We start from the raw sequence: 288,358 nt of genomic DNA, 5'->3' as shown, positions 1-288,358 counted from the left end.
TCCATGACACCTGTCATCACAATGCTCCATGCCTTTGTCAGCAAAATGCTACATGAACTTGTCATTACAATGTTCCATGCGCTTGTCATCACTATACTCCATTACCATTGTCATCAAAATCCTCCATGAACCTTTGTATCACATTGTTTCATGCCCTTGTCATCACAATGCTCCATGCTCCTTGAAATCAAAATGATCCATGACCTGTGTCATCACAATGCTCCAAACACTTGTGATCACCATGTTCCATAACACTTGTCATCACAACGCTCCATGATGCCTCTCATCACAATACTCCATGCACTTTTCATCACAATGCTCCATGACCTTTGTCATCACAATTCTCAATACACTTGTCATCACAGTGCTCCCTGACACTTGTCGTCAGAATGCTCCATGAACCCTGTCACGAAAATGCTCCATGCCTTTTTCCTCACAAAGACCCATGCAGTTTTCATCACAATGCTCCATGCCATTGTCAGGAGAATACTCCACAAGCTTGTCATCAAAATGCTCCATGACCTTGGCATCACAATGCTCCAAGCCATTGTCATCACACTGTTCCATTACATTTGTCATCAGAATCCTCCATGACACTTGCATCACAATGCTCCATGCCATTGTCATCACAATGGGCCATTACATATGTCATCACAATGCTCCCTGACACCTGTTTTCACAATACTGTATGACCTTGTCTTCACACTGCTCCACGCCCTTGTCATCACAGTGCACCATTCCAACTGTCATTGCAATAATCCATGAAACTTATTAGACCAATGATCCATGCCCTTGTCATCACAATGCTCCATGCCCTTGATATCACAAAGCTCCATGACCCCTGTCATCCCAATGCTCCGTGACTCCAGTCATCACAATGCTTCATGACCTTTGTGATCACAATGGTCCATGCCCTCATCATCAACAGTCTCTGTGACCTTTTTAACCACAATGCTCCATGAACTTTTCATCACAATGCTCTTTGACACTTGTCATCACAATACTCTATGCCTTTCTCAGCACAATGCTCTATGACCGTTGTCATTGCAATGCTCCATGCGCTTGTCAGCACAATGCTCCATGACACATGTCATCACAATTTGCCATGCACTTGTCATCACAGTGCTCCACAATCTTGTCATCACAATGCTCCATAAACCTTGTCATCACAATGCTCCATGCACTTCTCATCAAAACGCTCTCTCACAACTGATATCAAAATGTTTCATCACTATTCATCACAATACTCCCTCAGCCCTGTCATCACAATGTTCCATGACTCCTGTCATCACAATGCTACATACACTTATCATCACAATGTTCGATGACCACTGACATCACAATGTTCCATAACCCCTGTCATCAAAATGCTCCATGACCCCTGTCATCAAAATATTCCATGACTCCTGTCATCACAATGCTCCATGCTCCTTGAAATCACAATGATCCATGACCTCTGTCTTCACAATGCTCCAAACCCATGTGATCACAATGTTCCATAACCCGTCATCACAACGCTCAATGATGCCTGTCATCACAATATTCCATGCCCTTGTCGTCACAATGCTCCATGATATTTGTCATCACAATTCTCAATACACTTGTCATCACAATGCTCCATGACACTTGTCGTCAGTATGCTCCTTGAACACTGTCATGAAAAGGCTCCATGCATTTTTCATCACAATGCTCCATGCCCTTTTCATCACAATGATCCATGCCATTGTCATCACAATACTCCACAAGCTTGTCATCAGAATGCTCATTGACACTTGTCATCACAATGCTCCATGAGCACTGTCATCACAATGCTCCATACTCCTTGTCATTACAGTGCTCCATGACGCTCGTCATTCACAATTATCCATGGTCTTCTCATCACAATGCTCCACACCCTTGTCATCAAAATGCTCCATGACTCTTTTCCTCACAATGCTCCATGGCCACTGTCATCACAATTCTCCATACCTTTTGTCATTATAGCGCTCCATGGCGCTCATCATCACAATTATCCATTGTCTTCTCATCACAATGCTCCACGGTCTTGCCATCACAATGCTCCATGTTCCCTGTCATCACAATTCTCCACGTTCTTGGCATAACTATGTTCCATGACACTTCCCATCACAGTGTTAAATACTTTGTCATCAAAATACTCCACAAGCTTGTCATCACAATACTCCATGACCCTTGTCATCACAATGATCCATGACCCCTGTCATCTCAATGCTCAATGAGACGTATCATCACAATGCTCCATGCCCCTTGTCATTACAGTGCTCCATGATGCTCGTCACTATAATTATCTATGGTCTTCTCATCAGAGTGCTCCACGGTCTTGCCATCACAATGCTCCATGCCCTGGTCATCACAATGCTCCATTTCCCTTGTCATCACAATTCTTCACGACCTTGTCATCACAATGCTCCATGACAGTTCTCATCACAGTTTAACATGCTCTTGTCATCACAATTCTCCATGCACTTGTCATCGCAATGCCCCATGATCCCTGTCATAGCAAGCCCCATGCCTTTGTCATCACAATGCTTCACGACATTTTCATCAAAATTCTCAATGGCCGTTGTCATCACAATTCTCCATGCCCTTGTCATCACAATGCTCCATGACCCTTGTCATCACAATGCTCCAAGCCCTTGTCATCACAATGCTCCATTACCTTTGTCATCACAATCCTCCATAACACTTGGCATCACAATGCTCCATGCCATTGTCATCACAATGGTACATGAAATATGCCATCACAATGCTCCCTGACACCTGTCTTCACCATACTCCATGACCTTGTCATCACAATGCTCCATGCAGTTGTCATCACAATGTGCCATGCCCACTGTCAACACAATTATCCATGAAACTTGTCAGACCAATGCTCCATGCCCCTGTCATCACAATGCTACATGACCCCAGTCATCACAATGCTCCGTGTGTCCCGTCATCACAAGGTTTCATGACCTGTGTCATCACAATAGTCAATGCCCTCATCATCACAAGGCTCTGTGAAATTTGTCACCACAATGCTCCATGAACTTTTCATCAAAATGCAGATACGTCCATGAGTGCAAGTGCCCTATGCTCTGTAGCTCATCTTTTAGATGTTTTAGCAAACACAATACACTTCGCCATAGTGGCCGTTGGCAAATTACAATTCCACTATCAGCCTCACAGGGCTCCCTTTTCTCCTCACCCTGTCCTGCATTTCTGGTGTTTATACTTTATGTGGATGGCCCTTCTGACTGATGGGAAGTGATACATTTTGTAGTATTGATTTCCAGTGCCCACCTGTTTGGTTGGATAAAAAGTGTGTATGGCCTTTACTTGAATATATTCAGAAAAAATTGCATACGCCCTTTTGGGCCAACTGCATCATTGGCGATGTTCAGCCCCTTTTCTTGTGCTTTAATGGGGAGTCCTTTCTACCTCTTCAAATCTGTTTCCTGCCACTCTCCCTTGCTTACAACTCCTTTTCTGTGACTTACCTCAAGACATTTTTCGATGATAGATATTTTCAACTCTGCAGTTTCATGAATTTTAGTGCCCCTGAGTTCCATTATTCAACTTGTGTTTTTGGAAACTGGACACAAAACAGCGGGATTTCCTCTAGCCCTATTCTCTTTCCGTGGGCAATTCTAGCCTTTGATGAATTTGTCTTCCGGATTGGAAATTAGAGTGGCATGTGCCTGTCCGAACACCTAAGACTTGTCTCTAAATTTTCTCATCCTTCCACTTCATCCTCTGGACAAATTACAAACTGTGTGGAACAGGATGTTGACGGTGCTGATATCCCCAAGTGAGGAGATTGTTAGGAAAGATGCTGGAGGGGTGAACCCGAGCACCAGACGATGAGTAGATGAGGTGCCTTTTCCAAACTCTTTCTGATCAAATGGTGTACCATCCTCTAGGTGTGACAGGCATGTTTTAGCTGTAGGAAGGGTCCAGTGCATGGAAGGAGAACACCAGGTATTTTTCCAAATCAGTGCCTCCCCGTACCCCAAACTGGGGTATTTTTAAGCTACGGCTACACATATGTCCATTAAGCACCTTGGGAAATAGGAAGAGCCCAAACTTTAGATGATTGAAATCTTCAGGATCAGAAGCGTTCACCATCAGCCTTGCTTAGGTTACATTTTATCTGTCTTTGATAGACGATGTCAATAATAATATCTATTATTTTTCAGATTATTTCCCCGTATAGGTTATTGCAAAATATTCAGTGTACTTCCCTGTGCTTTACAGTAGTTCCTTGTTGATGATCTATTTTATACATAGCAGTGTGTATGTGTTAATCCCATACTGTTAATTTATCCCTTCTCCTACCTTTCCCCTTTGGTAATAATAAATTATAAGATTTTATATTTCTCAGAAATGGGGGAGCTGAAAGAGAGGTATCATTTTCAATGGAAAAGCATTCAAAACAAGATTGAAGCCTCAGCCAAGAGTATTCGATGTACATCCATGGAAATAAATTACTTCATTTCTCTAACGTTGACCTGACAAATAAGACAGACGTCTTCACTGAACTTGCTTATAGTAAAGTGATGGAAATATCAAAGGTAAGTCTTAGAAACATCTTATTTTACCCAAGCATTATACACTGCTCTGTGTTAACTACAGTTTGGCTCACACATCTGTTCATTGAAGTTACAATGTTCTCAATTTCTGTTACTGATCCTCCAGAGTGGACCCCAACAGAAGTCCCCATGCCCAGTGTCATTGGAGCCAACAGATCAAGACTGAGTTTGGTTCAGAAGCAAAGGAAACATTATTTTGAAAACAGAATGGAGAGGTGAGTGTGTGCACTCCCACACGGGCTGTGGGCTGGGATGCTGTGTAAGGATCCCAGGAGCGTCAGTGGGAGGGAGGGGATGGAGCTCTCGAGGGCTGGGTTGGCTGAAGCTCAGGCTCTATGCCGTGGAGTCTGCATGGGACCCCGCTAGCTGAGGTGTTGACCCAGCCATTCTGCACTACGAAATCGGGTCTGAAGTGCCGGGTGTGGGACCTCTGCATGCGGAACCCTAGGAGCACGTGAAATTAGACAAAGCACAAAGGAAAAACAGGTAAGACTTTATTTTATTGCCCAGATTCTCTTTTTATCTCCCTGGAATTTTTAATGAACGTTGCCAGAGACGAACACCTCCTCTGCTTTTTGTTCCGTTCCTCATTCTTGGGGTGTTGAGGGTGCAGACCCCTCTTTTGTAACTGCTTCATGCAGTGGTGGGAGCCCTGATACTTGGGGGGAGGGGCAAAACGTCTCCACACCAGCCTCCAGGTGAGGTTGATTGTCCCAAGGCCTCCTGCCTCACTTCTCGTCCGCCTGAGCACCAGCATTGGAAGTGTTATAGATTCTGATGACCTTTACGTGTCCAGGAAAGAGATGTGCATAGATGCTGAGGTGGCAGGTTTCACCCCACCCCACATTTGTTCGGCGACCTTAGGCTGACGGTTTTTGCCAGCCTAGATGCTCTGACCAGTAGTCTGTGCTTTCTTTAATTAGGTCCCTGAATTAATGTACAAACAGCACCATGTGTCAGAACCCTGCCCACGCAACTCCCAGACAGTCCAGGGTCAGTGGTGATCCAGGACCATGACGTCCACTGAGTCAACGGCCTTTAGAAGTAGCCAGCAGTCCAGCCGGTCATATTGGCCACCATCACCGCGGTGTCTGTAGGGTTTTCTATGGTGAAAGCGTGATATACGTTTCCCCCGCCAAGCTTATTAGCTCCCCTCTGGGTGCAGTGAGTCCTGCAAGCAGTAGTCTGCTCTTTCGGGGCACAGTCTTGTTGTTTTCTGAGAGAAACTCCAGGTCAAGTGATGGTCACACGAGTCATCTTGGGGGCCCGTTGCTCCTGTTTGTCTCTCTGGAGTTTGGAATTGGAGGGCCTCCTCACTCGAGGTCAGTGTGTCCACAGAGCGACCCCTGCAACTTCAGGGCATGATGGGTGGTTAGGATCACCACGTGGGGTCCTTTTCCCTTAGGAGGGAGCTGGCCTTGTGGGCTGCTGATTTCCAGTTTTTTAGATAACCCAGTATACTGGCCTGATGAGTCAGTGGGCAAAGCCCTTGGGGACCATAGTTTATCATACCTGAAGGGCATTCTTGTGTTGCTCCATTTCAAGTGGTCCCAGTTTTTGCACTAAGGCTCCAAGGGCAATTAACCTTTGACCAGGTATGTAAAGGTCAAAGGGTTTAGCTAAATTAGCGAGTTCCTGGGCAAGGGTCTGAATTGACTGATCTTTCTATTCTTGAAAGGCTGCTTCTGGATTCTATACAAAAGGATCATCAAATTTTCGTGTCAGTGTTTCATGTAGAGTCCCAGCTATTAGACTGTAGTTAGGGATCCAGATGCAGAAAACCTTGGCCTCCCCAGGAACCCCTAAGCTGTCTTCTAGTTTTAGAAGAGGTAAGGCTGCAAATGGCTTCTTCCCTATCCTGGGATGCGTTTCTCTGAATATCTGTGAGAATGAAGCCCAGTCATGTCACCTGAGCCTGGTATATTTGAGCCTTTTTCTTGGACACCTTCTATCCTTTCTTGGCTAGGTAGTTCAGAGGCGTCTTTAGTAGGCCTGGCGATCAGAATGTCATCTGCATATTGAAGGAGGGTTCCCTTTTACAGAGGTAGAACTTTTACGTCTTTAGAGGTCATTTCCCCAATGATGGTGTGGGGATTTTTGAACCATTGTGGCAGGACGGCCCAGCATTATTGCTTGTGTTGCATGTTGTGTCCTGCCACACACAAGCCAAAAATTCTTGTGACTCTGAGATGAATGGAATACAGAAGAAGGCATCATTGAAGTGTAATACAGAATGCCATGGCCTGGTGGATGGTAGAATGAGCAGCAGGGAGTAGGAAATAGGAGCTACTGGATGCATATCCTCGGTGGCTTCACTGACTGTCCTGATATACTTTACCAGGTCTCCAGCAGCCCATGGGGCTCTTGTGGTCAGGCCAATCCCAGGATATGGAGCTCACCTGGGCTGCACCCCCCCACCCCACAGCCCACGGGGCTCTCGTGTTCAAGTCCCTCCCAGGGTATGGAGCTTACCTGTGCAGCTACCCAGCAGCCCATGGGGCTCTCATAGTCAGGCCCTTCCCAGGATACAGAGCTCCCCAGGGCAGGTACCTCAGCAGGGCTGGACACACAGGAACTGTGCACATAGCCGACCTTGCAGAGAACCCCCAGCTCACCTGTGGCTCATAGCTGACACAGAACACCTCAGAGCAAGACTTGAACTAACAAACAGCACCTCTGACAGGTCTGTGGCCCTGGCTATCACTCTGTGCAGCCTCTCTCTGCCTGGCCTTCCAGACACTTCCACTGCATCCAGGGCACCAGGCCTCTGTCTCCACCCACCATCACTCCTCTCCCTGACTCCTGGGTTCCTCTCATTAGGATAGGGTCTTCTTGAAGTTGTTTTCCACTCATGGACCAGATAAAATGATAAGAAAACAAGCCGCAGCTGCAGCCCCTTGTCTATCCTGACTCTCAAGAGCCCACACCTGTTCCTTGGGCGTGGCCCGTTTAGCAAGGTTCATTTTCTGCAACTGTGAGCCCCTGAGGGTTGAGGATTGGCTGATTTGGGCAGCCTGACACTGCCTGCTGGCCCTCCCCATGTGTGCCTGGGTTGAGGTCAATATAAACACCTCTCCAGCCAGCAAGAGCCCCTGTAGCTGTGCCTGACGCCATATTCTCTGCCCCGTCAGCAGTGTCGGGGCTGGGGTGGTGGTAGGGAGGGAGAGGCCTTGGCTTTGTGGGTGGCCCAGTGTGAGGGGGGCTCTGCTGGACTTTCTTCAGGAGTTGCCAGGCTGCCACCTGCTAAAGAAGAGGATGTGTCACCCATACCTGCCACTGGAATTTCTCCCCAGGCAGAGGTGAGGAAGTAAAAAAGCAGTGGGGGCCGTGGCAGGAGGGGTATCTCAGACAGGGAAATGGAAAGCTTCCAGAAGAGCATCTGGGGCTAGGACCATCCTGGCTGGCCTGCAGGCACCAAGTCGGCCTGCGTGCTGTCGCTGGTGTGGCTCTACAGCCCTTCCTCTAGGCTTGCAAGTGCTTGTACATATTCAGGTGTTTTACCTGGAAAGGGAGGGAAGAGTTCAGCTGCAGCAGGACTGCGGCTCAGCTCACATTTACTCACAGATGCCTCGACACAGTCCCCCAGCTTTGCAATGAGAATGCTCCTTGTGGGGGGGAGTGCTGCTGACTGCATTGGAGACGATTTCCCAACTCTGACCAACTTAAGAATTTTTTACCACTGGAGCAAGTGCCCTTATACGATTTTCCTCTGTATAACTGGTGGGTTCTGTTTTTTTTTTTTTTTTCTTCTTTTTGGTTCAAGGTAGATTTTATTTATTCCTCTTTTTTTAAATTTCGAGATATAAACATGGAAATAATGCATTAATATAAAGACATCTATGTGAAGGGAAAAACTTTTTTTCTGTTTTATTTTATTAAATGTTATTTTTTTTTTAATTTTTTAAAATTTATTTATTCATTTTATACAGCAGGTTCTTATTGGATATCTATTTTATACATATAAGTGTGCACATGTGAATCCTAGTCTCCCAATTCATCCCACCACCACCCTCACATGGTGTTCCCCCCTTGGTGTCCATATGTTTGTTCTCTACATCTGTGTGTCTATCTCTGCCCTGTAAACCGGTCCATCTGTACCATTTTTCTAGGTTCCACATATATGCATTAATATACAATATTTGTTTTTCTCTTTCTGACTTACTTCACTCTGTATGACAGTCTCTAGATCCATCAAGGTCTCTACAAATGACCCAATTTCATTCCTATGTATGGCTGAGTAATATTCCATTATATATATGTACCATATCTTTATCCATTCGTCTGTCTGTGGGCACTTACGTTGCTTTCATTACCTGGCTATTTTAATTAGTGCTGCAATGAACATTGTGGTGAATGTGTCTTTTTGATTTATGGTTTTCTCTGGGTATATGCCCAGTAGTGGGATTGCTGGATTATATGGTAATTCTATTTTTAATTTTTTTAAGGAACCTCCATACTGTTCTCCATAGAGTCTGTATCGATTTACATTCCCAACAATAGTGGAAGAAGGTTCCTTTTCTGCACACCCTCTCCAGCATTTGTTGTTTGTAGATTTTCTGATGATTTGACGTGATACCTCATTGTAGTTTCGATTTCCATTTCTCTAATAATTAGTGATGTTGAGCAGATTTTCATGTGTGTACTGGCCATCTCTATGTCTTCTTGGAAGAAATATCTATTTGGATCTTCTTCCATTTTTGTATTGGGTTGTTTGTTTTATTAATATTGAGCTGCATGAGCTGTTTATATATATTGGAGATTAATCATTTGTCCATTGATTCGTTTGCAAATATTTTCTGCCATTCTGAGGGTTGTCTTTTCGTCTTGTTTGTAGTTTCCTTTGCTTTGCAAAAGCTTTTACGTTTCATTAGGTCCCATCTGTTTAGTTTTCTTTTTTATTTCATTACTATAGGAGGTGGATCAAAAAAGATCTTGCTGTGATTTACGTCAGAGTATCTTTCGTAAGTTTTCCTCTCAGAGTTTTATACTGTCTGGTCTTACATTAAGGTCTCTAATCCATTTTGAATATATTTTTATGTATGGTGTTGGGGAGTGTTCTAATTTCATTCTTTTACATGTAGCTGTCCATATTTCCCAGCACCAATGATTGAAGAGACTGTCTTATCTCCATTGTATAGTCTTGCTTCCTTTGTCATAGATTAGTTGACCATAGGTGTGTAGGTTTATCCCTGGGCTTTCTTTTTTTTTTTTTTTCCTTTTACACGTTTATTGGATTATAATTGCTTTACAATGGAGTGTTCGTTTCTGCTGTATAACAAAGTGAATCAGCTATACATATACAAATATCACCAGATCCCCTCCCTCTTGCATCTCCCTCCCACACTCCATATCCCACCCCTTTATGTGCACACAGAGCACCAAGCTGATCTCCCTGTTCTATGTGGCTGCTTCCCAGTAGCTATCGGTGTTACATTTGGTAATGTATTTATGTCCATGCCACTCTCTCACTTCGTCCAAGCTTACCCATCCCCCTTCCGGTGTCCTCAAGTCCTTTCTCTATGTCTGTGTCCTGAATCCTGTCCTGCCACTAGGTTCTTCAAAATCTTTTTTTTTCTTCATTAGGTTCCGTATATCTCTGTTAACATACAGTATTTGTTTTTCCCTTTCTGACTTACTTCACTGTGTAGGACATATTCTATGTCCATCCACTTCAGTACAAATAGCTCAGTTGGATTCTTTTTTTGGCTGAGTAATATTCCATTGTATATATGTGCCAGATCTTCTTTATCCATTCATCTGTCGATGGACACTTAGGTTGCTTCCATGTCCTGGCTATTGCAAATAGAGCTGCAATGAACATTTTTGTACATAACTCTTTTTGAATTATGGTTTTCACAAGGCAAATGTCCAGTAGTTGGTTTGTTGTGTCATATGGTACTTCTATTGTTAGTTATTTAAAGGAACCTCTGTACTGTTCTCCCTAGTGCCCATATCAATTTACATTCCCACCCACAGTGCAAGTGTGTTCCCTTTTCTCCAATAAAGGCCTCTCCAGCGTTTATTGTTTTGTAGATTTTTTTGATGATTGCCACTCTGACTGCTGTGAGGTGATACCTCAGGGTAGTTTTGATTTGAATTTCTCTAATGATTAGTGATGTTCAGCATCCTTTCATGTGTTTCTTGGTAATCTGTATATCTTCTTTGGAGAAATGTCTATTTAGGTCTTCTGCCCATTTTTGGATTGGGTTGTTTGTTTTTGTGATATTGAGCTACATACGGTGCTTGTAAAGTTAGGAGATTAATCCTTTGTCAATTGATTCATTTGAAAATATTTTCTCCCATTCTAAGGGTTGTTTTTGCATCTTGTTTATGTTTTCCTGTACTGTGTAAAAGCTTTTAAGTTTCATTAGGTCCCATTTGTTGATTTCTGTTTTTATTTCCATTTCTCTAAGTGGTGGGTCAAAAAGGATCTTGCTGTGATTTATGTCATAGACTGTTCTGCCTATGGTTTCCTCTAAGTGTTTTATAGTGTCTGGTCTTATATTTAGATCTCTAATCAATTTAGAGTTTATTTTTGTGTATGGTGTTATGGAGTGTTCTAATTTCATTCTTTTATGTGTAGGGGTCCAGTTTTACCAGCACCAATTACTGAAGAGACTGTCTTTTCTCCATTGTATATCCTTAGCTCCTTTGTCATAGATGAGATAGCCATAGGTATGTAGGTTTATCTCTGGGCTTTCTGTCCTGTTCCATTGATCTGTGTTTATGCCAATCTACATACACTTGATTCCATTATGGAGACATATAAATACATAGGTTTCAAGGTTATTACCAGTCAGATATATTCCTCTTCAGTGAATAGGGTGTTTTGTGTCCAGTTCATTGAGAAAGGAGTAGGTCTTGTCTATTACATATTTGGTATATGGAATGGGATCTGTGCTAATTTCAAACTCTGCTTTTACACATCACCCCACGTCACCTTTCCCCTTAAGGAGGAATAAGTGTGTTTTTTAAATGTGTAACTCTGTTCTCTTTTGAAATTCAGTTCATGTGTAGCCATGTTTACATTCCCTCTATAAGTGATATATTACAATACATTTCTTTTACTTTGTGGCTCATTTCACTTAGCATCATCGTACCTAAAGCCACTCATTAAGCTGCTATTGGCCTTATGACTTTGATTTTATGTGTGAGTGACATTCCATTGTATATAAGTACCACAACATCTATATCCATTTTTTTTCCTTTCCTGGGATATTTAAAGTGTACTGAAGTCGAGGTTCTTGTAAACAGAGCAGCCCTAAAGTTTGGGCTGGCTGTGTGTTATGGATTTTTGTTTTTCACAAAATACACGCCCATGAGTTGAAGTGTGCTATGCTCTGTAGCTCTGTTTTAGAAAACAACATACAGTTCTCCAGAGAGGCTGTTGGCAATTTACATCCTGTCCATCGGCGTAACCAGGCTCCCTTTTCTCCATGGCCTGTCCTGCATTTGCGGTTTTTACACTATTTGTGGATGGCCCTTTTGACTGGAGGTAAGGGACACTTCTGTGTAGTGTGGATTTGCAATGCCTGATGGCTTGCTTGGCCAAAAAGGGCGTATGCATTTTTTCCCGAATATATTCAAGAAAATACACATACTCCCTTTTCAGCCAAGGGCAACATTGCCGAAATTCTGTCGCTTTTCATGTGCTTTAAAGACGACTCCAATCTACCTCTTGAAATCTGTTTCCTTCAATTCTGCCTTGCATTCAAATCCTCTTCACTGCCTTTCCTCAATATATTTCTGGATGATAGTTGTCCTTTATAACTCTGCAAGTTTGTGAATTGCTGTGCCCCTGATTTCCATTTTTCAACTCGCCTCTTTGTGAACTGGCGGCAATACCGCAGGATGGCTTTAGGCCCTAGTCTGGTTCCGGGGCTTAAGGCTGAGCCTTTGGTTAATTCTTCTTCCTGGTGGGAAACTAGAGTGACATGTGCCCATCCAAACACCTACAGCTAATCTCTCATTTATTCCTCTCTTCATGTTCATCCTCTGCACAATTTGCAAACTGTGCATAACAGGAGGGTAAAGGCGCTGACACTCCAAGTGGGGAGATTTTTAGTAATGCAGATGGAATGGCGAAGCCAAGCACGACAAAAGGAAAAATGAGGTACCTTTTAGAAAACTTTCCCAATTACACAGTGTACCATCCACTGGGTTTCCCATGCATGTTTTAACTGTAGGAAGATTCCCTTAAACCTGGAGAGTTGGGACCACTAGAATGGGTAGCACACAGTATTGCTCTAAGTGGTGTTCTTTTGCTCACACAACCTCAGCAATCTTGTCAGCCCCAAGTGTCCAGTCTTATGTCTCATCCGGCTGTGGGTGTAAAGGTGGTCAATCCAGGTTGCATTACAGGCCGTGAACGTAATTTTTAAGACTTTCTCACTGTTTCACTGTTTTTGAATTCTGCTTTTGAAATTTATTTTTATATGTGGGTTTAACTGAATTTCAGTGCTGTGTTCATGCCATTATACACACACATGATTCCTTTATGGAGACATGAGAATACATATGTTTTAAAATACTGAGAGTCAGACTTATTCCTCTGCAATGAATAAGGGGTGTTGAGTCCAGTTCATTGTGGCGGGAGTAGGTGTTGTCTATTACATACTTGGTTTATGTAACGGTATCAGTGCTAATTTAAAACTGTGATTTTATGCATCGCCCCACCTCGCCTTTCCCCTTAACCAGGCAGAAGATTGTTTTCTAAATGTGTGATTCCGTTGTGTTTGTAAATCAGTTCATGTGTAGCCATGTGTACATTCCCGCTATGAGTGATATCTTTTGATAAGATTCGTTACTCTGGTATCTTTCCTAACTCAGTTCATGTGAGGCCATGTTTATAGGACCTTCATAAGTGATATCTTATGATAAGTTTCTTTTTCTGTGTGACTTATTTCACTTAGAATCATCGTACCTGAATCCAATCATTTTGCTGCTACTGGCCTTAAGAAATTGATTTCATGGCTGAGGGATATTCCATCGTACGTAGGTACCAAAATTTCTTGAACCATTTTTGTCTTTCCTGGGATATTTAAGGTATACACAAGATGAGGTTCTTGTAAGCAGTGAATCCCTAAATTTTGGGGTGGCTCTGTCTTATTGATTTTCAGTTTTCCCAAGGTATATTTCCTAGACTGGAAGTGCCCTTGACTCTGTAGCTCTGTTGTATACTGGTTTTAGGGAACACAATGCACTCCTCCAGAGAGGCAGTTGGCAATTTAAATTCCGCCCATCAGCATAACAAGGCTCCCTGTTCTCCAGGGCCTGTCTTGCCTTTCTGGTTTTTACACATTTTGCAGATGTCCCTTTTGACCAGTGGGAAGTGATACTATTTTGTAGTGCAGATTTGCATTGCCCGCTTGCTTGCTTGGCCAAAAAGGGCGTATGCGTTTTCTCCTGAATATATTCAGGAGAAAATGCTTACACTCATTTTGGCCAAGTGCATCATTGTCGAAATTGTGCCCCTCTTCCTGTGCTTTAAAGGCGACTCCAACATACCTCTTCAAATCTGTTTCCTGCTATACTGCCTCCCTTTCAAGTCCGCCTCGATTCATTCCCTCAACAGATTTTTAGGCGCTAGTTGTCCTTTATTACTCTGCCAGTTTCTGAATTCCTGTGCCCCTGAGCTCCATTTTTAAATTCGTTTTTTGTGAGCAGACCGCAAGTCCAAAATTTTGGTTCAGGACCTATACTGGTTCCCGGCGCGTGGCTGAGACTTTGGTTAATTATTCTTCCTACGGGGCAATTAGTGTGACATGTACCCGTCCAAATGACTAACATCTACTCTCTCATTTGTTCTCCCTCTTCCCTTTTATTTTTGCCAAATTGGTAACTGTGCGAACCAGGAGGTTAAAGGGGCTGTCTCTCCAAGTTGGCAGATTGATAGTAAAGCAGTTGGAAAGTCAAACCGGAGCACCAGGAGGGGGAGTATTAGTTGAGTTTTAGAAACATTTCGTATTCACAGTGTGTCCATTCTCTAGGTTTCCCATACATGTTATAGCGGTAGTAATAGTCCCTTCAACCTGGACACATGGGACCCATGGAATGGGTGCTACGCATTATTTCTTTAAAGGGTCTGCATTTGCTCACCCAATCTCACCAATCCTCTCAGTCCCATGTGTCCAGCTTTATGCCACATCCAGCTCTTATTGTAGATAGGGTCATTCAAGGTTTCATCAGAGACACTGAAGGAATTGTAAAGAATATCCCTTTTGATTTGTTTTTCAAATTCCTTTTTATAGTAGGTTTGAGCTGAATCTCGCTGCCATGTTTATGCAAGTCTAGACACACTTGATTCCCTTACGGAGACATATCAATACATAGGTTTTAAAATTCTTACTAGTCAGATATAATCCTCTGTGGGAAATATGGGGTTTTGAGTCTCTTTCACTGAGGAAGGTGTAGGTCTTGTCTATTCCATAGTTGGTTTTTGGAAGGGTACCTGTGCTTATATCAAACTCTGGTTTTATGCATCACCCCACCTCTCCTTCCCCGTTAAGCAGGCATAAGAGTGTTTTCTAAATGTGAGACTCTTTTCTCTTTCCTAACTCAGTTCATGTGTAGCCATGTTTACAGGATCTTCATAAGTGATATCTTATGATAAGTTTCTTTTTCTGTGTGACTTATTTCACTGAGAATCATCATACCTGAATCCACTCATTTTGCTGCTACTGGTCTTATGACATTGATTTCATGGCTGAAGGATATTCCATTGTATGTAAATAACATAATTTTTTGAAACGTTTTTATCTTTCCTTGGATATTTAAGGTGTACCCAAGTTGAGGTTCTTGTAAGCAGTGCAGCCCTAAATTTTGGAATGGCTCTGTCTTATTGATTTTCAGTTTTCCCAAGATATATTCCATAGACTGGATGAGCCCTTGGCTCTGTAGCTCTGCTGTTTACTTGGTTTAGGGAACACAATGCACACCTCCAGAGAGGCAGTTGGCAATTTACATCCCGCGCATCAGCATATCAATGCTCCCTGTTCTCCAGGGTCAGTCTTGCCTTTCTGGATTTTACCCATTTTGTGGATGTCCCTTTTGACAGGTGGGAAGTGATACTTCTTTGTAGTGCAGATTTGCATTGCCCTCTTGCTTGCTTGGCCAAAAAGGGTGTATGCGTTTTCTCCTGAATATATTCAGGAGAAAACGCATACACCCTTTTTGGCCAAGTGCATCATTGTCGAAGTTGTGCCCCTCTTCCTGTGCTTTAAAGGCGATTCCAACGTACCTCTTGAAATCTGTTTCCTGCTATTCTGCCTCGCTTTCAAGTCTGCCTCGTTGCCTTCCCTCAACAGATTTTTGGACGATAGTTGTTCTTTATTACTCTGCCTGTTTGTGAATTGCTTTGCCCCTGAGCTCAATTATTTAACTTGTTTTTTGTGAGCTGAACGCAAGTCCAATATTTTGGTTCAGGACCTATACTGGTTCCCGGTGGGTGGCTGAGACTTTAGTTAATTCTTCTTCCTCCCGGGAAATAAGAGTGACATGTGCCCGTCCAAATGCCTAACAGCTACTCTTTCATTGGGTCTCCCTCTTCCCTTTCATCCTCTGCCAAACTGGCAACCTGTGCGAACCAGGAGGCTAAAGGGGCTGTCTCTATAAGTTGGGAGATTGATAGTAAAGCAGTTCGAAAGTCAAAGCGTAGCATCACGAGAGGTTCTATTCGTTTAGTTTTAGAGACCTTTTGTATTCACAGTGTGTCCATTCTGTAGGTTTCCCGTACATGTTATAACTGTAGTAATATTCCCTTCACTCTGGACAGTTGGGACCATTGGAATGGGTGCCATGTATTATTGCTTTAAAGAGTCTGCATTTGCTCACCCAATCTTACCAATCCTCGCAGTCCCATGTGTCCTGCCTTATGCCACATCCAGCTGTCGTTGCAGATAGGGTCATTACAGGTTTCATCAGAGACCCAGACGGGTTTGTAAAGAATTTATCTTTTCTTTTTTTTTTCAAATTCCTTTTTATACTGGGTTTGAGCTGTTTCTCGCTGCCATGTTTATGCCAGTCTAGACACAGTTGACTCCCTTATGGAGACATATCAATACATAGGTTTTAAGATTCTTACTAGTCAGATATATTCCTCTGCGTGAAATATGGGGTTTTGAGTCCCTTTTACTGAAGAAGGTGTAGGTCTGGTCTATACCATAGTTGGTTTTTGGAACGGTACCTGTGCCTATATCAAACTCTGGTTTTATGCATCACCCCACCTCTCATTCCCCCTTAAGCAGGCATAAGAGTGTTTTCTAAATGTGAGACTCTCTTCTCTTTCCTAACTCAGTTCTTGTGTAGCCATGTTTACAGGATCTTCATAAGTGATAGCTTATGATAAGTTTCTTTTTCTGTGTGACTTATTTCACTTAGAATCATCGTACCTGAATCCACTCATTTTGCTGCTAGTGGTCTTATGACATTGATTTCATGGCTGAGGGATATTCCATCGTACCTAAGTACCACAATTTTTTGAACCATTTTTATCTTTCCTGGGATATTTAAGGTGTACCCTAGTTGAGGTTCTTGTAAGCAGTGCAGCCCTAAATTTTGGTGTGGCTCTGTCTTATTGATTTTCAGGTTTCCCAAGGTATATTCCCTTGACTGGAAGTGGCCTTTGCTCTGTAGCTCTGTTGTTTACTTGTTTTAGGGAACACAATGCACTCCTCCAGAGAGGCAGTTAGAAATTTACATCCCGCCCTTCAGCATAACAAGGCTCCCTGTTCTACAGGGCCTGTCTTGACTTTCTGGTGTTTATCAATTTTGTGGATGTGCCTTTTGAGTGGTGAGATGTGCTACTTCTTTGTAGTGCAGATTTGCATTGCCCACTTGCTTGCTTGGCCAAAAAGGGCCTATGCGTTTTCTCCTGAATATATTCAGGAGAAAACACTTACGCCCTTTTTGGCCAAGTGCATCATTGTCAAAATTTTGCCTCACTTCCTGTGCTTTAAAGGTGATTCCAACGTACCTCTTGAAATCTGTTTCCTGCTATTCTGCCTCACTTTCAAGTCCGCCTCGTTGCCTCCCCTCAACAGATTTTTGGACGATAGTTGTCCTTTATTACTCTGCCTGTTAGTGAATTGCTGTGCCCCTGAGCTCAATTATTTAACTTGTTTTTTGTGAGCTGAACACATGTCCAAAATTTTTGTTCAGGACCTATAATGGTTCCCAGTGTGTGTCTGAGACTTTAGTTAATTCTTCTTCCTCCCGGGAAATAAGAGTGACATGTGAACGTCCAAATGCCTAACAGCTACTCTTTCATTGGTTCTCTCTCTTCCCTTTCATCCTCTGCCAAATTGGCAACCTGTGGGAACCAGGAGGTTAAAGGTGTTGTCTCTCCAAGCTGGGAGATTGATAGTAAAGCATTTGGAAAGTCAATGCATAGCACCATGAGAGGTTCTATTCGTTGAGTTTTAGAGACCTTTCGTATTCACAGTTTGTCCATTCTCTAGGTTTCCCGTACATGTTATAGCTGTTGTAATATTCCCTTCAACCTGGAGAGTTGGGACCCATGGAATGGGTGCCATGCATTATTGTTTTAAAGGGTCTGCATTTGCTCACCAATCTTACCAATCCTCTCACTCCCAGGTGTCCATCCTTATGCCACATCCAGCTGTCATTGCAGATAAGGTCATTGCAGGTTTTTTTAGAGACCCTGAAGGAATTGTAAAAAATTTACCTTTTTTTTTTGTTTTTCAAATTCCTTTTTATAGTGGGTTTGAGCTGATTCTCACTGCCATTTTTATGCCAGTCTAGACACACTTGATTCCCTTACGGAGACATATCAATACATAGGTTTTAAGTTTCTTACTAGTAAGATATATTACTCTGTGGTGAATATGGGGTGTTGAGTCCCTTTCACTGAGGAAGGTGTAGGTCTTGTCTATTCCGTATTTGGTTTTTGGAACTGTACCTGTACTAATATCAAACTCTGGTTTTATGCATCTCCCCACCCCTCCTTCCCCCTTAAGAAGGCATAAGTGTGTTTTCTTAATGTGAGACTCCCTTCTCTTTTCTAACTCAGTTCATGTGTAGCCATGTTTACAGGATCTTCATAAGTGATATCTTATGATAAGTTTCTTTTTCTGTGTGACTTATTTCACTTAGAATTATCGTACCTGAATCCACTCATTTTGCTGCTACTGGTCTTATGACATTGATTTCATGGCTGGGGGATATTTCGTCATATGTAAGTACCCCAATTTCTTGAACCATTTTTGTCTTTCCTGGGATATTTAAGGTGTACCCAAGTTGAGGTTTTTGTAAGCAGTGCAGCCCTGAATTTTGTTGTGGATCTGTCTTATTAATTTTCAGTTTTCCCAAGCTATATTCCCTAGACTGGAAATGCCCTTGGCTCTGTACCTCTGTTGTTTATTTGTTTTAGGGAACACAATGCACTCCTCCAGAGAGGCAGTTGGCAATTTACATCCCGCCCATCAGCATAACAAGGCTCCCTGTTCTCCAGTGCCTGTCTTGCCTGTCTGGTTTTTACACATTTTGCGGATATCCCTTTTGGCTGGTGGAAAGTGATAGTTCTTTGTAATGCAGATTTGCATTGCCCGCTTGCTTGCTTGGCCGAAAAGGGCATATGCGTTTTCTCCTGAATATATTTACTTGAAAACCCACATGCCCTTTATGACCATTTCCATTATTTTCGAAGTTGTGATGCTTTTCCTGTGTTTAAAGGCGATTCCAATGTACCTCTTGAAATCTGTTTCATGCCACTCTGCCTCATTTTCACTTCCGCCTCGTGGCTTTCCCTTAACAGATTTTTGGAAGAGAGTAGTCCTTTATAACTCTGCAGGTTAGTGAATTGCTGTGGCCCTCAGTTCCATTTTTCAGCTCGCGTTTTTGTGAGCTGACCGCAAATCCACACTTTTGCTTCTGTACCTATACTGTTTCTGGGGGGGGGCAGGCTGAGTCTTTGGTTAATTCCTCTTCGTGACGGGAAATTAGAGTGAAATGTGGCCGTCCAAATGCCTACAGCTACTCTCTCATTGGTTCTCTCTCTTCCCTTATATCCTCTGCACAATTTGCCAGCTGTTCGAACCAGGAGGTTATAGGGCCTGACTCTCCAAGTTGGGAGATTGATAGTAAAGCAGTTGGAATGTCAAACTGGAGCACAAGGAGAGAAAAAAGTAGTAGAGTTTTAGAAACCTTTCACCATCAGATGGTTTCCAATATCTATGTTCCCATACATGTTATAACTGTAGTGATATTCCCTTCTACTTGGAGAGTTGGGAACCATGGAATGGGTGGCAGGCATTATTGCTTTAAAGGGTCTGCATTTTTTCACCCAATCTCACCAATGCTCTCAGTCCCAAGTGACCAGCGTTATGCCACATCCAGCTGTCATTGTAGATAGGGTCATTCCAGGTTTCATCAGAACCCCTGAAGGTATTGTGTAAGAATTTTACTGTTTTTATGTTTTGTTTTGAAATTCATTTTTATAGTGGGTTTGAGCTTATTCTCACTGCCATGTTTATGTCGTTCTAGACACACTTAGTTCCCTTACGGAGACATATCAATACATAGGTTTTAAAATTCTTACTAGTCAGATATATTTCTCTGCGGGGAATAAGGATGTTGAGGTCCGTTCACTGAGGAAGGAGTAGGGCTTGTCTCTTCTGTTTTTGTATTATGGAACGGTACCTGTGCTAATATCAAACATTTTTTTGTGCATCTCCCCACCTGTCTTTCCCCTTAAGCAAGCGTTAGAGTGATTTCTATATCTGAGACTCTGTTCTCTTCCCTAATTCAGTTCATATGTAGCCATGTTTACATTCCCTTCATAAGTGATACCTTATGTCAGAATGCACCATGGCCTTGTCATAATAATGCTCCATGGCCCCTGTCATCACAATGCTCCATGCCCTGTTTATCACAATGCTCCATGTCCCTTGTCATCACAATTCTCCACGTCCTTGTCATCACAATGCTACATGACACTTCTCATCAAAATATTACATGCTCTTGTCATCACAGTTCTCCATGCACTTGAAATTGCAATGCTCCATGCACTTGTCATCACAATGCTCAATGCACTTGTCATCACAATGTTCCATGCCCTTGTCATCAGATTGCTCCATGACACCTGTCATCACAATGCTCCATGACAACTGTCATCACAATGCTTCATGCCCCTTGTCATTACAGTGCTCCATGATGCTCGACACCACAATTACCCAAGGCCTTCTCATCACAATGCTCCACAGTTTTGCCATCACCATGCTCCATGCCTTGTCATTTCAAAGCTCAATGTCCCTTGTCCTCAGAATTCTCCACAACCTTGTCATTACAATGCTCCATGGCACTTCACATCAAAATATTATATGCTCTTGTCATCACAATACTCCATGCACTTGTCATCCCAATGCTCCATGACCCCTGTCATAGTTAGCTCCAAGCGCTGTTCATCACAATGTTTCACGACCTGGATATTAAAATGATCAATGACCCTTGATATCACAATGCTCCATGCCCTTGTCATCACAATGCTCCTTTAATTTGTCACAGCAATCCTCCATGACACTTGGCATCACAAAGCTCCATGATATTGTCATCAAAGTGGAACATGTCATATTTCATCACAATGCTCCCTGACACCTTTCTTCACAATAATCCATGACCTTGTCATTACAGTGCTCCATGCCCTTGTCATCACAATGTGCCATGGCCACTCTTATCACAATAATGCATGAAACTTGTCAGACCAATGCTCCATGCCACTTTTCATCACAATGCTCCATGAACGTTGTCATCAAAATGCACCATGCCCATCATCATAATGCTTCATGCTATTGTCATCACAATGAAATCAAAATGCTCCATGACCTCTGTCCTCACAATGCTGCAAACCCTTGTGATCACAATGTTCCATAACACTTGTAATCACAATGCCCCATGACGCTGGTCAGCACAATTATCCATGCTCTTCTCATCACAATGCACCATGATTTTGTCATCACAATGTTCAATACACTTGTCATCACAATGCTCTCTGACTATTGACCTCAGTATGCACCTTGAACTCTTTCATGACAAGGCTCTTTGCCTATTTCATCACAATGATCCATGCCCTTTTCATCACAATGCTCCAAGACACCTGTGATCACAATGCTCCTTGCAATTGTCATCAAAAAGCTCCATGACGCATGTCATCAGAATGCTCCATGGTCTTCTTATCATAATTTTCCATGCCCTTGTCATCACAATGCTCCAATACCCCTGTAATCACAATGTTCCCTCCGCCTTTTCATCAGAATGCTCCATGAGAATTGTCATCACAAGGTTCCATGGTCTTCACATAACAGTGCTCCAGGACATTGTCATCACAGTGCTCCATTCCCTTGTCATCACAATGGGCCATTACATATGTCATCACAATGCTCCCTGACATATGTCTTCACAATACTGCTTGACCTGGTCATCAAAATGCTCCATGCCCTTGTCATCACAATACGCCATTCGAACTGTCATCGCAATAATCCATGAAACATAGTAGACCAATGCTCCATGCCCTTGACATCACAATGCTCCATGCCCATGTTATCAAAATGCTCCATGACCCCTGTCATCACAATGTTCCATGACTCCAGTCATCACAATATTTCATGACGTTTGTCATCACAATGATCCATGCCCTCATCATCAAAAGTCTCTGTGACCTTTTTAACCACAATGCTCCATGAACTTTTCATCACAATGCTCTTTGACCCTTGTCATCAATGTGCTCTATGCCTTTCTCAGCACAATGCTCCATAACACTTGTCATCACAATACTCCATGAGCTTGTCAGCACAATGCTCCATGACACATGTCATCACAATGCGCCATGCACCTGTCATCACAGTGCTCCACAATCTTGTCATCACAATGCTCCATAAAATTTGTCATCACAATGCTACATGCACTTCTCAACAAAACGCTCTCTCACCACTGATATCACAATGATACATCACTATTCGTCACAATACTACCTCACCCCTGTCATCACAATATTCCATGACTCCTGTCATCACAATGCTACATGCACTTATCATCACAGTGTTCGATGATGACTGACATCACAATGTTCCATAACCCATGTCATCAAAATGCTCCATGACCATTTTCATCAAAATGCTCCATGACCACTGACATCACAATGTTCCATAACCCCTGTCATCAAAATGCTCCATGGCATTTTTCATCAAAATGCTCCATGACCCCTGCCATCACGATGTTCCATGGCCTTGTCATCACAAAGCTCCCTGACCCTTCTCATAAAAATGCTCCAAGAACGCTGACATCACAATGTTCCATAACAACTCTCATCAAAATGTTCCATGACACTTTTCATCAAATAGCTCCATGACCCTGTCATCCGAATGTTCCCTGCCCTTCTCATCACAATGCACAATGCCCTTGCCATCAAAATGTTCCATGACCTTTGTCATCACAAAGATCCATGACCCTTGGCATCACAGTGCTCCATGTCATTGTCATCACAATGCTCCATGACACATATCATTAGAATGCTCCATGGCCTTCTCATCACAATGCTCCATGCCCTTGCCATAACAATGCTCCATTACACCAGTCATAACAATGCTCCATGAACACTGCCATCACGATGTTCCATGGCCTTGTCATCACAAAGCTCCATGACCCTTCTCATCACAATGCTCCAAGAACCCTGTAATCACAATGCTCTATGCCCCTTTTCATCTCAATGATCCATGAACCCTGTCATCACAGTGCACCTTGCCCATCATCATAAGGCTTCAGGCTATTGTCATCACAATGACATCAAAATTATCCATGACTACTGTCATCATAATGCCCCAAACACTTGTGATCACAATGTTCAATAACACTTGTCATCACAACACCCTGTGATGCTCATCATAACAATTATCCATGGTCTTCTCATCACAATGCTCCATGACATTTGTCATCACAATTCTCAATACAGTTGTCATCACAATGCTCCCTGACACTTGTCGTCAGTATGCTCCTTGAAACTTGTCATGGCAAGGCTCCATGCCTTTTCATCACAATGATCCATGCCCTTTTCATCACAATGCTTCAAGACCCCTGTAATCACAATGCTGCATGCGCTTGTCATCACACAGCTCCATGACACATGTCATCAGAATGCTCCATGGCCTTCTCCTCACAATGCTCAGTGCCCTTGTCATCACAATGTGCCAAGACCCCTGTAATCACAATGCTCCATGCCCCTTTTCATCAGAATACTCCATGAGACTTGTCATCACAAGTCTCCATGGTCTTATCCTCACAATGCTCCAGGACATTGTCATCAACATGCTCCATTCCCTTGTCATCACAATGCACCATGACGCCTGTCATCACAATAATCCATGAATATTTTCAGCCCAATGCTCCATGATATTCTCATCACAATGCTCCATGACAAATATCATCAAAATGTTCCATGACCACGGTCATCACAACACTCCATGACACCTGACAACACAATGATCCGGGACTCTTGTCATCACAATGCTCCATTCTCTACTCATCACAATGCTCCATGACCCTTGTCATCACAATGATCCATGCACTTGTCATCCCAATGCTCCATTACCCATGTATTCACAATGCTCCGTGACACTTGTCATCACAGTGCTCCATGACACATGTCATCACAATGCTCCATGCCTTTGTCAGCAAAATGCTACATGACTTGTCATTAAAATGCTCTATGCGTTTGTCATCACAATACTCCTTTACCATTGTCATCACAATCCTCCATGAACATTGGGATCACATTGCTTCATGCCCTTGTCATCACAATGCTCCATGCTCCTTGAAATCAAAATGATCCATGACCTCTGTCATCTCAATGCACCAAACCCTTCTGATCACAATGTTCCATAACAATTTTCATCACAACGCTCCATGATGCCTGTCATCACGATAATCCATGCCCTTTTCATCACAATGCTCCATGCCATTGTCATCAAAATATTCCACAAGCTTGTCATCAGAATGCTCCATGACCCTTGTCATCACAATTCTCCATGCACTTGTCAGCAAAATGCTCCCTGACCCTTGTCATCACAATGCTCCAAGGCATTGTCATCACAATGCTCCATTACCTTTCTCATCAGAGTCCTCCATGACACTTGGCATCACAATGCTGCATGCCATTGTCATCAAAATGGGCCACTACTTATGTCATCACAATGCTCCCTGACACCTCTCTAAACAATACTGCATGAGCTGGTCATCACAATGCTCCATGTCCTTGTCATCACAATGCGCCATTCCAACTGTCATCACAATAATCCATGAAAAATATTAGACCAATGTTCCATGCCCTTGTCATCACAATGCTCCATGCTCTTGTTATCAGAATTCTCCATGAACCCTGTCATCACAATGCTCCGTGACTCCAGTCATCACAATGCTTCATGACCTTTGTCATCACAATGGTCCATGCCCTCGTCATCAACAGTTTCTGTGACCTTTTTAACCACAATGCTCCATGAACTTTTCATCACAATGCTCTTTGACTTTTGTCATCACAATGCTCCTTGCGCTTGTCAGCACAAATGTCCATGACCCATGTCATCACAATGCACCATGCGCTTGTCATCACATTGCTCCACAATCTTCTCATCACAATGCTCCTTAAAATTGTCATCACAATGCTCCATGCACTCCTCATCAAAATGCTCTCTCACCACTGATATCACAATGCTACATCACTATTTGTCACAATACTCCCTCACCCCTGTCCTCAGAATGTTCCATGACTCCTGTCATCACAATGCTACATGCACTTATCATCACAATGTTCAATGACACCTGACATCACAATGTTCCATAACACCTGTCATCAAAAGTTTCCATGACCATTTTCATCAAATTGCTCCATGACCCTGTCATCACAATGCTCCAAGAACCCTGTAATCACAGTGCTCTATGCCCCTTTTTATCTCAATGATCAATGAACACTGTCATCAAAATGCACCATGCCCATCATCATAATGCTTCATGCTATTGTCATCACAATGAAATCAAAATGCTCCATGACCTCTGTCATAACAATGCTCCAAGCTCTTGTGATCACAATATTCCATAACACTTGTCATCACAATGCCCCATGAAGCTCGCCATCACAATTATCAATGGTCTTCTCATCACAATGCTCCATGACCTTTGTCATCACAATGCTCAATACACTTGTCATCAAAATGCTCCCTGACACTTGTTTTCTGTATGCTCCTTGAACCCTCTCATGACAAGGCTCCATGCCTTTTTCATCACAATGATCCATGGTCTTTTCATTACAATGGTCCAAGAACCATGTAATCACAATGATCCATGCCCTTGTCATCACAAAACTCAAGGACGCATGCCATCAGAATGCTCCTTGGTCTTCTCCTCACAATGCTCCATGCACTTGTCATCACAATGTTCCAAGACCCCTGTAATCACAATGCTCCATGCCCCTTTTCATCAGTATGCTCCATGAGAATTGTCATCACAAGGCTCCATGGTTTTGTCATCACATTGCTTCAGGATCTTGTCATCACAATGCTTCTCGACATTGTCTTAAAAATTTTCAAAGGCCCATGTCATCATAATGTTCCAAGTCCTAATCATCACAAAGCTCCATTATATTTGTCATCACAATTCTCCATTACATTTGGCATCACAATGCTCCATGCCATTGTCATCGCAATGGACCATGACATATGTCATCACAATGCTCCCTGACAACAGTCTTCACAATTCTCCATGACCTTCTCATCACAATGCTCCATGCCCTTGTCATCACAATGCACCATGCCCACTGTCATCACAATAATCCATGAAAATTGTCAGACTAATGCTCTATGCCCCTTTCATCACAATGCTCCATGCCCTTGTCATCACAATGCTCCAGGAACCATGTCATCTCAATGTTCCGTGACTCCAGTTATCACAATGTTTCATAAAGTTTGTCATCACAATGGACCATGCCCGCGTCATCATAAGGCTCTGTGACCTTTGTAACCACAATGCTCCATGAACTTTTCATCACAATTCTCTGTGATCCTTGTCATCACAATGCTCCATGTCTTTGTCAGAACAGTGCTCCATGACCATTGTCATCACAATGTTCCACGCGCATTTCATCACAACGGTCCACAACATTGTCATTGCAATGCTACATAAACTTTGTAATCAAAATGGTCCATGCACTTCTCATCAAAATGCTCTCTCACCAGAGATATCACAATGTTCCATCACTAGTCATCACAATATTCCCACACCCCTGGTATCACAAAGTTCCATGACCCTATCATCACAATGCTATATCACTTTATCAACACAATGTTCCATGACCCCTGACATCATAATGTTCCATAACCCCTGTCATCAAAATGCTCCATGACCCTTTTCATCCCAAAGCTACAAGACCCCTGACATCACAATGTTCTATAACCCCTGCCATCAAAATGTTCCATTACACTTTTTATCAAACTGCTGCATGACCCGTTCATAAAAATGCTCCCTGCCTTTCTCATCACAATGCATCATGTCCTTGTCATCAAAATGCTCCATGACTTGTCTTCACAAAGCTCCATGACCCATGGCATCACAGTGCTCCATGTCATTGTCATCACAATGCTCCATGAACCCTCTCATCACATTGCTCCATGCCCTGGTCATCACAAAGCTCCATGACACTTGTCATCACAATGCTCGATGCCCTTCTTATCACAATGCTCCATTCCCTTGTCATTACAATCCTGAATGACCCATGTATCACAGTGTTCCGTACCCTTGTCATCACAGTGCTCCATGCCCACTCTCATCACAATAATCCATGAAACATTTCAGACAAATGTTCCATACCCTTCTCATCAAAATGCTCCATAAACCCTGTCATAACAATGCACCATGACCCTTGCCATAACAATGTTCCACGGCCTAGTCATCACAAGGTTCCATGACACTTGTCATCACAATGCTCAAGACCCCTGTAATCACAATGCTCCATGACCTTGTCATCACAAAGCTCCATGACGAATGTCATCAGAATGTACCATGGCCTTCTCATCACAGTGCTCCATGCCCATGTCATCACAATGCTCCAAGACCCATGTAATCACAATGCTCCATGCCCCTTTTCATCTCAATGCTCCATGAACCTGTCATCACAATACAACATGCCCATCATCATAATGCTTCAGGCTATTGTCATCACAATGAAATCAATATTCTCCATGACCTCTGTCATCATAATGCTCCAAAGCCTTGTGATCACAATGTTCCATAACACTTATCATCACAACACCCCATGACGCTCATCATCACAATTATACATGGTCTTCTCATCACAATGCTCCATGATCTTTGTCATCACAATGCTCAATACACTTGTCATCACAATGCTCCCTGACACTTGTCGTCAGTATGCTCCTTGAACCCTGTCATGACAAGGCTCCATGCCTTTTTCATTACAATAATCCATGCCCTTTTCATCACAATGCTCCAATATCCCTGTAATCACAAGGCTCCATGCCTTTGTCATTAAAAAGCTCCATGACGCATGTCATCAGAATGCTTCATGGCCTTCTCATCACAATGCTCCATGCCCTTGTCATCACAATGCTCCAAGACCCCTGTAATCACAATGCTCCATGCCCCTTTCAATCAGAATGCTCCATGAGACTTGTCATCACAATTCTCCATGGTCTTCTCATCACAATGCTCCAGGACCTTTTCATCACCATGCTCCATTCCCTTGTCATCACAATGCTCCATGACACCTGTCATCACAATAATCCATGAACATTTTCAGCCCAATGCTCCACGACCTACTCATCACAATGCTCCATGGCCAATATCATCACAATGCTCAATACAATTGACATCACAATGCTCCCTGACACTTGTCGTAAGTATGCTCCTTGAACCCTGTAATGACAAGGCTCCATGCCTTTTTCAACACAATAATCCATGCCTTTTTCATCACAATGCTCCAAGATCCCTGTAATCACAATGCTCCATGCCCCTTTGCATCAGAATGCTCCATGAGACTTGTCATCACAAGTCTCCATAGTCTTCTCATCACAATGCTCAAGGACCTTGTCATCATCATGCTCCATTCCCTTGTCATCAAAATGCTCCATGACCCCTGTTATCACAATAATCCATGAACATTTTCAGCCCAATGCTCCACGACCTACTCATCACAATTTTCCATGGCCAATATCATCACTATGCTCCATGACCAATGTCATCACAACACTCCATGACACCTGACAACACAATGATCCGGGACTCTTGTCATCACATTGCTCCATTCCCTAGTTATCACAATGCTCCATGACCCCTGTCATCACAGCACTCCATGAACATTTTCAGCCCAGTGCTCCATGACCCTTGTCATCACAATGATCCATGCCCTTGTCATCCCAAACCTCCATGACCCCTGTATTCACAATGCTCCGTGACACTTGTCATCACAGTGCCCCATGACACATGTCATCACAATGCTCCATGACTTTGTCAGCAAATGCTACATGACCTTGTCATTACAATGCTTTATGCGCTTGTCATCACAATACTCCATTTCCATTGTCATCACAATCCTCCATGAACCTTGGGATCACATTGCGTCATTCCTTTGTCATCACAATGCTCCATGCTCCTTGAAATCAAAATGATCCATGACCTCTGTCATCACAATGCTCCAAATCCTTGTGATCACAGTGTCCCATAACAATTGTCATCACAATGCTCCATGATGCCTGTCATCACAATATTCCATGCCCTTTTCATCACAATGTTCCATGATTTTGTCATCACAATTCTCAATACACTTGTCATTACAATGCTTCCTGACACTTGTCATCAGAATGCTCCTTGAACCATGTCACAAAAAGGCTCCATGCCTTTTTCATCACAATGCCCCATGCCGTTTTCATCAAAATTGTGCATGCCATTGTCATCAAAATACTCCACAATCTTGTCATCAGAATGCTCCATGACCCTTGTCATCACAATTCTCCGTGCACTTGTCAGCAAAATGCTCCCTGACCCTTGTCATCACAATGCTCCAAGCCATTGTCATCACAATGCTCCATTACCTTTGTCATCAGATTCCTCCATGACACTTGGCATCACAATGCTCCATGCCATTGTCATCACAATGGGCCATTGCATATGTCATCACAATGCTCCCTGACACCTGTCTTCACAATAATGCATGACCTGGTCATCACAATGCTCCATGTCCTTTACATCACAAATCGCCATTCCAACTCTCATCACAGTAATTCATGAAACTTATTAGACAAATGCTCCATGCCCTTGTCATCACAATGCTCCATGCACTTATTATCACAATGCTCCATGACCCGTGTCATCACAGTGTTCCGTGATTCCAGTCATCAAAATGCTTCATGACCTTTGTCATCACAATGGTCCATGACCTCATCAGCAGCAGTCTCTGTGACCTTCTTAAGCACAATGCTCCATGAACTTTTCATCACAATGCACTTTGACCATTTTCATCGCAATACTCCATGAACGTTTTCAGCCCAATGCTCCATGACCTTCTCATCACAATGCTCCATGACCAATATCATCACAATGGTCCATGACCACTGTCGTCACAACACTCCATGACACCTGACAACACAATGATCTGGGACTTTTGTCATCACAATGCTCCATTCCCTAGCCATCACAATGCTCCATGACCCCTGTCATCACAATACTCCATGAATATTTTCAGCCCAATGCTCCATGACCATTGTCATCCAAATGATCCATGAAATTTGGGATCACATTGCTTCATGCCCTTGTCATCACAATGCTCCATGCTCCTTGAAATCAAAATGATCCATGACCTCTGTCATCACAATGCTCCAAACTCTTGTGATCACAATGTTCCATAACACTTGTCATCACAATGCTCCATGACCCCTGTCATCACAATACTCCATGAATATTTTCAGCCCAATGCTCCATGACCATTGTCATCCAAATGATCCATGAAATTTGGGATCACATTGCTTCATGCCCTTGTCATCACAATGCTCCATGCTCCTTGAAATCAAAATGATCCATGACCTCTGTCATCACAATGCTCCAAACTCTTGTGATCACAATGTTCCATGACACTTTTCATCAAATTGCTCCATGACCCTGTCATCACAATTCTCCCTGACCTTCTCATCAAAATGCACAACGCCCTTGCCATCAAAATGCTCCATGACCTTTGTCATCACAATGATCCATGACACTTTGCATCACAATGCTCCATATAATTGTCATCACAATGCTCCATGAACACTCTCATCACATTGCTCCATGCCCTTGTCTTCACAAAGCTCCATGACACATGTCATCAGAATGCTCCATGGCCTTCTCATCACAATGGTCCATGCCCTTGCCATCACAATGCACCATTACCTCTGTCATAACAATGCTCCTTGACCCCTGCCCTCACGATGTTCCATGGACTTGTCATCACAAGGCTCCATGACCATTCTCATCACAACAATCCACAAACGCTGTAATCACAATGCTCCATGCCCCTTTTCATCTCAATGATCCATGAACCCTGTCATCACAAGGCACCATGCCCATCATCATAATGCTTCATGCTATTGTCATCACAATGAAATAAAAATGCTCCATGACCTCTGTCATAACAATGTTCCAAACCCTTGTGATCACCATATTCCATATCACTTGTCATCACAATGCCCCATGACTCTCGTCATCACAATTATCCATGGTCTTCTCATCACAATGCTCCATGACCTTTGTCATCACAATGATCAATACACTTGTCATCAGAATGCTCCCTGACACTTGTTGTCTGTATGCTCCATGAACCCTGTCATGGCAAGGCTCCATGCCTTTTTCATCACAATGATCCATGCCATTTTCATCACAATGCTCCAAGACCCATGTAATCACAATGCTCCATGCCCTGGTCATCACAAAGCTCAATGACGCATGCCATCAGAATGCTCCTTGGTCTTCTCCTCACAATGTTCCATGCCCTTGTCATCACAATGTTCCATGACCCCTGTAATCACTATGCTCCATGCCCATTTTCATCAGTATGCTCAATGAGACTTGTCATCACAAGGCTCCATAGATTTGTCATCACAATGCACCATTCCCTTGTCATCAAAATGCTCCATGACTTGTCATCACAAAGCTCCATGACCCTTGGCATCACAATGCTCCATGTCATTGTCATCACAATGCTCCATGAACCCTCTCATCCCATTGCTCCATGTCCTTGTCATCACAAAGCTCCATGACAGTTGTCATCACAATGCTCGATGCCCTTCTCATCAAAATGCTCCATGCCCTTTTCATCACAATCCTCCATGACCCATGTATCAAAGGGTTCCATGCCCTTGTCATCAGAATGCTCCATGCCCACTCTCATCACAATAATCCATGAAATATTTCAGGCCAATGCTCAATGTCCTTCTCATCACAATCCTCCATTACATCTGTCATAACAATGCTCCATGATCCCTGCCATCACAGTGTTCCACGGCCTTGTCATCACAAGGCTCCATGAACCTTGTCATCACAATGCTCCCAGACCCCTGTAATCACAATGTTCCATGCCCATTTCATCACAAAGCTCCATGACACATGTCATCAGAATGTTCCATGGCTTTCTCATCACAATGCTCCATGCCCTTGTCATCACAATGCTCCAAGACCACTGTAATCACAATGCTCCATGCCCCTTTGCATCTCAATGATCCATGAACCCTGTCATCACAATGCACCATGCCCATCATCATAATGCTTCAGGCTATTGTCATCACAATGAAATCAAAATTCTCCATGACCTTTGTCATCATAATGCTCCAAACCCTTGTGATCACAATGTTCCATAACACTTATCATCACAACACCCCATGACGCTCATCATCACAATTATCCATGGTCTTCTCATCACAATGCTCCATGACCTTTGTCATCACAATGCACAATACATTTGTCATCACAATGCTCCCTGAAACTTGTCGTCAGTATGCTCCTTGAACCCTGTCATGACAAGGCTCCATGCCTTTTTCATCACAATGATCCCTGCCCTTTTCATCACAATGCTCCAAGATCACTGTAATCACAATGCTCCATGTTCTTGTCATCACAAAACTCCATGAAGCATGTCATCAGAATGCTCCATGTCCTTCTCATCACAATGCTCCATGCCCTAGTCATCACAATGCTCCAAGACCCCTGTAATCACAATGCTCCATGCCCCTTTTCATCAGAATGCTCCGTGAGACTTGTCATCACAAGTCTCCATGATCATCTCATCACAATGCTCCAGGAACTTGTCATCACCATTCTCCATTCCCTTGGCATCACAATGCTCCATGACCCCTGTCATCACAATAATCCATTAACATATTCAGCCCAACCCTCCACGACCTACACATCACAATGCTCCATGGCCAATATCATCACAATGCTCCATGACCACCCTCATCAAAACACTCCATGACTCCTGACAACACAATGATCCGGGACTCTTGTCATCACAATGCTCCATTCCCTACTCATCACTATGTTCCATGACCCCTGTCATCACAACACTCCATGAACATTTTCAGCCCAATGCGCCATGACCCTTGTCATCACAATGATCCATGCCCTTGTCATCCCAATACTTCATGACCCCTGTATTCACAATGCTCCGTGACGCTTGTCTTCACAGTGCACCATGACACCTGTCATCACAATGCTCCATGACCTTGTCATTACAATGCTCTATGTGCTTGTCATCACAATACTCCATTTCCATTGTCATCACAATCCTCCATGAACCTTGGGATCACATTGCTTCATGCCCTTGTCATCACAATGCTCCATGCTCCTTGAAATCAAAATGATCCATGACCTCTGCCATCACAATGCTCCAAAACATTGTGATCACAATGTTCCATAACACTTGTCATCACAACGCTCCATGAAGCCTGCCATCACAATACTCCATGCTCTTTTCATCACAATGGTCCATGACCTTTGTCATCACAATTCTCAATATACATGTCATCACAATGCTCCCTGACACTTATCATCTGGATGCTCCTTGAACCCTGTCACGAAAAGGCTCCATGCCTTTTTTCATCTCAATGCCCCATGCCATTTTCATCACAATGCTCCATGCCATTGTCATCAAAATACTCCACAAGCTTGTCATCAGAATGCTCCATGACCCTTGTCATCACAATTCTCCATGCACTTGTCAGCACAATGCTCCCTCACCCATGTCATCACAGTGCTCCAAGCCATTGTCATCACAATATTCCATTACATTTGTCATCACAATCCTCCATGACACTTGGCATCACAATGTTCCATGCCATTGTCATCACAATGGGCCATTACATATGTCATCACAATGCTCCCTGACACCTCTCTTCACAATACGGCATGACCTGGTCATCACAATGCTCCATGCCCTTTTCAACACAATGCGCCATTCCAACTGTCATCACAACAATCCATGAAATTTATTAGACTAATGTTCCATGTCCTTGTCATCACAATGCTCCACGCCCTTGTTATCAAAATGCTCCCTGACCCCTGTCATCACAATGCTCCGTGACTCCAGTCATCACAATGATTCATGACCTTTGTCATCACAATGGTCCATGCCCTCGTCATCAACAGTCTCTGTGACCATTTTAACCACAATGCTCCATGAACTTTTCATCACAATGCTCTTTGAACCTTATCATCACAATGCTCTATGCCTTTCTCAGCACAATGCTCCATGAACCTTGTCATCACAATGCTCCATGCGCTTGTCTGCACAATGCTCCATGACACATGTCATCACAATGCACCATGCGCTTGTCATCACAGTGCTCGACAATCTTGTCATCACAATGGTCCATGCACTTCTCATCAAAATGCACTCTCACCACTGATATCACAGTGCTACATCACTATTTGTCACAATACTCCCTCACCCCTGGCATCACAATTTCCCATGACTCCTGTCATTACATTGCTACATGCAATCATCATCACAATGTTCGATGAACCCTGACATCACAATGTTCCATAACACCTCTCATCAAAATGTTCCATGACACTTTTCATCAAATTGCTCCATGACCCTGTCATCACAATTCTCCCTGACCTTCTCATCAAAATGCACAACGCCCTTGCCATCAAAATGCTCCATGACCTTTGTCATCACAATGATCCATGACCCTTTGCATCACAATGCTCCATATAATTGTCATCACAATGCTCCATGAACACTCTCATCACATTGCTCCATGCCCTTGTCTTCACAAAGCTCCATGACACATGTCATCAGAATGCTCCATGGCCTTCTCATCAAAATGGTCCATGCCCTTGCCATCACAATGCACCATTACCTCTGTCATAACAATGCTCCTTGACCCCTGCCCTCACGATGTTCCATGGACTTGTCATCACAAGGCTCCATGACCATTCTCATCACAACAATCCACAAACCCTGTAATCACAATGCTCCATGCCCCTTTTCATCTCAATGATCCATGAACCCTGTCATCACAAGGCACCATGCCCATCATCATAATGCTTCATGCTATTGTCATCACAATGAAATAAAAATGCTCCATGACCTCTGTCATAACAATGTTCCAAACCCTTGTGATCACCATATTCCATATCACTTGTCATCACAATGCCCCATGACTCTCGTCATCACAATTATCCATGGTCTTCTCATCACAATGCTCCATGACCTTTGTCATCACAATGATCAATACACTTGTCATCAGAATGCTCCCTGACACTTGTTGTCTGTATGCTCCATGAACCCTGTCATGGCAAGGCTCCATGCCTTTTTCATCACAATGATCCATGCCATTTTCATCACAATGCTCCAAGACCCATGTAATCACAATGCTCCATGCCCTGGTCATCACAAAGCTCAATGACGCATGCCATCAGAATGCTCCTTGGTCTTCTCCTCACAATGTTCCATGCCCTTGTCATCACAATGTTCCATGACCCCTGTAATCACTATGCTCCATGCCCATTTTCATCAGTATGCTCAATGAGACTTGTCATCACAAGGCTCCATAGATTTGTCATCACAATGCACCATTCCCTTCTCATCAAAATGCTCCATGACTTGTCATCACAAAGCTCCATGACCCTTGGCATCACAATGCTCCATGTCATTGTCATCACAATGCTCCATGAACCCTCTCATCCCATTGCTCCATGTCCTTGTCATCACAAAGCTCCATGACAGTTGTCATCACAATGCTCGATGCCCTTCTCATCAAAATGCTCCATGCCCTTTTCATCACAATCCTCCATGACCCATGTATCAAAGGGTTCCATGCCCTTGTCATCAGAATGCTCCATGCCCACTCTCATCACAATAATCCATGAAATATTTCAGGCCAATGCTCAATGTCCTTCTCATCACAATCCTCCATTACATCTGTCATAACAATGCTCCATGATCCCTGCCATCACAGTGTTCCACGGCCTTGTCATCACAAGGCTCCATGAACCTTGTCATCACAATGCTCCCAGACCCTGTAATCACAAGGTTCCATGCCCATTTCATCACAAAGCTCCATGACACATGTCATCAGAATGTTCCATGGCTTTCTCATCACAATGCTCCATGCCCTTGTCATCACAATGCTCCAAGACCACTGTAATCACAATGCTCCATGCCCCTTTGCATCTCAATGATCCATGAACCCTGTCATCACAATGCACCATGCCCATCATCATAATGCTTCAGGCTATTGTCATCACAATGAAATCAAAATTCTCCATGACCTTTGTCATCATAGTGCTCCAAACCCTTGTGATCACAATGTTCCATAACACTTATCATCACAACACCCCATGACGCTCATCATCACAATTATCCATGGTCTTCTCATCACAATGCTCCATGACCTTTGTCATCACAATGCACAATACATTTGTCATCACAATGCTCCCTGAAACTTGTCGTCAGTATGCTCCTTGAACCCTGTCATGACAAGGCTCCATGCCTTTTTCATCACAATGATCCCTGCCCTTTTCATCACAATGCTCCAAGATCACTGTAATCACAATGCTCCATGTTCTTGTCATCACAAAACTCCATGAAGCATGTCATCAGAATGCTCCATGTCCTTCTCATCACAATGCTCCATGCCCTAGTCATCACAATGCTCCAAGACCCCTGTAATCACAATGCTCCATGCCCCTTTTCATCAGAATGCTCCGTGAGACTTGTCATCACAAGTCTCCATGATCATCTCATCACAATGCTCCAGGAACTTGTCATCACCATTCTCCATTCCCTTGGCATCACAATGCTCCATGACCCCTGTCATCACAATAATCCATTAACATATTCAGCCCAACCCTCCACGACCTACACATCACAATGCTCCATGGCCAATATCATCACAATGCTCCATGACCACTCTCATCAAAACACTCCATGACTCCTGACAACACAATGATCCGGGACTCTTGTCATCACAATGCTCCATTCCCTACTCATCACTATGTTCCATGACCCCTGTCATCACAACACTCCATGAACATTTTCAGCCCAATGCGCCATGACCCTTGTCATCACAATGATCCATGCCCTTGTCATCCCAATACTTCATGACCCCTGTATTCACAATGCTCCGTGACGCTTGTCTTCACAGTGCACCATGACACCTGTCATCACAATGCTCCATGCATTTGTCAGCAAAATGCTACATGACCTTGTCATTACAATGCTCTATGTGCTTGTCATCACAATACTCCATTTCCATTGTCATCACAATCCTCCATGAACCTTGGGATCACATTGCTTCATGCCCTTGTCATCACAATGCTCCCTGCTCCTTGAAATCAAAATGATCCATGACCTCTGTCATCACAATGCTCCAAACCCTTGTGATCACAATGTTCCATAACACTTGTCATCACAACGCTCCATGATGCCTGTCATCACAATAATCCATGCCCTTTTTATCACAATGCTCCATGACTTTTGTCATCACAATTCTCAATATACATGTCATCACAATGCTCCCTGACATTGTCATCAGAATGATCCTTGAACCCTGTCACGAAAAGGCTCCATGCATTTTTCATCACAAAGCCCCATGCCATTTTCACCACAATGCTCCATGCCATTGTCACCAAAATACTCCACAAGCTTGTCATCAGAATGCTGCATGACCCTTGTCATCACAATTCTCCATGCACTTGTCAGCACAATGCACCCTGACCTTTGTCATCACAATGCTCCATGCCCTTGTCATCACAATGCTCCATTACTTTTGTCATCAGAATCCTCCATGACACTTGGCATCACAATTCTCCATGCTATTGTCATCTCAATGGGCCATTACATATGTCATCACAATGCTCCCTAACATCTGTCTTCACCATATTCCATGACCTACTCATCTCAATGCTCCATGTCCTTGTCATCACAATGTTCCTAGACCCATGTAATCACTATGGTCCATGCCCCTTTTCATCAGTATGCTCCGTGAGATATTTCATCACAAGGCTCGATGGTTTTCTCATCAAAATGCTCCAGGACCTTTTTATCACAATGCTTCATGACCTTGTTATGAAAATACTTAATGGCCCTTGTCATCATAATGCTCCAAGCCCTAGTCATCACAATGCTCCATTATATTTGTCATCACAATCCTCCATTACATTTCGCATCACAGTGCTCCATTACACTGTCATCGCAATGGACCATGACATATGGCATCACAATGCTCCCTAACATCTGTCTTCACCATATTCCATGACCTTCTCATCACAGTGCTCCATGCCCTTGTCATCACAATGCACCATGTCCACTGTCATCACAATAATCTAAGCAACATGTCAGACCAATGTTTCATGCCCGTGTCATCACAATGTTCCATGCCCTTGTCATCACAATGCTCCATGACCCCTCTATTCACAATGCTCCGTGATGCTTGTCATCACATTGCACCATCACACCGGTCATCACAATGCTCCATGCCTTTGTCAGCAAAATGCTACATGACCTTGTCATTGCAATGCTCTATGTGCTTGTCATCACAGTACTCCATTAACATTTTCATCACAATCCTCCATGAACTTTGGAATCACATTGCTTCATGCCCTTGTCATCACAATGCTCCATGATCCTTGAAATCAAAATGATCCATGACCTCTGGCATCACAATTCTTCAAACCCTTGTGATCACAATGTTCCATAACACTTGTCATCACAACGCTCCATGATGCCTGTCATCACAATATTCCATGCCCTTTTCATAACAATGTTCCATGACCTTTTTCATCACAATCCTCAATACACTTATCATCACAATGCTCCCTGACACTTGTCGTCAGAATGCTCCATGCCTTTGTCCAAAAAATGCTCCATGACCCTTGTTATCACAAAGTGCCACACGATTTGCATCACAATTGTCCACAAATTTGTCATCACAATGCTCCATAAAACTTGTAATCACAATGCTCCATGCCCTTCTCATCACAATGCTCCATTACCCCTGTCATAACAATGCTCCATGAGCCCTGCCATCACAATGTTCCACGGCCTTGTCATCACAAGACTCCAAGACATATGTAATCACAATGCTCCATGCCCTTGTCATCACAAAGCTCCATGACACATGTCATCAGAATGTTCCATGGCCTCCTCATCAAAATGCTCCATGCCCTTGTCATCACAATGCTCCCAGACCCCTGTATTCACAATGCTCCATGCCCCTATTCATCTCAATGCTCCATGAACCCTGTCATCACAATGCATCATGCCCATCAACATAATGCTTCCGACTATTGTCAGAACAATGAAATCAAAACTCTCCATGACCTCTGTCATCACAATGCTCCATGACCCCTGTCATCACAATACTCCATGAACATTTTCAGCCCAATGCTCCATGACGCTTGTCATCAACATGATCCATGCCCTTTTCATCCCAGTGCTCCATGACCCCTGCATTCACAATGCTCCATGACGCTTGTCATCACAGTGCTCCATGACACCTGTCATCACAATGCTCCATGCCTTTGTCAGCAAAATGCTACATGACCTTGTCATTACAATGCTCTATGCGCTTGTCATCAATATACTCCATTACCATTGTCATAACAATTCTCCATGAACCTTGGGATCACATTGCTTCATGCCCTTGTCATCACAATGCTCCATGCTCCTTGAAATCAAAATGATCCCTGACCTCTGTCATCGCAATGCTCCAAACCCTTGTGATCACAATGTTCCATAACACTTGTCATAACAACGCTCCATGATGCCTGTCATCACAATACTCCATGCCCTTTTCATCACAATGCTCCATGACCTTTGTCATCACAATTCTCAATACACTTGTCATCACAATGCTCCCTGACACTTGTCTTCAGAATGCTCCTTGAACCCTGTCAAGAAAAGGCTCCATGATGTTTTCATCACAATGCCCCATGCCGTTATCATCGCAATGCTCCATGCCATTGTCATCCCAATGGGCCATTGCATATGTCATCACAATGCTCCCTGACACCTATCTTCACAATACTGCATGACCTGGTCATCACAATGCTCCATGCCCTTGTCATCACAATGCTCCAAGACCCCTGTAATCACAATGATCCATTCCCCTTTTCATCTCAATGATCCATGAACCCTGTCATCACAATTCACCATGCCCATCATCATAATGCTTCATGTTATTGTCATCACAATGAAATCAAAATGCTCCATGACCTCTGTCATAACAATGTTCCAAACCCTTGTGATCACAATATTCCATAACACTTGTCATCACAATGCCCCATGACGCTCGTCATCACAGTTATCTATGGTCTTCTCATCACAATGCTCCATGACCTTTGTCATCACAATGCTCAATACACTTGTCATCAAAATGCTCCCTGACACTTGTTGTCTGTACTCTCCTTGAACCCTGTCATAACAAGGTTCCATGCCATTTTCATCACAATGTTCCAAGACCCTTATAATCACAATGGTCCATGACCCTTTTCATCAGTATGCTCCATGAGATTTGTCATCACAAGGCTCCATGTATTTCTCATCACAATGCTCCAGGACCTTATCATCACAATGCTTCACGACCTTGTCATGAAAATTCTCAATGGCCCTTGTCATCATAATTCTCCAAGCCCTAGTCATCACAATCCTCCATTATGTTTGTCATAACAATCCTCCATTACATTTGGCATCACAATGCTCCATGCCATTGTCATCGCAATGGACCATGACATAGGTCATCACAATGCTCCCTGAAACCTGTCTTCACAATACTCCATGAACTTCTCATCACAATGCTCCATGCCATTGTCATCACAATGCTCCGTGACTCCAGTCATCACAATGCTTCATGACATTTGTCATCACAATGCTCCATGCCTTTGTCATTACAATCCTGCATGACTCATGCATCATAGTGTTCCATACCCTGGTCATCACAATGCTCTATGCCCACTCTCATTACAATAATCCATGAAATATTATAGACCAATGTTCCATGCCCTTCTCATCACAATGCTCCATTACCCCTGTCATAACAATGCAACATGACCCCTGCCATCACAGTGTTCCACGGCCTAGTCATCACAAGGTTCCATGACACTTGTTATCACAATGCTGAAGACCCTTGTAATCACAATGCTCCATTCCCTTGTCATCACAAAGCTCCATGACGCATGTCATCAGAATGTTCCATGGCTTTCTCATCACAATGCTCCATGCCCTTGTCATCACAATGCTCCAAGAACCCTGTAAACAAAATGCTCCATGCCCCTTTTCATCTCAATGCTCCATGAACCCTGTCATCACAATGCACCATGCCCATCATCATAATGATACAGGCTATTTTCATCACAATGAAATCCATATTCTCCATGACCTCTCTCATCATAATGCTCCAAACCCTTGTGATCACAATGTTCCATAACACTTAGCATCACAACACCCCATGACGCTCATCATAACAATTAACCATGGTCTTCTTATCACAATGCTCCATGAGCTTTGTCATCACAATGCTCAATAAACTAGTCATCACAATGCTCCCTGACACTAGTCGTCAGTATGCTCCTTGAACCCTGTCATGACAAGGCTCCATGCCTTTTTCATAACAATGATCCATGCCGTTTTCATCACAATGCTCCAAGATCCCTGTAATCACAATGCTCTATGCCCTTGTCATCACAAAACTCCATGACACATGTCATCAGAATGCTCCATGGCCTTCTCATCACAAAGCTCCATGCCCTAGTCATCACAGTGCTCCATGACCCCTGTAATCACAATGCTCCATGCCTCATTTCATCAGAATGCTCCATGAGACTTGTCATCACAAGTCTCCATGGTCTTCTCATCGCAATGCTCCAGGACCTTGTCATCACCATGCTCCATTCCCTTGTCATCACAATGCTCAATGACCCGTATCATCACAATAATCCATGAACATATTCAGCCCAATGCTCCACGACCTACACATCACAGTGCTCCATGGCCAATATCATCACAATGCTCCATGACCACTGTCATCACAACACTCCTTGACTCCTGACAACACAATGATCCGGGACTCTTGTCATCACAATGCTCCATTCACTACTCATCACAATGCTCCATGACCCCTGTCATCACAACACTCCATGAACATTTCAGCCCAGTGCTCCATGAACCTTGTCATCACAATGATCCATGCACTTGTCATCCCAATGCTCCCTGACGCCTGTATTCAAAATGCTCCGTGACGCCTGTTATCACAGTTCTCCATGACACATGTCCTCAAAATGCTCCATGCCTTTGTCACCAAAATGCTACATGACGTTGTCATTACAATGCTCTATGCACTTGCCATCACAATACTCCATTTCCATTGTCATCACCATCCTCCATGAACTTTGGGATCACATTGCCTCATGCCCTTGTCATCACACTGTTCCATGCTACTTGAAATCAAAATGATCCATGACCTCTGTCATCACAATGTTCCAAACCCATGTGATCACAGTGTTCAATAACACTTGTCATCACAACGCTCCATGATACCTATCATCACAATATTCCATGCACTTTTCATCACAATGCTCCATGACCTTTGTCATCACAATGCTCAATACAGTTGTCATCACAATGCTCCCTGATATTTGTCATCAGAATGCTCCTTGAACCCTGTCACCAAATGGCTCCATGCCTTTTTCATCACAATGCCCCATGCCGTTTTCATCACAATGCTCCATGTCACTGTCATCAAAATAATCCATAAGTTTGTCATCAGAATGCTCCATGACCCTTGTCATCACAATTCTCCATGCATTTGTCAGCACAATGCTCCCTGACCCTTGTCATCACAATGCTCCAAGCCATTGTCATCACAATGCTCCATTACCTTTGTCATCAGAATCCTCCATGACACTTGGCATCACAATGCTCCATGCCATTGTCATCACAATGGGCCACTGCATATGTCATCACAATGCTCCCTGACACCTGTCTTCACAATAATGCATGACCTGGTCATCACAATGATCCAGGCCCTTGTCATCACAATGCGCCATTCCACCTCTCATCGCAATAATCAATGAAATTTATTAGACCAATGTTCCATGCTCTTGTCATAACAATGCTCCATTCCCTTATTATCACAATGCTGCATGACCCCTGTCATCACAATGCTCCGTGACTACAGTCATCACAATGCTTCATGACCTTTGTCATCACAATGGTCCATGCCCTCTTCATCAACAGGCTCTGTGACCTTTTTAACCACAATGCTCCATGAAATTTTCATCACAATGCTCTTTGACCCTTGTCATCACAATGCTCTATGCCTTTCTCAGCACAATGCTCCATGACCCTTGTCATCACAATGCTCCATGCGCTTGTCAGCACAATGCTCCATGACACATGTCATCACATTGCTCCATGACCCCTGTCATCACAGTGCTCCATGACTCCAGTCATCAAAATGCTTCATAAACTTTGTCATCACAGTGGTCCATGCCCGCATCATCACAAGGCTCTTTGACATTTGTAACCACAATGCTCCATGAACTTTTCTTCACAATTCTCTGTGACCCTTGTCATCACAATGCTCCATGTCTTTGTCAGAACAATGCTCCATGACAATTATCATCACAATGTTCCATGCGCATTTCATCACAATGGTCCACAACCTTGGCATTGCAATGCTCCATAAAGCTTGGAATCACAATGCTCCATGCTCTTCTCATCAAAATGCTCTCCCAAAAGAGATATCACAGTGTTCCATCAGTAGTCATCACAATACTCCATCACCCCTGTAATCACAATGTTCCATGAGTCTGTCATCACACTGCTACATCGCCTTATAATCACAATGTTCCATGACCCCTGTCATCAAAATGCTCCATGACCCTTTTCATCCCAAAGCTCCGAGATCCCTGACATCACAATGTTCTATAACCCCTGCCATAAAAATGTTCCATTACACTTTTCATCAAATTGCTGCATGACCCTGTCATCAAAATGCTCCCTGCCCTTCTCATCACAATGCAGAACGCACTTGCCATCAAAATGCCCCATGTCCTTTGTCATCACATAGATCCTTGACCCTTGGAATCACAATGCTCCATGAACACTCTAATCACATTGCTCCATGCCCTTGTCATCACAAAGCTCCATGACACATGTCATCAGAATGTTCCATGGCCTTCTCATCACAATGTTCAATGCCCTTGCCATCACAATGCTCCATAACCCCTGTCACAACAATGCCCCATGACCCCTGCCATCACGATGTTCCATGGCCTTGTCATCACAAGGCTCCATGACTCTTCACTTCACAATACTCCAAGAAGCCTGTAATCACAATGCTCTATGCCCATTCTCATCTCAATGATCCATGAACCCTGTCATCACAATTCACCATGCCCATCATCATAATGCTTCATGCTATTGTCATCACAATGAAATCAAAATGCTCCATGACCTCTGTCATAACAATTCTCCAAAATCTTGTGATCACAATATTCCATAACACTTGCCATCACAATGCCCCATGACGCTCGTCACCACAATTATCCATGGTCTTCTCATCACAATGCTCCATGACTTTTGTCATCACAATGCTCAATACACTTGTCATCAAAATCCTCCCTGACACTTGTTGTCTGTATGCTCCTTGAACCCTGTCACGACAAGGCTCCATGCCTTTTTCATCACAATGATCCATGCCTTTTTCATCACAATGCTCCATGCCATTGTCATCAAAATACTCCACAAGCTTGTCATCAGAATATTCCATGACCCTTGTCATCACAAATATCCATGCACTTGTCAGCAAACTGCTCCCTGACCCTTGTCATCACAATGCTCCAAGCCATTTTCATCACAATGCTCAATTATCTTTGACAGCAGAATCCTACATGACAATTGGCATCACAATTCTCCATGCCCTTGTCATCACAATGCCCCATTCCAAATGTCATCGCAATAATCCATGAAACATATTAGACAAATGTTCCATGCCCTTGTCATCACAATGCTCCATGCCCTTGTTATCACAATGCTCCATGACCCCTGTCATCACAATGCTCCGTGACTCCAGTCATCACAATGCCTCATCGCATTTGTCATCACAATGGTCCATGCCCTCGTCATCAACAGTCTCTGTGACATTTTTAACCACAGTGCTCCAGAAACTTTTTATCACAATGCTCTTTGACCCTTGTCATCACAATGCTCTACACCTTTCTCAGCAAAATGCTCAATGACCCTTGTCATCACAATGCTCCATGAGCTTTTCAGCACAATGCTCCATGACACATGTCATCACAATGCTCCATGACTCTCGTCATCACAATGTTCCGTGACTCCAGTCATCTCAAAGCTTCATAACGTTTGTCATCACAATGTTCCATGCCCGACTCATCACAAGGCTCTGTGACCTTTTTAACCACAATGCTCCATGAACTTTTCATCACAGTTCTCTTTGACACTTGTCATCACAATGCTCCATGTCTTTGTCAGAACAATGATCCATGACCATTGTCATCAAAATGTGCCATGCGCATTTCATCACAAAGGTCCACAACATTTTCATTGCAATGCTCCATAAACATTGAAATCACAATGCTCCATGCACTTCTCATCAAAATGCTCTCTCACCAGAGATATCACAGTGTTCCATCACTAGTCATCTCAATACTCCCTCACCCCTGTAATCACAATGTTCCATGACCCAGTCATCACAATGCTACATACTCTTACCATCACAATGTTCCATGACCACTGACATCACAATGTTCCATAACCCCTGTCATCAATACGCTCCATGACCCTTTTCATCCAAAAGCTCCAAGACCCCTGACATCACAATGTTCTATAACCCCTGCCATCAAAATGTTCCATTACAGTTTCATCAAATTGCTGCATGACACGGTCATCAAAATGCTCCCTGCCCTTCTCATCACAATGCACCATGCCCTTGTCATCAAAATGCTCCATGACTTGTCATCACAAAGCTCCATGACCCTTGGCATCACAATGCTCCATGTCATTGTCATCACAATGCTCCATGAACCCTCTCATAACATTGCTCGATGCCCCTGTCATCACAAAGCTCCAGGACAATTGTCATCACAATGCTCGATGCCCTTCTCATCACAATGTTCCATGCCTTGTCATTACAATCCTGCATGACCCATGTATCATAGTGTTCCGTACCCTTGTCATCACAATGCTCCATGCCCACTCTCATCACAATAATCCATGAAACATTTCAGACCTATATTCCATTACCTTCTCATCACAATGATCCATTACCCCTTTCATAACAATGCACCATGACCCCCCGCCATCACAATGTTCCACGGCCTAGTCATCACATGGTTCCATGAAAATTGTCATCACAATGCTCAAGACCCCTGAAATCACAATGCTCCATGCTCTTGTCATCACAAAGCTCCATGACGCATGTCATCAGAAAGTTCCATGGCCTTCTTATCACAATGCTCCATGCTCATGTCATCACAATGCTCCAAGACCCTTGTAATCACAGTGTTCCATGCCACTTTTCATCTCAATGCTCCATGAACCCTGTCATCACAATACAGCATGCCCATTATCATAATGCTTCAGGCTATTGTCATCACAATGAAATCAAAATGCTCCATGACCTCTGTCATCAGAATACTCCGAACCTTGTGATCACAATGTTCCATAACACTTATCATCACAACAACCCATGACGCACATCATCACAATTATCCATGGCCTTCTCATCACAATGCTCTATGAACTATGTCATCACAATTCTCAATACACTTGTCTTCACAATGCTCCCTGACACTTGTTGTCTGTATGCTCCTTGAACCCTGTCATGACAAGGCTCCATGCCTTTTTCATCACAATGATCCATGCCCTTTTCATCACAATGCTCCAAGACCCTTGTAATCACAATGCTCCATGCCCTTGTCATCACAAAGCTCCAGGACGCATGTCATCAGAATGCTCCATGGCCTTCTCATCACCATGATCCATGCCCTTTTCATCACAATGCTCCAAGACCCCTGTAATCACAATGCTCCATGCCCCTTTTCAACAGAATGCTCCATGAGATTTCTCATCAAAAGTCTCCATGGTGTTATCATCACAATGCTCCAGGAGTTTGTCATCAACATGCTCCATTCGCTTGTCATCGCAATGCTCCATGACCAATATCATCACAATGCTCCATGACCACTGTCATCACAACATTCTATGACACCTGACAACACAATGATCCGGGATTCTTGTCATCACAATGATCTATGCCCTTGTCATCCCAATGTTCCATGACCCCTGTATTCACAACGCTCCGTGACGATTGTCATCACAGTGCTCCATAACACATGTAATCACAATGCTCAATGCCTTTGTCAGACAAATGCTACATGACCTTGTCATTACAATGTTCTATGCGCTTGTCATCACAATACTCCATTTCGATTGTCATCACAATCCTCCATGAAACTCAGGATCACATTGCTTCATGCCCTTGTCATCACAATGTTCCATGCTCTTTGAAATCGATATGATCCATGACCTCTGTCATCACAATGCTCCAAATCCTTGTGATCACAGTGTTCCATAGCACTTGTCATCACAACGCTCCATGATGCTTGTCATCACAATACTCCAGGCCCTTTTCATCACAACGCTCCATGACCTTTGTCATCACAATGCTCCATGACTTTGTCAGAACAATGCTCCATGACCCTTGTCATCACATTGTGCCATGCGCATTTCATCACAATGATACACAACCTTGTCATTGCTATGCTCCATAAACCTTGTAATCACAATTCTCCATGCACTTCTCATCCAAATGCTCTCTCACATGGGATATCACAATGTTCCGTCACTAGTCATCACAATCCTCCCTTAACCCTGTTATCACAATGTTCCATGACCCCTGTCATCACAGTGCTACATCCCCTTATCAGCACAATGCTCCATGACCCCTGTCATCAAAATACTCCATGAACATTTTCAGCCCAATCCTCCATGACCCTTGTCATCACAATCATCCATGCCCTTGTCATCCCAATGCTCCATGAACCCTGTATTCACAATGTTCCGTGACGCTTGTCATCACAATGCTCCATTACCTCTGTCATAACAATGCTCCATGACACCTGCCATCACAGTGTTCCACGGCCTTGTCATCACAAGGCTCCATGACCCCTGTCATCACAATACTTCATGCCCTTGTCATCACAATGCTCCAAGACCCATGTAATCTCAATGCTCCATGCCCCATTTCATCAGAATGCTCCATGAGACTTGTCATCACAAGTCTCCATGGTCTTATCATCACAATGCTCCAGGACCTTGTCATCACCATGCTCCATTCCCTTGGCATCACAATGCTCCATGACCTCTGTCATCACAATAATCCATGAACATTTTCAGCCCAATGCTCCATGAAATTCTCATCACAATTCTCCATGACAAATATCATCAAAATGCTCCATGACCACTGTCATCACAACACTCCATGACACCTGACAACACAATGATCCGGGACTCTTGTCATCACAATGCTCCATTCCCTACTCATCACAATGCTCCATGACCCCAGTCATCACAATACTCCATGAACATTTTCAGCCCAATGCTCCATGACTCTTGTCATCACAATGATCCATCCCTTGTCATCCCAGTGCTCCATGACCCCTGTATTCACAGTGCTACATGACACCTGTCATCACAATGCTCCATGCCTTTGTCAGCAAAATGCTACATGACCTTGTCATTACAATGCACTATGAGCTTGTCATCACAATACTCCAATTCCATTGTCATCACATTCCTCCATGAACCTTGGGATCACATTGCTTCATGCCCTTGGCATCACAATGCTCCATGCTCCTTGAAATAAAATGATCCATGACCTCTGTCATCACAATGCTCCAAACGCTTGTGATCACAATGTTCCATAACACTTGTCATCACAACGCTCCATGATGCCTGCCATAACAATAATCCATGCTCTTTTCATCACAATGCTCCATGACCTTTGTCATCACAATTCTCAATACACTTGTCATCACAATGCTCTCTGACACTTGTCATCAGAATGCTCCTTGAACCCTGTTATGAAAAGGCTCCATGCATTTTTCATCACAAAGCCCTATGCCATTTTCATCACAATGCTCCATGCCATTGTCATCAAAATACTCCACAAGCTTGTCATCAGAATGCTCCATGACCCTTATCATCACAATTCTCCATGCACTTGTCAATACAATGCACCCTGACCTTTGTCATCACAAAGCTCCATGATCCTTGTCATCACAATGCTCCAAACAGCTGTAATCATAATGCTCCATGCCCTTGTCTTCGCAAAGCTCCATGACGCATGCCATCAGAAAGTTCCATGGCCTTCTCATCACAATGCTACATGCCCTTGTCATGACAGTGCTCCAAGACACCTTTAATCACAATGCTCCATGCTCTTTTTCATCTCAATGCTCCATGAAGCCTGTCATCAAAATGCACCATGCCCATCATCATAATGCTTCAGGCTATTGTCATCACAATGAAGTCAAAATTATCCAAGACCACTGTCATCATAATGCTCCAAACCCTTGTGATCACAAAGTTCCATAACACTTATCATCACAACACCCTATGATGCTCATCATCACAATTATCCATGGTCTTCTCATCACAATGCTCCATGACCTTTGTCATGAAAATTCTCAGTACACTTGTCATCACAATGCTCCCTGACACTTGTCGTCAGTATGCTCCTTGAACCCTGTCATGACAAGGCTCCATGCCTTTTCATCACAATGATCCATGCCCTTTTCATCACAATGCTCCAAGACCCCTGTAATCACAATGCTCCATGCCCCTTTTCATTAGAATGCTCCATGAGACTTGTCATCACAAATCTCCATGCTCTTATCATCACAGTGCTCCAGGACCTTGTCATCACCATGTTCCATTCCCTTGTCATCACAATGCTCCATGACCCCTGTCATCACAATACTCCATGAACATTTTCAGCCCAATGCTCCATGAAATTCTCATCACAGTGCTCCATGTCAAATATCATAAAATGCTCCATGACACCTGACAACACAATGATCCGGGACTCTTGTCATCACAGTGCTCCATTCCCTAGTCATCACAATGCTCCATGAACATTTTCAGCCCAATGCTCCATGACCGTTTTCATCACAATCATCCATGCCCTTGTCATCCCAATGCTCCATGACCCCTGTATTCACAATGCTCGGTGACGCTTGTCATCACAATGCTCCATGAAACCTGTCATCACAATGCTCCATGACTTTGTCAGCAAAATGCTACATGACCTTGTCATTACCATGCTCTATGCGCTTGTCATCACAGTACTCCATTACCATTGTAATCACAATCCTCCATGAACCTAGGATCACATTGCTTCATGCCCTTGTCATCCCAAAGCTCCATGCTCCTTGAAATCAAAATGATCCATGACCTCTGTCATCACAATGCTACAAACACTTGTGATCACAATGTTCCATAACAGTTGTCATCACAACGCTCCATGATGCCTGTCATCACAATAATCCATGCCCTTTTCATCACAGTGCTTCATGATCTTTGTCATCACAATTCTCAATACACTTGTCATCACAATGTTCCCTGACACTTGTCGTCATAATGCTCCTTGAAACCTGTCACAAAAAGGCTCCATGCATTTTTCATCACAAAACCCCATGCCATTTTCATCACAATGCTCCATGCCATTGTCATCAAAATACTCCACAAGCTTGTCATCAGAATGCTCCATGACCATTGTCATCACATTTCTCCATGCACTTGTCAGAACAATGCTTCCTGACCCTTGTCATCACAATGCTTCAAGCCATTTTCATCACAAAGCTCCATTATCTTTGTCATCAGAATCCTCCATGACACTTGGCATCACAATGCTCCATGACATTGTCATCACAATGAGCCATTACATATGTCATCACAATGCTCCATGACACCTCTCTTCACAATAATGCATAACCTAGTCATCACAATGCTCCATGCCCTTGTCATCACAATGCACCATTCCAACTGTCATCACAATAATCCACGAAAATTATGAGAACAATGGTCCATGCCCTTGTCATCACAATGCACCATTCCAACTGTCATCACAATAATCCACGAAAATTATGAGAACAATGGTCCTTGCCCTTGTAGTCACAATGCTCCATGCCATAGTTATCATAATGTTCCAAAACGCCTGTAATCAGAATGCTCCATGCCCCATTTAATCAGTATGCTCCATGAGATATGTCATCACAAGGATCCATGATTTTCTCATCACAGTGCTCCAGGACTTTATCATCACAATGCTTCACGACATTGTCATAAAAATTCTCAAAGGCCCTTGTCAACCTAATGCTCCAAGCCCTAGTCATCACAATGTTCCATTATATTTGTCATCACAATCCTCCATTACATTTGGCATCACAATGCTCCATGCCAGTGTCATCGCAATGGACCATGACATATGTCATCACAATGCTCCCTGACACCTGTCTTCACAATACTCCATGCCCTTGTCATCACAATGCTCCATGCCCTTGTCATCACAATGAACCATGTCCACTGTCATCACAATAATCTAGGAAACTTGTCAGACCAATGTTCAATGACCCGGTCATCACAATGCTCCATGCCCTTGTCATCAAAATGCTCCATGACCCCTGTCATAATAATGCTCCATGACCCCTGCCATCACAATGTTCCACGGCCTTGTCATCACAAGGCTCCATGACGCTTGTCATCACAATGCTCCAAGACCCCTGTAATCAAAATGCTCCATGCCCTTGTCATCACAAAGCTCCATGACACATGTCATCAGAATGTTCCATGGCCTTCTCATCAAAATGCTCCATGCCCTTGTCATCACAATGCACCTTGTCCAATGTCATCACAATAATCTATGAAACATGTCAGACCAATGCTCCATGCCCCTGTCATCACAATGCTCCATACCCTTGTTATCACAATGCTCCATGACCCCTGTCATCACAATGCTCCGTGACTCCAGTCATCACAATGCTTCATAACGATTGTCATCACAACGGTCCATGCGTGCATCATCACAAGGCTCTGTGACCTTTGTAAACACAATGCTCCATGAACCTTTCATCACAATTCTCCGTGACCCTTGTCATCACAATGCTCCATGCCTTTGTCAGGACAATGCTCCATGACCGTTGTCATTCCAAAGTGCCATGCGCTTTTCATCACAATGATCCACAAACTTGTCATCGCTATGCTCCATAAACCTTGTAATCACAATGCTCCATGAACTTCTCATCCAAATGCTCTCTCACATGAGATATCACAATGTTCCATCACTAGTCATCACAATACTCACACACCCCTGTTATCACAATGTTCCATGACCCCTGTCATCACAATGCTACATCCACTTATAATCACAATGTTCCATGACCCATGACATCACAATGTTCCATAACCACTGTCATCAAAATGCTCCCTGACCCTTGTCATCACAAAGCTCCATTAACTTTGTCATCAGAATCCTCCATGAAATTTGGCATCACAATGCTCCAGGCCATTGTTATCACAATGGGCCATTACATATGTCATCACAGTGCTCCCTCACACCTCTCTTCACAATACTGCAAGACCTGGTCATCACAGTGCTACATGCCCTTGTCATCACAATGCGCCATTCCAAGTGTCATTGCAATACTCCATGAAAATTATTAGACCAGTGCTCCATGGCCTTGTCATCACAATGCTCCACGCCCTTGTTATCACAATGTTCCATGACCCCTGTCATCACAATGCTCCGTGACACCAGTCATCACAATGCTCCATGACTTTTGTCATCACAGTGGTCTATGCCCTCATCATCAACAGTTTCTGTGACGTTTTTTCAGCACAATGCTCCAAGAACATTTCATCACAATGCTCTTTGACACTTCTCATCACAATGCACTATGCCTTTCTTAGCACAATGCTCCATGCCCTTGTCATCACATTGCTCCATGACCCCTGTCATCACAATGCTCCGTGACTCCTGTCATCACAATTCTTCATAACATTTGTCATCACAATGGTAAATGCTCATGTCATCAAAAGCCTCTGTTACCTTTGTAACCACAATGTTCCATGAACTTTTCATCACAATGCTCAGAGACCCTTGTCATCACAATTCTCCATGCCTTTGTCAGAAAAATGCTCCATAACCCTTGTCATCACAATGGGCGACGCGATTTTCATCCCAACGGTCCACAAATTTGTCATCGCAATGCTCCATAAATCTTGTAATCACAATGCTCCATGCCCTTCACATCACAATGCTCCATTACACCTGTCATAACAATGCTCCATGACCCCTGCCATCACAATGTTCCACGGCCTTGTCATCGCAAGGCTCCATGACGCTTGTCATCACAGTGCTCCAAGACCCCTGTAATCAAAATGCTCCATGCCCTTGTCATCACAAAGCTCCATGACACATGTCATCAGAATGTTCCATGGTCTTCTCATCAAAATGCTTCATGCCCTTTTCATCACAATGCTCCCAGACCCCTGTAATCACAATGCTCCATGCCCCTTTTCATCACAATGGTCCATGAAACCTGTCATCACAATGCATCATGCCCATCATAATGCTTCCAGCTATTCTCAGCAAAATGAAATCAAAATACTCCATGACCCCTGTCATCACAATGCTCCATGAACCCTGTCATCCCAATACTCCATGAACATTTTCAGACCACTGCTCCATGACAGTTGTCATCACAATGATCCATGCCCTTGTCATCCCAATGCTCCATGACCCCTGTATTCACAATGCTCCGTGACGCTTGTCATCACAGTGCTCCATGACACATGTCATCACAGTGTTCCATGCCTTTGTCAGCAAAATGCTAAATGACCTTGCCATTACAATGCTCTATGCGCTTGTCATCACAATACTCCATTACCATTGTCATCACAATCCTCCATGAATATTTTGTTCACATTGCTTCATGCCCTTGTCATCACAGTGCTGCATGCTACTTGAAATCAAAATGATGCATGACCTCTGTCATCACAATGCTCCAAACCCTTCTGATCACAATGTTCAATATTACTTGTGATCAAAACACTCCATGATGACTGTCATCACAATGCTCCATGCCATTTTCATCACAATGCTCCATGACCATTGTCATCACAATTCTCAATACACTTGTCATCACAATGCTCCCTGACACTTGTCGTCAGAATGCTCCTTGAAACCTGTCATGAAAAGGCTCCATGCCTTTTTCATCACAAAGCCACATGCCATTTTCATCACAATGCTCCATGCCATTGTCATCAAAATACTCTACAAGCTTGTCATCAGAACGCTCCATGACCGTTGTCATCACAATTCTCCATGGACTTGTCAGCACAATTCTCCCTGACAATTGTCATCACAATGCTCCAAGCCATTGTCATCACAATGCTCCATTACCTTTGTCAACAGAATCCTCCTTGACACTTGGCATCACAATGCTCCATGCCATTGTCATCACAATGGGCCATTACATATGTCATCAAGATGCACCCTGACACCTGTCTTCACAATACTGCAAGACCTGGTCATCACAATGCTCCATGCCCTTGTCATCACAATATGCCATTCCAACTGTCATCGCAATAATCCATGAAACATATTAGACCAATGCTCCATGCCCTTGTCATCACAATGCTCCATGCCCTTGTTATCACAATGCTCCATGACCCCTGTCATCACAATGCTCCGTGACTCCAGTCATCACAATGCTCCATGACCTTTGTCATCAAAATGGTCCATGCCCTCATCATCAACCGTCTCTGTGACCTTTTAAACCACAATGCTCCATGAACATTTCATCACAATGCTCTTTGCCCCTTGTCATCACAATGCTATATGCCTTTCTCAGCACAATGCTCCTTGCCCTTGTCATCACAATGCTCTATGACGCCTGTCATCACAATGCTCTTTGACTCCAGTCATCACAATTCTTCATAACATTTGTCATCACAATGGTCGATGCCCGCATCATCACAGGGCTCTGTTACATTTGTAACTACAGTGCTCCATGAAATTTTCATCACAATGCTCCGTGACCCTTGTCATCTCAATGCTCCATGCATTTGTCCGAAAAATACTCCATGTCCCTTATCATCACAACGTGCCACGCGCTTTGCACCCCAACGGTCCACAAATTTGTCATGGTAATGCTGCATAAACTTTGTAATCACAAAATTCCATGCCCTTCTCATCAAAATGCTCCATTACCCCTGTCATAGCAATGTTCCATGACCCCTGCCATCACAATGTTCCATGGCCTTGACATCACAAGGCACCATGACCCTTATCATCACAATGCTCCAAAACACCTGTAATCACAATGTTCCATGCCCTTGTCATCACAAAACTCCATGACACATGTCATCAGTATGTTCCATGGCCTTCTCATCAAAATGTTCCATTCCCTTGTCATCACAATGCTCCCAGACACCTGTAATCACAATGCTCCATGCCCCTTTACATCTCAATGCTCCATGAACACTGTCATCACAATGCACCATGCCCATCATCATAATGCTTCCGGCTATTGTCAGCACAGTGAAATCAAAATTCTCCATGACCTCTGTCATCACAATGCTCCATGATCCCTGTCATCAAAATGATCCATGCCTTTGTCAGCAAAATGCTACATGACCTTTTCATTACAATGCTCTATGCGCTTGTCAACACAATACTCCATTACCATTGTCATCAAAATCCTCCATGAACCTTGGGATCACATTGCTTCATGACCTTGTCATCACAGTGCTCCATAATCCTTGAAATCAAAATGATCCATGACCTCTGTCATCGCAATCATCCAAACCCTTGTGATCACAATGTTCCATAACACTTGTCATCACAACACTCCATGATGCCTGTCATCACAATACTGCATGCCCTTTTCATCACAATGCTCCATGACCTTTGTCATCACAATTCTCAATACACTTGTCATCACAATGCTCCCTGACACTTGTCGTCAGAATGCTCCTTGAACCCTGTCACGAAAGGCTCCATGACATTTTCATCACAATGCCCCATGCCGTTTTCATCACAATGCTCCATGTCATTGTCATCAAAATACTCCACAAGCTTGTCATCAGAATGCTCCATGACCCTTGTCATCATAATTCTCCATGCAATTCTCAGCACAAAGCTACCTGACCCTTGTCATCACAATGCTCCAAGCCATTGTCATCACAATGCTCCATTACCTTTGTCATGAGAATCCTCCATGACACTTGGCATCACAATGCTCCATGCCATTGTCATCACAATGGGCCATTACATATGTCATCAAGATGCACCCTGACACCTGTCTTCACAATACTGCAAGACCTGGTCATCACAATGCTCCATGCCCTTGTCATCACAATATGCCATTCCAACTGTCATCGCAATAATCCATGAAACATATTAGACCAATGCTCCATGCCCTTGTCATCACAATGCTCCATGCCCTTGTTATCACAATGCTCCATGACCCCTGTCATCACAATGCTCCGTGACTCCAGTCATCACAATGCTCCATGACCTTTGTCATCAAAATGGTCCAGGCCCTCATCATCAACCGTCTCTGTGACCTTTTTAACCACAATGCTCCATGAACATTTCATCACAATGCTCTTTGCCCCTTGTCATCACAATGCTATATGCCTTTCTCAGCACAATGCTCCTTGCCCTTGTCATCACAATGCTCTATGACGCCTGTCATCACAATGCTCTTTGACTCCAGTCATCACAATTCTTCATAACATTTGTCATCACAATGGTCGATGCCCGCGTCATCACAGGGCTCTGTTACATTTGTAACTACAGTGCTCCATGAAATTTTCATCACAATGCTCCGTGACCCTTGTCATCTCAATGCTCCATGCATTTGTCCGAAAAATACTCCATGTCCCTTATCATCACAACGTGCCACGCGCTTTGCACCCCAACGGTCCACAAATTTGTCATGGTAATGCTGCATAAACTTTGTAATCACAAAATTCCATGCCCTTCTCATCAAAATGCTCCATTACCCCTGTCATAGCAATGTTCCATGACCCCTGCCATCACAATGTTCCATGGCCTTGACATCACAAGGCACCATGACCCTTATCATCACAATGCTCCAAAACACCTGTAATCACAATGTTCCATGCCCTTGTCATCACAAAACTCCATGACACATGTCATCAGTATGTTCCATGGCCTTCTCATCAAAATGTTCCATTCCCTTGTCATCACAATGCTCCCAGACACCTGTAATCACAATGCTCCATGCCCCTTTACATCTCAATGCTCCATGAACACTGTCATCACAATGCACCATGCCCATCATCATAATGCTTCCGGCTATTGTCAGCACAGTGAAATCAAAATTCTCCATGACCTCTGTCATCACAATGCTCCATGATCCCTGTCATCACAATGATCCATGCCTTTGTCAGCAAAATGCTACATGACCTTTTCATTACAATGCTCTATGTGCTTGTCAACACAATACTCCATTACCATTGTCATCAAAATCCTCCATGAACATTGGGATCACATTGCTTCATGACCTTGTCATCACAATGCTCCATGATCCTTGAAATCAAAATGATCCATGACCTCTGTCATCGCAATGATCCAAACCCTTGTGACCACAGTGTTCCATAACACTTGTCATCACAACACTCCATGATGCCTGTCATCACAATACTGCATGCCCTTTTCATCACCATGCTCCATGACCTTTGTCATCACAATTCTCAATACACTTGTCATCACAATGCTCCCTGACACTTGTCGTCAGAATGCTCCTTGAACCCTGTCACGAAAGGCTCCATGACATTTTCATCACAATGCCCCATGCCATTTTCATCACAATGCTCCATGCCATTGTCATCAAAATACTCCACAAACTTGTCATCAGAATGCTCCATGACCCTTGTCATCATAATTCTCCATGCAATTCTCAGCACAAAGCTACCTGACCCTTGTCATCACAATGCTCCAAGCCATTGTCATCACAATGCTCCATTACCTTTGTCATCAGAATCTTCCATGACACTTGGCATCACAATGTTTCATGCCATTGTCATCACAATGGGCCATTATATATATCATCACTATGCTCCCTGACAACTGTCTTCACAATACTGCATGACCTGGTCATCGCAATGCTCCATGCCCTTGTCATCACAATGCGCCATTCCAACTCTCATCACAATAATCCATGAAAGTTATTAGACCAATGCTCCATGTCCTTGTCATCACAATGCTCCATTCCCTTGTTATTACAATGCTCCATGACCCCTGTCATCACAATGCTATGTGACTCCAGTCACCACAATTCTTCTTGACCTTTGTCATCACAGTGGTCCATGCCCTCATCATCAACAGTCTCTGTGACGTTTTTAACCACAATGCTCCATGAACTTTTCATCACAATGCTCTTTGACCCTTGTCATCACCATGCTCTATGCCTTTCTCAGCACAATGCTCCATGATCCTTGTCATCACAATGCTCCATGCGCTTGTCAGCACGATGCTCCATGACACATGTCATCACAATGCACCATGCGCTTGTCATCACAGTGCTCCAAAATCTTTTCATCACAATGCTCCATAAACCTTGTCATCACAATGCTCCATGCACTTCTCATCAAAATCCTCTCTCACCACTGATATCACAATGTTACCATCACTATTCGTCACAATAATCCCTCACCCCTGTCATCACAATGTTCCATTAATCCTGTCATCACAATGCTACATGCATTATCATCACAATGTTTGATGACCACTGACATCACAATGTTACATAACCCCTGTCATCAAAATGCTCCATGACCCTTTTCATCAAAATGCTCCATGACCCCTGACATCTCAGTGTTCCATAACCCCAGTCATCCAAAAGTTCCATGACTCTTTTCATCAAATTGCTCCATGACACTTTCATCACAATGCTCCTGCCCTTCTCATCACAATGCACAACGCCCTTGTCATCAAAATGCTCCATGACATTTGTCATCACAAAGATCCATGACGCTTGACATCACAACGCTCCATGTCTTTGTCATCACGATGCTCCATGAACGCTCTCATCACATTGCTCCATGCCCTTGTCATCACAAAGCTCCATGACACATGTCATCAGAATGTTCCATGGCCTTCTCATCGAAATACTCCATGCCCTTGCCATCACAATGCTCCATTACCCCTGTCATAACAATGCTCCATGTCCCTAGCCAACACGATGATCCATGGCCTTTTCATCACAAGGCTCCATGACCCTTCTCATCACTATGCCCCAAGAAAACTGTAATCACAATGCTCTATGAATTTGTCATCACAAATCTCAATGACACATGTCATCAGAATGTTCCATGGCCTTCTCATCAAAATGCTCCATGCCCTTTTCATCACAATGTTCCCAGACCCGTGTAATCACAGTGCTCCATGCCCCTTTTCATATCAATGGTCCATGAACCCTGTCATCACAGTGCATCATGCCCATCATCATAATGCTTCTGGCTATTGTCAGCACAATGAAATCAAAATTCTCTATGACCTCTGTCATCACAATGCTCCATGACCGCTGTCATCAAAATACTCCATGAACATTTTCAGCCCAATGCTCCATGACACTTGTCATAACGATGATCCATGCCCTTGTCATCCCAATGCTCCATGACCCCTGTATTCACAATGCTCCGTGACGGTTGTCATCAGAGTGCTCCATGACACCTGTCATCACAATGCTCCATGCATTTGTCAGCAAAATGCTACATGACCTTGACATTACAATGATCTATGCGCTTGTCATCACAATACTCCATTACCATTGTCATCACAATCCTCCATGAACCTTGGGATCACATTGCTTCATGCGCTTGTCATCACAATGCTCCATGCTCCTTGAAATCAAAATGATCCATGACCTCTGTCATCACAATGCTCCAAACCCTTGTGATCACAATGTTCCATAACACTTGTCATCACAACGCTCCATGATGCCTGTCATCACAATACTCCATGCCCTTTTCATCACAATGCTCCATGACCTTTGTCATCACAATTCTAAATACACTTGTCATTACAATGCTTCCTGAAATTTGTCGTCAGAATGCTCCTTGAAACCTGTCACGAAAAGGCTCCATGCCATTTTCATCACAATGCCCCATGCCATTTTCATCACAATGCTCCATGCCATTGTCATCAAAATACTCCACAAGCTTGTCATCAGAATGCTACATGACCCTTGTGATCACAATTCTCCATGCACTTGTCAGCACAATGCTGCCTGACCCTTGTCATCACAATGCTCCAAGCCATTGTCATCACAATGCTCCATTGCCTTTGTCATCACAATCCTCCATGACACTTGGCATTACAATGCTCCATGCCATTGTCATCACAATGGGCCATTACATATCTCATCACAATGCTCCCTGACACCTGTCTTCAAAATACTGCATGACATGGTCATCACAATGCTCCATGCCCTTCTCATCGCAATGCGCCATTCCAACTGTCATCGCAATAATCCATGAAATTTATTAGACCAATGCTCCATGCCCTTGTCCTCACAATTCTCCATGCCCTTTTTATCACAATGCTCCATGACTCCAGTCATCACAATGCTTCAGCAACTTTGTCATCACAATGGTCCATGCCCTCATTATCAACAGTCTCTGTGACCTTTTTAACCACAATGTTCCATTAACTTTTTATCACAATGCTCTTTGACCCTTGTCATCACAATGCTGTATGCCTTTCTAAGCACAATGCTCCTTGCCCTTGTCATCAGAGAGCTTCATGACCCCTGTCAACGCAATGCTCTCTGACTCCCGTCATCACAATGCTTCATAACATTTGTCATCACAATGGTCCATGCCCGCATCATCACTAGGCTCTGTTACCTTTGTTACCACAATGCTCCATGAACTTTTCATCACAATGCTCCGTGACACTTGTCATCACAATGTTCAATGCCTTTGTCAGAAAAATACTCCATGACCGTTGTCATCAAAATGTGCCACGCGCTTTTCATCACAACGGTCCACAAATTTTTCATCGCAATGCTCCATAAACATTGTAATCTCAATGCTCCATGCCCTTTTCATCACAGTGCTCCATTACCCCGGTCATAACAATGATCCATGACCCCTGCCATCACAATGTTCCACTGCCTTGTCATCACAAGGCTCCATGACAGTTGATATCACAATGCTCCAAGACCCCTTAAATCACAATGCTCCATGCCCTTTTTCATTTCAATTTTTCATGAACCCTGTCATCACAATGCAGCATGCCCATCATTATAATGCTTCAGGCTATTATCATTACAATGAAATCAAAATTCTCCATGACCTCTGTCATCAAAATTCTCCCAACCGTTGTGATCATAATGTTCCATAACACTTATCATCACAACACCCCATGACGATCATCATCACAATTATCCATTGTCTTGTCATCACAATGCTCCATGATCTTTGTCATCACAATGCTCAATACACTTGTCATCACAATGCTCCCTGACACTTGTCAGTATGCTCCTTTAACCCTGTCATGACAAGGCTCCATGCCTTTTTCATCACAATTATCCATGCCCTTTTCATCACAATGTTCCATGACCCCTGTAATTACAATGCTCCTAGCCCTTGTCATCACAAATCTACCTGATGCATGTAATCGGAATGCTCCATGGCCTTCTCCTCACAATGCTCCATGTCATTGTCATCACAAAGCTCCATGAACTCTCTCATCACATTGCTCCATGCCCTTGTCCTTACAATCCTCCATGACCCATGTATCACAGTGTTCTGTGCCCTTGTCATCACAATGCTTCATGCCCACTCTCATCACAATAATCCATGAAATATTTCAGACCAATGCTCAATGCCCTTCTCATCACAATGCTCCATTAACTCTGTCATAACAATGCTCCATGACCCCTGCCATCACAAAGTTCCATGGCCTTGTCATCACAAGGCTCCATGACCCTTGTCATCACAATGCTCCAAGACACCTGTAATCAAAATGCTACATGCCCTTGTCATCACAAAGCTCCATGACGCATATCATCAGAAGGTTACATGGCCTTCTCCTCACAATGCTCCATGCCCTTGTCATCACAATGCTCCATGCCCTTTTTCATCTCCATGCTCCATTAACACTGCCATCACAATGCACCATGCCCATCATCATAATTCTTCAGGCTATTGGCATTACAATGAAATCAAAATTCTCCATGACCTCTGTCATCATAATGCTCCAAACCCTTGTGATCACAATGTTCCATAACACTTATCATCACAACACCCCATGACGCTCATCATCACAATTATCCATGGTCTTGTCATAACAATGCTCCATGATCTTTGTCATCACAATGCTAAATACACTTGTCATCACCATGCTCCTTGACACTTGTCGTCAGTATGCTCCTTGAACCCTGTCATGACAAGGATCCATGCCTTTTTCATCACAATGATCCATGCCCTTTTCATCACAATACTCCATGAACATTTTCAGCCCAATGCTCCATGACCTTCTCATCACAATGCTCCCTGACAAATATCATCACGATGCTCCATGACCACTGTCATCACAACACTCCATGACACCTGACAACACAATGATCCGGGACTCTTGTCATCACAATGCTCCATGTCCTTGTCATCACAATGCTTCATTCCAACTGTCATCGCAATAATCCATGAATTTTATTAGACCAATGTTCCATGCCCTTGTCATCAAAATGCTCCATGCCCTTGTTATCCCAATGCTCCATGACGCCGGTCATCACAATACTCCATGAACTTTTTCAGCCCAATGCTCCATGACCCTTGTCATCACAATGATCTATGCCCTTGTCATCCCAATGCTCCATGACCCCTGTCACCACAATGCTCCATGCCTTTGTCAGCAAAATTCTACATGACCTTCTCATTACAATGCTCTATGCGCTTGTCATCACAATACTCCATTACAATTGTCATCACAATCCTCCATGAACCTTGGGATCACATTGCTTCATGCCCTTGTCATCACAACGCTCCATGATGCCTGTCATCACAATACTCCATTGCCTTTTCATCACAATGCTCCATGACCTTTCTCATCACAATTCTCAATACAATTGTCATCACAATGCTTCCTGGCACTTGTCATCAGCATGCTCATTGAACCCTGTCACAAAAGCGCTCCATGCATTTTTCATCACAAAGCCCCATGCCGTTTTCATCACAATGCTCCATGCCATTGTCATCAAAATACTCCACAAGGTTGGCATCAGAATGCTCCATGACACTTGTCATCACAATTCTCCATGCACTTGTCAGCACAATGCTCCCTGACCCTTGTCATCACAATGCTCCAAGCCATTGTTATCTCAATGCTTCATTACATTTGTCATCAGAATCCTCCATGACACTTGGCATCACAATGCTCCATGCCATTGTCTTCACAATGGGCCATTACATATGTCATCACAATGCTCCCTGACACCTCTCTTCACAATAATGCATGACCTGGTCATCACAATGCTCCATGCCCTTGTCATCACAATGTGCCATTCCAACTGTCATCGCAATAATCCATGCAACTAATTAGAACAATGTTCCATGCACTTGTCATCACAATGCTCCATGCCCTTGTTATCACAAAGTTCCAAGAACCCTGTAATCAGAATGCTCCTTGCCCCTTTTCATCAGTATGCTCCATGAGACTATTCATCAAAAGGCTCCATGGTTTTCTCATCACAATGCTCCAGGAGCTTGTCATCACAATGCTTCACGACCTTGTCATGAAAATTCTCAATGACCCTATTCATCATAATGCTCCAAGCCCTAGTCATCACAATGCTCCATTATATTTGTCATCACAATCCTCCATTACAGTTGGCATCACAATGCTCCCTGCCATTGTCATCGCAATGGACCATGACATATGTCATCACAATGCTCTCTGACAGCTCTCTTCACAATACTCCATGACCTTCTCATCACAATGCTCCATGCCCTTGTCTTCACAATGCACCGTGTCCACTGTCATCACAATAATCTCTGAAACTTGTCACCACAACTCTCCATGTCCCTGTCATCACAATGTTCCATGCTCTTGTCATCACAATGCTCCATGACTCCTGTCATCACAATGCTCCGTGAATCCAGTCATCACATTGCTTCATAACTTTTGTCATCACAATGGTCCATGCCCGCTTCATCACAAGGCTCTGTGACTTTTGTAACCACAATGCTCCATGAACTTTTCATCACAATTCTCCGTGACCCTTGTCATCACAATGCTCCATGCCTTTGTCAGAACAATGTTCCCTGACCCTTGTCATCACAATGTGCCACACGATTTTCATCACAATGATCCACCACCTTGTCATCGCTATGCTCCATAAAACGTGTAATCACAATGCTCCATGCACTTCTCATCCAAATGCTCTCTCACCTGAGATATCACAATGTTCCATCACTAGTCATCACAATCCTCCCTCAACCCTGTAATCACAATGTTCCAGGACCCCTCTGACATCAAAATTTTCCATAACCACTCTCATCAAAATGCTCCATGACACTTTTCATCCCAACGCTCCATGACCCATGGCATCACAATGTTCTGTAACCCCTGTCAACAAAATGTTCCATTACAATTTTCAACAAATTGCTGCATGACCCTGTCATCAAAATGATCCCTCACCTTATGGGGGCTTCCCTGGTGGTGCAGTGGTTGAGAGTCTGCCTGCCAATGCAGGGGACATGGGTTCGAGTCCTGGTCTGGGAAGATCCCACATGCCACGGAGCAGCTAGCCCTGTGAGACACAGTTACTGTGCCTGTGCGTTTGGAGCCTGTGCTCTGCAACAAGAGAGGCTACGATAATGAAAGGCCCGCGCACCGTGATGAGGAGTGGCCGCCACTTCCCACAACTAGGGAAGGCCCTCGCACAGAAACGAAGACCCAACACAGCCATAAATAAATATAAAAATAAATAAATAAATAAATAAATAAATAGATAAATAAAAAGTGGGTTAAAAAAAAAACTATAATAAAAACATTTCTCAAAATGGCCCTAACAAATTTTATTAAATCATTAAAAAAAAATGATCCCTCACATTCTCATCACAATGCACCACACGCTTGTCATCAAAACGCTCCATGACCTTTGTCATCACAAAGCTCCAGGACACTTGGCATCACAATGCTCCATGTCATTGTCATCACAATGCTCCAGGAACCCTCTCATCCCATTGCTCCATGCACTTGTCATCACAAAGCTCCATGACACTTGTCATCACAATGCTCGATGCACTTCTCATCAAAATGCTCCATGCCATTTTCATCACAATCCTCCATGACTCATGTATCAGAGTGTTCTGTGCCCTTGTCATCACAATGCTCCATGCCCACTCTCATCACAATAATCCATGAAAGCTTTCAGGCCAATGCTCAATGCCCTTCTCATCACAATGCTCCATTACATCTGTCATAACAATGCTCCATGACCCCTGCCATCACAATGTTCCACGGATTTGTCATAACAAGGCTCCATGACAATTGTCATCACAATGCTCCAAGACCCCTGTAATCACAATGCTCCATGCCCTTTTCATCACAAAGCTCAATGACACATGTCATCAGAATGTTCCATGGCCTTCTCATCACAATGCTCCATGTCCTTGTCATCACAATGCTCCAAGACCCCTGTAATCACAATGCTCCATGCCCTTTTTCATCTCAATGCTCCATGAACCCTGTCATCACAATGCACCATGCCCATCATCATAATGCTTCAGGCTATTGTCATCACAGTGAAATCAAAATGGTCCATTACCTCTGTCATCATAATGCTCCAAACCCTTGTGATCACAATGTTCCATAACACTTATCATCACAACACCCTATGACGCTCATCATCACAATTATCCATGGTCTTCTTATCACAATGCTCCATGACCTTTGTCATCACAATGCTCAATACTATTGTCATCACAATTCTCCCTGACAATTGTCGTCAGTATGCTCCTTGAACCCTGTCATGACAAGGCTCCATGCATTTTCATCACAATGCTCCGTGCCCTTTTCATCACAATGCTCCAAGATCACTGAAATCACAATGATCCATGTTCTTGTCATCACAAAACTCCATGAAGCATGTCATCAGAATGCTCCATGGCCTTCCCATCACAATGATCCATGCCCTAGTCATCACAATGCTCCAAGACCCCTGTAATCACAATGTTCCATGCCCCCTTTCATCAGAATGCTCCGTGAGACTTGTCATCACAAGACTCCATGGTCATCTCATCACAGTGCTCCAGGACCTTCTCATCACCATTCTCCATTGCCTTGTCATACAATGCTCCATGACACTTGTCATCACAATAATCCATTAACATATTCAGCCCAATGCTCCATGACCTACACATCACAATGCTCCTTGGCCAATATCATCACAATGCTCCATGACCACTGTCATCACAACAATCCATGACTCCTGACAACACAATGATCCGGGACTCTTGTCATCACAATGCTCCATTCTCTACTCATCACTATGTTCCATGACCCCTGTCATCACAACACTCCATGAACATTTTCAGCCCAGTGCTACATGACACTTGTCATCACAATGATCCATGCCCTTGTCATCCCAATGCTCCATGACCCCTGTATTCACAATGCTCCATGACGCTTGTCATCACAGTGCACCATGACACATTTCATCACAATGCTCCATGCCTCTGTCAGCAGAATGCTACATGACATTGTCATTACAATGCTCTATGCGCTTGTCATCAAAATACTCCATTTCCATTGTCATCACAATCCTCCATGAAACTTGGGATCACATTGCTTCATGCCCTTGTCATCTCAATGCTCCATGCTCCTTGAAATCAAAATGATCCATGACCTCCGTCATCACAATGCTCCAAACCCATGTGACAACAATGTTCCATAACACTTGTCATCAAAACGCTCGATGATGCCTGTCAACACAATACTCCATGCCCTTTTCATCACAATTCTCCATGACCTTTGTCATCACAATTCTCAATATACATGTCATCACAATTCTCCCTGACATTGTCATCAGAATGCTCCTTGAACCCTGTCACGAAAAGGCTCCATGACTTTTTCATCACAATGCCCCATGCGGTTTTCATCACAATGCTCCATGCCATTGTCATCACAATACTCCACAAGCTTGTCATCAGAATACTCCATGACCCTTGTCATCACAATTCTCCATGCACTTGTCAGCACAATGCTCCCTGACCCATGTCATCACAATGATCCCAGCCATTGTCATCACAATGTTCCATTACCTTTGTCATGAGAATCCTCCATGACCCTTGGCATCACAATGCTCCATGCCATTGTAATCACAATGGACCATTACATATGTTATCACAATGCTCCCTGACAGCTGTCTTCACAATACTGCATTACCTGGTCATCACAATGCTCCATGCCCTTGTCATCACAATGTGCCATTCAAACTGTCATCACAACAATCCATGAAACTTATTAGACTAATGTTCCATGCCCTTTTCATCACAATGCTCCATGCCCTTGTTATCACAATCCTCCATGACCCCTGTCATCACAGTGCTCCGTGACTCCAGTCATCACAATGCTTCATGACCTTTGTCATCACAATGGTCCATGCCCTCGTCATCAACAGTCTCTGTGACCATTTTAACCACAATGCTCCATGAAATTTTCATCACAATGCTCTTTGACCCTTGTCATCACAATGCTCTATACCTTTCTCAGCACAATGCTCCATGACCCTTGTCATCACAATGCTCCATGCGCTTGTCAGCACAATGCTCCATGACATATGTCATCACAAGGCACCATGCACTTGTCATCACATTGCTCTACAATATTGTCATCACAATGCTCCATAAACATTGTCATCATAATGCTCCATGCACTTCTCATCAAAGTGCTCTCTCTCCACTGATATCTAAATGCTACATCACTATTTGTCACAATACTCCCTCACCCTGTCATCACAATGTTCCATGACTCCTGTCATCACCATGCTACATGCACTTATCATCACAATGTTCGATGACCCCTGACATCATAATGTTCCATAACACCTGTCATCAAAATGTTCCATGACAATTTTCATCAAATTGCTCCATGACCCTGACATCAGAATGCTCCCTGCCCTTCTCATCACAATGCACAACACCCTTGCCATCACAATGTTCCATGACCTTTGTCATCACAAATATCCATGACCCTTGGCATAACAATGCTCCATGTCATTGTCATCACAATGCTCCATGAACGCTCTCATCACATTGCTCCATGCCCTTGTCTTCACAAAGCTCCATGACACATGTCATCAGAATGCTCCATGAACTTCTCATCACAATGCTCCATGTCATTGCCATCACAGTGCTCCATTACCCCTGTCATAACAATGCTCCATGACCCCTGCCATTACAATGTTCCATGGCCTTGTCATCACAAGGCTCCATGACATTTCTCATCACAATGCTCAATACACTTGTCATCAAATGCTCCCTGACACATGTTGTCTGTATGCTCCTTGAACCCTGTCATGACAAGGCTCCATGCCTTTTTCATCACAATGATCCATGCCCTTTCCATCACAATGCTCCAAGACACATTTAAACCCAATGTTTCATGCTCTTGTCATCACAAAGCTCAATGAAACATGTCTTCAGAATGCTCCTTGGCCTTCTCCTCACAATGCTCCATGCCCATGTCATCACAATGTTCCAAGACACCTGTAATCACAATGGTCCATGCCCCTTTTCATCAGTATGCTCCATGAGATTTGTCATCACAAGTCTCTATGGATTTCACATCACAATGCTCCAGGACCTTGTCATCACAATGCTTCACGACCTTTTCATGAAAATTCTCAATGCCCCTTGTCATCAAAATGCTCCAAGCCCTAGTCATCACTATGCTTCATTATATTTGTCATCAAAATCCTCCATTACATTTGGCATCACTATGCTCCCTGCCATTGTCATTGCAATGGACCATGACATATGTCATCACAATGCTCCCTGACACCTGTCTTCACAGTACTCCATGACCTTCTCTTCACAATGATCCATGCCCTTGTCATCACAATGCACCATGTCCACTGTCATCACTATAATCTATGAAACTTGTCAGACCAATGTTCAATGACCCGGTCATCACAATGCTCCATGCCCTTGTCATCACAATGCTCCATGACCCCTGTCATAACAATGCTCCATGACCCCTGCCATCACAATGTTCCACGGCCTTGTCATCACAAGGCTCCATGACGCTTGTCATCACAATGCTCCAGGACCCCTGTAATCAAAATGCTCCATGCCCTTGTCATCACAAAGCTCCATGACACATGTCATCAGAATGTTCCATGGCCTTCTCATCAAAATGCTCCATGCCCTTGTCATCACAATGCACCATGTCCAATGTCATCACAATAATCTATGAAACTTGTCAGACCAATGCTCCATGCCCCTGTCATCACAATGCTCCATACCCTTGTTATCACAATGCTCCATGACCCCTGCCATCACAATGCTCCGTCACTCCAGTCATCACAATGTTTCATAACGTTTGTCATCACAACGGTCTATGCCCGCGTCATCACAAGGCTCTGTGACCTTTGTAACCACAATGTTCCATGAACTTTTCATCACAATGCTCCTTGACACTTGTCATCACAATGCTCCATGCCTTTGTCAGAACAATGCTCCATGACCCTTGTCATCACATTGTGCCATGCACATTTCATCACAATGATACACAACCTTGTCATTGCTATGCTCCATAAACCTTGTAACCACAATTCTCCATGCACTTCTCATCCAAATGCTCTCTCACATGGGATATCACAATGTTCCATCACTAGTCATCACAATCCTCCCTTAACCCTGTTATCACAATGTTCCATGACCCCTGTCATCACAATGCTACATCCCCTTATCAGCACAATGCTCCATGACCCCTGTCATCAAAATACTCCATGAACATTTTCAGCCCAATCCTCCATGGCCCTTGTCATCACAATCATCCATGCCCTTGTCATCCCAATGCTCCATGAACCCTGTATTCATAATGTTCCATGACGCTTGTCATCACAATGCTCCATTACCTCTGTCATAACAATGCTCCATGACCCCTGCCATCACAGTGTTCCACGGCCTTGTCATCACAAGGCTCCATGACCCTTGTCATCACAATGCTCCAAAACCCCTGTAATCGCAATGCTCCATGCCCTTGTCGTCACAAAGCTCCATGACGCATGTCATCAGAATGTTCCATGGACTTCTCCTGAGAGTGCTCCATGCCCTTGTCATCACAATGCTCCAAGACCCCTGTAATCACAATGCTCCATGCCCCTTTTCATCAGAATGCTCCATGAGACTTGTCATCACAAGTCTCCATGGTCATCTCATCACAATGCTGCAGGAACTTGTCATCACCATGCTCCATTCCATTGTCATCACAATGCTCCATGTCCCCCGTCATCACAATACTCCATGAACATTTTCAGCCCACTGTTCCATGACCTTCTCATCACAATGCTCCATGAACAGTATCATCACAATGATCCATGACCACTGTCATCACAACACTCCATGACAGCTGACAACCCAATGATCCGGGACCTCTGTCATCATAATGCTCCAAGACCCCTGTAATCACAGTGCCCCATGACACCTGTCATAACAATACTCCAGGAACATTTTCAGCCCAATTCTCCATGACCCTTGTCATCACAATGATCCATGCCCTTGTCATCCTAATGCTCCATGACCCCTGTATTCTCAATGGTCCGTGACTCTTGTCATCACACTGCTCCATGACACATGTCATCACAATGCTCTATGCCTTTCTCAGCACAATGTTCCATGCCCTTTTCATCACAAGGCTTCATGACCCCTGTCATCACAATGCTCCATGACACCAGTCATCAAAATTCTTAATAACATTTGTCATCACGATGGGAGATACCCACGTCATCACAAGGCTTTGTTACCTTTGTAACCACAATGCTCCATGAACTTTTCATCACAATGCTCCGTGATACTTGTCATCACAATGTTCCATGCCTTTGTCAGAAAAATGCTCCTTGACCCTTGTCATCACAATGTGCCACACGCTTTTCATCACCACGGTCCAAAAATTTGTCATCGCAATGCTCCATGAACCTTGCAATCACAATGCTCCATGCCCTTCTCATCACAATGCTGCATTACCCCTGTCATAACAATACTCCATGACCCAAGCCATCACAAATTTCTATGCCCTTGTCATCACAAAGCTCCATGACACGTCATCAGAATGTTCCATGTACTTCTCATCAAAATGCTCAATGCCCTTGTCATCACAATGCTCCAAGACCCCTGTAATCACAATGCTCCATGCCCCTCTTCATCTCAATGCTCCATGAACCCTGTCATCACAATGCATCATGCCAATCATCATAATGCTTCCGGCTATTGTCAGCACAATGAAATCAAAATTCTACTAGACCCCTGTCATCACAGTACTCCATGAACATTTTCAGCCCAATGCTCCATGACCCTTGACATCACAATAATCCATGCCCTTGTAATCCCAATGCTCCATGACCCTTGTATTCCCAATGCTCCGTGACGCTTGTCATCACAGTGCTCCATGAAACTTGTCATCACAATTCTCCATGCATTTGTCAGCAAAATGCTACTTGACCTTGTCATTACAATGCTCTTTGCGCTTGTCATCACAATACCCCTTTACCATTGTCATCACAATCCTCCATGAAACTTGGGATCACATTGCTTCATGCCCTTGTCATCACAATGCTCCCTGCTCCTTGAAATCAAAATGATCCAAGACCTCTGTCATCACAATGCTCCAAACCCTTGTGATCACAATGTTCCGTAACACTTGTCATCACAAAGCTCCATGATGCCTGTCATCACAATAATCCATGCCCTTTTCATCACAATGCTCCATGACCTTTGTCATCACAATGCTCAATACACTTGTCATCACAATGCTGCCTGACACTTTTCGTCGTATGCTCCTTGATCCCTGTCATGACAAGGCTCCATGCCTTTTTCATAACAATGATCCATGCCATTTTCATCACAATGCTCCAAGATACCTGTAATCACAATGCTCCATGCCCTTGTAATCACAAAACTCCATGTCACATGTCATCAGAATGCTCCATGGCCTTCTCATCACAATGCTCCATGCCCTAGTCATCACAATGCTCCAAGACCCCTGTAATCACAATGCTCCATTCCCCTTTTCATCAGAATGCTCCATGAGACTTGTCATCACAAGTCGCCATGGACTTCTCTTCACAATGCTACAGGAAATTGTCATCACCATGCTCCATTCCCTTTTCATCACAATGCTCCATGACTCCTGTCATCACAATAATCCATGAACATTTTCAGCCCAGTGCTCCACGACCTACTTATCACAATGCTCCATGGCCAATATCATCACAATGCTCCATGACCACTGTTAACACAACACTCCATGACACCTGACAACACAATGATCCGGGACTCTTGTCATCACAAGGCTCCATTCCCTAGTCCTCACAAAGCTCCATGACCCGTGTCATCACCACACTCCTTGAACATTTTCAGCCCAGTGCTCCATGACCCTTGTCATCACAATGATCCATGCCCATGTCATCCCAATGCTCCATGACCCCTGTATTCACAATGCTCCATGACGCTTGTCATCACAGTGCTCCATGACACCTGTCATCACAATGCTCCATGCCTTTTTCAGCAAAATGCTACATGACCTTGTCATTACAATGCTGTATGCGCTTGTCATCACAATACTCCATGAAACTTGGGATCACATTGCTTCATGCCCTTTTCATCACAATGCTCCATGCTCCTTGAAATCAAAATGATCCATGACCTCTGTTATCATAATGCTCCAAACCCTTGTGATAACAATGTTCCATAACACTTGTCATCACAATGCTCCATGATGCCTGTCATCACAATACTCCATGCGCTTTTCATCCCAATGCTCCATGAACTTTGTCATCACAATTCTCAATACACTTGTCATCACAATGCTCCCTGATACTTGTCATCAGAATGCTCCTTGAACCCTGTCACTAAAAGGCTCCATGCGATTTTCATCACAATACCCTAAGCCGTTTTCATCACAATGCTCCATGACATTGTCATCAAAATAGTCCACAAGCTTGTCATCATAATGCTCCATGACCATTGTCATCACAGTTCTCCATGCACTTGTCAGCACAATGCTCCCTGACCGTTTTCATCACAATGCACCAAGCCGCTGTCATCACAATGCTCCATTACCTTTGTCATCAGAATCCTCCATGACATTTGTCATCACAATGCTCTATGCCTTTGTCATAACACTGGGCCATTACATATATCATCACAATGCTCCCTGACAACAGTCTTCACAATACTGCATGACCTGGTCATCACAATGCTCCATGACATTGTCATCACAATGTGCCATTCCAACTGTCATCACAATAATCAATGAAACTTATTAGACCAATGTTCCATGACCTTGTCATCACAATGCTCCATGCCCTTGTTATCACAATGATCCATGACCCCTGTCATCACAATGATCCGTGACTCCAGTCATCACAATGCTTCATGACCTTTGTCATCACAATGGTCCATGTCCTCGTCATCAACAGTCTCTGTGACCTTTTTAACCACAATGCTCCATGAACTTTTCATCACAATGCTCTTTGACCCTTGTCATCACAATGCTCCATGTGCTTGTCAGCACAATGCTCCATGACATATGTCATCACAATGCACCATACACTTGTCATCACAGTTCTCTACAATCTTGTCATCACAATGCTCCATAAAATTTGTCATCACAATGCTCCATGCACTTCTCATCAAAATGCTCTCTCACCACTGGTATCACAATGCTACATCACTATTTGTCAGAATACTCCCTCACCCCTGTCATCACAATGTTCCATAACTCCTGTCATCACAATGCTACATGCACTTATCATCACAATGTTCGATGACCCCTGACATCACAATGTTCCATAACACCTGTCATCAAAATGTTCCATGACACTTTTCATCAATTTGCTCCATGACCCTGTCATCACAATACTCCCTGCCCTTCTCATCAGAATGCACTACGCCCTTGCTATCAAAATTCTCCATGAGTTTTTTCATCACAAAGATCCATGACCTTTGGCCTCACAATGCTCCATGTCATTGTCATCACAATGCTCCCTGAACGCTCTCATCACATTGTTCAATGCCCTTGTCTTCACAAAGCTCCAAGACAAATGTCATCAGAATGCTCCATGGCCTTATCATCACAATGCTCCACGCCCTTACCATCAGAATGCTCCATTACACCTGACATAACAATGCTCCATGACCCCTGCCATCACGATGTTCCATATCCTTGTCATCAAAAAGCTCCATGACCCTTCTCATCACAATGCTCCAAGAACCCTGTAATCACAATGCTCTATGCCGCTTTTCATCTCAATGATCCATGAACCATGTCATCACAATGCACCATGCCCATCATCATAATGCTTCATGCTATTGTCATCATAATGAAATCAAAATGCTCCATGACCTCTGTCATAACAATGCTCCAAACCCTTGTGATCACAATATTCCATATCACTTGTCATCATAATGCCCGATGATGCTCGTCATCACATTTATCAATGGTCTTCTCATCTCAATGTTCCACGACCTTTGTCCTCACAGTGCTCAATACACTTGTCATCAAAATGCTCCCTGACACTTGTTGTCTGTATGCTGCTTGAATCCTGTCATGACAAGGCTCCATGCCTTTTTCATCACAATGATCCATGTCCTTTTCATCACAATGCTCCAAGACACATATAATCTCAATGCTCCATGCTCTTGTCATCACATAGCTCAATGACGCAGGCCATCAGAATGCTCCTTGGTCTTCTCCTCACATTGCTCCATGCCCTTGTCATCACAAAGTCCAAAACCACTGTAATCACAAGGCTCCATGCCCTTGTCATCAAAAAACTCCATGACGCATGTCATCAGAATGCTTCATGGCATTCTCATCACAATGCTCCATGCCCTAGTCATCACAATGCTCCAAGACCCCTGTAATCACAATGCTCCATGCCCCTTTTCATCAGAATGCTCCATGAGATTTGTCATCACAAGTCTCCAAGGTCTTCTCATCACAGTGTTCCAGGACCTTGTCATCACGATGCTCCATTCCTTTGTCATCACAATGCTCCATGACCCCTGTCATCACAATAATCCATGAACATTTTCAGCCCAATGCTCCACGACCTACTCATCACAATGCTCCATGGCCAATATCATCACAATGCTCCATGACCACTGTCATCACAACACTTCATGACACCTGACAACACAATGATCCGGGACTATTGTCATCACAATGCTCCATTCCCTAGTCATCACAATGCTCCATGACCCCTGTCATCACAACACTCCATGAACATTTTTCAGCCCAGTGCTCCATGACCCTTGTCATCACAATGATCCATGCCCTTGTCATCCCAATGCTCCATGACCTCTGAATTCACAATGCTCCGTGACGCTTGTCATCACAGTGCTCCATGACACCTGTCATCACAATGCTCCATGCCTTTTTCAGCAAAATGCTACATGACATTGTCATTACAATGCTCTATGCGCTTGTCATCACAATACTCCATTTCCATTGTCATCACAATCCTCCATGAACTTTGGGATCACATTGCTTCATGCCCTTGTCATCACAATGTGCCATTCCAACTCTCATCACAATAATCTATGAAACTTATTAGAACAATGTTCCATGACCTTGTCATCACAATGCTCCATGCCCTTGTTATCACAATGCTCCATGACCCCTGTCATCACAATGTGCCGTGACTCCAGTCATCACAATGCTTCATGACCTTTGTCATCACAATGGTCCATGCCCTCGTCATGAACAGTCTCTGTGACCTTTTTAACCACAATGCTCCATGAACTTTTCATCACAATGCTCTTTGACCCTTGTCATCACAATGCTCCATGTCCTTGTCAGCACAATGCTCCATGACACATGTCATCACAATGCACCTTGCGCTTGTCATCACATTGCTCCACAATCTTGTCATCACAATGCTCCATATTTGTCATCAAAATGATCCATGCACTTCTCATCCAAATGCTCTCTCAGCACTGATATCACAATGCTACATCACTATTTGTCACAATACACCCTCACCCCTGTCATCACATTGTTCCATGACTCCTGTCATCACAATGCTACATGCACTTATCATCACAACGTTCGATGACCCATAACATCACAATGTTCCATAACACCTGTCATCAAAATGTTCCATGACACTTTTCATCAAATTGCTCCATGACCCTGACATCAGAATGCTCCCTGCCCTTCTCATCACAATGCACAACACACTTGCCATCAAAATGCTCCATGACCTTTGTCATCACAAAGATCCTTGACCCTTGGCATCACAATGCTCCATGTCATTGTCATCACAATGCTCCATGAACGCTCTCATCACATTGCTCCATGCCCTTGTCTTCACAAAGCTCCATGCCACATGTCCTCAGAATGCTCCATGGCCTTCTCATCACAATGCTCCATGCCCTTGCCATCAGAATTCTCCATTACCACTGTCATAACAATGGTCCATGACCCCTGCCATCACGATATTCCATGGCCTTTTCATCACAAGGCTCCATGACCCTTCTCATCACATTGCTCCAAGAACACTGTAATCACAATGCTCTATGCCACTTTTCATCTCAATGATCCATGAACCCTGTCATCACAGTGCACCATGCCAATCATCATAATGCTTCATGCGATTGTCATAGCAAAGAAATCAAAATGTTCCATCACCTCTCTCATAACAATGCTCCAAACCCTTGTGATCACAATATTCCATGACACTTGTCATCACAATGCCCCATGACGCTCGTCATCAAAATTATCCATGGTCTTTTCATCACAATGCTCCATGACCTTCGTCATCACAATGCTCAATACACTTTTCATCAAAATGCTCCCTGACACTTGTTGTCTGTATGCTCCTTGAACCCTGTCATGACAAGTCTCCATGCTTTTTTCATCACAATGATCCATTCTCTTTTCATCACAATGCTCCAAGACCCATGTAATCACAATGCTCAATGCCCTTGTCATCACAAAGCTCAATGACGCATGCCATCAGAATGCTCCTTGGTCTTCTCCTCACAATGCTCCATGCCCTTGTCATCACAATGTTCCAAGACCCTGTAATCACAATGCTCCATGCCCGTTTTCATCAGTATGCTCCATGAGATTGGTCATCACAAGGCTCCATGGTTTTGTCATCACAATGCTCTAGGGCATTGTCATCAAAATGCTTCACAACCTTGTGATGAAAATTTTCAGTGGCCCTTGTCATCATAATGCTCCAAGCCCTAAGCATCACAATGCTCCATTATATTTGTCATCACAATCCTCCATTCCATTTGGCATCACAATGCTCTATGCCATTGTCATCGCAATGGACCATGACATATGTCATCACAATGTTCCCTGACACCTGTCTTCACAGTACTCCATGACCTTCTCATCACAATGCTCCATGCACTTGTTATCACAATGCACCATGCCCACTGTCATCACAACAATCTATGAAATTTCTGAGACCAATGCTCCATGCCCCTGTCATCACAATGCTCCATGCCCTTGTCATCACACTGCTCCATGACCCCTGTCATCACAATGCTCCGTGACTTCAGTCATCACAATGCTTCATAAAGTTTGTCATCACAATGGTCCATGCCTGCGTCATCACAAGGCTCTGTGACCTTTGTAAGCTCAGTGCTCCATGAACATTTCATCACAATTCTCCGTCACCCTTGTCATCACAATGTTCCATGTCTTTGTCAGAACAGTGCTCCATGACCATTGTCATCACAATGTGCCACGTGCATTTCCTCACAACGGTTCACAACTTTGTCATTGCAATGCTCCATAAACCTTGTAATCACAATGGTCCATGCTCTTCTCATCAAAATGCTCTCTCACCAGGGACATCACAATGTTCCATCACTAGTCATCACAATACTCCCTCACCCCTGTAATCACAATGTTCCATGACCCAGTCATCACAATGCTACATCCCCTTATCATCACAATATTCCATGACCACTGCCATCACAAGGTTCCATAACCCCTGTCATCAAAATTCTCCATGACACATTTCATCCCATAGCTCCAAGACCCCTGACATCACAATGTTCTATAACCCCTGCCCTCAAAATGTTCCATTACACTTTTTATCAAATTGCTGCATGACCCGGTCATTAAAATGCTCCCTGCCCTTCTCGTCACAATGCACCATGACTCTTGGCATCACAATGCTCCATGTCATTGTCATCACAATGTTCCTTGAAACCTCTCATCACACTGCTCCATGCCCTTGTCATCACAAAGCTCCATGACATTTGTCATCACAATGCTCGATGCCCTTCTCATCACAATTCTCCATGCCCTTGTCATTACAATCCTGCATGACCCATGTATCACAGTGTTCCGTGCCCTTGTCATCACAATGCTCCATGCCCTCTCTCATCACAATAATCCATGAAACATTTCAGACCAATGATCCATATCTTTCTCATCACAATGCTCCATTACCCCTGTCATAACAATGCACCATGACACCTGCCATCACAATGTTCCACGGCCTTGTCATCACAAGGTTCCACGACACTTCTCATCACAATGCTGAAGACCCCTCAAATCATAATGATCCATGCCCTTGTCATCACAAAGCTCCATGACACATGTCATCAGAATGTTCTATGGCCTTCTCATCACAATGCTCCATGCCCTTGTCATCACAATGCTCCAAGACCCTTGTAATCACAATGATCCATGCCTCTTTTCTTCTCAAAGCTCCATGAACCCTGTCATCACAATGCACCATGCCCATCATCATAATGCTTCAAGCTATTGTCATCACAGTGAAATCAGTATTCAGCATGACCCATGTCATCATAATGCTCCAAACACTTGTGATCACAATGTTCCATAACACTTATCATCACAACACCCCATGAGGCTCATCATCACAATTGTCCATGGTCTTCTTTTTTTTTTTTTTTTTTTTTTCCTTTTTGCGGTATGCGGGCCTCTCACTGTCGTGGCCCCTCCCATTGCGGAGCACAGGCTCCGGACGTGCAGGCCTAGCGGCCATGGCTCACGGGCCCAGCCGCTCCGCGGCATATGGGATCCTCCCAGACCGGGGCACAAACCCGTATCCCCTGCATCGGCAGGCGGACTCTCAACCACTGCGCCACCAGGGAGGCCCATATCCATGGTCTTCTTATCACAATTCTCCATGATCTTTGTCATCACAGTGCTCAATACACTTGTCATCACAATGCTCCCTGACACTTGTCTTCAGTATGCTCCTGGAAACCTGTCACGAAAAGGCTCCATGTCTTTTTCATCACAAAGCCCCATGCAATTTTCATCACAATGCTCCATGCCATTGTCATCAAAATACTCCACAAGCTTGTCATCAGAATGCTCCATGACCCTTGTCATCACAATTCTCCATGCACTTGTCAGCACAATGCTCCCTGACCCTTGTCATCACAATGCTCCAAGCCATTGTCATCACAATGCTCCATTACCTTTGTCATCAGAATCCTCCATGACACTTGGCATCACAATGCTCCATGCCATTTTCATCACAATGGGCCATTACATATGTCATCACAATGCTCCCTGACACCTCTCTTCACAATACTGCATGACCTGGTCATCACAATGCTCCATGCCCTTGTCATCACAATGCTCCATTCCCACTGTCATCACAATAATCCCTGAAACTTATTAGAGCAATGCTCCATGCGCTTGTCATCACAATGCTCCATGACCCCTGACATCACAATGCTCCGTGACTCCAGTCATCACACTGCTTCATAACGTTTGTCATCAGAACGGTCCATGCCCGCCTCAACACAAGGCTCTGTGACATTTGTAACCACAATGCTCCATGAACATTTCATCACAATGCTCCGTGAACCTTGTCATCACAATGCTCCATGTCTTTGTCAGAACAATGCTCCATGACCCTTGTCATCACAATGTGCCATGTGCTTTTCATCACAATGATCCACAACCTTGTCATCGCTATGCTCCATAAACCTTGTAATCACAATGCTCCATGCACTTCTCATCCAAATGCTCTCTCACATGAGATATCACAATGTTCCATCACTAGTCATCACAATCCTCCCTCACCCCAGTTATCACAATGTTCCATGACCCCTGTCATCACAATGCTACATCCCCTTATCAGCACAATGTTCCATGACCCCTGACATCACAATGTTCCATAACCCCTGTCATCAAAATGCTCCATCACCCTTTTCATCGCAAAGCTCCATGACCCCTGGCATCACAATGTTCTATAACCCCTGTCATCAAAATGTTCCATTACAATTTTCATCAAATTGCTGCATGACCATGTCATCAAAATGCTCCCTGCCCTTCTCAACACAATGCACCACACCCTTGTCATGAAAATGCTCCATGACCTTTGTCATCACAAAGCTCCATGACCCTTGGCATCACAATGCTCCATGACATTGTCACCACAATGCTCCATGAACCCTCTCATCACATTGCTCCATGCCCTTGTCATCACAAAGATCCATGACACTTGTCATCACAATGCTCGATGCCCTTCTCTTCACAATGCTCCATGCCCTTGTCGTTACAATCCCCCATGACCCATGTATCACAGTGTACCGTGCCCTTCTCATCACAATGCTCCATGTCCACTCTCATCACAATAATCCATGAAACATTTCAGACCAATGCTCAATGCCCTTCTCATCACAATGATCCATTACCTCTGTCATAACGATGCTCCATGATACCTGCCATCACAATGTTCCACGGCCTTGTCATCACAAGGCTCCATGACCCATGTAATCACAAAGCTACATGCCCTTGTCATCACAAAGCTCCATGACGCATGCCATCAGAATGTTCCATGGCCTTCTCCTCAAAATGCTCCATGCCCTTGTCATCACAATGCTCCAAGACCCCTGTAATCACAATGCTCCATGCCCCTTTTCATCAGAATGCTCCATGAGACTTGTCATCACAAGTCTCCATGGTCATCTCATCACAATGCTCAAGGACCATGTCATCACCATGCTCCATTCCCTTATCATCACAATGCTCCATGACCCCTGTCATCACAATACTCCATGAATATTTTCAGCCCAATGCTCCATGACCTTCTCATCACAATGCTCCAAGACCAATATCATCACAATGCTCCATGATCACTGTCATCACAACATTCAATGACACCTGACAACACAATGATCCGGGACTCTTGTCATCACAATGCTCCATTCCGTAGCCATCACAATGCTCCATGACCCCTGTCATCACAATACTCCAGGAACATTTTCAGCCCAATTCTCCATGACCCTTGTCATCCCAATGATCCATGCCCTTGTCATCCTAATGCTCCATGACCCCTGTATTCACAATGCTCCGTGACACTTGTCATCACAGTGCTCCATGACACCTGTCATCACAATGCTCCATGCCTTTGTCAGCAAAATGCTACATGACCTTGTTATTACAATGCTCTATGCGCTTGTCATCACAATACTCCATTTCCATTGTCATCACAATCCTCCATGAACTTTGGGATCACATTGCTTCATGCCCTTGTCATCACAATGTGCCATTCCAACTGTCATCACAATAATCTATGAAACTTATTAGAACAATGTTCCATGACCTTGTCATCACAATGCTCCATGCCCTTGTTATCACAATGCTCCATGACCCCTGTCATCACAATGCGCCGTGACTCCAGTCATCACAATGCTTCATGACCTTTGTCATCACAATGGTCCATGCCCTCGTCATGAACAGTCTCTGTGACCTTTTTAACCACAATGCTCCATGAACTTTGCATCACAATGCTCTTTGACCCTTGTCATCACAATGCTCCATGCGCTTGTCAGCACAATGCTCCATGACACATGTCATCACAATGCACCTTGCGCTTGTCATCACAGTGCTCCACAATCTTGTCATCACAATGCTCCATAATATTTGTCATCAAAATGATCCATGCACTTCTCATCCAAATGCTCTCTCAGCACTGATATCACAATGCTACATCACTATTTGTCACAATACACCCTCACCCCTGTCATCACATTGTTCCATGACTCCTGTCATCACAATGCTACATGCACTTATCATCACAATGTTCGATGACCCATGACATCACAATGTTCCATAACACCTGTCATCAAAATGTTCCATGACACTTTTCATCAAATTGCTCCATGACCCTGACATCAGAATGCTCCCTGCCCTTCTCATCACAATGCACAACACACTTGCCATCAAAATGCTCCATGACCTTTGTCATCACAAAGATCCATGACCCTTGGCATCACAATGCTCCATGACCCCTGTCATCACAATGCTCCGTGACTTCAGTCATCACAATGCTTCATAAAGTTTGTCATCACAATGGTCCATGCCTGCGTCATCACAAGGCTCTGTGACCTTTGTAAGCTCAGTGCTCCATGAACATTTCATCACAGTTCTCCGTGACCCTTGTCATCACAATGCTCCATGTCTTTGTCAGAACAGTGCTCCATGACCATTGTCTTCACAATGTGCCACGTGCATTTCCTCACAACGGTTCACAACTTTGTCATTGAAATGCTCCATAAACCTTGTAATCACAATGGTCCATGCTCTTCTCATCAAAATGCTCTCTCACCAGGGACATCACAATGTTCCATCACTAGTCATCACAATACTCCCTCACCCCTGTAATCACAATGTTCCATGACCCAGTCATCACAATGCTACATCCCCTTATCATCACAATATTCCATGACCACTGCCATCACAATGTTCCATAACCCCTGTCATCAAAATTCTCCATGACCCATTTCATCCCATAGCTCCAAGACCCCTGACATCACAATGTTCTATAACCCCTGCCCTCAAAATGTTCCATTACACTTTTTATCAAATTGCTGCATGACCCGGTCATCAAAATGCTCCCTGCCCTTCTCGTCACAATGCACCATGACTCTTGGCATCACAATGCTCCATGTCATTGTCATCACAATGTTCCTTGAAACCTCTCATCACACTGCTCCATGCCCTTGTCATCACAAAGCTCCATGACGCATGTCATCAGAATGTTCTATGGCCTTCTCATCACAATGCTCCATGCCCTTGTCATCACAATGCTCCAAGACCCTTGTAATCACAATGATCCATGCCTCTTTTCATCTCAAAGCTCCATGAACCCTGTCATCACAATGCACCATGCCCATCATCATAATGCTTCAAGCTATTGTCATCACAGTGAAATCAGTATTCAGCATGACCCATGTCATCATAATGCTCCAAACACTTGTGATCACAATGTTCCATAACACTTATCATCACAACACCCCATGAGGCTCATCATCACAATTATCCTTGGTCTTCTTTTTTTTTTTTTTTTTTTCCTTTTTGCGGTATGCGGGCCTCTCACTGTCGTGGCCCCTCCCGTTGCGGAGCACAGGCTCCGGACACGCAGGCCTAGCGGCCATGGCTCACGGGCCCAGCCGCTCCGCGGCATATGGGATCCTCCCAGACCGGGGCACGAACCCATATCCCCTGCATCGGCAGGCGGACTCTCAACCACTGCGCCACCAGGGAGGCCCATATCCATGGTCTTCTTATCACAATTCTCCATGATCTTTGTCATCACAGTGCTCAATACACTTGTCATCACAATGCTCCCTGACACTTGTCTTCAGTATGCTCCTGGAACCCTGTCACGAAAAGGCTCCATGTCTTTTTCATCACAAAGCCCCATGCAATTTTCATCACAATGCTCCATGCCATTGTCATCAAAATACTCCACAAGCTTGTCATCAGAATGCTCCATGACCCTTGTCATCACAATTCTCCATGCACTTGTCAGCACAATGCTCCCTGACCCTTGTCATCACAATGCTCCAAGCCATTGTCATCACAATGCTCCATTACCTTTGTCATCAGAATCCTCCATGACACTTGGCATCACAATGCTCCATGCCATTTTCATCACAATGGGCCATTACATATGTCATCACAATGCTCCCTGACACCTCTCTTCACAATACTGCATGACCTGGTCATCACAATGCTCCATGCCCTTGTCATCACAATGCTCCATTCCCACTGTCATCACAATAATCCCTGAAACTTATTAGAGCAATGCTCCATGCGCTTGTCATCACAATGCTCCATGACCCCTGACATCACAATGCTCCGTGACTCCAGTCATCACACTGCTTCATAACGTTTGTCATCAGAACGGTCCATGCCCGCCTCAACACAAGGCTCTGTGACATTTGTAACCACAATGCTCCATGAACATTTCATCACAATGCTCCGTGAACCTTGTCATCACAATGCTCCATGTCTTTGTCAGAACAATGCTCCATGACCCTTGTCATCACAATGTGCCATGTGCTTTTCATCACAATGATCCACAACCTTGTCATCGCTATGCTCCATAAACCTTGTAATCACAATGCTCCATGCACTTCTCATCCAAATGCTCTCTCACATGAGATATCACAATGTTCCATCACTAGTCATCACAATCCTCCCTCACCCCAGTTATCACAATGTTCCATGACCCCTGTCATCACAATGCTACATCCCCTTATCAGCACAATGTTCCATGACCCCTGACATCACAATGTTCCATAACCCCTGTCATCAAAATGCTCCATCACCCTTTTCATCGCAAAGCTCCATGACCCCTGGCATCACAATGTTCTATAACCCCTGTCATCAAAATGTTCCATTACAATTTTCATCAAATTGCTGCATGACCATGTCATCAAAATGCTCCCTGCCCTTCTCAACACAATGCACCACACCTTTGTCATGAAAATGCTCCATGACCTTTGTCATCACAAAGCTCCATGACCCTTGGCATCACAATGCTCCATGACATTGTCACCACAATGCTCCATGAACCCTCTCATCACATTGCTCCATGCCCTTGTCATCACAAAGATCCATGACACTTGTCATCACAATGCTCGATGCCCTTCTCTTCACAATGCTCCATGCCCTTGTCGTTACAATCCCCCATGACCCATGTATCACAGTGTACCGTGCCCTTCTCATCACAATGCTCCATGTCCACTCTCATCACAATAATCCATGAAACATTTCAGACCAATGCTCAATGCCCTTCTCATCACAATGATCCATTACCTCTGTCATAACGATGCTCCATGATACCTGCCATCACAATGTTCCACGGCCTTGTCATCACAAGGCTCCATGACCCATGTAATCACAAAGCTACATGCCCTTGTCATCACAAAGCTCCATGACGCATGCCATCAGAATGTTCCATGGCCTTCTCCTCAAAATGCTCCATGCCCTTGTCATCACAATGCTCCAAGACCCCTGTAATCACAATGCTCCATGCCCCTTTTCATCAGAATGCTCCATGAGACTTGTCATCACAAGTCTCCATGGTCATCTCATCACAATGCTCAAGGACCATGTCATCACCATGCTCCATTCCCTTATCATCACAATGCTCCATGACCCCTGTCATCACAATACTCCATGAATATTTTCAGCCCAATGCTCCATGACCTTCTCATCACAATGCTCCAAGACCAATATCATCACAATGCTCCATGATCACTGTCATCACAACATTCAATGACACCTGACAACACAATGATCCGGGACTCTTGTCATCACAATGCTCCATTCCGTAGCCATCACAATGCTCCATGACCCCTGTCATCACAATACTCCAGGAACATTTTCAGCCCAATTCTCCATGACCCTTGTCATCCCAATGATCCATGCCCTTGTCATCCTAATGCTCCATGACCCCTGTATTCACAATGCTCCGTGACACTTGTCATCACAGTGCTCCATGACACCTGTCATCACAATGCTCCATGCCTTTGTCAGCAAAATGCTACATGACCTTGTTATTACAATGCTCTATGCGCTTGTCATCACAATACTCCATTTCCATTGTCATCACAATCCTCCATGAACTTTGGGATCACATTGCTTCATGCCCTTGTCATCACAATGTGCCATTCCAACTGTCATCACAATAATCTATGAAACTTATTAGAACAATGTTCCATGACCTTGTCATCACAATGCTCCATGCCCTTGTTATCACAATGCTCCATGACCCCTGTCATCACAATGCGCCGTGACTCCAGTCATCACAATGCTTCATGACCTTTGTCATCACAATGGTCCATGCCCTCGTCATGAACAGTCTCTGTGACCTTTTTAACCACAATGCTCCATGAACTTTGCATCACAATGCTCTTTGACCCTTGTCATCACAATGCTCCATGCGCTTGTCAGCACAATGCTCCATGACACATGTCATCACAATGCACCTTGCGCTTGTCATCACAGTGCTCCACAATCTTGTCATCACAATGCTCCATAATATTTGTCATCAAAATGATCCATGCACTTCTCATCCAAATGCTCTCTCAGCACTGATATCACAATGCTACATCACTATTTGTCACAATACACCCTCACCCCTGTCATCACATTGTTCCATGACTCCTGTCATCACAATGCTACATGCACTTATCATCACAATGTTCGATGACCCATGACATCACAATGTTCCATAACACCTGTCATCAAAATGTTCCATGACACTTTTCATCAAATTGCTCCATGACCCTGACATCAGAATGCTCCCTGCCCTTCTCATCACAATGCACAACACACTTGCCATCAAAATGCTCCATGACCTTTGTCATCACAAAGATCCATGACCCTTGGCATCACAATGCTCCATGACCCCTGTCATCACAATGCTCCGTGACTTCAGTCATCACAATGCTTCATAAAGTTTGTCATCACAATGGTCCATGCCTGCGTCATCACAAGGCTCTGTGACCTTTGTAAGCTCAGTGCTCCATGAACATTTCATCACAGTTCTCCGTGACCCTTGTCATCACAATGCTCCATGTCTTTGTCAGAACAGTGCTCCATGACCATTGTCTTCACAATGTGCCACGTGCATTTCCTCACAACGGTTCACAACTTTGTCATTGAAATGCTCCATAAACCTTGTAATCACAATGGTCCATGCTCTTCTCATCAAAATGCTCTCTCACCAGGGACATCACAATGTTCCATCACTAGTCATCACAATACTCCCTCACCCCTGTAATCACAATGTTCCATGACCCAGTCATCACAATGCTACATCCCCTTATCATCACAATATTCCATGACCACTGCCATCACAATGTTCCATAACCCCTGTCATCAAAATTCTCCATGACCCATTTCATCCCATAGCTCCAAGACCCCTGACATCACAATGTTCTATAACCCCTGCCCTCAAAATGTTCCATTACACTTTTTATCAAATTGCTGCATGACCCGGTCATCAAAATGCTCCCTGCCCTTCTCGTCACAATGCACCATGACTCTTGGCATCACAATGCTCCATGTCATTGTCATCACAATGTTCCTTGAAACCTCTCATCACACTGCTCCATGCCCTTGTCATCACAAAGCTCCATGACGCATGTCATCAGAATGTTCTATGGCCTTCTCATCACAATGCTCCATGCCCTTGTCATCACAATGCTCCAAGACCCTTGTAATCACAATGATCCATGCCTCTTTTCATCTCAAAGCTCCATGAACCCTGTCATCACAATGCACCATGCCCATCATCATAATGCTTCAAGCTATTGTCATCACAGTGAAATCAGTATTCAGCATGACCCATGTCATCATAATGCTCCAAACACTTGTGATCACAATGTTCCATAACACTTATCATCACAACACCCCATGAGGCTCATCATCACAATTATCCTTGGTCTTCTTTTTTTTTTTTTTTTTTTTCCTTTTTGCGGTATGCGGGCCTCTCACTGTCGTGGCCCCTCCCGTTGCGGAGCACAGGCTCCGGACACGCAGGCCTAGCGGCCATGGCTCACGGGCCCAGCCGCTCCGCGGCATATGGGATCCTCCCAGACCGGGGCACGAACCCATATCCCCTGCATCGGCAGGCGGACTCTCAACCACTGCGCCACCAGGGAGGCCCATATCCATGGTCTTCTTATCACAATTCTCCATGATCTTTGTCATCACAGTGCTCAATACACTTGTCATCACAATGCTCCCTGACACTTGTCTTCAGTATGCTCCTGGAACCCTGTCACGAAAAGGCTCCATGTCTTTTTCATCACAAAGCCCCATGCAATTTTCATCACAATGCTCCATGCCATTGTCATCAAAATACTCCACAAGCTTGTCATCAGAATGCTCCATGACCCTTGTCATCACAATTCTCCATGCACTTGTCAGCACAATGCTCCCTGACCCTTGTCATCACAATGCTCCAAGCCATTGTCATCACAATGCTCCATTACCTTTGTCATCAGAATCCTCCATGACACTTGGCATCACAATGCTCCATGCCATTTTCATCACAATGGGCCATTACATATGTCATCACAATGCTCCCTGACACCTCTCTTCACAATACTGCATGACCTGGTCATCACAATGCTCCATGCCCTTGTCATCACAATGCTCCATTCCCACTGTCATCACAATAATCCCTGAAACTTATTAGAGCAATGCTCCATGCGCTTGTCATCACAATGCTCCATGACCCCTGACATCACAATGCTCCGTGACTCCAGTCATCACACTGCTTCATAACGTTTGTCATCAGAACGGTCCATGCCCGCCTCAACACAAGGCTCTGTGACATTTGTAACCACAATGCTCCATGAACATTTCATCACAATGCTCCGTGAACCTTGTCATCACAATGCTCCATGTCTTTGTCAGAACAATGCTCCATGACCCTTGTCATCACAATGTGCCATGTGCTTTTCATCACAATGATCCACAACCTTGTCATCGCTATGCTCCATAAACCTTGTAATCACAATGCTCCATGCACTTCTCATCCAAATGCTCTCTCACATGAGATATCACAATGTTCCATCACTAGTCATCACAATCCTCCCTCACCCCAGTTATCACAATGTTCCATGACCCCTGTCATCACAATGCTACATCCCCTTATCAGCACAATGTTCCATGACCCCTGACATCACAATGTTCCATAACCCCTGTCATCAAAATGCTCCATCACCCTTTTCATCGCAAAGCTCCATGACCCCTGGCATCACAATGTTCTATAACCCCTGTCATCAAAATGTTCCATTACAATTTTCATCAAATTGCTGCATGACCATGTCATCAAAATGCTCCCTGCCCTTCTCAACACAATGCACCACACCTTTGTCATGAAAATGCTCCATGACCTTTGTCATCACAAAGCTCCATGACCCTTGGCATCACAATGCTCCATGACATTGTCACCACAATGCTCCATGAACCCTCTCATCACATTGCTCCATGCCCTTGTCATCACAAAGATCCATGACACTTGTCATCACAATGCTCGATGCCCTTCTCTTCACAATGCTCCATGCCCTTGTCGTTACAATCCCCCATGACCCATGTATCACAGTGTACCGTGCCCTTCTCATCACAATGCTCCATGTCCACTCTCATCACAATAATCCATGAAACATTTCAGACCAATGCTCAATGCCCTTCTCATCACAATGATCCATTACCTCTGTCATAACGATGCTCCATGATACCTGCCATCACAATGTTCCACGGCCTTGTCATCACAAGGCTCCATGACCCATGTAATCACAAAGCTACATGCCCTTGTCATCACAAAGCTCCATGACGCATGCCATCAGAATGTTCCATGGCCTTCTCCTCAAAATGCTCCATGCCCTTGTCATCACAATGCTCCAAGACCCCTGTAATCACAATGCTCCATGCCCCTTTTCATCAGAATGCTCCATGAGACTTGTCATCACAAGTCTCCATGGTCATCTCATCACAATGCTCAAGGACCATGTCATCACCATGCTCCATTCCCTTATCATCACAATGCTCCATGACCCCTGTCATCACAATACTCCATGAATATTTTCAGCCCAATGCTCCATGACCTTCTCATCACAATGCTCCAAGACCAATATCATCACAATGCTCCATGATCACTGTCATCACAACATTCAATGACACCTGACAACACAATGATCCGGGACTCTTGTCATCACAATGCTCCATTCCGTAGCCATCACAATGCTCCATGACCCCTGTCATCACAATACTCCAGGAACATTTTCAGCCCAATTCTCCATGACCCTTGTCATCCCAATGATCCATGCCCTTGTCATCCTAATGCTCCATGACCCCTGTATTCACAATGCTCCGTGACACTTGTCATCACAGTGCTCCATGACACCTGTCATCACAATGCTCCATGCCTTTGTCAGCAAAATGCTACATGACCTTGTTATTACAATGCTCTATGCGCTTGTCATCACAATACTCCATTTCCATTGTCATCACAATCCTCCATGAACTTTGGGATCACATTGCTTCATGCCCTTGTCATCACAATGTGCCATTCCAACTGTCATCACAATAATCTATGAAACTTATTAGAACAATGTTCCATGACCTTGTCATCACAATGCTCCATGCCCTTGTTATCACAATGCTCCATGACCCCTGTCATCACAATGCGCCGTGACTCCAGTCATCACAATGCTTCATGACCTTTGTCATCACAATGGTCCATGCCCTCGTCATGAACAGTCTCTGTGACCTTTTTAACCACAATGCTCCATGAACTTTGCATCACAATGCTCTTTGACCCTTGTCATCACAATGCTCCATGCGCTTGTCAGCACAATGCTCCATGACACATGTCATCACAATGCACCTTGCGCTTGTCATCACAGTGCTCCACAATCTTGTCATCACAATGCTCCATAATATTTGTCATCAAAATGATCCATGCACTTCTCATCCAAATGCTCTCTCAGCACTGATATCACAATGCTACATCACTATTTGTCACAATACACCCTCACCCCTGTCATCACATTGTTCCATGACTCCTGTCATCACAATGCTACATGCACTTATCATCACAATGTTCGATGACCCATGACATCACAATGTTCCATAACACCTGTCATCAAAATGTTCCATGACACTTTTCATCAAATTGCTCCATGACCCTGACATCAGAATGCTCCCTGCCCTTCTCATCACAATGCACAACACACTTGCCATCAAAATGCTCCATGACCTTTGTCATCACAAAGATCCATGACCCTTGGCATCACAATGCTCCATGACCCCTGTCATCACAATGCTCCGTGACTTCAGTCATCACAATGCTTCATAAAGTTTGTCATCACAATGGTCCATGCCTGCGTCATCACAAGGCTCTGTGACCTTTGTAAGCTCAGTGCTCCATGAACATTTCATCACAGTTCTCCGTGACCCTTGTCATCACAATGCTCCATGTCTTTGTCAGAACAGTGCTCCATGACCATTGTCTTCACAATGTGCCACGTGCATTTCCTCACAACGGTTCACAACTTTGTCATTGAAATGCTCCATAAACCTTGTAATCACAATGGTCCATGCTCTTCTCATCAAAATGCTCTCTCACCAGGGACATCACAATGTTCCATCACTAGTCATCACAATACTCCCTCACCCCTGTAATCACAATGTTCCATGACCCAGTCATCACAATGCTACATCCCCTTATCATCACAATATTCCATGACCACTGCCATCACAATGTTCCATAACCCCTGTCATCAAAATTCTCCATGACCCATTTCATCCCATAGCTCCAAGACCCCTGACATCACAATGTTCTATAACCCCTGCCCTCAAAATGTTCCATTACACTTTTTATCAAATTGCTGCATGACCCGGTCATCAAAATGCTCCCTGCCCTTCTCGTCACAATGCACCATGACTCTTGGCATCACAATGCTCCATGTCATTGTCATCACAATGTTCCTTGAAACCTCTCATCACACTGCTCCATGCCCTTGTCATCACAAAGCTCCATGACGCATGTCATCAGAATGTTCTATGGCCTTCTCATCACAATGCTCCATGCCCTTGTCATCACAATGCTCCAAGACCCTTGTAATCACAATGATCCATGCCTCTTTTCATCTCAAAGCTCCATGAACCCTGTCATCACAATGCACCATGCCCATCATCATAATGCTTCAAGCTATTGTCATCACAGTGAAATCAGTATTCAGCATGACCCATGTCATCATAATGCTCCAAACACTTGTGATCACAATGTTCCATAACACTTATCATCACAACACCCCATGAGGCTCATCATCACAATTATCCTTGGTCTTCTTTTTTTTTTTTTTTTTTTTCCTTTTTGCGGTATGCGGGCCTCTCACTGTCGTGGCCCCTCCCGTTGCGGAGCACAGGCTCCGGACACGCAGGCCTAGCGGCCATGGCTCACGGGCCCAGCCGCTCCGCGGCATATGGGATCCTCCCAGACCGGGGCACGAACCCATATCCCCTGCATCGGCAGGCGGACTCTCAACCACTGCGCCACCAGGGAGGCCCATATCCATGGTCTTCTTATCACAATTCTCCATGATCTTTGTCATCACAGTGCTCAATACACTTGTCATCACAATGCTCCCTGACACTTGTCTTCAGTATGCTCCTGGAACCCTGTCACGAAAAGGCTCCATGTCTTTTTCATCACAAAGCCCCATGCAATTTTCATCACAATGCTCCATGCCATTGTCATCAAAATACTCCACAAGCTTGTCATCAGAATGCTCCATGACCCTTGTCATCACAATTCTCCATGCACTTGTCAGCACAATGCTCCCTGACCCTTGTCATCACAATGCTCCAAGCCATTGTCATCACAATGCTCCATTACCTTTGTCATCAGAATCCTCCATGACACTTGGCATCACAATGCTCCATGCCATTTTCATCACAATGGGCCATTACATATGTCATCACAATGCTCCCTGACACCTCTCTTCACAATACTGCATGACCTGGTCATCACAATGCTCCATGCCCTTGTCATCACAATGCTCCATTCCCACTGTCATCACAATAATCCCTGAAACTTATTAGAGCAATGCTCCATGCGCTTGTCATCACAATGCTCCATGACCCCTGACATCACAATGCTCCGTGACTCCAGTCATCACACTGCTTCATAACGTTTGTCATCAGAACGGTCCATGCCCGCCTCAACACAAGGCTCTGTGACATTTGTAACCACAATGCTCCATGAACATTTCATCACAATGCTCCGTGAACCTTGTCATCACAATGCTCCATGTCTTTGTCAGAACAATGCTCCATGACCCTTGTCATCACAATGTGCCATGTGCTTTTCATCACAATGATCCACAACCTTGTCATCGCTATGCTCCATAAACCTTGTAATCACAATGCTCCATGCACTTCTCATCCAAATGCTCTCTCACATGAGATATCACAATGTTCCATCACTAGTCATCACAATCCTCCCTCACCCCAGTTATCACAATGTTCCATGACCCCTGTCATCACAATGCTACATCCCCTTATCAGCACAATGTTCCATGACCCCTGACATCACAATGTTCCATAACCCCTGTCATCAAAATGCTCCATCACCCTTTTCATCGCAAAGCTCCATGACCCCTGGCATCACAATGTTCTATAACCCCTGTCATCAAAATGTTCCATTACAATTTTCATCAAATTGCTGCATGACCATGTCATCAAAATGCTCCCTGCCCTTCTCAACACAATGCACCACACCTTTGTCATGAAAATGCTCCATGACCTTTGTCATCACAAAGCTCCATGACCCTTGGCATCACAATGCTCCATGACATTGTCACCACAATGCTCCATGAACCCTCTCATCACATTGCTCCATGCCCTTGTCATCACAAAGATCCATGACACTTGTCATCACAATGCTCGATGCCCTTCTCATCACAATGCTCCATGCCCTTGTCATTACAATCCCCCATGACCCATGTATCACAGTGTACCGTGCCCTTCTCATCACAATGCTCCATGTCCACTCTCATCAAAATAATCCATGAAACATTTCAGACCAATGCTCAATGCCCTTCTCATCACAATGATCCATTACCTCTGTCATAACAATGCTCCATGATACCTGCCATCACAATGTTCCACGGCCTTGTCATCACAAGGCTCCATGACCCATGTAATCACAAAGCTACATGCCCTTGTCATCACAAAGCTCCATGACGCATGCCATCAGAATGTTCCATGGCCTTCTCCTCAAAATGCTCCATGCCCTTGTCATCACAATGCTCCAAGACCCCTGTAATCATAATGCTCCATGCCCCTTTTCATCAGAATGCTCCATGAGACTTGTCATCACAAGTCTCCATGGTCATCTCATCACAATGCTCAAGGACCATGTCATCACCATGCTCCATTCCCTTATCATCACAATGCTCCATGACCCCTGTCATCACAATACTCCATGAATATTTTCAGCCCAATGCTCCATGACCTTCTCATCACAATGCTCCAAGACCAATATCATCACAATGCTCCATGATCACTGTCATCACAACATTCAATGACACCTGACAACACAATGATCCGGGACTCTTGTCATCACAATGCTCCATTCCGTAGCCATCACAATGCTCCATGACCCCTGTCATCACAATACTCCAGGAACATTTTCAGCCCAATTCTCCATGACCCTTGTCATCCCAATGATCCATGCCCTTGTCATCCTAATGCTCCATGACCCCTGTATTCACAATGCTCCGTGACACTTGTCATCACAGTGCTCCATGACACCTGTCATCACAATGCTCCATGCCTTTGTCAGCAAAATGCTACATGACCTTGTTATTACAATGCTCTATGCACTTGTCATCACAATACTCCATTTCCATTGTCATCACAATCCTCCATGAACTTTGGGATCACGTTGCTTCATGCCCTTGTCATCACAATGTGCCATTCCAACTGTCATCACAATAATCTATGAAACTTATTAGAACAATGTTCCATGACCTTGTCATCACAATGCTCCATGACCCCTGTCATCACAATGCGCCGTGACTCCATTCATCACAATGCTTCATGACCTTTGTCATCACAATGGTCCATGCCCTCGTCATGAACAGTCTCTGTGACCTTTTTAACCACAATGCTCCATGAACTTTGCATCACAATGCTCTTTGACCCTTGTCATCACAATGCTCCATGCGCTTGTCAGCACAATGCTCCATGACACATGTCATCACAATGCACCTTGCGCTTGTCATCACAGTGCTCCACAATCTTGTCATCACAATGCTCCATAATATTTGTCATCAAAATGATCCATGCACTTCTCATCCAAATGCTCTCTCAGCACTGATATCACAATGCTACATCACTATTTGTCACAATACACCCTCACCCCTGTCATCACATTGTTCCATGACTCCTGTCATCACAATGCTACATGCACTTATCATCACAATGTTCGATGACCCATGACATCACAATGTTCCATAACACCTGTCATCAAAATGTTCCATGACACTTTTCATCAAATTGCTCCAGGACCCTGACATCAGAATGCTCCCTGCCCTTCTCATCACAATGCACAACACACTTGCCATCAAAATGCTCCATGACCTTTGTCATCACAAAGATCCATGACCCTTGGCATCACAATGCTCCATGTCATTGTCATCACAATGCTCCATGAACGCTCTCATCATATTGATCCATGCCCTTGTCTTCACAAAGCTCCATGTCACATGTCCTCAGAATGCTCCATGGCCTTCTCATCACAATGCTCCATGCCCTTGCCATCACAATTCTCCATTACCCCTGTCATAACAATGCTCCATGACCCCTGCCATCACGATGATCCATGGCCTTTTCATCACAAGGCTCCATGACCCTTCTCATCACATTGCTCCAAGAACACTGTAATCACAATGCTCTATGCCACTTTTCATCTCAATGATCCATGAACCCTGTCATCACAGTGCACCATGCCAATCATCATAATGCTTCATGCGATTGTCATAACAAAGAAATCAAAATGTTCCATCACCTCTGTCATAACAATGCTCCAAACCCTTGTGATCACAATATTCCATAACACTTGTCATCACAATGCCCCATGACGCTCATCATCAAAATTATCCATGGTCTTTTCATCACAATGCTCCATGACCTTCGTCATCACAATGCTCAATACACTTTTCATCAAAATGCTCCCTGACACTTGTTGTCTGTATGCTCCTTGAACCCTGTCATGACAAGTCTCCATGCTTTTTTCATCACAATGATCCATTCTCTTTTCATCACAATGCTCCAAGACCCATGTAATCACAATGCTCCATGCCCTTGTCATCACAAAGCTCAATGACACATGCCATCAGAATGCTCCTTGGTCTTCTCCTCACAATGCTCCATGCCCTTGTCATCACAATGTTCCAAGACCCTGTAATCACAATGCTCCATGCCCGTTTTCATCAGTATGCTCCATGAGATTGGTCATCACAAGGCTCCATGGTTTTGTCATCACAATGCTCTAGGGCATTGTCATCAAAATGCTTCACAACCTTGTGATGAAAATTTTCAGTGGCCCTTGTCATCATAATGCTCCAAGCCCTAAGCATCACAATGCTCCATTATATTTGTCATCACAATCCTCCATTCCATTTGGCATCACAATGCTCTATGCCATTGTCATCGCAATGGACCATGACATATGTCATCACAATGTTCCCTGACACCTGTCTTCACAGTACTCCATGACCTTCTCATCACAATGCTCCATGCACTTGTTATCACAATGCACCATGCCCACTGTCATCACAACAATCTATGAAATTTCTGAGACCAATGCTCCATGCCCCTGTCATCACAATGCTCCATGCCCTTGTCATCACACTGCTCCATGACCCCTGTCATCACAATGCTCCGTGACTTCAGTCATCACAATGCTTCATAAAGTTTGTCATCACAATGGTCCATGCCTGCGTCATCACAAGGCTCTGTGACCTTTGTAACCTCAGTGCTCCATGAACATTTCATCACAGTTCTCCGTGAACCTTGTCATCACAATGCTCCATGTCTTTGTCAGAACAGTGCTCCATGACCATTGTCTTCACAATGTGCCACGTGCATTTCCTCACAACGGTTCACAACTTTGTCATTGCAATGCTCCATAAACCTTGTAATCACAATGGTCCATGCTCTTCTCATCAAAATGCTCTCTCACCAGGGACATCACAATGTTCCATCACTTGTCATCACAATACTCCCTCACCCCTGTAATCACAATGTTCCATGACCCAGTCATCACAATGCTACATCCCCTTATCATCACAATATTCCATGACCACTGCCATCACAATGTTCCATAACCCCTGTCATCAAAATTCTCCATGACCCATTTCATCCCATAGCTCCAAGACCCCTGACATCACAATGTTCTATAACCCCTGCCCTCAAAATGTTCCATTACACTTTTTATCAAATTGCTGCATGACCCGGTCATCAAAATGCTCCCTGCCCTTCTCGTCACAATGCACCATGACTCTTGGCATCACAATGCTCCATGTCATTGTCATCACAATGTTCCTTGAAACCTCTCATCACACTGCTCCATGCCCTTGTCATCACAAAGCTCCATGACGCATGTCATCAGAATGTTCTATGGCCTTCTCATCACAATGCTCCATGCCCTTGTCATCACAATGCTCCAAGACCCTTGTAATCACAATGATCCATGCCTCTTTTCATCTCAAAGCTCCATGAACCCTGTCATCACAATGCACCATGCCCATCATCATAATGCTTCAAGCTATTGTCATCACAGTGAAATCAGTATTCAGCATGACCCATGTCATCATAATGCTCCAAACACTTGTGATCACAATATTCCATAACACTTATCATCACAACACCCCATGAGGCTCATCATCACAATTATCCTTGGTCTTCTTTTTTTTTTTTTTCTTTTTTGCGGTATGCGGGCCTCTCACTGTCGTGGTCCCTCCCGTTGCGGAGCACAGGCTCCGGACACGCAGGCCTAGCGGCCATGGCTCACGGGCCCAGCCGCTCCGCGGCATATGGGATCCTCCCAGACCGGGGCACGAACCCGTATCCCCTGCATCGGCAGGCGGACTCTCAACCACTGCGCCACCAGGGAGGCCCATATCCATGGTCTTCTTATCACAATTCTCCATGATCTTTGTCATCACAGTGCTCAATACACTTGTCATCACAATGCTCCCTGACACTTGTCTTCAGTATGCTCCTGGAACCCTGTCACGAAAAGGCTCCATGTCTTTTTCATCACAAAGCCCCATGCAATTTTCATCACAATGCTCCATGCCATTGTCATCAAAATACTCCACAAGCTTGTCATCAGAATGCTCCATGACCCTTGTCATCACAATTCTCCATGCACTTGTCAGCACAATGCTCCCTGACCCTTGTCATCACAATGCTCCAAGCCATTGTCATCACAATGCTCCATTACCTTTGTCATCAGAATCCTCCATGACACTTGGCATCACAATGCTCCATGCCATTTTCATCACAATGGGCCATTACATATGTCATCACAATGCTCCCTGACACCTCTCTTCACAATACTGCATGACCTGGTCATCACAATGCTCCATGCCCTTGTCATCACAATGCTCCATTCCCACTGTCATCACAATAATCCCTGAAACTTATTAGAGCAATGCTCCATGCGCTTGTCATCACAATGCTCCATGACCCCTGACATCACAATGCTCCGTGACTCCAGTCATCACACTGCTTCATAACGTTTGTCATCAGAACGGTCCATGCCCGCCTCAACACAAGGCTCTGTGACATTTGTAACCACAATGCTCCATGAACATTTCATCACAATGCTCCGTGAACCTTGTCATCACAATGCTCCATGTCTTTGTCAGAACAATGCTCCATGACCCTTGTCATCACAATGTGCCATGTGCTTTTCATCACAATGATCCACAACCTTGTCATCGCTATGCTCCATAAACCTTGTAATCACAATGCTCCATGCACTTCTCATCCAAATGCTCTCTCACATGAGATATCACAATGTTCCATCACTAGTCATCACAATCCTCCCTCACCCCAGTTATCACAATGTTCCATGACCCCTGTCATCACAATGCTACATCCCCTTATCAGCACAATGTTCCATGACCCCTGACATCACAATGTTCCATAACCCCTGTCATCAAAATGCTCCATCACCCTTTTCATCGCAAAGCTCCATGACCCCTGGCATCACAATGTTCTATAACCCCTGTCATCAAAATGTTCCATTACAATTTTCATCAAATTGCTGCATGACCATGTCATCAAAATGCTCCCTGCCCTTCTCAACACAATGCACCACACCCTTGTCATGAAAATGCTCCATGACCTTTGTCATCACAAAGCTCCATGACCCTTGGCATCACAATGCTCCATGACATTGTCACCACAATGCTCCATGAACCCTCTCATCACATTGCTCCATGCCCTTGTCATCACAAAGATCCATGACACTTGTCATCACAATGCTCGATGCCCTTCTCATCACAATGCTCCATGCCCTTGTCATTACAATCCCCCATGACCCATGTATCACAGTGTACCGTGCCCTTCTCATCACAATGCTCCATGTCCACTCTCATCACAATAATCCATGAAACATTTCAGACCAATGCTCAATGCCCTTCTCATCACAATGATCCATTACCTCTGTCATAACAATGCTCCATGATACCTGCCATCACAATGTTCCACAGCCTTGTCATCACAAGGCTCCATGACCCTTGTCATCACAATACTCCAAGACCCCTGTAATCACAAAGCGACATGCCCTTGTCATCACAAAGCTCCATGACGCATGCCATCAGAATGTTCCATGGCCTTCTCCTCAAAATGCTCCATGCCCTTGTCATCACAATGCTCCAAGACCCCTGTAATCACAATGTTCCATGCCCCTTTTCATCAGAATGCTCCATGAGACTTGTCATCACAAGTCTCCATGGTCATCTCATCACAATGCTCAAGGACCATGTCATCACCATGCTCCATTCCCTTATCATCACAATGCTCCATGACCCCTGTCATCACAATACTCCATGAATATTTTCAGCCCAATGCTCCATGACCTTCTCATCACAATGCTCCAAGACCAATATCATCACAATGCTCCATGATCACTGTCATCACACCATTCAGTGACACCTGACAACACAATGCTCCGGGACTCTTGTCATCAGAATGCTCCATTCCGTAGTCATCACAATGCTCCATGACCCCTGTCATCACAATACTCCAGGAACATTTTCAGCCCAATTCTCCATGACCCTTGTCATCACAATGATCCATGCCCTTGTCATCCTAATGCTCCATGACCCCTGTATTCACAATGCTCCGTGACGATTGTCATCACAGTGCTCCATGACACATGTCAGCAAAATGCTGTATGCCATTCTCAGCACAATGCTCCATGCCCTATTCATCACAATGCTCCATGACCCCTGTCATCACAATGCTCCGTGACTCCAGTCATCACAATTCTTCATAACATTTGTCATCACAATGGTCGATAACCATGTCATCACAAGTCTCTGTGACTTTTTTAAACACCATGCTCCATGAACTTTTCATCACAATGCTCCGTGACACTTGTCATCACAATGCTCCATGCCTTTGTCAGAAAAATGCTCCATGACCCTTGTCATCACAATGTGCGACACGCTTATCATCCCAACGGTCCACAAATTTGGCATCGCAATGCTCCATAAACCTTGAAATCACTATGCTCCATTCCCTTCTCATCACAATGCTCCATTACCCCGGTCATAACAATGCTCCGTTACCACTGCCATCACAATGTTCCACGGCCTTGTCTTCACAAGGCTCCATGACACTTGTCACCACAATATTCCAAGACTCCTGTAGGCACAATGTTCCATGCCCTTGTCATCACAAAGCTCCATGACACATGTCATCAGAATGTTCCATGTCCTTCTCCACACAATGCTCCATGCCCTTGTCATCAAAATGCTCCAAGACCCCTGTAATCACAATGCTCCATGCCCCTTTTCATCTCAATGCTCCATGAACCCTCTCATCACAAAGCATCATGCCAATCATCATAATGCTTCTGGCTATTGTCAGCACAATGAAATCAAAATTCTCCATGACCTCTGTCATCACAATGCTCCATGACCACTGTCATCACAATAATCCATGAACATTTTCAGCCCAATGCTCCATGACCCTTGTCATCACAATGATCTTTGCCCTTGTCATCCCAATGCTACATGACCCCTGTATTCACAATGCTCCGTGACGCTTGTTATCACAGTGCGCCATGACACTTGTCATCACAATGCTCCATGCCTTTGTCAGCAAAATGCTACATGACCTTGTCATTATAATGCTCTATGTGCTTGTCATCACAATACTCCATTACCGTTGTCATCACAATCCTCCATGAACCTTGGGATCACAATGCTTCATGCCCTTGTCATCACAATGCTCCATGTTCCTTGAAATCAAAATGATCCATGACATCTGTCATCACAATGCTCCAAACTCTTGTGATCACAATGTTCCATAACACTTGTCATCACAACGCTCCATGATGCCTATCATCACAATACTCCATGCCCTTTTCATCACAATGCTCCATGACCTTTGTCATCACAATTTTCAATACACTTTTCATCACAATGCTCCCTGACACTTGTCATCAGAATGCTCCTTGAACCCTGACACGAAAAGGCTCCATGCCTTTTTCACCAGTATGCCCCATGCCGTTTTCATCACAATGCTCCATGCCATTGTCATCAAAATACTCCACAAGCTTGTCATCAGAATGCTCCATGACCCTTGTCATCACAATTCTCCATGCACTTGTCAGCACAATGCTCCCTGACCCTTGTCATCACAATGCTCCAAGCCATTTTCATCACAATGCTCCATTACCTTTGTCATCAGAATCCTCCATGACACTTGGCATCACAATGCTCCATGCCATTGTCATCACAATGGGCCATTACATATGTCATCACAATGCTCCCTGACACCTGTCTTCCCAATATTGCATGACCTGGTCATCACAATGCTCCATGCCGTTGTCATCACAATGCGCCATTCCAACTGTCATCGCAATAATCCATGAAACTTATTAGACCAATATTCCATGCCCTTGTCATCACAATACTCCATGCCCTTGTTATCACAATGCTCCATGACCCCTGTCATCACAATGCTCCGTGACTCCAGTTATCACAATGCTTCATGACCTTTGTCATCACAATGGTCCATGACCTCGTCATCAACAGTCTCTGTGACCATTTTAACCACAATGCTCCATGAACTTTTCATCACAATGCTCTTTGACCTTTGTCATCACAATGCTCTATGCCTTTCTCAGCACAATGCTCCATGACCCTTGTCATCACAATGCTCCATGCGCTTGTCAGCACAATGCTCCATGACACATATTATCCCAATGCACCATGCGCTTGTCATCACAGTGCTCCCCAATCTTGACATCACAATGCTCCATGAACCTTTTCATCACAATGCTCCATGGACTTCTCACCAAAATGCTCTCTCACCACTGATGTCACAATGTTACATCAATATTCGTCACAATATTCCCTCACCCCTGTCATCAAAATTTGCCATGACTCCTGTCATCACAATGCTACATGCACTTATCATCACAATGTTCGTTGACCCCTGGCATCACAATGTTCCGTAACCACTGTCATCAAAATGTTCCTTGACACTTTTCATCAAATTGCTCCATGACCCTGTCATCACAATGCTCCCTACCCTTCTCATCACAATGCACAACGCCCTTGTCATCAAAATGCTCCATGACCTTAGTCATCACAATGACCCATAACCCTTGTCATCACAATGCTCCATGTCATTGTCATCACAATGCTCCATTAAGGTTCTCATCACATTGCTTCATGTCCTTGTCATTACAAACCTCCATGACACATATCATCAGAATTCTCCATGGCCTTCTCATCACAATGCTCCTTGCCCTGCCATCACAATGCTCCATTATCCCTGTCATACCCATGATCCATGACCACTGCCATCACGATGTTCCATGACCTTGTCATCATAAGGCTCCATGACCCTTCTCATCACAATGCTCCAAGAACCCTGTAACCACAATGATCCATGCCCATTTTCATCTCAATGTTTCATGAACCCTGTCATCACAATGCACCATGACCATCATCATAATGCTTCATGCTATTGTCATCACAATGAAATCAAAATGCTCCATGATCTCTGTCATAACAATGCTCCAAACGCTTGTGATCACAATATTCCAAAACACTTGTCATCACAATGCACCATTACACTCGTCATCACAGTTATCCATGGTCTTCTCATCACAATGCTCCATGACCTTTGTCATCACGATGCTCAATATACTTGTCATCAAAATGCTCCCTGACAATTGTTGTCTGTATGCTTCTTGAACCCTGTCATGACAAGGCTCCATGCTTTTTCATCACAATGCTCCAAGACCCATGTAATCACAATGCTCCATGCGCTTGTCATCACAAAGCTAAAGGACGCATGTCTTCAGAATGCTCTTGGCCTTCTCCTCACAATGCTCCATGCACATGTCATCACAATGTTCCAAGACGCCTGTAATCACAATGGTCCCTGTCCATTTTCATCAGTATGCTCCATGAGATTTCTCATCACAAGGCTCCATGTTTTTCTCATCACAATGCTCCAGGACATTGTCATCACAATGCTTCACGACCTTGTCCTGAAAATTCTCAATGGCCCTTGTCATCATAATGCTCCAAGCCCTAGTCATCACAGTGCTCCATTATATTTGTCAACACAATCCTCCATAACATTTGGCATCACAAGGCTCCCTGCTATTGTCATCGCAATGGACCATGACATATGTCATCACAATGCACCATGTCCACTGTCCTCACAATAATCTATGAAAATTGTCAGACGAATGCTCCATGCCCCTGTCATCACAATGCTCCATGCCCTTGTCATCACAATGCACCATGACCCCTGTCATCACAATGCTCCGTGACTCCAGTCATCACAATGCTTCATAACATTTTTCATCACAATGCTCCATGCCCGCGTCATCACAAGGCTCTGTGTCGTTTGTAACCACAATGCTCCATGAACATTTCATCTCAACACCCCGTGACCCTTGTCATCACAATGCTCCATGCCTTTGTCAAAAAAATGCTCCATGACCCTTTTCATCACAATTTGCAACGCACTTTTCATCACAACGGTCCACAATTTTCTCATTGCAATGCTCCATAAAACTTGTAATCACAATGCTCCATGTCCTTCTCATCACAATGCGCCATTACCCCTGTCATAACAGTGCTCCATGACGCCATTCATCACGATGTTCCATGGCCTTTTAATCACAAGGCTCCATGACACTTGTCATCACAATGCTCCAAGACCCCTGTAATCACAATGCTCCATGCCCTTGTCATCACAAAGCACCATGACACATGTCATCAGAATGTTCCATGGTCTTCTCATTAAATGCTCCATGCCCTTGTCATCACAGTGCTCCAAGAGCCCTGTAATCACAATGCTCCATGCCCCTTTTCATCTCCATGCTCCATGAACCCTGTCATCACAATGTATCATGCCCATCATCATATTTCTTCCAGCTATTGTCAGCAAAATGAAATCAAAATTCTCCTTGACCTCTGTCATCACAATGCTCCATGACCCCTGTCATCACAATACTCCATGAAAATTTTCAGCCCACTGCTCCATGACACTTGTCATCAAAATGATCCATGCCCTTGTCATCCCAATGCTCCATGACCCATGTATTCACAATGCTCTGTGACGCTTGTCATCACAGTGCTCCATGACACCTGTCATCACAATGCTCCATGACTTTGTCAGCAAAATGCTACATGACCTTGTCATTACAATTCTCTATGTGCTTGTCATCAAAATACTCCTTTTCCATGGTCATCACAATCCTCCATGAACCTTGGGATCACATTGCTTCATGCCCTTGTCATCACAATGCTCCATGCTCCTTGAAATCAATATGATCCATGACCTCTGTCACCACAGTGCTCCAAACCATTGTGATCACAAAGTTCCATAACACTTGTCATCACAATGCTCCATGATGACTGTCATCACAAAATTCCATGCCCTTTTCATCACAATGCTCCATGACCTTTGTCATCACAATGCTCAGTACACTTGTCATCAAAATGCTCCCTGACACTTGTCATCAGAATGCTCCTTGAACCCTGTCACGAAAAGGCTCCATGCCATTTTCATCACAATGTCCCATGCCGTTTTCATCACAATGCTCCGTGACCATTGTCATCAAAATGCTCCATGCCTTTGTTTGAAAAATTTTCCATGACCCTTCTCATCACAATGTGCCATTCGCTTTTCATCACAACGGTCCAGAAACTTGTCATTTCAATGCTCCATAAACCTTGAATCACAATGCTCCATACACTTCTCATCAAAATGTTCTCTCACCAGAGATATCACAGTGTTTCATCACTAGTCGTCACAATACTCCCTCACCCCTGTAATCACAATGTCCCATGACCCCTGTCATCACAATGCTACATCCCCTTATCATCACAATGTTCCATGACCCCTGAAATCACAATGTTCTATAACCCCTGTCATCAAAATGTTCCAATACACTTTTCATCAAATTGCTGCATGACCCTGGCATCAAAATACTCCCTGTCATTCTCATCACAATGCACCATGCACTTGTCATCAAAATGCTCCATGACCTTTGTCATCACAAAGCTCCATGACCCCTGGCATCACAATGCTCGATGTCATTGTCATCACAATGCTCCATGAACCCTCTCATCACATTTCTCCGTTCCCTTGTCATCACAAAGCTCCATGACACTTGTAATCACAATGCTCGATGCCCTTCTCATCACAATGCCCCATGCCCTTGTCATTAGAATCCTCCATGACCCATGTATCACAGTGTTCCATGCCCTTATCATCACAATGCTCTATGCCCACTCTCATCACAATAATCCATGAAACATTTCAGACCAATGCCCCATGCCCTTCTCATCACAATGCTCCTTTACCTCTGTCATAACAATGCTCGATGACACCTGCCATCACAATGATCCACGGCCCTGTCATCACAAGGCTCCATGACAATTGTCATCACAATTCTCCACGACCCATCTAATCAAAATGCTCCATGCCCTTGTCATCAAAAAGCTACATGACGCATGTCATCAGAATGTTCCATGGCCCTGTCATCAAAATTCTCCATGCCCTTGTCATCACAATGCTCCAAGACCTTGTAATCAAAATGCTCCATGCGTCTTTTCATCTCAATGCACCATGAACCCTGTCATCACAATGGAAGATGCCCTTCATCATAATGCTTCAGGCTATTGTCATCACAATGAAATCAAAATGTTCCATGACCTCTGTCATCAAAATGCTCCAAACCCTGGTGATCACAATGTTCCAAAACACTTATCATCACAACACCCCTTGACGCGCATCATCACAATTATCCATGGTCTTCTCATCACAATGCTCCATGACCTTTGTCATCACAATGCTTAATACACTTGTTATCACAATGCTCCCTGACACTTGTCATCAGTATGCTCCATTAACCCTTTCATGACACGTCTCCATGCCATTTTCATCACAATGATCCATGCCATTTTAATCACAATGCTCCAAGACCACTGTAATCACAATGCTCCATGCCCTTGTCATCATAAAGCTCAATGATGCATGTCATCAGAATGCTCCATGGCCTTCTCATCACAATGTTCCATGCCCTTATCATCACAATGCTCCAAGACCCCTGTAATCACAATGCTCCATGTCCCTTTTCATCAAAATGCTCCATGAGACTTGTCATCACATGTCTCCATTGTCTTCTCATCAAAGTGCTCCAGGAACTTGTCATCAAAATGCTCCATGACCACTGTCATCACAATACTCCATGAACATTTTCAGCCCAATGCTCCATGACCCTTGTCATCACAATGATCCATGCCCTTGTCATCCCAATGCTCCATGACCCCTGTATTCACAATGCTCCGTGACGCTTGTCATCACAGGGCTCCATGACACCTGTCATCACAATGCTCCATGCCTTTTTCAGCAATATACTACCTGACCTTGTCATTGCAATGCTCTATGCGCTTGTCATCACAATACTCCATTCCCATTGTCATCACAGTCCTCCATGAACATTGGGATCACATTGCTTCATGCCCTTGTCATCACAATGCTCCATGCTCCTTGAAATCTAAATGATCCATGACCTCTGTCATCACAATGCTCCAAACCCTTGTGATCACAATGTTCTATAGCACTTGTCATCACAACGCTCTAAGATGCCTATCATCACATTACTCCATGCCTTTTTCATCACAATGCTCCATGACCTTTGTCATCACAATTCTCAACACACTTGTCATCACAATGCTCCCTGACACTTGTCATCAGAATGCTCCTTGAACCCTTTCACGAAAATGCTCCATGCCTTTTTCATCACAATGCCCATGCCGTTTTCATCACAATGCTCCATGCATTTGTCAGCAAAATTCTACATGACCTTGTCATTAGAAAGCTCTATGCGCTTGTCATTACAATGCTCCAAGAACTCTGTAATCACAATATTCCATGCCCTTTTTCATCTCAATGCTCCATGAACCGTGTCATCACAATGCACCATGCCAATCATCATAATGCTTCAGGCTATTGTAATCACAATGAAATCAAAATTCTCCATGAACTCTATCATCATAATGCTCCAAAACCTTGTGATCACAATGTTTCATAACACTTATCCTCACAACACCGCATGACGATCATCATCACAATTATCCATGGTCTTCTCATCACAATGCTCCATGATCTTTGTCATCACAATGCTCAATACACTTGTCATCACAATGCTCCCTGACACTTGTCGTCAGTATGCTCCTTGAACCCTGTCATGACAATGCTCCATGCCTTTTTCATCACAGTGATCCATTCCCTTTTCATCACAATGCTCCTAGACCCCTGTAATCACAAAGCTCTACGCACTTGTCATCACAAAGCTCCATGACGAAAGACATCAGAATTCTCCATGGCCTTCTCCTCACAACGCTCGATGTCATTGTCATCACAGTGCTCCATGAACCCTCTCATCACATTGCTTCTTGCCCTTGACATTACAATCCTCCATGACCCATGTATCACAGTGTTCCGTGCCCTTTTCATCACAATGCTCCATGCCCAATCTCATCACAATAATACATGAAATATTTCAGACCAATGCTCAATTCCCTTCTCATAACAATGCTCCATTACCTCTGTCATAACAATGCTCCATGACCATTGTCATCACAATGTTCCATGGCCTTGTCATCACAAGGCTCCATTACCCATGTCTTCGCAATGCTCCAAGACACCTGTAATCAAAATGCTCCATGACCTTGTCATAACAAAGCTCCATGATGCATGTCATCAGTAGGTTCCATGGCCTTCTCTTCACAATATTCCACGCCCTTGTCATCACAGTGTTTGAAGACCCCTGTAATCACAATGCTCCATGCCACTTTTCATCTCAATGAACCATGAACCCTGTCATCACAATGCACCACGCCCATCATCATAATGCTTCATGCTATTGTCATCACAATGAAATCAAAATGCTCCATGACCTCTGTCATAACAATGCTCCAAACCCTTGTGATCACAATATTCCATAACACTTGTCATCACAGTGCCCCATGACACTCGTCATCACAATTATCCATGGTCTTCTCATCACAATTCTCCATGACCTTTGTCATCACAATGCTCAATACACTTGTCATCAAAATGCTCCCTGACACTTGTCTGTATGCTCCTTGAACCCTGTCATGACAAGGCTCCATGCCTTTTTCATCACAATGATCCATGCCCTTTTCCTCACAATGCTCCAAGAACCCTTTAAACACAATGCTCCATGCCCTTGTCATCACAAAGCTCAATGAAATATGTCATCAGAATGCTCCTTGGCCTTCTCCTCACAATGCTCCATGCCCATGTCATCACAATGATCCAAGACCCCTGTAATCACAATGGTCCATGCCCCTTTTCATCAGTATGATCCATGAGATTTGTCATAACAAGTCTCTATGGATTTCTCATCACAATGCTCCAGGACCTTGTCATCACAATGCTTCACGACCTTGTTCTGAAAATTCTCAATGGCCCTTGTCATCATAATGCTCCAAGCCCTATTCCTCAAAATGCTCCATTATATATGTCATCAAAATCCTCCATTACATTTGGCATCACAATGCTCCCTGCCATTCTCATTGCAATGGACCTTGACATATGTCATCACAATGCTCCCTGACACCTGTCTTCACAATACTCCATGACCTTCTCTTCACAATGATCCATGCCCTTTTCATCACAATGATCCAAGTCCCATGTAATCACAATGCTCCATGCCCTTATCATCACAAAACACAATGACGCTTGCCATCAGGATTCTCCTTTGTCTTCTACTCACTATGCTCCATGCCCTTGTCATCACAATGTTCCAAGACCCCTGTAATCACAATGCTCCATGCCCCTTTTCTTCAGTATGCTCCATGAGACTTGTCATCACAAGGATCCATGGTTTTGTCATCACAATGCTCCAGGACATGGTCATCACAATGCTTCACGACCTTGTCATGAAAATTTCTAATGGCCCTCGTCATCATAATGCTCCAAGCCCTAATCATAACAATGCTCTATTATATTTGTCATCACAATTCTCCATTACATTTGGCATCACAATGCTCCATGCCATTTTCATCGCAATGGCCCATGACATATGTCATCACAATGCTCCCTGACACCTGTCTTCACAATACTCCATGACCTTCTCATCACAATGCTCCATGCCCTTGTCATCACAATGCACCATGTCCACTCTCATAACAATAATCTATGAAACTTCTCAGACCAATGCTCCATGCCCGTGTCATCAAAATCGTCCATGACCCCTGTCATCACAATGCTCCGTGACTCCAGTCATCACAATGCTTCATAACGTTTGTCATAACAATGGTCCATGCCCGTGTCATCAAAATGCTCCCTGACACTTGTTGTCTGTATGCTCCTTGAACCCTGTCATGACAAGGCTCCATGCCTTTTTCATCACAATGATCCATGCCCTTTTCATCTAAATGCTCCAAGACCAATGTAATCTCAATCTCCATGCCATTGTCATCACAAAGCTCAATGACACATGCCATTAGAATGCTCCGTGGTCTTCTCCTCACAATGCTCCATGCCCTTGTCATCACAATGTACCAAGACCCCTGTAATCACAATACTCCATGGCCTTGTCATCAAAAAACTCCATGACGCATGTCATCAGAATGCTCCATGGCTTTCTCATCACAATGCTCCATGTCATTGTCATCACAATGCTCCATGAACCCTCTCATCCCATTGCTCCATGTCCTTGTCATCACAAAGCTCCATGACAGTTGTCATCACAATGCTCGATGCCCTTCTCATCAAAATGCTCCATGCCCTTTTCATCACAATCCTCCATGTCCCATGTATCAAAAGGTTCCATGCCCTTGTCATCAGAATGCTCCATGCCCACTCTCATCACAATAATCCATGAAATATTTCAGGCCAATGCTCAATGTCCTTCTCATCACAATCCTCCATTACATCTGTCATAACAATGCTCCATGATCCCTGCCATCACAGTGTTCCACGGCCTTGTCATCACAAGGCTCCATGAACCTTGTCATCACAATGCTCCCAGACCCCTGTAATCACAATGTTCCATGCCCATTTCATCACAAAGCTCCATGACACATGTCATCAGAATGTTCCATGGCTTTCTCATCACAATGCTCCATGCCCTTGTCATCACAATGCTCCAAGACCACTGTAATCACAATGCTCCATGCCCCTTTGCATCTCAATGATCCATGAACCCTGTCATCACAATGCACCATGCCCATCATCATAATGCTTCAGGTTATTGTCATCACAATGAAATCAAAATTTTCCATGACCTTTGTCATCATAATGCTCCAAACCCTTGTGATCACAATGTTCCATAACACTTATCATCACAACACCCCATGACGCTCATCATCACAATTATCCATGGTCTTCTCATCACAATGCTCCATGACCTTTGTCATCACAATGCACAATACATTTGTCATCACAATGCTCCCTGAAACTTGTCGTCAGTATGCTCCTTGAACCCTGTCATGACAAGGCTCCATGCCTTTTTCATCACAATGATCCCTGCCCTTTTCATCACAATGCTCCAAGATCACTGTAATCACAATGCTCCATGTTCTTGTCATCACAAAACTCCATGAAGCATGTCATCAGAATGCTCCATGTCCTTCTCATCACAATGCTCCATGCCCTAGTCATCACAATGCTCCAAGACCCCTGTAATCACAATGCTCCATGCCCCTTTTCATCAGAATGCTCCGTGAGACTTGTCATCACAAGTCTCCATGATCATCTCATCACAATGCTCCAGGAACTTGTCATCACCATTCTCCATTCCCTTGGCATCACAATGCTGCATGACCCCTGTCATCACAATAATCCATTAACATATTCAGCCCAACCCTCCACGACCTACACATCACAATGCTCCATGGCCAATATCATCACAATGCTCCATGACCACTCTCATCAAAACACTCCATGACTCCTGAGAACACAATGATCCGGGACTCTTGTCATCACAATGCTCCATTCCCTACTCATCACTATGTTCCATGACCCCTGTCATCACAACACTCCATGAACATTTTCAGCCCAATGCGCCATGACCCTTGTCATCACAATGATCCATGCCCTTGTCATCCCAATATTTCATGACCCATGTATTCACAATGCTCCGTGACGCTTGTCTTCACAGTGCACCATGACACCTGTCATCACAATGCTCCATGCATTTGTCAGCAAAATGCTACATGACCTTGTCATTACAATGCTCTATGTGCTTGTCATCACAATACTCCATTTCCATTGTCATCACAATCCTCCATGAACCTTGGGATCACATTGCTTCATGCCCTTGTCATCACAATGCTCCATGCTCCTTGAAATCAAAATGATCCATGACCTCTGCCATCACAATGCTCCAAAACATTGTGATCACAATGTTCCATAACACTTGTCATCACAACGCTCCATGAAGCCTGCCATCACAATACTCCATGCTCTTTTCATCACAATGGTCCATGACCTTTGTCATCACAATTCTCAATATACATGTCATCACAATGCTCCCTGACACTTATCATCTGGATGCTCCTTGAACCCTGTCACGAAAAGGCTCCATGCCTTTTTCATCTCAATGCCCCATGCCATTTTCATCACAATGCTCCATGCCATTGTCATCAAAATACTCCACAAGCTTGTCATCAGAATGCTCCATGACCCTTGTCATCACAATTCTCCATGCACTTGTCAGCACAATGCTCCCTCACCCATGTCATCACAGTGCTCCAAGCCATTGTCATCACAATATTCCATTACATTTGTCATCACAATCCTCCATGACACTTGGCATCACAATGTTCCATGCCATTGTCATCACAATGGGCCATTACATATGTCATCACAATGCTCCCTGACACCTCTCTTCACAATACTGCATGACCTGGTCATCACAATGCTCCATGCCCTTTTCAACACAATGCGCCATTCCAACTGTCATCACAACAATCCATGAAATTTATTAGACTAATGTTCCATGTCCTTGTCATCACAATGCTCCACGCCCTTGTTATCAAAATGCTCCCTGACCCCTGTCATCACAATGCTCCGTGACTCCAGTCATCACAATGATTCATGACCTTTGTCATCACAATGGTCCATGCCCTCGTCATCAACAGTCTCTGTGACCATTTTAACCACAATGCTCCATGAACTTTTCATCACAATGCTCTTTGACCCTTATCATCACAATGCTCTATGCCTTTCTCAGCACAATGCTCCATGAACCTTGTCATCACAATGCTCCATGCGCTTGTCAGCACAATGCTCCATGACACATGTCATCACAATGCACCATGCGCTTGTCATCACAGTGCTCTACAATCTTGTCATCACAATGGTCCATGCACTTCTCATCAAAATGCACTCTCACCACTGATATCACAGTGCTACATCACTATTTGTCACAATACTCCCTCAACCCTGGCATCACAATTTCCCATGACTCCTGTCATTACATTGCTACATGCAATCATCATCACAATGTTCGATGAACCCTGACATCACAATGTTCCATAACACCTCTCATCAAAATGTTCCATGACACTTTTCATCAAATTGCTCCATGACCCTGTCATCACAATTCTCCCTGACCTTCTCATCAAAATGCACAACGCCCTTGCCATCAAAATGCTCCATGACCTTTGTCATCACAATGATCCATGACCCTTTGCATCACAATGCTCCATATAATTGTCATCACAATGCTCCATGAACACTCTCATCACATTGCTCCATGCCCTTGTCTTCACAAAGCTCCATGACACATGTCATCAGAATGCTCCATGGCCTTCTCATCACAATGGTCCATGCCCTTGCCATCACAATGCACCATTACCTCTGTCATAACAATGCTCCTTGACCCCTGCCCTCACGATGTTCCATGGACTTGTCATCACAAGGCTCCATGACCATTCTCATCACAACAATCCACAAACCCTGTAATCACAATGCTCCATGCCCCTTTTCATCTCAATGATCCATGAACCCTGTCATCACAAGGCACCATGCCCATCATCATAATGCTTCATGCTATTGTCATCACAATGAAATAAAAATGCTCCATGACCTCTGTCATAACAATGTTCCAAACCCTTGTGATCACCATATTCCATATCACTTGTCATCACAATGCCCCATGACTCTCGTCATCACAATTATCCATGGTCTTCTCATCACAATGCTCCATGACCTTTGTCATCACAATGATCAATACACTTGTCATCAGAATGCTCCCTGACACTTGTTGTCTGTATGCTCCATGAACCCTGTCATGGCAAGGCTCCATGCCTTTTTCATCACAATGATCCATGCCATTTTCATCACAATGCTCCAAGACCCATGTAATCACAATGCTCCATGCCCTGGTCATCACAAAGCTCAATGACGCATGCCATCAGAATGCTCCTTGGTCTTCTCCTCACAATGTTCCATGCCCTTGTCATCACAATGTTCCATGACCCCTGTAATCACTATGCTCCATGCCCATTTTCATCAGTATGCTCAATGAGACTTGTCATCACAAGGCTCCATAGATTTGTCATCACAATGCACCATTCCCTTGTCATCAAAATGCTCCATGACTTGTCATCACAAAGCTCCATGACCCTTGGCATCACAATGCTCCATGTCATTGTCATCACAATGCTCCATGAACCCTCTCATCCCATTGCTCCATGTCCTTGTCATCACAAAGCTCCATGACAGTTGTCATCACAATGCTCGATGCCCTTCTCATCAAAATGCTCCATGCCCTTTTCATCACAATCCTCCATGACCCATGTATCAAAGGGTTCCATGCCCTTGTCATCAGAATGCTCCATGCCCACTCTCATCACAATAATCCATGAAATATTTCAGGCCAATGCTCAATGTCCTTCTCATCACAATCCTCCATTACATCTGTCATAACAATGCTCCATGATCCCTGCCATCACAGTGTTCCACGGCCTTGTCATCACAAGGCTCCATGAACCTTGTCATCACAATGCTCCCAGACCCTGTAATCACAAGGTTCCATGCCCATTTCATCACAAAGCTCCATGACACATGTCATCAGAATGTTCCATGGCTTTCTCATCACAATGCTCCATGCCCTTGTCATCACAATGCTCCAAGACCACTGTAATCACAATGCTCCATGCCCCTTTGCATCTCAATGATCCATGAACCCTGTCATCACAATGCACCATGCCCATCATCATAATGCTTCAGGCTATTGTCATCACAATGAAATCAAAATTCTCCATGACCTTTGTCATCATAGTGCTCCAAACCCTTGTGATCACAATGTTCCATAACACTTATCATCACAACACCCCATGACGCTCATCATCACAATTATCCATGGTCTTCTCATCACAATGCTCCATGACCTTTGTCATCACAATGCACAATACATTTGTCATCACAATGCTCCCTGAAACTTGTCGTCAGTATGCTCCTTGAACCCTGTCATGACAAGGCTCCATGCCTTTTTCATCACAATGATCCCTGCCCTTTTCATCACAATGCTCCAAGATCACTGTAATCACAATGCTCCATGTTCTTGTCATCACAAAACTCCATGAAGCATGTCATCAGAATGCTCCATGTCCTTCTCATCACAATGCTCCATGCCCTAGTCATCACAATGCTCCAAGACCCCTGTAATCACAATGCTCCATGCCCCTTTTCATCAGAATGCTCCGTGAGACTTGTCATCACAAGTCTCCATGATCATCTCATCACAATGCTCCAGGAACTTGTCATCACCATTCTCCATTCCCTTGGCATCACAATGCTCCATGACCCCTGTCATCACAATAATCCATTAACATATTCAGCCCAACCCTCCACGACCTACACATCACAATGCTCCATGGCCAATATCATCACAATGCTCCATGACCACTCTCATCAAAACACTCCATGACTCCTGACAACACAATGATCCGGGACTCTTGTCATCACAATGCTCCATTCCCTACTCATCACTATGTTCCATGACCCCTGTCATCACAACACTCCATGAACATTTTCAGCCCAATGCGCCATGACCCTTGTCATCACAATGATCCATGCCCTTGTCATCCCAATACTTCATGACCCCTGTATTCACAATGCTCCGTGACGCTTGTCTTCACAGTGCACCATGACACCTGTCATCACAATGCTCCATGCATTTGTCAGCAAAATGCTACATGACCTTGTCATTACAATGCTCTATGTGCTTGTCATCACAATACTCCATTTCCATTGTCATCACAATCCTCCATGAACCTTGGGATCACATTGCTTCATGCCCTTGTCATCACAATGCTCCATGCTCCTTGAAATCAAAATGATCCATGACCTCTGCCATCACAATGCTCCAAAACATTGTGATCACAATGTTCCATAACACTTGTCATCACAACGCTCCATGAAGCCTGCCATCACAATACTCCATGCTCTTTTCATCACAATGGTCCATGACCTTTGTCATCACAATTCTCAATATACATGTCATCACAATGCTCCCTGACACTTTTCATCTGGATGCTCCTTGAACCCTGTCACGAAAAGGCTCCATGCCTTTTTTCATCTCAATGCCCCATGCCATTTTCATCACAATGCTCCATGCCATTGTCATCAAAATACTCCACAAGCTTGTCATCAGAATGCTCCATGACCCTTGTCATCACAATTCTCCATGCACTTGTCAGCACAATGCTCCCTCACCCATGTCATCACAGTGCTCCAAGCCATTGTCATCACAATATTCCATTACATTTGTCATCACAATCCTCCATGACACTTGGCATCACAATGTTCCATGCCATTGTCATCACAATGGGCCATTACATATGTCATCACAATGCTCCCTGACACCTCTCTTCACAATACGGCATGACCTGGTCATCACAATGCTCCATGCCGTTTTCAACACAATGCGCCATTCCAACTGTCATCACAACAATCCATGAAATTTATTAGACTAATGTTCCATGTCCTTGTCATCACAATGCTCCACGCCCTTGTTATCAAAATGCTCCCTGACCCCTGTCATCACAATGCTCCGTGACTCCAGTCATCACAATGATTCATGACCTTTGTCATCACAATGGTCCATGCCCTCGTCATCAACAGTCTCTGTGACCATTTTAACCACAATGCTCCATGAACTTTTCATCACAATGCTCTTTGAACCTTATCATCACAATGCTCTATGCCTTTCTCAGCACAATGCTCCATGAACCTTGTCATCACAATGCTCCATGCGCTTGTCAGCACAATGCTCCATGACACATGTCATCACAATGCACCATGCGCTTGTCATCACAGTGCTCTACAATCTTGTCATCACAATGGTCCATGCACTTCTCATCAAAATGCACTCTCACCACTGATATCACAGTGCTACATCACTATTTGTCACAATACTCCCTCACCCCTGGCATCACAATTTCCCATGACTCCTGTCATTACATTGCTACATGCAATCATCATCACAATGTTTGATGAACCCTGACATCACAATATTCCATAACACCTCTCATCAAAATGTTCCATGACACTTTTCATCAAATTGCTCCATGACCCTGTCATCACAATTCTCCCTGACCTTCTCATCAAAATGCACAACGCCCTTGCCATCAAAATGCTCCATGACCTTTGTCATCACAATGATCCATGACCCTTTGCATCACAATGCTCCATATAATTGTCATCACAATGCTCCATGAACACTCTCATCACATTGCTCCATGCCCTTGTCTTCACAAAGCTCCATGACACATGTCATCAGAATGCTCCATGGCCTTCTCATCACAATGGTCCATGCCCTTGCCATCACAATGCACCATTACCTCTGTCATAACAATGCTCCTTGACCCCTGCCCTCACGATGTTCCATGGACTTGTCATCACAAGGCTCCATGACCATTCTCATCACAACAATCCACAAACCCTGTAATCACAATGCTCCATGCCCCTTTTCATCTCAATGATCCATGAACCCTGTCATCACAAGGCACCATGCCCATCATCATAATGCTTCATGCTATTGTCATCACAATGAAATAAAAATGCTCCATGACCTCTGTCATAACAATGTTCCAAACCCTTGTGATCACCATATTCCATATCACTTGTCATCACAATGCCCCATGACTCTCGTCATCACAATTATCCATGGTCTTCTCATCACAATGCTCCATGACCTTTGTCATCACAATGATCAATACACTTGTCATCAGAATGCTCCCTGACACTTGTTGTCTGTATGCTCCATGAACCCTGTCATGGCAAGGCTCCATGCCTTTTTCATCACAATGATCCATGCCATTTTCATCACAATGCTCCAAGACCCATGTAATCACAATGCTCCATGCCCTGGTCATCACAAAGCTCAATGACGCATGCCATCAGAATGCTCCTTGGTCTTCTCCTCACAATGTTCCATGCCCTTGTCATCACAATGTTCCATGACCCCTGTAATCACTATGCTCCATGCCCATTTTCATCAGTATGCTCAATGAGACTTGTCATCACAAGGCTCCATAGATTTGTCATCACAATGCACCATTCCCTTGTCATCAAAATGCTCCATGACTTGTCATCACAAAGCTCCATGACCCTTGGCATCACAATGCTCCATGTCATTGTCATCACAATGCTCCATGAACCCTCTCATCCCATTGCTCCATGTCCTTGTCATCACAAAGCTCCATGACAGTTGTCATCACAATGCTCGATGCCCTTCTCATCAAAATGCTCCATGCCCTTTTCATCACAATCCTCCATGACCCATGTATCAAAGGGTTCCATGCCCTTGTCATCAGAATGCTCCATGCCCACTCTCATCACAATAATCCATGAAATATTTCAGGCCAATGCTCAATGTCCTTCTCATCACAATCCTCCATTACATCTGTCATAACAATGCTCCATGATCCCTGCCATCACAGTGTTCCACGGCCTTGTCATCACAAGGCTCCATGAACCTTGTCATCACAATGCTCCCAGACCCCTGTAATCACAATGTTCCATGCCCATTTCATCACAAAGCTCCATGACACATGTCATCAGAATGTTCCATGGCTTTCTCATCACAATGCTCCATGCCCTTGTCATCACAATGCTCCAAGACCACTGTAATCACAATGCTCCATGCCCCTTTGCATCTCAATGATCCATGAACCCTGTCATCACAATGCACCATGCCCATCATCATAATGCTTCAGGCTATTGTCATCACAATGAAATCAAAATTCTCCATGACCTTTGTCATCATAATGCTCCAAACCCTTGTGATCACAATGTTCCATAACACTTATCATCACAACACCCCATGACGCTCATCATCACAATTATCCATGGTCTTCTCATCACAATGCTCCATGACCTTTGTCATCACAATGCACAATACATTTGTCATCACAATGCTCCCTGAAACTTGTCGTCAGTATGCTCCTTGAACCCTGTCATGACAAGGCTCCATGCCTTTTTCATCACAATGATCCCTGCCCTTTTCATCACAATGCTCCAAGATCACTGTAATCACAATGCTCCATGTTCTTGTCATCACAAAACTCCATGAAGCATGTCATCAGAATGCTCCATGTCCTTCTCATCACAATGCTCCATGCCCTAGTCATCACAATGCTCCAAGACCCCTGTAATCACAATGCTCCATGCCCCTTTTCATCAGAATGCTCCGTGAGACTTGTCATCACAAGTCTCCATGATCATCTCATCACAATGCTCCAGGAACTTGTCATCACCATTCTCCATTCCCTTGGCATCACAATGCTCCATGACCCCTGTCATCACAATAATCCATTAACATATTCAGCCCAACCCTCCACGACCTACACATCACAATGCTCCATGGCCAATATCATCACAATGCTCCATGACCACTCTCATCAAAACACTCCATGACTCCTGACAACACAATGATCCGGGACTCTTGTCATCACAATGCTCCATTCCCTACTCATCACTATGTTCCATGACCCCTGTCATCACAACACTCCATGAACATTTTCAGCCCAATGCGCCATGACCCTTGTCATCACAATGATCCATGCCCTTGTCATCCCAATACTTCATGACCCCTGTATTCACAATGCTCCGTGACGCTTGTCTTCACAGTGCACCATGACACCTGTCATCACAATGCTCCATGCATTTGTCAGCAAAATGCTACATGACCTTGTCATTACAATGCTCTATGTGCTTGTCATCACAATACTCCATTTCCATTGTCATCACAATCCTCCATGAACCTTGGGATCACATTGCTTCATGCCCTTGTCATCACAATGCTCCATGCTCCTTGAAATCAAAATGATCCATGACCTCTGCCATCACAATGCTCCAAAACATTGTGATCACAATGTTCCATAACACTTGTCATCACAACGCTCCATGAAGCCTGCCATCACAATACTCCATGCTCTTTTCATCACAATGGTCCATGACCTTTGTCATCACAATTCTCAATATACATGTCATCACAATGCTCCCTGACACTTTTCATCTGGATGCTCCTTGAACCCTGTCACGAAAAGGCTCCATGCCTTTTTTCATCTCAATGCCCCATGCCATTTTCATCACAATGCTCCATGCCATTGTCATCAAAATACTCCACAAGCTTGTCATCAGAATGCTCCATGACCCTTGTCATCACAATTCTCCATGCACTTGTCAGCACAATGCTCCCTCACCCATGTCATCACAGTGCTCCAAGCCATTGTCATCACAATATTCCATTACATTTGTCATCACAATCCTCCATGACACTTGGCATCACAATGTTCCATGCCATTGTCATCACAATGGGCCATTACATATGTCATCACAATGCTCCCTGACACCTCTCTTCACAATACGGCATGACCTGGTCATCACAATGCTCCATGCCGTTTTCAACACAATGCGCCATTCCAACTGTCATCACAACAATCCATGAAATTTATTAGACTAATGTTCCATGTCCTTGTCATCACAATGCTCCACGCCCTTGTTATCAAAATGCTCCCTGACCCCTGTCATCACAATGCTCCGTGACTCCAGTCATCACAATGATTCATGACCTTTGTCATCACAATGGTCCATGCCCTCGTCATCAACAGTCTCTGTGACCATTTTAACCACAATGCTCCATGAACTTTTCATCACAATGCTCTTTGAACCTTATCATCACAATGCTCTATGCCTTTCTCAGCACAATGCTCCATGAACCTTGTCATCACAATGCTCCATGCGCTTGTCAGCACAATGCTCCATGACACATGTCATCACAATGCACCATGCGCTTGTCATCACAGTGCTCTACAATCTTGTCATCACAATGGTCCATGCACTTCTCATCAAAATGCACTCTCACCACTGATATCACAGTGCTACATCACTATTTGTCACAATACTCCCTCACCCCTGGCATCACAATTTCCCATGACTCCTGTCATTACATTGCTACATGCAATCATCATCACAATGTTTGATGAACCCTGACATCACAATATTCCATAACACCTCTCATCAAAATGTTCCATGACACTTTTCATCAAATTGCTCCATGACCCTGTCATCACAATTCTCCCTGACCTTCTCATCAAAATGCACAACGCCCTTGCCATCAAAATGCTCCATGACCTTTGTCATCACAATGATCCATGACCCTTTGCATCACAATGCTCCATATAATTGTCATCACAATGCTCCATGAACACTCTCATCACATTGCTCCATGCCCTTGTCTTCACAAAGCTCCATGACACATGTCATCAGAATGCTCCATGGCCTTCTCATCACAATGGTCCATGCCCTTGCCATCACAATGCACCATTACCTCTGTCATAACAATGCTCCTTGACCCCTGCCCTCACGATGTTCCATGGACTTGTCATCACAAGGCTCCATGACCATTCTCATCACAACAATCCACAAACCCTGTAATCACAATGCTCCATGCCCCTTTTCATCTCAATGATCCATGAACCCTGTCATCACAAGGCACCATGCCCATCATCATAATGCTTCATGCTATTGTCATCACAATGAAATAAAAATGCTCCATGACCTCTGTCATAACAATGTTCCAAACCCTTGTGATCACCATATTCCATATCACTTGTCATCACAATGCCCCATGACTCTCGTCATCACAATTATCCATGGTCTTCTCATCACAATGCTCCATGACCTTTGTCATCACAATGATCAATACACTTGTCATCAGAATGCTCCCTGACACTTGTTGTCTGTATGCTCCATGAACCCTGTCATGGCAAGGCTCCATGCCTTTTTCATCACAATGATCCATGCCATTTTCATCACAATGCTCCAAGACCCATGTAATCACAATGCTCCATGCCCTGGTCATCACAAAGCTCAATGACGCATGCCATCAGAATGCTCCTTGGTCTTCTCCTCACAATGTTCCATGCCCTTGTCATCACAATGTTCCATGACCCCTGTAATCACTATGCTCCATGCCCATTTTCATCAGTATGCTCAATGAGACTTGTCATCACAAGGCTCCATAGATTTGTCATCACAATGCACCATTCCCTTGTCATCAAAATGCTCCATGACTTGTCATCACAAAGCTCCATGACCCTTGGCATCACAATGCTCCATGTCATTGTCATCACAATGCTCCATGAACCCTCTCATCCCATTGCTCCATGTCCTTGTCATCACAAAGCTCCATGACAGTTGTCATCACAATGCTCGATGCCCTTCTCATCAAAATGCTCCATGCCCTTTTCATCACAATCCTCCATGACCCATGTATCAAAGGGTTCCATGCCCTTGTCATCAGAATGCTCCATGCCCACTCTCATCACAATAATCCATGAAATATTTCAGGCCAATGCTCAATGTCCTTCTCATCACAATCCTCCATTACATCTGTCATAACAATGCTCCATGATCCCTGCCATCACAGTGTTCCACGGCCTTGTCATCACAAGGCTCCATGAACCTTGTCATCACAATGCTCCCAGACCCCTGTAATCACAATGTTCCATGCCCATTTCATCACAAAGCTCCATGACACATGTCATCAGAATGTTCCATGGCTTTCTCATCACAATGCTCCATGCCCTTGTCATCACAATGCTCCAAGACCACTGTAATCACAATGCTCCATGCCCCTTTGCATCTCAATGATCCATGAACCCTGTCATCACAATGCACCATGCCCATCATCATAATGCTTCAGGCTATTGTCATCACAATGAAATCAAAATTCTCCATGACCTTTGTCATCATAATGCTCCAAACCCTTGTGATCACAATGTTCCATAACACTTATCATCACAACACCCCATGACGCTCATCATCACAATTATCCATGGTCTTCTCATCACAATGCTCCATGACCTTTGTCATCACAATGCACAATACATTTGTCATCACAATGCTCCCTGAAACTTGTCGTCAGTATGCTCCTTGAACCCTGTCATGACAAGGCTCCATGCCTTTTTCATCACAATGATCCCTGCCCTTTTCATCACAATGCTCCAAGATCACTGTAATCACAATGCTCCATGTTCTTGTCATCACAAAACTCCATGAAGCATGTCATCAGAATGCTCCATGTCCTTCTCATCACAATGCTCCATGCCCTAGTCATCACAATGCTCCAAGACCCCTGTAATCACAATGCTCCATGCCCCTTTTCATCAGAATGCTCCGTGAGACTTGTCATCACAAGTCTCCATGATCATCTCATCACAATGCTCCAGGAACTTGTCATCACCATTCTCCATTCCCTTGGCATCACAATGCTCCATGACCCCTGTCATCACAATAATCCATTAACATATTCAGCCCAACCCTCCACGACCTACACATCACAATGCTCCATGGCCAATATCATCACAATGCTCCATGACCACTCTCATCAAAACACTCCATGACTCCTGACAACACAATGATCCGGGACTCTTGTCATCACAATGCTCCATTCCCTACTCATCACTATGTTCCATGACCCCTGTCATCACAACACTCCATGAACATTTTCAGCCCAATGCGCCATGACCCTTGTCATCACAATGATCCATGCCCTTGTCATCCCAATACTTCATGACCCCTGTATTCACAATGCTCCGTGACGCTTGTCTTCACAGTGCACCATGACACCTGTCATCACAATGCTCCATGCATTTGTCAGCAAAATGCTACATGACCTTGTCATTACAATGCTCTATGTGCTTGTCATCACAATACTCCATTTCCATTGTCATCACAATCCTCCATGAACCTTGGGATCACATTGCTTCATGCCCTTGTCATCACAATGCTCCATGCTCCTTGAAATCAAAATGATCCATGACCTCTGCCATCACAATGCTCCAAAACATTGTGATCACAATGTTCCATAACACTTGTCATCACAACGCTCCATGAAGCCTGCCATCACAATACTCCATGCTCTTTTCATCACAATGGTCCATGACCTTTGTCATCACAATTCTCAATATACATGTCATCACAATGCTCCCTGACACTTTTCATCTGGATGCTCCTTGAACCCTGTCACGAAAAGGCTCCATGCCTTTTTTCATCTCAATGCCCCATGCCATTTTCATCACAATGCTCCATGCCATTGTCATCAAAATACTCCACAAGCTTGTCATCAGAATGCTCCATGACCCTTGTCATCACAATTCTCCATGCACTTGTCAGCACAATGCTCCCTCACCCATGTCATCACAGTGCTCCAAGCCATTGTCATCACAATATTCCATTACATTTGTCATCACAATCCTCCATGACACTTGGCATCACAATGTTCCATGCCATTGTCATCACAATGGGCCATTACATATGTCATCACAATGCTCCCTGACACCTCTCTTCACAATACGGCATGACCTGGTCATCACAATGCTCCATGCCCTTTTCAACACAATGCGCCATTCCAACTGTCATCACAACAATCCATGAAATTTATTAGACTAATGTTCCATGTCCTTGTCATCACAATGCTCCACGCCCTTGTTATCAAAATGCTCCCTGACCCCTGTCATCACAATGCTCCGTGACTCCAGTCATCACAATGATTCATGACCTTTGTCATCACAATGGTCCATGCCCTCGTCATCAACAGTCTCTGTGACCATTTTAACCACAATGCTCCATGAACTTTTCATCACAATGCTCTTTGAACCTTATCATCACAATGCTCTATGCCTTTCTCAGCACAATGCTCCATGAACCTTGTCATCACAATGCTCCATGCGCTTGTCAGCACAATGCTCCATGACACATGTCATCACAATGCACCATGCGCTTGTCATCACAGTGCTCTACAATCTTGTCATCACAATGGTCCATGCACTTCTCATCAAAATGCACGCTCACCACTGATATCACAGTGCTACATCACTATTTGTCACAATACTCCCTCACCCCTGGCATCACAATTTCCCATGACTCCTGTCATTGCATTGCTACATGCAATCATCATCACAATGTTCGATGAACCCTGACATCACAATGTTCCATAACACCTCTCATCAAAATGTTCCATGACACTTTTCATCAAATTGCTCCATGACCCTGTCATCACAATTCTCCCTGACCTTCTCATCAAAATGCACAACGCCCTTGCCATCAAAATGCTCCATGACCTTTGTCATCACAATGATCCATGACCCTTTGCATCACAATGCTCCATATAATTGTCATCACAATGCTCCATGAACACTCTCATCACATTGCTCCATGCCCTTGTCTTCACAAAGCTCCATGACACATGTCATCAGAATGCTCCATGGCCTTCTCATCACAATGGTCCATGCCCTTGCCATCACAATGCACCATTACCTCTGTCATAACAATGCTCCTTGACCCCTGCCCTCACGATGTTCCATGGACTTGTCATCACAAGGCTCCATGACCATTCTCATCACAACAATCCACAAACCCTGTAATCACAATGCTCCATGCCCCTTTTCATCTCAATGATCCATGAACCCTGTCATCACAAGGCACCATGCCCATCATCATAATGCTTCATGCTATTGTCATCACAATGAAATAAAAATGCTCCATGACCTCTGTCATAACAATGTTCCAAACCCTTGTGATCACCATATTCCATATCACTTGTCATCACAATGCCCCATGACTCTCGTCATCACAATTATCCATGGTCTTCTCATCACAATGCTCCATGACCTTTGTCATCACAATGATCAATACACTTGTCATCAGAATGCTCCCTGACACTTGTTGTCTGTATGCTCCATGAACCCTGTCATGGCAAGGCTCCATGCCTTTTTCATCACAATGATCCATGCCATTTTCATCACAATGCTCCAAGACCCATGTAATCACAATGCTCCATGCCCTGGTCATCACAAAGCTCAATGACGCATGCCATCAGAATGCTCCTTGGTCTTCTCCTCACAATGTTCCATGCCCTTGTCATCACAATGTTCCATGACCCCTGTAATCACTATGCTCCATGCCCATTTTCATCAGTATGCTCAATGAGACTTGTCATCACAAGGCTCCATAGATTTGTCATCACAATGCACCATTCCCTTGTCATCAAAATGCTCCATGACTTGTCATCACAAAGCTCCATGACCCTTGGCATCACAATGCTCCATGTCATTGTCATCACAATGCTCCATGAACCCTCTCATCCCATTGCTCCATGTCCTTGTCATCACAAAGCTCCATGACAGTTGTCATCACAATGCTCGATGCCCTTCTCATCAAAATGCTCCATGCCCTTTTCATCACAATCCTCCATGACCCATGTATCAAAGGGTTCCATGCCCTTGTCATCAGAATGCTCCATGCCCACTCTCATCACAATAATCCATGAAATATTTCAGGCCAATGCTCAATGTCCTTCTCATCACAATCCTCCATTACATCTGTCATAACAATGCTCCATGATCCCTGCCATCACAGTGTTCCACGGCCTTGTCATCACAAGGCTCCATGAACCTTGTCATCACAATGCTCCCAGACCCCTGTAATCACAATGTTCCATGCCCATTTCATCACAAAGCTCCATGACACATGTCATCAGAATGTTCCATGGCTTTCTCATCACAATGCTCCATGCCCTTGTCATCACAATGCTCCAAGACCACTGTAATCACAATGCTCCATGCCCCTTTGCATCTCAATGATCCATGAACCCTGTCATCACAATGCACCATGCCCATCATCATAATGCTTCAGGCTATTGTCATCACAATGAAATCAAAATTCTCCATGACCTTTGTCATCATAATGCTCCAAACCCTTGTGATCACAATGTTCCATAACACTTATCATCACAACACCCCATGACGCTCATCATCACAATTATCCATGGTCTTCTCATCACAATGCTCCATGACCTTTGTCATCACAATGCACAATACATTTGTCATCACAATGCTCCCTGAAACTTGTCGTCAGTATGCTCCTTGAACCCTGTCATGACAAGGCTCCATGCCTTTTTCATCACAATGATCCCTGCCCTTTTCATCACAATGCTCCAAGATCACTGTAATCACAATGCTCCATGTTCTTGTCATCACAAAACTCCATGAAGCATGTCATCAGAATGCTCCATGTCCTTCTCATCACAATGCTCCATGCCCTAGTCATCACAATGCTCCAAGACCCCTGTAATCACAATGCTCCATGCCCCTTTTCATCAGAATGCTCCGTGAGACTTGTCATCACAAGTCTCCATGATCATCTCATCACAATGCTCCAGGAACTTGTCATCACCATTCTCCATTCCCTTGGCATCACAATGCTCCATGACCCCTGTCATCACAATAATCCATTAACATATTCAGCCCAACCCTCCACGACCTACACATCACAATGCTCCATGGCCAATATCATCACAATGCTCCATGACCACTCTCATCAAAACACTCCATGACTCCTGACAACACAATGATCCGGGACTCTTGTCATCACAATGCTCCATTCCCTACTCATCACTATGTTCCATGACCCCTGTCATCACAACACTCCATGAACATTTTCAGCCCAATGCGCCATGACCCTTGTCATCACAATGATCCATGCCCTTGTCATCCCAATACTTCATGACCCCTGTATTCACAATGCTCCGTGACGCTTGTCTTCACAGTGCACCATGACACCTGTCATCACAATGCTCCATGCATTTGTCAGCAAAATGCTACATGACCTTGTCATTACAATGCTCTATGTGCTTGTCATCACAATACTCCATTTCCATTGTCATCACAATCCTCCATGAACCTTGGGATCACATTGCTTCATGCCCTTGTCATCACAATGCTCCATGCTCCTTGAAATCAAAATGATCCATGACCTCTGCCATCACAATGCTCCAAAACATTGTGATCACAATGTTCCATAACGCTTGTCATCACAACGCTCCATGAAGCCTGCCATCACAATACTCCATGCTCTTTTCATCACAATGGTCCATGACCTTTGTCATCACAATTCTCAATATACATGTCATCACAATGCTCCCTGACACTTATCATCTGGATGCTCCTTGAACCCTGTCACGAAAAGGCTCCATGCCTTTTTCATCTCAATGCCCCATGCCATTTTTATCACAATGCTCCATGCCATTGTCATCAAAATACTCCACAAGCTTGTCATCAGAATGCTCCATGACCCTTGTCATCACAATTCTCCATGCACTTGTCAGCACAATGCTCCCTCACCCATGTCATCACAATGCTCCAAGCCATTGTCATCACAATATTCCATTACTTTTGTCATCACAATCCTCCATGACACTTGGCATCACAATGTTCCATGCCATTGTCATCACAATGGGCCATTACATATGTCATCACAATGCTCCCTGACACCTCTCTTCACAATACGGCATGACCTGGTCATCACAATGCTCCATGCCCTTTTCAACACAATGTGCCATTCCAACTGTCATCACAACAATCCATGAAATTTATTAGACTAATGTTCCATGTCCTTGTCATCACAATGCTCCACACCCTTGTTATCAAAATGCTCCCTGACCCCTGTCATCACAATGCTCCGTGACTCCAGTCATCACAATGATTCATGACCTTTGTCATCACAATGGTCCATGCCCTCGTCATCAACAGTCTCTGTGACCATTTTAACCACAATGCTCCATGAACTTTTCATCACAATGCTCTTTGAACCTTATCATCACAATGCTCCATGCCTTTCTCAGCACAATGCTCCATGAACCTTGTCATCACAATGCTCCATGCGCTTGTCAGCACAATGCTCCATGACACATGTCATCACAATGCACCATGCGCTTGTCATCACAGTGCTCTACAATCTTGTCATCACAATGGTCCATGCACTTCTCATCAAAATGCACGCTCACCACTGATATCACAGTGCTACATCACTATTTGTCACAATACTCCCTCACCCCTGGCATCACAATTTCCCATGACTCCTGTCATTACATTGCTACATGCAATCATCATCACAATGTTCGATGAACCCTGACATCACAATGTTCCATAACACCTCTCATCAAAATGTTCCATGACACTTTTCATCAAATTGCTCCATGACCCTGTCATCACAATTCTCCCTGACCTTCTCATCAAAATGCACAACGCCCTTGCCATCAAAATGCTCCATGACCTTTGTCATCACAATGATCCATGACCCTTTGCATCACAATGCTCCATATAATTGTCATCACAATGCTCCATGAACACTCTCATCACATTGCTCCATGCCCTTGTCTTCACAAAGCTCCATGACACATGTCATCAGAATGCTCCATGGCCTTCTCATCACAATGGTCCATGCCCTTGCCATCACAATGCACCATTACCTCTGTCATAACAATGCTCCTTGACCCCTGCCCTCACGATGTTCCATGGACTTGTCATCACAAGGCTCCATGACCATTCTCATCACAACAATCCACAAACCCTGTAATCACAATGCTCCATGCCCCTTTTCATCTCAATGATCCATGAACCCTGTCATCACAAGGCACCATGCCCATCATCATAATGCTTCATGCTATTGTCATCACAATGAAATAAAAATGCTCCATGACCTCTGTCATAACAATGTTCCAAACCCTTGTGATCACCATATTCCATATCACTTGTCATCACAATGCCCCATGACTCTCGTCATCACAATTATCCATGGTCTTCTCATCACAATGCTCCATGACCTTTGTCATCACAATGATCAATACACTTGTCATCAGAATGCTCCCTGACACTTGTTGTCTGTATGCTCCATGAACCCTGTCATGGCAAGGCTCCATGCCTTTTTCATCACAATGATCCATGCCATTTTCATCACAATGCTCCAAGACCCATGTAATCACAATGCTCCATGCCCTGGTCATCACAAAGCTCAATGACGCATGCCATCAGAATGCTCCTTGGTCTTCTCCTCACAATGTTCCATGCCCTTGTCATCACAATGTTCCATGACCCCTGTAATCACTATGCTCCATGCCCATTTTCATCAGTATGCTCAATGAGACTTGTCATCACAAGGCTCCATAGATTTGTCATCACAATGCACCATTCCCTTGTCATCAAAATGCTCCATGACTTGTCATCACAAAGCTCCATGACCCTTGGCATCACAATGCTCCATGTCATTGTCATCACAATGCTCCATGAACCCTCTCATCCCATTGCTCCATGTCCTTGTCATCACAAAGCTCCATGACAGTTGTCATCACAATGCTCGATGCCCTTCTCATCAAAATGCTCCATGCCCTTTTCATCACAATCCTCCATGACCCATGTATCAAAGGGTTCCATGCCCTTGTCATCAGAATGCTCCATGCCCACTCTCATCACAATAATCCATGAAATATTTCAGGCCAATGCTCAATGTCCTTCTCATCACAATCCTCCATTACATCTGTCATAACAATGCTCCATGATCCCTGCCATCACAGTGTTCCACGGCCTTGTCATCACAAGGCTCCATGAACCTTGTCATCACAATGCTCCCAGACCCCTGTAATCACAATGTTCCATGCCCATTTCATCACAAAGCTCCATGACACATGTCATCAGAATGTTCCATGGCTTTCTCATCACAATGCTCCATGCCCTTGTCATCACAATGCTCCAAGACCACTGTAATCACAATGCTCCATGCCCCTTTGCATCTCAATGATCCATGAACCCTGTCATCACAATGCACCATGCCCATCATCATAATGCTTCAGGCTATTGTCATCACAATGAAATCAAAATTCTCCATGACCTTTGTCATCATAATGCTCCAAACCCTTGTGATCACAATGTTCCATAACACTTATCATCACAACACCCCATGACGCTCATCATCACAATTATCCATGGTCTTCTCATCACAATGCTCCATGACCTTTGTCATCACAATGCACAATACATTTGTCATCACAATGCTCCCTGAAACTTGTCGTCAGTATGCTCCTTGAACCCTGTCATGACAAGGCTCCATGCCTTTTTCATCACAATGATCCCTGCCCTTTTCATCACAATGCTCCAAGATCACTGTAATCACAATGCTCCATGTTCTTGTCATCACAAAACTCCATGAAGCATGTCATCAGAATGCTCCATGTCCTTCTCATCACAATGCTCCATGCCCTAGTCATCACAATGCTCCAAGACCCCTGTAATCACAATGCTCCATGCCCCTTTTCATCAGAATGCTCCGTGAGACTTGTCATCACAAGTCTCCATGATCATCTCATCACAATGCTCCAGGAACTTGTCATCACCATTCTCCATTCCCTTGGCATCACAATGCTCCATGACCCCTGTCATCACAATAATCCATTAACATATTCAGCCCAACCCTCCACGACCTACACATCACAATGCTCCATGGCCAATATCATCACAATGCTCCATGACCACTCTCATCAAAACACTCCATGACTCCTGACAACACAATGATCCGGGACTCTTGTCATCACAATGCTCCATTCCCTACTCATCACTATGTTCCATGACCCCTGTCATCACAACACTCCATGAACATTTTCAGCCCAATGCGCCATGACCCTTGTCATCACAATGATCCATGCCCTTGTCATCCCAATACTTCATGACCCCTGTATTCACAATGCTCCGTGACGCTTGTCTTCACAGTGCACCATGACACCTGTCATCACAATGCTCCATGCATTTGTCAGCAAAATGCTACATGACCTTGTCATTACAATGCTCTATGTGCTTGTCATCACAATACTCCATTTCCATTGTCATCACAATCCTCCATGAACCTTGGGATCACATTGCTTCATGCCCTTGTCATCACAATGCTCCATGCTCCTTGAAATCAAAATGATCCATGACCTCTGCCATCACAATGCTCCAAAACATTGTGATCACAATGTTCCATAACACTTGTCATCACAACGCTCCATGAAGCCTGCCATCACAATACTCCATGCTCTTTTCATCACAATGGTCCATGACCTTTGTCATCACAATTCTCAATATACATGTCATCACAATGCTCCCTGACACTTATCATCTGGATGCTCCTTGAACCCTGTCACGAAAAGGCTCCATGCCTTTTTCATCTCAATGCCCCATGCCATTTTCATCACAATGCTCCATGCCATTGTCATCAAAATACTCCACAAGCTTGTCATCAGAATGCTCCATGACCCTTGTCATCACAATTCTCCATGCACTTGTCAGCACAATGCTCCCTCACCCATGTCATCACAGTGCTCCAAGCCATTGTCATCACAATATTCCATTACATTTGTCATCACAATCCTCCATGACACTTGGCATCACAATGTTCCATGCCATTGTCATCACAATGGGCCATTACATATGTCATCACAATGCTCCCTGACACCTCTCTTCACAATACTGCATGACCTGGTCATCACAATGCTCCATGCCCTTTTCAACACAATGCGCCATTCCAACTGTCATCACAACAATCCATGAAATTTATTAGACTAATGTTCCATGTCCTTGTCATCACAATGCTCCACGCCCTTGTTATCAAAATGCTCCCTGACCCCTGTCATCACAATGCTCCGTGACTCCAGTCATCACAATGATTCATGACCTTTGTCATCACAATGGTCCATGCCCTCGTCATCAACAGTCTCTGTGACCATTTTAACCACAATGCTCCATGAACTTTTCATCACAATGCTCTTTGACCCTTATCATCACAATGCTCTATGCCTTTCTCAGCACAATGCTCCATGAACCTTGTCATCACAATGCTCCATGCGCTTGTCAGCACAATGCTCCATGACACATGTCATCACAATGCACCATGCGCTTGTCATCACAGTGCTCTACAATCTTGTCATCACAATGGTCCATGCACTTCTCATCAAAATGCACTCTCACCACTGATATCACAGTGCTACATCACTATTTGTCACAATACTCCCTCACCCCTGGCATCACAATTTCCCATGACTCCTGTCATTACATTGCTACATGCAATCATCATCACAATGTTCGATGAACCCTGACATCACAATGTTCCATAACACCTCTCATCAAAATGTTCCATGACACTTTTCATCAAATTGCTCCATGACCCTGTCATCACAATTCTCCCTGACCTTCTCATCAAAATGCACAACGCCCTTGCCATCAAAATGCTCCATGACCTTTGTCATCACAATGATCCATGACCCTTTGCATCACAATGCTCCATATAATTGTCATCACAATGCTCCATGAACACTCTCATCACATTGCTCCATGCCCTTGTCTTCACAAAGCTCCATGACACATGTCATCAGAATGCTCCATGGCCTTCTCATCACAATGGTCCATGCCCTTGCCATCACAATGCACCATTACCTCTGTCATAACAATGCTCCTTGACCCCTGCCCTCACGATGTTCCATGGACTTGTCATCACAAGGCTCCATGACCATTCTCATCACAACAATCCACAAACCCTGTAATCACAATGCTCCATGCCCCTTTTCATCTCAATGATCCATGAACCCTGTCATCACAAGGCACCATGCCCATCATCATAATGCTTCATGCTATTGTCATCACAATGAAATAAAAATGCTCCATGACCTCTGTCATAACAATGTTCCAAACCCTTGTGATCACCATATTCCATATCACTTGTCATCACAATGCCCCATGACTCTCGTCATCACAATTATCCATGGTCTTCTCATCACAATGCTCCATGACCTTTGTCATCACAATGATCAATACACTTGTCATCAGAATGCTCCCTGACACTTGTTGTCTGTATGCTCCATGAACCCTGTCATGGCAAGGCTCCATGCCTTTTTCATCACAATGATCCATGCCATTTTCATCACAATGCTCCAAGACCCATGTAATCACAATGCTCCATGCCCTGGTCATCACAAAGCTCAATGACGCATGCCATCAGAATGCTCCTTGGTCTTCTCCTCACAATGTTCCATGCCCTTGTCATCACAATGTTCCATGACCCCTGTAATCACTATGCTCCATGCCCATTTTCATCAGTATGCTCAATGAGACTTGTCATCACAAGGCTCCATAGATTTGTCATCACAATGCACCATTCCCTTGTCATCAAAATGCTCCATGACTTGTCATCACAAAGCTCCATGACCCTTGGCATCACAATGCTCCATGTCATTGTCATCACAATGCTCCATGAACCCTCTCATCCCATTGCTCCATGTCCTTGTCATCACAAAGCTCCATGACAGTTGTCATCACAATGCTCGATGCCCTTCTCATCAAAATGCTCCATGCCCTTTTCATCACAATCCTCCATGACCCATGTATCAAAGGGTTCCATGCCCTTGTCATCAGAATGCTCCATGCCCACTCTCATCACAATAATCCATGAAATATTTCAGGCCAATGCTCAATGTCCTTCTCATCACAATCCTCCATTACATCTGTCATAACAATGCTCCATGATCCCTGCCATCACAGTGTTCCACGGCCTTGTCATCACAAGGCTCCATGAACCTTGTCATCACAATGCTCCCAGACCCCTGTAATCACAATGTTCCATGCCCATTTCATCACAAAGCTCCATGACACATGTCATCAGAATGTTCCATGGCTTTCTCATCACAATGCTCCATGCCCTTGTCATCACAATGCTCCAAGACCACTGTAATCACAATGCTCCATGCCCCTTTGCATCTCAATGATCCATGAACCCTGTCATCACAATGCACCATGCCCATCATCATAATGCTTCAGGCTATTGTCATCACAATGAAATCAAAATTCTCCATGACCTTTGTCATCATAATGCTCCAAACCCTTGTGATCACAATGTTCCATAACACTTATCATCACAACACCCCATGACGCTCATCATCACAATTATCCATGGTCTTCTCATCACAATGCTCCATGACCTTTGTCATCACAATGCACAATACATTTGTCATCACAATGCTCCCTGAAACTTGTCGTCAGTATGCTCCTTGAACCCTGTCATGACAAGGCTCCATGCCTTTTTCATCACAATGATCCCTGCCCTTTTCATCACAATGCTCCAAGATCACTGTAATCACAATGCTCCATGTTCTTGTCATCACAAAACTCCATGAAGCATGTCATCAGAATGCTCCATGTCCTTCTCATCACAATGCTCCATGCCCTAGTCATCACAATGCTCCAAGACCCCTGTAATCACAATGCTCCATGCCCCTTTTCATCAGAATGCTCCGTGAGACTTGTCATCACAAGTCTCCATGATCATCTCATCACAATGCTCCAGGAACTTGTCATCACCATTCTCCATTCCCTTGGCATCACAATGCTCCATGACCCCTGTCATCACAATAATCCATTAACATATTCAGCCCAACCCTCCACGACCTACACATCACAATGCTCCATGGCCAATATCATCACAATGCTCCATGACCACTCTCATCAAAACACTCCATGACTCCTGACAACACAATGATCCGGGACTCTTGTCATCACAATGCTCCATTCCCTACTCATCACTATGTTCCATGACCCCTGTCATCACAACACTCCATGAACATTTTCAGCCCAATGCGCCATGACCCTTGTCATCCCAATACTTCATGACCCCTGTATTCACAATGCTCCGTGACGCTTGTCTTCACAGTGCACCATGACACCTGTCATCACAATGCTCCATGCATTTGTCAGCAAAATGCTACATGACCTTGTCATTACAATGCTCTATGTGCTTGTCATCACAATACTCCATTTCCATTGTCATCACAATCCTCCATGAACCTTGGGATCACATTGCTTCATGCCCTTGTCATCACAATGCTCCATGCTCCTTGAAATCAAAATGATCCATGACCTCTGCCATCACAATGCTCCAAAACATTGTGATCACAATGTTCCATAACACTTGTCATCACAACGCTCCATGAAGCCTGCCATCACAATACTCCATGCTCTTTTCATCACAATGGTCCATGACCTTTGTCATCACAATTCTCAATATACATGTCATCACAATGCTCCCTGACACTTATCATCTGGATGCTCCTTGAACCCTGTCACGAAAAGGCTCCATGCCTTTTTCATCTCAATGCCCCATGCCATTTTCATCACAATGCTCCATGCCATTGTCATCAAAATACTCCACAAGCTTGTCATCAGAATGCTCCATGACCCTTGTCATCACAATTCTCCATGCACTTGTCAGCACAATGCTCCCTCACCCATGTCATCACAGTGCTCCAAGCCATTGTCATCACAATATTCCATTACATTTGTCATCACAATCCTCCATGACACTTGGCATCACAATGTTCCATGCCATTGTCATCACAATGGGCCATTACATATGTCATCACAATGCTCCCTGACACCTCTCTTCACAATACGGCATGACCTGGTCATCACAATGCTCCATGCCCTTTTCAACACAATGCGCCATTCCAACTGTCATCACAACAATCCATGAAATTTATTAGACTAATGTTCCATGTCCTTGTCATCACAATGCTCCACGCCCTTGTTATCAAAATGCTCCCTGACCCCTGTCATCACAATGCTCCGTGACTCCAGTCATCACAATGATTCATGACCTTTGTCATCACAATGGTCCATGCCCTCGTCATCAACAGTCTCTGTGACCATTTTAACCACAATGCTCCATGAACTTTTCATCACAATGCTCTTTGACCCTTATCATCACAATGCTCTATGCCTTTCTCAGCACAATGCTCCATGAACCTTGTCATCACAATGCTCCATGCGCTTGTCAGCACAATGCTCCATGACACATGTCATCACAATGCACCATGCGCTTGTCATCACAGTGCTCTACAATCTTGTCATCACAATGGTCCATGCACTTCTCATCAAAATGCACTCTCACCACTGATATCACAGTGCTACATCACTATTTGTCACAATACTCCCTCACCCCTGGCATCACAATTTCCCATGACTCCTGTCATTACATTGCTACATGCAATCATCATCACAATGTTCGATGAACCCTGACATCACAATGTTCCATAACACCTCTCATCAAAATGTTCCATGACACTTTTCATCAAATTGCTCCATGACCCTGTCATCACAATTCTCCCTGACCTTCTCATCAAAATGCACAACGCCCTTGCCATCAAAATGCTCCATGACCTTTGTCATCACAATGATCCATGACCCTTTGCATCACAATGCTCCATATAATTGTCATCACAATGCTCCATGAACACTCTCATCACATTGCTCCATGCCCTTGTCTTCACAAAGCTCCATGACACATGTCATCAGAATGCTCCATGGCCTTCTCATCACAATGGTCCATGCCCTTGCCATCACAATGCACCATTACCTCTGTCATAACAATGCTCCTTGACCCCTGCCCTCACGATGTTCCATGGACTTGTCATCACAAGGCTCCATGACCATTCTCATCACAACAATCCACAAACCCTGTAATCACAATGCTCCATGCCCCTTTTCATCTCAATGATCCATGAACCCTGTCATCACAAGGCACCATGCCCATCATCATAATGCTTCATGCTATTGTCATCACAATGAAATAAAAATGCTCCATGACCTCTGTCATAACAATGTTCCAAACCCTTGTGATCACCATATTCCATATCACTTGTCATCACAATGCCCCATGACTCTCGTCATCACAATTATCCATGGTCTTCTCATCACAATGCTCCATGACCTTTGTCATCACAATGATCAATACACTTGTCATCAGAATGCTCCCTGACACTTGTTGTCTGAATGCTCCATGAACCCTGTCATGGCAAGGCTCCATGCCTTTTTCATCACAATGATCCATGCCATTTTCATCACAATGCTCCAAGACCCATGTAATCACAATGCTCCATGCCCTGGTCATCACAAAGCTCAATGACGCATGCCATCAGAATGCTCCTTGGTCTTCTCCTCACAATGTTCCATGCCCTTGTCATCACAATGTTCCATGACCCCTGTAATCACTATGCTCCATGCCCATTTTCATCAGTATGCTCAATGAGACTTGTCATCACAAGGCTCCATAGATTTGTCATCACAATGCACCATTCCCTTGTCATCAAAATGCTCCATGACTTGTCATCACAAAGCTCCATGACCCTTGGCATCACAATGCTCCATGTCATTGTCATCACAATGCTCCATGAACCCTCTCATCCCATTGCTCCATGTCCTTGTCATCACAAAGCTCCATGACAGTTGTCATCACAATGCTCGATGCCCTTCTCATCAAAATGCTCCATGCCCTTTTCATCACAATCCTCCATGACCCATGTATCAAAGGGTTCCATGCCCTTGTCATCAGAATGCTCCATGCCCACTCTCATCACAATAATCCATGAAATATTTCAGGCCAATGCTCAATGTCCTTCTCATCACAATCCTCCATTACATCTGTCATAACAATGCTCCATGATCCCTGCCATCACAGTGTTCCACGGCCTTGTCATCACAAGGCTCCATGAACCTTGTCATCACAATGCTCCCAGACCCCTGTAATCACAATGTTCCATGCCCATTTCATCACAAAGCTCCATGACACATGTCATCAGAATGTTCCATGGCTTTCTCATCACAATGCTCCATGCCCTTGTCATCACAATGCTCCAAGACCACTGTAATCACAATGCTCCATGCCCCTTTGCATCTCAATGATCCATGAACCCTGTCATCACAATGCACCATGCCCATCATCATAATGCTTCAGGCTATTGTCATCACAATGAAATCAAAATTCTCCATGACCTTTGTCATCATAATGCTCCAAACCCTTGTGATCACAATGTTCCATAACACTTATCATCACAACACCCCATGACGCTCATCATCACAATTATCCATGGTCTTCTCATCACAATGCTCCATGACCTTTGTCATCACAATGCACAATACATTTGTCATCACAATGCTCCCTGAAACTTGTCGTCAGTATGCTCCTTGAACCCTGTCATGACAAGGCTCCATGCCTTTTTCATCACAATGATCCCTGCCCTTTTCATCACAATGCTCCAAGATCACTGTAATCACAATGCTCCATGTTCTTGTCATCACAAAACTCCATGAAGCATGTCATCAGAATGCTCCATGTCCTTCTCATCACAATGCTCCATGCCCTAGTCATCACAATGCTCCAAGACCCCTGTAATCACAATGCTCCATGCCCCTTTTCATCAGAATGCTCCGTGAGACTTGTCATCACAAGTCTCCATGATCATCTCATCACAATGCTCCAGGAACTTGTCATCACCATTCTCCATTCCCTTGGCATCACAATGCTCCATGACCCCTGTCATCACAATAATCCATTAACATATTCAGCCCAACCCTCCACGACCTACACATCACAATGCTCCATGGCCAATATCATCACAATGCTCCATGACCACTCTCATCAAAACACTCCATGACTCCTGACAACACAATGATCCGGGACTCTTGTCATCACAATGCTCCATTCCCTACTCATCACTATGTTCCATGACCCCTGTCATCACAACACTCCATGAACATTTTCAGCCCAATGCGCCATGACCCTTGTCATCACAATGATCCATGCCCTTGTCATCCCAATACTTCATGACCCCTGTATTCACAATGCTCCGTGACGCTTGTCTTCACAGTGCACCATGACACCTGTCATCACAATGCTCCATGCATTTGTCAGCAAAATGCTACATGACCTTGTCATTACAATGCTCTATGTGCTTGTCATCACAATACTCCATTTCCATTGTCATCACAATCCTCCATGAACCTTGGGATCACATTGCTTCATGCCCTTGTCATCACAATGCTCCATGCTCCTTGAAATCAAAATGATCCATGACCTCTGCCATCACAATGCTCCAAAACATTGTGATCACAATGTTCCATAACACTTGTCATCACAACGCTCCATGAAGCCTGCCATCACAATACTCCATGCTCTTTTCATCACAATGGTCCATGACCTTTGTCATCACAATTCTCAATATACATGTCATCACAATGCTCCCTGACACTTATCATCTGGATGCTCCTTGAACCCTGTCACGAAAAGGCTCCATGCCTTTTTCATCTCAATGCCCCATGCCATTTTCATCACAATGCTCCATGCCATTGTCATCAAAATACTCCACAAGCTTGTCATCAGAATGCTCCATGACCCTTGTCATCACAATTCTCCATGCACTTGTCAGCACAATGCTCCCTCACCCATGTCATCACAGTGCTCCAAGCCATTGTCATCACAATATTCCATTACATTTGTCATCACAATCCTCCATGACACTTGGCATCACAATGTTCCATGCCATTGTCATCACAATGGGCCATTACATATGTCATCACAATGCTCCCTGACACCTCTCTTCACAATACTGCATGACCTGGTCATCACAATGCTCCATGCCCTTTTCAACACAATGCGCCATTCCAACTGTCATCACAACAATCCATGAAATTTATTAGACTAATGTTCCATGTCCTTGTCATCACAATGCTCCACGCCCTTGTTATCAAAATGCTCCCTGACCCCTGTCATCACAATGCTCCGTGACTCCAGTCATCACAATGATTCATGACCTTTGTCATCACAATGGTCCATGCCCTCGTCATCAACAGTCTCTGTGACCATTTTAACCACAATGCTCCATGAACTTTTCATCACAATGCTCTTTGACCCTTATCATCACAATGCTCTATGCCTTTCTCAGCACAATGCTCCATGAACCTTGTCATCACAATGCTCCATGCGCTTGTCAGCACAATGCTCCATGACACATGTCATCACAATGCACCATGCGCTTGTCATCACAGTGCTCTACAATCTTGTCATCACAATGGTCCATGCACTTCTCATCAAAATGCACTCTCACCACTGATATCACAGTGCTACATCACTATTTGTCACAATACTCCCTCACCCCTGGCATCACAATTTCCCATGACTCCTGTCATTACATTGCTACATGCAATCATCATCACAATGTTCGATGAACCCTGACATCACAATGTTCCATAACACCTCTCATCAAAATGTTCCATGACACTTTTCATCAAATTGCTCCATGACCCTGTCATCACAATTCTCCCTGACCTTCTCATCAAAATGCACAACGCCCTTGCCATCAAAATGCTCCATGACCTTTGTCATCACAATGATCCATGACCCTTTGCATCACAATGCTCCATATAATTGTCATCACAATGCTCCATGAACACTCTCATCACATTGCTCCATGCCCTTGTCTTCACAAAGCTCCATGACACATGTCATCAGAATGCTCCATGGCCTTCTCATCACAATGGTCCATGCCCTTGCCATCACAATGCACCATTACGTCTGTCATAACAATGCTCCTTGACCCCTGCCCTCACGATGTTCCATGGACTTGTCATCACAAGGCTCCATGACCATTCTCATCACAACAATCCACAAACCCTGTAATCACAATGCTCCATGTCCCTTTTCATCTCAATGATCCATGAACCCTGTCATCACAAGGCACCATGCCCATCATCATAATGCTTCATGCTATTGTCATCACAATGAAATAAAAATGCTCCATGACCTCTGTCATAACAATGTTCCAAACCCTTGTGATCACCATATTCCATATCACTTGTCATCACAATGCCCCATGACTCTCGTCATCACAATTATCCATGGTCTTCTCATCACAATGCTCCATGACCTTTGTCATCACAATGATCAATACACTTGTCATCAGAATGCTCCCTGACACTTGTTGTCTGTATGCTCCATGAACCCTGTCATGGCAAGGCTCCATGCCTTTTTCATCACAATGATCCATGCCATTTTCATCACAATGCTCCAAGACCCATGTAATCACAATGTTCCATGCCCTTGTCATCACAAAGCTCAATGACGCATGCCATCAGAATGCTCCTTGGTCTTCTCCTCACAATGTTCCATGCCCTTGTCATCACAATGTTCCATGACCCCTGTAATCACTATGCTCCATGCCCATTTTCATCAGTATGCTCAATGAGACTTGTCATCACAAGGCTCCATAGATTTGTCATCACAATGCACCATTCCCTTGTCATCAAAATGCTCCATGACTTGTCATCACAAAGCTCCATGACCCTTGGCATCACAATGCTCCATGTCATTGTCATCACAATGCTCCATGAACCCTCTCATCCCATTGCTCCATGTCCTTGTCATCACAAAGCTCCATGACAGTTGTCATCACAATGCTCGATGCCCTTCTCATCACAATGCTCCATGCCCTAGTCATCACAATGCTCCAAGACCCCTGTAATCACAATGCTCCATGCCCCTTTTCATCAGAATGCTCCGTGAGACTTGTCATCACAAGTCTCCATGATCATCTCATCACAATGCTCCAGGAACTTGTCATCACCATTCTCCATTCCCTTGGCATCACAATGCTCCATGACCCCTGTCATCACAATAATCCATTAACATATTCAGCCCAACCCTCCACGACCTACACATCACAATGCTCCATGGCCAATATCATCACAATGCTCCATGACCACTCTCATCAAAACACTCCATGACTCCTGACAACACAATGATCCGGGACTCTTGTCATCACAATGCTCCATTCCCTACTCATCACTATGTTCCATGACCCCTGTCATCACAACACTCCATGAACATTTTCAGCCCAATGCGCCATGACCCTTGTCATCACAATGATCCATGCCCTTGTCATCCCAATACTTCATGACCCCTGTATTCACAATGCTCCGTGACGCTTGTCTTCACAGTGCACCATGACACCTGTCATCACAATGCTCCATGCATTTGTCAGCAAAATGCTACATGACCTTGTCATTACAATGCTCTATGTGCTTGTCATCACAATACTCCATTTCCATTGTCATCACAATCCTCCATGAACCTTGGGATCACATTGCTTCATGCCCTTGTCATCACAATGCTCCATGCTCCTTGAAATCAAAATGATCCATGACCTCTGCCATCACAATGCTCCAAAACATTGTGATCACAATGTTCCATAACACTTGTCATCACAACGCTCCATGAAGCCTGCCATCACAATACTCAATGCTCTTTTCATCACAATGGTCCATGACCTTTGTCATCACAATTCTCAATATACATGTCATCACAATGCTCCCTGACACTTATCATCTGGATGCTCCTTGAACCCTGTCACGAAAAGGCTCCATGCCTTTTTCATCTCAATGCCCCATGCCATTTTCATCACAATGCTCCATGCCATTGTCATCAAAATACTCCACAAGCTTGTCATCAGAATGCTCCATGACCCTTGTCATCACAATTCTCCATGCACTTGTCAGCACAATGCTCCCTCACCCATGTCATCACAATGCTCCAAGCCATTGTCATCACAATATTCCATTACATTTGTCATCACAATCCTCCATGACACTTGGCATCACAATGTTCCATGCCATTGTCATCACAATGGGCCATTACATATGTCATCACAATGCTCCCTGACACCTCTGTTCACAATACGGCATGACCTGGTCATCACAATGCTCCATGCCCTTTTCAACACAATGTGCCATTCCAACTGTCATCACAACAATCCATGAAATTTATTAGACTAATGTTCCATGTCCTTGTCATCACAATGCTCCACACCCTTGTTATCAAAATGCTCCCTGACCCCTGTCATCACAATGCTCCGTGACTCCAGTCATCACAATGATTCATGACCTTTGTCATCACAATGGTCCATGCCCTCGTCATCAACAGTCTCTGTGACCATTTTAACCACAATGCTCCATGAACTTTTCATCACAATGCTCTTTGACCCTTATCATCACAATGCTCTATGCCTTTCTCAGCACAATGCTCCATGAACCTTGTCATCACAATGCTCCATGCGCTTGTCAGCACAATGCTCCATGACACATGTCATCACAATGCACCATGCGCTTGTCATCACAGTGCTCTACAATCTTGTCATCACAATGGTCCATGCACTTCTCATCAAAATGCACTCTCACCACTGATATCACAGTGCTACATCACTATTTGTCACAATACTCCCTCACCCCTGGCATCACAATTTCCCATGACTCCTGTCATTACATTGCTACATGCAATCATCATCACAATGTTCGATGAACCCTGACATCACAATGTTCCATAACACCTCTCATCAAAATGTTCCATGACACTTTTCATCAAATTGCTCCATGACCCTGTCATCACAATTCTCCCTGACCTTCTCATCAAAATGCACAACGCCCTTGCCATCAAAATGCTCCATGACCTTTGTCATCACAATGATCCATGACCCTTTGCATCACAATGCTCCATATAATTGTCATCACAATGCTCCATGAACACTCTCATCACATTGCTCCATGCCCTTGTCTTCACAAAGCTCCATGACACATGTCATCAGAATGCTCCATGGCCTTCTCATCACAATGGTCCATGCCCTTGCCATCACAATGCACCATTATGTCTGTCATAACAATGCTCCTTGACCCCTGCCCTCACGATGTTCCATGGACTTGTCATCACAAGGCTCCATGACCATTCTCATCACAACAATCCACAAACCCTGTAATCACAATGCTCCATGCCCCTTTTCATCTCAATGATCCATGAACCCTGTCATCACAAGGCACCATGCCCATCATCATAATGCTTCATGCTATTGTCATCACAATGAAATAAAAATGCTCCATGACCTCTGTCATAACAATGTTCCAAACCCTTGTGATCACCATATTCCATATCACTTGTCATCACAATGCCCCATGACTCTCGTCATCACAATTATCCATGGTCTTCTCATCACAATGCTCCATGACCTTTGTCATCACAATGATCAATACACTTGTCATCAGAATGCTCCCTGACACTTGTTGTCTGTATGCTCCATGAACCCTGTCATGGCAAGGCTCCATGCCTTTTTCATCACAATGATCCATGCCATTTTCATCACAATGCTCCAAGACCCATGTAATCACAATGCTCCATGCCCTTGTCATCACAAAGCTCAATGACGCATGCCATCAGAATGTTCCTTGGTCTTCTCCTCACAATGTTCCATGCCCTTGTCATCACAATGTTCCATGACCCCTGTAATCACTATGCTCCATGCCCATTTTCATCAGTATGCTCAATGAGAGTTGTCATCACAAGGCTCCATAGATTTGTCATCACAAGGCACCATTCCCTTGTCATCAAAATGCTCCATGACTTGTCAGCACAAAGCTCCATGACCCTTGGCATCACAATGCTCCATGTCATTGTCATCACAATGCTCCATGAACCCTCTCATCCCATTGCTCCATGTCCTTGTCATCACAAAGCTCCATGACAGTTGTCATCACAATGCTCGATGCCCTTCTCATCAAAATGCTCCATGCCCTTTTCATCACAATCCTCCATGACCCATGTATCAAAGGGTTCCATGCCCTTGTCATCAGAATGCTCCATGCCCACTCTCATCACAATAATCCATGAAATATTTCAGGCCAATGCTCAATGTCCTTCTCATCACAATCCTCCATTACATCTGTCATAACAATGCTCCATGATCCCTGCCATCACAGTGTTCCACGGCCTTGTCATCACAAGGCTCCATGAACCTTGTCATCACAATGCTCCCAGACCCCTGTAATCACAATGTTCCATGCCCATTTCATCACAAAGCTCCATGACACATGTCATCAGAATGTTCCATGGCTTTCTCATCACAATGCTCCATGCCCTTGTCATCACAATGCTCCAAGACCACTGTAATCACAATGCTCCATGCCCCTTTGCATCTCAATGATCCATGAACCCTGTCATCACAATGCACCATGCCCATCATCATAATGCTTCAGGCTATTGTCATCACAATGAAATCAAAATTCTCCATGACCTTTGTCATCATAATGCTCCAAACCCTTGTGATCACAATGTTCCATAACACTTATCATCACAACACCCCATGACGCTCATCATCACAATTATCCATGGTCTTCTCATCACAATGCTCCATGACCTTTGTCATCACAATGCACAATACATTTGTCATCACAATGCTCCCTGAACCTTGTCGTCAGTATGCTCCTTGAACCCTGTCATGACAAGGCTCCATGCCTTTTTCATCACAATGATCCCTGCCCTTTTCATCACAATGCTCCAAGATCACTGTAATCACAATGCTCCATGTTCTTGTCATCACAAAACTCCATGAAGCATGTCATCAGAATGCTCCATGTCCTTCTCATCACAATGCTCCATGCCCTAGTCATCACAATGCTCCAAGACCCCTGTAATCACAATGCTCCATGCCCCTTTTCATCAGAATGCTCCGTGAGACTTGTCATCACAAGTCTCCATGATCATCTCATCACAATGCTCCAGGAACTTGTCATCACCATTCTCCATTCCCTTGGCATCACAATGCTCCATGACCCCTGTCATCACAATAATCCATTAACATATTCAGCCCAACCCTCCACGACCTACACATCACAATGCTCCATGGCCAATATCATCACAATGCTCCATGACCACTCTCATCAAAACACTCCATGACTCCTGACAACACAATGATCCGGGACTCTTGTCATCACAATGCTCCATTCCCTACTCATCACTATGTTCCATGACCCCTGTCATCACAACACTCCATGAACATTTTCAGCCCAATGCGCCATGACCCTTGTCATCACAATGATCCATGCCCTTGTCATCCCAATACTTCATGACCCCTGTATTCACAATGCTCCGTGACGCTTGTCTTCACAGTGCACCATGACACCTGTCATCACAATGCTCCATGCATTTGTCAGCAAAATGCTACATGACCTTGTCATTACAATGATCTATGTGCTTGTCATCACAATACTCCATTTCCATTGTCATCACAATCCTCCATGAACCTTGGGATCACATTGCTTCATGCCCTTGTCATCACAATGCTCCATGCTCCTTGAAATCAAAATGATCCATGACCTCTGCCATCACAATGCTCCAAAACATTGTGATCACAATGTTCCATAACACTTGTCATCACAACGCTCCATGAAGCCTGCCATCACAATACTCCATGCTCTTTTCATCACAATGGTCCATGACCTTTGTCATCACAATTCTCAATATACATGTCATCACAATGCTCCCTGACACTTATCATCTGGATGCTCCTTGAACCCTGTCACGAAAAGGCTCCATGCCTTTTTCATCTCAATGCCCCATGCCATTTTCATCACAATGCTCCATGCCATTGTCATCAAAATACTCCACAAGCTTGTCATCAGAATGCTCCATGACCCTTGTCATCACAATTCTCCATGCACTTGTCAGCACAATGCTCCCTCACCCATGTCATCACAATGCTCCAAGCCATTGTCATCACAATATTCCATTACATTTGTCATCACAATCCTCCATGACACTTGGCATCACAATGTTCCATGCCATTGTCATCACAATGGGCCATTACATATGTCATCACAATGCTCCCTGACACCTCTCTTCACAATACGGCATGACCTGGTCATCACAATGCTCCATGCCCTTTTCAACACAATGTGCCATTCCAACTGTCATCACAACAATCCATGAAATTTATTAGACTAATGTTCCATGTCCTTGTCATCACAATGCTCCACACCCTTGTTATCAAAATGCTCCCTGACCCCTGTCATCACAATGCTCCGTGACTCCAGTCATCACAATGATTCATGACCTTTGTCATCACAATGGTCCATGCCCTCGTCATCAACAGTCTCTGTGACCATTTTAACCACAATGCTCCATGAACTTTTCATCACAATGCTCTTTGACCCTTATCATCACAATGCTCTATGCCTTTCTCAGCACAATGCTCCATGAACCTTGTCATCACAATGCTCCATGCGCTTGTCAGCACAATGCTCCATGACACATGTCATCACAATGCACCATGCGCTTGTCATCACAGTGCTCTACAATCTTGTCATCACAATGGTCCATGCACTTCTCATCAAAATGCACTCTCACCACTGATATCACAGTGCTACATCACTATTTGTCACAATACTCCCTCACCCCTGGCATCACAATTTCCCATGACTCCTGTCATTACATTGCTACATGCAATCATCATCACAATGTTCGATGAACCCTGACATCACAATGTTCCATAACACCTCTCATCAAAATGTTCCATGACACTTTTCATCAAATTGCTCCATGACCCTGTCATCACAATTCTCCCTGACCTTCTCATCAAAATGCACAACGCCCTTGCCATCAAAATGCTCCATGACCTTTGTCATCACAATGATCCATGACCCTTTGCATCACAATGCTCCATATAATTGTCATCACAATGCTCCATGAACACTCTCATCACATTGCTCCATGCCCTTGTCTTCACAAAGCTCCATGACACATGTCATCAGAATGCTCCATGGCCTTCTCATCACAATGGTCCATGCCCTTGCCATCACAATGCACCATTACGTCTGTCATAACAATGCTCCTTGACCCCTGCCCTCACGATGTTCCATGGACTTGTCATCACAAGGCTCCATGACCATTCTCATCACAACAATCCACAAACCCTGTAATCACAATGCTCCATGTCCCTTTTCATCTCAATGATCCATGAACCCTGTCATCACAAGGCACCATGCCCATCATCATAATGCTTCATGCTATTGTCATCACAATGAAATAAAAATGCTCCATGACCTCTGTCATAACAATGTTCCAAACCCTTGTGATCACCATATTCCATATCACTTGTCATCACAATGCCCCATGACTCTCGTCATCACAATTATCCATGGTCTTCTCATCACAATGCTCCATGACCTTTGTCATCACAATGATCAATACACTTGTCATCAGAATGCTCCCTGACACTTGTTGTCTGTATGCTCCATGAACCCTGTCATGGCAAGGCTCCATGCCTTTTTCATCACAATGATCCATGCCATTTTCATCACAATGCTCCAAGACCCATGTAATCACAATGCTCCATGCCCTTGTCATCACAAAGCTCAATGACGCATGCCATCAGAATGCTCCTTGGTCTTCTCCTCACAATGTTCCATGCCCTTGTCATCACAAAGTTCCATGACCCCTGTAATCACTATGCTCCATGCCCATTTTCATCAGTATGCTCAATGAGACTTGTCATCACAAGGCTCCATAGATTTGTCATCACAAGGCACCATTCCCTTGTCATCAAAATGCTCCATGACTTGTCAGCACAAAGCTCCATGACCCTTGGCATCACAATGCTCCATGTCATTGTCATCACAATGCTCCATGAACCCTCTCATCCCATTGCTCCATGTCCTTGTCATCACAAAGCTCCATGACAGTTGTCATCACAATGCTCGATGCCCTTCTCATCAAAATGCTCCATGCCCTTTTCATCACAATCCTCCATGACCCATGTATCAAAGGGTTCCATGCCCTTGTCATCAGAATGCTCCATGCCCACTCTCATCACAATAATCCATGAAATATTTCAGGCCAATGCTCAATGTCCTTCTCATCACAATCCTCCATTACATCTGTCATAACAATGCTCCATGATCCCTGCCATCACAGTGTTCCACGGCCTTGTCATCACAAGGCTCCATGAACCTTGTCATCACAATGCTCCCAGACCCCTGTAATCACAATGTTCCATGCCCATTTCATCACAAAGCTCCATGACACATGTCATCAGAATGTTCCATGGCTTTCTCATCACAATGCTCCATGCCCTTGTCATCACAATGCTCCAAGACCACTGTAATCACAATGCTCCATGCCCCTTTGCATCTCAATGATCCATGAACCCTGTCATCACAATGCACCATGCCCATCATCATAATGCTTTAGGCTATTGTCATCACAATGAAATCAAAATTCTCCATGACCTTTGTCATCATAGTGCTCCAAACCCTTGTGATCACAATGTTCCATAACACTTATCATCACAACACCCCATGACGCTCATCATCACAATTATCCATGGTCTTCTCATCACAATGCTCCATGACCTTTGTCATCACAATGCACAATACATTTGTCATCACAATGCTCCCTGAAACTTGTCGTCAGTATGCTCCTTGAACCCTGTCATGACAAGGCTCCATGCCTTTTTCATCACAATGATCCCTGCCCTTTTCATCACAATGCTCCAAGATCACTGTAATCACAATGCTCCATGTTCTTGTCATCACAAAACTCCATGAAGCATGTCATCAGAATGCTCCATGTCCTTCTCATCACAATGCTCCATGCCCTAGTCATCACAATGCTCCAAGACCCCTGTAATCACAATGCTCCATGCCCCTTTTCATCAGAATGCTCCGTGAGACTTGTCATCACAAGTCTCCATGATCATCTCATCACAATGCTCCAGGAACTTGTCATCACCATTCTCCATTCCCTTGGCATCACAATGCTCCATGACCCCTGTCATCACAATAATCCATTAACATATTCAGCCCAACCCTCCACGACCTACACATCACAATGCTCCATGGCCAATATCATCACAATGCTCCATGACCACTCTCATCAAAACACTCCATGACTCCTGACAACACAATGATCCGGGACTCTTGTCATCACAATGCTCCATTCCCTACTCATCACTATGTTCCATGACCCCTGTCATCACAACACTCCATGAACATTTTCAGCCCAATGCGCCATGACCCTTGTCATCACAATGATCCATGCCCTTGTCATCCCAATACTTCATGACCCCTGTATTCACAATGCTCCGTGACGCTTGTCTTCACAGTGCACCATGACACCTGTCATCACAATGCTCCATGCATTTGTCAGCAAAATGCTACATGACCTTGTCATTACAATGCTCTATGTGCTTGTCATCACAATACTCCATTTCCATTGTCATCACAATCCTCCATGAACCTTGGGATCACATTGCTTCATGCCCTTGTCATCACAATGCTCCATGCTCCTTGAAATCAAAATGATCCAATACCTCTGTCATCACAATGCTCCAAAACATTGTGATCACAATGTTCCATAACACTTGTCATCACAACGCTCCATGAAGCCTGCCATCACAATACTCCATGCTCTTTTCATCACAATGGTCCATGACCTTTGTCATCACAATTCTCAATATACATGTCATCACAATGCTCCCTGACACTTATCATCTGGATGCTCCTTGAAACCTGTCACGAAAAGGCTCCATGCCTTTTTCATCTCAATGCCCCATGCCATTTTCATCACAATGCTCCATGCCATTGTCATCAAAATACTCCACAAGCTTGTCATCAGAATGCTCCATGACCCTTGTCATCACAATTCTCCATGCACTTGTCAGCACAATGCTCCCTCACCCATGTCATCACAGTGCTCCAAGCCATTGTCATCACAATATTCCATTACATTTGTCATCACAATCCTCCATGACACTTGGCATCACAATGTTCCATGCCATTGTCATCACAATGGGCCATTACATATGTCATCACAATGCTCCCTGACACCTCTCTTCACAATACTGCATGACCTGGTCATCACAATGCTCCATGCCCTTTTCAACACAATGCGCCATTCCAACTGTCATCACAACAATCCATGAAATTTATTAGACTAATGTTCCATGTCCTTGTCATCACAATGCTCCACGCCCTTGTTATCAAAATGCTCCCTGACCCCTGTCATCACAATGCTCCGTGACTCCAGTCATCACAATGATTCATGACCTTTGTCATCACAATGGTCCATGCCCTCGTCATCAACAGTCTCTGTGACCATTTTAACCACAATGCTCCATGAACTTTTCATCACAATGCTCTTTGACCCTTATCATCACAATGCTCTATGCCTTTCTCAGCACAATGCTCCATGAACCTTGTCATCACAATGCTCCATGCGCTTGTCAGCACAATGCTCCATGACACATGTCATCACAATGCACCATGCGCTTGTCATCACAGTGCTCTACAATCTTGTCATCACAATGGTCCATGCACTTCTCATCAAAATGCACTCTCACCACTGATATCACAGTGCTACATCACTATTTGTCACAATACTCCCTCACCCCTGGCATCACAATTTCCCATGACTCCTGTCATTACATTGCTACATGCAATCATCATCACAATGTTCGATGAACCCTGACATCACAATGTTCCATAACACCTCTCATCAAAATGTTCCATGACACTTTTCATCAAATTGCTCCATGACCCTGTCATCACAATTCTCCCTGACCTTCTCATCAAAATGCACAACGCCCTTGCCATCAAAATGCTCCATGACCTTTGTCATCACAATGATCCATGACCCTTTGCATCACAATGCTCCATATAATTGTCATCACAATGCTCCATGAACACTCTCATCACATTGCTCCATGCCCTTGTCTTCACAAAGCTCCATGACACATGTCATCAGAATGCTCCATGGCCTTCTCATCACAATGGTCCATGCCCTTGCCATCACAATGCACCATTACGTCTGTCATAACAATGCTCCTTGACCCCTGCCCTCACGATGTTCCATGGACTTGTCATCACAAGGCTCCATGACCATTCTCATCACAACAATCCACAAACCCTGTAATCACAATGCTCCATGTCCCTTTTCATCTCAATGATCCATGAACCCTGTCATCACAAGGCACCATGCCCATCATCATAATGCTTCATGCTATTGTCATCACAATGAAATAAAAATGCTCCATGACCTCTGTCATAACAATGTTCCAAACCCTTGTGATCACCATATTCCATATCACTTGTCATCACAATGCCCCATGACTCTCGTCATCACAATTATCCATGGTCTTCTCATCACAGTGCTCCATGACCTTTGTCATCACAATGATCAATACACTTGTCATCAGAATGCTCCCTGACACTTGTTGTCTGTATGCTCCATGAACCCTGTCATGGCAAGGCTCCATGCCTTTTTCATCACAATGATCCATGCCATTTTCATCACAATGCTCCAAGACCCATGTAATCACAATGCTCCATGCCCTTGTCATCACAAAGCTCAATGACGCATGCCATCAGAATGCTCCTTGGTCTTCTCCTCACAATGTTCCATGCCCTTGTCATCACAATGTTCCATGACCCCTGTAATCACTATGCTCCATGCCCATTTTCATCAGTATGCTCAATGAGACTTGTCATCACAAGGCTCCATAGATTTGTCATCACAAGGCACCATTCCCTTGTCATCAAAATGCTCCATGACTTGTCAGCACAAAGCTCCATGACCCTTGGCATCACAATGCTCCATGTCATTGTCATCACAATGCTCCATGAACCCTCTCATCCCATTGCTCCATGTCCTTGTCATCACAAAGCTCCATGACAGTTGTCATCACAATGCTCGATGCCCTTCTCATCAAAATGCTCCATGCCCTTTTCATCACAATCCTCCATGACCCATGTATCAAAGGGTTCCATGCCCTTGTCATCAGAATGCTCCATGCCCACTCTCATCACAATAATCCATGAAATATTTCAGGCCAATGCTCAATGTCCTTCTCATCACAATCCTCCATTACATCTGTCATAACAATGCTCCATGATCCCTGCCATCACAGTGTTCCACGGCCTTGTCATCACAAGGCTCCATGAACCTTGTCATCACAATGCTCCCAGACCCCTGTAATCACAATGTTCCATGCCCATTTCATCACAAAGCTCCATGACACATGTCATCAGAATGTTCCATGGCTTTCTCATCACAATGCTCCATGCCCTTGTCATCACAATGCTCCAAGACCACTGTAATCACAATGCTCCATGCCCCTTTGCATCTCAATGATCCATGAACCCTGTCATCACAATGCACCATGCCCATCATCATAATGCTTCAGGCTATTGTCATCACAATGAAATCAAAATTCTCCATGACCTTTGTCATCATAATGCTCCAAACCCTTGTGATCACAATGTTCCATAACACTTATCATCACAACACCCCATGATGCTCATCATCACAATTATCCATGGTCTTCTCATCACAATGCTCCATGACCTTTGTCATCACAATGCACAATACATTTGTCATCACAATGCTCCCAGAACCTTGTCGTCAGTATGCTCCTTGAACCCTGTCATGACAAGGCTCCATGCCTTTTTCATCACAATGATCCCTGCCCTTTTCATCACAATGCTCCAAGATCACTGTAATCACAATGCTCCATGTTCTTGTCATCACAAAACTCCATGAAGCATGTCATCAGAATGCTCCATGTCCTTCTCATCACAATGCTCCATGCCCTAGTCATCACAATGCTCCAAGACCCCTGTAATCACAATGCTCCATGCCCCTTTTCATCAGAATGCGCCGTGAGACTTGTCATCACAAGTCTCCATGATCATCTCATCACAATGCTCCAGGAACTTGTCATCACCATTCTCCATTCCCTTGGCATCACAATGCTCCATGACCCCTGTCATCACAATAATCCATTAACATATTCAGCCCAACCCTCCACGACCTACACATCACAATGCTCCATGGCCAATATCATCACAATGCTCCATGACCACTCTCATCAAAACACTCCATGACTCCTGACAACACAATGATCCGGGACTCTTGTCATCACAATGCTCCATTCCCTACTCATCACTATGTTCCATGACCCCTGTCATCACAACACTCCATGAACATTTTCAGCCCAATGCGCCATGACCCTTGTCATCACAATGATCCATGCCCTTGTCATCCCAATACTTCATGACCCCTGTATTCACAATGCTCCGTGACGCTTGTCTTCACAGTGCACCATGACACCTGTCATCACAATGCTCCATGCATTTGTCAGCAAAATGCTACATGACCTTGTCATTACAATGCTCTATGTGCTTGTCATCACAATACTCCATTTCCATTGTCATCACAATCCTCCATGAACCTTGGGATCACATTGCTTCATGCCCTTGTCATCACAATGCTCCATGCTCCTTGAAATCAAAATGATCCATGACCTCTGTCATCACAATGCTCCAAAACATTGTGATCACAATGTTCCATAACACTTGTCATCACAACGCTCCATGAAGCCTGCCATCACAATACTCCATGCTCTTTTCATCACAATGGTCCATGACCTTTGTCATCACAATTCTCAATATACATGTCATCACAATGCTCCCTGAAACTTATCATCTGGATGCTCCTTGAAACCTGTCACGAAAAGGCTCCATGCCTTTTTCATCTCAATGCCCCATGCCATTTTCATCACAATGCTCCATGCCATTGTCATCAAAATACTCCACAAGCTTGTCATCAGAATGCTCCATGACCCTTGTCATCACAATTCTCCATGCACTTGTCAGCACAATGCTCCCTCACCCATGTCATCACAGTGCTCCAAGCCATTGTCATCACAATATTCCATTACATTTGTCATCACAATCCTCCATGACACTTGGCATCACAATGTTCCATGCCATTGTCATCACAATGGGCCATTACATATGTCATCACAATGCTCCCTGACACCTCTCTTCACAATACTGCATGACCTGGTCATCACAATGCTCCATGCCCTTTTCAACACAATGCGCCATTCCAACTGTCATCACAACAATCCATGAAATTTATTAGACTAATGTTCCATGTCCTTGTCATCACAATGCTCCACGCCCTTGTTATCAAAATGCTCCCTGACCCCTGTCATCACAATGCTCCGTGACTCCAGTCATCACAATGATTCATGACCTTTGTCATCACAATGGTCCATGCCCTCGTCATCAACAGTCTCTGTGACCATTTTAACCACAATGCTCCATGAACTTTTCATCACAATGCTCTTTGACCCTTATCATCACAATGCTCTATGCCTTTCTCAGCACAATGCTCCATGAACCTTGTCATCACAATGCTCCATGCGCTTGTCAGCACAATGCTCCATGACACATGTCATCACAATGCACCATGCGCTTGTCATCACAGTGCTCTACAATCTTGTCATCACAATGGTCCATGCACTTCTCATCAAAATGCACTCTCACCACTGATATCACAGTGCTACATCACTATTTGTCACAATACTCCCTCACCCCTGGCATCACAATTTCCCATGACTCCTGTCATTACATTGCTACATGCAATCATCATCACAATGTTCGATGAACCCTGACATCACAATGTTCCATAACACCTCTCATCAAAATGTTCCATGACACTTTTCATCAAATTGCTCCATGACCCTGTCATCACAATTCTCCCTGACCTTCTCATCAAAATGCACAACGCCCTTGCCATCAAAATGCTCCATGACCTTTGTCATCACAATGATCCATGACCCTTTGCATCACAATGCTCCATATAATTGTCATCACAATGCTCCATGAACACTCTCATCACATTGCTCCATGCCCTTGTCTTCACAAAGCTCCATGACACATGTCATCAGAATGCTCCATGGCCTTCTCATCACAATGGTCCATGCCCTTGCCATCACAATGCACCATTACGTCTGTCATAACAATGCTCCTTGACCCCTGCCCTCACGATGTTCCATGGACTTGTCATCACAAGGCTCCATGACCATTCTCATCACAACAATCCACAAACCCTGTAATCACAATGCTCCATGTCCCTTTTCATCTCAATGATCCATGAACCCTGTCATCACAAGGCACCATGCCCATCATCATAATGCTTCATGCTATTGTCATCACAATGAAATAAAAATGCTCCATGACCTCTGTCATAACAATGTTCCAAACCCTTGTGATCACCATATTCCATATCACTTGTCATCACAATGCCCCATGACTCTCGTCATCACAATTATCCATGGTCTTCTCATCACAGTGCTCCATGACCTTTGTCATCACAATGATCAATACACTTGTCATCAGAATGCTCCCTGACACTTGTTGTCTGTATGCTCCATGAACCCTGTCATGGCAAGGCTCCATGCCTTTTTCATCACAATGATCCATGCCATTTTCATCACAATGCTCCAAGACCCATGTAATCACAATGCTCCATGCCCTTGTCATCACAAAGCTCAATGACGCATGCCATCAGAATGCTCCTTGGTCTTCTCCTCACAATGTTCCATGCCCTTGTCATCACAATGTTCCATGACCCCTGTAATCACTATGCTCCATGCCCATTTTCATCAGTATGCTCAATGAGAGTTGTCATCACAAGGCTCCATAGATTTGTCATCACAATGCACCATTCCCTTGTCATCAAAATGCTCCATGACTTGTCAGCACAAAGCTCCATGACCCTTGGCATCACAATGCTCCATGTCATTGTCATCACAATGCTCCATGAACCCTCTCATCCCATTGCTCCATGTCCTTGTCATCACAAAGCTCCATGACAGTTGTCATCACAATGCTCGATGCCCTTCTCATCAAAATGCTCCATGCCCTTTTCATCACAATCCTCCATGACCCATGTATCAAAGGGTTCCATGCCCTTGTCATCAGAATGCTCCATGCCCACTCTCATCACAATAATCCATGAAATATTTCAGGCCAATGCTCAATGTCCTTCTCATCACAATCCTCCATTACATCTGTCATAACAATGCTCCATGATCCCTGCCATCACAGTGTTCCACGGCCTTGTCATCACAAGGCTCCATGAACCTTGTCATCACAATGCTCCCAGACCCCTGTAATCACAATGTTCCATGCCCATTTCATCACAAAGCTCCATGACACATGTCATCAGAATGTTCCATGGCTTTCTCATCACAATGCTCCATGCCCTTGTCATCACAATGCTCCAAGACCACTGTAATCACAATGCTCCATGCCCCTTTGCATCTCAATGATCCATGAACCCTGTCATCACAATGCACCATGCCCATCATCATAATGCTTCAGGCTATTGTCATCACAATGAAATCAAAATTCTCCATGACCTTTGTCATCATAATGCTCCAAACCCTTGTGATCACAATGTTCCATAACACTTATCATCACAACACCCCATGATGCTCATCATCACAATTATCCATGGTCTTCTCATCACAATGCTCCATGACCTTTGTCATCACAATGCACAATACATTTGTCATCACAATGCTCCCTGAACCTTGTCGTCAGTATGCTCCTTGAACCCTGTCATGACAAGGCTCCATGCCTTTTTCATCACAATGATCCCTGCCCTTTTCATCACAATGCTCCAAGATCACTGTAATCACAATGCTCCATGTTCTTGTCATCACAAAACTCCATGAAGCATGTCATCAGAATGCTCCATGTCCTTCTCATCACAATGCTCCATGCCCTAGTCATCACAATGCTCCAAGACCCCTGTAATCACAATGCTCCATGCCCCTTTTCATCAGAATGCGCCGTGAGACTTGTCATCACAAGTCTCCATGATCATCTCATCACAATGCTCCAGGAACTTGTCATCACCATTCTCCATTCCCTTGGCATCACAATGCTCCATGACCCCTGTCATCACAATAATCCATTAACATATTCAGCCCAACCCTCCACGACCTACACATCACAATGCTCCATGGCCAATATCATCACAATGCTCCATGACCACTCTCATCAAAACACTCCATGACTCCTGACAACACAATGATCCGGGACTCTTGTCATCACAATGCTCCATTCCCTACTCATCACTATGTTCCATGACCCCTGTCATCACAACACTCCATGAACATTTTCAGCCCAATGCGCCATGACCCTTGTCATCACAATGATCCATGCCCTTGTCATCCCAATACTTCATGACCCCTGTATTCACAATGCTCCGTGACGCTTGTCTTCACAGTGCACCATGACACCTGTCATCACAATGCTCCATGCATTTGTCAGCAAAATGCTACATGACCTTGTCATTACAATGCTCTATGTGCTTGTCATCACAATACTCCATTTCCATTGTCATCACAATCCTCCATGAACCTTGGGATCACATTGCTTCATGCCCTTGTCATCACAATGCTCCATGCTCCTTGAAATCAAAATGATCCATGACCTCTGTCATCACAATGCTCCAAAACATTGTGATCACAATGTTCCATAACACTTGTCATCACAACGCTCCATGAAGCCTGCCATCACAATACTCCATGCTCTTTTCATCACAATGGTCCATGACCTTTGTCATCACAATTCTCAATATACATGTCATCACAATGCTCCCTGAAACTTATCATCTGGATGCTCCTTGAAACCTGTCACGAAAAGGCTCCATGCCTTTTTCATCTCAATGCCCCATGCCATTTTCATCACAATGCTCCATGCCATTGTCATCAAAATACTCCACAAGCTTGTCATCAGAATGCTCCATGACCCTTGTCATCACAATTCTCCATGCACTTGTCAGCACAATGCTCCCTCACCCATGTCATCACAGTGCTCCAAGCCATTGTCATCACAATATTCCATTACATTTGTCATCACAATCCTCCATGACACTTGGCATCACAATGTTCCATGCCATTGTCATCACAATGGGCCATTACATATGTCATCACAATGCTCCCTGACACCTCTCTTCACAATACTGCATGACCTGGTCATCACAATGCTCCATGCCCTTTTCAACACAATGCGCCATTCCAACTGTCATCACAACAATCCATGAAATTTATTAGACTAATGTTCCATGTCCTTGTCATCACAATGCTCCACGCCCTTGTTATCAAAATGCTCCCTGACCCCTGTCATCACAATGCTCCGTGACTCCAGTCATCACAATGATTCATGACCTTTGTCATCACAATGGTCCATGCCCTCGTCATCAACAGTCTCTGTGACCATTTTAACCACAATGCTCCATGAACTTTTCATCACAATGCTCTTTGACCCTTATCATCACAATGCTCTATGCCTTTCTCAGCACAATGCTCCATGAACCTTGTCATCACAATGCTCCATGCGCTTGTCAGCACAATGCTCCATGACACATGTCATCACAATGCACCATGCGCTTGTCATCACAGTGCTCTACAATCTTGTCATCACAATGGTCCATGCACTTCTCATCAAAATGCACTCTCACCACTGATATCACAGTGCTACATCACTATTTGTCACAATACTCCCTCACCCCTGGCATCACAATTTCCCATGACTCCTGTCATTACATTGCTACATGCAATCATCATCACAATGTTCGATGAACCCTGACATCACAATGTTCCATAACACCTCTCATCAAAATGTTCCATGACACTTTTCATCAAATTGCTCCATGACCCTGTCATCACAATTCTCCCTGACCTTCTCATCAAAATGCACAACGCCCTTGCCATCAAAATGCTCCATGACCTTTGTCATCACAATGATCCATGACCCTTTGCATCACAATGCTCCATATAATTGTCATCACAATGCTCCATGAACACTCTCATCACATTGCTCCATGCCCTTGTCTTCACAAAGCTCCATGACACATGTCATCAGAATGCTCCATGGCCTTCTCATCACAATGGTCCATGCCCTTGCCATCACAATGCACCATTACGTCTGTCATAACAATGCTCCTTGACCCCTGCCCTCACGATGTTCCATGGACTTGTCATCACAAGGCTCCATGACCATTCTCATCACAACAATCCACAAACCCTGTAATCACAATGCTCCATGCCCCTTTTCATCTCAATGATCCATGAACCCTGTCATCACAAGGCACCATGCCCATCATCATAATGCTTCATGCTATTGTCATCACAATGAAATAAAAATGCTCCATGACCTCTGTCATAACAATGTTCCAAACCCTTGTGATCACCATATTCCATATCACTTGTCATCACAATGCCCCATGACTCTCGTCATCACAATTATCCATGGTCTTCTCATCACAATGCTCCATGACCTTTGTCATCACAATGATCAATACACTTGTCATCAGAATGCTCCCTGACACTTGTTGTCTGTATGCTCCATGAACCCTGTCATGGCAAGGCTCCATGCCTTTTTCATCACAATGATCCATGCCATTTTCATCACAATGCTCCAAGACCCATGTAATCACAATGCTCCATGCCCTTGTCATCACAAAGCTCAATGACGCATGCCATCAGAATGCTCCTTGGTCTTCTCCTCACAATGTTCCATGCCCTTGTCATCACAATGTTCCATGACCCCTGTAATCACTATGCTCCATGCCCATTTTCATCAGTATGCTCAATGAGACTTGTCATCGCAAGGCTCCATAGATTTGTCATCACAATGCACCATTCCCTTGTCATCAAAATGCTCCATGACTTGTCAGCACAAAGCTCCATGACCCTTGGCATCACAATGCTCCATGTCATTGTCATCACAATGCTCCATGAACCCTCTCATCCCATTGCTCCATGTCCTTGTCATCACAAAGCTCCATGACAGTTGTCATCACAATGCTCGATGCCCTTCTCATCAAAATGCTCCATGCCCTTTTCATCACAATCCTCCATGACCCATGTATCAAAGGGTTCCATGCCCTTGTCATCAGAATGCTCCATGCCCACTCTCATCACAATAATCCATGAAATATTTCAGGCCAATGCTCAATGTCCTTCTCATCACAATCCTCCATTACATCTGTCATAACAATGCTCCATGATCCCTGCCATCACAGTGTTCCACGGCCTTGTCATCACAAGGCTCCATGAACCTTGTCATCACAATGCTCCCAGACCCCTGTAATCACAATGTTCCATGCCCATTTCATCACAAAGCTCCATGACACATGTCATCAGAATGTTCCATGGCTTTCTCATCACAATGCTCCATGCCCTTGTCATCACAATGCTCCAAGACCACTGTAATCACAATGCTCCATGCCCCTTTGCATCTCAATGATCCATGAACCCTGTCATCACAATGCACCATGCCCATCATCATAATGCTTCAGGCTATTGTCATCACAATGAAATCAAAATTCTCCATGACCTTTGTCATCATAATGCTCCAAACCCTTGTGATCACAATGTTCCATAACACTTATCATCACAACACCCCATGACGCTCATCATCACAATTATCCATGGTCTTCTCATCACAATGCTCCATGACCTTTGTCATCACAATGCTCCCTGAAACTTGTCGTCAGTATGCTCCTTGAACCCTGTCATGACAAGGCTCCATGCCTTTTTCATCACAATGATCCCTGCCCTTTTCATCACAATGCTCCAAGATCACTGTAATCACAATGCTCCATGTTCTTGTCATCACAAAACTCCATGAAGCATGTCATCAGAATGCTCCATGTCCTTCTCATCACAATGCTCCATGCCCTAGTCATCACAATGCTCCAAGACCCCTGTAATCACAATGCTCCATGCCCCTTTTCATCAGAATGCTCCGTGAGACTTGTCATCACAAGTCTCCATGATCATCTCATCACAATGCTCCAGGAACTTGTCATCACCATTCTCCATTCCCTTGGCATCACAATGCTCCATGACCCCTGTCATCACAATAATCCATTAACATATTCAGCCCAACCCTCCACGACCTACACATCACAATGCTCCATGGCCAATATCATCACAATGCTCCATGACCACTCTCATCAAAACACTCCATGACTCCTGACAACACAATGATCCGGGACTCTTGTCATCACAATGCTCCATTCCCTACTCATCACTATGTTCCATGACCCCTGTCATCACAACACTCCATGAACATTTTCAGCCCAATGCGCCATGACCCTTGTCATCACAATGATCCATGCCCTTGTCATCCCAATACTTCATGACCCCTGTATTCACAATGCTCCGTGACGCTTGTCTTCACAGTGCACCATGACACCTGTCATCACAATGCTCCATGCATTTGTCAGCAAAATGCTACATGACCTTGTCATTACAATGCTCTATGTGCTTGTCATCACAATACTCCATTTCCATTGTCATCACAATCCTCCATGAACCTTGGGATCACATTGCTTCATGCCCTTGTCATCACAATGCTCCATGCTCCTTGAAATCAAAATGATCCATGACCTCTGCCATCACAATGCTCCAAAACATTGTGATCACAATGTTCCATAACACTTGTCATCACAACGCTCCATGAAGCCTGCCATCACAATACTCCATGCTCTTTTCATCACAATGGTCCATGACCTTTGTCATCACAATTCTCAATATACATGTCATCACAATGCTCCCTGACACTTATCATCTGGATGCTCCTTGAACCCTGTCACGAAAAGGCTCCATGCCTTTTTCATCTCAATGCCCCATGCCATTTTCATCACAATGCTCCATGCCATTGTCATCAAAATACTCCACAAGCTTGTCATCAGAATGCTCCATGACCCTTGTCATCACAATTCTCCATGCACTTGTCAGCACAATGCTCCCTCACCCATGTCATCACAATGCTCCAAGCCATTGTCATCACAATATTCCATTACTTTTGTCATCACAATCCTCCATGCCATTGTCATCACAATGGGCCATTACATATGTCATCACAATGCTCCCTGACACCTCTCTTCACAATACGGCATGACCTGGTCATCACAATGCTCCATGCCCTTTTCAACACAATGTGCCATTCCAACTGTCATCACAACAATCCATGAAATTTATTAGACTAATGTTCCATGTCCTTGTCATCACAATGCTCCACGCCCTTGTTATCAAAATGCTCCCTGACCCCTGTCATCACAATGCTCCGTGACTCCAGTCATCACAATGATTCATGACCTTTGTCATCACAATGGTCCATGCCCTCGTCATCAACAGTCTCTGTGACCATTTTAACCACAATGCTCCATGAACTTTTCATCACAATGCTCTTTGACCCTTATCATCACAATGCTCTATGCCTTTCTCAGCACAATGCTCCATGAACCTTGTCATCACAATGCTCCATGCGCTTGTCAGCACAATGCTCCATGACACATGTCATCACAATGCACCATGCGCTTGTCATCACAGTGCTCTACAATCTTGTCATCACAATGGTCCATGCACTTCTCATCAAAATGCACTCTCACCACTGATATCACAGTGCTACATCACTATTTGTCACAATACTCCCTCACCCCTGGCATCACAATTTCCCATGACTCCTGTCATTACATTGCTACATGCAATCATCATCACAATGTTCGATGAACCCTGACATCACAATGTTCCATAACACCTCTCATCAAAATGTTCCATGACACTTTTCATCAAATTGCTCCATGACCCTGTCATCACAATTCTCCCTGACCTTCTCATCAAAATGCACAACGCCCTTGCCATCAAAATGCTCCATGACCTTTGTCATCACAATGATCCATGACCCTTTGCATCACAATGCTCCATATAATTGTCATCACAATGCTCCATGAACACTCTCATCACATTGCTCCATGCCCTTGTCTTCACAAAGCTCCATGACACATGTCATCAGAATGCTCCATGGCCTTCTCATCACAATGGTCCATGCCCTTGCCATCACAATGCACCATTACCTCTGTCATAACAATGCTCCTTGACCCCTGCCCTCACGATGTTCCATGGACTTGTCATCACAAGGCTCCATGACCATTCTCATCACAACAATCCACAAACCCTGTAATCACAATGCTCCATGCCCCTTTTCATCTCAATGATCCATGAACCCTGTCATCACAAGGCACCATGCCCATCATCATAATGCTTCATGCTATTGTCATCACAATGAAATAAAAATGCTCCATGACCTCTGTCATAACAATGTTCCAAACCCTTGTGATCACCATATTCCATATCACTTGTCATCACAATGCCCCATGACTCTCGTCATCACAATTATCCATGGTCTTCTCATCACAATGTTCCATGACCTTTGTCATCACAATGATCAATACACTTGTCATCAGAATGCTCCCTGACACTTGTTGTCTGTATGCTCCATGAACCCTGTCATGGCAAGGCTCCATGCCTTTTTCATCACAATGATCCATGCCATTTTCATCACAATGCTCCAAGACCCATGTAATCACAATGCTCCATGCCCTTGTCATCACAAAGCTCAATGACGCATGCCATCAGAATGCTCCTTGGTCTTCTCCTCACAATGTTCCATGCCCTTGTCATCACAATGTTCCATGACCCCTGTAATCACTATGCTCCATGCCCATTTTCATCAGTATGCTCAATGAGAGTTGTCATCACAAGGCTCCATAGATTTGTCATCACAATGCACCATTCCCTTGTCATCAAAATGCTCCATGACTTGTCATCACAAAGCTCCATGACCCTTGGCATCACAATGCTCCATGTCATTGTCATCACAATGCTCCATGAACCCTCTCATCCCATTGCTCCATGTCCTTGTCATCACAAAGCTCCATGACAGTTGTCATCACAATGCTCGATGCCCTTCTCATCAAAATGCTCCATGCCCTTTTCATCACAATCCTCCATGACCCATGTATCAAAGGGTTCCATGCCCTTGTCATCAGAATGCTCCATGCCCACTCTCATCACAATAATCCATGAAATATTTCAGGCCAATGCTCAATGTCCTTCTCATCACAATCCTCCATTACATCTGTCATAACAATGCTCCATGATCCCTGCCATCACAGTGTTCCACGGCCTTGTCATCACAAGGCTCCATGAACCTTGTCATCACAATGCTCCCAGACCCCTGTAATCACAATGTTCCATGCCCATTTCATCACAAAGCTCCATGACACATGTCATCAGAATGTTCCATGGCTTTCTCATCACAATGCTCCATGCCCTTGTCATCACAATGCTCCAAGACCACTGTAATCACAATGCTCCATGCCCCTTTGCATCTCAATGATCCATGAACCCTGTCATCACAATGCACCATGCCCATCATCATAATGCTTCAGGCTATTGTCATCACAATGAAATCAAAATTCTCCATGACCTTTGTCATCATAATGCTCCAAACCCTTGTGATCACAATGTTCCATAACACTTATCATCACAACACCCCATGACGCTCATCATCACAATTATCCATGGTCTTCTCATCACAATGCTCCATGACCTTTGTCATCACAATGCACAATACATTTGTCATCACAATGCTCCCTGAAACTTGTCGTCAGTATGCTCCTTGAACCCTGTCATGACAAGGCTCCATGCCTTTTTCATCACAATGATCCCTGCCCTTTTCATCACAATGCTCCAAGATCACTGTAATCACAATGCTCCATGTTCTTGTCATCACAAAACTCCATGAAGCATGTCATCAGAATGCTCCATGTCCTTCTCATCACAATGCTCCATGCCCTAGTCATCACAATGCTCCAAGACCCCTGTAATCACAATGCTCCATGCCCCTTTTCATCAGAATGCTCCGTGAGACTTGTCATCACAAGTCTCCATGATCATCTCATCACAATGCTCCAGGAACTTGTCATCACCATTCTCCATTCCCTTGGCATCACAATGCTCCATGACCCCTGTCATCACAATAATCCATTAACATATTCAGCCCAACCCTCCACGACCTACACATCACAATGCTCCATGGCCAATATCATCACAATGCTCCATGACCACTCTCATCAAAACACTCCATGACTCCTGACAACACAATGATCCGGGACTCTTGTCATCACAATGCTCCATTCCCTACTCATCACTATGTTCCATGACCCCTGTCATCACAACACTCCATGAACATTTTCAGCCCAATGCGCCATGACCCTTGTCATCACAATGATCCATGCCCTTGTCATCCCAATACTTCATGACCCCTGTATTCACAATGCTCCGTGACGCTTGTCTTCACAGTGCACCATGACACCTGTCATCACAATGCTCCATGCATTTGTCAGCAAAATGCTACATGACCTTGTCATTACAATGCTCTATGTGCTTGTCATCACAATACTCCATTTCCATTGTCATCACAATCCTCCATGAACCTTGGGATCACATTGCTTCATGCCCTTGTCATCACAATGCTCCATGCTCCTTGAAATCAAAATGATCCATGACCTCTGTCATCACAATGCTCCAAAACATTGTGATCACAATGTTCCATAACACTTGTCATCACAACGCTCCATGAAGCCTGCCATCACAATACTCCATGCTCTTTTCATCACAATGGTCCATGACCTTTGTCATCACAATTCTCAATATACATGTCATCACAATGCTCCCTGACACTTATCATCTGGATGCTCCTTGAACCCTGTCACGAAAAGGCTCCATGCCTTTTTCATCTCAATGCCCCATGCCATTTTCATCACAATGCTCCATGCCATTGTCATCAAAATACTCCACAAGCTTGTCATCAGAATGCTCCATGACCCTTGTCATCACAATTCTCCATGCACTTGTCAGCACAATGCTCCCTCACCCATGTCATCACAGTGCTCCAAGCCATTGTCATCACAATATTCCATTACATTTGTCATCACAATCCTCCATGACACTTGGCATCACAATGTTCCATGCCATTGTCATCACAATGGGCCATTACATATGTCATCACAATGCTCCCTGACACCTCTCTTCACAATACGGCATGACCTGGTCATCACAATGCTCCATGCCCTTTTCAACACAATGTGCCATTCCAACTGTCATCACAACAATCCATGAAATTTATTAGACTAATGTTCCATGTCCTTGTCATCACAATGCTCCACGCCCTTGTTATCAAAATGCTCCCTGACCCCTGTCATCACAATGCTCCGTGACTCCAGTCATCACAATGATTCATGACCTTTGTCATCACAATGGTCCATGCCCTCGTCATCAACAGTCTCTGTGACCATTTTAACCACAATGCTCCATGAACTTTTCATCACAATGCTCTTTGACCCTTATCATCACAATGCTCTATGCCTTTCTCAGCACAATGCTCCATGAACCTTGTCATCACAATGCTCCATGCGCTTGTCAGCACAATGCTCCATGACACATGTCATCACAATGCACCATGCGCTTGTCATCACAGTGCTCTACAATCTTGTCATCACAATGGTCCATGCACTTCTCATCAAAATGCACTCTCACCACTGATATCACAGTGCTACATCACTATTTGTCACAATACTCCCTCACCCCTGGCATCACAATTTCCCATGACTCCTGTCATTACATTGCTACATGCAATCATCATCACAATGTTCGATGAACCCTGACATCACAATGTTCCATAACACCTCTCATCAAAATGTTCCATGACACTTTTCATCAAATTGCTCCATGACCCTGTCATCACAATTCTCCCTGACCTTCTCATCAAAATGCACAACGCCCTTGCCATCAAAATGCTCCATGACCTTTGTCATCACAATGATCCATGACCCTTTGCATCACAATGCTCCATATAATTGTCATCACAATGCTCCATGAACACTCTCATCACATTGCTCCATGCCCTTGTCTTCACAAAGCTCCATGACACATGTCATCAGAATGCTCCATGGCCTTCTCATCACAATGGTCCATGCCCTTGCCATCACAATGCACCATTACCTCTGTCATAACAATGCTCCTTGACCCCTGCCCTCACGATGTTCCATGGACTTGTCATCACAAGGCTCCATGACCATTCTCATCACAACAATCCACAAACCCTGTAATCACAATGCTCCATGCCCCTTTTCATCTCAATGATCCATGAACCCTGTCATCACCAGGCACCATGCCCATCATCATAATGCTTCATGCTATTGTCATCACAATGAAATAAAAATGCTCCATGACCTCTGTCATAACAATGTTCCAAACCCTTGTGATCACCATATTCCATATCACTTGTCATCACAATGCCCCATGACTCTCGTCATCACAATTATCCATGGTCTTCTCATCACAATGTTCCATGACCTTTGTCATCACAATGATCAATACACTTGTCATCAGAATGCTCCCTGACACTTGTTGTCTGTATGCTCCATGAACCCTGTCATGGCAAGGCTCCATGCCTTTTTCATCACAATGATCCATGCCATTTTCATCACAATGCTCCAAGACCCATGTAATCACAATGCTCCATGCCCTTGTCATCACAAAGCTCAATGACGCATGCCATCAGAATGCTCCTTGGTCTTCTCCTCACAATGTTCCATGCCCTTGTCATCACAATGTTCCATGACCCCTGTAATCACTATGCTCCATGCCCATTTTCATCAGTATGCTCAATGAGAGTTGTCATCACAAGGCTCCATAGATTTGTCATCACAATGCACCATTCCCTTGTCATCAAAATGCTCCATGACTTGTCATCACAAAGCTCCATGACCCTTGGCATCACAATGCTCCATGTCATTGTCATCACAATGCTCCATGAACCCTCTCATCCCATTGCTCCATGTCCTTGTCATCACAAAGCTCCATGACAGTTGTCATCACAATGCTCGATGCCCTTCTCATCAAAATGCTCCATGCCCTTTTCATCACAATCCTCCATGACCCATGTATCAAAGGGTTCCATGCCCTTGTCATCAGAATGCTCCATGCCCACTCTCATCACAATAATCCATGAAATATTTCAGGCCAATGCTCAATGTCCTTCTCATCACAATCCTCCATTACATCTGTCATAACAATGCTCCATGATCCCTGCCATCACAGTGTTCCACGGCCTTGTCATCACAAGGCTCCATGAACCTTGTCATCACAATGCTCCCAGACCCCTGTAATCACAATGTTCCATGCCCATTTCATCACAAAGCTCCATGACACATGTCATCAGAATGTTCCATGGCTTTCTCATCACAATGCTCCATGCCCTTGTCATCACAATGCTCCAAGACCACTGTAATCACAATGCTCCATGCCCCTTTGCATCTCAATGATCCATGAACCCTGTCATCACAATGCACCATGCCCATCATCATAATGCTTCAGGCTATTGTCATCACAATGAAATCAAAATTCTCCATGACCTTTGTCATCATAATGCTCCAAACCCTTGTGATCACAATGTTCCATAACACTTATCATCACAACACCCCATGACGCTCATCATCACAATTATCCATGGTCTTCTCATCACAATGCTCCATGACCTTTGTCATCACAATGCACAATACATTTGTCATCACAATGCTCCCTGAAACTTGTCGTCAGTATGCTCCTTGAACCCTGTCATGACAAGGCTCCATGCCTTTTTCATCACAATGATCCCTGCCCTTTTCATCACAATGCTCCAAGATCACTGTAATCACAATGCTCCATGTTCTTGTCATCACAAAACTCCATGAAGCATGTCATCAGAATGCTCCATGTCCTTCTCATCACAATGCTCCATGCCCTAGTCATCACAATGCTCCAAGACCCCTGTAATCACAATGCTCCATGCCCCTTTTCATCAGAATGCTCCGTGAGACTTGTCATCACAAGTCTCCATGATCATCTCATCACAATGCTCCAGGAACTTGTCATCACCATTCTCCATTCCCTTGGCATCACAATGCTCCATGACCCCTGTCATCACAATAATCCATTAACATATTCAGCCCAACCCTCCACGACCTACACATCACAATGCTCCATGGCCAATATCATCACAATGCTCCATGACCACTCTCATCAAAACACTCCATGACTCCTGACAACACAATGATCCGGGACTCTTGTCATCACAATGCTCCATTCCCTACTCATCACTATGTTCCATGACCCCTGTCATCACAACACTCCATGAACATTTTCAGCCCAATGCGCCATGACCCTTGTCATCACAATGATCCATGCCCTTGTCATCCCAATACTTCATGACCCCTGTATTCACAATGCTCCGTGACGCTTGTCTTCACAGTGCACCATGACACCTGTCATCACAATGCTCCATGCATTTGTCAGCAAAATGCTACATGACCTTGTCATTACAATGCTCTATGTGCTTGTCATCACAATACTCCATTTCCATTGTCATCACAATCCTCCATGAACCTTGGGATCACATTGCTTCATGCCCTTGTCATCACAATGCTCCATGCTCCTTGAAATCAAAATGATCCATGACCTCTGTCATCACAATGCTCCAAAACATTGTGATCACAATGTTCCATAACACTTGTCATCACAACGCTCCATGAAGCCTGCCATCACAATACTCCATGCTCTTTTCATCACAATGGTCCATGACCTTTGTCATCACAATTCTCAATATACATGTCATCACAATGCTCCCTGACACATATCATCTGGATGCTCCTTGAACCCTGTCACGAAAAGGCTCCATGCCTTTTTCATCTCAATGCCCCATGCCATTTTCATCACAATGCTCCATGCCATTGTCATCAAAATACTCCACAAGCTTGTCATCAGAATGCTCCATGACCCTTGTCATCACAATTCTCCATGCACTTGTCAGCACAATGCTCCCTCACCCATGTCATCACAGTGCTCCAAGCCATTGTCATCACAATATTCCATTACATTTGTCATCACAATCCTCCATGACACTTGGCATCACAATGTTCCATGCCATTGTCATCACAATGGGCCATTACATATGTCATCACAATGCTCCCTGACACCTCTCTTCACAATACTGCATGACCTGGTCATCACAATGCTCCATGCCCTTTTCAACACAATGTGCCATTCCAACTGTCATCACAACAATCCATGAAATTTATTAGACTAATGTTCCATGTCCTTGTCATCACAATGCTCCACGCCCTTGTTATCAAAATGCTCCCTGACCCCTGTCATCACAATGCTCCGTGACTCCAGTCATCACAATGATTCATGACCTTTGTCATCACAATGGTCCATGCCCTCGTCATCAACAGTCTCTGTGACCATTTTAACCACAATGCTCCATGAACTTTTCATCACAATGCTCTTTGACCCTTATCATCACAATGCTCTATGCCTTTCTCAGCACAATGCTCCATGAACCTTGTCATCACAATGCTCCATGCGCTTGTCAGCACAATGCTCCATGACACATGTCATCACAATGCACCATGCGCTTGTCATCACAGTGCTCTACAATCTTGTCATCACAATGGTCCATGCACTTCTCATCAAAATGCACTCTCACCACTGATATCACAGTGCTACATCATTATTTGTCACAATACTCCCTCACCCCTGGCATCACAATTTCCCATGACTCCTGTCATTACATTGCTACATGCAATCATCATCACAATGTTCGATGAACCCTGACATCACAATGTTCCATAACACCTCTCATCAAAATGTTCCATGACACTTTTCATCAAATTGCTCCATGACCCTGTCATCACAATTCTCCCTGACCTTCTCATCAAAATGCACAACGCCCTTGCCATCAAAATGCTCCATGACCTTTGTCATCACAATGATCCATGACCCTTTGCATCACAATGCTCCATATAATTGTCATCACAATGCTCCATGAACACTCTCATCACATTGCTCCATGCCCTTGTCTTCACAAAGCTCCATGACACATGTCATCAGAATGCTCCATGGCCTTCTCATCACAATGGTCCATGCCCTTGCCATCACAATGCACCATTACGTCTGTCATAACAATGCTCCTTGACCCCTGCCCTCACGATGTTCCATGGACTTGTCATCACAAGGCTCCATGACCATTCTCATCACAACAATCCACAAACCCTGTAATCACAATGCTCCATGTCCCTTTTCATCTCAATGATCCATGAACCCTGTCATCACCAGGCACCATGCCCATCATCATAATGCTTCATGCTATTGTCATCACAATGAAATAAAAATGCTCCATGACCTCTGTCATAACAATGTTCCAAACCCTTGTGATCACCATATTCCATATCACTTGTCATCACAATGCCCCATGACTCTCGTCATCACAATTATCCATGGTCTTCTCATCACAATGCTCCATGACCTTTGTCATCACAATGATCAATACACTTGTCATCAGAATGCTCCCTGACACTTGTTGTCTGTATGCTCCATGAACCCTGTCATGGCAAGGCTCCATGCCTTTTTCATCACAATGATCCATGCCATTTTCATCACAATGCTCCAAGACCCATGTAATCACAATGCTCCATGCCCTTGTCATCACAAAGCTCAATGACGCATGCCATCAGAATGCTCCTTGGTCTTCTCCTCACAATGTTCCATGCCCTTGTCATCACAATGTTCCATGCCCCCTGTAATCACTATGCTCCATGCCCATTTTCATCAGTATGCTCAATGAGACTTGTCATCACAAGGCTCCATAGATTTGTCATCACAATGCACCATTCCCTTGTCATCAAAATGCTCCATGACTTGTCATCACAAAGCTCCATGACCCTTGGCATCACAATGCTCCATGTCATTGTCATCACAATGCTCCATGAACCCTCTCATAACATTGCTCGATGCCCCTGTCATCACAAAGCTCCATGACAATTGTCATCACAATGCTCGATGCCCTTCTCATCAAAATGCTCCATGCCCTTTTCATCACAATCCTCCATGACCCATGTATCAAAGGGTTCCATGCCCTTGTCATCAGAATGCTCCATGCCCACTCTCATCACAATAATCCATGAAATATTTCAGGCCAATGCTCAATGTCCTTCTCATCACAATCCTCCATTACATCTGTCATAACAATGCTCCATGATCCCTGCCATCACAGTGTTCCACGGCCTTGTCATCACAAGGCTCCATGAACCTTGTCATCACAATGCTCCCAGACCCCTGTAATCACAATGTTCCATGCCCATTTCATCACAAAGCTCCATGACACATGTCATCAGAATGTTCCATGGCTTTCTCATCACAATGCTCCATGCCCTTGTCATCACAATGCTCCAAGACCACTGTAATCACAATGCTCCATGCCCCTTTGCATCTCAATGATCCATGAACCCTGTCATCACAATGCACCATGCCCATCATCATAATGCTTCAGGCTATTGTCATCACAATGAAATCAAAATTCTCCATGACCTTTGTCATCATAATGCTCCAAACCCTTGTGATCACAATGTTCCATAACACTTATCATCACAACACCCCATGACGCTCATCATCACAATTATCCATGGTCTTCTCATCACAATGCTCCATGACCTTTGTCATCACAATGCACAATACATTTGTCATCACAATGCTCCCTGAAACTTGTCGTCAGTATGCTCCTTGAACCCTGTCATGACAAGGCTCCATGCCTTTTTCATCACAATGATCCCTGCCCTTTTCATCACAATGCTCCAAGATCACTGTAATCACAATGCTCCATGTTCTTGTCATCACAAAACTCCATGAAGCATGTCATCAGAATGCTCCATGTCCTTCTCATCACAATGCTCCATGCCCTAGTCATCACAATGCTCCAAGACCCCTGTAATCACAATGCTCCATGCCCCTTTTCATCAGAATGCTCCGTGAGACTTGTCATCACAAGTCTCCATGATCATCTCATCACAATGCTCCAGGAACTTGTCATCACCATTCTCCATTCCCTTGGCATCACAATGCTCCATGACCCCTGTCATCACAATAATCCATTAACATATTCAGCCCAACCCTCCACGACCTACACATCACAATGCTCCATGGCCAATATCATCACAATGCTCCATGACCACTCTCATCAAAACACTCCATGACTCCTGACAACACAATGATCCGGGACTCTTGTCATCACAATGCTCCATTCCCTACTCATCACTATGTTCCATGACCCCTGTCATCACAACACTCCATGAACATTTTCAGCCCAATGCGCCATGACCCTTGTCATCACAATGATCCATGCCCTTGTCATCCCAATACTTCATGACCCCTGTATTCACAATGCTCCGTGACGCTTGTCTTCACAGTGCACCATGACACCTGTCATCACAATGCTCCATGCATTTGTCAGCAAAATGCTACATGACCTTGTCATTACAATGCTCTATGTGCTTGTCATCACAATACTCCATTTCCATTGTCATCACAATCCTCCATGAACCTTGGGATCACATTGCTTCATGCCCTTGTCATCACAATGCTCCATGCTCCTTGAAATCAAAATGATCCATGACCTCTGTCATCACAATGCTCCAAAACATTGTGATCACAATGTTCCATAACACTTGTCATCACAACGCTCCATGAAGCCTGCCATCACAATACTCCATGCTCTTTTCATCACAATGGTCCATGACCTTTGTCATCACAATTCTCAATATACATGTCATCACAATGCTCCCTGACACATATCATCTGGATGCTCCTTGAACCCTGTCACGAAAAGGCTCCATGCCTTTTTCATCTCAATGCCCCATGCCATTTTCATCACAATGCTCCATGCCATTGTCATCAAAATACTCCACAAGCTTGTCATCAGAATGCTCCATGACCCTTGTCATCACAATTCTCCATGCACTTGTCAGCACAATGCTCCCTCACCCATGTCATCACAGTGCTCCAAGCCATTGTCATCACAATATTCCATTACATTTGTCATCACAATCCTCCATGACACTTGGCATCACAATGTTCCATGCCATTGTCATCACAATGGGCCATTACATATGTCATCACAATGCTCCCTGACACCTCTCTTCACAATACTGCATGACCTGGTCATCACAATGCTCCATGCCCTTTTCAACACAATGTGCCATTCCAACTGTCATCACAACAATCCATGAAATTTATTAGACTAATGTTCCATGTCCTTGTCATCACAATGCTCCACGCCCTTGTTATCAAAATGCTCCCTGACCCCTGTCATCACAATGCTCCGTGACTCCAGTCATCACAATGATTCATGACCTTTGTCATCACAATGGTCCATGCCCTCGTCATCAACAGTCTCTGTGACCATTTTAACCACAATGCTCCATGAACTTTTCATCACAATGCTCTTTGACCCTTATCATCACAATGCTCTATGCCTTTCTCAGCACAATGCTCCATGAACCTTGTCATCACAATGCTCCATGCGCTTGTCAGCACAATGCTCCATGACACATGTCATCACAATGCACCATGCGCTTGTCATCACAGTGCTCTACAATCTTGTCATCACAATGGTCCATGCACTTCTCATCAAAATGCACTCTCACCACTGATATCACAGTGCTACATCATTATTTGTCACAATACTCCCTCACCCCTGGCATCACAATTTCCCATGACTCCTGTCATTACATTGCTACATGCAATCATCATCACAATGTTCGATGAACCCTGACATCACAATGTTCCATAACACCTCTCATCAAAATGTTCCATGACACTTTTCATCAAATTGCTCCATGACCCTGTCATCACAATTCTCCCTGACCTTCTCATCAAAATGCACAACGCCCTTGCCATCAAAATGCTCCATGACCTTTGTCATCACAATGATCCATGACCCTTTGCATTACAATGCTCCATATAATTGTCATCACAATGCTCCATGAACACTCTCATCACATTGCTCCATGCCCTTGTCTTCACAAAGCTCCATGACACATGTCATCAGAATGCTCCATGGCCTTCTCATCACAATGGTCCATGCCCTTGCCATCACAATGCACCATTACGTCTGTCATAACAATGCTCCTTGACCCCTGCCCTCACGATGTTCCATGGACTTGTCATCACAAGGCTCCATGACCATTCTCATCACAACAATCCACAAACCCTGTAATCACAATGCTCCATGCCCCTTTTCATCTCAATGATCCATGAACCCTGTCATCACAAGGCACCATGCCCATCATCATAATGCTTCATGCTATTGTCATCACAATGAAATAAAAATGCTCCATGACCTCTGTCATAACAATGTTCCAAACCCTTGTGATCACCATATTCCATATCACTTGTCATCACAATGCCCCATGACTCTCGTCATCACAATTATCCATGGTCTTCTCATCACAATGTTCCATGACCTTTGTCATCACAATGATCAATACACTTGTCATCAGAATGCTCCCTGACACTTGTTGTCTGTATGCTCCATGAACCCTGTCATGGCAAGGCTCCATGCCTTTTTCATCACAATGATCCATGCCATTTTCATCACAATGCTCCAAGACCCATGTAATCACAATGCTCCATGCCCTTGTCATCACAAAGCTCAATGACGCATGCCATCAGAATGCTCCTTGGTCTTCTCCTCACAATGTTCCATGCCCTTGTCATCACAATGTTCCATGACCCCTGTAATCACTATGCTCCATGCCCATTTTCATCAGTATGCTCAATGAGACTTGTCATCACAAGGCTCCATAGATTTGTCATCACAATGCACCATTCCCTTGTCATCAAAATGCTCCATGACTTGTCATCACAAAGCTCCATGACCCTTGGCATCACAATGCTCCATGTCATTGTCATCACAATGCTCCATGAACCCTCTCATCCCATTGCTCCATGTCCTTGTCATCACAAAGCTCCATGACAGTTGTCATCACAATGCTCGATGCCCTTCTCATCAAAATGCTCCATGCCCTTTTCATCACAATCCTCCATGACCCATGTATCAAAGGGTTCCATGCCCTTGTCATCAGAATGCTCCATGCCCACTCTCATCACAATAATCCATGAAATATTTCAGGCCAATGCTCAATGTCCTTCTCATCACAATCCTCCATTACATCTGTCATAACAATGCTCCATGATCCCTGCCATCACAGTGTTCCACGGCCTTGTCATCACAAGGCTCCATGAACCTTGTCATCACAATGCTCCCAGACCCCTGTAATCACAATGTTCCATGCCCATTTCATCACAAAGCTCCATGACACATGTCATCAGAATGTTCCATGGCTTTCTCATCACAATGCTCCATGCCCTTGTCATCACAATGCCCCAAGACCACTGTAATCACAATGCTCCATGCCCCTTTGCATCTCAATGATCCATGAACCCTGTCATCACAATGCACCATGCCCATCATCATAATGCTTCAGGCTATTGTCATCACAATGAAATCAAAATTCTCCATGACCTTTGTCATCATAATGCTCCAAACCCTTGTGATCACAATGTTCCATAACACTTATCATCACAACACCCCATGACGCTCATCATCACAATTATCCATGGTCTTCTCATCACAATGCTCCATGACCTTTGTCATCACAATGCACAATACATTTGTCATCACAATGCTCCCTGAAACTTGTCGTCAGTATGCTCCTTGAACCCTGTCATGACAAGGCTCCATGCCTTTTTCATCACAATGATCCCTGCCCTTTTCATCACAATGCTCCAAGATCACTGTAATCACAATGCTCCATGTTCTTCTCATCACAAAACTCCATGAAGCATGCCATCAGAATGCTCCATGTCCTTCTCATCACAATGCTCCATGCCCTAGTCATCACAATGCTCCAAGACCCCTGTAATCACAATGCTCCATGCCCCTTTTCATCAGAATGCTCCGTGAGACTTGTCATCACAAGTCTCCATGATCATCTCATCACAATGCTCCAGGAACTTGTCATCACCATTCTCCATTCCCTTGGCATCACAATGCTCCATGACCCCTGTCATCACAATAATCCATTAACATATTCAGCCCAACCCTCCACGACCTACACATCACAATGCTCCATGGCCAATATCATCACAATGCTCCATGACCACTCTCATCAAAACACTCCATGACTCCTGACAACACAATGATCCGGGACTCTTGTCATCACAATGCTCCATTCCCTACTCATCACTATGTTCCATGACCCCTGTCATCACAACACTCCATGAACATTTTCAGCCCAATGCGCCATGACCCTTGTCATCACAATGATCCATGCCCTTGTCATCCCAATACTTCATGACCCCTGTATTCACAATGCTCCGTGACGCTTGTCTTCACAGTGCACCATGACACCTGTCATCACAATGCTCCATGCATTTGTCAGCAAAATGCTACATGACCTTGTCATTACAATGCTCTATGTGCTTGTCATCACAATACTCCATTTCCATTGTCATCACAATCCTCCATGAACCTTGGGATCACATTGCTTCATGCCCTTGTCATCACAATGCTCCATGCTCCTTGAAATCAAAATGATCCATGACCTCTGTCATCACAATGCTCCAAAACATTGTGATCACAATGTTCCATAACACTTGTCATCACAACGCTCCATGAAGCCTGCCATCACAATACTCCATGCTCTTTTCATCACAATGGTCCATGACCTTTGTCATCACAATTCTCAATATACATGTCATCACAATGCTCCCTGACACTTATCATCTGGATGCTCCTTGAACCCTGTCACGAAAAGGCTCCATGCCTTTTTCATCTCAATGCCCCATGCCATTTTCATCACAATGCTCCATGCCATTGTCATCAAAATACTCCACAAGCTTGTCATCAGAATGCTCCATGACCCTTGTCATCACAATTCTCCATGCACTTGTCAGCACAATGCTCCCTCACCCATGTCATCACAGTGCTCCAAGCCATTGTCATCACAATATTCCATTACATTTGTCATCACAATCCTCCATGACACTTGGCATCACAATGTTCCATGCCATTGTCATCACAATGGGCCATTACATATGTCATCACAATGCTCCCTGACAACTCTCTTCACAATACGGCATGACCTGGTCATCACAATGCTCCATGCCCTTTTCAACACAATGTGCCATTCCAACTGTCATCACAACAATCCATGAAATTTATTAGACTAATGTTCCATGTCCTTGTCATCACAATGCTCCACGCCCTTGTTATCAAAATGCTCCCTGACCCCTGTCATCACAATGCTCCGTGACTCCAGTCATCACAATGATTCATGACCTTTGTCATCACAATGGTCCATGCCCTCGTCATCAACAGTCTCTGTGACCATTTTAACCACAATGCTCCATGAACTTTTCATCACAATGCTCTTTGAACCTTATCATCACAATGCTCTATGCCTTTCTCAGCACAATGCTCCATGAACCTTGTCATCACAATGCTCCATGCGCTTGTCAGCACAATGCTCCATGACACATGTCATCACAATGCACCATGCGCTTGTCATCACAGTGCTCTACAATCTTGTCATCACAATGGTCTATGCACTTCTCATCAAAATGCACTCTCACCACTGATATCACAGTGCTACATCACTATTTGTCACAATACTCCCTCACCCCTGGCATCACAATTTCCCATGACTCCTGTCATTACATTGCTACATGCAATCATCATCACAATGTTCGATGAACCCTGACATCACAATGTTCCATAACACCTCTCATCAAAATGTTCCATGACACTTTTCATCAAATTGCTCCATGACCCTGTCATCACAATGCTCCCTGCCCTTCTCATCACAGTGCACAACGCACTTGTCATCAAAATGCTCCATGACCTATGTCATCACAAAGATCCATGACCCATGGCATCACAATGCTCCATGTCATGGTCATCACAATGCTCCATGTACACTCTCATCACATTGCTCCATGACCTTGTCATCACAAAGCTCCATGACTCATATAATCAGAATGCTCCATGGCCTTCTCATCAAAATGCTCCATGTGCTTGCCATCACAATGCTCCATTACCCCTCTCATAACAATGCTCCATGACCCCTGCCATCACGATGTTCCGTGGCCTTGTCATCACAAGGCTCCATGTCACTTCTCATCACAATGCTCCAAGACCCCTTTAATCACAATGCTCCATGCCCCTTTTCATCTCACTGCTCCATGAACCCTGTCATCACAATGAACCATGCCCATTATCATAATGCTTCATGCTATTGTCATCACAATGAAATCAAAATGCTCCATGACATCTGTCATAACAATGCTCCAAAACCTTGTGATCACAATATTCCATAACACTTGTCATCACAGTGCCCCGTGATGCCTGTCATCACAATTATCCATGGTCTTCTCATCACAAAGCTCCATGACATTTGTCATTACAATGCTCAATACACTTGTCCTCAAAATGCTCCCTGACACTTGTTGTCTGTATGCGCCTTTAAACCTGTCATGACAAGGCTCCATGCCTTTTTCATCACAATGATCCATGTCCTTTTCCTCACAATGCTCCAAGTCCCCTTTAAACACAGTGCTCCATGCCCTTGTCATCACAAAGCTCAATGAAACATGTCTTCAGAATGCTCCTTGGACTTCTCCTCACAATGCTCAATGCCCATGTCATCACAATGTTCCAAGACCCCTGTAATCACAATGCTCCATGCCCCTCTTCATCAGTATGCTCCCTGAGATTTGTCATCACAAGTCTCTATGCATTTCTCATCACAATGCTCAAGGACCTTGTCATCACAATGCTTCACGACCTTGTTCTGAAAATTCTCAATGGCCCTTGTCATCATAATGCTCCAAGCCCTAGTCATCACAATGCTCCATTATATTTCTCATCAAAATCCTCCATTACATTTGGCATCACAATGCTCCCTGCCATAGTCATTGCAATGGACCATGACATATGTCATCACAATGCTCCCTGACACCTGTCTTCACAATACTATATGACTTTCTCTTCGCAATGATCCATGCCCTTGTCATCACAATGCACCATGTCCACTGTCATCACAATAATCTATGAAACTTGTCAGACCAATGCTCCATGCCCCTGTCACCACAATGCTCCATGCCCTTGTCATCACAATGCTCCATGAATTTTCATCACAAAGCTGCATGACCCATGACCCATGTATCACAGTGTTCCGTGCCCTTGTCATCACAATGCTCTATGCCAATCTCATCACAATCATCCATGAAATATTTCAGGCCAATGTTCCATGTCCTTCTCATCACAATGCTCCATGCCATTGTTATCAAAATACACCACAAGCTTGTCATCAGAATGTTCCATGACCCTTGTCATCACAAATCTCCATGCACTTGTTGGCACAATGCTCCTTGACCCTTGTAATCACAATGCTACAAGACATTGTCATCACAATGCTCCATTAGCTTTATCATCAGAATCCTCCATGACACTTGGCATCACAATGCTCCTTGCCATTGTCATCACAATGGGCCATTACATATGTCATCACAATGCTCCCTGACACCAGTCTTCACAATACTGCATGAACTGGTCATCACGATGCTCCATGCCCTTGTCATCACAATGCGCCATTCCAACTGTCATCACAATCATTCATGTGACATATTAGACCAATGTTTCATGCCCTTGTCATCACAATGCTCCATGCCCTTGTTATCACTATGCTCCATGACCCCTGTCATCACAATGCTCTGTGACTCCAGTCATAACAATGCTTCATGAACTTTCTCATCACAATGGTCCATGTCCTCATCAACTGTCTCTGTGACCTTTTTAACCACAATGCTCCATGAATTTTCATCACAATGCTCTTTGACCCTTGTCATCAAAATGCTCTATGCCTTTCTCAGCACAATGCTCCATGACCCTTGTCATCACAATGCTCCATGCGCTTTTCAGCACAATGCTCCATGACACAGGTCATCACAATGGACCATGCGCTTGTCATCACAGTGCTCCACAATCTTGTCATCACAATGCTCCATGCACTTCTCATCAAAATGCTCTCTCACCACTGATATCACAATGCTACCTCACTATTTTTCACAATCCGCCCTCACCCCAGTCATCACAATATTCCATGACTCCTGTCATCACAATGCTACATGCACTTATCATCACAATGTTCGATGACCCCTGACATCACAATGTTCAATAACACCTGTCATCAAAATGCTCCATGACCCTTTTCATCAAAATGCTCCAAGACCCCTGACATCACAATGTTCCATAACACCTGTCATCAAAATGTTCCATGACACATTTCATCAAATTGCTCCATGACCCTGTCATCACAATGCTCCCTGTCCTTCTCATCACAATGCACAACGCCCTTGCCATCAAAATGCTCCCTGACCTTTGTCATCACAAAGATCCATGACCCTTGGCATCTCAATGCTCCATGCCATTGTCATCACAATGCTCCATGAACGCTCTCATCACATTGCTCCATGTGCTTGTCATCACAAAGCTCCATGACACATGTCATCAGAATGCTCCATGGCCTTCTCATCACAATGTTCCATGCCCTTGCCATCACAATGCTCCATTACCACTGTCATAACTAAGCTCCATGACCCCTGCCATTACGATGTTCCATGGCCTTGTCATCACAAGGCTCCATGACCCTTCTCATCACAATGCTCCAAGGACCTTGTAATCACAATGCTCTATGCCCCTTTTCAACTCACTGATCCATGAACCTTGTCATCACAATGCACCATGCACATCATCATAATGCTTCATGCTATTGTAATCACAATGAAATCAAAATGCTCCATGACCTCTGTCATAACAATGCTCCAAACCCTTGTGACCACAATATTCCATAACACTTGTCATCACAATGCAACATGACGCTCGTCATCACAGTTATCCATGGTCTTCTCATCACAATGCTCCATGACCTTTTTCATCACAATGCTCAATACACTTGTCATCAAAATGGTCCCTGACACTTGTTGTCTGTATGCTCCTTGAACTCTGTTATGACAAGGCTCCATGCCTTTTTCATCACAATGATCCATGTCCTTTTCATCACAATGCTCCAAGACCCATGTAATCACAATGGTCCATGACCATGTCATCACAAAGCTCAATGACGCATGCCATCAGAATGCTCCTTTGTCTTCTCCTAACAATGCTCCATGCCCTTATCATCACAATGTTCGAAGACCCCTGTAATCACAGTGCTCCATGCCCTTTTTCTTCAGTATGCTCCATGAGACTTGTCATCACAAGGCTCCATGGTTTTGTCATCACAGTGCTCCAGGACATTGTCATCACAATGCTTCACGACCTTGTCATGAAAATTTTCAATGGCCCTTGTCATCATAATGCTCCAAGCCCTAGTCATCACAATGCTCCATTATATTTGTCATCATAATTCTCCATTACATTTGGCATCACAATGCTCCATGCCATTGTCATCGCAATGGACCGTGACATATGTCATCACAATGCTCCCTGACACCTTTCTTCACAATTCTCCATGACCTTCTCATCACAGTGCTCCATGCCCTTGTCTTCACAATGCACCATGCCCACTGTCATCACAATAATCTATGAAACTTGTCAGACCAATGCTCCATGCCCCTGTCATCACAATGCTCCATGCCCTTGTCCTCACAATGCTCCATGACCCCTGTCATCACAATGCTCCATGACCCCAACATCACAATGCTTCATAACGTTTGTCATCACAATGGTCCATGCCCGCATCATCACAAGGCTCTGTGACCTTTGTAACCACAATGCTCCATGAACTTTTCATCACAATTCTCTGTGACCCTTGTCATCACACTGCTCCAGGTCTTTGTCAGAACAATGCTCCATGACCATTGTCATCACAATGTGCCACGCGCATTTCATCACAACGGTCCACAACATTGTCATTGCAAAGCTCCATAAACATTGTAATCACAATGCTCCATGCACTTCTCATCAAAATGCTCTCTCACCAGAGATATCTCAGTGTTCCATCACTAGTCATCAAAATATTCCCTCTCCCCTGTAATCACAATGCTCCAGGACCCTGTCATCACACTGCTACATCCCCTTATCATCACAATGTTCCATGACCCCTGACATCACAATGGTCCATAACCCCTGTCATCAAAATGCTCCATGACCCTTTTCATCCCAAAGCTCGAAGACCCCTGACATCACAATGTTCTATAACCTCTGTCATCAAAATGTTCCATTATACTTTTCATCAAATTGCTGCATGACCGCTCATCAACATGATCCCTGCCCTTCTCATCACAATGCACCATTCCCTTGTCATCAAAATGCTCCATGACTTGTTATCACAAAGCTCCATGACCCTTGGCATCACAATGCTCCATGTCATTGTCATCACAATGCTCCATGTCATTGTCATCGCAGTGCTCCATGAACCCTCTCATAACATTGCTCAATGCCCTTGTCATCACAAAGCTCCATGACACTTGTCATCACAATGCTCGATGCCCTTCTCTTCACAATGCTCCATGCCTTGCCATTACAATCCTGCATGACCCATGTATCATAGTGTTCCGTACCTTTGTCATCACAATGCTCCATGGCTACTCTCATCACAATAATCCATGAAACATTTCAGACCAATGTTCCATGCCCTTCTCATCACAATGATCCATTACCTCTGTCACAACAATGCACCATGACCCCTGCCATCTCAATGTTCCATGGCCTAGTCATCACCAGGCTCCATGAAACTTGTCATCACAAGGCTGAAGACCACTGTAATCACAATGCTCCATGCCCTTGTCATCACAAAGCTCCATGACGCATGTCATCAGAAAGTTCCATGGCTTTCACATCACAATGCTCCATGCCCTTGTCATCACAATGCTCCAAGACCCCTGTAAACACAATGCTCCATGCCCCTTTTCATCTCAGTGTTCCATGAACCCTGTCATCACAATGCACCATGCCCATCATCATAATGCTTCAGGCTATTGTCATCACAATGAAATCAATATTCTCCATGACCTCTGTCATCATAATGCTCCAAACCCTTGTGACCACAATGTTCCATAACACTTATCATCACAACACCCCATGACGCTCATCATCACAATTATCCATGGCCTTCTCATCACAATGCTCCATGATCTTTGTCATCACAATGCTCAATACACTTGTCATCACAATGCTCCCTGACACTTGTCGTCAGAATGCTCCTTGTACACTGTCATGACAAGGCTCCATGCCTTTTTCATCACAATAATCCATGCCCTTTTCATCACAATGCTCCAAGGTCCCTGTAATCACAATGCTCCATGCACTTGTCATCACAAAGCTCAATGACACATGTCATCAGAATGCTCCTTGGCCTTCTGCTCAAAATGCTCCATGTCCTTGTCATCACAATGTGGCAAGACCCCTGTAATCACAATGATCCCTGCCCCTTTTCATCAGTATGCTCCATGAGACTTGTCATCACAAAGCTCCATGGTTTTCTCATCACAATGCTCCAGCATCTTGTCATCACAATGCTTCACGACCTTGTCATGAAAATTCTCAATGGCCCTTGTCATTATAATGCTCCAAGCCCTAGTCATCACAATGCTCCATTATATTTGTCATCACAATCCTCCATTACATTTGGCATCACAATACTCCCTGCCATTGTCATCGCAATGGACCATGACATATGTCATCACAATGCTTCCTGACACCTGTCTTCACAATACTCCATGACCTTCTCTTCACAATGATCAATGCCCTTGCCATCACAATGGACCATGTCCAATGTCATCACAATTATCTCTGAAAATTGTCAGACCAATGCTCCATACCCCTGTCATCACAATGCTCCATGCCCTTGTCATCACAATGCTCCATAAATTTTCATCATAAAACTGCATGACCCATGACCCATGTATCACAGTGTTCCGTGCCCTTGTCATCACAATGCTCCATGCCCACTCTCATCACAATCATGCATGAAACATTTCAGACCAATGTTCCATGCCCTTCACATCACAATGCTCCATGCCATTGTCATCAAAATACTCCACAATCTTGTCATCAAAATGTTCCATTACCCTTGTCATCACAAATCTCCATGCACTTATCAGCACAATACTCCCTGACCCTTGTCATCACAATGCTCCAAGCCATTGTCATCACAATGCTCCATTACCTTTGTCCTCAGAATCCTCCATGACACTTGGCATCACAATGCTCCATGCCATTGTCATCACAATGGGCCATAACATATGTCATCACAATGCTCCCTGACACCTGTCTTCACAATACTGCATGACCTGGTCATCACAATGCTCCATGCCCTTGTCATCACAATGCGCCATTCCAGCTGTCATCACAATAATTCATGTAACATATTAGACCAATGTTCCGTGCCTTTGTCATCACACTGCTCCATGCCCTTGTTATCACAATGCTCCATGACCCCTGTCATCACAATGCTCCGTGACTACAGTCATAACAATGCTTCATGACCTTTGTCATCACAACGGTCCATGTCCTCATCATCAACTGTCTCTGTGACATTTTTAACCACAGTGCTCCATGAATTTTCATCACAATGCTCTTTGACCCTTGTCATCAAAATGATCTATGCCTTCTCAGCACAATGCTCCATGACCCTTGTCATCACAATGCTCCATGCGCTTGTCAGCACAATTCTCCATGACACAGGTCATCACAATGCACCATGCGCATGTTATCACAGTGATCCACAATCTTGTCATCACAATGCTCCATGCACTTATCATCACAATGTTTGATGACCCCTGACATCACAATATTCCATAACACCTGTCATCAAAATGCTCCATGACCCTTTTCATCAAAATGCTCCAAGAACCCTGACATCAAAATGTTCCATAACACCTGTCATCAAAATATTCCATGACACATTTCATCCAATTGCTCCATGACCCTGTCATCACAATGCTCCCTGCCCTTCATATCACAATGCACAACGCCGTTGCCATCAAAATGCTCCATGACCTTTGTCATCACAAAGATCCATGACCTTTGGCATCACAATGCTCCATGTCATTGTCATCACAATGCTCCATGAACGCTCTCATCACATTGCTCCATTTGCTTGTCACCACAAAGCTCCATGACACATGTCATCAGAATGCTCCATGGCCTTCTCATCACAATGCTCCATTACCCCTGTCATAACAATCTTCCATGACCCCTGCCATGATGATATTCCATGGCCTTGTCATCACAAGTCTCCATGACCCTTCTCATCACAATGCTCCAAGAACCCTGTAATCACAATGCTCTATGCTCCTTTTCATCTCAATGATCCATGAACCCTGTCATCACAATGAACCATGCCCATCATCATAATGCTTCATGCTATTTTCATCACAATGAAATCAAAATGCTCCATGACCTCTGTCATAACAATGCTCCAAACCATTGTGATCAAAATATTCCATAACACTTGTCATCATAATGCCACATGACGCTCGTCATCACAATTATCCATGGTCTTCTCATCACAATGCTCCATGACCTTTGTCATCACAATGCTCAATACACTTGTCATCAAAATGCTCCCTGACTCTTGTTGTCTGTATGCTCCTTGAACCCTGTCATGACAAGGCTCCATGCCTTTTTCATCACAATGATCCATGCACTTTTCATCACAATGCTCCAAGCCCCATGTAATCATAATGTTCCATGCCCTTGTCATCACAAAGCTCAATGACGCATGCCATCAGAATGCTCCTTGGTCTTCTCCGCACAATGCTCCATGCCCTTGTCATCACAGTGTTCCAATACCCCTGTAATCAAAATCCTCCATGCCCCTTTTCTTCAGTATGCTCCATGAGACTTGTCATCACAAGGCTCCATGGTTTTGTAATGACAATGCTCCAAGCCCTAGTCATCACAATGCTCCATTATATTTGTCATCACGATCCTCCATTACATTTGGCATCACAATGCTCCATGCCATTGTCATCACAATGCTCCATGAATGCTCTCATCACATTGCTCCATGCACTTGTCTTCACAAAGCTCCATGACACATGTCATCAGAATGCTCCCTGGCCTTCTCATCACAATGCTCCATGTCCTTGCCATCACAATGCTCCATTATGCCATTCATAACAATGCTCCAAGACCCCTGCCATCACGATGTTCCATGGCCTTGTCATCACAAAGCTCCATGACCCTTCTCATCACAATGCTCCAAGAACCCTGTAATCACAATGCTCTATGCCCCTTTCCATCTCAATGATCCATGAACCCTGTCATCATAATGCACCATGCCCATCATCATAATGCTTTATGCTATTGTCATCACAATGAAATCAAAATGCTCCATGACCTCTGTCATAACAATGCTCCAAACCCTTGTGATCACATTATTCCATTACACTTGTCATCACAATGCCCCATGACGCTCGTCATTACAATTATCAGTGGCTTTCTCAACAAAATGCTCCATGAGCTTTGTCATCACAATGCTCAATACACTTGTCATCACAATGCTCCCTGACACTTGTTGTCTGTATGCTCCTTGAACCCTGTCATGACAAGGCTCCATGCCTTTTTCATCACAATGATCCATGCCCTTTTCATCACAATGCTCCAAGATCCATGGAATCTCAATGCTCCATGCCCTTGTCATGACAAAGCTCAATGACGCATGCCATCAGAATGCTCCTTGGTCTTCTCCTCACAATGCTCCATGCCCTTGTCATCACAATGATCCAAGACCCCTGTAATCACAATGGTCCATGCCCCTTTTCATCAGTATGCTCCATGAGACTTGTCATCACAAGGCTCCATGGTTTTGTCATCACAATGCTCCAGGACCTTGTCATCAAAATGCTTCATGACATTGTCATGAAAACTTTCAATGGCCCTTGTCCTCATAATGCTCCAAGCCCTAATCATCACAATGCTCCATTATATTTGTCATCACAGTCCTCCATTACATTTGGCTTCACAATGCTCCATGCCATTGTCATCGCAATGGCCCATGACATATGTCATCACAATGCTCCCTGACACCTGTCTTCTCAATACTCCATGACCTTATCATCACAATGTTTCGTGCCTTTGTCATCACAATGCTCCATGACAACTGCCATCACAATGTGCCACGCGCATTTCATCACAACGATCCACAACCTTGTCATTGCAAAGCTCCCTAAACATTTTAATCACAATGCTCCATGCACTTCTCATCAAAATGCTCAATCACCAGAGATATCACAGTGTTCCATCACTAGTCATCACAATACTCCCTCACCCCTGTAATCACAATATTCCATGACCCTGTCATCACACTGCTACATCCCCTTATCATCACAATGTTCCATGACCCCTGACATCACAATGTTCCATAATCCCTGTCATCAAAATGCTCCATGACACTTTTCATCCCAAAGCTCCAAGACCCCTGACATCACAATGTTCTATAACCCCTGTCATCAAAATGTTCCATTACACTTTTCATCAAATTGCTGCGTGACCCGGTCATCAAAATGCTCCCTGCCCTTCTCATCACAATGCAACATGCCCTTCTCATCACAATGCTCCATGCCATTGCCATCACAATGCTCCATTACTCCAGTCATAAAAATGCTCCATGACCCCTGCCATCACGTTGTTCCATGCCCTTGTTATCACAAAGCTCCATTACCCTTCTCATCACAATGCTCCAAGGACCCTGTAATAACAATGCTCTATGCCACTTTTCATCTCAATGATCCATGAACCCTGTCATCACAATGCACCAAGCCCATCATCATAATGCTTCACGCTATTGTCATCACAATGAAATCAAAATGCTCCATGACTTCTATCATAACAATGCTCCAAAGCCTTGTGATCACAATATTCCCAATCACTTGTCATCACAATGCTCCCTGACAATTTTGTCTGTATGCTCCTTGAACCCTGTCATGACAAGGCTCCATGCCTTTTTCATCACAATGATCCATGCCCTTTTCATCACAATGCTCCAAGACCCATGTAATCTCAATGCTCCATGCCCTTCTCATCACAAAGCTCAATGACGTATGCCATCAGAATGCTCCTTGGTCTTCTCCTCACAATGCTCCATGCCCTTGTCATCACAATGTTCCAAGACCCCTGTAATCACAATGCTCCATGCCCCTTTTCATCAGTATGCTCCATGAGACTTGTCATCACAAGGCTCCATGGTTTTGTCATCACAATGCTCCAGGACCTTGTCATCACAATGCTTCATGACCGTTGTCATCACAATGGTCCATGCCGTCGTAATCAACAGTATCTGTGACATTTTTAACCACAATGCTCCATGAACTTTTCATCACAATGCTCTTTGACACTTGTCATCACAATGCTCTATTCCTTTCTCAGGACAATGTTCCATGACCCTTGTCATCACAATGCTCCATGCACTTGTCAGCACAATGTTCCATGGCACATGTCATCACAATGCTCCATGACCCCTGTCACCACAGTGCTCCGTGACTCCAGTCATCACAAAGCTTCATAACGTTTGTCATCACAATGGTCCATGTGCGCATCATCACAAGGCTCTGTGACCTTTGTAACCACAATGCTCCATGAAATTTTCATCACAATTCTCTGTGACCCTTTTCATCACAATACTTCATTTCTTTGTCAGAACAATGCTCCATGACAAATGTCATCACAATGTGCCACGCACATTTCATCACAACGGTCCACAACCTTGTCATTGCAATGCTCCATAAACCTTGTAATCACAATGCTCCATGCACTTCTCAAAATGCTCTCTCACCAGAGATATCACAGTGCTCCATCACTAGTCATCACAATACTCCCTCACCCCTGTAATCACAATGTTCCATGACCCTGTAATCACACTGCTACATCCCCTTATTATCACAATGTTCCATGACCACTGACATCACAATTTTCCATAAACCCTGTCATCAAAATGCTCCATGACCCTTTTCATCCCAAAGCTCCAAGACCCCTGACATCACAATATTCTATAACCACTGCCAACAAAATATGTCATTACACTTTTCATCAAATTGCTGCATGACCCGGTCATCAAAATGCACCCTGCACTTCTCATCACAATGCACCATGCCCTTGTCATCAAAATGCTCCATTAATTGTCATCACAAATCTCCATGACGCATGTCATCAGAATGTTCCATGGCCTTCTCATCACAATGCTCCATGCCCTTGTCACCACAATGCACCATTCCAACAGTCATCGCAATAATCCATGAAACTTATTAGACCAATGCTCCATGCCCTTGTCATCCAATGCTCCATGACCCTTGTCATCACAATGCTCCATGCACTTGTCAGCACAATTTTCCATGAAACATGTCATCACAATGCTCCATGACCCCTGTCATCACAATGCTCCGTGACTCCAGTCATCACAATGCTTCATGAACTTTGTCATCACAATGGTCCATGTCCTCGTCATCAACAGTCTCTGTGACATTTTTAACCATCATGCTCCATGAACTTATCATCACAATGCTCTTTGACCCTTGTCATCACAATGCTCTATGCCTTTCTCAGCACAATGCTCCAAGACACTTGTCATCACAATGCTACATCCCCTTATCATCACAATGTTCCATGGCCCCTGACATCACAATGTTTCATAACCACTGTCATCAAAATGCTCCATGACTCTTTTCATCCCAAAGCTCCAAGACCCCTGACATCACAATGTTCTATAACCCCTGCCATCAAAATATTCCATTACACTTTTCATCAAATTGCTGCATGACCCTTTCATCAAAATGCTCCCTGCCCTTCTCATCACAATGCACCATGCACTTGTCATCAAAATGCTCCATGACTTGTCATCACAAAGCTCCATGACCCTTGGCATCACAATGCTCCATGTCATTGTCATCACAATGCTCCATGAACACTCTCATTACATTGCCCAATGCCCTTGTCATCACAAAGCTCCATGACACTTGTCATCACAATTCTCGATGCCCTTCTTATCACAATGCTCCATGCCTTTTTCATTACAATCCTGCATGACAAATATATCATAGTGTTCTGTACACTTGTCATCACAATGCTCCATGCCCACTCTCATCACAAAAATCCATGAAACATTTCAGACCAATGTTCCTTGCCCTTCTCATCACAATGCTCCATTACCTCTGTCATAACAATGCACCATGACCCCTGCCATCACAATGTTGCACGGCCGATTCATCACAACTTTCCATGACACTTGTCACCACAATGATGAATACCCCTGTAATCACAATGCTCCATGACCTTGTAATCACAAAGCTCCATGACGAATGTCATCAGAATGTTCTATGGCCTTCTCATCACAATGCTCCATGCCCTTGTCATCACAATGCTCCAAGACCCCTGTAAACACAATGCTCCATGCCCTTTTTCATTTCAATGCTCCATGAACCCTGTCATCACAAAGCACCATGCCCATCATCATAATGCTTCAGGCTATTGTCATCACAGTGAAATCAATATTCTCCATGACCTCTGTCATCATAATGCTCTAAACCCTTGTGATCACCACGTTCCATAACACTTATCATCACAACACCCCATGACGCTCATCATCACAATTATCCATGGTCTTCTCATCAAAATGCTCCATGATCTTTGTCATCACAATGCTCAATACACTTGTCATCACAGTGCTCCCTGACACTTTTCATCAGTATGCTCCTTGAACCCTGTCATGACAAGGCTCCATGCCATTTTCATCACAATAATCCATGCCCTTTTCATCACAATGATCCAATATACATGTAATCACAATGCTCCATGCCCTTGTCATCAAAAAGCTCCATGACGCATGTCATCAGAATGCTTCATGGCCTTCTCATCACAATGCTCCATGCCCTTGTCATCACAATGCTCCAAGACCCCTGTAATCACAAAGCTCCATGCCCCTTTTTATCAGAATGCTCAATGAGACTTGTCATCACAAGTCTCCATGGTCTTCTCATCACAATACTCCAGGACCTGGTCATCACCATGCTCCATTCCCTTGTCATCACAATGCTCCAAGACCCCTGTCATCACAATAATCCATGAACATTTTCAGCCCAATGTTCCACGACCTTCTCATCACAATGCTCCTTGGCCAGTATCATCACAATTCTCCATGACCACTGTCATCACAACAGTCCTTGAAACCTGACAACACAATGATCCGGGACTTTTGTCACCACAATGATCCATTCCCTAGTCATCACAATGCTCCATGACCCCCGTCATCACAACACTCCATGAACATTTTCAGCCCAGTGCTGCATGAACCTTGTCATCACAATGATCCATGCTCTTGTCATCCCAATGCTCCATGACCCCTGTATTCACAATGCTCCGTGACGCTTGTCATCACAGTGCTCCATGACACATGTCATCACAATGCTCCATGCCTTTGTCAGCAAAATGCTACATGATATTTTCATTACAATGCTCTATGAGCTTGTCATCACAATACTCCATTTCATTGTCATCACAGTCCTGCATGAAACTTGGGATCACATTGAATCATGCCCCTGTGATCACAATGCTCCATGTTCCTTGAAATCAAAATGATCCATGACCTCTGTCATCACAATGCTCCAAAACCTTGTGATCACAATGTTCCATAACACTTGTCATCACAACGCTCCATGATGCCTGTCATCACTATACTCCATGTCCTTTTTATCACAGTGCTCCATGACCTTTGTCATCACAACGCTCAATACCCTTGTCATCACAATGCTCCCTGACACTTGTCGTCAGTATGCTCCTTGAACCCTGTCATGACAAGGCTCAATGCCTTTTTCATCAAAATGTAATACGCCCTTTTCCTCACAGTGCTCCAAGACCACTGTAATCACAATGCTCCATACCCTTGTCATCACACAGCCCCATTATGCATGTCATCACAATGCTCCATGGCCTTCTTATCCCAATGCTCCTTACCCTTGTCATCGCAATGCTCCAACACCCCTGTAATCACAATGCTCCATGCCCCTTTTCATCAGAATGCTCCATGAGACTTGTCATTACAAGGTTCCATGGTCTTCTCATCATAATGCTACAGTACTTTGTCATCACAATGCTCCATGACCCCTGTCATCACAATACTCCATGATAATTTCAGCCCAATGCTCCATGACCTTCCAATCACAATGCTCCATGAACCCTGTCATCACAATGCTCCATGACCACTCTCATCACAATGCTCCATGAACCCTGACAACACAATGATCCAGGACACTTGTCATCAAAATGCTCCATGCCCTTGTCATCCCAATGCACCATGACCCCTGTAATCCCAATGCTCTGTGACGCTTGTCATCACAGTGCTCAATGAACCTTGTCATCACAATGCTCCATGCGCTTGTCAACACAATCCTCCATGACCCTTGGGAACTCTTTGCTTTATGCCCTTGACATCTCTCTCTTGCCTTTCTGGATTTTACAGATTTTCGATGTCCCTTTTGACCAGTGGGAAGTGACAATTCATTGTAGTGTGGATTTGCATTCTGCACTTGCTTGATTGGACAAAAAGTGCGTATGTGTTTTCTCCTGAATATATTCAGGAGAAAATGCATACGCCATTTTTGGCCAAGTGCATCATTGTCGAAGTTGTCATGCTTTTCCTGTGCTTTAAAGTCGATTCCAATTTACCTCGTGAAATATGTTTTGTGCAATTCTGCCTCATTTTCAAGTCCGCTTCGTTGCCTTCCCTCAACAGATTTTTGGAAGAGAGTAGTCCTTTATAACTCTGCTGTTTTGTGAATTGCTGTGCCCCTGAGCTCCAATTTTCAAATCCCATTTTTGGGAGCTGACCACAAATCCACAATTTTGCTTCAGGACCTATACTGGTTCCAGGGGTGACTATACTGGTTCCCTGCGGGTGGCTGAGGCTTCAGTTAATTCTTCTACCTGACGGGAATTTAGAGTGACATGTGCCCATCCAAATGCCTACATCTACTCTCTGATTGGTTCTCCCTCTTCCCTTTCATCTTCTGCACAATTAGCAAACTGTGCGAACTAGGAGGTTATAGGTTCTGACTCTCCTAACTTGGGAGATTGATAGTAAAGCAGTTGGAATGCCAAACTGGAGCACAAGGATAGGAAAAATTAGGAGACACTTAGAAACATTTCATCATCACAGGGTGTCCATTCTCTAGGTTTCCCATACATGTTACAACTGTAGTGATATTCCCTTCTACCTTGACATTTGGGACCCATGGAATGGTGGCATGCATTACTACCTTAAAGGGTCTGCATTTTCTCTCCCAATCTCACCAGTCCTCTCAGTCCCAAGTGTCCAGCCTTATGTCTCATCCAGCTGTTTTGTAGATAGGGTCATTCCAGGTTTCATCAGAGCCCCTGAAGGAATTGTAAAGAATTTCCCTGTTTTTTGTTTTGTTTTTGAAATTCCTTTTTAGTGTGGTTTTGATCTGATTCTCACTGCCATGTTTATGCCAGTCTAGACACACTTGATTCCCTTACAAAGACATATCAATACATAGGTTTTAAGATTCTTACTAGTCAGATATATTCCTCTGCGTGAAATATGGGGTTTTGAGACCCTTTCACTGAGGAAGGTGTAGGTCTTGTCTCTTCCGTATTTGTTTTTTGGAATGGTACCTGTACTAATATCAAACTCTGGTTTTATGCATCACCCCACCTCTCCTTCCCCCTTAAGCCGGCATAAGATTGTTTTCTAAATGTGAGACTCTCTTCTCTTTCCTAACTCAGTTCATGTGTAGCCATGTTTACAGGATCTTCATAAGTGATATCTTATGATAAGTTTCTTTTTTCTCTGTGACTTATTTCACTTAGAATCATCGTACCTAAATCCACTCATTTTGCTGCTAATGGCCTTATGACATTGAATTCATGGCTGAGGGATATGCCATCATACATAAGTACCACAATTTATTGAACCATATTTGTCTTTCCTGGGATATTTAAAGTGTACCCAAGTTGAGGTTCTTGTAAACAGTGCAGCCCTAAATTTTGGGGTGGCTCTGTCTTATTGATTTTCAGTTTTCCGAAGGTATATTCCCTAGACTGGAAGGGCCCTTGGCTCTGTATCTCTGTTGTTTACTTGTTTTAGGGAACACAATGCACTCCTCCAGAGAGGCAGTTGGCAATTTACATCCCGCACATCAGCATAACAAAGCTCCCTCTTCTCCAGGGCCTGTCTTGTCTTTCTGGATTTTACACAGTTGTGGATGTCCCTTTTGACTGGTGGGAAGTGATACTTCTTTGTAGTGCACAATTGCATTGTTCGGTTGCTTGGTTGGCCAAAAATGCTGTATGCATTTTCTCCTGAATATATTCAGGAGAAAACGCATACGCCCTTTATGGTCAGTTCCATAATTGTCGAAGTTGTGATGCTTTTCCTGTGTTTAAAGGAGATTCCAATGTACTTCTTGAAATCTGTTTCGTGCAATTCTGCCTCATTTTCAAGTCCTCCTCGTGGCTTTTCCTCAACAGATTTTTGGAAGAGAGTAGTCCTTTATAACTCTGCAAGTTTGTGAATTGTTGTGCCCCAGAGCTCCATTTTTCAACTCGTTTTTTGTGAGCTGACCAGAAGACCAAAATTTTGGTTCAGGACCTATACTGGTTCCGGGGGTGTGGCACAGGTTGAGAGATTTGTTAATTATTCTTCGTGACGGGAAATTAGAGTGCAATGTGGCCGTGCAAATGCCTACAGCTACTCTCTCATTGGTTCTCCCTCTTCCCTTTTATCCTCTGAACAATTTGCCAACTGTGCGAATCAGGAGGTTATATGGGCTGACTCTCCAACTTGGGTGATTGATAGTAAAGCAGTTGGTATGTCAAACTGGAGCACAAGGAGAGAAAAAATTAGTAGAGTTTTAGGAACCTTTCAACATCAGAGGGTGTCCATTCTCTAGGTTTCCATTACATTTTATAACTGTAGTGATATTCCCTTCTACCTGGAGAGTTGGGAACCATGGAATGGGTGTCAGGCATTATTGCTTTAAAAGGTCTGCATTTTCTCACCCAATCTCACCAATCCTCTTAAACCCAAGTGACCAGCCTTAAGCCACATCCAGCTGTCGTTGTAGATAGGGTCATTCCAGGTTTCATCAGAACCCCTGAAGGTATTGTGTAAGAATTTCACTGTTATTTTGTTTTGTTTTGAAATTCATTTTTATAGTGGGTTTGAGCTGATTCTCACTGCCGTGTTTATGTCATTCTAGACACACTAGGTTCCCTTATGGAGACATATCAATACATAGGTTTTAAAATTCTTACTAGTCAGATATATTTCTCTGCGGGGAATAGGGTGTTGAGTTCCGTTCACTGAGGAAGGAGTAGGGCTTGTCTCTTCTGTATTTGGATTATGGAACGGTACCTGTGCTAATATCAAACTCTGGTTTTCTGCACCTCCCCACGTCTCTTTGCCCTTAAGCAAGCATAAGAGTGTTTTCTAAATCAGAGACTCAGTTCTCTTTCCGAATTCAGTTCATATGTAGCCATGTTTACATGTCCTTCATAAGTGATATCTTATGTCAGAATGCACCATGGCCCTTGTCATAATAATGCTCCATAACCACTGTCATCACATTTCTCCATGTCCTGGTTATCACAATGCTCCATGTCCCTTGTCATCACAATTCTCCAAGTCCTTGTCATCACAATGCTACATGACACTTCTCATCATAATGTTACATGCTCTTGTCATCACAATTCTCCATGCACTTGTCATTGCAATTCTCCATGACCCCTGTCAGAGCAAGCTGCAAATGTTTGTCATCACAATGCTTCACGACCTTGTCATCAAAATTCTCAATGGCCCTTGTCATCACAATGCTCCATGCCCTTGTCATCACAATACTCCCTGCCCTTGTCATCACAATGCTCAATGAAACCTGTCATCACAGTGCTCCCTGACACCTGTCATCACAAAGCTTCATGACCTTTGTAATTACAGTGCTCCATGATGCTCGTCATCACAAATACCCAAGGTCTTCTCATGACAATGCTCCACAGTTTTGCCATCACAATGCTCCATGCACTGGTCATCCCAAAGCTCAATGTCCTTTGTCCTCACAATTTTCCACGTCCTTGTCATTACATGCTCCATGGCACTTCTCATCACAATGATATATGCTATTGTCATCACAATACTCCATGCACTTGTCATCACAATGCTCCAAGACCCCTTTAATCACAATGCTCCATGCCCTTATCATCACAAAGCTCCATGACGCATGTCATCAGAATGTTCCATGGCATTTTCATCACAATGATCCATGCCCTTGTCATCACAATGCTCCAAGACCCCTGTAATCAAAATGCTCCATGCCCCTTTTCATCTCAATGCTCCATGAACACTGTCATCACAATGCACCATGCCCATCATCACAATGCTCCATGCCTTTGTCAACAAAATGCTACATTACCTTGTCATTAGAGTGCTCTATGTGCTTGTCATCACAATCCTCCATTACCATTGTCTTCACAATCCTCCTTGAACCTTGGGATCACATTGCTTCATGCCCTTGTCATCAAAATGCTCCATGCTCCTTGAAATCAAAATGATCCATGACCTCCGTCATCACAATGCTCCAAACACTTGTGATCACAATGTTCCATAACACTTGTCATCACAACGCTCCATGATGCCTGTCATCACAATACTCCATGCCCTTTTCCTCACAATGCTCCATGAACTTTGCCATCACAATTCTCAATACACCTGTCATCACAATCCTCCTTGACACTTGTCGTCAGAATGCTCCTTGAAACCAGTCACGAAAAGCCTCCATGAATTTTTCATCACAATGCCCCATGCCGTTTTCATTACAATGCTCCATGCCATTGTCATCAAAATACTCCATAAGCTTGTCATCAGAATGCTCTATGAGAATTGGCATCACAATTATCCAGGCACTTGTCAGCATAATGCTCCCTGACCCTTGTCATCACAATGCTCCAAGCCATTGTAATCACAATGGGCCATTACATGTGTAATCACAATGCTCCCTGACACCTGTCTTCACAATACTGCATGACCTGGTCATCACAATGCTCCATGCCCTTGTCATCACAATGCGCCATTCCAACTGTCATCACAATAATCCATGAAACTTACTAGACCAATGATCCATGTCCTTGTCATCACAATGCTACATGCCCTTGTTATCTCAATTCTTCATGACCCCTGTCATCACAATGATCCATGACTCCAGTCATCACCATGCTTCATGAACATTGTAATCACAATGATCCATGCCCTCGTCCTCAACAGTCTTTGTGACCATTTTAACCACAATCCTCCATGAACTTTTCATCACAATGTTCTTTGACACTTGTCATTACAAAGCTCTATGCCTTTCTCAGCACAATGCTCCATGACCCTTGTCATCACAATGCGCCATGCGCCTGTCATCAAAGTGCTCCACAATCTTGTCATCACAATGCTCCTTAAAACTTGTCATCACAAGGCTCCATGCACTTCTCATCAAAATGCTCTCTCACTACTGATATCACAATGTTACATCACTATTCATCACAATAATCCCTCACCCCAGTCTTTACAATGTTCCATGACACCTGTCATCACAATGCTCCATGACTTCAGTCATAAAAATGCTCCATTACTTATGTCATCACAAAGATCCATGTCATTGTCATCACAGTGCTTTATGAACGCTATCATCACATTGATACATGCCCTTGTCATCACAAAGCTCCATGACGCATGTCATCAGAAGGTTCCATGGCCTTCTCATCGCAATGCTCCATGCCCTTGTCATCACAAATCTCAATGACCCATGTCATCAGAATGCTCCTTGGCCTTCTCCTCACAATGCTCCATGCCCTTGTCATCACAATGTTCCAAGACCCCTATAATCTCAATGCTCTATGCCCTTTTTCATCAGTATGCTCCATGAGACTTGTCATCACAAGGCTCCATGGTTTACTCATCACAATGCTCCAGGACCTTGTCATCACAATGCTTCATGACATTGTAATGAAAATTCTCAATGGCCCTTGTTATCATAATGCTCCAATCCCTAGTCATCACAATGCTCCATTATATTTGTCATCACATTCCTCCATTAAATTTGGCATCACAATGCCCCATGCCATTGTCATCACAGTGGAACATGACATATGTCATCACAATGCTCCCTGACACCTGTCTTCAAAATACTCCATGAACTTCTCATCACAATGCTGCATGCCTTTGTCATCACAATGCTCCATGACCCCTGTCATCATAATCCTCCATGTCTCCAGTCATCACAATGCTGCATAACTTTTGTCATCACAATGGTCCATGCCCGTGTCATCACAAGGCTCTGTGACCACTGTAACAACAATGCTCCATGAACTTTTCATCACAATGCTCGGTGACCCTTGTCATCACAATGCTCCATGCCTTTGTCAGAACCATGCCTCATGACCCTTGTCATCACAGTGTGAAACGTGCTTTTCATCACAACAGTCCACAAATTTGTCATCGCTATGCTCCATAAAACTTTTAATTGAATGCTCCATGCCCTTCTCATCACAATGCTCCATTACCTCTGTCATAACAATGCTCCATGAACCCTGCCATCAAAATGTTCCACGGCCTTGTCATCACAAGGCTCCATGACACTTGTCATCACAATGCTCTAAAATCCCTGTAATCAAAATGCTCCAAGCCCTTGTCATCACAAATCTCAATGAGGCATGTCATCAGAATGTTCTATGGCCTTCTCATCACAATGTTCCATGCCCTTGTCATCACAATGCTCCAAGACCCCTGTAATCACAATGCTACATGCCAGTTTTCATCTCCATGCTCCATGAACCCTGTCATCACAATGCACCATGCCCATCATCATAATGCTTCAGGCTATTGTCATCACAATGAAATCAAAATGTTCCATGACCTCGGTCATCACAATGCTCCATGACACCTGTCATCACAATACTCCATGAATATTTTCAGCCCAATGCTCCATGACCTTCTCATCACAATGCTCCATGACCAATATCATTACAATGCTCCATGACCACTGTCATCACAACACTCCATGACACCTGACAACACAATGATCCGGGACTCTTGTCATCACAATGCTCCATTCCCTAGTCATCACAATGCTCCATGACCCTGTCATCACAACACTCCATGAACATTTTCAGCCCAGTGCTCAATGACCCTTGTCATCAAAATCATACATGCCCTTGTCATCCCAATGCTCCATGACCCCTGTATTCACAATGCTCCGTGATGCTTGTTATCACAGTGCTCCATGACACCTGTCATCACAATGCTCCATACCTTTGTCATCAAAATGCTACATGACCTTGTCATTAAAATGCTCTATGCGCTTGTCATCACAATACCCCATTAATATTGTCATCACAATCCTCCATGAACCTTGGGATCACATTGCTACTTGCCCTTGTCATCACAATGCTCCATGCTCCTTGAAATCAAAATGATCCATGACCTGTGTCATCACAATGCTCCAAACCCTTGTGATCACAATGTTCCATAACACTTGTCATCACAACGCTCCATGATGCCTGTCATCACAATACTCCATGCCCTTTTCATCACAATGCTCCATGACCTTTGGCATCACAATTCTCAATACACTTGTCTCACAATGCTCCCTGACACTTGTCGTCAGAATGCTCCTTGAACCCTGTCACGAAAAGGCTCCATGCCTTTTTCATCACAATGCCCGATGCCGTTTTCATCACAATGCTCCATGCCACTGTCATCACAATACTCCACAAGCTTGTCATCAGAATGCTCCATGACCCTTGCCATCGCAATGTTCCATGTCCACTGTCATCACAATGATCCATACCCCTTGTCATTACAGTGCTCCATGACGCTTGTCATCACAATTATCCATAGGCTTCTCATCACAATGCTCCACGGTCTTGCCATCACAATGCTCCATGCCCTAGTCATCACAATGCTCCATGTTCCCTTTCATCACAATTCTCCACTTTCTTGGCATTACTCTGTTCCATGACACTTCTCATCACAGAGTTACATGCTTTGTCATCACAATACTCCACAATCTTGTCATCAGAATGCTCCATGACCCTTTTCATCACAATGATCCATGACGCCTGTCATCACAATGCTCCATGACACTTGTCATCAAACTGCTCCAAGCCCCTTGTCATTACAGTGCTCTATGATGCTCGTCACCAAAATTATTCATGGTCTTCTCATCACAGTGCTCCACGGTCTTGCCATCACAATGCTCCATGCCCTGGTTATCACAATGCCCCATGTCCCTTGTCATCACAATTCTCCACGTCCTTGTCATCACAATGCTCCAAGACAGTTCTCATCACAATGTTACATGCTCTTGTCATCACAATTCTCCATGCACTTTTCATTGCAATGACCCATGAACCCTTTCATAGCAAGTTCCATTCCTTTATCATCACAATGCTTCACGACCTTTTCATCAAAATTCTCAATGGCCGTTGTCACCACAATGCTCCATTCCCTTGTCATCACAATGCTCCATGACCCTTGCCATCACAATGCTCCAAGCCCTTGTCATCACAATACTTCATTACCTTTGTCATCACAATCCTCCATAAAACTTGGCATCAGAATGCTCCACAACCATTTCATCACAATGCTCCATAAAGCTTGTCATCACAATGCTCCATGCATGTCTTATAAAAATGCTCTCTCACCACTGATATCAAAATGTTCCCTCACTAGTCATCACAATACACCCACTCCCCTGTCATCACAATGGTCCATAACCCCTGTCATGAAAATGTTCCATGGCCCCTGACATCACAATGTTCCATAAGCCCTGTCATCCAAAAGTTCCATGACACTATTCATCAAATTGCTCCATTACCCTGTCATCTCAATGCTCCCTGCCCTTCACAACAGAATGCACCACACCCTTGTCATCAAAATTCTCCATGACCTTTGTCATCACAAATCTCCATGACCCTTGGCATCACAATGCTGCATGCCATTGTCATCACAATGCTCCATGAACCCTCTCATCACATTGTTCGATGCCCTTGTCATCACAGGCTCCATGATGCTTTTCATCACAATGCTCGATGCCATTCTTCTCACAATGGTCCCTGCGCTTGTCATTACAATCCTCCATGACCCATGTATCACAGTGTTCCATGCCCTTGTCATCACAATGCTCCTTGCCCCCTCTCATCACAATAATCCATGACACATTTCAGACCAATTCTCCATGCCCTTGTCATCACAATGCTCCATTACCCCTGTCATAACAATGCTCCATGACCGCTGCCATCACAATGTTCCACAGCCTTGTCATCACAAGTCTCCATGACCCTTGTCATCACAATGCTCCAAGACCCCTGTAATCACAATGCTCCATGCCCTTGTCATCACAACGCTCCAGGACGCATGTCATCAGAATGCTCCTTGGCCTTCTCATTCACGATGCTCCATGCCATTGTCATCACACTGCGCCAAGACTCCTATAATCACAATGCTCCATGCCCCTTTTCATCTCAATGATCTATGAATCCTGGCATCACAATGCACCATGCCCATCATCATAATGCTTCATGCTATTGTCATCACAATGAAATCAAAATGCTCCATGACCTCTGTCATCACAATGCTCCAAATCCTTGTGATCAAAATGTTCCATTTCACTTATCATCACAATGCCCCATGATGCTCGTCATCACAATTATCCATGGTCTTCTCATCACAATGCTCCATGACCTTTGTCATCACAATGCTCAATACCCTTGTCATCACAATGTTCCCTGACACTTGTCGTCAGTATGATCCTTGAACCCTGTCATGACAAGGCTCCATGCATTTTTCATCACAATGTCCCATGCCCTTGTCATCACAGAGCTCCATGATGCATGTCATCAGAATGCTCCATGGCCTTCTCATCCCAATCCTCAATGCCCTTGTCATCACAATGCTCCAAGACCCCTGTAATCACAATGTTCCATGCCCCTTTTCATCAGAATGTTCCATGAGACTTGTCATCACAAGGCTCCATGGTCTTCTCATTACAATGTTCCAGTACGTTGTCATCACAATGCTCCCTGTCGTCTCTCATCACAATACTCCATGAACATTTTCATCCCAATGCTCCATGACCTTCTCATCACAATGCTTCATGACCCCTGTCATCACAATGATCCATGACACCTGTCGTCACAATGCTCCATGAACCCTGACAACTCAATGATCCGGAACTCTTGTCATCACAATGCTCCATGCGCTTGTCATCACAATACACCATGACCCTTGGGATCACATTGCTTCATGCCCTTCTCATCTCTCTCCTGCCTTTCTGTTTTTTACAGATTTTCAGATGTCCCTTTTGACCGGTGGGAAGTGACAATTATTTTTAGTGTGGATTTGCATTGCACGCTTGCTTGATTGGCCAAAAAGGGGGTATGCGTTTTCTCCTGAATATATTCAGGAGAAAAGGCATACGCCGTTTTTGGCCAAGTGCATCTTTGTCGAAGTTGTGATGCTTTTCCTGTGCTTTAAAGGCGATTCCACTTTACCTCTTGCAATATTTTTTGTGCAATTCTGCCTCATTTTCAAGTCTGATTTGTTACCTTCCCTCAACAGATTTTTGGAAGAGAGTTATCCTTTATAACTCTGCAGTTTTGTGAATTGCTGTGCCCCTGAGCTCCAATTTTCAAATCCCATTTTTGGGAGCTGACCGCAAATCCAAAATTTTGCTTGAGGACCTATACTGGTTCCAGGGGTGGCTATACTGGTTCCCTGTGGGTGGCTGAGGCTTTGGTTAATTCTTCTTCCTGACGTGAATTTAGAGTGACATGTGCCCGTCCAAATGCCTACATCTACTCTCTGATTGGTTCTCCTTCTTCCCTTTCATCCTCTGCACAATTAGCAAACTGTGCGAACCAGGAGGTTATAGGGGCTGGCTCTCCTAAGTTGGGAGATTGATAGTAAAGCAGTTTGAATGCCAAACTGGAGCACAAGGAGAGGAAAAATTAGGAGACATTTAGAAACCTTTCACCATCACAGGGTGTCCATTCTCTAGGTTTCCCATACATGTTATAACTGTAGTGATATTCCCTTCTACCTGGAGATTTGGGACCCATGGAATGGTGGCATGCATTGATACTTTATAGGGTCTGCATTTTCTCTCCCAATCTCACCAGTCCTCTCAGTCCCAAGTGTCCAGCCTTATGTCTCATCCAGCTGTTTTGCAGATAGGGTCATTCCAGGTTTCATCAGAACCCCTGAAGGAATTGTGTAAGAATTTCGCTGTTTTTTTGTTTTGTTTTTGAAATTCATTTTTATAATGAGGTTGAGCTGATTTTCACTGACCTGTTTATGCCGGTCTAGACATACTTGATTCCTTTACGGAGACATATAAGTACATAGGTTTTAAGATTCTCACTAGTCAGATATATTCCTCTGCGGGGAATAGGGGTTTTGAGTCCCGTTCACTGAGGAAGGTGTAGGTCTTGTCTATTCTGTATTTGGTTTATGGAATGGTACCTGTGCTAATATCAAACTCTGGTTTTATGCATCACCCCACCTCTCCTTTCCCATTAAACAGGCATAAGTGTGTTTTCTAAATGTGAGACTCTGTTCTCTTTCTTAATTCAGTTCATGTGTTGTGATGTTGACATTCCCTATGTAAGTGATATCTTATGAATAGATTCATTTTCTTTGTGACTAATTTCACTTAGAATCATCATACCTAAATCCACTCTTTATGCTGCTACTGGCCTTATGACATTGATTTCACGTCTGAGTGATATTTCGTTGTACAAAATTACCACAAGTTATTTATGCATTCCTCTTTTTCCTGGGATATTTTAGGTGTACCGAAGTTGAGGTTCTTGTATGCAGAGCAGCCCTAAACATTGGGGAGCCTGTGTCTTGTCGATATTTAGTCTTCCCAAGTTATATGTCCATGAGTTGAAGTCCCCTTTGCTCGGGGACTTTGCATTTAAATGTTTTAGGAAACAGCATACACTTCTTCAGAGTGGCTCTTGGATATTTATACCCCACCCATCAGCGTGACTAGGCTCCCTGTTCTCCATGGCCTCTCCTGCATTTCTGGTTTGTACACATTTTTTGGATGGCCTTTCTGAGCAGTGGAAATTGAGACTTCTTTGTTGTGCGGATTTGCATTTCCCGCTTGCTTGATTGGCCAAAAACTCTGTATGTGTTTTTTTCCTGAAGATATTCATGAAAAAAAGGCATACACCCTTTTGCCCAACTGCATCATTTGATAAATTCTGCTGCTTTTCATATGCTTTAAATGTGAGTACAATCTGCCTTTTGAAATATGTTTCTTGCAATTCTGCCTCTCATTCAGATCCTCTTTGTTGCCTTACCTGAATATATTTTTGGACGTTGGTTATCATTTATATCTTTGCAAGTCTTTGAATTGTCTGTTCCTGAGCTCCATTTTGCAACTCACTTTTATTGTGAGCTGGTCGACAAACCTTTGGATTGCTTCTGGCCCTATTCTGGTTCTGAGGAGGCAGGCTGGGCCTTTGGTTAATTCTTGTTCCTAATGGGAAATTAGAGTGACATGTGCCTGTCAAAACTCCTACAGCTAATCTCTCATTGGTTCCCCCCTTCCCATTTATCCTCTGCACAAATTGCAAACTGTGTGAAACAGGAGGTTAAAGGTGCTGATTCTCCAAGTGGGGAGAATTTTAGTAATGTGGCTGGAATGGAGAACCCCAGCACCAGGAGATCAAAAATGAGGTGCATTTTAGACACCTTTCCTGAGCACACGGTGTACATTCATCTCGGTTTTGCAGGCATGTTTTCGCTGTCAGAAGATTCCCTTGAACCTGCCGATTTGGGACCCATGAAATGGGTACCAGGCAGTATTACTTTAAAAGGTCTGCATTTCCTCACCCAGCCTCTCTAACATCTCTTAGCGTGCATAGCTTCCAGCCTTATATATCATCCTGCTGTGGGTCTACATGTGTTCAATCCATTTTACATCGTAGCCCTTCAACAAAAGCTGTAAGAATTTTTGTCTGTCTCCCTGTTTTTATAAATATTTTTAATTTATTTTTATATTGGTTACAGCTGATTTTCAAAGCTCTGTTTTTTGCTGCTGTACATCCACTAGATTCATGTACTGTGAGACAACAATAAATTCTTTCTCAGATGCTTACGAGTCATATGTATTATTGTTCAGTGACTTGAGTGGGCTGAGTGCAGTTCTTTGAGGTACCGTGTAGGCCTTGTCAGTTATTCAATTTGGTACTTGGAATGGTATCTTTGCTAAATTCAACCTCCTGGATAATACCTCACCATTCCCCACCTTTCCCATTTAGCAGCCTTATGTCTATTTTCTACATATTTGACTATGTTTCTGTTTTGTAGTTTATTTCATGTGTAGCCATTTTTGATTCCACATTTAAGTGACATCTTATGATATGTGTCTCTTTCTTTCTGACATATGTCACCTAGAATGATCGTATGTAACTCCTCCAGAGTTGTTCCAACTGGCCTTATTTCATTGATTTCTGGATGAGTAATATTCCACTCTACATAAGCACCCCATCTCTTTTATCCATTTTATCCTTCCAGGGACATTTAGGTTATATCCAAGAGGAGGCCCTTTTTAACAGAGAGGTGGTAAATGTTGACGTGCCTGTTTTCTGTCCATTTCTGTTTTTCCCAAGGTATACGCCCATGAGTGCAAGTGCCCTATGCTCTGTAGCTCATCTTTTAGATGTTTTAGCAAACACAATACACTTCTCCAGAGTGACCATTGGCAAATTACATTTCCACTATCAGCCTCACAGGGCTCCCTTTTCTCCTCACCCTGTCCTGCATTTCTGGTGTTTACACTTTATGTGGATGGCCCTTCTGACTGATGTGAAGTGATACATTTTGTAGTATTGATTTCCAATGCCCACCTCTTTGGTTGGATAAAAAGTGTGTATGGCCTTTACTTGAAGATATTCAGAAAACATGCATACGCCCTTTTGGGCCAACTGCATCATTGGCGATGTTCAGCCCCTTTTATTGTGCTTTAATGGGGAGTCCTTTCTACCTCTTCAAATCTGTTTCCTGCCACTCACCCTTGCTTACATCTCCTTTTCTCTGACTTACCTCAAGACATTTTTTGATGATAAATATTTTCAACTCTGCAGTTTCATGAATTTTAGTGCCCCTGAGTTCCATTTTTCAACTTGTGTTTTTGGAAACTGGACACAAAACAGTGGGATTTCCTCTAGACCTATTCTGTTTCTGTGGGCAATTCTAGCCTTTGATGAATTTGTCTTCCGGATTGGAAATTAGAGTGGCATGTGCCTGTCTGAACAACTAAGACTTGTCTCTAATTTTTTCTCATCCTTCCGCTTCATCGTCTGGACAAATTCCAAACTGTGTGCAACAGGATGTTGACGGTGCTGATATCCCCAAGTGAGGAGATTGTTAGGAAAGATGCTGGATGGGTGAACCCGAGCACCAGGCGATGAGGAGATGAGGTGCCTTTTCCAAACTCTTTCCGATCAAATGGTGTACCATCCTCTAGGTGTGACAGGCAGGTTTTAGGTGTAGGAAGGGTCCTGTGCATGGAAGGAGAACACCAGGGATTTTTCCAAATCAGTGCCTCCCCGTACCCCAAACTGGGGAATTTTTAAGCTACGGCTACACGTATGTCCATTAAGGGCCTTGGGAAATAGGCAGAGTCCAAATTTTAGATGACTGAAATCTTCAGGTTCAGAAGCATTCACCATCGGCCTTGCTTAGGTTACATTTTATCTGTCATTGATAGATGATGTCAATAAAAATATCAATTCTTTTTCAGATTATTTCCCCGTATAGGTTATTGCAAAATATTCAGTGTAGTTCCCTGTGCTATACAGTAGTTCCTTGTTGATGATCTATTTTATACATAGCAGTGTGTATGTGTTAATCCCAAACTGTTAATTTATCCCTTCTCCTACCTTTCCCCTTTGGTAATAATAAATTATAAGATTTTATAATTCTCAGAAATGGGGGAGCTGAAAGAGAGGTATCCTTTTCAATGGAAAAGCATTCAAAACAAGATTTATGCTTCAGCCAAGAGTATTCGATGTACATCCATGGAAATAAATCACTTCATTTCTCTAATGTTGACCTGACAAATAAGACAGATATCTTCACTGAACTTGCTTATAGTAAAGTGAAGGAAATATCAAATGTAAGTCTTAGAAACATCTTATTTTACCCGAGCATTATACACTGCTCTATGTTAACTACAGTTTGGCTCACACATCTGTTCATTGAAGTTACAAGGTTCTCAATTTCTGTTACTGATCCTCCAGAGTGGACCCCTACAGGAGTTCCCATGCCCAGTGTCATTGGAGCCAACAGATCAAGACTGAGTTTGGTTCAGAAGCAAATGAAACATTATTTTGAAAACAGAATGGAGAGGTGAGAGCGTGCACACCCCCATGGGATCTGGGCTGGACTGCTGTGTAGGGATCCCAGCAGCGTCAGTGGGAGGGAGGGGATGGAGCTCTCGAGGGCTGGGTTGGCTGCAGCTCAGGTACTGAGCCTCGGAGTCTGCATGGGACCCCGCTAGCTGAGATGTCGACCCAGACATTCTGCACTAAGAAATCAGGTCTGAAGTGCCGGGTGTGGGACCTCTGCATACAGAACCCTAGACGCACGTGAATTAGACAAAGCAGAAAGGAAAAACATGTTAGACTTTATTGTATTGCTCAGATTCTCTTTTTATCTCCCAGGAATTTTTAATGAACGTTGCCAGAGACGAACACCTCCTCTGCTTTTTGTTCCGTTCCTCATTCTTGGGGTGTTGATGGTGCAGACACCTCTTTTGTAACTGCTTCATGCTGTGGTGGCAGCCCTGATACCTGGGGGGAGGGGCAAAACGTCTCCCCACCAGCCTCCAGGTGAGGTTGATTGCCCCAAGGGCTCCTGCCTCACTTCTCGTCTGCATGAGCACCAGCATTGGAAGTGTTATAGATTCTAATGACCTTTAAGTGTCCAGGAAAGAGATGCGCATAGATGCTGAGGTGGCAGGTTTCACCACACCCCACATTTGTTCGGCGACCTTAGGCTGACGGTTTTTGCCAGCCTAGATGCTCTGACCAGTAGTCTGTGCTTTCTTTAATTAGGTCCCTGAATTAATGTACAAACAGCACCATGTGTCAGAGCCCTGCCCGTGCAACTCCCAGACAGTCCAGGGTCAGTGGTGATCCAGGACCATGACGTCCACTGAGTCAACGGCTTTTAGATGTAGCCAGCAGTCCAGCCGGTCATATTGGCCACCATCACCGCAGTGTCTGTAGGGTTTTCTATTGTGAAAGCGTGATATACGTTTCCCCAGCCAAGCTTATTAGCTCCCCTCTGGGTGCAGTAAGTCCTGCAAGCAGTAGTCTGCTCTTTCGGGGCACAGTCTTGTTGTTTTCTGAGAGAAACTCCAGGTCAAGTGATGGTCACATGAGTAATCTTGGGGGCCCATTGCCCCCGTTTGTCTCTCTAGAGGTTGGAGTTGGAGGGCTTCCTCACTCGAGGTCATTGTGTCCACAGAGCGAGCCCTGCAACTTCAGGGCATGATGGGTGGTTAGGATCACCACGTGGGTTCCTTTTCCCTTAGGAGGGAGCTGGCCTTGTGGGCTGCTGATTTCCAGCTTTTTAGATACCCCAGTATCCTGGCCTGATGAGTCGGTGGGCAAAGCTCTTGGTGACCATAATTTATCATACCTGAAGGGCATTCTTGAGTTGCTCCATTTCAAGTGGTCCCAGTTTTTGCACTAAGGTTCCAAGGGCGATTAACATTTGACCGGGTATGTAAAGGTCAAAGGGCTTAGCTAAATTAGGGAGTTCCTGGGCAAGGGTCTGAATTGACTTCTCTTTCCATTCTTGAAGGCTGCTTCTGGATTCTATTCAAAAGGATCATCATCTTTTCGTGTCAGTGTTTCATGTAGAGGCCCAGCTATTAGACTGTATTTAAGGATCCAGATGCAGAAAACCTTGGCCTCCCCAGGAACCCCTAAGCTGTCTTCTAGTTTTAGAAGAGGTAAGGCTGCAAATGGCTTCTTCCCTATCCTGGGATGCGTTTCTCCGAATATCTGTGAGAATGAAGCCCAGGCAAGTCACCTGAGCCTGGGATATTTGAGCCTTTTTCTTGGACACCTTCTGTTCTTTCTTGGCTAGGTAGTTCAGAGGCGTCTTTAGTAGGCCTGACAATCAGAATGTCATCTGCATATTGAAGGAGGGTTCCCTTTTACAGAGGTAGAACTTTTAGGTCTTTAGAGGTCATTTCTCCAATGATGGTTTGGGGATTTTTGTACCGTTGGGCAGGACGGCCCAGCATTATTGCTTGTGTTGCATGTTGTGTCCTGCCACACACAAGCCAAAAATTCTTGTGACTCTGAGATGAATGGAATACAGAAAAAGGCATCATTGAAGTCTAATACAGAATGCCATGGCCTGATGGATGGTAGAATGAGCAGCAGGGTGTAGGAAATAGGAGCTACTGGATGTATATCCTCGGTGGCTTCACTGACTGTCCTGATATCCTTTACCAGGTCTCCAGCAGCCCATGGGGCTCTCGTGGTCAGGCCAATCCCAGGATATGGAGCTCACCTGGGCTGCACGCCCCACCCCACAGCCCACGGGGCTCTCGTGGTCAAGTCCCTCCCAGGGTATGGAGCTCACCTGTGCAGCTACCCAGAAGCCCATGGGACTCTCATAGTCAGGCCCTTCCCAGGATATGGAGCTCCCCTGGGCAGGTACCCCAGCAGGCCTGGACACACAGGAATTGTGCACATAACCCAACTTGCAGAGAACCCCCTGCTCACCTGTCGCTCACAGCTGACACAGAACACCTCAGAGCAGGACTTGAACTAACAAACAGCAGCTCTGAAAGGTGTATGACCCTGGCTATCACTCTGTGCAGCCTCTCTCTGCCTGGTCTTCCAGACACTTCCACTGCAGCCAGGGCACCAGGCCTCTGTCTCCACCCACCAACACTCCTCTCTCTGACTCCTGGGTTCCTCTCATTAGGATAGGGTCTTCTTGAAGTTGTTTTCCACTCATGGACCAGATTAAATGATAAGAAAACAAGCCGCAGCTGCAGCCCCTTGTCTAGCCTGACTCTCAAGAGCCCACACCTGTTCCTTGGGACTGGCCCGCTTAGCAAGGTTCATTTTCTGCAACTGTGAGCCCCTGAGGGGTGAGGATTGGCTGATTTGGGCAGCCTGACACTGCCTGCCAGCCCCCCACCAAGGTGTGCCTGGGTTGAGGTCAATATAAACACCTCTCCAGTCAGCAAGAGCACCTGTAGCTGTGCCTGACACCATATTCTCTGCCCCGTCAGCAGTGTTGGTGCTGGGGTAGTGGGAGGGAGTGAGGGGCCGTGGCTTTGTGGGTGGCCCAGTGTGAGTGGGGCTCTGCTGGACTGTCTGCAGGAGTTGCCAGGCTGCCACCTGCTAAAGAAGAGGATGTGTCACCCATAACTGACACTGGAATTTCTCACCAGGCAGAGGTGAGGAAGTAAAAATGCAGTGGGGGCCATGGCAGGAGGGGTATCTCAGGCAGGGAAATGGAAAGATTCCAGAAGAGCATCTGGGGCCAGGACCATTCTGGCTGGCCTTCAGGCACCAAGTCGGCCTGCGTGCTGTCGCTGGTGTGGCTCCACAGCCCTTCCTCTAGGCTTGCAAGTGCTTGTACATATTCAGGTGTTTTATCTGGAAAGGGTGGGAAGAGTTCAGCTGCAGCAGGACTGGGGCTCAGCTCACATTTACTCACAGACGCCTCGACACAGTCCCCCAGCTTTGCAATGAGGATGCTCCTTGTCGGGGGGAGCGCTGCTGAGTGCATGGGAGACGATTTCCCACCTCTGACCAACTTAAGATTTTTTTACCACTAGAGCAAGTGCCCTGATATGATTTTCCTCTATATAACTGGTGGGTTCTGTTTTTTTTTTTTTTCTTTTTTTCTTTTTGATTCAAGGTAGATTTTATTTATTCCTCTTTTTTTTTTAATTTGGAGATATAAACATGGAAATAATGCATTAATATAAAGACGTCTATGTGAAGGGAAAAACTTTTTTTCTGTTTTCTTTTATAAAATGTTATTTATTTTTTTTAAAATTTATTTCTTTTATACAGCAGGTTCTTATTGGATATCTATTTTATACCTATAAGTGTGCACATGTGAATCCCAGTCTCCCAATTCATCCCACCACCACCCTCACATGGCGTTCCCTCCTTGGTGTCCATATGTTTGTTCTCTACATCTGTGTCTCTATCTCTGCCCTGCAAACCGGTTCATCTGTACCATTTTTCTAGGTTCCGCATATATGCATTAATATACAATATTTGTTTTTCTCTTTCTGACTTACTTCACTCTGTATGACAGTCTCTAGATCCATCAAGGTCTCTACAAATGACCCAATTTCATTCCTATGTATGGCTGAGTAATATTCAATTGTATATATGTACCACATCTTTATCCATTCGTCTGTCTGTGGGCACTTAGGTTGCTTTCATTACCTGGCTATTGTAAAGAGTTCTGCAATGAACATTGTGGTGAATGTGTCTTTTTGATTTATGGTTTTCTCTGGGTATATGCCCAGTAGTGGGATTGCTGGATTATATGGTAATTCTATTTTTAGTTTTTTAAGGAACCTCCATACTGTTCCCCATAGAGACTGTATCAGTTTACATTCCCAAAAATAGTGGAAGAAGGTTCCTTTTCTGCACACCCTCTCCAGCATTTGTTGTTTGTAGATTCTCTGTTGATGCCCATTCTAACAGGTGTGACATGACACCTCATTGTAGTTTCCATTTCCATTTCTCTAATAATTAGTGATGTTGAGCAGATTTTCATGTGCGTACTGGCCATCTCTATGTCTTCTTGGAAGAAATGTCTATTTAGATCTTCTTCCATTTTTGTATTGGGTTGTTTGTTTTATTAATATTGAGCTGTATGAGCTGTTTATATATATTGGAGATTAAACATTTGTCCACTGATTCGTTTGCAAATATTTTCTTCCATTCTGAGGGTTGTCTTTTCGTCTTGTTTGTAGTTTCCTTTGCTTTGCAAAAGCTTTTAAGTTTCATTAGGTCCCATCTGTTTAGTTTTCTTTTTTATTTCATTACTATAGGAGGTGGATCAAAAAAGATCTTGTTGTGATTTACGTCAGAGCATCCTTCCTAAGTTTTCCTCTCAGAGTTTTATACTGTCCGGTCTTACATTAAGGTCTCTAATCCATTTTGAATATATTTTTATGTATGGTGTTGGGGAGTGTTCTAATTTCATTCTTTTACATGTAGCTCTCCATATTTCCAAGCACCAATGATTAAAGAGACTGTCTTATCTCCATTGTATAGTCTTGCTTCCTTTGTCATAGATTAGTTGACCATAGGTGTGTAGGTTTATCCCTGGGCTTTCTTTTTTTTTTTTTTCCTTTTACACGTTTATTGGAGTATAATTGATTTAAAATGGAGTGTTCGTTTCTGCTGTATAACAAAGTGAATCAGCTATACATATACAAATATCACCAGATCCCCTCCCTCTTGCATCTCCGTTCCACACTCCATATCCCACCCATTTATGTGGTCACAAAGCACCGAGCTGATCTCCCTGTTCTATGTGGCTGCTTCCCAGTAGCTATTGGTGTTACATTTGGTAACGTATTTATGTCCATGCCACTCTCTCACTTCGTCCCATCTTACCCATCCCCCTTCCGTTATCCTCAAGTCCTTTCTCTATGTCTGTGTCCTTAATCCTGTCCTGCCACTAGGTTCTTCAAAATCTTTTTTTTTCTTCATTAGATTCCGTATATCTCTGTTAACATACAGTATTTGTTTTTCCCTTTCTGACTTACTTCACTGTGTAGGACAGATTCTATGTCCATCCACTTCAGTACAAATAACTCAGTTTTGCTTCTTTTTATGGCTGAGTAATATTCCATTGTATATATATGCCAGATCTTCTTTATCCATTCATCTGTCGATGGACACTTAGGTTGCTTCCATGTCCTGACTATTGTAAATAGAGCTGCAATGTACATTTTTGTACATAACTCTTTTTGAATTATGGTTTTCACAAGGCAAATGCCCAGTAGTTGGATTGTTGTGTCGTATGGTACTTCTATTGTTAGTTATTTAAAGGAACCTCCGTACTATTCTCCCTAGTGCCCATATCAATTTACATTCCCACCCACAGTGCAAGTGTGTGCCCTTTTCTCCAATAAAGGCCTCTCCAGCATTTATTGTTTTGTAGATTTTTTTGATGATTGCCACTCTGACTGCTGTGAGGTGATACCTCACGGTAGTTTTGATTTGCATTTCTCTAATGATTAGTAATGTTCAACATCCTTTCATGTGTTTCTTGGTAATCTGTATATCTTCTTTGGAGAAATGTCTATTTAGGTCTTCTGCCCGTTTTTGGATTGGGTTGTTTGTTTTTGTGATATTGAGCTACATGAGGTGCTTGTAAAGTTTGGAGATTAATCCTTTGTCAATTGCTTCATTTGAAAATATTTTCTCTCATTCTGAGGGTTGTTTTTGCATCTTGTTTATGTTTTCCTGTACTGTGTGAAAGCTTTTAAGTTTCATTAGGTCCCATTTGTTAATTTCTGTTTTTATTTCCATTTCTCTAGGAGGTGGGTCCAAAAGGATCTTGCTGTGATTTATGTCATAGAGTGTTCTGCCTATGGTTTCCTCTAAGTGTTTTATAGTGTCTGGTCTTATATTTAGATCTCTAATCAATTTAGAGTTTATTTTTGTGTATGGTGTTATGGAGTGTTCTAATTTCATTCCTTTATGTGTAGGGGTCCAGTTTTACCAGCACCAATTACTGAAGAGACTGTCTTTTCTCCATTGTATATCCTTAGCTCCTTTGTCATAGATGAGATAGCCATAGGTATGTAGGTTTATCTCTGGGCTTTCTGTCCTGTTCCATTGATCTGTGTTTATGCCAATCTACATACACTTGATTCCATTATGCAGACATATAAATACATAGGTTTCAAGGTGATTACCAGTCAGATATATTCCTCTTCAGTGAATAGGGTGTTTTGTGTCCAGTTCATTGAGAATGGAGTAGGTCTTGTCTATTACATATCTGGTATATGGAATGGGATCTGTGCTAATTTCAAACTCTGCTTTTACACATCACCCCACGTCACCTTTCCCCTTAAGGAGGAATATGTGTGTTTTCTAAATGTGTAACTCTGTTCACATTTGAAATTCAGTTCATGTGTAGCCATGTTTACATTCCCTCTATAAGTGATATATTACAATAAGTTTCTTTTTTCTTTGTGGCTCATTTCACTTAGCATCATCGTACCTAAAGCCACTCATTATGCTGCTATTGGCCTTATGACATTGATTTTATGTCTGAGTGACATTCCATTGTATATAAGTACCACAACATCTATATCCATTTTTTTTTCCTTTCCTGGGATATTTAAAGTGTACCGAATTCGAGGTTCTTGTAAACAGAGCAGCCCTAAAGTTTGGGCTGGCTGTGTGTTGTGGTTTTTTAGTTTTCCCAAAATACACGCCCATGAGTGGAAGTATGCTATGCTCTGTAGCTCTGTTTTAGAAAACAACATACAGTTCTCCAGAGAGGCTGTTGGCAATTTACATCCTGTCCATCGGCGTAACCAGGCTCCCGTTTCTCCATGGCCTGTCCTGCATTTGTGGTTTTTACACTATTTGCAGATGGCCCTTTTGACTGGAGGTAAGGGACACTACTATGTAGTGTGGATTTGCAATGCCTGATGGCTTGCTTGGCCAAAAACGGCGTATGCATTTTTTCCCGAATATATTCAAGGAAATACACATACTCCCTTTTCGGCCAAGGGCAACATTGTCGAAGTTCTGTCGGTTTTCATGTGCTTTAAAGACGACTCCAATCTACGTCTTGAAATCTGTTTCCTTCAATTCTGCCTTGCATTCAAATTCTCTTCACTGCCTTACCTCAATATATTTCTGGATGATAGTTGTCCTTTATAACTCTGCAAGTTTGTGAATTGCTGTGCCCCTGATTTCCATTTTTCAACTCGCCTATTTGTGAGCTGGCTGCAATACCGCAGGATGGCTGTAGGCCCTAGTCTGGTTCTGGGGCGTCAGGCTGAGCCTTTGGTTAATTCTTCTTCCTGATGGGAAACTAGAGTGACATGTGCTCATCCAAACACCTACAGCTAATCTCTCATTTGTTTCCCCTCTTCCTGTTCATCCTCTGCACAATTTGCAAACAGTGCATAACAGGAGGGTAAAGGTGCTGACACTCCAAGTGGGGAGATTTTTAGTAATGCAGATGGAATGATGAAGCCGAGAACGACAAAAGGAAAAGTGAGGTACCTTTTAGAAAACTTTCCTAATTACACAGTGTACCATCCACTGGGTTTCCCATGCATGCTTTTTTTTTTTTTTTCTTTTTACGGTACGTGGGCCTCTCACTGTTGTGGCCTCTCCTGTTGCGGAGCACAGGCTCCGGATGCGGAGGCCCAGCGGCCATGGCTCACGGGCCCAGCCTCTCCGCGGCATATGGGATCCTCCCAAACCGTGGCACGAACCCGCATCCCCTGCATCGGCAGGCGGACTCTCAACCACTGCGCCAACAGGGAGGCCCACTGCGCCACCAGGGAGGCCCCCCATGCATGCTTTAACGGTAGGAAGATTACCTTAAACCAGGAGAGATGGGACCACTAGAATGGGTAGTACACAGTATTGCTCTAAGTCGTGTTCTTTTGCTCACACAACCTCAACAATCTTGTCAGCCTCAAGTGTCCAGTTTTATGTCTCATCCAGCTGTGGGTGTAAAGGTGGACAATCCAGGTTGCACCACAGGCCCTGAACGTAATTCTTAAGGCTTTCTCTCTGTGTCGCTGTTTTTAGTTTTGTTTTGTTATGTTTTTCTTTTTATTTATTTTTTATTTTTTTATTTTTTATTTTTTTGCTTTATAACAAATTTAATCAGTTATACATATACATATGTTCCCATATCCGCTCCCTTTTGCGTCTCCCTCCCACCCTCCCTATTCCACCCCTCCATGCGGTCACAAAGCACCGAGCTGATCTCCCTGTGCTATGCGGCTGCTTCCCACTAGCTATCTACCTTACGTTTGGTAGTGTATATATGTCCATGCCGCTCTTTCACTTTGTCACAGCTTACCCTTCCCCCTCCCCATATCCTCAAGTCCATTCTCTAGTAGGTCTGTGTCTTTATTCCTGTCTTACTCCTATGTTCTTCATGACAATTTTTTTTCTTAAATTCCATATATATGTGTCAGCATACAGTATTTGTCTTTCTCTTTCTGACTTACTTCACTCTGTATGACAGACTCTAGGTCCATCCACGTCTTTACAAATAGCTCAATTTCGTTTCTTTTTATGGCTGAGTAATATTCCATTGTATATATGTGCCACATCTTCTTTATCCATTCATCTGATGATGGACACTTAGGTTGTTTCAATCTCCGGGCTATTGTAAATAGGGCTGCTATGAACATTTTGGTACATGTCTCTTTTTGAATTATGGTTTTCTCAGGGTATATGCCCAGTAGTGGGATTGCTGGGTTATATGGTAGTTCTATTTGTAGTTTTTTAAGGAACCTCCATACCGTTCTCCATAGCGGCTGTACCAATTCACATTCCCACCAGCAGTGCAAGAGTGTTCCTTTTTTTCCACACCCTCTCCAGCATTTATTGTTTCTAGATTTTTTGATGATGGCCATTCTGACTGGTGTGAGATGATATCTCATTGTGGTTTTGATTTGCATTTCTCTAATGAGCAAAGATGTTGAGCATCCTTACATGTGTTTGTTGGCAGTCTGTATATCTTCTGTGGAGAAATGTCTATTTAGGTCTTCTGCCCATTTTTGGATTGGGTTGTTTGTTTTTTTTGTTATTGAGCTGCATGAGCTGCTTATAAATTCTGGAGATTAATCCTTTGTCAGTTGCTTCATTTACAAATATTTTCTCCCATTCTGAGGGTTGTCTTTTGGTCTTGTTTATGGTTTCCTTTGCTGTGCAATAGCTTTTAAGTTTCATTAGGTAACATGTGTTTATTTTTGTCTTTATTTCCATTTCACACTGTTTCGCTGTTTTTGCATTTGGCTTTTCAAATTTATTTTTATAAGGGTGTTTAGCTGAATTTCAGTGCTGTGTTCATTCTGTTATACACACACATGATTCCTTTATGGAAACATGATAATACATATGATTTAAAATTATTGGAGTCAGATATATTCCTCTTCAATGAATAGGGGGTGTTGAGTCCAGTTCATTGTGCAGGGAGTAGGTGAGGTCTATTACATACTTGGTTTATGTAACGTTATCTGTGCTAATTTAAAACTGTGGTTTTATGCATCAACCCACCTCTCCTTTCCCCTTAAGCAGGCAGAATATTGTTCTCTAAGTGTGTGACTCTGTTGTGTTTGTAATTCAGTTCATTCGTAGCCAAGTGTACATTCCCACTATGAGGGATATCTTATGATAAGATTCGGTACTCTGTTATCTTTCCTAACTCAGTTCATATGTACCCATGTTTACAGGACCTTCATAAGTGATATCTTATGATAAGTTTCTTTTTCTGTGTGACTTATTTCACTTAGAATCATCGTACCTGAATCCACTCATTTTGCTGCTACTGGCCTTATGACATTGATTTCATGGCTGAGGGATATTCCATCGTACGTAAGTACAACAAATTCTTGTACCATTTTTGTTTTTCCTGGGATATTTAAGGTGTACCCAAGTTGAGGTTCTTGTAAGCAGTGCAGCCCTAAATATTTGGGTGGATCAGTCTTACTGATATTCAGTTTTCCCAAGGTATATTCCCTAGACTGGAAGTGCCCTTGGCTCTGTACCTCTGTTGTTTACTTGTTTTAGGGAACACAGTGCACTCCTCCAGAGAGGCAGTTGGCAATTTACATCCCATCCATCAGCATAACAAGGCTCCCTGTTCTCCAGGGCCTGTCTTGCCTTTCTGGTTTTTACACATTTTGCTGATGTCCCTTTTCACCGGTGAGAAGTGATACTTCCTTGTAGTGCAGATTTGCATTGCCCGCTTGCTTGCCTGGCCAAAAAGGATGTACTCGTTTTCTCCTGAATATATTCAGTAGAAAATGCATACGCCTCTTTTGGCCAAGTGCCTCATTGTCGAAGTTGTGCCCCTCTTCCTGTGCTTTAAAGGCGATTCCAACGTGCATCTAGAAATCTGTTTCCTGATATTCTGCCTCGTTTTCAAGTTCGCCTCTTTGCCTACCATCAACATATTTTTGGACGATAGTTGTCCTTTACTACTCTGCCAGTTTGTGAATTGTGTTCCCTTGAGCTCCAATTTTCAACTTGTCTTTTGTGAGCTGACCACAAGTCAGAAATTTTGGTTCAGGACCTATAATTGTTCCCGGCGGGTGGCTGAGTCTTTGGTTAATTCTCCTTCCTGCCTGGCAATTAGAGTGACATGTGCCCGTCCAAATGCCTAACAGCTACTGTCTCATTGGTTCTCCCTCTTCCCTTTCATCCTCTGCCAAATTGGCAACCTGTGCGAACCAGGAGTTTAAACAGGTTGTCTCTCCAAGTTGACAGATTGATAGTAAAGCAGTTGGAAAGTCAAACCGCAGCACAAGGAGAGGGACTATTAGTTGAGTTTTAGAAACCTTTCATATTCAAGGTGTGTCCATTCTCTAGGTTTCCCGTACATGTTATAGCTGTAGTAGTATTCCCTTCAACCTGGAGAGTTCGGACCCATGGAATGGGTGCCACGCATTATTGCTTTAAAGGGTCTGCATTTGCTCACCGAATCTCACCAATCCTCTCAGTCCCATGTGTCCAGCCTTATGCCACATACAGCTGGCCTTGTAGATAGGGTCATTCCAGGTTTCATCAGAGACCCTGAAGGAATTGTAAAGAATTTCCCTGTGTCTTTGTTTTGTTTATGAAATTCCTTTTTATAGTGGGTTTGAGCTGATTCTCACTGCCATGTTTATGCCAGTCTAGACACACTTGATTCCCTAACGGAGACATATCAATACATAGATTTTAAGATTCTTACTAGTCAGATATATTCCTCGGTGGAAAATATGGGGTTTTGAGTCCCTTTCACCGAGGATGGTGTAGGTCTTCTCTATTCCATAGATGGTTTTTGGTACGGTACCTGTGCTTATATCAAACTCTGGTTTTATGCATCACCCCACCTCTCCTTCCCCCTTAAGCAGGCATAAGAGTGTTTTCTAAATGTGAGACTCTCTTCTCTTTCCTAACTCAGTTCATGTGTAGCCATGTTTACAGGATCTTCATAAGTGATATCTTATGATAAGTTTCTTTTTCTCTGTGATTTATTTCACTTACAATCATCATACCTGAATCCAATCATTTTGCTGCTACTGCTCTTATTACATTGATTTCATGGCTGAGGGATATTCCATCGTACATAAGTACTAATATTTTTTGAACCATTTTTATTTTTCCTGGGATATTTAAGGTGTATCCAAGTTGAGGTTCTTGTAAGCAGTGCAGACTTATATTTTGGGGTTGCTCTGTCTTATGGATTTTCAGTTTTCCCACGGAATATTCCCTAGACTGGTAGTGCCCTTGGCTCTGTAGCTCTGTTGTTTACTTCTTTTAGGGAACACAATGCACTCCTCCAGAGAGACAGTTGGAAATTTACATCCCACCCATCAGCATAACAAGGCTCCCTGTCCTCCAGGGCCTGTCTTGCCTTTCTGGTTTTTACACATTCTGCAGATGTCCCTTTTGACCGGTGGGAAGTGATACTTCTTTGTAGTGCAGACTTGCATTGCCCGCTTGCTGGTTTGGCCAAAAAGGGCATATATGTTTTCTTCTGAATATATTCAGGAGAAAACCCATATGCCCTTTATGGACAAGTGCATCATTGTCGAATTTGTGCCCCTATTCCTGTGCTTTACAGGTGATTCAAACGTACCTTTTGAAATCTGTTTCCTGCTATTCTGCCTCGCATTTAAGTCCACCTCGTTGCCTTCCCTCAAAAGAATTTTGGACGATAGTTGTCTTTATTGTCTGCCAGTTTGCGAATTGCTGTGCCCCTGAGCTCAATTTTTCAACTCGTTTTTTGTGAGGTGAAACGCAAGTCCCATGTTTTGGTCCAGGAGCTATACTGGTTCCCAGTGGGTACCTGAGACTTTGGATAATTCTTCTTCCTGCCCGGAAATTAGAGTGATATGTACCCGTCCACATAACTAACAGCCACTCTCTCATTGGTTCTCCCTCTTCCCTTCCATCCTATGCAAATTGGCAACATGTGCGAAACAGGAGGTTAAAGATGTTGTCTCTCCAGGTTGGGAAATTGATAGTAAAGCAGTTGTAAAGTCAAACCGGAGCACCAGGAGAGGGACTATTAGTTGAGTTTTACAAATCTTTCGTATTCACAGTCTGTCCATTCTCTAGGTTTTCCGTACCTGTTATAGCTGTAGTAATATTCCCTTCAACCTGGAGAGTTGGGACCCATGGAATCGGTGACACACATTATTGCTTTAAACGGTCTGCATTTGTTCAACCAATCTCACCAATCCACTCAGTCCCAAGTGTCCAGCCTTATGCCATATCGAGCTGTCGTTGTAGACAGGGTCATTCCAGGTTACATCTGAGACCCAGAAGGAATTGTAAAAAATTTCCCTGTTTTGTTGTTTTGTTTTTGAAATCCTATTTTATAGTGTGTTTGAGCTGATTCTCACTGCCAAGTTTATGCCAGTCTAGACACACTTGATTCCCTTACGGAGACATATCAATACATAGGTTTTAAGATTCTTAGTAGTCAGATAAGTTCCAGTGTGGAACATATGGGGTTTTGAGTCCCTTTCACTGAGGAAGGTGTAGGTCTTTTCTATTCCATAGATGGATTTTGGAACGTTACGTGTGCTTATATCAAACTCTGGTTTTATGCATCACCCCACCTCTCCTTCCCCCTTAATCAGGCATAAGAGTGATTTCTAAATGTGAGACTCTGTTCTCTTTCCTAAATCAGTTCATGTGTAGCCATGTTTACAGGATCTTCATAAGTGATATCTTATGATAAGTTTCTTTTCCTGTGTGACTTATTTCACTTAGAATCATCGTACCTGATTCCAATCATTTTGCTGCTACTGGTCTTATGAAATTGATTTCATGGTTGAGGGATATTCCATTGTATGTAAATACCAATATTTTTGAAAAATTTTTATCTTTCCTCGGATATTTAAGGTGTACCAAAGTTGAGGTTCTTATAAGCAGTTCAGCCCTAAATATTGGGGTGGCTCTGTCTTACTGATTTTCAGTTTTCCCAAGGTATATTCCCTAGACTAGAAGTGCCCTTTTCTCTGTAGCTCTGTTGTTTACTTGTTTTAGGGAAAACAATGCACTCCTCCAGAGAGGCAGTTGGCAATTTACATCCCACCAATCAGCATAACAAGGCTCCCTGTTCTCCAGAGCCTCTCTAGCCTTTCTGGTTTTTACACATATGGTGGATGTCCATTTTGACTGGTGGGAAGTGATACTTCTTTGTAGTGCAGATTTGCATTGCCCGCTTGCTTGCTTTCTCAAAAAGGACGTATGCGTTTTCTCATGAATATATTCAGGAGAAAACATATATGCCTCTTTTGCCCAAGTGCATCATTGTCGAAGTTGTGCCCCTCTTCCTGTGCTTTAATGGTGATTCCAACGTACCTCTAGAAATCTGTTTCCTGCTATTCTGCCTCCTTTTCAAGTTCACCTCTTTGCCTACCCTCAACATATTTTTGAACGATAGTTGTCCTTTATTATTCTGCCAGTGTGTGAATTGTGTGCCCCTGAGCTCCATTTTTCAACTTGTCTTTTGTGAGCTGACTGCAAGTCCGAAATTTTGGTTGAGGACCTATAATTGTTCCCGGGTGGTGGCTGAGACTTTGGTTAATTATTCTTCGTACCGGGCAATTAGAGTGACATGTGCCCGTCCAAATGCCTAACAGCTACTGTCTCATTGGTTCTCCCTCTTCCCTTTCATCCTCTGCCAAATTGGCAACCTGTGCGAACCAGGAGTTTAAAGAGGCTGTCTCTCCAAATTGGCAGATTGATAGTAAAGCAGTAGGAAAGTCAACCCTGAGCACAAGGAGAGGGACTATTAGTTGAGTTTTAGAAACCTTTCATATTCAAGGTGTGTCCATTCTCTGGGTTTCCCGTACATGTTATAGCTGTAGTAGTTTTCCCTTCAAACTGGAGAGTTTAAACCCATGGAATGGGTGCCACGCATTATTGCTTAAAAGGGTCTGCATTTGCTCACCCAATCTCACCAATCCTCTCAGTCCCATGTGTCCTGCCTTCTGCCAACTCCAGCTGGCATTGTAGATAGGGTCATTCCAGGTTTCATCAGAGACCCTGAAGGAATTGTAAAGAATTTCCCTGTTTTTTGTTTTGTTTTTGAAATTCCTTTTTATAGTGGGTTTGAGCTGATTCTCACTGCCATGTTTATGCCAGTCTAGACCCACTTGATTCCCTTACGGAGACATAACAGTACATAGATTTTAAGATTCTTACTAGTCAGATATATTCCTTGGCGGAAAATATGGGATTTTGAGTCCCTTTCACTGAGGATGGTGTAGGTCTTGTCTATTCCATAGATGGTTTCTGGAACGGTACCTGTGCTTATATCAAACTCTGGTTTTATGCATCACCCCACCTCTCCTTCCCCCTTAAGCAGGCATAAGAGTGCTTTCTAAATGTGAGACTCTCTTCTCTTTCCTAACTCAGTTCATGTGTAGCCATGTTTACAGGATCTTCATAAGTGATATCTTATGATAAGTTTCTTTTTCTGTGTGACTTATTTCACTTAGAATCATCGTACCTGAATCCACTCATTTTGCTGCTACTCGTCTTATGACATTGATTTAATGGCTGAGGGATAATCCATCGTACGTAAGTACCACAATTTTTTGAATCATTTTTATATTTCCTGGGATATTTAAGGTGTACCCAAGTTGAGGTTCTTGTAAGCAGTGCAGCCGTAAATTTTGGGGTGGCTCTGTCTTATTGATTTTCAGTTTTCCCATGGTATATTCCCTAGACTGGAAGTGCCCTTGGCTGTGTAGCTCAGTTGTTTACTTTTTTATGGAACACAATGCACTCCTCCATTGAGGCAGTTGGCAATTTACATCCTGCCCATCAGCATAACAAGACTCCCTGTTTTCCAGGGCCTTCCTTGCCTTTCTGGTTTTTACATATTTTGTAGATGTCACTTTTGACCGGTGGGAAGTGAAACATCTTTGTAGTGCAGATTTGCATTGCCCGTTTGCCTGCTTGGCCAAAAAGGGCGTATGCGTTTTCTCCTGTATATATTCAGGAGAAAATGCATACGCTCTTTTTGGCCAAGTGCATCATTGTCGAAGTTGTGCCCCTCTTCCTGTGCTTTAAAGGCGATTCCAACGTACCTCTTGAAATCTGTTTCCTGCTATTCTGCCTCGCTTTCAAGTCCTCCTCGTTGTCTTCCCTCAACAGATTTTTGGACGATAGTTGTCTTTATTACGCTGCCTGTTTGTTAATTGCTGTGCCCCTGAGCTCAATTATTTAACTCGTTTTTCTGAGCTGAACGCAAGTACAATATTTTGGTTCAGGGCCTATACTGGCTCCCGTTAGGTGGCTGAGACTTTAGTTAATTTTACTTCCTCCCGGGAGATAAGAGTGACATGTGCCCGTCCAAATGCCTAACAGCTACTCTTTCATTGGTTCTCCCTCTTCCCTTTCATCCTCTGCCAAATTGGCAACCTGTGCGAACCAGGTGGTTAAAGGGGCTGTGTCTTCAAGCTGGGAGATTGATAGTAAAGCAGTTGGAAAGTCAAAGCGTAGCACCAAGAGAGTGTCTATTCCTTGAGTTTTAGAGACCTTTCTTATTCACTGTGTGTCCATTCTCTAGATTTTCCGTACATGTTAGAGCTGTAGTAATATTCCCTTCAACCTGGAGAGTTGGGACCATGGAATGGGTGTCATGCATCATTGCTTTAAAGGGTCTGCATTTGCTCACCCAATCTCACCGATCCTCTCAGTCCCAAGTGTCCAGCCTTATGCCACATCCAGCTGTCATGTAGATAGGGTCATTACAGGTTTCATCAGAGACCCTGAAGGAATTGTAAATAATTTACCTTTATTTTTTTTGTTTGTCAAATTTCATTTTATAGTGGGTTTGAGCTGATTCTCGCTGCCTTGTTTATTCCAGTCTAGACACACTTGATTCCCTTACGGAGACATATCAACACACAGGTTTTAAGATTATTACTAGTCATATATATTCCTCTGTGGGAAATATGGGGTTTTGAGTCCCTTTCACTGAGGAAGGTGTAGGTCTTGTCTATTCCATAGTTGGTTTTTGGAACGGTACCAGTGCTTATATCAAACTGTGGTTTTATGCATCACCCCACCTCTCCTTCTCCCTTAAGCAGGCATAAGAGTGTTTTCTAAATGTGAGACTCTGTTCTCTTTCCTAACTCAGTTCATGGGTAGCCATGTTTACACGAACTTCATAAGTGATATCTTATGATAAGTTTCTTTTTCTTTGTGACTTATTTCACTTAGAATCATCGTACCTGAATCCACTCATTTTGCTGCTACTGGTCTTATGACATTGATTTCATGGCTGAGGGATATTCCATCGTACATAAGTACCACAATTTTTTGAACAATTTTTCTCTTTCTTGGGATATTTAAGCTGCAACCAAGTTGAGGTTCTTGTAAGCAGTGCAGCCCTAAATTTGGGGGTAGCTCTGTGTTATTGATTTTCAGTTTTCCCAAGGTATATTCCCTAGACTGGATGTGCCCTTGGCTCTGTAGCTCTGTTGTTTACTGGGTTTAGGGAACACAGTGCACTCCTCCAGAGAGGCAGTTGGCAATTTACATCCCGCCCCTTAGCATAACAAGGCTCCTTTTTCTCCAGGGCCTGTCTTGCCTTTCTGGTTTTTACCCTTTTTGTGGATGTCCCTTTGGACCTGTGGGAAGTGATACTTCTTTGTATTGCAGTCTTACATTGTCCGCTTGTTTGCTTGGCCAAAAAGGGTGTATGCCTTTTCTCCTGAATATATTCAGGACAAAACGCATACGCCCTTGTTGGCCAAGTGCATCATTGTCGAAGTTGTGCCCCTCTTCCTGTGCTTTAAAGGCAATTCCAACGTACCTCTTGAAATCTGTTTCCTGCTATTCTGCCTCGCTTTCAAGTCTGCCTCGTTGCCTTCCCTCAACAGATTTTTGGACGATAGTTGTCCTTTATTACTATGCCTGTTTGTGAATTGCTTTGCCCATGAGCTCAATTATTTAACTCGTTTTTTGTGAGCTGAACGCAATTCCAATATTTTGGTTCAGGACGTATACTGGTTCCCGGTGGGTGGCTGAGCCTTTAGTTAATTCTTCTTCCTCCAGGGAAATAAGAGTGGCATGTGCCCATACATATGCCTAACAGCTAATTTTCATTGGTTCTCCCTCTTCCCTTTCATCCTCTGCCAAATTGGCAACCTGTGCGAACCAGGAGGTTAAGGGTGCTGTCTCTTCAAGCTGGGAGATTGATAGTAAAGCAATTGGAATGTCAAACAGGAGCACTAGGAGGTGGACTATTCGTTGAGTTTTATAGACCTTTCGTATTCACAGTGTGTCCATTCTCTAGGATTCCCGTACATGTTATAGCTTTAGTAATATTCCCTTCAATCTGGAGACATGGGACCCATGGAATGGGTGCCATGAATTATTGCATTAAAGGGTCTGCATTTGCTCACCCAAACTCACCAACCCTCTCAGTCTCATGTGTCCAGCCTTATGCCACATCCAGCTGTCATGTAGATAGGGTCATTCCAGGTTTCATCAGAGACCCTGAAGGAATTGTAAAGAATTTCCATATGTTTTTGATTTTCATATTCCTTTTTATAGTGGGTTTGAGCTGATTCTCACTGCCATGTTTATTCCCGTCTAGACACCCTTGATTCCCTTACAGAGACATATCAGTACATAGGTATTAACATTCTTACTTGTCAGATATATTCCTCTGTGTGAAATATGGGGTTTTGAGTCCCTTTCACTGAGTAAGGTGTAGGTCTTGTCTATTCCGAAGTTGGTTTTTGTAACGATACCTGTGCTTATATCAAACTCTGGTTTTGTGCATCACCCCACCTTTCCCTCCCCTTTAAGCAGGCATAAGTGTGTTTTCTAAATGTGAGACTCTGTTCTCTTTCCTAACTCCGTTCATGTGTAGCCATATTTACAGGATCTTCATAAGTGATATCTTATGATAAGTTTCTTTTTCTGTGTGACTTATTTCACTTAGAATCATCGTACCTGAATCCACTCATTTTGCTGCTACTGGTCTTATGACATTGATTTCATGGCTGAGGGATATTCGATCGTATGAAAGTAACACAATTTTTTGAACCATTTTTATGTTTCCTGGGATATTTACGGTGTACCCAAGTTGAGGTTCTTGTAAGCAGTGCAGCCCTAAATTTTGGGGTGGCTCTGTCTTATTGATTTTCTTTTTTCCCAAGATATATTCCCTAGACTGGAAGTGCCCTTGGCTCTGTAGCTCTGTTGTTTTCTTCTTTTAGGGAACACAATGCACTCCTCCAGAGAGGCAGTTGGCAGTTTACATCCTGCCCATCAGCATAACAAGGCTCCCTGTTCTCCAGGGCCTGTCTGGCCTTTCTGGTTTTTACATATTTTGTGGATGACATTTTTGACCGGTGGGAAGTGATACTTCTTTGTAGTGCAGATTTGAATTGCCTGCTTGCTTGCCTTGCCAAAAAGGGCGTATGCGTTTTCTCCTGAATATATTCAAGACAAAATGCATACGCCCTTTTTGGCCAAGTGCATCATTGTCGAAATTGTGCCCCTCAACCTGTGCTTTAAAGGCAATTCCAACGTACCTCTTGAAATCTGTTTCCTGCTATTCTGCCTCGCTTTCAAGTCCGCCTCGTTGCCTGCCCTCAACAGATTTTTGGACGATAGTTGTCCTTTATTACTCTGCCAGTTTCTGAATTGCTGTGCCCCTGAGCTCCACTTTTTAACTCGTTTTTTATCAGCTGAACGCAAGTCCAAAATTTTGGCTCAGGACCTATACTGGTTCCCAGTGGGTGGCTGAGAATTTGGTTAATTCTTCTTCCTCCCAGGATATAAGAGTGACATGTGCCCGTCCAAATGCCTAACAGCTACTCTCTCATTGGTCCTCCCTCTTCCCTTTCATCCTCTGCCAAATTGGCAACCTGTGCGAACCACCAGGTTAAATGTGCTGTCTCTCCAATTTGGGAGATTGATAGTAAAGCAGTTGGAAAGTCAAACCAGAGCACCAGGAGGGGGATTATTCGTTGAGTTTTAGAAACCTTTCGTATTCACAGTGTGTCCATTCTCTATGTTTCCCGCACATGTTATACCTGTAGTAATATTCCCTTTAACCTGGAGAGTTGGGACCCTTGGAATGGGTGCCATGCATTATTGCTTTAAAGGGTCTGCATTTGCTCACCCAATCTCACCAATCCTCTCAGTCCCATGTGTCCAGCCTTATGCCACATCCAGCTGTCATTGTAGATATGGTCATTCCAGGTTTCATCAGAGACCCTGAGGGAATTGTAAAGAATTTCCTGTTTTTTTTTGTGTGTCTGAAATTCCTTTTTATTATGGGTTTGAGCTGATTCTCACTGCCATGTTTATGCCAGTCTAGACACATTTGATTCCCTCATGGAGACATATCAATAAATAGGTTATAAGATTCTTACTAGTCAGATATATTCCTCTGAGGGAAATATGGGGTTTTGAATCCCTTTCACTGAGGAAGGTGTAGGTCTTGTCTATTCCATATTTGATTTTTTGAACGGTACATGTGCTTATGTAAAACTCTGGGTTTTATGCATCACCCCACGTCTCCTTCCCCCTTAAGCAGGCATAAGAATATTTTCTAAATGTGTGAATCTGTTCTCTTTCCTAACTCAGTTCATGTGTAGCCATGTTTACAGGATCTTCATAATTGATATCTTATGATAATTTTCTTTTCCTTTGTGACTTATTTCACTTAGAATTATCGTACCTGAATCCACTCATTTTGCTGCTACTGGCCTTATGACATTGATTTCATGGCTGAGGGATATTCCATCATACATAAGTACCACAATTCCTTGAACCATTTTTGTCTTTCCTGGGATATTTAAGGTGTACCCAAGTTGAGGTTTTTGTAATCATTGCAGCCCTGAAATTTGGTGTGGATCTGTGTTATTAATTTTCAGTTTTCCCAAGCTATATTCCCTAGACTGGAAGTGCCCTTGGCTCTGTAGCTCTGTTGTTTACTTGTTTTAGGGAACACAATGCACTCCTCCAGAGAGGCAGTTGTCAATTTACATCCCGCCCATCAGCATAACAAGGCTCCCTGTTCTCCAGTGCCTGTCTTGCCTGTCTGGTTTTTACACATTTTGCTGATATCCCTTTTGGCTGGTGGAAAGTGATAGTTCTTTGTAATGCAGATTTGCATTGCCCGCTTGCTTGCTTGGCCGAAAAGGGCATATGCGTTTTCTCCTGAATATATTCACGTGAAAACCCACATGCCCTTTATGACCATTTCCATTATTTTCGAAGTTGTGATGCTTTTCCTGTGTTTAAAGGCGATTCCAATGTTCCTCTTGAAATCTGTTTCATGCCACTCTGCCTCATTTTCACTTCCGCCTCATGGCTTTCCCTCAACAGATTTTTGGAAGAGAGTAGTCCTTTATAACTCTGCAGGTTAGTGAATTGCTGTGGCCCTCAGTTCCATTTTTCTACTCGCGTTTTTGTGAGCTGACCGCAAATCCACAGTTTTTCTTCTGGACCTATACTGGTTCTGGTGGGGGCAGGCTGAGTCTTTGGTTAATTCCTCTTTGTGACGGGAAATTAGAGTGAAATGTGGCCGTCCAAATGCCTACAGCTACTCTCTCATTGGTTCTCTCTCTTCCCTTATATCCTCTGCACAATTTGCCAGCTGTGCGAACCAGGAGTTTATAGGGCCTGACTCTACAAGTTGGGAGATTGATAGTAAAGAAGATGGAATGTCAAATTGGAGCACAAGGAGAGAAAAAATGTAGTAGAGTTTTAGAAACCTTTCACCATCAGATGGTGTCCATTCTCTAGGTTCCCATACATGTTATAACTGTAGTGATATTCCCTTCTACTTGGAGAGTTGGGAACCATGGAATGCGTGGCAGGCATTATTGCTTTAAAGGGTCTGCATTTTTTCACCCAATCTCACCAATCCTCTCAGTCCCAAGTGACCAGCGTTATGCCACATCCAGCTGTCATTGTAGATAGGGTCATTCCAGGTTTCATCAGAACCCCTGAAGGTATTGTGTAAGAATTTTACTGTTTTTATGTTTTGTTTTGAAATTCATTTTTATATTGGGTTTGAGCTGATTCTCACTGCCATGTTTATGTCGTTCTAGACACACTTATTTCCCTTACGGAGACATATCAATACATAGGTTTTAAAATTCTTACTAGTCAGATATATTTATCTGCGGGGAATAAGGATGTTGAGTTCCGTTCACTGAGGAAGGAGTAGGGCTTGTCTCTTCTGTTTTTTGGATTATGGAACGGTACCTGTGCTAATATCAAACTTTTGTTTTGTGCATCTCCCCACCTGTCTTTCCCATTAAGCAAGCGTTAGAGTGTTTTCTAAATCTGAGACTCTGTTCTCTTCCCTAATTCAGTTCATATGTAGCCATGTTTACATCCCCTTCACAAGTGGTAACTTATGTCAAAATGCACCATGGCCTTCTCATAATAATGCTCCATGACCCCTGTCATCACAATGCTCCATGCCCTGGTTATCACAATGCTCCATGTCCCTTGTCATCACAATTCTCAACGTCCTTGTCATCACAATGCTACATTACACTTCTCATCAAAATATTACATGCTCTTGTCATCACAATTCTCCATGCATTTGAAATTGCAATGCTCCATGCACTTGTCATCACAATGCTCCATGCACTTGTCATCACAATGTTCCATGCCCTTGTCATCAGATTGCTCCATGACACCTGTCATCACAATGCTTCATGCCCCTTGTCATTACAGTGCTCCATGATGCTCGACACCACAATTACCTAGGTCTTCTCATCACAATGCTCCACGGTTTTGCCATCACCATGCTCCATTCCTTGTCATCTCAAAGCTCAATGTCCCTTGTCCTCAGAATTCTCCATGACCTTGTCATTACAATGCTCCATGGCACTTCACATCAAAATGTTATATGCTCTTGTCATCACAATACTCCATGCACTTGTCATCGCAATGCTCCATGACCCCGGTCATAGGAAGCTCCATGCGCTGTTCATCACAATGTTTCACGACCTGGATATTAAAATGATCAATGGCCCTTGATATCACAATGCTCCATGCCCTTGTCATCACAATGCTCCTTTAATTTGTCACAGCAATCCTCCATGACACTTGGCATCACAATGCTCCATGATATTGTCATCAAACTGGAACATGACATATTTCATCACAATGCTCCCTGACAACTTTCTTCACAATAATCCATGACCTTGTCATCACAGTGCTCCATTCCCTTGTCATAACAATTCTCCATGACCCCTGTCATCACAATGTTCCATGACTCCAGTCATCACAATGTTTCATGACGTTTGTCATCACAATGATCCATGCCCTCATCATCAACAGTCTCTGTGACCTTTTTAACCACAATGCTCCATGAACTTTTCATCACAATGCTCTTTGACCCTTGTCATCAATGTGCTCTATGCCTTTCTCAACACAATGCTCCATAACACTTGTCATCACAATGCTCCATGGGCTTGTCAGCACAATGCCACATGACAAATGTCATCACAATGCACCATGCACCTGTCATCACAGTGCTCCACAATCTTGTCATCACAACGCTCCATAAAACTTGACATCACAATGCTCCATGCACTTCTCATCAAAACGCTCTCTCACCACTGATATCACAATGATACATCACTATTCGTTACAATACTACCTCACCCCTGTCATCACAATATTCCATGACTCCTGTCAACACAATGCTACATACAATTATCATCACAATGTTCAATGACCACTGACATCACAATGTTCCATAACCCATGTCATCAAAATACTCCATGACACTTTTCATCAAAATGCTCCATGAACACTGACATCACAATGTTCCATAACACCTGTCATCAAAATGCTCCATGACATTTTTCATCAAAATGCTCCATGACCCCTGACATCACGATGTTCCATGGACTTGTCATCACAAAGCTCCATGACCCTTCTCATCAAAATGTTCCAAGAACGCTGACATCACAATGTTCCATAACACCTGTCATCAAAATGATCCATGACACTTTTCATCAAATAGCTCCATGACCCTGTCATCAGAATGCTCCCTGCCCTTCTCATCACAATGCACAATGCCCTTGACAACAAAATGTTCCATAACCTTTGTCATCACAAAGATCCATGACCCTTGGCATCACAGTGCTCCATGTTATTGTCATCACAATGCTCCATGAACGCTCTCATCACATTGCTCCATGCCCTTGTCTTCACAAAGCTCTATGACACATGTCATTAGAATGCTCCATGGCCTTCTCATCACAATGCTCCATGCCCTTGCCATCACAATGCTCCATTACACCAGTCATAACAATCCTCAATGAACCCTGCCATCAAGATGTTCCATGGCCTTGTCATCACAAAGCTCCAAGACCCTTCTCATCACAATGCTCCAAGAACCCTGTAATCACAATGCTCTATGCCCCTTTTCATCTCAATGATCCATGAACCGTGTCATCACAGTGCACCTTGCCCATCATCATAAGGCTTCAGGCTATTGTCATCACAATGAAATCAAAATTATCCATGACCGCTGTCATCATAATGCTCCAAACCCTTGTGATCACAATGTTCCATAACACATGTCATCACAACACCCTGTGACGCTCATCATAACAATTATCCATGGTCTTCTCATCACAATGCTCCATGACCTTTGTCATCACAATTCTCAATACAGTTGTCATCACAATGCTCCCTGACACTTGTCGTCAGTATGCTCCTTGAAACCTGTCATGACAAGGCTCCCTGCCTTTTCATCACAATGATCCATGCCCTTTTCATCACAATGCTTCAAGACCACTGTAATCACAATGCTCCATGCCCTTGTCATCACAAAGCTCCATGACACATGTCATCAAAATGCTCCATGGCCTTCTCCTCACAATGCTCAATGCCCTTGTCATAACAATGCTCCAAGACCCCTGTATTCACAATGCTCCATGCCCCTTTTCATCATAATGCTCCATGAGACTTGTTATCACAAGTCTCCATGGTCTTATCATCACAATGCTCCATTCCCTTTTCATCACAATGCTCCATGACCCCTGTCATCACAATAATCTATGAATATTTTCAGCCCAATGCTCCATGGTATTCTCATCACAATGCTCCATGACAAATATCATCAAAATGCTCCATGACCACTGTCATCACAACACTCCATGACACCCGACAACACAATGATCCGGGACTCTTGTCATCACAATGATCCATTCCCTACTCATCACAATGCTCCATGACCCTTGTCATCACAATGATCCATGCCATGTCATCCCAATGCTCCATGACCCCTGTATTCACAATGCTCCGTGACGCTTTTCATCACAGTGCTCCGTGACACATGTCAACACAATGCTCCATGCCTTTGTCAGCAAAATGCTATATGACCTTTTCATTACAATGCTCTATGCGTTTGTCATCACAATATTCCATTACCATTGTCATCACAATCCTCCATGAACCTTGGGATCACATTGCTTCATGCCCTTGTCATCACAACGCTCCATGATGCCTATCATCACGATACTCCATGCCCTATTCATCACAATGCTCCATGACCATTGTCATCACAATTCTCAATACACTTTTCATCACAATGCTCCCTGACACTTGTCATCAGAATGCTCCTTGGACCCTGTCACGAAAAGGCTCCATGACTTTTTCCTCACAATGTCCCATGCGTTTTCATCACAATGCTCCATGCGATTGTCTTCAAAGTACTCCACAGGCTTGTCTTCAGAATGCTCCATGACACTTGTCATCATAATTCTCCATGCACTTGTCAGAACAATGCTCCCCGACCCTTGTCTTCACAATGCTCCAAGCCATTGTCATCACAATGCTCCATTACCTTTGTCATCAGAATCCTCCATGACACTTGGCATCACAATGCTCCATGCCATTGTCATCACAATGGGCCATTACATATGTCATCACAATGCTCCCTGACACCTCTCTTCACAATAATGCATGAACGGGTCATCACAATGCTCCATGCCCATGTCATCACAATGCGCCATTCCAACTGTCATCACAATAATCCATGAAACGTATTAGACCAATGATACATGCCCATGTCATCACAATGCTCCATGCCCTTGTTATCACAATGCTCCATGAACCCTGTCATCACAATGCTCCTTGACTCCAGTCATCACAATGCTTCATGACCTTTGTCATCACAATGGTCCATGTCCTCATCATCAACAGTCTCTGTGACCTTTTTAACCACAATGCTCCATGAACATTTCATCACAATGCTCTGTAACACTTGTCATCACAAAGCTCTATGCCTTTCTCAGCACAATGCTCCATGCCCTTGTCATCACAATGCTCCATGACCCCTGTCATCACAATGCTCCTTGACTCCAGTCATCACAATTCTTCATAACATTTGTCATCACAATGGTCGATGCCCGCATCATCACAAGGCTCTGTTACCTTTGTAACCACAGTGCTCCATGAACTTTTCATCACAATGCTCCGTGACTCTTGTCATCAAAATGCTCCTAGCCTTTGTCAGAAAAGTGCTCCATGACCCTTGTCATCACAATGTGCCACACGCTTTTCATTCCAACGGTCCACAAATTTGTCATCGCAATGCTCCCTAAACCATGTAATCACAATGCTCCATTACCCCTGTCATAACAATGCTCCATGACCCTTGCCATCACAATGTTCCACGGCCTTGTCATCACAAGGCTCCATGACCCTTGTCATCACAATGCTCCATGACCCCTGTAATCACAATGCTCCATGCCCTTTTCATCACAAAGCTCCATGACACATGTCAGAAGAATGTTCCATGGCCTTCTCATCAAAATGCTCCATGCCCTTGTCATCACAATGCTACCACACCCCTGTAATCACAATGCTCAATGCCCCTTTTCATCTCAATGCTCCATGAACCCTGTCATCACAATGCATCATGCCCATCATCATAAAGCTTCTGGCTATTGTCAGCACAATGAAAAAATAATTCTCTATGACCTCTGTCATCACAATGCTCCATGACCCCTGTCATCACAATACTCCATGAATATTTTCAGCCCAATGCTCCATGATACTTGTCATCACAATGATCCATGCCCTTTTCATCCCAATGCTCCATGACCCCTGTATTCACAATGCTCCTTGACACTTGTCTTCACAGTGCTCCATGACACCTGTCATCACGATGCTCCATGCCTTTGTCAGCAAAATGCTACATGACCTTGTCATTACAATGCTCTATGTGCTTTTCATCAAAATACTCCATTACCATTGTTATCACAATCCTCCATGAAACTTGGGATCACATTGCTTCATGCCCTTGTCATCACAATGCTCCATGATCCTTGAAATCAAAATGATCCATGCCCTCTATCATCGCAATACTACAAACCCTTGTGATAACAATGTTCCATAACACTTGTCATCACAACGCTTCATGATGCCTGTCATCACAATACTCCATGCCCTTTTCATCACAATGCACCATGACCTTTGACATCACAATTCGCAATACACTTGTCATCACAATGCTCCATGACACTTGTCGTCAGAATGCTCCTTGAACCCTGTCACGAAAGGTCCCATGACTTTTCATCACAATGCCCAATGCCGTTTTCATCACAATGTTCCATGTCATTGTCATCAAAATACTCCACAAGCTTGTCATCAGAATGCTACATGACTCTTGTCATCATAATTCTCCATGCACTTGTCAGAAAAATGCTCCCTGACACTTGTCATCACAATGTTCCAAGCCATTGTAATCACAATGCTCCATTACGTTTGTCATCAGAATCCTCCATGGCACTTGGCATCACAATGCTCCATGCCATTGTCATCACAATGGGCCATTACATATGTCATCACAATGTGCCCTGAAACCTCTCTTCAATATACTGCATGACCTAGTCATCACAATGCTCCATGCCCTTTTCATCACAAATCGCCATTCCAACTCTCATCGCAATAATTCATGAAACTTATTAGACCAATGCTCCATGCCCTTGTCATCACAATGCTCCATGCCCTTCTTATTACAATTCTCCATGACCCCTGTCATCACAGTGTTCCGTGATTCCCGTCATCACAATGCTTCATGACCTTTGTCATCACAATGGTCCATGCCCTCATCATCAACAGTCTCTGTGACCTTCTTAAGCACAATGCTCCATGAACTTTTCATCACAATGCTCTTTGACCCTTTTCATCGCAATACTCCATGAATATTTTCAGCCCAATGCTCCATGACCTTCTCATCACAATGCTCCATGACCAATATCATCACAATGGTCCATGACCACTGTTGTCACAACACTCCATGACACCTGACAACACAATGATCTGGGACTTTTGTCATCACAATGCTCCATTCCCTAGCCACCACAAAGCTCCATGACCCCTGTCATCACAATACTCCATGAATATTTTCAGCCCAATAATCCATGACCCTTGTCATCACAATGATCCATGAAAATTGGGATCACAGTGCTTCATGCCCTTGTCATCACAATGCTCCATACTCCTTGAAATCAAAATGATCCATGACCTCTGTCATCACAATGCTCCAAACCCTTGTGATCACAATGTTCCATAACACTTGTCATCACAATGCTCCATGATGCCTGTCATCACAATACTCCATGCACTTTTCATCACAATGCTCCATGACCTTTGTCATCACAATTCTCAATACACTTGTCATCACAATGCTCCCTGACACTTGTCGTCAGTATGCACCTTGAACCCTGTCACGAAACGTCTCCATGACTTTTTCATCACAAAGCCCCATGCCATTTTCATCACAATTCTCCATGCCATTGTCATCAAAATACTCCACAAGCTTGTCATCAGAATGCTCCATGTCCGTTGTCATCAGAATTCTCCATGCACTTGTCAGCACAATGCTCCCAGACCCTTGTCATCACAATGCTCCAAGCCATTGTCATCACAAAACTCCATTACCTTTGTCATCAGAATCCTCCATGACACTTGGCATCACAATGCTCCATGCCATTGTCATCACAATGGGCCATTACATATGTCATCACAATGCTCCCTGACACCTGTCTTCACAATACTCCATGACCTTCTCATCACAATGCTCCATACCCTTGTCATCACAAAGCACCATGTCCACTGTCATCACAATAATCTAAGAAACTTGTCAGACCAATGTTTCATGCCCCTGTCATCAAAATGCTCCATGCCCTTGTCATCACAATGCTCCATGACCCCTCTATTCACAATGCTCCATGACGCTTGTCATCACAGTGCTCCATCACACCGGTCATCACAATGCTCCATGCCTTTGTCAGCAAAATGCTACATGACCTTGTCATTACAATGCTCTATGTGCTTGTCATCACAGTACTCCATTAACATTTTCATCACATTCCTCCATGAACCTTGGAATCACATTGCTTCATGCCCTTGTCATCACAATGCTCCATGCTCCTTGAAATCAAAATGATCCATGACATCTGGCATCACAATTCTTCAAACCCCTGTGATCACAATGTCCCATAACACTTGTCATCACAACGCTCCATGATGCCTGTCATCACAATATTCCATGCCCTTTTCATCACAATGCTCCATGACCTTTGTCATCACAATTCTCAATACACTTGTCATCACAATGCTCCCTGACACTTGTCGTCAGAATGCTCCTTTAACGCTGTCACGAAAAGGCTGCATGACGTTTTCATCACAATGCCCCATGCCGTTTTCATCACAATGCTCCATGCCATTGTCATCACAATGGGACATTACATATGTCATCACAATGATCCCTGACCGCTATCTTCACAATACTGCATGACCTGGTCATCACAATGCTCCATGCCCTTGTCATCACAATGCACCATTCCAACTGTCATCACAATAATCCATGAAACTTATTAGACCAATGATCCATGCTCTTGTCATCACAATGATCCATGCCCTTGTTATCACAATGCTCCATGACCCCTGTCATCACAATGCTCCGTGACTCCAATCATCACAATGCTCCAAGATCTTTGTCATCACAATGGTCCATGCCCTCATCATCAACAGTCTCTGTGACCTTTTTAATCACAATGCTCCATGAAAGTTTCATCACAATGCTCTTTGACCATTGCCATCACAATGCTCTATGCCATTTTCAGCTCAATGCTCCATGCCCTTCTCATCACAATGTTCCAAGACCCCTGTCATCACAATGCTCCGTGACTCCATTCATCACAATTCTCTTTAACATTTGTCTTCACAATGGTCGAAGCCTGCGTCATCACAAGGCTCTGTTAACTTTGTAACCACAATGCTCCATGAACTTTTCATCACAATGCTCCGTGACCATTGTCATCACAATGCTCCATACCTCTGTCAGAAAAATGCTCCATGACACTTGTCATCACAAAGTGTCACGCGCTTTTCATCCCAACCGTCGACAAATTTGTTATCACAATGATCCATAAACCTTGAAATCACAATGCCCCATGCCCTTCTCATCATAATGTTCCATTACCCCTGTCATAACAATGTACCATGACCCCTGCCATCACAATGTTCCACGGCCTTGTCATCACAAGGCTCCATGACCGTTGTTATCACAATGCTCCAAGACCCATTTAATCACAATGCTCCATGCCCTTGTCATCACAAAGCTCCATGACACATGTCATCAGAATGTTCCATGGCCTTCTCATCAAAATGCTCCATGCCCTTGTCATCAGAATGCTACCACACCCCTGTAATCACAATGCTCCATGCCCCTTTTCATCTCAATGCTCCATGAACCCTGTCATCAGAATGCATCATGCCCATCATCATAATGGTTCTGGCTATTGTCAGCACAATGAAATCAAAATTCTCTATGACCTCTGTCATCACAATGCTCCATGACCCCTGTCATCACAATGCTACATCCCCTTATCAGCACAATGCTCCATGACCCCTGTCATCACTATAATCCATAAACATTTTCTGCCCACTGCTCCATGACACTTGTCATCACAATGATCCATGCCCTTGTCATGCCAATGCTCCATGAACCCTGTATTCACTATGCTCCGTGACGCTTGTCATCACAGTGCTCCATGACACCTGTTATCACAATGCTTCATGCATTTGTCAGCAAAATGCTACATGACCTTGTCATTACAATGCTCTATGCGCTTGTCATCACAATACTCCATTACCATTGTCATCACAATTCTCCATGAACCGTTTGATCACATTGATTCATGCCCTTGTCATCACAATGCTCCATGACCCCTGTCATCACAATGCTCCTTGACTCCAGTCATCACAATTCTTCATAACATTTGTCATCACAATGGTCGATGCCCGCATCATCACCAAGCTCTGTTACCTTTGTAACCACAATGCTCCATGAACTTTTCATCACAATGCTCCGTGACACTTGTCATCACAATGCTCCATGCCTTTGTCAGAAAAATGCTCCATGACCCTTGTCATCTCAATGTGCCACACGCTTTTCATCCCAACGGTCCACAAATTTGTCATTGCAATGCTCCATAAACCTTGTAATCACAATGCTCCAATACAACTGTCATAACAATGCTCCATGACCCCTGCCATCACAATGTTCCACGGCCTTGTCATCACAAGGCTCCATGACCCTTGTCATCACAATGCTCCAAGACCCCTTTAATCACAACGCTCCATGCCGTTGTCATCACAAAGCTCCATGACACATGTCATCAGATTGTTCCTTGGGCTTCTCATCAAAATGCTCCATGCCCTTGTCATCACAATGCTACCACACCCCTGTAATCACAATGCTCAATGCCCCTTTTCATCTCAATGCTCCATGAACCCTGTCATCACAATGCATCATGCATATCATCATAATGCTTCTGGCTATTGTCAGCACCATGAAATCAAAATTCTCTATGACCTTTGTCATCACAATGCTCCATGACCCCTGTCATCACAATACTCCATGAACATTTTCAGCCCAATGCTCCATGACACTTGTCATCACATTGATCCATGCCCTTTTCATCCCAATGCTCCATGACCCCTGTATTCACAGTGCTCCGTGACGCTTGTCTTCACAGTGCACCATGACACCTGTCATCACAATGTTCCATGCCTTTGTCAGCAAAATGCTACATGACCTTGTCATAACAATGCTCTATGCGCTTGTCATCACAATACTCCATTACCATTGTCATCACAATCCTCCATGAACCTTGGGATCACATTGCTTCATGCCCTTGTCATCACAATGCTCCATGCTCCTTGAAATCAAAATGATCCATTACCTCTGTCATCGCAATTCTCCAAACCCTTGTGATCACAATGTTCCATCACACTTGTCATCACAACACTCCATAATGCCTGTCATCACAATACTCCATGCCCTTTTCATCACAATGCACCATGACCTTTGTCATCACAATTTGCAATACACTAGTCATCACAATGCTCCCTGACACTTGTCGTCAGAATCCTCCTTGAACCCTCTCACGAAAGGCTCCATGAATTTTTCATCACAATGCCCCATGCCGTGTTCATCACAATGCTCCATGTCATTGTCATCAAAATACTCCACAAGCTTGTCATCAGAATGCTACATGACTCTTGCCATCATAATTCTCCATGCACTTGTCAGCACAATGCTCCCTGACCGTTGTCATCACAATGCTCCAAGCCATTGTCATCACAATGCTCCATTACCTTTATCATCAGAATCCTCCATGACACTTGGCATCACAATGCTCCATGCCATTGTCATCACAATGGGCCATTACATAAGTCATCACAATGCGACCTGACACCTCTCTTCACAATACTGCATGACCTGGTCATCACAATGCTCCATGACTTTGTCATAACAAAGCGCCATTCCAACTCTCATTGCAATAATCCATGAAACTTATTAGACCAATGCTCCATGCCCTTGTCATCACAATGTTCCATGACCTTGTTATCACAATGCTCCATGCCCCCTGTCATCACAATGTTCCGTGATTCCAGTCATCACAATGCTTCATGACCTTTGTCATCACAATGGTCCATACCCCCACCATCAACAGTCTCAGTGACATTTTTAACCACAATGCTCCAAGAACTTTTCATCACAATGCTGTTTGACCCTTGTCATCGAAATTATCTATGCCTTTCTCAACACAATGCTCCATGACCCTTGTCACCACAATGCTCCATGCGCTTGTCAGCACAATGCTCCACGACACATGTCATCACAATGCACCAAGCGCTTTTCATCACAGTGCTCCACAATCTTGTCATCACAATGCTCCATAAACCTTGTCATCACAATGCTCCATGCGCTTCTCATCAAAATGCTCTCTCACCACTGATATCACAAAGTTACATCACTATTCGTCACAATACTTCCTCACCCCTGTCATCACAATGTTCCATGACTCCTGTCATCACAATGCTACATGCATAATCATCACAATGTTCGATGACCACTGACATCACAATGTTACATAACCCCTGTCATCAAAATGCTCCATGACCACTTTCATCAAAATGCTCCATGACCCCTGACATCACAATGTTCCATAACCCCTTTCATCAAAATGTTCAATGACCCTTTTCATCAAATTGCTCCATGATCCTCTCATCACAATGCTCCCTGCCCTTGTCATCACAATGCACTACGCCCTTGTCATCAATATTCCATGACATTTGTCATCACTATTATCCATGACGCTTGGCATCACAATGTTCCATGTCTTTGTCATCACGATGCTCCATGAACGCTCTCATCACATTGTTCCATGCCCTTGTCATCACAAAGCTCCATGACACATGTCATCAGAATGCTCCATGGCCTTCTCATCACAATGCTCCATGCCCTTGCCATCACAATGCTCCATTACACCTGTCATAAAAATTATCCATGTCCCCTGCCAACAGGATGTTCCATGGCCTTTTCATCACAAGTCTCCATGACCCTTCTCATCACAATGCTCCAAGAACACTGTAATCACAATGATCTATGCCCCTTTTCATCTCAATGATCCATGAACCCTGTCATCACAATGCACCATGCCCATCATCATAATGCTTCATGCTATTGTCATCAAAATGAAATCAAAATGCTCCATGACCTCTGTCATAACAATGCTCCAAGCTCTTGTGATAACATTATTCCATAACACTTGTCATGACAATGCCCCATGACGCTCGTCATCAGAATTATCGATGGTCTTCTCATCACAATGCTCCATGACCTTTGTCATCACAATGCTCAATACATTTGTCATCAAAATGCTCCCTGACACTTGTTGTCTGTATGCTCCTTGAAACCTGTCATGACAGGGCTCCATGCCTTTTTCGTCACAATGATCCATGCCCTTTTCATCACAATGCTCCAAGACCACTGTAATCACAATGCTCCATGCCCTTGTCATCACAAAGCTCAAGGGCGCATGTCACTAGAATGCTCCTTGGCCTTCTCCTCACAATGCTCCATGCTCTTGTCATCACAATGTTCCAAGACCCATGTAATCACTATGGTCCATGCCCCTTTTCATCAGTATGCTCCGTGAGATTTGTCATCACAAGGCTCCATGGATTTCTCATCAAAATGTTCCAGGACCTTTTTATCACAATGCTTCATGACCTTGTTATGAAAATTCTCAGTGACCCTTGTCATCATAATGCTCCATGCCCTAGTCATCACAATGCTCCATTATATTTTTCATCACAATCCTCCATTACATTTTGCATCACAATGCTCCATTACATTGTCATCGCAATGGACCATGACATATATCATCACAATGGTCCCTGACACCTGTCTTCACCATACTCCATGACCTTCTCATCACAATGCTCAATGCCCTTGTCATCACAATGCACCATGTCCACTGTCTTCAAATAATCTAAGCAACATGTCAGACCAATGTTTCATGCCGATGTCATCACAATGCTCCATGCCCTTGTCATCACAATGCTCCATGCTCCTTGAAATCAAAATGATCCATGACCTCCGTCATCACAATGCTCCAAACACTTGTGATCACAATGTTCCATAACACTTGTCATCACAACGCTCCATGATGCCTGTCATCACAATATTCCATGCCCTTTTCATCACAATGCTCCATGACCTTTTTCATTACAATCCTCAATACACTTGTCATCACAATGCTCCCTGACACTTGTCGTCAGAATGCTCCTTGAACACTGTCACGAAAAGGCTCCATGACGTTTTCATCACAATGCCCCATGCCGTTTTCATCACAATGCTCCATGCCATTGTCATCACAATGGGACATTACATATGTCATAACAATGCTCCCTGACCCCTATCTTCACAATACTGCATGACCTTTTCATCACAATGCTCCATGCCCTAGTCATCACAATGCACCATTCCATCTGTCATCACAATAATCCATGAAACTTATTAGACCAATGATCCATGCCCTTGTCATCAAAATGCTCCATGCCCTTGTTATCACAATGCTCCATGACCCCTGTCATCACAATGCTCCGAGACTCCAGTCATCACAATGCTCCATGACCTTTGTCATCACTATGGTCCTTGCCCTCATCATCAACAGTATCTGTGACCTTTTTAACCACAATGCTCCATGAATATTTCATCACAATGCTATTTGACCCTTGTCATCACAATTCTCTATGCCTTTCTGAGCACAATGCTCCATGCCCTTCTCATCACAATGCTCCATGACCCCTGTCATCACAATGCTCCGTGACTCCAGTCATCACAATTCTTCATAATATTTGTCATCACTATGGTCGATGCCCGCGTCATCGCAAGGCTCTGTGACCATTGTAAACACAGTGCTCCTTGAACATTTCATCACAATGCTCCATGACCCTTGTCATCGCAATGCTCTATGCCTTTGTCAACACAATGCTCAATGACCCTTGTCATCACACTGTGCCGCACGCTTTTCATTACAATGGTCCACAAACTTGTCATCGCTATGCTCCATAAATATTGTAATCACAATGCTCCATGCACTTTTCATCCAAATGCTCTCTCACCAGATATATCACAAGGTTCCATCCCTAGTCATCACAATACTCCCTCACCCCTTATCATCACAATGTTCCATGACCCCTGATACCACAATGTTCCATATCCCATGTCATCAAAATGCTCCATGACCCTTTTCATCCCCAAACTCCATGACACCTGGCATCACAGGGTTCTATAACCCCTGTCATCAAAATGTTCCATGACACTTTTCATCAAATTGCTGCATGACCCTGTCATCAAAATGCTCGCTGCCCTTCTCATCACAATGCACCACACACTTCTCATCAAAATGCTCCATGACCTTTGTCATCACAAAGCTCCATGACACTTGGCATCAAAATGCTCCATGTCATTGGCATCACAATGCTCCATGAACCCTCTCATCACATTGCTCCATGCCCTTGTCATCACAAAGCTCCATGACAACTGTCATCACAATGCTCGATGCCCTTCTCATCACAATGCTCCATTCCCTTGTCATTACAATCCTCCATGACCCATGTATCACAGTGTTCCGTGCCCTTGTCATCACAATGCTCCATGCCCACTCTCATCACAATAATCCATGAAACATATCAGACCAGTGCTCAATGCCCTTCTCATCACAATGCTCCATTACCTCTGTCATCTCAATGCTCCAAGACCCCTGTAATCACAATGCTCCATGCAATTGTCATCACAGAGCTCCATGACGCATGTCATCAGAATGTCCCATGGCATTCTCATCACAGTGCTCCTTGCCCTTGTCATCACAATGCTCCAAAACCCCTGTAATCACAGTGCTCCATGACCCTTTTCATCTCAATGCTCCATGAACCCTGTCATCACAATGCACCATGCCCATCATCATAATGCTTCAGGCTATTGTCATCACAATGAAATCAAAATTCTCCATGACCTCTGTCATCATCATGCTCCAAACCCTTGTGATCACAATGTTCCATAACACTTATCATCACAACACACCATGACGCTCATCATCACAAGTATCCATGGTCTTCTCATCACAATGTTCCATGACCTTTGTCATCACAATGCTCAATACACTTGTCATCACAATGATCCCTGTCAATTGTCGTCAGAATGCTCCTTGAACCCTGTCATGAGAAGGCTGCATCCCTTTTTCATCACAATGATCCATGCCCTTTTCATCACAATGCTCCAAGACCCCTGTAATCACAATGCTTCATGCCCATGTCATCACAAAGCTCCATGACGCATGTCATCAGAATGCTACATGGCCGTCTCACGACAATGCTCAATGCCCTTGTCATCACAATGCTCCAAGACCACTGTAATCACAATGATCCATGCCCCTTTTCATCAGAATGCTCCATGAAACTTGTCATCACAAGCCTCCATGGTCTTTTCATCACAATGCTACAGGACCTTGTCATCACCATGCTACATGACAGTTGTCATCACAATACTCCATGAATATTATCAGCACAATGCTCCATGACCTTCTCATCACAATGCTCCATGACCAATATCATCACAATGCACCATGACAACTGTCATCACAATATTCCATGAATATTATCAGCACAATGCTCCATGACCTTCTCATCACAATGCTCCATGACCAATATCATCACAATGAATCATGACAACTGTCATCACAACACTCCATGACACCTGACAACACAATGATCCCGGACTCTTGTCATCACTATGCTCCATTCCCTAGTCATCACAATGCTCCATGACCCATGTCATCACAATGCTCCGTGACACCTGTCATCACAATGCTTCATAACGTTTGTCATCACAATGGTCCATGCCCGCGTCATCACAAGTCTCTGTGACCTTTATAACCACAATTCTCAATGAACTTTTCATCACAATGCTCGTGACCCTTGTCATCACAATGCTCCATGACACATGTCAACAGAAAGCTCCATGGCTTTCTCATCACAATGCTCCTTGCCTTTGCCATCACAATGCTACATTACCCATGTCATAACAACGCTCCATGATCCCTGCCATCACGATGTTCCATGGCAATGTCATCACAAGTCTCCATGACCCTTCTCATCACAATGCTCCAAGACCCCTGTAATCACAATGCTCCATGCCCCTTTTCATCTCAATGATCCATGAACCCTGTCATCACAATGCACCATGCACATCATCCTAATGCTTCATGCTATTGTCATCACAATGAAATCAAAATGCTCCATGACCTCTGTCATAACAATACTCCAAACCCTTGTGATCACAATATTCCATAACACTTGTCATCACAATGCCCCATGACGCTCTTCATCACAGTTATCTATGATCTTCTCATCACAATGCTCCATGACCTTTGTCATCACAATGCTCAATACTCTTGTCATCAAAATGCTCCCTGACACTTGTTGTCTGTACTCTCCTTGAACCCTGTCATAACAAGGTTCCATGCCCTTTTCATCACAATGTTCCAAGACCCCTATAATCACAATGGTCCATGACCCTTTTCATCAGTATGCTCCATGAGATTTGTCATCAAAAGTCTCCATGGATTTCTAATCACAATGCTCCAGGACCTTGTCATCACAATGCTTCACGACCTTGTCATGAAAATTCTCAATGGCCCTGGTCATCATAATGCTCCAAGCCCTAGTCATCACAATCCTCCATTATATTTGTCATAACAATCCTCCATTACATTTGGCATCACAATGCTCCATGCCATTGTCATCGCAATGGCCCATGACATAGGTCATCACAATGCTCCCTGAAACATGTCTTCACAATACTCCATGACTTTCTCATCACAATGCTCCATGCCCTTGTCATCACAATGCTCCGTGACTCCAGTCATCACAATGCTTCATGACATTTGTCGTCACAATGCTCCATGCCTTTGTCATTACAATCCTGCATGAGTCATGCATCATAGTGTTCCGTACCCTTGTCATCAAAATGCTCTATGCCCACTCTCATTACAATAATCCATGTAATATTTTAGACCAATGTTCCATGCCCTTCTCATCACAATGCTCCATTACCTCTGTCACAACAATTCAACATGACCCCTGCCATCAAAATGTACCACGGCCTAGTCATCACAAGGTTCGATGACACTTCTTATCACAATGCTGAAGACCCTTGTAATCACAATGCTCTATGCCCTTGTCATCACAAAACTCCATGACACATGTCATCAGAATGCTCCATGGCCTTCTCATCAAAATGCTCCATGCCCTAGTCATCACAGTGCTCCATGACCCCTGTAATCACAATGCTCCATGCCCCTTTTCATCAGAATGCTCCATGAGAATTGTCATCACAAGTCTCCATGGTCTTCTCATCGCAATGCTCCAGGACATTGTCATCACCATGCTCCATTCCCTTGTCATCACAATGCTCAATGACCCGTATCATCAAAATAATCCATGAACATATTCAGCCCAATGCTCCACGACCTACACATCACAGTGCTCCATGGCAAATATCATCACAATGCTCCATGACCACTGTCATCACAACATTCCATGACTCCTGACAACACAATGATCCGGGACTCTTGTCATCACAATGCTCCATTCCCTAGTCATCACAATTCTCCATGACACCTGTCATCACAACACTCCATGAACATTTCAGCCCAGTGCTCCATGACACTTGTCATCACAATGATCCATGCCCTTGTCATCCCAATGCTCCATGACCCGTGTATTCAAAATGCTCCGTGACGCCTGTCATCACAGTGCTCCATGACACATGTCCTCACAATGCTCCATGCCTTTGTCAGCAAAATGCTACATGACGTTGTCATTACAATGCTCTATGCAATTCTCATCACAATACTCCATTTTCATTTTCATCACCATCCTCCATGAACCTTGGGATCGCATTGCCTCATGCCCTTGTCATCACAATGTTCCATGCTCCTTGAAATCAAAATGATCCATGACCTCTGTCATCACAATGCTCCAAACCCATGTAATCACAATGTTCAATAACACTTGTCATCACAACGCTCCATGATACCTGTCATCACAATATTCCATGAACTTTTCATCACAATTCTCCATGACATTTGTCATCATAGTGCTCAATACACTTGTCATCACAATGCTCCCTGACATTTGTCATCAGAATGCTCCTTGAACCCTGTCACGAAAAGGCTCCATGCATTTTTCATCACAATGCCCCATGCCGTTTTCATCACAATGCTCCATGTCACTGTCATCAAAATACTCCAGAAGCTTGTCATCAGAATGCTCCATGACCCTTGTCATCACAATTATCCATGCATTTGTCACCACAATGCTCCCTGACCCTTGCCATCACAATGCTCCAAGCCATTGTCATCACAATGATCCATTACCTTTGTCATCAGAATCCTCCATGACACTTGGCATCACAATGCTCCATGCCATTGTCATCACAATGGGCCATTGCATATGTCATCACAATGCTCCCTGACACCTGTCTTCACAATACTCCATGACCTTCTCATCACAATGCTCCATACCCTTGTCATCACAAAGCACCATGTCCACTGTCATCACAATAATCTAAGAAACTTGTCAGACCAATGTTTCATGCCCCTCTCATCACAATGCTCCACGTCCCTTGTCATCAAAATGCTCCATGACCCCTGCCATCACAACGCTCCCTGACTCCACTCATCAAAATGCTTCATAACGTTTGTCACCACAACGGTCCATTCCCGCCTCATCACAAGGCTCTGTGACCTTTGTAACCCCAATGCTCCATGAACTTTTCATCCCAATGCTCTGTAACACTTGTCATCACAATGCTCCATGTCTATGTCAGAACAATGCTACATGACCCTAGTCATCACCATGTGCCATGCGCTTTTCATCACAATGATCCATGCCCTTGTCATCACAATGTGCCATTCTAACTCTCATCGCAATAATCCATGAAATTTATTAGACCAATGTTCCATGCCCTTGTCATCACAATGCTCCATTCCCTTATTATCACAATGCTCCATGACCCCTGTCATCACAATGCTCCGTGACTACAGTTATCAAAATGCTTCATGACTTTGTCATCACAATGGTCCATGCCCTCGTCATCAACAGTCTCTGTGACATTTTTAATCACAATGCTCCATGAACTTTTCATCACAATGCTCTTTGACCCTTGTCATCACAATGCTCTTTGTCTTTCTCAGCACAATGCTCCATGACCCTTGTCATCACAATGCTCCAAGCGCTTGTCATCACAAAACTCCATGACGCATGACATCAGAATGTGCCATGGTTTTCTCATCACAATGCTCCATGCCATAGTCATCACAATGCTCCAAGGCCCCAGTAATCAGAATGCTCCATGCCCCTTTTAATCAGAATGCTCCATTAGACTTGTCATCACAAGTCTCCATGGTCTCCTCATCACAATGCTCCATGACCCCTGTCATCTCAACACTCCATGAACATTTTCAGCCCAGTGCTCCATGACCATTGTCATCACAATGATCCATGCCCTTGTCATCCCAATGCTCCATGATCCCTGTATTCACAGTGCTCCGTGACGCTTGTCATCATATTGCTCCATGACACCTGTCATCACAATGCTCCATGCCTTTGTCAGCAAAATGCTACATGACCTTGTCATTACAATGTGCTATGCGCTTGTCATCACAATACTCCACTTCCATTGTCATCACAATCCTCCATGAATCTTGGGATCACATTGACTCATGCCCTTGTCGTTACAATGCTCCATGCTCCTTGAAATCAAAATGATCCATGACCACTGTCATCACAATGCACCAAAAACATGTGATCACAATGTTCCATAACACTTGTCATCACAATGCTCCATGATGCCTGTCATCACAATACTCCATGCACTTTTCATCACAATACTCCATGAACTTTGTCATCACAATTCTCAATACACTTGTCATCACAATGCTCCCTGACACTTGTCATCAGAATGCTCCTTGAACCCTGTCACGAAAAGGCACCATGTCTTTTTCATCGCAATACCCCATGCCGTTTTCATCACAATGCTCCATGCCGTTGTCATCAAAATACTACACAAGCTTGTCATCAGAATTCTCCATGACCCTTGTCATCACAATTCTCCATGCATTTGTCAGCACAATGCTCCCTGACCCTTGTCATCACAATGTTCCAAGCCATTGTCATCACAATGCTGCATTACCTTTGTCATCAGAATCCTCCATGACAATTGGCATCCCAATGCTCCATTCCATTGTCATCACAATGGGCCATTACATATGTCATCACAATGCTCCCTGACACCTGTCTTCACAATACTGCATTACCTGGTCATCACAATGCTCCATGCCCTTGTCATCACAATGCGCCATTCCAACTGTCATTGCAACAATCCATGAAATTTATTAGACCAATGTTCCATGCCCTTGTCATCACAATGCTCCATGCCCTTGTTATCACAATGCTCGAGGACCCCTGTCATCAGTATGCTCCGTGACTCCAGTCATCACAATGCTTCATGTCCTTTGTCATCACAATGGTCCATGCCCTCTTCATCAACAGTCTCTGTGACCATTTTAACCACAATGTTCCGTGAACTTTTCATCACAATGATCTTTGACCCATGTCATCACAATGCTCTATGCCTTTCTCAGCACAATGCTACATGACCCTTGGCATCACAGTGCTCCATGCGCTTGTCAGCACAATGCTTCATGACACATGTCATCACAATGCACCATGTGCTTGTCATCACAGTGCTCCACAAACTTGTCATCACAGTGCTCCATAAATATTGTCATCATAATGCTCCATGCACTTCTCATCAAAATGCTCTCTCACCACTGATATCACAATGCTACATCACTATTTGTCACAATACTCCCTCACCCCTGTCATCACAATGTTCCATGACTCCTTTCATCACAATGCTACATGCACTTATCATCACAATGTTCGATGACCCCTGACATCAGAATGTTCCATAACAACTGTCATCTAAATGTTCCATGACACTTTTCATCCAATTGCTCCATGACCCTGTCATCACAATTCTCCCTGCCCTTCTCATCACAATGCACAACGCCCTTGCCATCAAAATGCTCCATGACTTTTGTCATCACAAAGATCCATGACCCTTGGCATCACAATGTTCCATGTCATTTTCATCACAATGCTCCATGAACGCTCTCATCACATTGCTCCATGAACTTGTCTTCACAAAGCTCCATGACACATGTCATCAGAATGCTCCATGGCCTTCTCATCACAATGCTCCATGCCCTTGCCATCACAAAAATCCATTACACCTGTCATAACAATGCTCCATGACCCCTGCCATCACGATGTTCCATGGCCTTCTCATCACAAGGCTCCATGACCCTTCTCATCACAACACTCCAGGAACCGTGTAATCACAATGCTCCATGCCACTTTTCATCTCAATGATCCACGAAACCTGTCATCACAATGAACCATGCCCATCACCATAATGCTTCATGCTATGGTCATCACAATGAAATCAAATGCTCCATGGCCTATGTCATAACAATGCTCCAAACCCTTGTGACCACAATATTCCATAACACTTGTCATCACAATGCCCCATGACGCTCGTCATCACAGTTATCTATGGTCTTCTCATCACAATGCTCCAAGACCCATATAATCACAATGCTCCATGCCCTTGTCATCACAAAGCTCAATGACGCATGCCATCAGAATGCTCCTTGGGCTTCTCCTCACAATGTTCCATGCCCTTGTCATCACAATGTTCCAAGACCCCTGCAATCACAATGCTCCATGCCCCTTTTCATCAGTATGCTCCATGAGACTTGTCATCACAAGGCTCCATAGATTTGTTATCACAGTGCTCCAGGACATTGTCATCACAATGCTTCACGACCTTGTCATGAAAATTCTCAATGGCCCTTGTCATCATAATGCTCCAAGCCCTAGTCATCACAATTCTCCATTATATTTGTCATCACAATCCTCCATTACATTCGGCATCACAATGTTCCATGCCATTGTCATCGCAATGGACCATGACATGTGTCATCACAATGCTCCCTGACACCTGTCTTCACAAAACTCCATGACCTTCTCATCACAATGCTCCATGCCCTTGTCATCACAGTGCACCATGCCCACTGTCATCACAATAATCTATGAAATTTGTTAGACGAATGCTCCATTCTCCTATCATAACAATGCTCCATGCCCTTGTCATTACAATGCTCCATAACCGCTGTCATCACAATGCTCCGTGACTCCAGTCATCACAATGCTTCATAACGTTTGTCATCACAATGATCCATGCCAGCGTCATCACAAGGCTCTGTAACCTTTGTAACCACAATGCTCCATGAATATTTCATCACAATTCTCTGTGACACTTGTCATCACAATGCTCCATGTCTTTGTCAGAACTATGCTCCATGACCATTGTCATCACAATGTGCCACGCGCATTTCATCACAATGGTCCACAAACTTGTCATTGCAAGGCTCCATAAACGTTGTAATCACAATGGTCCATGCACTTCTCATCAAAATGCTCTCTCACCAGAGATATCACAATGTTCCATCACTATTCATCACAATACTCCCTCACCCATGTAATAACAAGGATTCATGACACTGTCATCACAATGCTACATCCCCTTATCATCACAATGTTCCATGACCCCTGACATCACAATGTTCCATAACCCCAGTCATCAAAATGCTCCATAACGATTGTCAACACAATTCTCCATGCACTTGCCAGCACAATGCTCCCTGACACTTGTAATCACAATGCTCCAAGCCATTGTCATCACAATGCTCCATTACCTTTGTCATCAGAATCCTCCATGATGCTTGTCATCACAGTGCTCCATGACACCTGTCATCACAATGCTCCATGCCTTTGTCAGCAAAATGCTACATGACCTTGTCATTACAATGCTCTATGTGCTTGTCATCACAATACTCCATTACCATTGTCATCACAACCCTACATGAAACTTGGGATCACATTGCTTCATTCCCTTGACATCACAATGCCCCATGCTCCTTGAAATCAAAATGATCAATGACCTCTGTCATCACAATGCTCCAACCCCTTGTGATCACAATGTTCCATAACACTTGTCCTCACAACGCTCCATGATGCCTGTCATCTCAATACTCCATGCCCTTTTCATCACAATGCTCCATGACCTTTGTCATCACAATTCTCAATACACTTGTCATCACAATGCTCCCTTACAGTTGTCGTCAGAATGGTCCTTGATCCCTGTCACGAAAAGGCTCCATGGCTTTTTCATCACAATGCCCCATGCCGTTTACATCACAATGCTCCATGACATTGTCATCAAAATACTCCACAAGCTTGTCATCAGAATGTTCCATGACCCTTGTCATCACAAATCTCCATGCACTTGTCAGCACAATGCTCCCTGAACCTTGTCATCACAATGCTCCAAGCCATTATCATCACCATGCTCCATTACCTTTGTCATCAGAATCTTCCATGACACTTGGCATCAAAATGCTCCATGCCATTGTCATCACAATGGGCCATGACATATGTCATCACAATGCTCCCTGACACCTCTCTTCACAATACTGCATGACCTGGTCATCACAATGATCAATGCCCTTGTCCTCACAATGCGCCATTCCAACTCTCATCGCAATAATTCATGAAACTTATTAGACAAATGTTCCATGCCCTTGTCATCACAATGCTCCATGACCCCTGTGATCACAATGCTCCGTGACTCCAGTCATCACAATGCTTCATGACATTTGTCATCACAATGGTCCATGTCCTCGTCATCAACTGTCTCTGTGACCTTTTTAACCACAATGCTCCATGAATTTTCATCACAATGCTCTTTGACCCTTGTCATCAAAATGCTCTATGCCTTTCTCAGCACAATGCTCCATGACACTTGTCATCACAATGCTCCAAGACCCCTTTAATCACAATGCTCCATGCCCTTGTCATCACAAAGCTCCATGACACATGTCATCAGAATGTTCGATGGCCTTCTCATCAAAATGCTCCATGCCCTTGTCATTGCATTGCTCCAAGACCCCTGTAATCACAATGCTCCATGCCCCTTTTTATCTCAATGCTCCATGAACCCTGTCATCACAATGAATCATGCTCATCATCATAATGCTTCCGGCTATTGTCAGCTCAATTAAGTCAAAATTCTCCATGACCTCTGTCATCACAATGATCCATGACACCTGTCATCACAATACTCCATGAACATTTTCAGCCCAATGCTCCATGACCCTTGTCATCAAAATGATCCATGCCCTTGTCATCCCAATGCTCCATGAGCCCTGTATTCACAATGCTCCGTGATGCTTGTCATCACAATGCTCCATGACACATGTCATCACAATGCTCCATGACTTTGTCAGCAATATGCTACATGACCTTGTCATTACAATGCTCTATGCTCTTGTCATCACAATACTCCATTTCCATTGTCATCACAATCCTCCATGAACCTTGGGATCACATTGTTTCATGCCCTTATCATCACAATGCTCCATGCCCTTGTTTTCACAATGCTCCATGACCCCTGTCATCACATTACTCCATGAACTTTTTCAGCCCAATGCTCCATGGCCCTTGTCATCACAATGATCTATGCCCTTGTCATCCCAATGCTCCATGACACCTGTCACCACAATGCTCCATGCCTTTGTTAGCAAAATGCTACATGAACTTGTCATTACAATGCTCTATGCGCTAGTCATCAAAATTCTCCATTACCATTGTCATCACAATCCTCCATGAACCTTGGGATCAGATTTCTTCATGCCCTTGTCATCACAATGCTCCATGCTCCTTGAAATCAAAATGATCCATGACCTCTGTCATCACAATGTTCCAAACTCTTGTGATCACAATGTTCCATAACACTTGTCAACACAATGCTCCATTATGCCTGTCATCACAATACTCCATGCTCTTTTCATCACAATGCTCCATGACCTCTGTCATCACAATTCTCAATACACTTGTCATCACAATGCTCCCTGACACTTGTCATCAGAATGTTCCTTGAACACTGTCACGAAAAGGCTCCATGCCTTTTTCATCACAATACCCCATGCCATTTTCATCACAATGCTCCATGCCATTGTCATCACAATGGGCCATTACATATGTCATCACAATGCTCCCTGACACCTCTCTTCACAATACTGCATCAACTGGTCATCACATTGCTCCATGCCCTTGTCATCACAATGCGCCATTCCAACTGTCATCGCAACAATCCATGAAACTTATTAGACTAATGTTCCATGCCCTTGTCATCACATTGCTCCATGCCCTTGTTATCACAATGCTCCATGACCCCTGTCATCACAATGCACCGTGACTCCAGTCATCACAATTCTTCATGACCTTTGTCAACACAGTGGTCCATGCCCTCGTCATCAACAGTCTCTGTGACATTTTTAACCACAGTGCTCCATGAACTTTTCATCACAATGCTCTTTGACCCTTGTCATCACAATGCTCTATGCCTTTCTCAGCACAATGCTCCATGACCCTTGTCATCACAATGCTCCCTGCCCTTCTCATCACAATGCACAATGACCTTGTCATTAAAATGCTCCATGACCCTTGTCATCACAAAGATCCATTACCCTTGGCATCACAATGCTCCATGTCATTGTCATCACAATGCTCCATGAACACTCTCATCACATTGCTCCATGACCTTGTCATCACAAAGCTCCATGACACATGTCATCAGAATGCTCCATGTCCTTCTCATCACAATGCTCCATGCCTTTGCCATCACAGTGCTCCATTACCCCTGTGATAACAATGCTCCATGATCCCTGCCATCACGATGTTCGGTGACATTGTCATCACAAGGCACCATGACCCTTCTCATCACAATACTCCAAGACACCTGTAATGAGAATGCTCCATGCCCTTTTTCATCTCAATTATCCATGAACCCTGTCATCACAATGCACCATGCCCATCATCATAATGCTTCAAGCTATTGTCATCACAATGAAATCAAAATGCTCCAAGACCTCAGTCATAACAATGCTCGAAACCCTTGTGATCACAATGTTCCATAACACTTGTCCTCACAGTGCCCCATGACGCTCGTCATCACAATTATCCACGGTCTTCTCATCACAATGCTCCATGACCTTTGTCATCAGAATACTCAATATACTTGTCATCAAAATGCTCCCTGACACTTGTTGTCTGTATGCTCATTGAACCCAGTCATGACAAGGCTCCATGCATTTTTCATCACAATGATTCATGCCCTTTTCATCACAGTGCACCAAGACCCCTTTAAACAAAATGCTCCATTCCCTTGTCATCACAAAGCTCAATGATACATGTCTTCAGAATGCTCCTTGGCATTCTCTTCACAATGTAACATGCCCATGTCATCACAATGTTCCAAGACCCCTGTAATCACAATGGTCCATGCCCCTTTTCATCAGTATGCTCCATGAGATTTGTCATCACAAGTCTCTATGAATTTCTCATCACAATGCTTCACGACCTTGTTTTGAAAATTCTCAATAGCCCTTGTCATCATAATGCTCCAAGCCCTAGTCATCACAATGCTCCATTATATTTGTCATCAAAATCCTCCATTACATTTGGCATCACAATTCTCCCTGCCATTGTCATCGAAATGGACCATGACATATGTCATCACAATGCTCCCTGACACCTGTCTTCACAATACACCATGACCTTCTCATCACAATAATCCATGCCCTTGTCATCACAATGCACCATGTCCAATGTCATCACAATAATCTATGAAACTTATCACACCAATTCTCCATGGCCCTGTCACCACAATGCTCCAAACCCTTGTGATCACAATGTTCCATAACACTTGTCATCACAATGCTCCATGATGCTTGTCATCACAAAATTCCATGCCCTTTTCATCACAATGCTCCATGACCTTTGTCATCACAATTCTCAGTACACTTGTCATCACAATGCTCCCTGACACTTGTCATCAGAATGCTCCTTGATCACTGTCACGAAAAGGCTCCATGCCTTTCTCTTCACAATTCCCCATTCCATTTTCATCACAATGCTCCGTGACCATTGTCATCACCATGCTCCAAGCCTTTGTCTGAAAAATATTCCATGACACTTGTCATCAAAATGTGCCATTCACTTTTCATCACAACGGTCCAGAAACTTGTCATTGCAATGCTCCATAAACCTTGTAATCACAATGCTGCATACACTTCTCATCAAAATGCTCTCTCACCAGAGATATCACACTGTTCCATCACTAGTCGTCACCATACTCCCTCACCCCTGTAATCACAATGTCCCATGACCCCTGTCATCACAATGCTACTTCCCTTTATCATCACAATGTTCCATGACCCCTGACAACACAATAATTTATAACCCCTGTCATCAAAATGTTCCAATACACTTTTCATCATATTGCTGCATGACCCTGTCATCAAAATACTCCCTGCCCTTCTCATCACAATGCACCATGCACTTATCATCAAAATGCTCCATGACCTTTGTCATCACAAAGCGCCATGACCCTTGGCATCACAATGCTCCATGTCATTGTCATCACAATGCTCGATGAACCCTCTCATCATATTGCTCCATGCGCTTGTCATCATAAAGCTCCATGACACTTGTCATCACAATGCTCGATGCCCTTCTCATCACAATGCCCCATGCCCTTGTCATTACAATCCTCCATGACCCATGTATCACAGTGTTCCATGCCCTTATCATCACAATGCTCTATGCCCACTCTCATCACAATAATCCATGAAACATTTCAGACCAATGCTCCATGCCCTTCTCATCACAATGCTCCTTTACCTCTGTCATAACAATGCTCCATGACACCTGCCTTCACAATGTTCCACGGCCTTGTCATCACAAGGCTCCATGACACTTGTCATCACAATGCTCCATGACCCCTGTAATCAAAATGCTCCATGCCCTTTTCATCAAAAAGCTACAAGACGCATGTCATCAGAATGTTCCATGGCCCTATCACCACAATGCTCCATGCCCTTGTCATCACAATTCCCCAAGACCCTTGTAATCAAAATGCTCCATGCGTCTTTTCATCTCAATGCTACATGAACCCTGTCATCACAATGGACAATGCCCATCATCATAATGCTTCAGGCTATTGTCATCACAATGAAATCAATATGCTCCATGACCTCTGTCATCACAATGCTCCAATCCCTTGTGATCACAATGTTCCATAAAACTTATCATCACAACACCCTATGATGCTCATCATCACAATTATCCATGTTCTTCTCATCACAATGCTCCATGACCATTGTCATCACAATGCTCAATACACTTGTCATCAGTATGCTCCATTAACCCTGTCATGACACGTCTCCATGCCTTTTTCATCACAATGATCCATGCCCTTTTAATCACAATTCTCCAAGACCCCTGTAATCACAATGCTCCATGCCCTTGTCGTCACAAAACTCAATGACGCATGTCATGAGAATGCTCCATGGCCTTCTCCTCAAAATGCTCCATGCCCTTGTCATCACAATGTTCCAAGACCCCTGTAATCACAATGCTCCATGTCCCATTTCATCAGAATCCTCCATGAGACTTGTCATCACAAGTCTCCATTGTATTCTCATAAAAGTGCTCCAGGAACTTGTCATCAAAATGCTCCATGATCCCTGTCATCACAATACTCCATGAACATTTTCAGCCCAATGTTCTATGAACTTCTCATCAAAATGCTCCATGACACCTGTCATCACAATACTCCATGAACATTTTCAGCCCAATGCTCCATGAACCTTGTCATCAAAATGATCCTTGCCCTTGTCATCCCAATACTCCATGACCCGTGTATTCGCAATGCTCCGTAACGCTTGTCATCACAGGGCTCCCTGACACCTGTCATCACAATGCTCCATGCCTTTGTCAGCAAAATGCTACCTAACCTGGTCATTGCAATGCTCTATTCGCTTGTCATCACAATACCCCATTACCATTGTCATCACAGTCCTCCATGAACCTTGGGATCACAGTGCTTCATGCCCTTGTCACCACAATGCTCCATGTTCCTTGAAATCAAAATGATCCATGACCTCTGTCATCACAAAGCTCCAAACCCTTGTGATGACAATGTTCAATAACACTTTTCATCACAACGCGCCATGATGCCTGTCATCACAATAATCCATGCCCTTTTCATCAAAATGCTCCATGACCTCTGTCATCACAATTCTCAATACACTTGTCATCACAATGGCCCATGCCTTTTTCATCACAATGCTCCTTGCCAGTGTCATCAAAATACTCCACAAGGTTTTCATCAGGATACTCCATGACCCTATTCATCACAATTCTCCATGCACCTGTCAACACAATGCTCCCTGACCCTTGTCATCACAATGCTCCAAGCCATTGTCATCACAAAGCTCCATTACCTTTGTCATCAGAATCCTCCATGACACTTGGCATCAAAATGCTCCATGCCATTGTCATCACTATGGGCCATTACATATGTCATCACAATGTTCCCTGACACCTGTCTTCAAAATACTGCATGACCTGGTCATCACAATGCTCCATGCCCTTGTCATCACAATGCGCCATTCCAACAGGCATCACAATAATCCATGAAACTTATTAGACAAATGCTCCATTCCCTTGTTATCACAATGCTCCATGACCCCTGTCATCACAATGCTCCATGCCTCCATTCATCACAATGCTTCATGACATTTGTCATCACAATGGTCCATGCCCTCATCATCAACCGTCTCTGTGACATATTTAACCACAATGCTCCATGAACTTTTCATCACAATGCTCTATGCCTTTCTCAGCACAATGCTCCATGACACTTGTCATAACAATGCTCCATGCGCTTGTCAGCACAATGCTTCATGACCCATGTCATCACAATGCACCCTGCAATTCTCATCACAGTGCTCCACAATCTTGTCAGCACAATGCTCCATAAAACTTGTCATCACAATGCTCCATGCACTTCTCATCAAAATGCTCTCTCACCAATGATATCACAATGTTACATCATTATTCATCTCAATACTCCCTCAACCCTGTCGTCACAATGTTCCCTGACTTCTGTCTTAGCAATGCTACATGCACATATTATCACAAAGTTCGATGACCCCTGACATCACAATGTTCCATAACGCCTGTCATCAAAATGCTCCATAACACTTTTCCTCAAAATGCTCAATGACCCCTGATATCACAATGTTCCATAACACCTGTCATCATAATTCTCCATGATCCTTTTCATCAAAATGCTCCATGACCCCTGATATCACAATGTTCCATAAACACTGTCATCAAAATATTCCATGACACTTTTCATCATATTGCTCTATGACCCTGTCATCACAATGCTCCTTGCCCTTCTCATCACAATGTACCACGCCCTTGTCATCAAAATGCTCCATGACCTTTGTCATCACAAAGCTCCATGACAATTGGCATCTCAGTGCTCCATGCCATTGTCATCACAATCCTCCATGAACCCTCTAATCACAATGCTCCATGCCCCTTTGCATCTCAATGCTCCATGAACCCTGTCATCAAAATGCACCATGCCCATCATCATAATGCTTCAGGCTATTGTCATCACAATGAAATCAAAATGCTCCATGACCTCTGTCACCAAAATGCTCCAAACCCTGGTGATCACAATGTTCCATAACACTTATCATCACAACGCCCCATGACGCTCATCATCACAATTATCCATGGTCTTCTCATCACAGTGCTCCATGACATTTGTCATCACAATGCTCTATACACTTGTCATCACAATGCTCCCTGACACTTGTCATCAGTATGCTCCTGGAACCCTGTCATGACAAGGCTCCATACCATTTTCATAACAATGATCCATGCCAATTTCATCACAATGCTCCAAGACACCAGTAATCACAATGCTCCATGCCCTTGTCATCACAATGCTCCAAGACCCATGTAATCACAATACTCCTTGCCCCTTTTCATCAGAATGCTCCATGAGACTTGTTATTACAAAGCTCCATGGTCTTCTCATCACAGTGCTCCAGGAACTTTTCATCACAGTGCTCCATTCCCTTGTTATCACAATGCTCCATGACCCCTGTCCTCACAATTCTTCCTGAACATTTTCAGTCCTATTCTCCAGGAAATTCTCATCACAATGCTTCATGATCCGTATCATCACAATGCTCCATGACAACTGTCATCACAATGCTCCATGACCCCTGACAACACAGTGATCCGGGACTCTTGTCATCACAATGCTCCATTCCCTAGTCATCACAATGCTCCATGAACATTTTCAGCCCAATGCTCCATGACACTTGTCATCACAATGATCCTTGTCCTTGCCATCCCAATGCTCAATGACCCCTGTAATCACAATGATCCGTGATGCTTCTCATCACAGTGCTCTATGACCCTTATCATCACAATGCTCCATGCCTGTGTCAGCAAAATGCTACATGGCCTTGTCATCAAAATGCTCCATTTGCTTGTCATCACAATACTCCCTTACCATTGTCATCACAATCCTCCATGAACCTTGGGATCACATTGCTTCATGCCCTTTTCATCACAATGCTCCATGGTCCTTGAAAACAAAATGATCCATGACTTCTATCATCACAATTATCCAAACCCATGTGATCACTATGTTCCATAACACTTGTCATCACAATGCTCCATGATGCCTGTCATCACAATTCTCCATGCCCTTTTCGTCAAAATGCTCCATGATCTTTTTCATCACAATTCTCAATACACTTGTCGTCACAATGTTCCCTGACACATGTCATCAGAATGCTCCGTGAAACCTGTCATGAAATGGCTTCATGCCTTTTTCATCACAATGCTCCATGCCCTTTTCATCACAATGCTCCATGCCATTGTCATCACAATACTTCACAAGCTTCTCATCAGAACACTCCATGACACTTGTCATCACAATTCTCCATGGCCACTGTCATCACAATGCTCCATACCCCTTGTCATTACTGTGCTACATGACGCTAGTCATCACAGTTATCCATGGTCTTCTCATCACAATGCTCCACGCACTTGTCATCAAAATGCTCCATGACCCTTGTCATCACAATGCTCCATGGCCACTGTCATCACAAATCTCCTCGTTCTTGGCATCACTATGCTCCATGACACTTCTCATCACCGTGTTACATGAATTGTCATCAGAATTGTCTATGCACTTGTCATCGCAATGCTCCGTGACCCCTGTCATAGGAAGCTCCATGTGCTTCTCATCACAATGCTTCATGAACTTGTCATCAAAATTCTCAATGGCCCTTGTCATCACAATGCTCCATGCCCTTGTCATCACAATGCTCCATGTCCCTTGTCATCACAAAGCTCCATGACACTTGGCATCACAATGTTCCATTCCATTGTCATCGCAATGGACCATGACATATGGCATCACAATGCTCCCTGAGACCTGTCTTCAAAATACTCCATGACCTTCTCATCACCATGCTCCATGCCTTTGTCATCACATTGCACCATGCCCACTGTCATCACAATAATCCATGAAACATGTCAGGCCAATGCTCCATGCCCCTGTCATCACAATGCTCATTGCCTTTTCATCACAATGTTCTATGACCCCTGTCATCACAATGCTCCGTGACTCCCGTCATCACAATTCTACATGACCTTTGTCATCACAATTGTCCATGCCCTCGTCATGACAAGGCTCTGTGACCTTTGTCACCAAAATGCTCCATGAAATTTTCATCACAATGCTCGTTGACCCTTGTCATCACAATGCTCCATGTGCTTGTCATCACAATGCTCCACAACCTTGTCCTCACAATGCTCCATAATACTTGCCATCACAATGCTCCATGCACTTCGTATCAAAATGCTCTCTCACGAATGATATCAAAATGTTCCCTCACTAGTCATCACAATACACCCACTCCCCTGTCATCACAATGGTCCACAACACCGTCATGAAAATGTTCCATGGCTCCTGACATCACAATGTTCCATAACCCCTGTCATCAAAATGTTCCATGACACTTTTCATCAAATTGCTCCATGACCCTGTCATCACAATGCTCCCTGCCCTTCTCATCACAATGTACCACGCCCTTGTCAGCAAAATGCTCCATGACCTTTGTCATCACAAAGCTCCATGACAATTGTCATCTCAATGCTCCATGCCATTGTCATCACAATGCTCCATGAACCCTCTAATCACAATGCTCCATGCCCCTTTGCATCTCAATGCTCCATGAACCCTGTCATCAAAATGCACCATGCCCATCATCATAATGCTTCAGGCTATTTTCATCACAATGAAATCAAAATATTCGATGATCTATCACATCACAATGCTCCAAATCCTTGTGATCACAATGTTCCATAACACTTATCATCACAACGCCCCATGACGCTCATCATCACAATTATCCATGGTCTTCTCATCACAGTGCTCCATGACCTTTGTCATCACAATGCTCTATACACTTGTCATCACAATGCTCCCTGACACTTGTCATCAGTATGCTCCTGGAACCCTTTCATGACAAGGCTCCATACCATTTTCATAACAATGATCCATGCCAATTTCATCACAATGCTCCAAGACACCAGTAATCACAATGCTCCATGCCCTTGTCATCACAATGCTCCAAGACCCCTGTAATCACAATACTCCATGCCACTTTTCATCAGAATGCTCCATGAGACTTCTTATTACGAGGCTCCATGGTCTTCTCATCACAGTGCTCCAGGAACTTTTCATCACAGTGCTCCATTCCCTTGTCATCACAATGCTCCATGACCCCTGTCCTCACAATACTTCCTGAACATTTTCAGTCCTATTCTCCAGGAAATTCTCATCACAATGCTTCATGATCCCTATCATCACAATGCTCCATGACCACTGTCATCACAACGCTCCATGACCCCTGACAACACAGTGATCCGGGACTCTTGTCATCACAATGCTCCATTCCCTAGTCATCACAATGCTCTATGAACATTTTCAGCCCAATGCTCCATGACACTTGTCATCACAATGATCCATGCCCTTGCCATCCCAATGCTCCATGACCCCTGTAATCACAATGATCCGTGATGCTTCTCATCACAGTGCTCTATGACCCTTATCATCACAATGCTCCATGCCTGTGTCAGCAAAATGCTATATGACCTTGTCATCAAAATGCTCCATTTGCTTGTCATCACAATACTCCCTTACCATTGTCATCACAATCCTCCATGAACCTTGGGGTCACATTGCTTCATGTCCTTGTCATCACAATGCTCCATGGTCTTTGAAAACAAAATGATCCATGACTTATATCATCACAATGCTCCAAACCCTTGTGATCACAATGTTCCATAACACTTGTCATCACAACGCTCCATGATGCCTGTCATCACAATTCTCTATGCCCTTTTCGTCAAAATGCTCCATGATCTTTTTCATCACAATTCTCAATACACTTGTCATCACAATGTTCCCAGACAGTTGTCATCAGAATGCTCCTTGAAACCTGTCATGAAATGGCTTCATGCCTTTTTCATCACAATGCTCCATGCCCTTTTCATCACAATGCTCCATGCCATTGTCGTCACAATACTCCACAAGCTTGTCATCAGAATGCTCCATGACACTTGTCATCACATTTCTCCATGGCCACTGTCATCACAATGCTCCATACCCCTTGTCATTATCGTGCTCCATGACGCTCATCATCACAATTATCCATGGTCTTCTCATCACAATGCTCCACGCCCTTGTCATCAAAATGCTCCATGACCCTTATCATCACAATGCTCCATGGCCACTATCATCACAATGCTCCATTCCCCTTGTCATTACAGTGCTCCATGACGCTCGTCATCACAATTATCCATGGTCTTCTCATCACAATGCTCCACGGTCTTGCCATCACAATGTTCCATGGCTTGGTCATCACAATGCTCCATGTCCCGTGTCATCACAGATCTCCTCGTTCTTGGCATCACTATGCTCCATGACACTTCTCATCACCGTGTTATATGAATTGTCATCACAATTCTCTATGCACTTGTCATCGCAATGCTCCATGACCCCTGTCATAGGAAGCTCCATGTGCTTCTCATCACAATGCTTCATGAACTTGTCATCAAAATTCTCAATGGCCCTTGTCATCACAATGCTCCATGCCCTTGTCATCACAATGCTCCATGTCCCTTGTCATCACAATGCTCCAAGCCCTTGTCATCAAAATGCTCCATTACATTTGTCATCACAATCCTCCATGACACTTGGCATCACAATGTTCCATTCCATTGTCATCGCAATGGACCATGACATATGTCATCACAATGCTCCCTGAGACCTGTCTTCAAAATACTCCATGACCTTCTCATCACCATGCTCCATGCCTTTGTCATCACATTGCACCATGCCCACTGTCATCACAATAATCCATGAAACATGTCAGGCCAATGCTCCATGCCCCTGTCATCACAATGCTCATTGCCTTTTCATCAAAATATTCTATGACCCCTGTCATCACAATGCTCCGTGACTCCCGTCATCACAATTCTTCATGACCTTTGTCATCACAATGGTCCATGCCCTCGTCATCACAAGGCTCTGTGACCTTTGTCACCAAAATGCTCCATGAAATTTTCATCACAATGCTCGTTGACCCTTGTCATCACAATGCTCCATGCCTTTGTCAGCACAGTGCTCCATGACCCATGTCATCACAATGCACCATGTGCTTGTCATCACAATGCTCCACAACCTTGTCCTCACAATGCTCCATAAAACTTGCCATCACAATGCTCCATGCACTTCTTATCAAAATGCTCTCTCACGAATGATATCAAAATGTTCCCTCACTAGTCATCACAATACACCCACTCCCCTGTCATCACAATGGTCCAGAACACCGTCATGAAAATGTTCCATGGCTCCTGACATCACAATGTTCCATAACCCCTGTCATCAAAATGTTCCATGACACTTTTCATCAAATTGCTCCATGACCCTGTCATCACAATGCTCCCTGCCCTTCTCATCACAATGTACCACGCCCTTGTCAGCAAAATGCTCCATGACCTTTGTCATCACAAAGCTCCATGACAATTGTCATCTCAATGCTCCATGCCATTGTCATCACAAAGCTCCATGACCCTTCTCATCACAATGCTCCAAGAACACTGTAATCACAGTGCTCTATGCCCCGTTTCATCTCAATGATCCATGAACGCTGTCATCAAAATGCACCATGCCCATCATCCTAATGCTTCATGCTATTGTCATCACAATGAAATCAAAATGCTCCATGACCTATGTCATAACAATGCTCCAAACCCTTGTGATCACAATATTCCATAACACTTGTCATCACAATGCCCCATGACGCTCGCCATCAAAATTATGCATGGTCTTCTCATCACAATGCTCCATGACCTTCGTCATCACAATGCTCAATTCACTTGTCATCAAAATGCTCCTTGACACTTGTTATCTGTATGCTCCTTGAACCCTGTCATGACAAGGCTCCATGCCTTTTCCATCACAATGATCCATGCACTTTTCATCATAATGCTCCTTAACCATGTAATCACAATGCTCCATGCCCTTGTCATCACAAAGCTCAATGACACATGCCATCAGAATTCTCCTTGGTCTTCTACTCACTATGCTCCATGCCCTTGTCATCACAATGTTCCTAGACCCATGTAATCACAATGCTCCATGCCCCTTTTCATCAGTATGCTCCATGAGACTTTTCATCACAAGGCTCTATGGTTTTGTCATCACAATGCTCCAGGAACTTGTCATCACAAAGCTTCACGAACTTGTCATGAAAATTTTCAATGGCCCTTGTCATTATAATGCTCCAAGCCCTAATCATCACAATGCTCCATTTCATTTGTCATCACAATCCTCCATTACATTTGGCATCACAATTCTCCATGCCATTGTCATTGCAATGGACCATGACATATGTCATCACAATGCTCCCTGACACCTGGCTTCACAATACTCCATGACCTTATTATCACAATGCTCCTTGCCCTTGTCATCAAAATGCACCATGCCTACTCTCATCACAATAATCTATGTAACTTGTCAGACCAATGCTCCATGCCCTTGTCATCACAATGCTCCATGACACCTGTCATCACAATGCTCTGTGACTCCAGTCATCACAAAGCTTCAAAACGTTTGCCATCACAATGTTCCATGCCCGCGTCATCACAACTCTCTGTGACCTTTGTAACCACAATGCTCCATGAACTTTTCATCACAATTCTCTGTGGCACTTGTCAAAACAGTGCTCCATGTCTTTGTCAGAACAATGCTCCATGACAATTGTCATCACAATGTGCCATGCGCATTTCATCACAGCGGTCCACAACCTTGGCATTGCAGTGCTCCATAAACGTTGTAATCACAGTGGTCCATGCTGTTCTCATCAAAATTCTCTCTCACCAGAGATATGACAATGTTCCATCACTAGTCATCACAATACTCGCTCACTCCTGTAATCACAATGTTCCATGACACTGTCATCACACTGCTACATCCCCTTATCATCACAAAGTTCCATGACCCCTGCCATCACAATGTTCCATAACCCCTGTCATCAAAATGCTCCATGACCCTTTCCATCCCAAAGCTCCAAGACCCCTGACATCACAATGTTCTATAACCACTGCCATCAAAATGTTCCATTACAATTTTTATCACATTGCTGCATGACCCGGTCATCAAAATGCTCCCTGCCCTTCTCATCACAATGCACCATGCACTTGTCATCAAAATGCTCCATGACTTGTCATCACAAAGCTCCATGACCCTTGGCATCACAATGCTCCATATCATTGTCATCACAATGCTCCATGAACACTCTCATCACAATGCTCCATGCCCTTGTTATCACAATGTTCGTAGACCCCTGTAATCAGAATGCACCATGCCCCTTTCCATCACTATGCTCCATGAGAATTGTCTTCACAAGGCTCCATGGTTTTCTAATCACAAAGCTCCAGGACCTTGTCATCACAATGCTTCACGACATTGTCATGAATATTCTCAATGGCCCTTGTCATCATAATGCTCCAAGCCCTAGTCATCACAATGCTCCATTATATTTGTCATCACAATCCTCCATTACATTTGGCATCACAGTGCTCCATGCCATTGTCATCGCAATGGACCATGACATATGTCATCACAATGCTCCATGACACCTGTCTTCACAATAATCCATGACCTTCTCATCACAATGCTCCATGCCCTTGTCATCACAATGCACCATGTCCACTGTCATCACAATAATATATGAAACTTGTCAGACCAATGCTCCATGCCCGTGTCATCACAATGCTCCATGCCCTTGTCATCACAGTGCTCCATTTCCCCTGTCATCACAATGCTCCGTGACTCCAGTCATCACAATGCTTCATAACGTTTGTCAACACAACGGTCCATGCTTGCGTCATCAAAAGGCTCTGTGTCCTTTGTAACCACAATGCTCCATGAACTTTTCATCACAATGCTCCTTGACCCTTGTCATCACAATGCTCCATGCCTTTTTCAAAACAATGCTCCATGACTCTTGTCATCACAATGTGCCACGCGCTTTTCATCACAATGATCAACAACTTGGTCATTGCTATGCACCATAAACCTTGTAATCACAATGCTCCATGCACTTCTCATCCCAATGCTCTCTCACCTGAGATATCACAATGTTCCGTCACTAGTTATCACAATCCTCCCTCACCCCTGTAATCACAATGTTCCATGACCCCTGTCATCACAATCCTACATCCCCTTATCAGCACAATGTTCCATGACCACTGACATCAAAATGTTCCATAACCCCTGTCATCAAAATGCTCCATGACGCTTTTCATCCCAAAGCTCCATGACACCTGGCATCACAATGTTCTATAACCCCTGTCATCAAAATGTTCCATTACAGTTTTCATCAAATTGCTGCATGACCCTGTCATCAAAATATTCCCTGCCCTTCTCATCACAATGCACCACACACTTGTCATCAAAATGCTCCATGACCTTTGTCATCACCAAGCTCCATGACCCTTGGCATCACAATGTTCCATGTCATTGTCATCACAATGCTCCATGAACCATCTCATCACATTTCTCCATGCGATTGTCATTACAAAGCTCCATGACACTTGTCATCACAATGCTCCATGCCCTTGTCAATACAATCCTCCATGACCCATGTATAACAGTGTTCCGTGCCCTTGTCATCACAATGCTCCATGCCCACTCTCATCACAGTAATCCATGAAAAATTTCAGACCAATGCTCAATGCCCTTCTCATCAAAATGCTCCATTACCTCTGTCATAACAATGCTCCATGACCCCTGCCATCAAAATGTTCCACTGCCTTGTCATCACAAGGCTCCATGACCCTTGTCACCACAATGCTCCAAGAACCCTGTAATCACAATGCTCCATGCCCTTGTCAGCACAAAGCTCCATGACGCATGTCATCAGAATGTTAGATGTCCTTCTCATCAAAATGCTCCATGCCCTTGTCATCACAATGCTCCAAGACCCTTGTAATCACAATGATCCATGCCCCTTTTCATCTCAGTGCTCCATGAACCCTGTCAGCACAATGCACCATGCCCATCATCATAAAGCTTCAGGCTATTGTCATCAAAATGAAATCAAAATTCTCCATGACCTCTGTCATCATAATGCCCCAAACACTTGTGATCACAATGTTCCATAACACTTATCATCACAACACTCCATGACGATCATCATCACAGTTATCCATGGCCTTCTCATCACAATGCTCCATGACATTTGTCATCACAATTCTCAATACACTTGTCATCACAATGCTCCCTGACACTTGTCGTCAGAATGATCCTTGAAACCTGTCACGAAAAGGCACCATGCCTTTTTCATCACAATGCCCAATGCTGTTTTCATCACAATACTCCATGCCATTGTCATCAAAATACTCCCCAAGCTTGTCATCAGAATGCTCCATGACCCTTGTCATCACAATTATCCATGCACTTGTCAGCACAATGCTCCCTGACCCTTTTCGTCACAATTCTCCAAGCCATTGCCATTACAATGCTCCATTACCTTTGTCATCAGAATTCTCCATGACATTTGGCATCACAAGGCTCCATGCCATTGTCATCACAATGGGCCATACTTATGTCATCACAATGCTCCCTGACACCTCTCTTCACAATACTGCATGACCTGGTCATCACAATGCTCCATGCCCTTGTAATCAGAATGTGCCATTCCAAATGTCATCGCAATAATCCATGAAACTTATTAGACCAATGCTCCATGCCCTTGTCATCACAATGCTCCATACCCTTTTTATCACAATGCACCATGACCCCTCTCATCACAATGCTCCGTGACTCCAGTCATCACAATGATTCATGACATTGTCATCACAATGGTCCATGCCCTCGTCATCAACAGTCTCTGTGACAATTTTAACCACAATGCTCCATGAATTTTTCATCACAATGCTCTTTGACCGATGTCATCACAAAGCTCTATGCCTTTCTCAGCACAATGCTCCAACACTTGTCATCACAGTACTCCATGACCCCTGTCATCACAATGCTCCGTGACTCCAGTCATCACAATGCTTCATAACATTTGTCATCAAAATGGTCCATGCCGACATCATCACAAGGCTCTGTGACATTTTTAACCACAATGCTGCATGAACTTTTCATCTCAATGCACTGTGACCCTTGTCATCACAGTGCTCCATGCCTTTGTCAGAAAAATGCTCCATGACCCTTGTCATCACAATGTGCCACATGCTTTTTATCCCAACGTTCCACATATTTGTCATCGCAATGCTCCATAAAACTTGTAATCACAATGCTCCATGCCCTTCTAATCACAATGCTCCAATACACCTGTCATAACAATGCTCCAAGACTCTGCCATCACAGTGTTCCACGCCCTTGTCATCACAAGGCTCCATGACACTTGTCATCACAATGCTTCAAGACGACTGTAATTACAATGCTCCATGCCCTTGTCATCACAAAGCTCCATGACACGTCATCAGAATGTTCCATGTCCTTCTCATCAAAATGCTCCATGCTCTTGTCGTCACAATGCTTCAAGACACCTGAAATCACAATGCTCCATGCCCCATTTCATCTCAGTGCTCCATGGACCGTGTCATCACAATGCATCATGCCCATCATCATAATGCTTCTGGCTATTGTCAGCACAATAAAACAAAATTCTCCATGACCTCTGTCATCACAATGCTCCATGACCCATGTCATCAAAATACTCCGTGAACATTTTCAGCCCAATGCTCCATGACCCTTCTCATCACAATTATCCATGACCCCACTATTCAAAATTCTCCGTGACACTTGTCATCACACTCCTCCATGATACATGTCATCACAATGCTCCATGCCTTTGTTAGCAAAATTCTACATGACATTGTCATTACAATGCTCCAAGACCCCTGTAATCACAATGCTCCATGCCCTTTTTCATCTCAATGGTCCATGAACCCTGTCATCACAATGCACCATGCCCATCATCATAATGCTTCAGGCTATTGTCATCACAATGAAATCAATATTCTCCATGACCTCTGTCATCATAATGCTCCAAACCCTTGTGATCACAATGTTCCATAACACTTATCATCAGAACACCCCATGACGCTCATCATCACAATTATCCATGGTCTTCTCATCAAAATGCTCCATGATCTTTGTCATCACAATGCTCAATACACTTGTCTTTACAATGCTCCTTGACAATTGTCTTCTGTATGCTCCTTGAACCCTGTCATGACAAGGCTCCAGGCCTTTTTCATCACAATGATCCATTCCCTTTTCATCACAATGCTCCAAGACCCTTGTAATCACAATGATCCATGCCCTTGTCATCACAAAGCCCCAAGACGCATGTCATCAGAATTCTCCATGGCCTTCTCCTCACAATGCTCCATGTCATTGTCAACACAATGCTCCTTGTACCCTCTCATCACATTGCTCCATGCCATTGTCAGTACAATCCTCCATGACCCATGTATCACAGTGTTCTGTGCCGTGGTCATCACAATGCTCCACCCCACTCTCATCACAAAAATCTATGAAATATTTCAAACCAATGTTCAATGCCCTTCTCATCACAATGCTCCATTACCTCTGTCATAACAATGCTCCTGGACCCCTGCCATTACAATGTTCCACGGACTTGTCATCACAAGGCTCCATGACACTTCTTATCACAATGCTGAAGCCCCTGTAATCACAATGCTCCAGGCCCTTGTCATCACAAAGCTCCATGACGCATGTCATCAGAATGTTCCATGGCCTTCTCATCACAATGGTCCATGCCCTTGTCATCACAATGCTCCAAGACCCTTGTAAACACAATGCTCCATGCCCCTTTTCATCTCAATGCTCCATGAACCCTGTCATCACAATCCACCATGCCCATCATCATAATATTTCAGGTTATTGTCATTACAATGAAATCAAAATTCTCCATGACCTCTGTCATCATAATGCTCCAAACCCTTGTGATCACAATGTTCCATAACACTTATCAACACAACACCCCATGACGCTCATCATCACAGTTATCCATGGTCTTCTCATCACAATGCTCCATGATCTTGGTCATCACAATGCTCAGTACAATTGTCATCACAATGCTCCCTGACACTTGTCATCAGTATGCTCTTGAACACTGTCATGAAAAGGCTCCATGCCGTTTTCATCACAATGATCCATGAAATTTAATCACAATGCTCCAAGACCCCTGTAATCACAGTGCTCCATGCCCTTGTCATCACAAAGCTCCAAGACGCATATAATCAGAATGCTCCATGGCCTTCTCCTCACAATGCTCCATGACCTTGTCATCACAATGCTCCAAGACCCCACTAATTACAATGCTCCATGCCCCTTTTCATCAGAATGCTCCAAGAGACTTGTCATCACAAGTCTCGATGGTCATCTCATCACAATGCTCCAGGACAGTGTCAGCAGCATGCTCCATTCCCTTGTCATCACAATGCTCCATGACACCTGTCATCACAATACCCCATGAACATTTTCAGCCCAATGCTCCATGAATATTTTCATCCCAATGCTCCATGACCTTCTCATCACAATGCTCCATGACAAATATCATCACAATGCTCCATGATCACTGTCATCACAACACTCCATGACACCTGACAACACAATGATCCCAGTCTCTTGTCATCATAAAGCTCCATGACCCCTGTCATCACAAAAATCCATGAACATTTTCAGCCCAATGCTCCATGACACTTGTCATCACAATGATCCATGCCCTTGTCATCCCAATGCTCCATGACCCCTGTATTCAAAATGCTCCGTGACACTTGTCATCACAGTGTCCCATGACACCTGTCATCACAATGCTCCATACCTTTGTCAGCAAAACGTTACATGACTTTGTCATTACAATGCTGTATGCGCTTGTCATCACAATACTACATTACCATTGTCATCACAATCCTCCATGAAACTTAGGGTCACATTGCTTCATGCCCTTGTCATCACAATGCTCCATGATCCTTGAAATCAAAATGATCCATGACCTCTGTCATCACAATGCTACAAACCCTTGTGATCACAATGTTCCATAGCACTTGTCATCACAACGCACCATGATGCGTGTCATCACAATACTCCATGCATTTTTCATCGCAATGCTCCATGACCATTGTCATCACAATTCTCAATACGCTTGACATCACAATGCTCCCTGACACTTGTCGTCAGAATGCTCCTTGAACCCTGTCACGAAAATGCTCCATTCCTTTTTCATCACAATGCCCCATGCCATTTTCACCACAATGCACAATGTCATTGGCATCAAAATACTCCAGAAGCTTGTCATCAGAATGCTCCATGACCCTTGTCATCACCATGCTGCATTCCCTTGTAATCACAATGCTCCATGACCCCTGACATCACAATACTCCATGAATTTTTTCAGCCCAATGCTCCATGACCTTCTCATCACAATGTTCCATGACCAATGTCATCACATTGCTCCATGACCACTGTCATCACAACACTCCATGACACCTGACAACAAAATGATCCGGGACTCTTGTCATCACAATGCTCCAAGACCCCTGTAATCACAATGCTCCATGACCACTGTCATCACAATACTCCATGAACATTGCCAGGCCAATGCTCCAGGACACTTGTCATAACAATGATCCATGCCCTTGTCATCCCAATGCTCCATGACCCCTCTATTCACAATGCTCCATGACTCTTTTCATCACAGTGCTCCATGACACCTGTCATCAAAATGCTCCATGCCTTTGTCAGGAAAATGCTACATGAACTTGTCATTACAATGCTCTATGTGCTTGTCATCACAATACTCCTTTACCATTGTCATCACAAAACTCCAAGAACCTTGGGATCACATTGCTTCATGCCCTAGTCATCACAATGCTCCCTGTCACCTATCTTCCCAATACAGCATGACCTGGTCATCACAATGCTCCACGCCCTTGTCATTACAATGTGCCTTTCCAACTCTCATAACAATAATACATGAAACTTATTGGAACAATGCTCCATGCCCTTGTCATCACAAAGCTCCATGCCCTTGTTATCACAATGTTCCAAGACCCCTGTAATCAGAATGCTCCATACCCATTTTCATCAGTATGCTCCATGAGACTTGTCATCACAAGGCTCCATGGTTTTTTCATCACAATGCTCCAGGAACTTGTCATCACAACGCTTCACGACATTGTCATGAAAATTCTCAATGGCCCTTGTCATCATAATGCTCCAAGTCCTAGTCATCACAATCGTCCAATATATTTGTCATCACAATCCTCCATTACATTTGGCATCACAATGCTCCCGGCCATTGTCATCGCAATGGACCATGACATATGTCATCACAATGCTCCCTGACACCTGTCTTCACAATACTCCATGACCTTGTCATCACAACGCTCCATGCCCTTGTCATCACAATGCACCATGTCCACTGTCATCACAATAATCTATGAAACTTGTCAGACCAATGCTCCATGCCCCTCTCATCACAATGCTCCATGCCCTTGTCATCAAAATGCTCCATGACACCTGTCATCACAACGCTCCCTGACTCTAGTCATCACAATGCTTCATAACGTTTATCATCACAACGGTCCATGCCCACGTCATCACAAGGCTCTGTGACCTTTGTAAGCACAATGCTCCATGAACTTTTCATCACAGTGCTCCGTGACCCTTGTCATCACAATGCTCCATGTCTTTGTCAGAACAATGCTCCATGACCCTTGTCATCACAAAATTCCATGCGTTTTTCATCACAATGATCCACAACATTGTCATCGCTATGCTCCATAAACCTTGTAATCACAATGCTCCATGCACTTCTCATCCAAATGCTCTCTCACATGAGATATCACAATGTTCCATCACTAGTCATCACAATCCTCCCTCACCCTTGTTATCACAATGATCCATGACCCCAGTCATAAAAATGCTACATCCCCTTATCAGCACAATGTTCCTTGACCCCTGACATCACAATGTTCCATAACACCTGTCATCAAAATGCTCCATGACCCTTTTCATCCCACAGCTCCATGACCCCTGGCATCACAATGTTCTATAACCCCTGCCATCAAAATGTTCCATTACAATTTTTATCAAATTGCTGCATGACCTGGTCATCAAATGCTCCCTGCCCTTCTCATCACAATGCACCATGCCCTTTTCATCAAAATGCTCCACGACTTGTCATCACAAAGCTCCATGACCCTTGGCATCACAATGCTCCTTATCATTGTCATCACAATGCTCCATGAACCCTCTCATCACATTGATCCATGCCCTTGTCATCACAAAGCTCTATGACACTTGTCATCACATTGTTCGATGCCCTTCTCATCACAATGCTCCATGCCCTTGTCATTACAATCCCCCATGACCAATGTATCACATTTTACCGTGCCCTTGTCATCACAATGCTCCATGCGCACTCTCATCACAATAATCCATGAAACATTTCAGACCAATGCTCAATGCCCTTCTCATCACAATGCTCCATTACCTCTGTCATAAAAATGCTCCATGAACCCTGCCATCACAATGTTCCACGGCCTTGTCATCACAAGGCTCCATGACCCTTGTCATCACAATGCTCCAAGACCCTTGTAATCACTATGATCCATGCCCTTGTCATCACAATGCTCCATGACGCATGTCATCAGAATGCTCCCTGATCTTCTCCTCACAGTGCTCCATGCCCTTTTCATCACAATGTTCCAAGACACCTGTAATCACAATACTCCCTGCCCCTTTTCAACAGAATGCTCCATGAGATTTGTCATCACAAGTCTCCATGGTCATCTCATCACAATGCTCCAGGACCTTGTCATCACCATGCTCCATTCCCTTGTCATCACAATTCTCCATGACCCATGTCATCACAATACTCCATGAACATTTTCAGTCATATGCTCAATGACCTAATCCTCAAAATGCACCATGACCAATATCATCACAATGCTCCATGACCACTGTCATCACAACACTCCATGACACCTGAGAACACAATGATCCGGGACACTTGTCATCAAAATGCTCCACGACCCCTGTAATCACAATGCTCCATGACCCCTGTCATCACATTACTCCATGAACACTTTCAGCCCAATGCTCCATGACACTTGTCATCACAATGATCCATGCCCTTGTCATCCCAATGCTCCATGACCCCTGTATTCACAATGCTCCGTGACGCTTGTCATCACAGTGCTCCATGACACCTGTCATCACAATGCTCCATGCCTTTGTCAGCAAAATGCTACATGACCTTGTCATTACAATGCTCTATGTGCTTGTCATCACAATACTCCATTACCATTGTCATCACAATCCTCTATGAACTTTGGGATCGCATTGCTTCATTACCTTTTAATCACAATGCTCCATGCTCCTTGAAATCAAAATGATCCATGACCTCTGTCATCACAATGCTCCAAACTCTTGTGATCACAATGTTCCATAACACTTGCCATTACAACGCTCCATGATGCCTGTCATCACAATACTCCATGAACTTTTCATGACAATGCTCCATGACATTTGTCATCACAATTCTCAATACACTTGTCATCACAATGCTCCCTGACATTTATCATCAGAATTCTCCTTGAACCCTGTCACGGAAAGGATCCATGCCTTTTTCTTCACAATGCCCCATGCCGTTTTCATAACAATGCTCCATGCCATTGTCATCAAAATACTCCACAAGCTTGTCATCAGAATGCTCCATGACCCTTGTCATCACAATTCTCCATGCACTTGTCAGCACAATGCTCCCTGACACTTGTCATCACAATGCTCCAAGCCATTGTCATCACAATGCTCCATTACCTTTGTCATCAGAATTCTCCATGACATTAGGTATCACAATGCTCCATGCCATTGTCATCACAATGGGCCATTACATATGTCAACACAATGCTCCCTGACACCTCTCTTCACAATAATGCATGACCTGCTCATCACAATGCTCCATGCCCTTATCACCACAAGGCGCTATTACCAATGTCATCACAATAATCCATGAAACTTATTAGACCAATCCTCCATGCCCTTGTCATCACAACACTCCATGATGCCTGTCATCACAATACTCCATGTCCTTGTCATCACAATGCTCCATGCCCTTTTTATCACAATGTTCCAAGACCCCTGTAATCAGAATGCTCCATGCCCTTTTTCCTCAGTATGCTCCATGAGACCTGTCATCACAAGGCTCCATGGTTTTCTCATCACAATGCTCCAGGACTTTGTCATCACAATGCTTCATGACATTGTCATGAAAATTCTCAATGGCCCTTGTCATCATAATGCTCCAAGCACTAGTCATCACAATGCTCCATTATATTTGTCATCACAATCCTCCATTACATTTGGCATCACAATGCTCCATGCCATTGTCATCACAATGGACTATGACATATGTCATCACAATGCTCCCTGACACCTGTCTTCACAATACTACATTCCCTTGTCATCACAATGCTCCATGCCCTTGTCATCACAATGCACCATGTCCATTGTCATCACAATAATCTATGAAACTTGTCAGACCAATGTTCCATGCCCCTGTCAGCACAATGCTCCATGCCCTTGTCATCACAATTCTCCATGACCGCTGTCATCACAATGCTCCATGACTCCAGTCATCACAATGCTTCATAACGTTTGTCATCACAACGGTCCATGCCCGCATCATCACAAGGCTCTGTGACCTTTGTAACCACAATGCTCTATGAACTTTTCATCACAATGCTCCGTGACCCTTGTCATCACAATGCTCCATGTCTTTGTCAGAACAATGCTCCATGACATTTGTCATCACAATGTGCCATGCGCTTTTCATCACAATGATCCACAACCTTGTCATCTCTATGCTCCATAAACGTTGTAATCACAATGCTCCATGCATATTTCTTCCAAATGCTCTCTCACATGAGATATCACAATGTTCCATCACTAGTCATCACAATCTTCCCTCACACCTCTTATCACAATGTTCCATGACCCGTGTCATCACAATGCTATATCCCCTTACCAGCACAATATTACATGACCTATGACATCACAATGTTCCATAACCACTGTCATCAAAATGCTCCATCACCCTTTTCATCGCAAAGCTCCATGACCCCTGGCATCACAATGTTCTATAACCCCTGTCATCAAAATGTTCCATTACTCTTTTCATCAAATTGCTGCATGACCATGTCATCAAAATGCTCCCTGCCTTTCTCATCACAATGCACCACATTCTTGACATCAAAATGCTCCATGACATTGTCATCACAAACCTCAATTACCCTTGGCATCACAATGCTCCATGAACCCTCTCATCACATTGCTCCATGCCCTTGTCATCACAAAGCACCATGACACTTGTCATCACAATGCTCGATGCCCTTCTCATCACAATGCTCCATGCCCTTTTCATTACAATCCCACATAACCCATGTATCACAGTGTACCGTGCTCTTGTCATCGCAATGTTCCATGCCCACTCTCATCACAATAATCCATGAAACATTTCAGACCAATGCTCAATGCCATTCTCATCACAATGCTCCATTACCTCTATCATAACAATGCTCCATGACCCCTGCCATCACAATGTTCCACGGCCTTGTCATCACAAGGCTCCAAGACCCCTGTAATCACAATGCTCCATGACACATGTCATCAGAATGTTCCATGGCCTTCTCCTCACAGTGCTCCGTGCCCTTGTCATCACAATGCTCCAAGACCCCTGTAATCACAATGCTCCATGCCCCTTTTCAACAGAATGCTCCATGAGACTTGTCATTACAAGTCTCCATGGTCTTCTCATCACAATGATCCAGGACCTTGTCATCACCACGCTCCATTCCCTTGTCATCACAACGCTCCATGACACCTGTCATCACAATACTCCATGAACATTTTCAGCCCAATGCTCCATGACCTTCTCATCACAATGCTCCATGACCAATATCATCACAATGCTCCATGACCACTGTCATCACAACACTCCATGACACCTGACAACACAATGATCCGGGACTCTTGTCATCACAATGCTCCATGACCCCTGTCATCACAATGCTCCATGAATATTTTCAGCCCAAATCTCCATGACCCTTGTCATCACAATGATCCATGACCTTGTCATCCCAGTGCTCCATGAACCATGTATTCACAATGCTCCGTGACGCTTGTCATCACAATGCTCCGTGACTCCAGTCATCACAATGATTCATGACCTTTGTCATCACAATGGTCAATGCCCTCGTCATCAACAGTCTCTGTGACATTTTTAAACACAATCCTCCATGAACTTTTCATCACAATGCTCTTTGACCCATGTCATCACAATGCTCTACGCCTTTCTGAGCACAATGCTCCAACCCTTGTCATCACAATGCTCCATGACCCCTGTCATCACAAAGCTCCGTGACTCCAGTCATCACAATGCTTCATAACATTTGTCATCACAGAGGTCCATGTCTGCATCATCACATGGCCCTATGACCTTTTTAACCACAATGATCCATGAACTTTTCATCTCAATGCTCCGTGACACTTGTCATCACAGTGCTCCATGCCTTTGTCAGAAAAATGCTCCATGACCCATGTCATCACAATGTGTCACGCGATTTTATCCCAACGTTCCACATATTGTCATCGCAATGATCCATAAAATTTGTAATCACAATGCTCCATGCCCTTCTCATCACAATGCTCCATTACCCCTGTCATGACAATGCTACATGACCCCTGTCATCTCAATGTTTCACGGCCTTGTCATCACAAGGATCCATGACACTTGTCATTACAATGATCCAAGTCCCCTGTAATCACAATGTTCCATGCCCTTGTCATCACAAAGCTCCATGACACATGTCATCAGAATGTTCCATGTCCTTCTCATCAAAATGCTCCATGCCCTTGTCATCATAATGCTCCAAAACCCCTGTAATCACAATGCTCCATGCCCCTTTTCATCTCAGTGCTCCATGAACCCTGTCATCACAATGTATCATGCCCATCATCATAATGCTTCCGGCTATTGTCAGCACAATAAATCAAAATTCTCCATGACCTCTGTCATCACAATGCTCCATGACCACTGTCATGAAAATACTCCATGAACATTTTCAGCCCAATGCTCCATGACCCTTGTCATCACAATTATCAATGACCCTTGTATTCAAAATGCTCCGTGACACTTGTCATCACACTGCTCCATGACACTTGTCATCACAATGCTCCATGCCTTTGTCAGTAAAATTCTCCATGAACTTGTCATTACAATGCTCTATGCGCTTGTCATCACACTGCTCCAAGATCCCTGTTATCACAATGTTCCATGCCCTTTTTCATCTCAATGTTCCATGAACCCTGTCATCACAATGCACCATGTCCATCATCATAATGATTCAGGCTATTGTTACCACAGTGAAATCAGTATTCTCCATGACCTCTGTCATCATAATGCTCCAAACCCTTGTGATCACAATGTTCCATAACATTTATCATCACAACACCCCATGACGCTCATCATCACAATTAATCATGGTCTTCTCATCACAGTGCTCCATGATCTTTGTCATCACAATGCTCAATACACTTGTCTTCACAATGCTCCCAGACACTTCTCTTCTGTATGCTCCTTGAAACATATCATGACAAGGCTCCAGGCCTTTTTCATCACAATGATCCATGCCATTTTCATCACAATGCTCCAGACCCCTGTAATCACTATGCTCCTTGCCCTTGTCATCACATAGCTCCATGACACATGTCATCAGAATGCTCCATGGCCTTCTCCTCACAATGCTCCGTGTCATTGTCATCACAATGCTCCTTGTACCCTCTAATCACATTGCTCCAAGCCATTGTCATTACAATTGTCAATGACCCATGTATCACAGTGTTCCGTGCCGTGGTCATCACAATGCTCCAGCCCACTCTCATCACAATAATGTATGAAATATTTCAAACCAATGTTCAATGCCCTTCTCATCACAATGCTCCATTACCTCTGTCATAACAATGCTCCATGACCCCTGCCATCACAATGTTCCACGGCCTTGTCATCACAAGGCTCCATGACCCTTGTCATCACAATGCTCCAGGACACTTGTAATCAAAATGCTCCATGCCCTTGTCATAACAAAGCTCCATGACGCATGTCATCAGAATGTTCCATAGCCTTCTTATCACAATGCTCCATGCCCTTGTCATCACAATGCTCCAAGACCCCTGTAATCACAATGCTACATGCCCCTTTTCATCTCAATGCTCCATGAACCCTGTCATCAAAATGCACCATGGGGGCTTCCCTGGTGGCGCAGTGGTTGAGAGTCCGCCTGCCGATGCAGGGGACACGGGTTCGTGCCCCGATCCCGGACGGTCCCACATGCCGCGGAGCGGCTGGGCCCGCGAGCCATGGCCGCGGAGCCTGTGTGTCCGGAGCCTGTGCTCCGCAACGGGAGAGGCCACAGCAGTGAGAGGCCCACGTACAGCAAAAAAAAAAAAAAAAAAAAAAAAAAAAAAAAAATGCACCATGCCCATCATCATAATGCTTCAGGTTATTGTCATTAAAATGAAATCAAAATTCTTTATGACCTCTGTCATCATAATGCTCCAAACCCTTGTGATCACAATGTTCCATAACACTTATCATCACAACACCCCATGACGCTCATCATCACAATTATCCATGGTCTTCTCATCACAATGTTCCTTGATCTTGGTCATCTCTATGCTCAATACACTTGTCATCACAAATGCTCCCTGACACTTGTCGTCAGTATGCTCTTGAACACTGTCATGACAAGGCTCCATGCCGTTTTCATCACAATGATCCATGACCTTTTCATCACAATGCTCCAAGACCCATGTAATCACAGTGTTCCATGTCCTTGTCATCACAAACCTCCATGACGCATGTCATCAGAATGCTCCATGGCCTTCTCCTCACAATGCTCCATGCTCTTGTCATCACAATGTTCCAAGAACCCTGTAATCACAATGCTCCATGCCCCTTTTCATCAGAACACTCCATGAGACTTGTCATCACAAGTCTCCATGGTCATCTCATCACAATGCTCCATTCCCTTGTCATCAGCATGGTCCATGACCCATGTCAACTCAATAATCCATGAACATATTCAGCCCAATGCTCCATGGACATTTTCAGCCCAATGCTACATGACCTTCTCATCACAATGCTCCATGACCAATATCATCACAATGCTCCATGATCACTGTCATCACAACACTCCTTGACACCTGACAACACAATGCTCCATGACACTTGTCATCACAATGATCCATGCCTTTGTCATCCCAATGCTCCATGACCCCTGTATTCACAATGCTGCATGATGATTGTCATCACAGTGCTCCATGACACCTGTCATCACAATGCTCCATGCATTTGTCAGCAAAATGCTACATGACCTTGTCATTACAATGCTCTATGTGCTTGTCATCACAATACTGCATTTCCATTGTCATCAAAATCCTCCATGAACCTTGGGATGACATTGCTTCATGCCCTTGTCATCACAATGCTCCATGCTCCTTGAAATCAAAATGATCCATGACCTCTGTCATCACAATGCTCCAAACACATGTGAACACAATGTTACATAGCACTTGTCATCAGAACGCACCATGATGCCTGTCATCACAATTCTCCAAGCCTTTTTCATCACAGTGCTCCACGACCTTTGTCATCAAAATACTCCAGAAGCTTGCCATCAGAATGCTCCATGACCCTTGTCATCACAATTCTCCATGCACTTGTCAGTACAATGCTCCCTGACCCTTGTCATCACAATGCTCCAAGCCATTGTCATCATAATTCTCCATTACCTTTGTCATCAGATTCCTCTATGACACTTGGCATCACAATGCTCCATGCCATTGTCATCACAATGGGCCATTACATATGTCATCACAAAGCTCCCTGACACCTGTCTTCACAATACTGCATCACCTGGTCATCACAAAGCTACATGCCCTTGTCATCACAATGTTCCATGCCCTTGTTATCACAATGCTCCATGACCCCTGTCATCACAATGCTCCGTGACTCCAGTCATCACAATGCTTCATGACCTTTGTCATCAAAATGATCCATGCCCTCACCATCAACAGTCTCTGTGACATTTTAACCACAATGCTCCACGAACTTTTCATCACAATGCTCTTTGACCCTTGTCATCACAATGCTCTATGCCTTTCTCAGCACAATGCTTCTTGCCCTCGTCATCACAATGCTCCATGGTCCCTGTCATCACAATGCTCCGTGACTCCAATCATCACAATGCTTCATAACATTTGTCATAAAAATGGTCCATGCCCGCATCATCACAAGGCTCTGTTACATTTGTAACCACATTGCTCCATGAACTTTTCATCACAATGCTTCATGCCCTTCTCATCACAATGCTCCAAGAACACTCTAATCACAATGCTCTATGCCCCTTTTCATCTCAATGATCCATGAACCCTGTCATCACAATGCACCATGCCCATCATCATAATGCTTCAGGCTATTGTCATCACAATGAAATCAATATTCTCCATGACTTCTGTCATCATAATTCTCCAAACCCTTGTGATCACAATGTTCCCTAACTCTTATCATCACAACACCCCATGACGCTCATCATCTCAATTATCCATGGTCTTCTCATCACAATGCTCCATGACATTTGTCGTCACAATTCTCAATAAACTTGTCATCACAATGCTCCCTGACACTTGTCGTCAGAATGCTCCTTGAACCCTGTCACGAAAAGGCTTTATGCCTTTTTTATCACAATGGCCCATGCCGTTTTCATCACAATGCACAATGCCATTGTCATCAAAATACTCCACAAACTTGTCATCAAAATGCTCCATGACCCTTGTCATCATAATTCTCCATGCACTTGTCAGCACATTGCTCCCTGAACCCTCTATTTACAATGCTCCGTGACACTTGTCATCACAGTTCTCCATGACACCTGTCATCGCAAAGCTCTATGCCTTTGTCAGCAAAATTCTACATGACCTTGTCATTACAAAGCTCTATGCGTTTGTCATTACAATGCTTCAAGACACCTGTAATCACAATGCTCCATCCCCTTTCTCATCTCCATGCCCCATGAACCCTGTCATCACAATTCACCATGCCCATCATCATAATGCTTCAGGCTATTGTCATTAAAATGAAATCAAAATTCTCCATGACCTCTGTCATCATAATGCTCCAAACCCTTGTGATCACAATGTTCCATAACACTTATCATCACAACACCGCATGATGATCATCATCACAATTATCCATGGTCTTCTTATCACAATTCTCCATGATCTTTGTCATCAAAATGCTCAATACACTTGTCATCACAATGCTCAATACACTTGTCATCACAATGCTCCCTGACACTTGTCGTCAGTATGCTACTCGAACCCTGTCATGACAAAGCTCCATGCCGTTTTCATCTCTATGATCCATGCCCTTTTCATCAAAATGTTCCAAGACCCCTGTAATCAAAATGCTCTATGCCCTTGGCATCACAAAGCTCCATGACGCATGTCATCAGAATGCTCCATGGCCTTCTCCTCACAACGCTCCAGGTCATTGTCATCACAATGCTCCATGAACCCTCTCATCACATTGCTCCTTGCCCTTGTCATTACAATCCTCCATGACCCATGTATCACAGTGTTCTGTGCCCTTGTCATCACAATGCTCCATGCCCAATCTCATCACAGTAATCCATGAAATATTTCAGACCAATGCTCAATTCCCTTCTCATTACAATTCTCCATTACGTCTGTCATAACAGTGTTCCATGCCCACTGCCATCACAATGTTCCACGGCCTTGTCATCACAAGGCTCCATTACCCATGTCATCGCAATGCCCCAAGACACCTCTAATCAAAATGCTCCAAGACCTTGTCATAACAAAGCTCCATGACGCATGTCATCAGAAGGTTCCATGGCCTTATCTTCACAATGTTCCATGCCCTTGTCATCACAATGCTCCATGAACCCTGTAATCACAATGCTCCTTGCCCCTTTTCATCTCAGTGATCCATGAATGCTGTCATCTCAATGCACCATGCCCATCATCCTAATGTTTCATGCTATTGTCATCACAATGAAATCAAAATACTCCATGACCTCTGTCATAACAATGCTCCAAACCCTTGTGATCACAATATTCCATAACAATTGTCATCACACTGCCCCATGACGCTTGTCATCACAATTATCCATGGTCTTCTCATCACAATGCTAGATGACATTTGTCATCACAATGATCAATACACTTGTCATCAAAATGCTCCCTGACACTTGTTGTCTGTATGCTCCTTGAAACCTGTCATGACAAGCCTCCATGCATTTTTCATCACAATGATCCATGCCCTTTTCATCACAATCCTCCCTCACCCCTCTTATCACAATATTCCATGACCCCTGTCATCACAGTGCTACATCCCCTTATCAGCACAATGTTCCATGACCCCTGACATCACAATGTTCCATAACCGCTGTCATCAAGATGCTCCATGACCCTTTTCATCCCAAAGCTCCATGACCCCTGGCATCACAATATTTTATAACACCTGTCAAC

The sequence above is a fragment of the Mesoplodon mirus genome (assembly GCF_964341445.2).
Source record: "Mesoplodon mirus genome assembly, contig: HAP1_SCAFFOLD_29, whole genome shotgun sequence".
In the NCBI taxonomy this organism is placed as follows: Eukaryota; Metazoa; Chordata; class Mammalia; order Artiodactyla; family Ziphiidae; genus Mesoplodon; species Mesoplodon mirus.
The sequence above is the reverse complement of the archived record's forward strand: the minus strand, read 5'-3'. Positions refer to the sequence as shown.